At 45.8% G+C, this 288,358-nt stretch overlaps 3 protein-coding genes across 4 annotated transcripts; 2 read left to right on the top strand and 1 right to left on the bottom strand.

Moving 5' to 3' along the window:
- Positions 1-2,895: 2,895 nt before the first annotated feature.
- On the top strand, positions 2,896-131,830 carry LOC137531494 (Fc receptor-like protein 6). Its single transcript, XM_068251409.1, has 9 exons — positions 2,896-2,912; positions 3,765-4,025; positions 27,945-28,226; positions 45,217-45,510; positions 104,920-105,228; positions 109,541-109,672; positions 125,721-125,780; positions 129,890-129,915; positions 131,579-131,830. Exons 2-9 carry the CDS (start codon positions 3,830-3,832, stop codon positions 131,696-131,698), a joined length of 1,419 nt encoding a protein of 472 aa, XP_068107510.1. The 5' UTR covers positions 2,896-2,912; positions 3,765-3,829; the 3' UTR covers positions 131,699-131,830.
- Positions 131,831-162,502: 30,672 nt separating this feature from the next.
- On the bottom strand, positions 162,503-180,742 carry LOC137531495 (SLAM family member 8-like). The gene is made up of 6 exons (XM_068251410.1): positions 180,376-180,742; positions 179,798-180,167; positions 174,661-174,987; positions 170,641-170,934; positions 168,026-168,130; positions 162,503-165,741 (listed from the first exon to the last, which is right to left on the bottom strand). The coding sequence occupies exons 2-6, from the start codon at positions 179,859-179,861 to the stop codon at positions 165,431-165,433; spliced, it is 1,101 nt and encodes a 366-aa protein (XP_068107511.1). The 5' UTR covers positions 179,862-180,167; positions 180,376-180,742; the 3' UTR covers positions 162,503-165,430.
- Positions 180,743-192,949: 12,207 nt separating this feature from the next.
- On the top strand, positions 192,950-262,897 carry LOC137531496 (NACHT, LRR and PYD domains-containing protein 12-like). 2 transcript variants are annotated; one of them, XM_068251411.1, is made up of 10 exons: positions 192,950-192,996; positions 201,250-201,333; positions 224,870-225,030; positions 233,080-233,254; positions 235,506-235,568; positions 246,070-247,780; positions 249,709-249,795; positions 254,073-254,243; positions 260,808-260,972; positions 262,647-262,897. In XM_068251411.1, exons 2-10 carry the CDS (start codon positions 201,300-201,302, stop codon positions 262,711-262,713), a joined length of 2,634 nt encoding a protein of 877 aa, XP_068107512.1. In that variant the 5' UTR covers positions 192,950-192,996; positions 201,250-201,299; the 3' UTR covers positions 262,714-262,897. The 2 variants fall into 2 exon arrangements, with proteins under 2 accessions (XP_068107512.1, XP_068107513.1); XM_068251412.1 differs by lacking the exons at positions 192,950-192,996; positions 201,250-201,333 and adding an exon at positions 202,948-203,013.
- The last annotated feature ends 25,461 nt before the right edge of the window (positions 262,898-288,358 follow it).

Raw genomic sequence — 288,358 nt, forward strand, 5'->3', positions numbered from 1 at the left:
GCGGTTTTACTTGCCTTATGTGAATCAGGCCCCAATTTCAGCAGTCCTGAAAATAAGGCCCCGTTCACACTGCACGCGTTTCCAGCCGCGTTTTGGAAACGCGTGCAGGTGGCCGACACGCACGACATCAGACATTGCATAGAGTGCAATGTCTGATGTTCACACTGCATGCGTTCCGGACCTGTGCGGTCCGGAAACGCATGCTGCACGCATTTTTTTGTAAAAACGCATGGCTGTCCCATTCACTTTTCAGTGATGGGATCAGCCACGCAACGCATACGAACGCGGATGGCGTGCGTTCGTACGCGTTGCGGTCCGCATGCGTTGCGGTCTGCGTTCTGCAGTCTGAACGGGGCCTAAGAGAGTGCATTGCTTACAATACAAACTAAACTATGTGGAAGAGGTGGAAAGAAGAGGTGTTTGTTGGGGGATTTTTACAATATACTACAATATTTAATACAATAACATTTGTAAAGCTCTTTTCTCCCATAGAATTCAAAGCACATAGTTGCATCGTAGCCATAGTTGCAGGGTGGACTGCGTAAGGGCTGGTCCACACTGCATGATTAAAAAAAACTGACTCATGTAAAAATTGATCCATACAAACAGATCAGTTTTTCAAAACCATCGATCTGGAAAAATTGCTCCCACCCCACAGTTGCGGTCCATTCTAATGATGATTGTAATCTGGTAATGACCAGAATTTTTTTTTTGTAACTACAGTCATGCGAAATTATGAATTGGACATTGAATTCATTCTGTGAAATCTATTCGTAATTTGGGGTAACTGTAGTGCCAACTTTATTGGTTAATAGCAAATAATTTTTCAAAAAGAACTTGTAGTTTTTGAGAAAATCTATTTAAAAAATGCAATAGAAAAATTGTTTTTAAACTCATAAAAATTTCAGTTTAACCACTTCCTCTCCCCTGAAACGAGTAACTACAGTATGTCCCTGAAAAATGCAATAACTGCCTGCAAGGACTCCCCGCTGCATGTTACTGCTCGGTCCCTCCCCCCCACCCATACTACACATATGGAAGACACCTGCGAGGACTTCTTGTGGCCAAATAGAAAAATTACATTTGCATTTATTTTTTCAATAAAGGACCTATTTTTACCTTTTTTTTTACTTTTTTAAATTAACCCCTAACCTCCCACACTACCCAATAATTAGCATTTTTTATTTTTGGGGGGGAAAATTACAAATAAAACAAAATACATAAATAGTTATCTTAGGGACTGAACTTTTTTAATATGTATGTCAAGAGGGTATATAACTATTACTTTATAAATGATGGGCTTGTAAATAGGGATGGGCGCAAAACTGAAAAAATGCACCTTTATTTCCAAATGAAATATTGGTGCCATACATTGTGCTAGGGAAAAATTTAAAATGTTGCAATAACTGGGACATATTGGAAAATAAAATGTGTGGGTTTTAATTAGGGTAGCATGTATTATTTTAAAACTATAATGGCCGTAAACTGAAAAATAATGAATTTTTTTCCATATTTTTTCTTCTTGTTATTCTTCTTCATATTTTTTCCCTGATAAAACACTATTAGAATAAAATAATTTTTTACCAAAAAGCACCCCCAAAGAAAGCCTAATTGGTGGCAAAAGAAACAAGGTATAGATTGTTTTGTTGTGATAAGTAGTAATAAAGTTATAGGCAAATGAATGGAAGGAGCTCTGAAAGGTGAGAATTGCTCTGCTTTTTTTAGGAGAAAAACCCTTCAATGTGAAGTGGTCAAAACCCTTTTTCCTTTGCATTTTTGAAAAAAATTTTCTCAAAAACTACAAGGTCTTTTTAAAAAAAAAAATGTTTTTCTTGTTTTACTATTCTTCTTAACATACATAGCAATTTTGGTCACAATAGCTTGAATAGGGGCTTTGCTATTAAGGTCGGCACAAAATTACACAAAAATTGTGCAAAATGATGGTTCCCAATTACGTTTACAAGTGAAATTAATTATGATTGTACCCCAAATTTCCCATTACGACAATTTGTGCTCATCACTAGTCCGTTTTGCAGAACGGCAGAATGGATCCATTCTAATGGAGCACTGTGAATGGAACCTATTGATTAACATAGGATTCGTTCACCTCCATTAGGATCCAGTCTGTTTAGTCCCGCTAAACAGGACTAAACAGACTGTTTTGCATGCCAGTGTGAACCTGGCCTTAGACTTTGTTCACATTATAAATCGTCAGTACTATGGCAAGCACTGAGCGATTCATTGAGATTTTTTTATCGCTTTTCCCTGCACTTTCTAAGCGCTTTTCTAAGCACTTTTGCTCAGCGATTCTTTTTTTCACTTCCTGACGTCAGTCAGAAAGTGAACTCTTTCACCTGAAAATAAAGAAATACAATGTATCTATTCATGAAAGCTCTTGGGAAATCACTATACAAAACGCTTTTTCAAGCATTTTTCAATTTCCATATACCTTCTATCGAGCAAAAGAAAATGGAACAAGCAGTGCTTTTGGAAGTGGATCACAATTGAACCGCTCATATGTGAACACTCTCATAGGGAATCATTGCACAAGTGCTTTTAGGGCGATTTCTGAAATCGACAGTGCTTAAAAGAACCCGCAAATGCTCATAGTATGAACAAGCCCTAACAGAAGATATAGTCAGGTTTTCATGAATTCCGGACTGAACAGGTAGCTTTCAGTTTGGTTTAAATGCTTCCAGGAGTGGAGCTGTCCTGATTGGGTGTGGTAGGGAGTTCCAAAGTGTAGGGTCAGCATGACAAAAGGCTCTGTCTCCAAAGGTGATGATGTTCCATCAATGGGTATTAGATGACACTGTCAGGTCAGTAGCTGATAATAATAAAACGTTGCAGAAATAATTGTGTCTTTTTTATTTTAACTTTTTGTCTTTCAGCATCGATAGTAAGGATCTCAGGTCAGTGTGCCAAAATAATCTACTAACTGTATATTATTAAAAATGGGATAATGAGCTTAATTCATCAAGCTGTGCTGCTAAAGCAATGCAGCTTAAAGGGAAGGTCCGTGGTGAAAAAAAAATCTACTTACATGGGGCTTCCTCCAGCCCCTAGCAGCTGTCCTGTGCCCTCGACACAGCTCCGCTCCCTGCCGATGGCTCCTGGTCCCCGCAGGTGACAATAGGACTTTTGGTCCACCTAGTGGATCAATGGAGAGCTCTGGTGGGAGTTATGAAGCTGCTTTTGCTCTAGAGTTTTCTTAGAAGAAGAAGAAGCAGAGCGCTTCAGTGGTAGTCCTTTCACATAAATGATGACCAGAGGCAGATCTTCAAGCAAACTTAATAAGGAAGATCCAGAAGTAGGATACAGAAGTTTGTGAACTGTTTTCACTAAATAGGTAGATGGTCGAAAGTAAGGGGCCAGACATCTGTGGGTCCATTATTTAAAGGAGCTTTCAACGCTAACGCTCATGGTATGATAAGGGGGATACGACAGGGTGCAAAGAACCTGCTGGGCATTAAAATCACCCAAGCAAGGTTTTTTACCATCTTGGCAGGTCCTGACTGTAATTGTAATAGGGGAGGTCATTTTTAGCTGATTTTAGGACTTGCTAGCGCTTAATCCTGGTGGGTTTAGGAATAGGATCGGCCTATGGAATATATGATGACATTTTATGATTTCTGCTGTAACACGTTTTTTTTTTGCTCACCATGGCATCAGCCTTTGCTTAATATTTGATGTCTATACAATCAAATTAATAAATGAATCTTTTTTTTTTAAATAACATTTTTATCTAAAAGTATGTTTAATAGGATCCTCATCCGCACCTTCTGTGAGCTTTGATCCTGACTGGAGACAAATATTTAGTGGGGAACGGATGACTATGAAGTGTAATGTGCAGCCTGGAGCAACATCGGGAGGACAGTATTCCTGGTATCGAGATGAGCAACTGATAGAGGGGGAGATGGGACAGCTGTACACAATCTACTCTGCAGATTGGGAACACAGTGGAACTTATCGGTGCAGATTTGGATCTGGCAGCTTCCCGATAACTCTTTATGTTAATACAGAGGGTAAGTTGTTTTACTATGTAGAGTAATAAAATGCTACATTAACTTCAGAGAGATAAACTAACTATTTATTTTCTTGTCACTCTCTCTTGTGGTTTGTATTGTTATGATGATGACGATGATGGGTAATTTATGAATTCATTATTTTTCTGTTCTCAGACCATCTTATCCTCCAGGCTCCGCCTATCACAGTGGAAGGTGACACCTAGTGTTGGGCGAACATCTAGATGTTCGGGTTCGGGCCGAACAGGTCGAACATGGCCGCGATGTTTGGGTGTTCGACCCGAACTCCGAACATAATGGAAGTCAATGGGGACCCGAACTTTCGTGCTTTGTAAAGCCTCCTTACATGCTACATACCCCAAATTTACAGGGTATGTGCACCTTGGGAGTGGGTACAAGAGGAAATTTCTTTTTAGCAAAAAGAGCTTATAGTTTTTGAGAAAATCGATTTTAAAGTTTCAAAGGGAAAACTGTCTTTTAAAGAGAATCTGTATTGTTAAAATCGCAGAAAAGTAAACATACCAGTGCGTTAGGGGACATCTCCTATTACCCTCTGTCACAATTTCGCCGCTCCTCGCCGCATTAAAAGTGGTTAAAAACAGTTTTAAAAAGTTTGTTTATAAACAAACAAAATGGCCACCAAAACAGGAAGTAGGTTGATGTACAGTATGTTCACACATAGAAAATACATTCATACACAAGCAGGCTATATACACCCTTCCTTTTATATCTCAAGAGATCATTATACACAGGCAGTGTGCATAGAGGGGCCTGGAGGGGGGAGATGCATCACAGAACCACAACACTGAAGAACTTGGCAGCCTTCCAGACACAGGCTGACAAGTCTGACAAGAGAGAGATAAGTTGATTTATTACAGAGATGGTGATAGTAGAACGTGCTGCAGTAAGCCAGAACACATTAGAATAGCTTTTGGAACTTGCAGGATGATAAAAAACAGGATGTAATTTTTGTTACGGAGTCTCTTTAAATGCGGGAAATGTCTGTTTTCTTTGCACAGGTAACATGCTTTTTGTCGGCATGCAGTCATAAATGTAATACATATAAGAGGTTCCAGGAAAAGGGACCGGTAACGCTAACCCAGCAGCAGCACACGTGATGGAACAGGAGGAGGGTGGCGCAGGAGGAGAAGGCCACGCTTTGAGACACAACAACCCAGGCCTTGCATGAGGACAAGAAGCGTGCGGATAGCAATTTGCATTTTGTCGCCATGCAGTCATAAATGTAATACAGATGAGAGGTTCAATAAACAGGGACCGGAAACGCTAACCCATCACAGATGTTCATTGTTCATGTTACTTGGTTGGGGTCTGGGAGTGTTGCGTAGTCGTTTCCAATCCAGGATTGATTCATTTTAATTTGAGTCAGACGGTCTGCATTTTCTGTGGAGAGGCGGATATGCCGCCGATCTGTGACGATGCCTCCGGCAGCACTGAAACAGCGTTCCGACATAACGCTGGCTGCCGGGCAAGCCAGCACCTCTATTGCGTACATTGCCAGTTTGTGCCAGGTGTCTAGCTTCGATACCCAATAGTTGAAGGGTGCAGATGGATTGTTCAACACAGCTACGCCATCTGACATGTAGTCCTTTGACCATCTTCTCCAGGCGATCGGTGTTGGAGGTGGATCTGCACGCTTGCTGTTCTGTGTGCTGCTGCATGGGTGTCAGAAAATGTTCCCACTCCAAGGACACTGCCGATACCATTCCCTTTTGGGCACTAGCTGCGGCTTGTGTTGTTTGCTGCCCTCCTGGTCGTCCTGGGTTTGCGGAAGTCAGTCTGTCGGCGTACAACTGGCTAGAGGAGGGGGAGGATGTCAATCTCCTCTCTAAAGTCTCCACGAGGGCCTGCTGGTATTCTTCCATTTTGACCTGTCTGGCTCTTTCTTCAAGCAGTTTTGGAACATTGTGTTTGTACCGTGGATCCAGAAGGGTATAAACCCAGTAATTGGTGTTGTCCAGAATGCGCACAATGCGTGGGTCGCGTTCAATGCAGTCCTAGGCCGAAGAGGTCATAGCCTAGGGTCACAAAACCTGTTTATTTGGGCAATTTCAATGGTGGCGAGTCTGACGTACATAAATCGCAGCAATGGCCGTTAGCAACGTCTGAATCTCACGAAATGTCTCATGCAGGTAGAAGACATATTGTTAGACTTGGGCTCCAAAGATGGGTTCCCTACATCTCTGCAAACCAGAGTTACAGGGCTCCAAATTTGGTAAAATCCCCCATAGGCTTTCATTGGGCCTCCTAATTACAGTTCCAAAATCTCACATCTTTTCAAAGGGCAATTACTCAGCAGTGGCAAATTTTCTAGCATTTTAGGGACCCTTAGGGGGAACATGACTGGTGAGTTTCGGGCCCCTAGGCCGAAGAGGTCATAGCCTAGGGTCACAAAAACCTGTTTATTTGGGCTATTTCAATGGTAGTGATGGTGGCGTACATAAATCGCAGCAATGGCCGTTAGCAAAGTCTGAATCTCACGAAATGTCTCATGCAGGTAGAAGACATATTGTTAGACTTGGATTCCAAAGATGGGGTCCCTACATCTCTGCAAACCAGAGTTACAGGGGTCCAAAATTGGTAAAATCCCCCATAGGATTTAATTGCCTCAATATTTCACTTTCCAAAATCTCACATCTTTTCAAAGGGCAATGGCTCAGCAGTACCAAATTTTCTAGCATTGTAGGGACCCTTAGGGGGAACATGACTGGTGAGTTTCGGGCCCCTAGGCCGAAGAGGTCATAGCCTAGGGTCACAAAAACCTGTTTATTTAAGCTATTTCAATGGTAGTGATGGTGGCGTACATAAATCTCAGCCATGGCCGTTAGCAACGTCTGAATCTCACGAAATGTCTCATGCAGGTAGAAGACATATTGTTAGACTTGGATTCCAAAGATGGGGTCCCTACATCTCTGCAAACCAGAGTTACAGGGGTCCAAAATTGGTAAAATCCCCCATAGGATTTCATTGCCTCCCTATTTCACTTTCCAAAATCTCACATCTTTTCAAAGGGCAATGGCTCAGCAGTACCACATTTTCTAGCATTGTAGGGACCCTTAGGGGGATCATGACTGGTGAGTTTTGCCACTGCTGAGCCATTGCCCTTTGAAATGGTGTGAGATTTTGGAACGGTAAATAGGAGGCCCAATGAAAGCCTATGGGGGATTTTACCAATTTTGGACCCCTGTAACTCTGGTTTGCAGAGATGTAGGGACCCCATCTTTGGAATCCAAGTCTAACAATATGTCTTCTACCTGCATGAGACATTTCGTGAGATTCAGACTTTGCTAACGGCCATTGCTGCGATTTATGTACGTCACCATCACTACCATTGAAATAGCCCAAATAAACAGGTTTTTGTGACCCTAGGCTATGACCTCTTCGGCCTAGGGGCCCGAAACTCACCAGTCATGTTCCCCCTAAGGGTCCCTACAATGCTAGAAAATTTGGTACTGCTGAGCCATTGCCCTTTGAAAAGATGTGAGATTTTGGAAAGTGAAATAGGGAGGCAATGAAATCCTATGGGGGATTTTACCTATTTTGGACCCCTGTAACTCTGGTTTGCAGAGATGTAGGGACCCCATCTTTGGAATCCAAGTCTAACAATATGTCTTCTACCTGCATGAGACATTTCGTGAGATTCAGACTTTGCTAACGGCCATTGCTGAGATTTATGTACGCCACCATCACTACCATTGAAATAGCCCAAATAAACAGGTTTTTGTGACCCTAGGCTATGACCTCTTCGGCCTAGGGGCCCGAAACTCACCAGTCATGTTCCCCCTAAGGGTCCCTACAATGCTAGAAAATTTGGTACTGCTGAGCCATTGCCCTTTGAAAAGATGTGAGATTTAGGAAAGTGAAATAGGGAGGCAATGAAATCCTATGGGGGATTTTACCAATTTTGGACCTCTGTAACTCTGGTTAGCAGAGATGTAGGGACCCCATCTTTGGAATCCAAGTCTAACAATATGTCTTCTACCTGCATGAGACATTTCGTGAGATTCAGACTTTGCTAACGGCCATTGCTGAGATTTATGTACGCCACCATCACTACCATTGAAATAGCCCAAATAAACAGGTTTTTGTGACCCTAGGCTATGACCTCTTCGGCCTAGGGGCCCGAAACTCACCAGTCATGTTCCCCCTAAGGGTCCCTACAATGCTAGAAAATTTGGTACTGCTGAGCCATTGCCCTTTGAAAAGATGTGAGATTTTGGAAAGTGAAATAGGGAGGCAATGAAATCCTATGGGGGATTTTACCAATTTTGGACCCCTGTAACTCTGGTTTGCAGAGATATAGGGACCCCATCTTTGGAATCCAAGTCTAACAATATGTTTTCTACCTGCATGAGACATTTCGTGAGATTCAGACGTTGCTAACGGCCATGGCTGAGATTTATGTACGCCACCATCACTACCATTGAAATAGCCCAAATAAACAGGTTTTTGTGACCCTAGGTTATGACCTCTTCGGCCTAGGGGCCCGAAACTCACCAGTAATGTTCCCCCTAAGGGTCCCTACAATGCTAGAAAATTTGGTACTGCTGAGCCATTGCCCTTTGAAAAGATGTGAGATTTTGGAAAGTGAAATAGGGAGGCAATTAAATCCTATGGGGGATTTTACCAATTTTGGACCCCTGTAACTCTGGTTAGCAGAGATGTAGGGACCCCATCTTTGGAATCCAAGTCTAACAATATGTCTTCTACCTGCATGAGACATTTCGTGAGATTCAGACTTTGCTAACGGCCATTGCTGCGATTTATGTACGTCACCATCACTACCATTGAAATAGCCCAAATAAACAGGTGTTTGTGACCCTAGGCTATGACCTCTTTGGCCTAGGGGCCCGAAACTCACCAGTCATGTTACCCCTAAGGGTCCCTACAATGCTAGAAAATTTGCCACTGCTGAGTAATTGCCCTTTGAAAAGATGTGAGATTTTGGAACTGTAAATAGGAGGCCCAATGAAAGCCTATGGGGGATTTTACCAAATTTGGAGCCCTGTAACTCTGGTTTGCAGAGATGTAGGGAACCCATCTTTGGAGTCCAAGTCTAACAATATGTCTTCTACCTGCATGAGACATTTCGTGAGATTCAGACGTTGCTAACGGCCATTGCTGCGATTTATGTACGTCAGACTCGCCACCATTGAAATTGCCCAAATAAACAGGTTTTGTGACCCTAGGCTATGACCTCTTCGGCCTAGGACTGCATTGAACGCGACCCACGCATTGTGCGCATTCTGGACAACACCAATTACTGGGTTTATACCCTTCTGGATCCACGGTACAAACACAATGTTCCAAAACTGCTTGAAGAAAGAGCCAGACAGGTCAAAATGGAAGAATATCAGCAGGCCCTTGTGGAGACTTTAGAGAGGAGATTGACATCCTCCCCCTCCTCTAGCCAGTTGTACGCCGACAGACTGACTTCCGCAAACCCAGGACGACCAGGAGGGCAGCAAACAACACAAGCCGCAGCTAGTGCCCAAAAGGGAATGGTATCGGCAGTGTCCTTGGAGTGGGAAAATTTTCTGACACCCATGCAGCAGCACACAGAACAGCAAGCGTGCAGATCCACCTCCAACACCGATCGCCTGGAGAAGATGGTCAAGGACTACATGTCAGATGGCGTAGCTGTGTTGAACAATCCATCTGCACCCTTCAACTATTGGGTATCGAAGCTAGACACCTGGCGCAAACTGGCAATGTACGCAATAGAGGTGCTGACTTGCCCGGCAGCCAGCGTTATGTCGGAACGCTGTTTCAGTGCTGCCGGAGGCATCGTCACAGATCGGCGGCGTATCCGCCTCTCCACAGAAAATGCAGACCGTCTGACTCAAATTAAAATGAATCAATCCTGGATTGGAAACGAGTACACAACACTCCCGGACCCCAACCAAGTAACATGAACAATGAACATCTGTGATGGGTTAGCGTTTCCGGTCCCTGTTTATTGAACCTCTCATCTGTATTACATTTATGACTGCATGGCGACAAAATGCAAATTGCTATCCGCACGCTTCTTGTCCTCATGCAAGGCCTGGGTTGTTGTGTCTCAAAGCGTGGCCTTCTCCTCCTGCGCCACCCTCCTCCTGTTCCATCACGTGTGCTGCTGCTGGGTTAGCGTTACCGGTCCCTTTTCCTGGAACCTCTTATATGTATTACATTTATGACTGCATGCCGACAAAAAGCATGTTACCTGTGCAAAGAAAACAGACATTTCCCGCATTTAAAAGACAGTTTTCCCTTTGAAACTTTAAAATCGATTTTCTCAAAAACTATAAGCTCTTTTTGCTAAATTTTTTTTCCTCTTGTACCCACTCCCAAGGTGCACATACCCTGTAAATTTGGGGTATGTAGCATATAAGGAGGCTTTACAAAGCATGAAAGTTCGGGTCCCCATTGACTTCCATTATGTTCGGAGTTCGGCCATGTTCGGCCCGAACCCGAACATCTAGATGTTCGCCCAACACTACACGTGACCCGTTCGGCCAATCACAGCACTAGCCGAACGTTCGGGTAACTTTCGGCCATGCGCTCTTAGTTCGGCCATATGGCCGAACAGTTTGGCCGAACACCATCAGGTGTTCGGCCGAACCCGAACATCACCCGAACAGGGTGATGTTCTGCAGAACCCGAACAGTGGTGAACACTGTTCGCCCAACACTAGTGACACCCTGTGCCTGAGGTGTCACAGCCGGTATACATACTATGATGATAAGGAAACATACTTTTACAGGGGTAATATTAATATAATCTCTCCTGGATATACTAGACATACATTGAGTTTAAATAACGTGAGCTCATCAATCAGCGGGTGGTACAGATGTACAAAGAAGATGGGTAATGGCAAAACACATCAGGGGAAGACTTACATTTCTGTACAAGGTAAGTGTGACACATCTGATGAGAATTATGGTGGATAAACTCTTGCTAACAATTTTTATCTCATGCCAACAAAGCAGACTATAGTTAATGAGATGATTTTGTGTAAGTTGTGACATCTGTGAAAATGTAAGTCAAGACAAGAAACAGAACATTTGTATTGTGCTTTTCTCCTGGTGGACTCAAAGTGCCACTAGGCGGGGCTCTATAGGCAGTAGCAGTGTTAGGTAATCTTGCCCAAGGTCTCCTCACTGAAGAAAATCTGGCTTAGTGAACAGGAAGAGCTAAACTCCAGGCTCCATACAGTATGCTTTACATTCACATGTTAGAATTATTAGCATCTTATTGACCATCTGTAGTCAGCATGTCTAGAGGCTTAGAAGTAGAGTTGAGCCGAAATTTTCGTAATTTCGCATTACTATAATTACGCATGCGAAATTTGCGATTACGATGCAAAATTACGGTAGCGTAATTGCCATTAAAATTGTAATTGAAAATACCGTAAGCGTAATTTTCAACGCGTAATTTCGCGTTTCGTTCATACCGTAATTTCGCATTAAACCATAACGCTCCCGTATAAAAAAGCCGCCGACTTTAAGGGTTAATAGCAAAGCCCCCTTGATTGCTAAGAGCCTCAAATTTGGAGAGTATATTAAGGAGATCAGAAGGAATAAGAGGAACATTTTTTTTTTCAAAAAGACCTTATAGTTTTTCAGAAAATCGATGTTAAAGTTTCAAAGGAAAAATGTATACATTTAAAAACCCGCCGACTTTAACGGTTAATAGCAAAGCCTGCTTAAAGTTTAGGAACACCAAATTCCCAGGGTATATTAAGGGGATCAGTGGGAATAAGAGGAAAAAAAAAATTCAAAAAGACCTTATAGTTTTTGAGAAAAATCGATTTTTAAGTTTCAAGGGGGAAAATGTCTTTCAAATGCGGAAAATGTCAGTTTTTTTTTGCACAGGTAACAATAGTGTATTATTTTCATAGATTCCCCCAAGCGGGAAGAGTTTTACTTACTTCGTTCTGAGTGTGGGAAATATAAAAAAAAACGACGTGGGGTCCCCCCTCCCAGACCACTTTAACCCCTTGTCCCCCATGCAGGCTGGGATAGCCAGAATGCGGAGCACCGGCCGCGTGGGGCTCCGCACCCTGACTATACCAGCCCGCATGGTCCATGGATTGGGGGGTTTCGGAAGGGGAGGGGCAGCCAAGCTTTCCCCTCCCCCTCCGAGCCCTTGTCCAATCCACGGACAAGGGGCTCTTCTCCACCTCCGATGGGCGGTGGAGGTGGAGGCCGCGATTTCCTGGGGGGGTTCATGGTGGCATCTGGGAGTCCCCTTTAAAAAGTGGTCCCCCAGATGCCGCCCCCCCCCCCCCCAGGAGAAATGAGTATAGAGGTACTTGTACCCCTTACCCATTTCCTTTAAGAGTTAAAAGTAAATAAACACACAAACACTTAGAAAAAGTATTTTAATTGAACAAAAAACATAACCACAAAAAAGTCCTTTAATATTCTTAATTAACCATTAATACTTACCTGTCCCTTTAAATAAATGATCCCTCGCAATAGCCTCGGAAATGTTCTATCAGTTACAATGTAACAAAGTTATTACAATGTAACAACTTTGTTACATTGTAACTATGCCGCACCCGACGTCCCCGCCGGCTCCCGCTGTCCACCCCGCCCACATCTGTCACCCACATGTGGGTGACATGTGGGTGACATGTGGGAGAGGCGGGGAGGGCAGCGGGAGCCGGCGGAACTTAGCGTCCTGCACGGACTCGACAGAGCTCTGAGCTATATAGCTCAGAGCTCTCTAAGCATCTTTGTATTTGGGCTCCAAGGAGCCCTATTGGTCCTTAGCAGACCAATGGGGTTCCTTCTGATTTAAAGGAACCCCATTGGTCTGCTAAGGACCAATGGGGCTCCTTGGAGCCCAAATACAAAGATGCTTAGAGAGCTCTGAGCTATATAGCTCAGAGCTCTGTCAGGTCCGTGCAGGACGCTAAGTTCCGCCGGCTCCCGCTGCCCTCCCCGCCTCTCCCACATGTCACCCACATGTCACCCACATGTGGGTGACAGATGTGGGTGGGGTGGACGGCGGGAGCCGGCGGGGACTTAGCGTCCTGCACGGACGCGTAAGTGTATGCGGCGGCTGAGCGGCGAGTGACGTCGGGTGCGGCGTAGTTACAATGCGGCGTAGTTACAATGTAACAAAGTTGATACATTGTAATAACTTTGTTACATTGTAACTGATAGAACATTTCCGAGGCTATTGTGAGGGATCATTTATTTAAAGGGACAGGTAAGTATTAATGGTTAATTAAGAATATTAAAGGACTTTTTTCGTGGTTATGTTTTTTGTTCAATTAAAATACTTTTTCTAAGTGTTTGTGTGTTTATTTACTTTTAACTCTTAAAGGAAATGGGTAAGGGGTACAAGTACCTCTATACTCATTTCTCCTGGGAGGAGGGGGGGTGGGCATCTGGGGGACCCCTTTTTAAAGGGGACTCCCAGATGCCACCATGAACCCCCCCCCCCCCCCCCCCAGGAAATCACGGCCTCCACCTCCACCGCCCATCGGAGGTGGAGAGGAGCCCCTTGTCCGTGGATTGGACAAGGGCTCGGAGGGGGAGGGGAAAGCTTGGCTGCCCCTCCCCTTCTCAGACCCCCCAATCAATGGACCATGCGGGCTGGTATAGTCAGGGTGCGGAGCCCCTCGCGGCCGGTGCTCCGCATTCTGGCTATCCCAGCCTGCATGGGGGACAAGGGGTTAAAGAGGTCTGGGAGGGGGGACCCCACGTCGTTTTTTTTTTATATTTCCCACACTCAGAACGAAGTAAGTAAAACTCTTCCCACTTGGGGGAATCTATGAAAATAATACACTATTGTTACCTGTGCAAAAAAAAAACTGACATTTTCCGCATTTGAAAGACATTTTCCCCCTTGAAACTTAAAAATCGATTTTCTCAAAAACTATAAGGTCTTTTTGAAAAAAAAAAAATTCCTCTTATTCCCACTGATTAGTGTTGGGCGAACAGTGTTCACCACTGTTCGGGTTCTGCAGAACATCACCCTGTTCGGGTGATGTTCGAGTTCGGCCGAACACCTGATGGTGTTCGGCCAAACCATTTGGCCACATGGCCGAACTAAGAGCGCATGGCCGAACGCTCCCCGAACGTTCGGCTAGCGCTGTGATTGACCGAACGGGTCACGAGGTTCAGACCCGAACGCGCTCTGATTGGCCGAACTGTCACGTGGTTCGGGTAAATAAATACCCGAACCACGTCATATCTCTGCCATTTGACTGTGGGTTTAGCTTTGGGTAGGCAGGCAGGGTAGTTCGCGCTCCAGCCACGCTAGCCAGGGTCCCCCCAGTCATTGTGTCGCTGCTGGGAATAGTAGTACACCGCTCGCTCAGCCACACTATATAGAATTCTGTTTACTGCCACTCTGTGTACCTCGCTCAGCCACACTATATAGCATTGTGTTTACTGCCACTCTGTGTCTGCTGGGAACAGTAGTACACCGCTCACCCGCCACTGTATAGCATTGTGATCTGTGTCGCTGCTGGGAATAGTGGTACACCGCTCTGCCACACTATATAGCATTCTGTTTACTGTTCTGTGTCTGCTGGGAATAATAGTACACCGCTCGCTCAGCCACACTATATAGCATTCTGTTTACTGCCACTCTGTGTACCTCGCTCAGCCACACTATATAGCATTCTGTTTACTGCCACTCTGTGTCTGCTGGGAATAGTAGTACACTGCTCGCTCAGCCACACTATATAGCATTCTGTTTACTGCCACTCTGTGTACCTCGCTCAGCCACACTATTTAGCATTCTGTTTACTGCCACTCTGTGTCTGCTGGGAATAGTAGTACACCGCTCGCTCAGCCACACTATATAGCATTGTGTTTACTGCCACTCTGTGTACCTCGCTCAGCCACACTATATAGCATTCTGTTTACTGCCACTCTGTGTCTGCTGGGAATAGTAGTACACCGCTCGCTCAGCCACACTATATAGCATTGTGTTTACTGTCACTCTGTGTACCTCGCTCAGCCACACTATATAGCATTCTGTTTACTGCCACTCTGTGTCTGCTGGGAACAGTAGTACACCGCTCGCTCAGCCACACTATATAGCATTGTGTTTACTGCCACTCTGTGTACCTCGCTCAGCCACACTATATAGCATTGTGTTTACTGCCACTCTGTGTCTGCTGGGAATAGTAGTACACCGCTCGCTCAGCCACACTATATAGCATTGTGTTTACTGCCACTCTGTGTACCTTGCTCAGCCACACTATATAGCATTGTGTTTACTGCCACTCTGTGTCTGCTGGGAACAGTAGTACACCGCTCACCCGCCACTGTATAGCATTGTGCTCTGTGTCGCTGCTGGGAATAGTGGTACACCGCTCACCCGCCACTGTATAGCATTGTGCTCTGTGTCGCTGCTGGGAATAGTGGTACACCGCTCACCCACCACTGTATAGCATTTCTGTACTGCCACTGTACTGCTGCCAGTCAGCGTGTACTTTAAGGATAAGTGAAATGAGGAAGAAATCCGGTGAAAGAGGGAGGGGCAAGGGAAGAGGTGTTTCCCCTGACGGTTCACGTACAGGCCACAGGGGAGCACCCAAGAAAACCCACTCAATACCGCCCATGTTGTCCAGGACAACAACCCTCACAAATCCAAAAGAACAGGACCAGATAATTACTTGGATGACCTCTCAAGCGTCCAGCAGTGGGTTAAGCAGCACCAGCACATCACGCACGAGGTCCGAGTCCTCAGCCAGTTACAAGGAGCCAGTGGGCACAAAGCTGACACAACCGGCAGCGACACCACGCACACAACTGCCAGATAACCAGTCTGATGAATTACCTCAGGACACAATGGGATATTCGCAGGAGCTATTCCCAGCCCAACAAACTTCCACCTTTCAAAGGTCAATGGAGGAACAGTCAGAAATGTTGTGCCCGGATTCACAACCATTAACTGTGGGAAATGCACCGCGCACTGAAATACAAGGCGAGTCCGAGGAGGACTCGGAAACCCAAATCCCAGAGCAAGTTGGGCAGGAGGGGTTGCAATTGCAGGAGGTCGGCCGACAAGATCTGGAAGACGACGTTGGAGTGAGCTGCGCAGAGGTTGTTCTGGGGAGCTCTACTCCACGGCGGCGGCCCCCCACAATGACATATGACGAGTTTCAGGAGATGGAAGAGGAGGGTATGGACAATGTGGACATAGACCCAGATTTTGTTTGTGAATGAGAACATCGCCGTCGTAGCAGCAGCACAGATGAGTCTGTTGAAGAACCCACTGCTGCACAAGTTCGCCTTGTGCCACAAGGTAGGCGGCGCGCAATTTCAGGCACCACAAGCGTGGAAGTTCAAGTGAGAGGCAAAATAGGCGCAAACAGAAATCGCCAGCAAGGCAGGTGCTCCAAAGTCTGGGCTTTCTTTGAAGACTGCACTGAGGATGGTACTATGGCGATTTGCAAGGTGTGCAAGACCCGCCTGAGCAGGGGGAAAAGTATTAACAACCTCTCCACCACCAGCATGAGCCGCCACATGCTATCCAAACATCCCACTCTGTGGGCAAACGCGGCAGGACAGGGTACCAGCAACACTGCCTGCCTTGGGGTCACCAGACTCACCACCAGACCCGCCTCAGCAGCAGCAGTAGCCCAGCCATTGCGTGGTTCACAACATTCACAAACATCAGACGCTGACACTGTCACTTTCCGGACTAGTGCTCTTGAGGTCTCCCAGTGTTCATCAAACACAACAACCAACAGTCCTTCAGTGTGCAGCCCTACGATTCAGTTGTCTGTCTCGGAGATGTTTGATCGCAAGAGAAAATTGCCAGCAAATGACCCCCGGGCCGTGGCAGTAACAGCCAGCATAGCCAAGCTTCTGGCCTGCGAAATGCTGCCATATCGAGTGGTGGAGACAAACAGCTTCAAGGGCATGATGTCAGTGGCCATCCCACGTTACGTGGTTCCCAGCCGCTACCACTTTGCGCGCTCTGCAGTGCCTGAGTTGCGTGAGCACGTGGTCAGCAAAATAACCCGAAGCTTGAAGAATGCCGTTGCCTGCAAGGTTCACCTCACCACTGACACCTGGATGAGTTCGTTCGGCCAGGGTCGTTACATCTCCCTCACCGCGCCCTGGGTGAACCTTGTGGAGCCTGGCAGCGATTCCTCACCTGCTACGGCGCGGGTGTTGCCCACGCCGCAAACAGCTGCACCGCCGTCCCTCCCACTGGATAACAACAGCAACACCTACCTCTCTGACTCCTTCTCCTCCAACGCATCTCAAAGCTGTACCTCATCCGGAAACGCTAACCCAGCAGCAGTAGGATCGTGGAAGCAGTGCAGCACAGCTGTTGGCATGCGTCAGCAAGCATTGCTGAAGCTGATCTGCCTTGGGGATAAGCAGCACACAGGGGAGGAAATTTGGAGGGGAATAAAGGAACAGGCGGTTTTGTGGCTGGCACCGCTGGACCTGAAACCGGGCATGGTTGTATGTGATAATGGGAGTAATCTCATTCGCGCTTTAAGGTTGGCTAAACTGACACACATCCCTTGCCTGGCGCACGTGATGAACCTAGTAGTTCAGCGGTTCCTGAGGACATACCCAGGCGTGGCCGATCTTCTGTTGAAGGTGCGACGAGTGGCCAAACATTGCAGAAATTCCAGTACTGCTTCGGGGGCACTCGCCAAGATGCAGGAGCGCTTCAATCTCCCCCACCATCGCTTTCTGTGTGATGTCCCTACGCGCTGGAATTCTACGCTGCACATGCTAGCCCGCTTTTGTGAGCAGAAGAGTGCAGTGGTCCAGTACATGACGGCGCAGTACCGAGGTGCATCCGGACAGCTGCCAAGCTTCTGTGGATCCGATTGGTCCAACATGTCTGCCAAGTCCTCCAAAATTTTGAGCAATCCACGTTGCTTGTGAGCAGTGACAACTCTTCAGTCAGCATTACCATACCACTGCTGTGTTTACTGAAGAGGTCAATGTTGAAAATCAAGGAAACAGCTGTCATGAAGCAACTGGGGGAATCTGAAGGAGAAAACGATCAGCGTGATGGTACCAACATCAGGCCATCCGCATCAGGAAACGCTGGCCCCAGCAGCTATGATGAAGAAGAGGAGGAGGAACAGCTGGAGTTGGAGCAGGAATTTCCTGCCACCACTGACGAGGGCCAGAGCGGTGCACGTTGGACTTCCACAATTCAGCGCGAATGGTCAGCAGAAGCAGACCAGGAAGAAGGTGACGACTATGATGCATCACAACAACTATCACAACGCTCACAAGAGGATGATGAGGATTCTGGCAGGACTCTGGCACACATGGCTCAATTCATGCTAGACTGCATTGAACGCGACCCACGCATTGTGCGCATTCTGGACAACACCAATTACTGGGTTTATACCCTTCTGGATCCACGGTACAAACACAATGTTCCAAAACTGCTTGAAGAAAGAGTCAGACAGGTCAAAATGGAAGAATACCAGCAGGCCCTTGTGGAGACTTTAGAGAGGAGATTGACATCCTCCCCCTCCTCTAGCCAGTTGTACGCCGACAGACTGACTTCCGCAAACCCAGGACGACCAGGAGGGCAGCAAACAACACAAGCCGCAGCTAGTGCCCAAAAGGGAATGGTATCGGCAGTGTCCTTGGAGTGGGAAAATTTTATGACACCCATGCAGCAGCAGCCCACAGAACAGCAAGCGTGCAGATCCACCTCCAACACCGATCGCCTGGAGAAGATGGTCAAGGACTACATGTCAGATGGCATAGCTGTGTTGAACAATCCATCTGCACCCTTCAACTATTGGGTATCGAAGCTAGACACCTGGCACAAACTGGCAATGTACGCAATAGAGGTGCTGGCTTGCCCGGCAGCCAGCGTTATGTCGGAACGCTGTTTCAGTGCTGCCGGAGGCATCGTCACAGATCGGCGTATCCGCCTCTCCACAGAAAATGCAGACCGTCTGACTCAAATTAAAATGAATCAATCCTGGATTGGAAACGACTACGCAACACTCCTGGACCCCAACCAAGTAACATGAACAATGACCATCTGTGATGGGTTAGCGTTTCCGGTCCTTGTTTATTGAACCTCTTATCTGTATTACATTTATGACTGCATGGCGGCAAAAAGCATTGCTATATCCGCACGCTATTTGTCCTCATGCAAGGCCTGGGATGTTGTGTCTCAAAAAGCGTGGCCTTCTCCTCCTGCGGCTCCTCCTGTTCCCTCACGTGTGCTGCTGTTGCTGGGTTAGCGTTTCCGGTCCCTGTTTATTGAACCTCTCATCTTTATTACATTTATGACTGCATGGCGGCAAAAAGCATTGCTATCCGCACGCTTCTTGTCCTCATGCAAGGCCTGGGTTGTGTCTCAAAGCGTGGCCTTCTCCTCCTGTGCCGCCCTCCTCCTGTTCCATCACGTGTGCTGCTGCTGGGTTAGCGTTACCGGTCCCTTTTCCTGGAACCTCTTCTCTGTATTACATTTATGACTGCATGGCGACAAAAAGCATGTTACCTGTGCAAAGAAACATGACATTTTCCGCATTTAAAAGTTTTTCCTTTGAAACTTTACAATCAATTTTCTCAAAAACTATAAGCTCTTTTTCAAATATTTTTTTTCCTCTTGTACCCACTCCCAAGGTGCACATACCCTGCAAATTTGGGGTATGTAGCATGTAAGGAAGCTTTACAAAGCACAAAAGTTCGGGTCCCCATTGACTTCCATTATGTTCGGAGTTCGGCGCGAACACCCGAACATCGCGGCGATGTTCGGCGAACATTCGCGAACCCGAACATCTAGGTGTTCTCCCAACACTACCACTGATCCCCTTAATATACCCTGGGAATTTGGTGTTCCTAAACTTTAAGCAGGCTTTGCTATTAACCGTTAAAGGGATACTGTAGGGGGGTCGGGGGAAAATGAGCTGAACTTACCTGGGGCTTCTAATGGTCCCCCGCAGACATCCTGTGTTGGCGCAGCCACTCCCCAATACTCCGGCCCCGCCTTCGGTTCACTTCTGGAATTTCTGACTTTAAAGTCAGAAAACCACTGCGCCTGCGTTGCCGTGTCCTCGCTCCCGCTGATGTCAGCAGGAGTGTACTGCGCAGACACAGACCATACTGGGCCTGCACTGTGCGCTCTTGATGACATCAGCGGGATCGAGGACACGGCAACGCAGGCGCAGTGGTTTTCTGACTTTAAAGTCAGAAATTCCAGAAGTGAACCGGAGGCGGGGCCGGAACATCGGTGAGCGGCTGCGCGGGCACAGTATGTCTGCGGGGGACCATTAGAAGCCCCGGGTAAGTTCAGCTCATTTTCCCCCGACCCCCCCTACAGTATCCCTGTAAAGTCGGCGGGTTTTTAAATGTATACATTTTTCCTTTGAAACTTTAACATCGATTTTCTGAAAAACTATAAGGTCTTTTTAAAAAAAAAATTCGTCTTATTCCTTCTGATCTCCTTAATATACTCTCCAAATTTGAGGCTCTTAGCATTTAAGGGGGCTTTGCTATTAACCCTTAAAGTCGGCGGCTACCTAACATTGATACATGAGTCAACTTTTCCGCTTGGGAGCATGGCCATACGCATTCATTTCGTAATACCCACTGTAATGCAAAAATTCCGCGAAAATTACGCTTACGCGAAATTTCGTGAAATCCTTCTTCATTACGATTATGTACTTACGGCCATAATCGTAATTACACTAATTACGCAAAATTTCGCGAAATCGTAATTACGTCATTACGCTCATCTCTACTTAGAAGCCTATGTGTTAAAGGACAAGCGACACCCAAGCTAACCTAGTATTAAAAAAACACATATATAAGTAGATAAATACTTCTACTTACATAACAGATGTATTGTTCTATCCACGTACTAATTCCTGTGAATTTTACAAAGGAAACTCGGAAAATCCTATTCTAGGCAGTGGCCATCTTGCCAAGCTAATGCTGACATCATATCCTCCCTGACTCTTGTTTTCCCCCCTCCTTTCTCTTGGTCATTGTGTATTCATTAGCTGCCCTCCTCCCAGAGTCTATTTTTTATTTACACATCCAATCACTGAGTCACCTCAGCCTTGCTTGTAAACACAAGTGATCAGCTAGGCAGGGAAATAAATGGAAGAGGAGGAATATATTATAAATAAAAAGAACTCCCAGCATTCAAAAGAACTCCCAGCATTCAACTCTTTGGCACTGTTTGGCACTAGGGCCAGTGCTCCTAAAGTATGTAATAACTCCAAACCATAACAGCAGAAAAAGTTTTGAATGCAGGATTAGCATCTTTATCACCATATACACTCAGACCAGTTGCTGTTGAAATTTGATTTTTATGGTGACAATCCCACTCTAAAGAGTTATAACTTTTGTGGAGGAAAAAAAAACATTAATTCCGTTAAGATGTAATTATTGCAACAAAGTAGGTAAAAATGGCACCAGAGGTGTCCTGGTAAAAAGCACAATGCCATAGACTTACATGTGAATTGCCGTTCACAAGCGGCTAACAGCATTAAAAAGGGCACCAGAGGCAAACCAGCCACTATTTGGTACTGCACTTTGCCTAGCGAGCGGGCATGGCACCCACTATTTTTACTGCTGTTAGCCGCTAATCATGGCAATTAAGATGTCTACTATGGCTGCGATAGCAGGACGGGCACTGGGATAGCTGCTAATTTCAGCAAATAACACTATGGTTTCAATTCATCAAAGGCTGCTTGATAACAAAAACCAAGTTGTTAAAATATCGCATTTGGTATTTTAGACTTACGTGTGCTAATTCATCAGTATTTCCACATGTGCAGTAGATGTTCAGTATTTCATCAAAACGGCAACAGCAGTTCTGTGTTGTTAGGCTGTTCTCCATGCAGTGAGGGCATTACAATACAAAAGAGGCACAACCGACATGCCTTTAGATGTACATATTTTGTTATACTGCCTCTGCTCGCTCTGAATCTCCTCTGAACCTGTCCCATTAGGCTTAACATTCTATTTACTTGCCACAGCTTAGATGAACTGCCAAGAAACATTACACATGCCCTGCTTACGTGATTTTCTCACCAGCTCCCAATAGCATCTCTGCATATTCAAACAGGAACTTATGGGGCTACACTGCCGAAGGGTGGCGGGAAAACATCTTTTGTTGCTATCTCTCTGCTCGCTGCCTGGGGATAGGAAAACTAGACCCTCCCGCAAAGCCTGCATTTCCTATCACAGAGGAGACAGGGGCTTGCAGGAGAGAGAACTGTCCCTATTGGCTCTCTGCGGCTGTCAGTCAGAGGGATATCCACATGGAAGCCTTTTGAAGCTGGTTATCGCAATCTCAGAACAGCCAGTAATGATCAACCACATTCCTGTGTGTTACCGCATGTTGTATCCTTGATTAATTGACATTTCCTGACATGTGTTGGGGTAATTACCGCACAAGTCGGTAATTTACCTCACTGCTCTGTAATTTCAACCTTTCATGCGGTAACAGCCTTGATGAATTGATATTTTCCTCAGTGCTCGGTAAAGTCAGCTGTTTTCAGCATTACCAAGTGCGGTAACGCTTTATGAATTGAAGTCTATGTGTCAAAGGCTGTGCAGACAGATTGCAGACACATTTCTGAAAGTCTGCACAGACAAGCAGATAACCACGTTTGCAGTAATGTAAAGTGAAATAATAATTGTTTATTTAAGGTTAGTGATTCTGTTTAAAAATGAGAACCCTGCACACATGAACGGAACAACAAATCCCAGCAAACCCCACACCACAACACCAGCAGACAACTATCCTTAGGGCTCAAACCCACTAGCAGCCTTTTTTTAAGTGTTAGTGATTTGAACAGCTCTTGCTAATGCAATGCTATTGGGGATTTTTATAAAATCACATCGCTCTAGAGCACAGGTGTCAAACTCCAGGCCAGGAGGGCTGGATCCATGCCAGTGTTTAGGATGGACTGAGAAAGAGAGGAATGTGTTCTACCTGATGGACCACACCTTTCCTGATTCAGACACATCAATTAATTTGAGCTGTCTCAAAAATGTGTGAGGACCTCGGCCCTCGAAGGGTGTGATCCCTGCCCTAGTGGGATCACACCTATAGCATTACATTAGCAAGAGCTTTTCAAATCACAAGCGCTCAGTAACGGCTTAGTAACGTACTACTAGTGGGTTCCAGGCCTATTTGACTAACTATAAACAACTGAACAGCAAGCACAAATATATACACAGGGATACATGGTACAAAATCAGCAGCAAGTAGCAAGTGCATAAGGCAAAGCAGAGTCAAAACCAGGTAAACCAGATAAACAGATCAGGACAGGAAACAGGTACAGGAGATGTCCAGATAACAGCAACACATGTTCTCAATAATCTGGCCCTGGACTAAAGCCCAAAGAGGCCTTAAGGCCTCTTTCACAGTAGGATTTTGCATTTTGATGCGACGTTAAAGTCGCAACGCAAATTACAACGAAACGCCCCAAAAAGGTGCAACGCAACTTAATGCCCTGTTATCATCGTATACAGTAGAGCATACAGGCAATGAAAAGTATGCTTCCAAGTCATCACTGAGCATGTGCAAACAGTCCAACTCAGCTAATAACGTGGATAACGCACGGCATGCAGAACTTTCTAATAAAGCTACACCTTACACACAAACGCAACGTGCGCACTGTGAATGTTGCACAGACTTAGTATTGCTGTGAGTTAGTCTGCGTTGAATCATTTTCTAACGTGCAACTTTAACGTTGTACTGTGAAAGAGGCCTAAAGGAGCACTATCTAAAAAAAAATCATACAATTTAAAATACATGTAAACAAATTCAGATAAGAAATACATTTCTTCCAGAGTAAAATGAGCCATAAATTACTTTTTTTTTCCTATGTTTCTGTCACTTATAGTAGGTAGTAGAAATCTGTAAGAACCAACAGGTTTTGGAGTAGCCCATCTCCTTATTGGGGGTCCTCACGCCTGCAGGGAGGCTGGCCAATATCTTTGTATAAATCCTTTTCAGGGAGTGTCTTTATAAAGAATAAAGACCATGCTGAGAATCCCCCATGAAGAGAGGGACATTTTCCACCAGTCCTCTGCTCACATGTACTCCTCCGCTCCCCACGCACCTCCTCCACTCGCCCCCTGCACAACCAGTGGCTTACCTAGAACATGCATTACAGCATGGAGCACAGACCTCTCTCTAATTCCTTCTCGTTGTTCCCATAGTGACCGGCTTCTGCTGATGATGCTGATCACAGCAAGGCGGAAGGAGAGAGAGAGGTCTGCGCTCCATGCTGAACCACATTTACTAGGTAAGCCGCTGCTTGTTCAGGGGTTGAGCGGAGGAGGCAAGGGAGGAGCGGAAGAGGACGGGGGCTACTGCTACTAATACTGGGGGGAGCCTTCATCTAGCTATCTATACTGAAGGAAACAATACCTAACTACCTTTACTGAAGGCACCTATATCTATCTACCTATACTGAATGCACCTATACTTAGCTACCTATACTAAAGGAATCTATACCTAGCTACCTACACTGAAGGCACCTATATCTAGCTACCTATGCTAAAGACACCTTTGGGGTACCTTTACCTAGCTATCTGTACGAGGGGCAGCTATACTTGGATAGATATAATGGTGGCACCTATACCTAGCTACCTATATGGGAGGCAAGGATACCTGGCTACCTATATATTCAAGAACCATTTTAGATTCAGATTCGAAGAAATAGTGGATTTGTCCTACCTCTAATCATGACACAGTCACAGCTGCTATCATTATAAAGGGCACTGAAGCTACCATCTATGTAGACTACGGCTACAAATAGCGGGCGCAAAGTGTTTGTATTCGTACCTGCAGTCTGCATAGTAGGCAGCCTTAGTGCCCGCTATTTTAGTGGGCAACCTCTTGCACCGTTTATGATGATAAAAGCTATGGGCAGAGAGGTTGACATGGGGGAGGTTTAGGGTTAGGTGGGGGAAGGGGATGGGTTATTTAAGTTCAGGAATCACCAGGTGGAAATTAAGGGTATGCACCACAGGGAGTGTTAAGGATAAGCACCACTGGGGGGGGGGGGGGGGTTGTTAAGGCTAGTCACGACTGGAGGGCTAGAGTTAGGCACCACATTTAGGCGCCAAGGGGGTTAACCTCCCTGGCGTTATGATTATTTCCAGATTTAGTGCATTTTTTTCACAAGCTTTTAGACCCTAAAAACATGAACAAAAAAACATACCACAGAGAGATCTGCCACAGCTTCTACATATAACTCACCCAGGCACGGGATTACCACTCTAAACTGCATCCTGAGCCTGACTCAGGATTACTGCTAAGGAGGTTGAGATTAGGCACCACCAATAAGGTTAAGGATAACTACCACCAGGGGAGTTAAGGTGGCCATACACTGGTTGATTTGCCATCAGATACGACCAACAGATAGATCCCCCTCTGATCGAATCTGATCAGAGAGGGATCGTATGGCTGCCTTTACTGCAAACAGATTGTGAATCGATTTCAGCCTGAAACCAATCACAATCTGTGGAGCTGCCACTTCCCCCCCCCCACCCCATACATTACCTGCACCGGCCGGCGCGAGTCCCCTGGTCCCCGCTGTCTTCTTCTCCAGACCGTTCCTGCAGCTACAGAACTTCCTGTCCAGGGGAAGTTTAAACAGTAGAGGGCGCTCTACTGTTTAAACTTTCTGCCGGGACAGGAAGTTCTGTGTAGCTGCAGCGGTCCGGAGCCCAGCGCGAAAATAAGGTAGCGGGGACCAGGGGAGTCGCGCCGGCGGAACAGGTAATGTATACCCACTGTATTACGATGGTCGTCGGGCATTCGAACACCGCTATCGACGCACTCCTGACCCGCCGGTGATCGAGAGAAATCTTCCGCATGGACGGATTGACGGGAATCGACAGGAATTATCGATTTTGGAAAGAAATCGATCGTTCTGTCAGTGGTGTGCGCGGCGATTTCACAGCTGATTCGATCACTGTGATTGATTTGGCTGTATATCGGCGGGAAAATCGTTAGGTGTATGGGCCCCTTTAGGGGTAGGCACTACCATGGAGAGTTAAGGATGGACAACACTAAGGGTTTTTACCACAAAAACACAATATTTCTACCGTGACTATCTTTCTGTGAAAGCCATAATTTGCCTTGAATATTCGCAAAAACTTGAAAAATAACACAATTTATTTTCAATGGAATTTTAGCTTAAAAATCGAGTTTTACATTATTTTTGTGAAAGTTAATGTGAAAAGAATATTGGCATTTTTGCCTATCACTGATCAGGGATTTTCACAAAATACTTTCTTGAAGTTGTTTTCCCTTTTTCTCTTGAGTTTGTTTTCCTAGGTGATATTTTTTAAACTTACTGTATATTCCTGCGTATAAGACTACTTTTTAACCCTTGAAAATCTTCTGAAAAGTTGGGGGTCGTCTTATACGCCGGGTGTCATTGACGCCGGGTGATACGCCCTATCCTGTTACCGTCTCTCAGATCTCCCTGCTGAGGGAGCGCAATCTATTCTTCCATACCGCTCTGATAAACAGGTAGACAAGGAGAGCTGACCAGTCTACTTAAAGGACTTACGAGGCGAAATTCATAAAAAAAGCTAATTACCTCATTGCAAAAGCAGACCTCAGGGCAGACGAACAGCACCTTCCCTGTCATTGTCAGGTGCTTTATGAGGCTAATCCAGTCTTCATTACAGGTCCCGACCCTCCCCAGGGTCGCCTTACGAGAATCGCCGCTTTAAAAATGATCTCATGCACAGCTCTCATAGCCGGAGCTGCGCAGTATTACAGCCCCGCTCGTGTCCGCCCTCTCTCCGTGCGATTTATCTCTCCGTCCGATACGTCATGTGGGCGGCTCCACATGACCACCCACATGACTTACTACACAGTGCCAGCCAGCCGCGCCCCCTCAGCAGAGAATACAAGCGCTGAGCGAGCAAGTCCTCGCTCGCTCAGCGCTTGTATTCTCTGCTGAGGGGGCGCGGCTGGCTGGCACTGTGTAGTAAGTCATGTGGGTGGTCATGTGGAGCCGCCCACATGACGTATCGGACGGAGAGATAAATCGCACGGAGAGAGGGCGGACACGAGCAGGGCTGTAATACTGCGCAGCTCCGGCTATGAGAGCTGTGCACGAGATCATTTTTAAAGCGGCGATTCTCGTAAGGCGACCCTGGGTAGGGTCGGGACCTGTAATGAAGACTGGATTAGCCTTATAAAGCACCTGACAATGACAGGGAAGGTGCTGTTCGTCTGCCCTGAGGTCTGCTTTTGCAATGAGGTAATTAGCTTTTTTTATGAATTTCGCCTCGTAAGTCCTTTAAGGAGAGTTGACCAATGCAACAAGTCAATTGACTATATACTGTTATATACTGGGTAACATATACAGTACAGCACCAGTATCTGTTCAAACACAGCACCAGTACATGATTTTTTTCTTTTTCTTTTTACTTGGTGTGCATTGGAAGAGGGGCAGTCTTATACGGCGAGTATATCCCAAACTCGATATTTTAACTGGAAAAGTTGGGGGGTCGTCTTATACGCCCAGTCGTCTTATACGCCGGAATATACAGTATTTTGTCAATAAAATGTCTTTTAAACCACCAGCAAGCAAGAACATACTTAAAATAAAATTGAAACTACTTTTTCACCTACTTTTTGTTACATTTTTAATTGCAAAGTGCTACATTTATTTTAAATAATAGACGAAGAATCGTCTCCTAGGAGAAATATCAGGCGAAAAAGTTAATGGCCAATTGGCCATGAACTGCAACAGATTTGGGGAACAATGTGTTTTTGCATAACTATTTATTTTTCCGTATTTTTATCTGTGCAAAATTGTGCTTTTTCATACCCACATGTTTTTGCATATATTCTATGTGTGAAGATGTGATATTTACAAGAAAATAATAGCAAATAAAAAAAAAATTGCCATATTAGTTCATCACTAATAATTATGTCTTGCAGATCTGTTCAGTGTGCCAGAAATAAATAATGGACATGATCCAGTAATAGAAGGAGATGATATGACACTGACCTGCAGCACCAGACTTCATCCTCTCAGACAGGATACACAGCTGCTGTATGCTTTCTACAGAGATGGACAGAAGGTTCAAGAATTCAAAACATCCAATGAATACAGAGTTTGGTCAACCGGGCTGGAGGATTATGGGAGATACAAGTGTGAAGTAAGAAAGTCTTTCAGTACAGTGAGGAAAACAAGTGCAGAATTACTCATTAACATCCAAGGTAAGAATTAAGGTTTTATCCCAAAACACTTTTATGTATATATGTATTACTTTCATATTATGAAGTCAAGACAGTAGAAATGAATGAAAACGGGTAACGTAATTCTCTTTTTGTGAAAAAAAGACACTTTTCTGTTTCCTAGTGATTTGAAATGTTTAAGAAGTCTAAACCAGGGCCGTTTTTACGCAAAGGCATTCCAGGCCATTGGTCCCTGGAGCGTTAGTGGTCCAAAGAGCTGCACTATATGACTAAATGCATTCCTATAGGGTAATTCACCACACAATTGCATCAAGAGAAAAAAAAGTACTCATACTGGAGCAAAATAAACAATAACAAAAATACGTCCAAGTTATTTAGGTAAAAAAATACTGATATCATTTTTATTGATAAACTCTTTCAATGAATAAAAACAATAAAACACATTAAAATCTCCCCCTAGTCTGAACGTAATCAGAGCTCCCTAATGTAGCAGGTAATACAAATTTGTGCTATAATAAACAATTAGGGTGTCACAGTTGCTAAGCATGATCCAGTGTAAAATCCAACAATTCAACAGTACATGAAAAAGTGCCAATGCAAAAACAATAGATATTGAAAAGTGTCCAGTGCATACAAATCTATGAATCCTATCCCTATATAATATTAAGCACCTGATGTATAAAGACTGTGTGCAAATTCAGCAATAAATCAAAAAATAAACCACTGTTTAAGTGTATGTAGAGTAGTAGGGGTGTCTCAGCACCCTAGAGGAAAAGACACAGGAGAGAAAAAAATGGGAGCCCAATAGTGTAATATGTTTTCATATATGTGATATCAACAGGTAAGGTACTACTACTCACAAAGGCGGGTTGCAGAGGGGCAACAGACCACAGGAAGCAGGTGGAGACAAGGAACCCGACTCCACTCAGGGTGGTCCTGCCGGACCTGGGTGTGGTTGCTCTCCTTGGTAAAAGTGAAAGATTATCGCTATTGTTTAAAACATGTGTAGTCTGTCTAGATCCCTCCAACAGGGTGTGTTGGGGGTACGTAAAGCACAATTTGGGTAAAGAGGCCCCAGTGTGAAAAAAATTGGATTAAAAACAAGATAAAATAAAAAAAAAATGAATTGTCTTGCCTCAATGATGAGATCTTTGTGAAGACAATGAGATATTTATTTAGCACAGGCAACGAGTTTCGCGGGTCTAAGCCCGCTTCCTCAGGCTAATAACAGTGCCAATTGCAAATAGCCAAACAGCAAAGAGAGGTTCCCTTTGCTGATTGGCTATTTGCAATTGGCACTGTTATTGGCCTGAAGAAGCAGGCTTAGACCTGTGAAACGCTTTGCCTGTGCTAAATAAATATCTAATTGTCTATACAAAGATCTCGTCATCGAGGTAAGCCAACTCATATTTTTTTTTAATCTAGTTTTTAATACAATTTAATTCACACTGAGGCGCCTCTTTACCCAAATTGCACTGTTTAAGTGATATAGGAGGTAGAAAGTGTTTTAATCTGAAAATGCTGCTCTAGTCATTAGAGGACACCTAGGCTAAGTATTGTCACCAAAACACAAAGGAAGACCTTACAACTCTGGGGAGATATGCCAAGTGAAATAAACAAAAAAAAAAGTGAAACGACAAACAATTAAATGTAGTACACTTAAAGCAAAAAAAGATAAAAAGTAGTGTGGACCTCTCAAGATTACTGCTTACTGCCTGTATGGTAGTGTTGCTAGCTCATCCCTTTAAATACAGACACATATGATTTATGCAGGTCCTGTGGCTAGGTAAATGCAGTTTTTGACACTGATTGTGTGTAAGCAGCCCCAGAACCTGCATAACTTACGTGTGTCAGAATTTAAAATGATCATGTCAGGAACCATGTTGTGCCCCTTTCTGCCTGCTGGTGGCAGTATTGACCTGGACTTTCGTAGACTCCCATTGTGCCACCAGTAGAGGGCTCTGTGGAATATTACCTGGACTATATAAGAACTTTCTATTCTTCCTCCTAATTGCCAGAATGTTATGCTTCCAGGCTTTATCTTCTGGACACCCTGGTTCCTGTTCCTTGCCCTGATTTCTATATTTGCCTTTCTGTTGCCGAACTCTGTATATTCTGTCTGACCCTGAGTCCTGCCTACTCCTTTGTACTGCGACTGGTTTGTTACCTGAATCTGTATTATGTTCTGATCATTATCGGAAGAGAACAGAGGCGCCAGCAGAATAAAAGGTAATAAAAATGTTAAAATTTACTGGGAGGCAGTGGTGGACTTACCTCCGGAAAGCAGACTCAAAATACTGTCTGAAGTAAACAAATACATTCATTATTGGTGCATACAGTATTTTGAGTCTGCTTTTGTATTACCTTTTAACCTGCTGGCGCCTCTGTTCTCTTACGATAATACTGTGTCCACCCCTGGTGGAGGGGTGACCTACCCCTACTTTTCTGATCTACAGAGAGCGACATCTTAATCCTGAGTGAGGACAGGTCTAATCTCCTCACCTGCATCTACAGGGGTTGTCTAAGAGGTAACCCATGTTTGTGAGTATATTCATCTCACACTTACATTTATCCACGGTTTCCAATACATACTACACTATATTGGGCTCTCGGTGTTTCTTATTTATGTTCTGATCATGATTTCTGCCTGCTCCATTTTGTACTGCGAGTAGTTGTATGTATGTATGTATGCATGTATATGTATATATATATATATATATATATATATATATATATATATATATATATATATATATATATATATATATATATAATTGTCACTGCATTCCTGGGTTGTTTGTATATATTGTGTGCCGTGATGGGTTTGCATCACATTGGCATTTACAGTTGTGTGTATGCTCGCATTATTGCATGGCAATAAAACTTTATTTTGCACTTTATTTCCTGGTCCCAGTGTTTGTATTACTGCAAACTCCGTTAAGGTCTGTGAGAGATAATTTGGCATCCTGCTGTCCAGCCATGCTGTCTGGACTGGAGTACAGAAAGAAAAAAAAAAGGCAATGAGTGTATGGCCCTGCCCTTTGACAATCCAACTAGTCTCTATATTATGCTATATGGTGGGCAGAAAATCAACCCCTCCTCAAAAACACTTTTCTTTAAAATCTTGAGGGACAATAGGATCTGCCTCATATTTGTGTTTTATAAAACGGATGTGAGATATGAGGGGCAACCAGGAATCCATTCCCCCTAAGGTCTGTTATCAGCCAGAAAAAAAAACTTTACATAGAGCCCCCACTAACCCAAATACACAAATGATCTAATACAATGAGGCGGTGGGAGGTACCTTGTGGGTGTGAGGGGCAGTAATCTTTTCTCCCTCGCAAAGCATTCCTGCCAGTGTTTTTTTAGCTGTATGTACTTTCCTTTAATAAAAGTATCAGTAGATAGCTATCCTCACAGAGGTGAAGATATGAAAGAAGATATGAAAGAAGGATGAAAAGGAATGATAAGATGACAGCTGATGCAAAATGCAGTGTAACAGTTTTCTAATGCCAACACAGGTTCTGTAAGCAGCAGAATCAGAATCGTTTATTTCGCCAAGCGTGACTGGGTCGCGCCCGGAATTGTTTTGGCACAATACATGTAGCTCAAGAAGAAGACATAGATAGGAGACATAAGATAGATAGCAGCGACAGCAGAGGCATCAAGTTAACATTACATTACAATACAGTATACATCACATTCCCCAGTGTGTCCCCGGCCCATAAGACTTACTGCCAGTCATCCACTGGCAGTAAGTCTTATGGGCCGGTTGGTTTGGTCAACTGGTCAGCCGTAGCGCAGCTAGCCCCGCAGCTCGTTGGGGCTTGAGTTGTCGGTAGTATGTGTAGGGAATTTAGAAGGTTGACCGCCGAGGGGAAGCAGGAGTTTCTGTGTCTCGCAGTCTTTGTAGAAATGGCCGAAGTCTCCTGCCTAATGACAGCAGGCTGAAGTAGCAGTGGCCTGGGTGTGAGGGATCATTGGCAATCCTCAGCGCCCTGGATTTCAGTCTTTTGTTGTGTAGTAGGGCAAGTGAGGGGAGGGGGCACCCAATGATCCTCTCTGCTGACCTGATGACCCTCTGTAGTTTGTCCCTGTCATTGGCGGTGGCGCCGGCATACCAGACCAAGATGGAAGAGCAGAGGAGCGACTCAATGGTGGCGGAGTAGAAGCTGGTAAGAATTTCTTGAGTCATGGCAAACTTTCTCAGCTGGTGGAGGAAGAAGAGTCTTTGTTGGGCTTTCCGTTGGGTGGCTGTGATTAGTGTTGGGCGAACAGTGTTCGCCACTGTTCGGGTTCTGCAGAACATCACCCTGTTCGGGTGATGTTCGAGTTCGGCCGAACACCTGACGGTGCTCGGCCAAACCGTTCGGCCATATGGCCGAACTAAGAGCGCATGGCCGAACGTTCCCCGAACGTTCGGCTAGCGCTGTGATTGGCCGAACGGGTCACGTGGTTCGGACCCGAACGCGCTCTGATTGGCCGAACTGTCACGTGGTTCGGGTAAATAAATACCCGAACCACGTCATATCTCCGCCATTTGTCTGTGGGTTTAGCTTTGGGTAGGCAGGCAGGGTAGTTCGCGCTCCAGCCACGCTAGCCAGGGTCCCCCCCAGTCATTGTGTGTCGCTGCTGGGAATAGTAGTACACCGCTCGCTCAGCATTCTGTTTACTGCCACTCTGTGTACCTCGCTCAGCCACACTATATAGCATTCTGTTTACTGCCACTCTGTGTCTGCTGGGAATAGTAGTACACCGCTTGCTCAGCCACACTATATAGCATTCTGTTTACTGCCACTCTGTGTACCTCGCTCAGCCACACTATATAGCATTCTGTTTACTGCCACTCTGTGTCTGCTGGGAATAGTGGTACACCGCTCGCTCAGCCACACTATATAGCATTCTGTTCACTGTTCTGTGTCTGCTTGGAATAGTGGTACACCGCTCGTTCAGCCACACTATATAGCATTCTGTGTACTGTTCTGTGTCTGCTGGGAACAGTAGTACACCGCTCGTTCAGCCACACTATATAGCATTCTGTGTACTGTTCTGTGTCTGCTGGGAACAGTAGTACACCGCTCGCTCAGCCACACTATATAGCATTCTGTTCACTGTTCTGTGTCTGCTGGGAATAGTGGTACACCGCTCGCTCAGCCACACTATATAGCATTCTGTTCACTGTTCTGTGTCTGCTGGGAATAGTGGTACACCGCTCGCTCAGCCACACTATATAGCATTCTGTTTACTGTTCTGTGTCTGCTGGGAACAGTAGTACACCGCTCGCTCAGCCAGAGTATATAGCATTGTGTTTACTGCCACTCTGTGTACACCGCTCAGCCAGACTATATACCATTGTTTACTGACACTCTGTGTACACCACTCAGCCACACTATATACCATTGTTTACTGACACTCTGTGTACACCGCTCAGCCAGACTATATACCATTGTTTACTGCCACTCTGATTCTGCTGGGAACAGTAGTACACCGCTCGCTCAGCCAGACTATATACCATTGTTTACTGACACTCTGTGTACACCGCTCAGCCAGACTATATACCATTGTTTACTGACACTCTGTGTACACCACTCAGCCACACTATATACCATTGTTTACTGACACTCTGTGTACACCGCTCAGCCAGACTATATACCATTGTTTACTGCCACTCTGATTCTGCTGGGAACAGTAGTACACCGCTCGCTCAGCCAGACTATATACCATTGTTTACTGACACTATATAGCAGACTATATAGCATTGTGTGTACACCGCTCAGCCAGACTATATGCCATTGTTTACTGACACTCTGTGTACACCGCTCAGCCAGACTATATACCATTGTTTACTGACACTCTGTGTACACCGCTCAGCCAGACTATATACCATTGTTTACTGCCACTCTGATTCTGCTGGGAACAGTAGTACACCGCTCGCTCAGCCAGACTATATACCATTGTTTACTGACACTCTGTGTACACCGCTCAGCCAGACTATATACCATTGTTTACTGCCACTCTGATTCTGCTGGGAACAGTAGTACACCGCTCGCTCAGCCAGACTATATACCATTGTTTACTGACACTATATAGCAGACTATATAGCATTGTGTGTACACCGCTCAGCCAGACTATATACCATTGTTTACTGACACTCTGTGTACACCGCTCAGCCAGACTATATACCATTGTTTACTGCCACTCTGATTCTGCTGGGAACAGTAGTACACCGCTCGCTCAGCCAGACTATATAGCATTGTGTTTACTGCCACTCTGTGTACACCGCTCAGCCACACTATATAGCATTGCGTACTCTGCCAGTCAGTGTGTATATTGCTGGGATCAGTAATACTCCACTCACCGTCAACCACTATATGAGCTCAACATGAGTTCCCCAGAGACCTCCGCTGTGAGCAGCACTCCCAACAACAGCAACAGCCAACGCCCCACGCAAGCTATAACATCCACCCCAGCAGCCAGTGGTCAGCAGCAGCCCTCCCCGGAGGAGAACGTTGTGTCCATCAGTCCGTCGCCAGAGCGATTAATGAGGGCTGCCATTGAGGAGATGATGGGGCCTGATGTGGAGGAGGAGGTCTGGCTCAGGCCAGCATCCCAAGTTAATGTTGAGGACGATGAGGGGTCTGTGTCTGGGGATGTTGGGGTGGCAGAGGTGGTGGGTGGGTCAGACTCAGGAGAAGAGTTGTATGATGAGGATGATGATCGGGACCATCTGTATGTGCCTCAGAGTCCGACCCCGGAAAACATGTTGTATCGTGTGTTTAGGTACTAAAATCTGCGTTCCCTCCCAGTAGTGTTGGGCGAACAGTGTTTGCCACTGTTTGGGTTCTGCAGAACATCACCCTGTTCGGGGTGACTATATAGCAGACTATATAGCATTGTGTTTAATGCCACTCTGTGTACACGGCTCAGCCACACTATATAGCATTGTGTTTACTTCCACTCTGTGTCTGCTGGGAACAGTAGTACACCGCTCACCCGCCACTGTATAGCATTGTGCTCTGTGTCACTGCTGACAATAGTGGTACACCGCTCACCCACCACTGTATAGCATTTCTGTACTGCCACTGTACTGCTGCCAGTCAGCGTGTACTTTAAGGATAAGTGAAATGAGGAAGAAATCCGGTGAAAGAGGGAGGGGCAAGGGAAGAGGTGTTTCCCCTGACGGTTCACGTACAGGCCACAGGGGAGCACCCAAGAAAACCCACTCAATACTGCCCATGTTGTCCAGGACAACAACCCTCACAGATCCAAAAGAACAGGACCAGATAATTACTTGGATGACCTCTCAAGCGTCCAGCAGTGGGTTAAGCAGCACCAGCACATCACGCACGAGGTCCGAGTCCTCAGCCAGTTAAAGTCTGGGCTTTCTTTGAAGACTGCACTGAGGATGTTACCATGGCGATTTGCAAGGTGTGCAAGACCCGCCTGAGCAGGGGGAAAAGTATTAACAACCTCTCCACCACCAGCATGAGCCGCCACATTCTATCCAAACATCCCACTCTGTGGGCAAACGCGGCAGGACAGGGTACCACCAGCAACACTGCCTCCCTTGGGTTCACCAGACTCACCACCAGACCCGCCTCAGCAGCAGCAGTAGCCCAGCCATTGCGTGGTTCACAACATTCACAAACATCAGACGATGCTGACACTGTCACTTTCCGGACTAGTGCTCTTGAGGTCTCCCAGTGTTCATCAAACACAACAACCAACAGCCCTTCGGTGTGCAGCGCTACGGTTGAGTTGTCTGTTTCTGAGATGTTTGAGCACAAGAGGAAATTGCCAGCAAATGACCCCCGGGCCGTGGCAGTAACAGCCAGCCAGCATAGCCAAGCTTCTGGCCTGCGAAATGCTGCCATATCGAGTGGTGGAGACAAACAGCTTCAAGGGCATGATGTCAGTGGCCATCCCACGTTACGTGGTTCCCAGCCGCTACCACTTTGCGCGCTCTGCAGTGCCTGAGTTGCATGAGCACGTGGTCAGCTAAATAACCCGAAGCTTGAAGAATGCCGTTGCCTGCAAGGTTCACCTCACCACTGACACCTGGACGAGTGCGTTCGGCCAGGGTCGATACATCTCCCTTACCGCGCACTGGGTGAACCTTGTGGAGCCTGGCAGCGATTCCTCACCTGCTACGGCGCGGGTGTTGCCCACGCCGCAAACAGCTGGATAACAACAGCAGCACCTACCTCTCTGACTCCTTCTCCTCCAACGCATCTCAAAGCTGTACCTCATCCGGAAATGCTAACCCAGCACCAGCAGCAGTAGGATCGTGGAAGCAGTGCAGCACAGCTGTTGGCATGCGTCAGCAAGCGTTGCTGAAGCTGATCTGCCTTGGGGATAAGCAGCACACAGGGGAGGAAATTTGGAGGGGAATAAAGGAACAGACGGATTTGTGGCTGGCACCGCTGGACCTGAAACCGGGCATGAAGCTAGACACCTGGCACGAACTGGCAATGTACGCAATAGAGGTGCTGGCTTGCCCGGCAGCCAGCGTTATGTCGGAACGCTGTTTCAGTGCTGCCGGAGGCATCATCACAGATCGGCGTATCCGCCTCTCCACAGAAAATGCAGACCGTCTGACTCAAATTAAAATGAATCAATCCTGGATTGGAAACGACTACGCAACACTCCTGGACCCCAACCAAGTAACATGACCGATGAACATCTGGGATGGTTTAGCGTTTCCGGTCCCTGTTTATTGAACCTCTCATCTGTATTACATTTATGACTGCATGGCGGCAAAAAGCATTGCTGCTATATCCGCACGCTTTTTGTCCTCATGCAAGGCCTGGGTTGTTGTGTCTCACAAAGCGTGGCCTTCTCCTCCTGCGCCTCCTCCTGTTCCATCACGTGTGCTGCTGCTGCTGCTGGGTTACCGTTGCCGCGTGGTCCCTGTTTATTGAACCTCTTATCTTTATTACATTTATGACTACATGGCGGTACAAAGCATGCTATCCGCACGCTTTTTGTCCTCATGCAAGGCCTGGGTTGTTGTGTCTCACAAAGCGTGGCCTTCTCCTCCTGCGCCTCCTCCTGTTCCATCACGTGTGCTGCTGCTGCTGCTGCTGCTGGGTTAGCGTTGCCGCGTGGTCCCTGTTTATTGAACCTCTTATCTTTATTACATTTATGACTACATGGCGGTACAAAGCATGCTATCCGCACGCTTTTTGTCCTCATGCAAGGCCTGGGTTGTTGTGTCTCACAAAGCGTGGCCTTCTCCTCCTGCGCCTCCTCCTGTTCCATCACGTGTGCTGCTGCTGGGTTAGCGTTGCCGCGTGGTCCCTGTTTATTGAACCACTTATCTTTATTACATTTATGACTGCATGGTGGTACAAAGCATGCTATCCGCACGCTTCTTGTCCTCATGCAAGGCCTGGGTTGTTGTGTCTCAAAGCGTGGCCTTCTCCTCCTGCGCCACCCTCCTCCTGTTCCATCACGTGTGCTGCTGCTGGGTTAGCATTACCGGTCCCTTTTCCTGGAACCTCTTATATGTATTACATTTATGACTGCATGCCGACAAAAAGCATGTTACCTGTGCAAAGAAAACAGACATTTCCCGCATTTAAAAGACAGTTTTCCCTTTGAAACTTTAAAATCGATTTTCTCAAAAACTATAAGCTCTTTTTGCTAAATTTTTTTTTCCTCTTGTACCCACTCCCAAGGTGCACATACCCTGTAAATTTGGGGTATGTAGCATATAAGGAGGCTTTACAAAGCACAAAAGTTCGGGTCCCCATTGACTTCCATTATGTTCGGAGTTCGGGTCGAACACCCGAACATCGCGGCCATGTTCGGCCTGTTCGGCCCGAACCCGAACATCTAGATGTTCGCCCAACACTAGCTGTGATGTTGGGCTTCCAGCTGAGATCACTGGAGATGGTAGTACCCAGGAGCCGGGCACAGGGCTACCTCAGTGCCCTCAATATGGATTGGAGGTGGGGTGGTGGCCGACTTCCTAAAGTCAATGATTAGTTCAACGGTTTCTGCAGTGTTAAGCACCAGCTTGTTCTCCTTGCTCCAGTTGCAAATCCTCTCAACCTGCTGGCGGTACTCCTGGACTTTATCCTTGGTGACAAGGCCGATGATGGTGGTGTCGTCGGCAAACTTGATGACCTTGACAGAGTCTGCCTCGGATCTGCAATTGTTCGTGTAGAGGGAGAAAAAAAATTAGTCACCACAAAACAGGCTCCTTCCTCAAGAATCACAAATTAAACCATAACTTTTACTGGTATTTCTAAAGTCTGCTAAATATTTAAATAAACTGCAGAATTACAGTATCCATAGACAGAGCAGGTAGTCACTATGGAGTAGCATACATGTGGGCATTGGCCACGCGCATACGTGAATAGAGGCCAATGTCCACCAAGATGTAATGGAGTGCGGAGATTCCGCCGCACGGTCTAACAGCGAGGTGGCTGGTGCCGCGTTCAGACCGGCGGTTTCTCCGCAGCAACATGCGCTTGGGTTGTCTGAGCCTAGTAGTGCACACAGAGGGAGAGCTACAAGCACACGCACTAACAGGCAAGCCCTTCATGCCAATAGGAGAGGGATTGTAACGGAGTCCAGAGACACCGCCGCGCGGTCTGACAATGAGGCGGCTGGTGCCGCGTTCAGACCGGGGGTTTTTCCGCAACAACATGCGCCTGGTTTGTCTGAACCTAGTAGTGAACACAGATGGAGAGCTACGCGCGCGCGCGTTAACAGGCAAGCCCTTTATGCCAATAGGAGAAGGATCAGCTGATCTGGACGATCAGCTAATTCCAGAACAGCGGGTGATAGGCTGACTGGGACTGGGTGGTGCTGAGGAGCACCTTTCTATATATACTTCCTCCCTGTCAGTTGCCAGTTGTCTGCCATTGCGAATGCTTATGTGTTAGCACTCAGACCTTAGTCAGATCCTCCAGTGTGGTGGAACCAGGTGGACCTGGGAATCCACACTTAGCCAGAATTCTGTGTTATTATTGTGTTATACTTAAGACTAGTTCCAGGGTGTTGAGACCACGGACCTCACACCAAAGACTAGGGATACTGTATCATCATTGTGTATATCCTAGACCAGTCCCTGGGTGTTGAGACCACGGACCTCACACTCTAGACTAGGCATCTGTTTGATATCTGTTATGACCTATTGCTCTCCTGACCTTCCTTCTGCTCTCTGATTCGGTACCTACGCCTATCTGATTACTTGTTGCCAACCCTGCCTGTCCCTGGTTACCGAATCAGCCTTCTGTCTCTGTACCTAATCTGCTCGTGTGTTGCCGACCCGGCCTGGCTGACCTCTCTAACTGATACCCCCTCCTGGAGTGTCCAGTAGCTGCAGAGACTCCCTATCTCCCAAAGGGACCTCTCTGCAATCCAGTCAGGGACTCCATCTCAAAGGAGTCCTTTGACTGCAGTAGAGTCTGATTCCCAACAGTCAGGGAATCATTGGCTCATATACTGTCGCACCAAACACTTACACTTGTCAGGTGTCCAGAGGTTAGTTATACTTGTATTATTGGTGATTCTGCAGATCATTAATAATCGGGTATATATCTGTATTCTTGGTGATACTGCAGATCATCAATAATCAGATTCTCTCTGTGTGTTGACACCGATCGTTACACAAGACACCTGAAATTGTGCTAGACGAAGAGTGACTAATAAACCCCTAAAATTCCTTTTATGTTTCACCTCCGAAGGGAGTCGGCTAGAGCTTATGCCCATTCTTCATTGTATTTGAAATAGTTTGACACTATGCATTGCACTTTACATCTTAGCACCTTGTAACTCTAGCACTTTAGCAACTAGCAAAATTGCACTCAGCACTTTCACTGGGGTCTCCCCTAATGAAGAACCTTTGGGTTAGAAACATGTGGGGAATTTTCATGGTGATTATTAATCACTGTTCATTTACTGAAGTTTAAGGTGTGTCTTGATGGCTGCTATTCATGTATGCTCATGGCCAAGGCCCATATGTACGCTACTGCATAGTGACCACCTGCCTTATTTACTGTATGTATTAACTCTACAGTTTATCTTTAAATTCTTAGCAGATTTAAGAAATTCTTTACTTTCTTTAGAACAGTAATGTAAGAAGTATTCCCTATCTTCTTCCAATAAACAGCATAAACTCTCTATTTCATACAGGTTGAATGGCAGTGTTGCTTACGATTATTTCTCCAAAGTAATTTTCACAATTTTTACAGTAAAAATTTGTGAAAAATAAAAAACATACTTTTCATGGCATTTTCACTTGAAAATTAAATTTAACATTATTTTTTGCGAACATTAATGTTAAAGGAATATTGGCATTTTTGTTCATCCAAGATATGCATATCGCTATAGACAACACTACCACCCGCCCTACCTCCCAAGCCTGCTGTCTAGGTGTCATCCTGGACTCTGCTCTCTTCTTTTGCAGCTCACATCCAAAGTATTACTTGGTCCTGCAACTTCCACTTCCGCAAGATCTTCAGGATCCGCTCCTAACTGTCCCCTGACACCACCAAACTTCTCATCCATGCCCTTGTCATCTCCCACCATTTCTCTTTTGTCTGGCCTTTCCTCTAACCGTATTGCTCCCCTTCAATCGGTAATGAATGTGGCAGCCAGACTGATAAACTCTTCTCATCGCAGAGCCTCTACAACTCCCCTCTATAAACCCCTCCACTGGCTCCCCATCTGTTTCAGGAACAATTTAAAAATTCTGTGCTTGGCCTACAAATTGGTGCAGAGGACCTGCCCGACCTACATATCTGATCTTTTCCACATGCACATACCGGCCTGCCCTCTCCAATCCTCCAATGACCTGCCCCTGGTCGAAGCGAGCATATCTCACTCCCATGCAGGATTGCAGGACTTCACTAGGGCTGCCCCCACTCTCTGGAACTCACTCCCACCAGCCATCAGACTCGCCCCCACCTTCTATACCTTCAAACAAGCCCTTAAGACTTACGTTTTTATGCTCATGTACTCCCCTTCATCAGCACCATAATACATTCTGCTTGGTAACCGTCTCAACAGATGCACCTATTGTCTTTCTACCTCCACCCTTTAGATTGTACGCCTCGGGCAGGGCCCTCCCTCCCCCTAGTGTTTCCAGCTTAATTATGCAATCTTATTGTCAGTCACCCCTCTTGTGGACTAGAACAGTCTCTATTTTAACCAGACACTGAACTACTGTTAACTACTGTTATCAAAAACATTTGCACAATCTTGTTTTGTTGTGAGCTCCTTGTATGTCCTACCTTGTAAGTTAACCCATTTATCTATTGTGTAGCACTGCCTTATAAGTTTGCACTTAAATACAATAAATATGTAACGATCGGTGTAACAGAGAGGATCTGATTACCGGCGATCTGCAGTATCACCGAGAATGCAGATATATACCCGATTATAGATGATCTGCAGTATCACCGATAATCAAATATATCTCTAACCTCTGGACACCTGAGTAATATATGAGTGTTTGGTGCAACAGTAATACTTTGAGGAGAGCACCCTTAGTGGGTGCGAGGCAGTAGGAGGTACTGCCCAGAGAACAGATTCCTTCCAAAGGCCTGAGGCTCCCCAAGGGGCGGAGCCAGGCTGAGAGTAGGAAGGATCAGAGAGTGAGTGGCACCAAAGGAGAAGTGTCACTGACAGGTCTGTGAACTATTTCCCAACAGGAGAAATAGTTCTCGAGGTCGGACAGGCCAGGTCGGCAACAGACTGACAGATCAGGTACAGAGACAGGAGACAGAAGCGGAATCCTAAGACTAGCCGAGTTTGGCAACAGAGTATCAGAATGACAAAGGTACAAAATCAGAGATCAGAAGAATGGTCAGGAAAGCAGAAGGTCATAACAAATAATCAACAATTCCTAGACTAAGGTGTGAGTTCCTTGGTCATCAACACCTTGGAAACTGGTCTAGATAATAACACAGATAATAGCAGAATTCCTAGACTAAGGTGTGAGGTCCTTGATCATCAACACCTAGGAAACTAGTCTAAAGTAACACAGATACTGACAAGGTCTGAGTGCTACCACGTAGTGATCGTAACGCCAGATACCAGAGGAATGACCAGCACCCAGTATATATACACCAGCGCTCTCCTGCGCCTCCCCTAAGTGCTGGACCAATGAAAACTAAAAGAATTGTCAGCTGACCGGCCTGGTCAGCTGACACCCTTCTGGCTGTCATAAATGCTCTGCCTCTCCGCGCGCGCACACGTCCTTCTGAACCTGTGTGGACTATCAGTCCCAGCCACACCAGACATGTGTTGTAATGCCTCTGCTGTTCTGGATGCAGAATCCGCCGCACCGCTGTCCGAGCGTGCAGCGTTCTCTCCGCGTTCAGCAGTACTGACAGAAGTAGGCTTATGCGTGCAAACCGCCGCGTCGGACGTGGAATCCGCCGCCCTGTTTTCTGGGCATGCGGCGGTTTCTCCGCGCTCCGTCAAGCCAGTAAATTCAGGTCTCTGCGCGCAAGCTGCCATGTTGAACGCGGAATCAGCCGCGTTACTCTGAGAACTTGCGGCGGCAAAATAATAATAATCCTTCTCAGCCAGAATAATAAAGTAGTATATTTCATTGAGGGGAATTTTGTAGAATTTGCAGAAAACAACCTTCCCAATCTTTGCTGCAGTGTGGTTAGTATGGCCAGGACATTCTGCTACAATGGCGGAAGGCAAAAGACAAGGAACCACTTTTGCTGCAATTGAAGACTGGACATAAGAGTACGTAAATGATGTTTATTAATAGAAGTGCAACCATACAAATAAACTGTTTGCCAGACACACACAACACCACCAATCCAAACTATCTAACTAGTGCTATCACCAACAACAACAGGCAAGGCAGCAACATACACAGATATATACACATACTGTATGTACAGCCAGTATATACTGTACATAAACAAGAAGCAATACACAGAGTAAATGAAGCTGGGTCAAAACCAATGATCAATACTATCTAATATAATAAAGGACAGATGTAATATGCATGGCATGGACTCAGTGCATGTGTGCAAATATTACAACTGCCAATTACTTCTAGTTACTGAGGTCATGGCGGGGAAGGGGGGGGATTAGAAGGGAGGGGAGATGCAGGCACGGCAGGAACTGTGCGCCCATGGCAGGCTCATCCATGGCAGATTCTTAAGTAGAATCAGGGGATTACTGGTAAATCAGACCCAGAGCAAGGTCAGGGACAAGCCAAAGATCGATACCAAAAAGTTCAAAGTGAGGAAAAAAAGGTTTATGGGGACCTGAGTCAGCAGCACTCAGGGAGGACTACCATGTAGTGCTCTATAATGCACTTACAGCATGGTAGAAGTAAAATGCATATAAACATCTGTGGGAGTCGGATCCCCAAATCATCCACGGAAGACCCCTTCCTCTCAGCAGCACTAGCAAGCGGTGGTTACACTTTTGGGTTCCGGGGAAATGGGTGGGTCTTAGCTCCTGTGTGCCACCAACGTCATATGCGTTTTGGCGTAGCTTACGCCTTCGCCAGAGGACTTTGGGGCACAGGCAGGCCACCTATATGCTTGCAATGGAGTTATCGCTACGGTAACAAGCCATCAATCCAGGTGCAGCCGTCGGGGGCAGCAGACCAAGCCCCCCACCGGTTGTGCATGGAGTGATCACTTGTCATTGGTGGCACGCAGGAGCTGGAACCCGCCCATCCCAACGGAACCTGGAAGTGCAACCACCATGTGCTTTTTTCAAGCGCTGAGGCCAGCAGTGCTAGCGCATGGAAGGGGTCTTCCTGCCTGGCATCTATGGAACATAGATTAATGTAGTAAATTTTTCTAAATGACTATTCTTTCATCCCAACGTGAATTAAAAGTCATTTCTGTAACTCTGGTCAGGCTACGTGCAGGAATGTGGTCACTTAATGAATTTATAATCAGGGTCTGGTATTTCTCATCCATGCATCCCCTCATCTTTAAACAAGAATGGGGAATCTGTTTTTCTTTCAAGCAAAGGTAGAGGAGCACTCCTACTCAGGCTCTGTGTGCTCATTTTTGTATGATTGCGCAGATGGTGCATTTCTGCCAGTTAATCCGTTCGTCACACCTCCACACCATGAAGCATTAAAGTGACAGTCTGTATAGACCTGCAGAGAGCGCCTATCAATAGATTGCATATGACTACAATGTACTATATTAAAGTCCAGTCTTATATAGCAAGCACAGCAGGTGTGTCTGCTCTGCTGATGGCAGTTCTCGAAGCTGTGGAAGGACATCTTCTGGTGGGAAGTGGAACAAAAACAGAACACAGTTTACAAGCCAGCCAGGTGAGTTAAGGAATTGCAGGCCAGGCAATTACAAGCTGGAGCCACCTGCTGTTGGCAGTGAAGGTTCAGCATTTCATCAAACAGTGCCACCAGCAGGTAAGGTGAAGTATTTCACGGTTCTTGAAAATATGTATGTTGTTAAAGTGAACCTAAAGGCATACAAAAAAAAATGAGGAGCCGCAATGGCAGCATAGGGGGCGATATACAAGCTGGGAACGCGAACAATCACTCGCGTTCCCATGCCTGTCGGCCGGTGACGGCCAAACCGGAAGTCGTCGCCGGCGGGTCCAGAGGCATCGGAGTGGAGCTGCGAGGGCACCGATCGGCTGCAGGGGGCTGAGGGAAGCCCCAGGTGAGTTCATCTCATTTTTTTTTTTGACTTAAGGTTATCTTTAAGGATGGACTCAAGCTTTCTCCAAAGTTGTTTTTGCAATGACATTTTCACATGATGTAAAATTTTCGTGAAACTACAACAGATTCGGCATTAGAACTTTCTTCAAAATGTACTTTATCATCCTCATTGACTGACTTGAAAATAGATTTTGAGGTAATTTTTTTTCTTATTATTTGTAAAAAAATATATTTTTCTCTGTCTCACTGACTTCAATGCATTTGGCGGAAATGTGTTGTTGTTCAAATTTCCATCTGTGTTAAATTTTTATAAAAGAAAAAAAAAGGTGAAAAAAATTTCCATATTAGCTCATCACTAATAGTTATGTTTTGCAGATCTGTTCAGTGTGCCCAAAATAAATGATAAACATAAGTCGGTAATGGAAGGAGATAATGTGACTCTGACCTGCACCACCAGGCTTCATCCTCTCAGACAGGACACACAGCTGCGGTATGCCTTCTACAGAGATGTACAGGAAGTCCAGGGATTTGGGGCATCTAATACATACAGAGTTCTGTCAGCCCGGCTGAAGGGTTCTGGGAAATACAAGTGTGATGTAAGAAAGTCTTTCAGCACGGTGATCAAAACAAGTGCAGAATTACTCATAAACATCCGTTGTGAGAATGAAGGTTTGTCTAAAAAAGATGTGAATAATGTGAATGTGTTTTACTTACAGTAGATATTATGCTATCATGCAATAAAATATAGCAATTTAATTTGTCTGTGAAATTCATAAACGTTTTGCTTAGAAGAAATGTCAAGAGTTTAAGACAGGAGTGTCCCAACTTTTTAAACTAAGGGTCATATCGCCATTCTGGAGATTGCTGGGGGGCTGAAATAGTGCAATTAAACACATTTGAGTTTATTCACTATAGCAAACTGCATGCCTTAACAGAGTTAACATGTCTTATCAGAGTAGCATAGCGAGCGCTACAAACTTATGCCTGCTAATTGGCAATGATGAGAGCTCCATTCGTCCTGCCCTGAGCCCCTGTGGGTCCAGTCACTCTAAAGGACATTATCCCCGCACTTTAACCACTTGCTGACCACCCACTACCTATGGGCGGCGACAAAGTGGCACCCCCAGGACCGCGTAACGCCGATCGGCGGCAGTACCTGGGGGACTGAATTGCCGGGGATCGCGTGCATAGATGCGCGCATCTGCCATCATTAGGCTCCACCCACCAGCGACATAAACCCACTGGCCAATTAGCAGCGCCGGCGGGTTGTTAACCCCCGATCTGCCGCGTTAGAAGCATATAATATGCTTTGTAATGTATACAAAGCGTATTATACAGGCTGCCTCTTGCCCTGGTGGTCCCAGTGATCGAGGGACCACCAGGGCAGGAGGCAGCTCCCCTGGCAAGCACACACAAACACTGATCTGGCCCCCGCCTGCCCCCTGATCGCCCACAGCACCTCTCAGACCCCCCCCCTGATTACCCCCTCAGACCCCTGTTTGCGCCCAATTACCCATCAATCACTCCCTGTCTCTATCTGTCAACGCCATTTTGTAGATTAGGTCCTAAACTGTCCCCTGGGGGCTCCTGATCACCCCCCACACCCAGACGCGTATCTGGAGGGATGCAGGCATGACATGTGCCCCAGGCGACCTCCCTCTTCAATCATCAGGGGGGCGCAGTGCTGCTGACAGCATTCCTGAGTCTAAGGGAGTAACAATCATCCAGCAGCCTGCCCGTCTCAGCCTTTGTCTTATATCTACATTAGAGGCTATTGAGAGGTGAGCTCCAAACTTTTCCCACTCTCCCTGATCATGTCTCAGTCCCCTGAGATAGCGGCAGATGCTAGGGGTCTGGAGGTTACAAGATCTATTAATTCTCCTCTCTGTCATTCACACATTCCTCAGCCTTGTCTCAGTGTGCTGTTTACTTACTTTTATTTATGACACTCTCTGCACTTTAACCATTATCCTGCTGGCATCTCTGTGGCCAGATTTAACAACGTCTCTCTTGTACAGTGTATCTCAGTTGTTAAAATGCATTATATTTCTAGCTCAGTATCTATCTACTAATATTTAATAGGTTGTCAGCCTTTTATTATGTTATTATCGTCACTGAAAATGTTTCATTGCTTTCATTCATATGAGAGTGGTGGCTGCCATATTTATTTCCTTTTAAACAATACCAGTTGCATGGAAATCCTGCTGATCCTTCTGGTCAGTAGGGTCTAAATCACACACCTGAAACATGCATGCAGCTAATCTTGTCAGATGTGTCATAGATATTTTATCTGCTTGCTTGTTTAGGGTCTATGGCTAAGGCAGGGATCACACTTGTTTTTCAGTTTTCAACTCAGCTTTTTCTGCGCACATTTTCTGCACACCAAGTGTGTTTCTATGCAGAAAAATGTGTGCTTTTTTCACAACAGTTAAAAGTAATGTAATTGATACAGAAAACTGACAAAATGAGCAGAATTATCATGCAGAATGTCATTTTTTTTTCTGTGCGAGAAAAACACATTAAGTGTGAACTAGCCCCTTGATTAACATGAGTTTTCAGTTCTTCTGTACAGAAAACGCGTATGAAAATAGTCAAGTATGTTCCCTGCCTTAAAGTATTAGAGGCAGAGGATCAATACAATATACAATACAATACAATAACATTTCTATAGCGCTTTTCTCCCATAGGACTCAAAGCGCTTAGGCTCTCTCAGATTCAGTAGTAAGTAGGATGAAGTATTCACACAACAAAAGTTATATTTCTGCAAATGCCAGACTGAACAGGTGGGTTTTCAGTCTGGATTTAAACACATCCAGGGATGGGGCTGTCCTGATCTGTTGAGGTAAGGAGTTCCAAAACATAGGGGCAGCATGACAGAAGGCTCTGGGACCAAAAGTTTCCAAGTGGACTCTGGGTATGACTAGATTATTAGAACCTGTGGATCTGAGAATGCGGGGATTGCTACGCAGCTGTAACATATCTTTCAAGTATCCAGGGCCTAGATTATTCAGGGATTTAAATGTCAGTAGGCCGATCTTGAATAGGACCCTCCATTCTATAGGTAGCCAGTGAAGGGAATGCAGGACTGGCATTATGTGGCAGTGACGGGGTTGGTTGGTTAGCAGTCTGGCAGCAGTATTCTGTATCAGCTGTAGGCGGTACAGGTCTTTTTTTGGAAGGCCAGTGTAGAGAGCATTGCAGTAGTCCAGTCGGGATGTGATGAAGGCGTGGACTAAGGTTGGCAGATCTTCTGGGGGTATGAGGTGCTTGATTTTTGCAATGTTCTTCAGGTGAAAATAGGATGATTTCACCACCGCAGAGATTTGAGTTCTGAAGTTTAAATCCCCATCAATTAGAACTCCCAGGCTACGCACATGATCAGAGCTGCGTAGATCCGTGCCTCCTATTCCCAGTGGTGAAGACTGCAAGTTAAGTTGTTTTGTTATCATGCTCTGCCCTCCAATCAGAAGGACTTCAGTTTTGTCTGCATTTAGTTTCAGCCAGTTGTCATTCATCCATTGCTGTAGTTCACGTAAGCAGGCGTTTATAGTTAGAGTTGGGTCTGTCACACCAGGCTTGAAAGAAAGATATAGTTGGGTGTCGTCTGCGTAGCAGTGGTATGTCAGGCCATGTTTTTGGATTAGTTTTCCCAACGGTAGCATGTAAATCGTGAAAAGCAGGGGAGAGAGGATTGAGCCCTGGGGCACCCCATACTTAAGTGTTACAGGGGTGGACAGGAAGGGCCCCATAGACACTTTGTGGGTTCTGCCACTCAAGAAGGATTGGAACCACTGAAGTACTATGCCATCAATGCCGCAGTATTCCTGTAGCCTGTTTATCAAGATGTCATGGTCAACTGTGTCAAAGGCTGCAGAAAGGTCTAGCAGTATGAGGATCGAGCACTCTCCTCTGTCTCTTGCCATGAGCAGGTGGTTGCATATTTGGATGAGGGCAGTTTCAGTGCTGTGGTGTTTCCTGAAGCTAGACTGGAATGGGTCATAACTGTTATTTTGTAGGATTCTGGCTTCTAGCTGGAGGTATACAGCTTTTTCAATTAGCTTGCCCAGAAAGGGGAGGTTAGAGATAGGTCTGTAGCTGGTCATTGCATCTGGGTCCAGGAAGGGTTTTTTGAGGAGAGGCCTGATGATTGCTTCCTTCAGTAAAGCAGGAAATATCCCTGATTGTAAGGAACAGTTAACAATTTTGAGGAATACCGGTACGAACAGGTCGGGGCAGTTCAACATGAACTGTGTTGGGCCAGGATCCAGGTCACAGGTAGTTAGGCGGACGTGAAGGAGGATGCTTGATGTGACTTCTTCATCAATTTCTTTGAAGTTTGACCAAGGTGTTACGTTGTCTCTGCTAATGGTCTTCGGCGCTATATTAGGCTCAGATGCTGTAAGTTGGATGGCGGACCTTATAGCGGAGACTTTGTCTGTGAAGAAATGGGCAAATTGGTCACAGAGGTCCTTTGAAGACTCGATATTAAGTTTTTGACATGCTGGGTTGCAGAGTTTTTCCACTGTGCGGAACAGTTGGGCTGGTTTGTTAACTGCATTTGCAATCTCTTGTGATAGAAAGGATGATTTTTTTCCCGTGATTACCTTTTGGTAGCTCTTCAAGTGGAAGATTAAGGCATGTTTGTCTTCTGGGGACTGAGATTTGCGCCACAGCCTCTCAAGTTTTCGGCCTTGTCTTTTCAGCTCTTTTATAGCGTTATTGTAAGGCTTGGTGGTGTATTCTCCACAGTCAGCATGCAACGCATGAGCTGGCGTGGAGGAGGTACACACACTAGCACCAGGAAACAGGCTATCCCTAGTATAGTGGAGGGGAGGACTGACTCCAATAGGAGATTGTGGCGCACAGAGCCGGTGCAGATCCGACAGCCACAAACAATGCTTTCGTTATAACGTCTCAGCGCAAAGTAGCGCCTGAGCGCATAAACCAGAACTGAGGAGATCAGGACAGGTAGACAGAATGAACGCTTGCTAGCTAGCGGCTACTTAGCGACAGCAAGCGTCCAAAACCAGACAGACTGGAATGAGGCAGCCAATGCGATGCGGCGATGGCGTGCCTCACAAAGACAGGACAGTCAGAAAATAGCAGGATTAAGATAGATGAACGTAACACAGATAAATATACAATAAGTATGTTTTCCTAGCGTATTACAATTACAGCTATCAATGAAACTATTTGTAACTTCTGACTAGTGTTGGGCGAACAGTGTTCGCCACTGTTCGGGTTCTGCAGAACATCACCCTGTTCGGGTGATGTTCGAGTTCGGCCGAACACCTGACGGTGCTCGGCCAAACCGTTCGGCCACATGGCCGAACTAAGAGCGCATGGCCGAACGTTCCCCGAACGTTCGGCTAGCGCTGTGATTGGCCGAACGGGTCACGTGGTTCGGGCCCGAACGCGCTCTGATTGGCCGAACGGTCACGTGGTTCGGGTAAATAAATACCCGAACCACGTCATATCTCCGCCATTTGTCTGTGGGTTTAGCTTTGGGTAGGCAGGCAGGGTAGTTCGCTCTCCAGCCACGCTAGCCAGGGTCCCCCCCAGTCATTGTGTGTCGCTGCTGGGAACAGTAGTACACCGCTCGCTCAGCCACACTATATATAGCATTGTTTACTGCCACTGTGTACCTCGCTCAGCCACGCTATATATATAGCATTGTGTTTTCTGACACTCTGTGTACACGGCTTAGCCTGGCTATATATAGCATTGTGTGTACTGCCACTGTGCACCTCGCTCAGCCACGCTATATATAGCATTGTGTGTACTGCCACTGTGCACCTCGCTCAGCCACGCTATATATAGCATTGTGTGTACTGCCACTGTGCACCTCGCTCAGCCACGCTATATATATAGCATTGTGTTTTCTGACACTCTGTGTACACGGCTTAGCCTGACTAATATAGCATTGTGTGTACTGCCACTGTGCACCTCGCTCAGCCACGCTATATATAGCATTGTGTGTACTGCCACTGTGCACCTCGCTCAGCCACGCTATATATAGCATTGTGTGTACTGCCACTGTGCACCTCGCTCAGCCACGCTATATATAGCATTGTGTGTACTGCCACTGTGTACCTCGCTCAGCCACGCTATATATATAGCATTGTGTTTTCTGACACTCTGTGTACACGGCTTAGCCTGACTAATATAGCATTGTGTGTACTGCCACTGTGCACCTCGCTCAGCCACGCTATATATAGCATTGTGTGTACTGCCACTGTGCACCTCGCTCAGCCACGCTATATATAGCATTGTGTGTACTGCCACTGTGCACCTCGCTTAGCCACGCTATATATATAGCATTGTGTTTTCTGACACTCTGTGTACACGGCTTAGCCTGACTAATATAGCATTGTGTGTACTGCCACTGTGCACCTCGCTCAGCCACGCTATATATAGCATTGTGTGTACTGCCACTGTGCACCTCGCTCAGCCACGCTATATATATAGCATTGTGTTTTCTGACACTCTGTGTACACGGCTTAGCCTGACTAATATAGCATTGTGTGTACTGCCACTGTGCACCTCGCTCAGCCACGCTATATATAGCATTGTGTGTACTGCCACTGTGCACCTCGCTCAGCCACGCTATATATAGCATTGTGTGTACTGCCACTGTGCACCTCGCTCAGCCACGCTATATATAGCATTGTGTGTACTGCCACTGTGCACCTCGCTCAGCCACGCTATATATATAGCATTGTGTTTTCTGACACTCTGTGTACACGGCTTAGCCTGACTAATATAGCATTGTGTGTACTGCCACTGTGCACCTCGCTCAGCCACGCTATATATAGCATTGTGTGTACTGCCACTGTGCACCTCGCTCAGCCACGCTATATATAGCATTGTGTGTACTGCCACTGTGCACCTCGCTCAGCCACGCTATATATAGCATTGTGTGTACTGCCACTGTGCACCTCGCTCAGCCACGCTATATATATAGCATTGTGTTTTCTGACACTCTGTGTACACGGCTTAGCCTGACTAATATAGCATTGTGTGTACTGCCACTGTGCACCTCGCTCAGCCACGCTATATATAGCATTGTGTGTACTGCCACTGTGCACCTCGCTCAGCCACGCTATATATAGCATTGTGTGTACTGCCACTGTGCACCTCGCTCAGCCACGCTATATATAGCATTGTGTTTACTGCCACTCTGTGTACACCGCTCAGCCAGACTATATACCGTTGTTTACTGACACTCTGTGTACACCGCTCAGCCAGACTATATACCATTGTTTACTGACACTCTGTGTACACCGCTCAGCCAGACTATATACCATTGTTTACTGACACTCTGTGTACACGGCTCAGCCTGACTATAAAGCATTGTGTGTACTGCCACTGTGCACCTCGCTCAGCCACGCTATATATAGCATTGTGTTTTCTGACACTCTGTGTACACGGCTTAGCCAGACTATATAGCATTGTGTGTACTGCCACTCTGTGTACACCGCTCAGCCAGACTATATAGCATTGTGTTTACTTCCACTCTTTGTCTGCTGGGCCTGGGAACAGTAGTACACCGCTCACCCGCCTCTGTATAGCATTGTGCTCTGTGTCGCTGCTGGGAATAGTGGTACTGTATAGCATTTCTGTGCTGCCACTGTACTGCTGCCAGTCAGCGTGTACTGTAAGGATAAGTGAAATGAGGAAGAAATCCGGTGAAAGAGGAAGGGGCAAGGGAAGAGGTGTTTCCCCTGACGGTTCACGTACAGGCCACAGGGGAGCACCCAAGAAAACCCACTCAATACCGCCCATGTTGTCCAGGACAACAACCCTCACAAATCCAAAAGAACAGGACCAGATAATTACTTGGATGACCTCTCAAGCGTCCAGCAGTGGGTTAAGCAGCACCAGCACATCACGCACGAGGTCCGAGTCCTCAGCCAGTTACAAGGAGCCAGTGGGCACAAAGCTGACACAACCGGCAGCGACACCACGCACACAACTGCCAGATAACCAGTCCTATGAATTACCTCAGGACACAATGGGGTATTCGCAGGAGCTATTCCCAGCCCAACAAACTTCCACCTATGAAAGGTCAATGGAGGAACAGCCAGAAATGTTGTGCCCGGATTCACAACCATTAACTGTGGGAAATGCACCGCGCACTGAAATACAAGGCGAGTCCGAGGAGGACTCGGAAACCCAAATCCCAGAGCAAGTTGGGCAGGAGGGGTTGCAATTGCAGGAGGTCGGCCGACAAGATCTGGAAGACGACGTTGGAGTGAGCTGCGCAGAGGTTGTTCTGGGAAGCTCTACTCCACGGCGGCGGCCCCCCACAATGACATATGACGAGTTTGAGGAGATGGAAGAGGAGGGTATGGACAATGTGGACAGAGACCCAGATTTTATTTGTGAACGAGAACATCGCCGTCGTAGCAGCAGCACAGATGAGTCTGTTGAAGAACCCACTGCTGCACGAGTTCGCCTTGTGCCACAAGGTAGGCGGCGCGCAATTTCAGGCACCACAAGCGTGGAAGTTAGAGTGAGAGGCAAAAGAGGAGGAAACAGAAATCGCCAGCAAGGAGGCAGGTGCTCCAAAGTCTGGGCTTTCTTTGAAGACTGCACTGAGGATGTTACCATGGCGATTTGCAAGGTGTGCAAGACTCGCCTGAGCAGGGAGAAAAGTATTAACAACCTCTCCACCACCAGCATGAGCCGCCACATGCTATCCAAACATCCCACTCTGTGGGCAAACGCGGCAGGACAGGGTACCAGCAACACTGCCTCCCTTGGGTTCACCAGACTCACCACCAGACCCGCCTCAGCAGCAGCAGTAGCCCAGCCATTGCGTGGTTCACAACATTCACAAACATCAGACGACGCTGACACTGTCACTTTCCGGAGTAGTGCTCTTGAGGTCTCCCAGTGTTCATCAAACACAACAACCAACAGCCCTTCCGTGTGCAGCGCTACGGTTCAGTTGTCTGTGTCGGAGATGTTTGAGCGCAAGAGAAAATTGCCAGCAAATGACCCCCGGGCCGTGGCAGTAACAGCCAGCATAGCCAAGCTTCTGGCCTGCGAAATGCTGCCATATCGAGTGGTGGAGACAAACAGCTTCAAGGGCATGATGTCAGTGGCCATCCCATGTTACGTGGTTCCCAGCCGCTACCACTTTGCGCGCTCTGCAGTGCCTGAGTTGCATGAGCACGTGGTCAGCAAAATAACCCGAAGCTTGAAGAATGCCATTGCCTGCAAGGTTCACCTCACCACTGACACCTGGACGAGTGCGTTCGGCCAGGGTTGATACATCTCCCTTACCGCGCACTGGGTGAACCTTGTGGAGCCTGGCAGCGATTCCTCACCTGCTACGGCGCGGGTGTTGCCCACGCCGCAAACAGCTGCACCGCCGTCCCTCCCACTGGATAACAACAGCAGCACCTACCTCTCTGACTCCTTCTCCTCCAATGCATCTCAAAGCTGTACCTCTTTCGGAAACGCTAACCCAGCAGCAGTAGGATCGTGGAAGCAGTGCAGCACAGCTGTTGGCATGCGTCAGCAAGCGTTGCTGAAGCTGATCTGCCTTGGGGATAAGCAGCACACAGGGGAGGAAATTTGGAGGGGAATAAAGGAACAGACGGATTTGTGGCTGGCACCGCTGGACCTGAAACCGGGCATGGTTGTGTGTGATAATGGGAGTAATCTCATTCGCGCTTTAAGGTTGGCTAAGCTGACACACATCCCTTGCCTGGCGCACGTGATGAACCTAGTAGTTCAGCGGTTCCTGAGGACATACCCAGGCGTGGCCGATCTTCTGTTGAAGGTGCGTCGAGTGGCCAAACATTGTAGAAATTCCAGTACTGCTTCGGGGGCACTCGCCAAGATGCAGGAGCGCTTCAATCTCCCCCACCATCGCTTGCTGTGTGATGTCCCTACGCGCTGGAATTCTACGCTGCACATGCTAGCACGCTTTTGTGAGCAGAAGAGTGCAGTGGTCCAGTACATGACGGCGCAGTACCGAGGCGCATCCGGACAGCTGTCAAGCTTCTGTGGATCCGATTGGGCCAACATGTTGGACCTCTGCCAAGTCCTCCAAAATTTTGAGCAATCCACGTTGCTTGTGAGTAGTGTTGGGCGAACAGTGTTCGCCACTGTTCGGGTTCTGCAGAACATCACCCTGTTCGGGTGATGTTCGAGTTCGGCCGAACACCTGACGGTGCTCGGCCAAACCGTTCGGCCATATGGCCGAACTAAGAGCGCATGGCCGAACGTTCCCCGAACGTTCGGCTAGCGCTGTGATTGGCCGAACGGGTCACGTGGTTCGGACCCGAACGCGCTCTGATTGGCCGAACGGTCACGTGGTTCGGGTAAATAAATACCCGAACCACGTCATATCTCCGCCATTTGTCTGTGGGTTTAGCTTTGGGTAGGCAGGCAGGGTAGTTCGCGCTCCAGCCACGCTAGCCAGGGTCCCCCCTGTCATTGTGTCACTGCTGGGAACAGTAGTACACCGCTTGCTCAGCCACACTATATAGCATTCTGTTTACTGCCACTCTGTGTACCTCGCTCAGCCACACTATATAGCATTCTGTTTACTGCCACTCTGTGTCTGCTGGGAATAGTAGTACACCGCTTGCTCAGCCACACTATATAGCATTCTGTTTACTGCCACTCTGTGTACCTCGCTCAGCCACACTATATAGCATTCTGTTTACTGCCACTCTGTGTCTGCTGGGAATAGTGGTACACCGCTCGCTCAGCCACACTATATAGCATTCTGTTCACTGTTCTGTGTCTGCTTGGAATAGTGGTACACCGCTCGCTCAGCCACACTATATAGCATTATGTTTACTGTTCTGTGTCTGCTGGGAATAGTGGTACACCGCTCGCTCAGCCACACTATATAGCATTCTGTTTACTGTTCTGTGTCTGCTGGGAATAGTGGTACACCGCTCGCTCAGCCACACTATATAGCATTCTGTTCACTGTTCTGTGTCTGCTGGGAATAGTGGTACACCGCTCGCTCAGCCACACTATATAGCATTCTGTTCACTGTTCTGTGTCTGCTGGGAATAGTGGTACACCGCTCGCTCAGCCACACTATATAGCATTCTGTTTACTGTTCTGTGTCTGCTGGGAATAGTGGTACACCGCTCGCTCATCCACACTATATAGCATTCTGTTCACTGTTCTGTGTCTGCTGGGAATAGTGGTACACCGCTCGCTCAGCCACACTATATAGCATTCTGTTCACTGTTCTGTGTCTGCTGGGAATAGTGGTACACCGCTCGCTCAGCCACACTATATAGCATTCTGTTCACTGTTCTGTGTCTGCTGGGAATAGTGGTACACCGCTCGCTCAGCCACACTATATAGCATTCTGTTTACTGTTCTGTGTCTGCTGGGAATAGTGGTACACCGCTCGCTCAGCCACACTATATAGCATTCTGTTTACTGTTCTGTGTCTGCTGGGAATAGTGGTACACCGCTCGCTCAGCCACACTATATAGCATTCTGTTTACTGTTCTGTGTCTGCTGGGAACAGTAGTACACCGCTCGCTCAGCCAGAGTATATAGCATTGTGTTTACTGCCACTCTGTGTACACCGCTCAGCCAGACTATATACCATTGTTTACTGACACTCTGTGTACACCGCTCAGCCAGACTATATACCATTGTTTACTGACACTCTGTGTACACCGCTCAGCCAGACTATATACCATTGTTTACTGCCACTCTGATTCTGCTGGGAACAGTAGTACACCGCTCGCTCAGCCAGACTATATAGCATTGTGTTTACTGCCACTCTGTGTACACCGCTCAGCCAGACTATATACCATTGTTTACTGACACTCTGTGTACACCGCTCAGCCAGACTATATACCATTGTTTACTGAAACTCTGTGTACACCGCTCAGCCAGACTATATACCATTGTTTACTGCCACTCTGATTCTGCTGGGAACAGTAGTACACCGCTCGCTCAGCCAGACTATATACCATTGTTTACTGACACTATATAGCAGACTATATAGCATTGTGTGTACACCGCTCAGCCAGACTATATACCATTGTTTACTGACACTCTGTGTACACCGCTCAGCCAGACTATATACCATTGTTTACTGCCACTCTGATTCTGCTGGGAACAGTAGTACACCGCTCGCTCAGCCAGACTATATACCATTGTTTACTGACACTCTGTGTACACCGCTCAGCCAGACTATATACCATTGTTTACTGCCACTCTGATTCTGCTGGGAACAGTAGTACACCGCTCGCTCAGCCAGACTATATACCATTGTTTACTGACACTATATAGCAGACTATATAGCATTGTGTGTACACCGCTCAGCCAGACTATATACCATTGTTTACTGACACTCTGTGTACACCGCTCAGCCAGACTATATACCATTGTTTACTGCCACTCTGATTCTGCTGGGAACAGTAGTACACCGCTCGCTCAGCCAGACTATATACCATTGTTTACTGACACTCTGTGTACACCGCTCAGCCAGACTATATACCATTGTTTACTGCCACTCTGATTCTGCTGGGAACAGTAGTACACCGCTCGCTCAGCCAGACTATATACCATTGTTTACTGACACTATATAGCAGACTATATAGCATTGTGTGTACACCGCTCAGCCAGACTATATACCATTGTTTACTGACACTCTGTGTACACCGCTCAGCCAGACTATATACCATTGTTTACTGCCACTCTGATTCTGCTGGGAACAGTAGTACACCGCTCGCTCAGCCAGACTATATACCATTGTTTACTGACACTCTGTGTACACCGCTCAGCCAGACTATATACCATTGTTTACTGCCACTCTGATTCTGCTGGGAACAGTAGTACACCGCTCGCTCAGCCAGACTATATAGCATTGTGTTTACTGCCACTCTGTGTACACCGCTCAGCCACACTATATAGCATTGCGTACTCTGCCAGTCAGTGTGTATATTGCTGGGATCAGTAATACTCCACTCACCGTCAACCACTATATGAGCTCAACATGAGTTCCCCAGAGACCTCCGCTGTGAGCAGCACTCCCAACAACAGCAACAGCCAACGCCCCACGCAAGCTATAACATCCACCCCAGCAGCCAGTGGTCAGCAGCAGCCCTCCCCGGAGGAGAACGTTGTGTCCATCAGTCCGTCGCCAGAGCGATTAATGAGGGCTGCCATTGAGGAGATGATGGGGCCTGATGTGGAGGAGGAGGTCTGGCTCAGGCCAGCATCCCAAGTTAATGTTGAGGACGATGAGGGGTCTGTGTCTGGGGATGTTGGGGTGGCAGAGGTGGTGGGTGGGTCAGACTCAGGAGAAGAGTTGTATGATGAGGATGATGATCGGGACCATCTGTATGTGCCTCAGAGTCCGACCCCGGAAAACATGTTGTATCGTGTGTTTAGGTACTAAAATCTGCGTTCCCTCCCAGTAGTGTTGGGCGAACAGTGTTTGCCACTGTTCGGGTTCTGCAGAACATCACCCTGTTCGGGGTGACTATATAGCAGACTATATAGCATTGTGTTTAATGCCACTCTGTGTACACGGCTCAGCCACACTATATAGCATTGTGTTTACTTCCACTCTGTGTCTGCTGGGAACAGTAGTACACCGCTCACCCGCCACTGTATAGCATTGTGCTCTGTGTCACTGCTGACAATAGTGGTACACCGCTCACCCACCACTGTATAGCATTTCTGTACTGCCACTGTACTGCTGCCAGTCAGCGTGTACTTTAAGGATAAGTGAAATGAGGAAGAAATCCGGTGAAAGAGGGAGGGGCAAGGGAAGAGGTGTTTCCCCTGACGGTTCACGTACAGGCCACAGGGGAGCACCCAAGAAAACCCACTCAATACTGCCCATGTTGTCCAGGACAACAACCCTCACAGATCCAAAAGAACAGGACCAGATAATTACTTGGATGACCTCTCAAGCGTCCAGCAGTGGGTTAAGCAGCACCAGCACATCACGCACGAGGTCCGAGTCCTCAGCCAGTTAAAGTCTGGGCTTTCTTTGAAGACTGCACTGAGGATGTTACCATGGCGATTTGCAAGGTGTGCAAGACCCGCCTGAGCAGGGGGAAAAGTATTAACAACCTCTCCACCACCAGCATGAGCCGCCACATTCTATCCAAACATCCCACTCTGTGGGCAAACGCGGCAGGACAGGGTACCACCAGCAACACTGCCTCCCTTGGGTTCACCAGACTCACCACCAGACCCGCCTCAGCAGCAGCAGTAGCCCAGCCATTGCGTGGTTCACAACATTCACAAACATCAGACGATGCTGACACTGTCACTTTCCGGACTAGTGCTCTTGAGGTCTCCCAGTGTTCATCAAACACAACAACCAACAGCCCTTCGGTGTGCAGCGCTACGGTTGAGTTGTCTGTCTCTGAGATGTTTGAGCACAAGAGGAAATTGCCAGCAAATGACCCCCGGGCCGTGGCAGTAACAGCCAGCCAGCATAGCCAAGCTTCTGGCCTGCGAAATGCTGCCATATCGAGTGGTGGAGACAAACAGCTTCAAGGGCATGATGTCAGTGGCCATCCCACGTTACGTGGTTCCCAGCCGCTACCACTTTGCGCGCTCTGCAGTGCCTGAGTTGCATGAGCACGTGGTCAGCTAAATAACCCGAAGCTTGAAGAATGCCGTTGCCTGCAAGGTTCACCTCACCACTGACACCTGGACGAGTGCGTTCGGCCAGGGTCGATACATCTCCCTTACCGCGCACTGGGTGAACCTTGTGGAGCCTGGCAGCGATTCCTCACCTGCTACGGCGCGGGTGTTGCCCACGCCGCAAACAGCTGGATAACAACAGCAGCACCTACCTCTCTGACTCCTTCTCCTCCAATGCATCTCAAAGCTGTACCTCATCCGGAAATGCTAACCCAGCACCAGCAGCAGTAGGATCGTGGAAGCAGTGCAGCACAGCTGTTGGCATGCGTCAGCAAGCGTTGCTGAAGCTGATCTGCCTTGGGGATAAGCAGCACACAGGGGAGGAAATTTGGAGGGGAATAAAGGAACAGACGGATTTGTGGCTGGCACCGCTGGACCTGAAACCGGGCATGAAGCTAGACACCTGGCACGAACTGGCAATGTACGCAATAGAGGTGCTGGCTTGCCCGGCAGCCAGCGTTATGTCGGAACGCTGTTTCAGTGCTGCCGGAGGCATCATCACAGATCGGCGTATCCGCCTCTCCACAGAAAATGCAGACCGTCTGACTCAAATTAAAATGAATCAATCCTGGATTGGAAACGACTACGCAACACTCCTGGACCCCAACCAAGTAACATGACCGATGAACATCTGGGATGGTTTAGCGTTTCCGGTCCCTGTTTATTGAACCTCTCATCTGTATTACATTTATGACTGCATGGCGGCAAAAAGCATTGCTGCTATATCCGCACGCTTTTTGTCCTCATGCAAGGCCTGGGTTGTTGTGTCTCACAAAGCGTGGCCTTCTCCTCCTGCGCCTCCTCCTGTTCCATCACGTGTGCTGCTGCTGCTGCTGCTGCTGCTGGGTTACCGTTGCCGGTCCCTGTTTATGGAACCTCTTATCTTTATTACATTTATGACTACATGGCGGTACAAAGCATGCTATCCGCACGCTTTTTGTCCTCATGCAAGGCCTGGGTTGTTGTGTCTCACAAAGCGTGGCCTTCTCCTCCTGCGCCTCCTCCTGTTCCATCACGTGTGCTGCTGCTGCTGCTGCTGCTGGGTTACCGTTGCCGGTCCCTGTTTATGGAACCTCTTATCTTTATTACATTTATGACTACATGGCGGTACAAAGCATGCTATCCGCACGCTTTTTGTCCTCATGCAAGGCCTGGGTTGTTGTGTCTCACAAAGCGTGGCCTTCTCCTCCTGCGCCTCCTCCTGTTCCATCACGTGTGCTGCTGCTGCTGCTGCTGCTGCTGGGTTACCGTTGCCGGTCCCTGTTTATGGAACCTCTTATCTTTATTACATTTATGACTACATGGCGGTACAAAGCATGCTATCCGCACGCTTTTTGTCCTCATGCAAGGCCTGGGTTGTTGTGTCTCACAAAGCGTGGCCTTCTCCTCCTGCGCCTCCTCCTGTTCCATCACGTGTGCTGCTGCTGCTGCTGCTGCTGCTGGGTTAGCGTTGCCGCGTGGTCCCTGTTTATTGAACCTCTTATCTTTATTACATTTATGACTACATGGCGGTCCAAAGCATGCTATCCGCACGCTTTTTGTCCTCATGCAAGGCCTGGGTTGTTGTGTCTCACAAAGCGTGGCCTTCTCCTCCTGCGCCTCCTCCTGTTCCATCACGTGTGCTGCTGCTGGGTTAGCGTTGCCGCGTGGTCCCTGTTTATTGAACCACTTATCTTTATTACATTTATGACTGCATGGTGGTACAAAGCATGCTATCCGCACGCTTCTTGTCCTCATGCAAGGCCTGGGTTGTTGAGTCTCAAAGTGTGGCCTTCTCCTCCTGCGCCACCCTCCTCCTGTTCCATCACGTGTGCTGCTGCTGGGTTAGCATTACCGGTCCCTTTTCCTGGAACCTCTTATATGTATTACATTTATGACTGCATGCCGACAAAAAGCATGTTACCTGTGCAAAGAAAACAGACATTTCCCGCATTTAAAAGACAGTTTTCCCTTTGAAACTTTAAAATCGATTTTCTCAAAAACTATAAGCTCTTTTTGCTAAATTTTTTTTTCCTCTTGTACCCACTCCCAAGGTGCACATACCCTGTAAATTTGGGGTATGTAGCATGTAAGGAGGCTTTACAAACCACAAAAGTTCGGGTCCCCATTGACTTCCATTATGTTCGGAGTTCGGGTCGAACACCCGAACATCGCGGCCATGTTCGGCCTGTTCGGCCCGAACCCGAACATCTAGATGTTCGCCCAACACTACTTGTGAGCAGTGACAACTCTTCAGTCAGCATTGCCATACCACTGCTGTGTTTACTGAAGAGGTCGATGTTAAAAATCAAGGAAACAGCTGTCATGATGCAACTGGGGGAATCTGAAGGAGAAAACGATCAGCGTGATGGTACCAACATCAGGCCATCCGCCTCAGGGAACGCTGACCCCAGCAGCTATGACGAAGAAGAGGAGGAGGAACAGCTGGAGTTGGAGCAGGAATTTCATGCCACCACTGACGAGGGCCAGAGCGGTGCACGTTGGACTTCCACAATTCAACGCGAATGGTCAGCAGAAGCAGACCAGGAGGAAGGTGACGACTATGATGCATCACAACAACTATCACAACGCTCACAAGAGGATGATGAGGATTCTGGTAGGACTCTGGCACACATGGCTCAATTCATGCTAGACTGCATTGAACGTGACCCACGCATTGTGCGCATTCTGGACAACACCAATTACTGGGTTTATACCCTTCTGGATCCACGGTACAAACACAATGTTCCAAAACTGCTTGAAGAAAGAGTCAGACAGGTCAAAATGGAAGAATACCAGCAGGCCCTTGTGGAGACTTTAGAGAGGAGATTGACATCCTCCCCCTCCTCTAGCCAGTTGTACGCAGACAGACTGACTTCCGCAAACCCAGGACGACCAGGAGGGCAGCAAACAACGCAAGCCGCAGCTAGTACCCAAAAGGGAACGGTATCGGCAGTGTCCTTGGAGTGGAAAAATTTTCTGACACCCATGCAGCAGCAGCCCACTGAACAGCAAGCGTGCAGATCCACCTCCAACACCGATCGCCTGGAGAAGATGGTCAAGGACTACATGTCAGATGACGTAGCTGTGTCGAACAATCCATCTGCACCCTTCAACTATTGGGTATCGAAGCTAGACACCTGGCACGAACTGGCAATGTTCGCAATAGAGGTGCTGGCTTGCCCGGCAGCCAGCGTTATGTCGGAACGCTGTTTCAGTGCTGCCGGAGGCATCGTCACAGATCGGCGTATCCGCCTCTCTACAGAAAATGCAGACCGTCTGACTCAAATTAAAATGAATCAATCCTGGATTGGAAATGACTACGCAACACTCCAGGACCCCAACCAAGTAACATGACCAATGAACATCTGGGATGGTGTAGCGTTTCCGGTCCCTGTTTATTGAACCTCTCATCTGTATTACATTTATGACTGCATGGCGGCAAAAAGCATTGCTGCTATATCCGCACGCTTTTTGCCCTCATGCAAGGCCTGGGTTGTTGTGTCTCAAAAACCGTGGCCTTCTCCTCCTGCGCCTGCTCCTGTTCCATCACGTCTGCTGCTGCTGGGTTAGCGTTGCCGCGTGGTCCCTGTTTATTGAACCACTTATCTTTATTACATTTATGACTGCATGGCGGTACAAAGCATGCTATCCGCACGCTTCTTGCCCTCATGCAAGGCCTGGGTTGTTGTGTCTCACAAAGCGTGGCCTTCTCCTCCTGCGCCTCCTCCTGTTCCATCACGTCTGCTGCTACTGGGTTAGCGTTGCCGCGTGGTCCCTGTTTATTGAACCACTTATCTTTATTACATTTATGACTGCATGGCGGTACAAAGCATGCTATCCGCACGCTTCTTGCCCTCATGCAAGGCCTGGGTTGTTGTGTCTCACAAAGCGTGGCCTTCTCCTCCTGCGCCTCCTCCTGTTCCATCACGTCTGCTGCTGCTGGGTTAGCGTTGCCGCGTGGTCCCTGTTTATTGAACCACTTATCTTTATTACATTTATGACTGCATGGTGGTACAAAGCATGCTATCCGCACGCTTCTTGCCCTCATGCAAGGCCTGGGTTGTTGTGTCTCACAAAGCGTGGCCTTCTCCTCCTGCGCCTCCTCCTGTTCCATCACGTCTGCTGCTGCTGGGTTAGCGTTGCCGCGTGGTCCCTGTTTATTGAACCACTTATCTTTATTACATTTATGACTGCATGGTGGTACAAAGCATGCTATCCGCACGCTTTTTGTCCTCATGCAAGGCCTGGGTTGTTGTGTCTCACAAAGCGTGGCCTTCTCCTCCTGCGCCTCCTCCTGTTCCATCACGTCTGCTGCTGCTGGGTTAGCGTTGCCGGTCCTTGTTTATGGAACCTCTTATCTTTATTACATTTATGACTGCATGGCGGTACAAAGCATGCTATCCGCACGCTTCTTGCCCTCATGCAAGGCCGGGGTTGTTGTGTCTCACAAAGCGTGGCCTTCTCCTCCTGCGCCTCCTCCTGTTCCATCACGTGTGCTGCTGCTGGGTTAGCGTTACCGGTCCCTTTTCCTGGAACCTCTTATATGTATTACATTTATGACTGCATGCCGACAAAAAGCATGTTACCTGTGCAAAGATAACAGACATTTCCCGCATTTAAAAGACAGTTTTCCCTTTGAAACTTTAAAATCGATTTTCTCAAAAACTATAAGCTCTTTTTGCTAATTTTTTTTTCCTCTTGTACCCACTCCCAAGGTGCACATACCCTGTAAATTTGGGGTATGTAGCATGTAAGGAGGCTTTACAAACCACAAAAGTTCGGGTCCCCATTGACTTCCATTATGTTCGGAGTTCGGGTCGAACACCCGAACATCGCGGCCATGTTCGGCCTGTTCGGCCCGAACCCGAACATCTAGATGTTCGCCCAACACTACTTGTGAGCAGTGACAACTCTTCAGTCAGCATTGCCATACCACTGCTGTGTTTACTGAAGAGGTCGATGTTAAAAATCAAGGAAACAGCTGTCATGATGCAACTGGGGGAATCTGAAGGAGAAAACGATCAGCGTGATGGTACCAACATCAGGCCATCCGCCTCAGGGAACGCTGACCCCAGCAGCTATGACGAAGAAGAGGAGGAGGAACAGCTGGAGTTGGAGCAGGAATTTCATGCCACCACTGACGAGGGCCAGAGCGGTGCACGTTGGACTTCCACAATTCAACGCGAATGGTCAGCAGAAGCAGACCAGGAGGAAGGTGACGACTATGATGCATCACAACAACTATCACAACGCTCACAAGAGGATGATGAGGATTCTGGTAGGACTCTGGCACACATGGCTCAATTCATGCTAGACTGCATTGAACGTGACCCACGCATTGTGCGCATTCTGGACAACACCAATTACTGGGTTTATACCCTTCTGGATCCACGGTACAAACACAATGTTCCAAAACTGCTTGAAGAAAGAGTCAGACAGGTCAAAATGGAAGAATACCAGCAGGCCCTTGTGGAGACTTTAGAGAGGAGATTGACATCCTCCCCCTCCTCTAGCCAGTTGTACGCAGACAGACTGACTTCCGCAAACCCAGGACGACCAGGAGGGCAGCAAACAACGCAAGCCGCAGCTAGTACCCAAAAGGGAACGGTATCGGCAGTGTCCTTGGAGTGGAAAAATTTTCTGACACCCATGCAGCAGCAGCCCACTGAACAGCAAGCGTGCAGATCCACCTCCAACACCGATCGCCTGGAGAAGATGGTCAAGGACTACATGTCAGATGACGTAGCTGTGTCGAACAATCCATCTGCACCCTTCAACTATTGGGTATCGAAGCTAGACACCTGGCACGAACTGGCAATGTACGCAATAGAGGTGCTGGCTTGCCCGGCAGCCAGCGTTATGTCGGAACGCTGTTTCAGTGCTGCCGGAGGCATCGTCACAGATCGGCGTATCCGCCTCTCTACAGAAAATGCAGACCGTCTGACTCAAATTAAAATGAATCAATCCTGGATTGGAAATGACTACGCAACACTCCAGGACCCCAACCAAGTAACATGACCAATGAACATCTGGGATGGTGTAGCGTTTCCGGTCCCTGTTTATTGAACCTCTCATCTGTATTACATTTATGACTGCATGGCGGCAAAAAGCATTGCTGCTATATCCGCACGCTTTTTGCCCTCATGCAAGGCCTGGGTTGTTGTGTCTCAAAAACCGTGGCCTTCTCCTCCTGCGCCTGCTCCTGTTCCATCACGTCTGCTGCTGCTGGGTTAGCGTTGCCGCGTGGTCCCTGTTTATTGAACCACTTATCTTTATTACATTTATGACTGCATGGCGGTACAAAGCATGCTATCCGCACGCTTCTTGCCCTCATGCAAGGCCTGGGTTGTTGTGTCTCACAAAGCGTGGCCTTCTCCTCCTGCGCCTCCTCCTGTTCCATCACGTCTGCTGCTACTGGGTTAGCGTTGCCGCGTGGTCCCTGTTTATTGAACCACTTATCTTTATTACATTTATGACTGCATGGCGGTACAAAGCATGCTATCCGCACGCTTCTTGCCCTCATGCAAGGCCTGGGTTGTTGTGTCTCACAAAGCGTGGCCTTCTCCTCCTGCGCCTCCTCCTGTTCCATCACGTCTGCTGCTGCTGGGTTAGCGTTGCCGCGTGGTCCCTGTTTATTGAACCACTTATCTTTATTACATTTATGACTGCATGGCGGTACAAAGCATGCTATCCGCACGCTTCTTGCCCTCATGCAAGGCCTGGGTTGTTGTGTCTCACAAAGCGTGGCCTTCTCCTCCTGCGCCTCCTCCTGTTCCATCACGTCTGCTGCTGCTGGGTTAGCGTTGCCGCGTGGTCCCTGTTTATTGAACCACTTATCTTTATTACATTTATGACTGCATGGTGGTACAAAGCATGCTATCCGCACGCTTTTTGTCCTCATGCAAGGCCTGGGTTGTTGTGTCTCACAAAGCGTGGCCTTCTCCTCCTGCGCCTCCTCCTGTTCCATCACGTCTGCTGCTGCTGGGTTAGCGTTGCCGGTCCTTGTTTATGGAACCTCTTATCTTTATTACATTTATGACTGCATGGCGGTACAAAGCATGCTATCCGCACGCTTCTTGCCCTCATGCAAGGCCGGGGTTGTTGTGTCTCACAAAGCGTGGCCTTCTCCTCCTGCGCCTCCTCCTGTTCCATCACGTGTGCTGCTGCTGGGTTAGCGTTACCGGTCCCTTTTCCTGGAACCTCTTATATGTATTACATTTATGACTGCATGCCGACAAAAACATGTTACCTGTGCAAAGATAACAGACATTTCCCGCATTTAAAAGACAGTTTTCCCTTTGAAACTTTAAAATCGATTTTCTCAAAAACTATAAGCTCTTTTTGCTAATTTTTTTTTCCTCTTGTACCCACTCCCAAGGTGCACATACCCTGTAAATTTGGGGTATGTAGCATGTAAGGAGGCTTTACAAACCACAAAAGTTCGGGTCCCCATTGACTTCCATTATGTTCGGAGTTCGGGTCGAACACCCGAACATCGCGGCCATGTTCGGCCTGTTCGGCCCGAACCCGAACATCTAGATGTTCGCCCAACACTACTTCTGACTAACATATGTATATATCGGCAATGAACCGATATATGACATAAGCAGGAACGCTGACTAGGACTGGAGTAATACAGGGGACAGGACTCAGAAGGATTCGCTATCTCTTCGCAGAGATGAACGCAATCCACAAACGGTAACAGAACAGGATTCAGAAGGATTCGTTATCTCTTTGCAGAGATGAACGCAATCCACAAACAGTAAAAGAACAGGATTCAGAAGGATTCGTTATCTCTTCGCAGAGATGAACGCAATCCACAAACGGTAACAGGACAGGATTCAGAAGGATTCGTTATCTCCTCGCAGAGATGAACGCAATCCACAAACGGTAACAGAACAGGATTCAGAAGGATTCGTTATCTCTTCGCAGAGATGAACGCAATCCACTAACAGAACCAGAAGCAGGGTAACTACCTCAGCACGGGTGGTCACGGTACGCGCAACCAACCAAAACGTGCTGGAAAGCTGACTAACTGCACACAGGATATAAACAGTTCGTGTACGTATACATCAGCGACACTGATGTATTAACGTAACACAAATACAAGGAAAATAATAAACGTGCTGGTATGCATATACATTGGCAATGAACCAATATATGATGCAAAGACCAGCAAAGTATCTTTATAACAAGAAACACGATCGGGGGCTAAAGCGACAGCAAGACAGGCTTAAGCTGAAGCTATGAAAAACCCAAGGAAACCCTGCAGGAAGCAGATCTTTATACTGAGGTCATCCAATGGGAGCAGACATGCAGATTCCCACACAGGTGAATGATAATCAGTCACAAGCTGACAGCAGGGAAAGACAGACAAACCTATGCAGCTTGCATGGAAAGACATCAGAACTGCCTGAGCTGCAGCACTACTTCCAGCAATAGCTGCTGCAGCAGCGATCATTACAGTACCCCCGCCTTTAAAAGCGGATTCCAGACGCTTTTCAAAACTGAAATTTCCAACAAAACAGTCTGACTGATAATTCATGATGACCGGGACAGCCCGGCAAGACCGAATTCCAGAATCAGTCCCCACAAGACTGGACCCATCAGAACCAGAACCTACAGAACCATGCCCATCAGTACTACAAGCCCCAGTGTGACACCCATCAGAACCATGATTTCCAGAAGAAAGCCCTCCGAAACTCCCTGAGCGATACCCACCGCCTTCCAGGAACAGTTCAGAAACGCCAAAGCCTTTGCAATGCCCACCGGTACTGTCTTTACCAAGACAAAACCCACTGTTGAACCAGTCCAAGGCACCAGGACAAGTTTTCTCAGAGACCTCCCAGAACACCTTGAAGCTCCAAAGAGATCCCCATAGGTCAGAATGCCCCTTAGGCTCACATGGAGAACTATCAAGAACCCCTATGGAACCTAGGACAATTCCCGAGTCAGGGCCACAAGGACAAACATCAATATCAGGGCTTTCAGGGACCAGAACCATCTCTGGGCATGCAGGCAGACTGGCAACATCAGAACATGTTCCCACTAAGGAAGCATCAGAGCACGCTAACACCTTAGACACACTTGGGCATTCTGGCACACAAAGAACATCTGGGCACACCGGCACAAGAGAAACCTCTGGGCATGTCAAGGAACTGTGAGCCTCAGGGTCAGCCAAGACAGGACCAAAACCAGGACTGGCCAAAAAAAAATCATCATGACTAAACTTCGCAACTACTGGATTTTTACACGAGAATGCAGGATCAGACTTAGATGTCGCTGATTCCAGCAAAGTCAGTAACAAATCAGATTCAGGAGCACTAACAAGACAGGACAAATCTTCTGATGTATGCACTGAACCAGATAGGGACTCCACAACTACCTCTGGACTGGACAGAGACTCATTTAATACACTGGATTGGAGCTCATGAGGCGCTGCAGAACAAGTCAGCATTGCAGCAGCCCCCACTGGACTAGGCAAAACTGAGGAATTCCCTGGACAGGAAGGGGACTCTGGAACCTCTGCCACAGCGGCCAGAGAACCAGAATCTTTCAGGATACAGGGCTGGGTTTCAGGAACACACATCAGACCGGACTGAAATTCTGAGATTTCTATTATTTTGACCAGAGAATCAGAATTATCCATGTTACAGGACAAGACTTCTGAAACATTCAGAGGACAGGGCTGGAGTTCCTCGGCTGTTACAACACTGGAGAGGGACTCAACATTGGTTAAATCAGACTGTGTACAGGGCAAGGTATCTAACACAATTGCTGACGAGGACAATATTTCAATGGCTTCTGCTTTGCTGGGCAGAAATTCACCAAGTTTTATTAGAGCAGACTGTAATTCCAAAACAGCTGCTAGACAAGTGAATATTACTGCAACACCAACTGAGGTAAGCAGTGCCTCAGACCCTTCTGCTAGAGGGTTTGAAATATCCAAAGTACTGGGTGAAGCATAAGACTCTGCGACCACAGCTTCACTGGACAGGATCACTGAACAGTCCATATTGCAGGGCAAAACCATGGAAGCACCTGCTGGACAGCATAATGACTCTGTGACCTGAGTTTCATTGGAGAGATCTACTGCACAATTCATGGTACAGGGCAAATTTACTGGAAGATTTTCTGAACAAGGTAATAATTCTGCGATTTCAGGTTCACATAGCAGATGCTCTGAGCTATGCATGAAACTAGAGCGAGGTGTAGAAACAGGAAGATCAAGACACAATGTTTGCGCATCTGAATCACCATTCATTTGTAAAATTGGAAAATTCAGATGCCGGGGTTCTGATGTTTCTGGACAGGATTGCTGGGACTCGGAAACTGATGTAGTGCATCTATTGGCATCTGCTGGATCAGACAGGAGTTGAACTTTATTAAAACAGGTAATTTCTGCAGAAGTGTTTGCAGAGACAGGCAAGATTTTTCTGGTGTCTGTTTCACTAAACAAAGAGTCATGAGTACTGGCTAGGCTGGACTCGGAAGTCAGCAGGACCTCTGGATTCTCTGCTGAGAAATTTGCGCAGGGCAAGGTTAAGAATGTATCAGTGGCTTCTGTTTTACTGGGAAGTAACACTGAGTTATCCATGGTACAGGGTGGAATTGCAGGAACTTCAATTTCACACAAAAAGAGCTCCGAATCACCTGCTGAATCAGCCAAAGGTGCTGAAGCAGGCGGGTCAGAACGCCAAATTTGCGAATTCGGAGTCACATAAAAATCATCCAAAATCAGTTCCCACACATCAATCAAGGGAGCCACACAGTCATACCTACACACACCAGCCTCTATTAGGTTATAGGCTGACTTAATGCATGCGTTCAATACCATTTCACTTTTTGCACTGTAAAATTGACAAAATGAACTTGAATCATTCTTCCATTCACAGACCAGGGCTTCCATCTCTCCCCTCTCGAATGGAGGATCCCATGCATACTTAACAGCGAAACATTTAGGCTGATCACAGTCTGCAGATATGATTGTGGCAGGCACATGTATAGGGTTAATTAGCAGGTGATTGGCAGATTCCTTATTCTTAAGAATCTCCAATACCTGTAGCAAGTGTTGAACTGTAGTGTATGCAAACTTCCCTTGGTTCACAAATAAGTTGATTTGTTCAATACTCTGTAATATCTCATCATAATCATACTCAGATAATTCTTTTAAACAAAAATCTTTATTTTCCCTAGCCAGGGAGGAAAGTTCATTAGTAGTTTCATAAGTCCATTTAACTCCCCTGAAAGACAATTGCATTTCATTATCTGTTAATGGCAGAATCTCATTATAGGTCTCAGTCGCTAAGGATAACGATTCTGCAGATTGGACACGTTTCTTAGAACGTTTGCGTTTTGCCTTTGACCTTGCGGTTTTTGGTGATTTATTCAAAGCTGCAGGAAAATTATCAGTAACACTTTCTGCTTGCTGCTCATTCTTGCAAGCAATTGAAGGAGCAGCTGATTGGCCTGCTGCCAGGAGTTCATTAAGAGGAAAAGGCAATGGATCTATGCGCAACCAGTTATGGATCACAAACGCTAGAAATTCCAGCGGTCTATCTTTCAAATCGGAATGATTGAGAACATCAAATGCCCACTGGAATAATTCCCCTTTAAACAAAATATAACTTAGTTGGAGTGCCCAGGTTGAAACAGGAGTCGCTTGGAGATCAGGATTGGCCAGGAACCTGGCACATTCAGAGAAAAACTCATTTTCTGTTTCAGAGCTAAGTTCTTCAAATTTCTTAAAGGAACAGGAACCATAATTAACAGTGTCATACTTTCTGGGAATCCCCCCCACAATGGGGATTGGTAAGGGGGTTTTCATAATGTAAGGCTTGGTGGTGTATTCTCCACAGTCAGCATGCAACGCATGAGCTGGCGTGGAGGAGGTACACACACTAGCACCAGGAAACAGGCTATCCCTAGTATAGTGGAGGGGAGGACTGACTCCAATAGGAGATTGTGGCGCACAGAGCCGGTGCAGATCCGACAGCCACAAACAATGCTTTCGTTATAACGTCTCAGCGCAAAGTAGCGCCTGAGCGCATAAACCAGAACTGAGGAGATCAGGACAGGTAGACAGAATGAACGCTTGCTAGCTAGCGGCTACTTAGCGACAGCAAGCGTCCAAAACCAGACAGACTGGAATGAGGCAGCCAATGCGATGCGGCGATGGCGTGCCTCACAAAGACAGGACAGGACAGTCAGAAAATAGCAGGATTAAGATAGATGAACGTAACACAGATAAATATACAATAAGTATGTTTTCCTAGCGTATTACAATTACAGCTATCAATGAAACTATTTGTAACTTCTGACTAACATATGTATATATCGGCAATGAACCGATATATGACATAAGCAGGAACGCTGACTAGGACTGGAGTAATACAGGGGACAGGACTCAGAAGGATTCGCTATCTCTTCGTAGAGATGAACGCAATCCACAAACGGTAACAGAACAGGATTCAGAAGGATTCGTTATCTCTTCGCAGAGATGAACGCAATCCACAAACGGTAACAGGACAGGATTCAGAAGGATTCGTTATCTCCTCGCAGAGATGAACGCAATCCACAAACGGTAACAGAACAGGATTCAGAAGGATTCGTTATCTCTTCGCAGAGATGAACGCAATCCACTAACAGAACCAGAAGCAGGGTAACTACCTCAGCACGGGTGGTCACGGTACGCGCAACCTACCAAAACGTGCTGGAAAGCTGACTAACTGCACACAGGATATAAACAGTTCGTGTACGTATACATCAGCGACACTGATGTATTAACGTAACACAAATACAAGGAAAATAATAAACGTGCTGGTATGCATATATATTGGCAATGAACCAATATATGATGCAAAGACCAGCAAAGTATCTTTATAACAAGAAACACGATCGGGGGCTAAAGCGACAGCAAGACAGGCTTAAGCTGAAGCTATGAAAAACCCAAGGAAACCCTGCAGGAAGCAGATCTTTATACTGAGGTCATCCAATGGGAGCAGACATGCAGATTCCCACACAGGTGAATGATAATCAGTCACAAGCTGACAGCAGGGAAAGACAGACAAAGCTATGCAGCTTGCATGGAAAGACATCAGAACTGCCTGAGCTGCAGCACTACTTCCAGCAATAGCTGCTGCAGCAGCGATCATTACAGTTATCAAACCACTGTGCATGATGGTGTGGAGTAAGACATTTGGTGCGCGGGGGAGCAATGGTCTCAAAGGTGGAGGACACACATTTGTTGTATTTAAACACCAGAGTATCAGGGTCCAAGCTGGAGTCAGTCAATTCATCAAAGCTAAGGTTATCTCGGATATGTTGAGGTGTTAGCCCGTTTAAGCGGCGATATTTTATTTGATTCTTGACCTGGTGTTTGACGGCTGGTATTGAGAGGGAGAAGTGGATAGTGTGATGGTCTGACCAGGCAACAGGATTATTTCCACATTGGCTATTGACAGCCCAGTATGGAATATAAGGTCCAGAGTGTGACCTTTCCTGTGAGTAGCAGAGCTGATTGATTGGAGGAAGCCCAGTTCATGTAAGGCACGAGGTAGCTCTTTTCCAAATTGTGAAGAGGAGTCGTCCACCCATGTATTGAAATCTCCAAGAACAATCCATCTGGGGTGTTCCAGTGTTAGGTTGCATAGGAGGTCTACAAGTTCCTCAAGGAAGTCTGAGTATTTTTCTGGTGGGCGGTAGATCAGCAATATGTTAATGTTTTCCTCAGCTGAAAGTTGCACCCCCAAGCATTCAAACGAGTTGGTAGGACCTACAGTAAGTGGTCTGATTTTCAAAGCTGATCTAAAGCAAAGTGCAACCCCTCCTCCCCTGCGTTCTTTCCTGTTGCAGTATATCACGGAATAGTTTGTTGGCACAGCTGCCTCCAGGGTGGGGCCAACAGGTTCAGAAAGCCAGGTTTCAGTCAGGCAGGCCAGATCAGAAGACTCTATTAGATCATGTATGATTGCTGTTTTGTTGTTTATTGATCTGACGTTGCAGAGGACAGCCTTGATGGGGCTACCCTGGGAGCTGAGGTCTGAGTTTGAGGACTCCAGGAGGGAACAGTCTCCAGATGTGTGGCTGTCATCTCTGCTGGATTGTGCTGGAGCTATTAGGGTTGTTGGCTGGGTGTACTCTGTAGATTTTGTCACAGAGTTATTTTGGTTCTGCAGTGAATAACGTCTTTTCCCACGTCCCCTAGATCCTCTCTTTGTCTTTCTGTAGATTCCAACAGACTTCAGTAGAATTATTGTTGATTTGTCAATTGGATATATATTTCTTGGTTGGTATACAGCTAGAAGTGTCTGTGCTGAATATTGATGTTTACACATTAGGATGGACAAGAGACAGCTCAGGGCTCCTGCTAAGAAAGGCCCTATTTAAAGTCAAGGTGTGAACTTTCACAGCTGTGGCTGGTATCCTGCAGAGATCAAAGGGCCTGTATAGACTGAATTGTCCTTACACAGAGATGTATGGATGGACAGCATGGATTTGGAAACACAGTCCTTTGTTTAGGAGTTTGAAGATATAATATATAATATATGTAGAAAGATATAGTCTATTGAGCATAGATGCTGTAGATAATCGATGAAAGTTACTCACAGGATGGGAGACGGCGGGCACAAAGAGGCAGAAAGTCTTTAAGGTCTCAGGTCAATTCCAAGGAAGGTGTGCAGTGTTCAGCCGTGTGTGATACCAAGGAAGATCCAATCCAGCTTAAATCTTTGCCATCCCAAGTAATCCAGGTGTTCTGAAAGGTTATAGGTGTTGCTGGAGAAGTGATACATTAGAATCCACTGAAATTTCGGTCCAGTCTTTCCATTAAGAGGTTTAAAGTAGCAGAAATGAGATGTAATGTCTGGAGAAGCCTTAGAGAGCAGCAGCACCAGTCTGGGCGCGCTCAGGATCAGAAGGATAGCCTCATTTATTTCATAGTGACTGTTACATTCTGGTATTTGTGCGTGCGTGCGTGTTCTGAATGCATGATGGGGTTACCCTGTCCAAAAAAGTGAGACCGGATGCTGTTGATTGTAGGTGTGTGTGTGTGTGTGTGGGGGGGGGGGGGGCTGGGGGGGCGCAATTTTAGTATTTGCCATGGGCGCTGCCTTGCCTAGATACGCCACTGCCCACACCCTCAGATCCTCCCCAGATCCCCCCTCCCCTGTGTACTGTATACATCTAACCTCCCCTGTAATCACCCACTGATCATCTGTCAATCACCTGTCAATCACCCATCAATCACCCCCTGTCACCACCTGTCACTGCCACCCATTAGATCAGACCCTAACCTGCCGCTTGCGGGCACCTGATCACCCGCCCACACCCTCAGATCACCTGCAGACCCGCCCTCAGATCACCTCCCAAATGCATTGTTTATATCTGTTCTCCCCTCTAATCACCCACTGATCACCCATCAATCACCCACCAATCACCCCCTGTCACCACCTGTCACTGCTACCCATCAGATCAGACCCTAATCTGCCCCTTGCGGGCACCCAATTACCCGCCCACACCCTCAGATCTCCCTCAGACCCCCTGATCACCTCACCAGTGCATTGCTTGCATCTATTCTCCCCTCTAATCACACCCTGATCACCTATCAATCACCCCCTGTAACCACCTGTCACTGCTACACATCAGGTCAGACCCTAAGCTGCCCCTTGCGGGCACCCAAACACCCACCCACACCCTCAGATTGCCCTCAGAGCCCCCATCACCTCCCCAGTGCATTATTTACATCAGTTCTCCCCTCTAATCACCCACTGATTACCCATCAATCACCCCGTGTCACCACCTTTCACTGCTACCCATCATACCCATCAGATCAGACCCTTATCTGCCCCTTGCGGGCGCCCATACCCTCAGATCGCTCTCAGACCCACCCTCCCTGATCACCTAGCCAGTGCATTGCTTGCATCTATTCCCCCCTCTAATCACACCCTGAGACCCCCATCAATCACCTCCTGTCACCACCTGTCACCCCTTAGCACACCTATCCATCAGATCAGACCCTAATTTGCCTTGTGTTGGCTCCTGATCACTCGGCCAAACCCTCAGATCCCCCTCAGACTTTACAATTTACCACCCCCCAAAATGCCAGGACAGTAAACACACCCCACAGATGACCCCATTTTGGAAAGTAGACATCCTAAAGTATTCAGAGAGGGGCATGGTGAGTCCGTGGCAGATTTCATTTTTTTTTTCTTGTCACAAGTTAGCAGAAATGGAAACTTTTTATTATTATTATTTTTTTTTGTCACAAAATGTCATTTTCCGCTAACTTGTGACAAAAAATGAAATCTTCTATGAACTCACCATGCCTCTTAGTGAATACTTTGGGATGTCTTCTTTCCAAAATGGGGTAATTTCTGATCACTGCTGGTCTCTACGACTTAATTGTGGCTGAGACCAACCGTTATGCCACACAATACGCAACCGCCAATCCAAGAAGCTACCACCATGCCCAGCCTTTTCGGTGGAAACCACTCCAAGTTTCCGAACGTAACATTTTTTGGGGCCTTCTCCTTAACATGGGTCTTGTCAAAAAGAATGTATTGCAGTCTTATTGGTCTACGCTAGTGTTGGGCGAACACCTAGATGTTCGGGTTCGCGAACGTTCGCCGAACATCGCCGCGATGTTCGGGTGTTCGCGCCGAACTCCGAACATAATGGAAGTCAATGGGGACCTGAACTTTCATGCTTTGTAAAGCTTCCTTACATGGTACATACCCCAAATTTGCAGGGTATGTGCACCTTGGGAGTGGGTACAAGAGGAAAAAAAATATTTGAAAAAGAGCTTATAGTTTTTGAGAAAATTGATTGTAAAGTTTCAAAGGAAAAACTGTCTTTTAAATGTGGAAAATGTCATGTTTCTTTGCACAGGTAACATGCTTTTTGTCGCCATGCAGTCATAAATGTAATACAGAGAAGAGGTTCCAGGAAAAGGGACCGGTAACGCTAACCCAGCACAAGCAGCAGAACACGTGATGGAACAGGAGGAGGCGCAGGAGGAGAAGGCCACGCTTTTTGAGACACAACATCCCAGGCCTTGCATGAGGACAAATAGCGTGCGGATATAGCAATGCTTTTTTCCGCCATGCAGTCATAAATGTAATAAAGATGAGAGGTTCAATAAACAGGGACCGGAAACGCTAACCCAGCAGCAGCAGCACACGTGATGGAACAGGAGGAGGCGCAGGAGGAGAAGGCCACGCTTTTTGAGACACAACATCCCAGGGCTTGCATGAGGACAAATAGCGTGAGGATATAGCAATGCTTTTTGCCGCCATGCAGTCATAAATGTAATACAGATGAGAGGTTCAATAAACAGGGACCGGAAACGCTAACCCAGCAGCAGCAGCACACGTGATGGAACAGGAGGAGGCGCAGGAGGAGAAGGCCACGCTTTTTGAGACACAACATCCCAGGCCTTGCATGAGGACAAATAGCGTGCGGATATAGCAATGCTTTTTTCCGCCATGCAGTCATAAATGTAATAAAGATGAGAGGTTCAATAAACAGGGACCGGAAACGCTAACCCAGCAGCAGCAGCACACGTGATGGAACAGGAGGAGGCGCAGGAGGAGAAGGCCACGCTTTTTGAGACACAACATCCCAGGCCTTGCATGAGGACAAATAGCGTGCGGATATAGCAATGCTTTTTGCCGCCATGCAGTGATAAATGTAATACAGATGAGAGGTTCAATAAACAGGGACCGGAAACGCTAACCCAGCAGCAGCAACAGCAGCACACGTGATGGAACAGGAGGGGGCGCAGGAGGAGAAGGCCACGCTTTTTGAGACACAACATCCCAGGCCTTGCATGAGGACAAATAGCGTGCAGATATAGCAATGCTTTTTGCCACCATGCAGTCATAAATGTAATACAGATGAGAGGTTTAATAAACAGGGACCGGAAACGCTAACCCATCACAGATGGTCATTGTTCATGTTACTTGGTTGGGGTCCAGGAGTGTTGCGTAGTCGTTTCCAATCCAGGATTGATTCATTTTAATTTGAGTCAGACGGCCTGCATTTTCTGTGGAGAGGCGGATACGCCGATCTGTGACGATGCCTCCGGCAGCACTGAAACAGCGTTCCGACATAACGCTGGCTGCCGGGCAAGCCAGCACCTCTATTGCGTACATTGCCAGTTTGTGCCAGGTGTCTAGCTTCGATGCCCAATAGTTGAAGGGTGCAGATGTATTGTTCAACACAGCTACGCCATCTGACATGTACTCCTTGACCATCTTCTCCAGGCGATCGGTGTTGGAGGTGAATCTGCACGCTTGCTGTTCTGTGGGGTGCTGCTGCATGGGTGTCATAAAATTTTCCCACTCCAAGGACACTGCCGATACCATTCCCTTTTGGGCACTAGCTGCGGCTTGTGTTGTTTGCTGCCCTCCTGGTCGTCCTGGGTTTGCGGAAGTCAGTCTGTCGGCGTACAACTGGCTAGAGGAGGGGGAGGATGTCAATCTCCTCTCTAAAGTCTCCACAAGGGCCTGCTGGTATTCTTCCATTTTGACCTGTCTGACTCTTTCTTCAAGCAGTTTTGGAACATTGTGTTTGTACCGTGGATCCAGAAGGGTATAAACCCAGTAATTGGTGTTGTCCAGAATGCGCACAATGCGTGGGTCGCGTTCAATGCAGTCTAGCATGAATTGAGCCATGTGTGCCAGAGTCCTGCCAGAATCCTCATCATCCTCTTGTGAGCGTTGTGATAGTTGTTGTGATGCATCATAGTCGTCACCTTCTTCCTGGTCTGCTTCTGCTGACCATTCGCGCTGAATTGTGGAAGTCCAACGTGCACCGCTCTGGCCCTCATCAGTGGTGGCATGAAATTCCTGCTCCAACTCCAGCTGTTCCTCCTCCTCTTCTTCGTCATAGCTGCTGGGGCCAGCGTTTCCTGAGGCGGATGGCCTGATGTTGGTACCATCACGCTGATCGTTTTCTCCTTCAGATTCCCCCAGTTGCATTATGACAGCTGTTTCCTTGATTTTCAACATTGACTTCTTCAGTAAACACAGCAGTGGTATGGTAATGCTGACTGAAGAGTTGTCACTGCTCACAAGCAACGTGGATTGCTCAAAATTTTGGAGGACTTGGCAGAGGTCCAACATGTTGGCCCAATCGGATCCACAGAAGCTTGGCAGCTGTCCGGATGCGCCTCGGTACTGCGCCATCATGTACTGGACCACTGCACTCTTCTGCTCGCAAAAGCGGGCTAGCATGTGCAGCGTAGAATTCCAGCGCGTAGGGACATCACACAGCAAGCGATGGTGGGGGAGATTGAAGCGCTCCTGCATCTTGGCGAGTGTCCCCGAAGCAGTACTGGAATTTCTACAATGTTTGGCCACTCGTCGCACCTTCAACAGAAGATCGGCCACGCCTGGGTATGTCCTCAGGAACCGCTGAACTACTAGGTTCATCACGTGCGCCAGGCAAGGGATGTGTGTCAGCTTAGCCAACCTTAAAGCGCGAATGAGATTACTCCCATTATCACACACAACCATGCCCGGTTTCAGGTCCAGCGGTGCCAGCCACAAATCCGTCTGTTCCTTTATTCCCCTCCAAATTTCCTCCCCTGTGTGCTGCTTATCCCCAAGGCAGATCAGCTTCAGCAACGCTTGCTGACGCATGCCAACAGCTGTGCTGCACTGCTTCCACGATCCTACTGCTGCTGGGTTAGCGTTTCCGGATGAGGTACAGCTTTGAGATGCGTTGGAGGAGAAGGAGTCAGAGAGGTAGGTGCTGCTGTTGTTATCCAGTGGGAGGGACGGTGGTGCAGCTGTTTGCGGCGTGGGCAACACCCGCGCCGTAGCAGGTGAGGAATCGCTGCCAGGCTCCACAAGGTTCACCCAGTGCGCAGTAAGGGAGAGGTATCGACCCTGGCCGAACGCACTCGTCCAGGTGTCAGTGGTGAGGTGAACCTTGCAGGCAACGGCATTCTTCAAGCTTCGGGTTATTTTGCTGACCACGTGCTCATGCAACTCAGGCACTGCAGAGCGCGCAAAGTGGTAGCGGCTGGGAACCACGTAACGTGGGATGGCCACTGACATCATGCCCTTGAAGCTGTTTGTCTCCACTACTCGATATGGCAGCATTTCGCAGGCCAGAAGCTTGGCTATGCTGGCTGTTACTGCCACGGCCCGGGGGTCATTTGCTGCAATTTCCTCTTGCGATCAAACATCTCTGAGACAGACAACTGAATCGTAGGGCTGCACACTGAAGGGCTGTTGGTTGTTGTGTTTGATGAACACTGGGAGACCTCAAGAGCACTACTCCGGAAAGTGACAGTGTCAGCGTCTGATGTTTGTAAATGTTGTGAACCACGCAATGGCTGGGCTACTGCTGCTGCTGAGGCGGGTCTGGTGGTGAGTCTGGTGACCCCAAGGGAGGCAGTGTTGCTGGTACCCTGTCCTGCCGCGTTTGCCCACAGAGTGGGATGTTTGGATAGCATGTGGTGGCTCATGCTGGTGGTGGAGAGGTTGTTAATACTTTTCCCCCTGCTCAGGCGGGTCTTGCACACCTTGCAAATCACCATAGTACCATCCTCAGTGCAGTCTTCAAAGAAAGCCCAGACTTTGGAGCACCTGCCTTGCTGGCGATTTCTGTTTGCACCTCTTTTGCCTCTCACTTGAACTTCCACGCTTGTGGTGCCTGAAATTGCGCGCAGCCTACCTTGTGGCACAAGGCGAACTCGTGCAGCAGTGGGTTCTTCAACAGACTCATCTGTGCTGCTGCTACGATGTTCTCGTTCACAAACAAAATCTGGGTCTATGTCCACATTGTCCATACCCTCCTCTTCCATCTCCTGAAACTCGTCATATGTCATTGTGGGGGGCCGCCGCCGTGGAGTAGAGCTCCCCAGAACAACCTCTGCGCAGCTCACTCCAACGTCGTCTTCCAGATCTTGTCGGCCGACCTCCTGCAATTGCAACCCCTCCAGCCCAACTTGCTCTGGGATTTGGGTTTCCGAGTCCTCCTCGGACTCGCCTTGTATTTCAGTGCGCGGTGCATTTCCCACAGTTAATGGTTGTGAATACGGGCACAACATTTCTGGCTGTTCCTCCATTGACCTTTGAAAGGTGGAAGTTTGTTGGGCTGGGAATAGCTCCTGCGAATACCCCATTGTGTCCTGAGGTAATTCATCGGACTGGTTATCTGGCAGTTCACTTATCCTTAAAGTACACGCTGACTGGCAGCAGTAGAGTGGCAGTACATAAATGCTATACAGTGGTGGGTGAGCGGTGTACCACTATTCCCAGCAGCAACACAGAGCACAATGCTATACAGTGGTGGGTGAGCGGTGTACCACTATTCCCAGCAGCGACACAGAGCACAATGCTATACAGTGGCTGGTGAGCGGTGTACTACTGTCCCCAGCAGACACAGAGTGGCAGTAAACACAATGCTATATAGTGTGGCTGAGCAAGGTACACAGAGTGGCAGTAAACACAATGCTATATAGTGTGGCTGAGCGAGCGGTGTACTACTATTCACAGCAGACACAAAGTGGCAGTAAACACAATGCTATATAGTGTGGCTGAGCGAGGTACACAGAGTGGCAGTAAACAGAATGCTATGTAGTGTGGCTGAGCGAGCGGTGTACTACTATTCCCAGCAGACACAGAGTGGCAGTAAACACAATGCTATATAGAGTGGCTGAGCGAGGTACACAGAGTGGCAGTAAACAGAATGCTATATAGTGTGGCTGAGCGAGCAGTGTACTACTATTCCCAGCAGACACAGAGTGGCAGTAAACACAATGCTATATAGTGTGGCTGAGCGAGCAGTGTACTACTATTCCCAGCAGACACAGAGTGGCAGTAAACACAATGCTATATAGTGTGGCTGAGCGAGGTACACAGAGTGGCAGTAAACAGAATGCTATATAGTGTGGCTGAGCGAGCGGTGTACTACTATTCCCAGCAGACACAGAGTGGCAGTAAACACAATGCTATATAGTGTGGCTGAGCGAGCGGTGTACTACTATTCCCAGCAGACACAGAGTGGCAGTAAACACAATGCTATATAGTGTGGCTGAGCGAGGTACACAGAGTGGCAGTAAACAGAATGCTATATAGTGTGGCTGAGCGAGCGGTGTACTACTATTCCCAGCAGACACATAACAGTAAACAGAATGCTATATAGTGTGGCTGAGCGAGGTACACAGAGTGGCAGTAAACAGAATGCTATATAGTGTGGCTGAGCGAGCGGTGTACTACTATTCCCAGCAGACACATAACAGTAAACAGAATGCTATATAGTGTGGCTGAGCGAGGTACACAGAGTGGCAGTAAACAGAATGCTATATAGTGTGGCTGAGCGAGCGGTGTACTACTATTCCCAGCAGACACAGAACAGTAAACAGAATGCTATATTGTGTGGCTGAGCGAGGTACACAGAGTGGCAGTAAACAGAATGCTATATAGTGTGGCTGAGCGAGCAGTGTACTACTATTCCCAGCAGACACATAACAGTAAACAGAATGCTATATAGTGTGGCTGAGCGAGGTACACAGAGTGGCAGTAAACAGAATGCTATATAGTGTGGCTGAGCAAGCGGTGTACTACTATTCCCAGCAGACACAGAACAGTAAACAGAATGCTATATTGTGTGGCTGAGCGAGGTACACAGAGTGGCAGTAAACAGAATGCTATATAGTGTGGCTGAGCGAGCGGTGTACTACTATTCCCAGCAGACACAGAACAGTAAACAGAATGCTATATAGTGTGGCTGAGCGAGGTACACAGAGTGGCAGTAAACAGAATGCTATATAGTGTGGCTGAGCGAGCGGTGTACTACTATTTCCAGCAGACACAGAACAGTAAACAGAATGCTATATAGTGTGGCTGAGCGAGGTACACAGAGTGGCAGTAAACAAAATGCTATATAGTGTGGCTGAGCGAGCGGTGTACTACTATTCCCAGTAGACACAGAACAGTAAACAGAATGCTATATAGTGTGGCTGAGCGAGGTACACAGAGTGGCAGTAAACAGAATGCTATATAGCAGTGGTGCTCAGCAGAGCTCGAATATTCGAGTAGCTCGAATATTCGAGCTCTTTTTCAGCTATTCGAGCTCGGTATAGCTGGAGCTATTCGAATGGGCTATTCGAGTGAACTCGAATAGCCCATTCACTATTCGAGCTATTCGAGCTAACAGCGCTATTCGAGCTCGAATACCGAGCTCGAATAGCGTCATAGCCCAGATTGATGTCCTTAGAGCCAATCAGAGGGCTCCCAGGCCCTCTGACGGCAGCCAATCACAGAGGGGGACCCTGGCCAGCCCCTACCCTATAAATAGCGGCCGCCATGTTAGGTGTTTCCGTCCTTGCCTGACTTTGTACAGAGAGAGATCTGCTCCTTTGTGCGTTGGCTTAGCAAGTGCTCTGTAGTGGTCAACTACCTAGCGTTTTTGCTCACATACACCTGCTCTATACACCTATATTGTTGTTAGTTAGATAGACATTGTATTTTAGTTAGTAGCTTTTGTGTTACATAGAGACAGCTGCTGCAGGCTTACAGCTTTAGGCCTCAGGGCCTGCCTGTGTGGGCAGCTGTTCTCTCCTGTCCTCTGTTAGTTTATTTCTCATCTATACCAGTATTTCTGCTGTCCTTTAGTACTGAGTGATTGTATTTTGTATTGTAGTTATATACTGTAACTGTACTAGGACACTCACTGTCACTGTTTGTTCATAGCTCCTGCGTGTGCGTGCACTCACTGTCTGTAGTGTACACACACTCTATTTCCTTGTGATTACTACTGATTATTGTAACTGCTAGTTGTACTTCCTGACTGTTACTACTTACTTACTGTACTAGACACTCACTCAGTCACTGTTCATAGGCTAGCTCCTGCGCGTGTGTGCGCGTGCGTGCACTCACTGTCTGTAGTGTACACACACTCTATTTCCTTGTGATTACTACTGATTATTGTAACTGCTAGTTGTACTTCCTGACTGTTACTACTTACTTACTGTACTAGACACTCACTCAGTCACTGTTCATAGGCTAGCTCCTGCGCGTGTGTGCGCGTGCGTGCACTCACTGTCTGTAGTGTACACACACTCTATTTCCTTGTGATTACTACTGATTATTGTAACTGCTAGTTGTACTTCCTGACTGTTACTACTTACTTACTGTACTAGACACTCACTCAGTCACTGTTCATAGGCTAGCTGCTGCGCGTGTGTGCGCGTGCGTGCACTCACTGTCTGTAGTGTACACACACTCTATTTCCTTGTGATTACTACTGATTAGTGTATTTTCTAGTTAGTGTACTAGGGGACACACTCACTGTTCACTGTTCACACTTACTGATTACCGATTTTTGTATTTTGTATTTGTACTGTAATAATCACTTAGCGATCTAATCACTTAGTGATTAGTGTCACCTCACCCAACAACCCACTCCATTAAAGTACCCCACTTTTCACCCGCAGTTTTAAAAAAATTTTGTGTTTACGCCCAAAACATCTAAGATGTCTGGAAGTGGCAGCCAGCGCGGTTTGGGCAAGGGGAAGGGCAGCAAGGGAATCAGGAGGAGAGGGAGCAGCATTGTGGCAAGCCGCGGCCGCGCCACCATGCACAGTTCCGCAGCAGCAGCGTCAGTGGCTAACATTCCTCCTATAGCCACTGGCCGTGGACGCCTTGGGCGCCGCCCAGCAGGAGCATCTGCAACTCACGCTGCAGAGACACAGCAGCAGCAGCGTGTAGCACCTGCTCCTATTTTCCTCCAGCCGGGTCGGAAACGTCCCATTGAGGAAAAGGATGCAGACACTGTGGTGCAACTGATGACGGAGGATGAGCAGCCCGCCATCAGCTCTGCATCCGAGGCCTCCACCCTCACCACCACCACCACCCCTGTTTGCAGCAGCCGCCCAGCAGGGCCTGGGGAGGAGGCCAGTTCACCGTCAGTCGCCGACCAGTCACTCAGCACTCTTTTGACCCCAGGCATGATGCTTCAATTGTCTGCTGTTGTTGGCGATTTGGAGGAGGAGATGCTGATGGGCACTTTGGGGGATGAGGGATTGGACAGCAAGACTGTGGCGACAGTCAAGCAGCCCATCCATGCATCAGGAGAGGAGTTTGGGGGGTCATCATCCCAGCAGGACATGTTTCAGGAGGGGGAGGATGATGATGACACGGTGACAGACAGAGACTGGGTGCCACCAGCTCCAGCGGATGTCGTCATCAGCAGCTCTGAGGAGGAGGATGCGCTTGTGGGCCTTGCAAGGAGGCGCATCATTGCAAGCATTGGCAGCAGTAGGCAGGTCCCACAGCCTGCTGGTGTCTCAGGCTCAGCAGCAGCAGCAGCAGCATCTGCCAGTACCACCACCAGCCGCACCCAAGCCCCCCCCCCCCCCCCAACCACCTCAGGGAGACAGGCAGCAGCGGTTCCATGCCGTAGGGGGTTGTTTTTGTCACCAATCTGGCGCTTTTTCACCATGCCCACTGTGGACAGCAAGTACACCACTTGCAACCACTGTCAGCGGAAGTTGAGCAGAGGTGCAGACCCCTTAAAGTTCAGCACCAGCTCGCTCATCAACCACCTTGCTGCGAAACATTTCCACCAGCATGAGGAGTTCCAGAGGCTGAAGGCATCTGGTGCTGGCAGTGGCACCACACCCATCACTGCACAGCCTTCAGCAGCAGCAGCAGCAGCAACAGCAGCCACCCGCCCTCCTGCTCCTCCAGCAGCACCAGCAGGAGTGCGGAAACGCACTGCTCCTCCCCCCTCTGCAACTCCTGCCGCCGACACTGAGGCCTGTTCTGGCAGCCAGTCCTCAGTGGCCTCCTCTGCTGTGTCTGCTGATTCCCGTGCCAGCAAAAGGCCACGCCAGAGCCTTTTGAGCGAGTCCTTCCAGGGGGTGGTTAGGGCTCTGCCTTCCAGCAGCCGTCGCGTGCGGCAGCTGAACGGCTTGCTGGCACGGGCCATGTGCTCCCAACTCCTGCCGTACACGCTCGTGCAGGAAGGGAGCGACATGCGTGTGCTGCTTGCTTGTGCAGCCCCAGACTGGCAGCTCCCCAGCAGACACTTCTTCGCCCGCAAGGCCATTCCTGCACTGCATCGCTTTGTGATGGTCAATGTGGAGCGAGGGCTGGAGCACGCGGTTGGTGAAAGGGTCCACGTCACCATGTACTCCTGGAGCAGCCGCTTCGGGACAGGCCGCTACCTGTCCTTCACTGTCCACTGGGTCAGCTTGGTGGAAGGGGGTGAGGATGGGAGAGCAGCAGCGGGCACAACAGCAGCAGCAACACAGTGGGTGGTGCCACCCCGCAGGGTCAGGGGAACTGCAGCAGGTTCCTCCGATCCTCTGCCATCCTCCGGCACACCTGGCCAAACCCCCCGCCTCAGCAGCAGCGTGAAGGCCCGCCACTGCCAAGCGCTGCTGCACTTGGTCAGCCTTGGGAAGACCAAGCTGACGGCAACCCATGTGTGGGCCAAACTCCAGGAGCAAGAGAGGATTTGGCTGACCCCCAGAGGCCTCAGAGTCGGAGAGGTGGTGGCCGACAATGGGGCCAATCTGGTTGCCGCAATAGACAGGGGAAACCTGACCCACATCCCCTGTCTTGCCCACGTGCTGAACCTGGTGGTGCAGAAGTTCTTGCGCACCTACCAGGGGATGGGCGAACTGCTGGAAATGGCAAGGAACGTTGTGCGTCACTTCCGGCGCTCGGCTGCAGCCTGTGCGAGCCTGGAAGACGTGCAAAAGGAGCTGGAGCTGCCACGCCATCGGCTGATCCTTGACGTTCCGACTCACTGGAACTCCACCCTGGCGATGTTGGAGCGTCTGGTTGAACAGAAGCACGCTGTCAACCAGTACCTTGCCCTGGCCACTGTTTCCACCGCTCAGAGAAGGGACAAGACCAGCAACATCCCGTCCATCGTCCCCGATGATGACTGGAGGCACATGCAGCAGGTGTGCTTAGTGCTGGCTCCCTTTCTGCAGGCCGCTAACATGGTGAGCAGGGACCATGCTATGGTCTGCGAGTGGGTGCCCCTGGTTTGTCTGCTGAACAGGGCCCTCGATGCTTTGCTGGAACAGGGAGCGGCAGCCTTGGACCAGCAGGAGCAGCAAGCAGCTGCACAGTCCACCTCTGAGGGGGAGGAGGAGGAGGACTTGGTGGAGGTCCCTGACCTTGCTGCTGATGAGGGGGATCAGCACAGTGCAGCTGAGTTGGTGCGGGGGTGGAGAGAGGATGAGGCTGAGGAGGGAGAGGAGGAGGATGAGGACAGCACTGCCGCCGATGTGCCAGCACACGTGGCCCGCCTCTTCCCAATGGCAGCGCACATGCTGACGTGCCTGCGCAAGGACCCCAGGGTGATCCAGATGAAGCAGAGGGAGGACATCTGGATCAGCATGATGTTGGACCCACGCCTCAAGGGGAAGTTGAGCCAGTTCCTGCCGCCTGCAGGAGGAGACCCAGCGCAACAAATAAGGAGCTTGCAGCAGGCCCTTGTTGAGCGCTTGGAGGAAGCCTTCCCCCAGCCTTCCACCCCCACTGTCCAGCCAGCACAGAGGCAGCAGCAGGTGCCTGCATCCAGCAGCAAGCGCCCCACAGACCTGCTGTCTCTCAGCAACGAGCTCTACAGGACTGTAGAGGCTCCGGCAGCAGTGACTAGAGAGGAGGTGCATGCAGCAGCATCCTCCTCCGGTCACAGCCAGCGCCTGACCCGCATGGTTGCTGACTACATGGGGTCCTACAGCGGGCTTGACAGCGATGCCCCTGTTGATCCCATGGAGTATTGGGTCAAGCGCCTGGAGATCTGGAGCGAGCTGGCGCAGTACGCCCTGGAAGTGCTGTCCTGTCCCCCTTCCAGCGTGCTGTCCGAGCGCTGCTTCAGTGCAGCTGGTGGCGTGGTCACCGAGAAACGCTCACGTCTGTCTCACAAGTCTGCGGACAGACTGACGTTTCTCAAGATGAACCAGGCGTGGGTGGAAGGCGAGTTCCTGGCCCCTGTTGTCGGCGAGAGGGGGACATGAACTGAAGAACCATCGTTAATGTGCCTTACCACCCTTTACCACCTCCTGGCTCCTGCTCGCTAAGCCAGCCTGGTTCACTTTGACTATTACGTCGCCTGCAGCCACACATTTTACACCTACAGTGGGCTGCTGTGTACTGCCCTTCTGCTGTCTGTCTGTGTTTCCCACTGTCAGGGTACACAGATTTGCCTTCTGCTGCCACTCTGCCACCAGCTATTACGTCAAAAAATAGCTATATCTGTGTAATTGGTTGTAAAACCAAAACTACAAAACCATTAAAAAAAAAAAAGGTTTAATTTTTCTGAGGTGCCCGGGTTGAAAACTGTGTTGTCCCAGTTGTGTATTGGACACAATGTGGGCTGCACGACCGCTGTCTGGGACCTCCTGTTGTGTTTATTTACGCCCTGGTATCACCGCTAGGTACCAGGGCTATTATGTCACGCTGCCTGCCTGCTGCCACACTCACACTACTCCTCCATTCCTCCTGCTGCTGCTGCTGTCTGTCTGTGTTTCCCACTGGTACACAGAATTACCTTCTGCTGCCACTCTGCCACCAGCTATTACGTCAAACAATAGCTGCTCACATAATTACTCCTCCATTCCTCCTGCTGCTGCTGCTGTCTGTCTGTGTTTCCCAACGCCAGGGTACACAGATTTACCTTCTGCTGCTGCCACTCTGCCACCAGCTATTACGTCAAAAAATAGCTATATCTGTGTAATTGGTTGTAAAACCAAAACTACAAAACCATTAAAAAAAAAAAAAGGTTTAATTTTTAATTTTTCTGAGGTGCCGGGGTTGAAAACTGTGTTGTCCCAGTTGTGTATTGGACACAATGTGGGCTGCACGACCGCTGTCTGGGACCTCCTGTTGTGTTTATTTACGCCCTGGTATCACCGCTAGGTACCAGGGCTATTATGTCACGCTGCCTGCCTGCTGCCACACTCACACTACTCCTCCATTCCTCCTGCTGCTGCTGCTGTCTGTCTGTGTTTCCCACTGCCAGGGTACACAGAATTACCTTCTGCTGCCACTGTGCCACCAGCTATTACGTCAAACAATAGCTGCTCACATAATTACTCCTCCATTCCTCCTGCTGCTGTTGCTGTCTGTCTGTGTTTCCCAACACCAGGGTACACAGATTTACCTTCTGCTGCCACTCTGCCACCAGCTATTATGTCAAACAATAGCTATATATCTGTGTAATTTGTTTTACAAACAAAACCAAAAAAACATAAAAAAAAAGGTTTAATTTTTCTGAGGTGCCCGGGTTGAAAACTGTGTTGTCCCAGTTGTGTATTGGACACGATGTGGGCTGCACGACCACTGTCTGGGACCTCCTGCCTGCTGTGTTTATTTACAGCCCTGGTATCACCGCTAGGTACCAGGGCTATTATGTCACGCTGCCTGCCTCATTGACTGCCTGCTGCCACACACTCATCCTCCTCCTCCTGCTGCTGAATTTACCTCCTGCTGTCTGTGTGTTTCCACTGCCAGGGAGCACATACAATGGCGCTTCCAACATGCGTGCGCCACCAGCTATTTGTTACGCTCAAAAATAGCTGCATTTCTTTAAAAAAACAAAAAAATTATATATACTTTTTATTAATACTGTGTGATATTATTTGTCCAGGTTGAAAACTGTGTTGTCCCAGTTGTGTATTGGACATGATGTGGGCTTCACGACCGCTGTCTGGAACCTCATGCTGTGTATTTACGGCCTGGTACCACCGCTAGGTACCACACAGCCTATTATGTCTCGCTGCCTGCCTTATTGACTGCCTGCTGCCACACAATCATCCTCCTCCTCCTGCTGCTGCTGCTGAATTTACCTCCTGCTGTCTGTGTGTTTCCACTGCCAGGTAGCACATACAATGGCGCTTCCAACATGCGTGCGCCACCAGCTATTTATTACGCTCAAAAATAGCTGCATTTCTTTAAAAAAAAAATATAAAAGAGAAATAAGTGAAGAAGAAGAAGACGATATAGAAAAAGAAGGAGAAGAAGAAGAAGGACAAGAAAAAGAAGAAGAAGATGAAGAAGATGAAGAAGATGAAGAAGAAGAAGAAGAAGAAGAAGATGAAGAAGAAGAAGATGAAGAAGAAGAAGATGAAGAAGATGAAGAAGATGAAGAAGAAGAAGATGAAGAAGATGAAGAAGATGATGAAGAAGAAGAAGATGAAGAAGATGAAGAAGAAGAAGAAGACAATATAGAAGAAGAAGAAGATGATATAGAAGAAGATATAGAAGAAGAAGATATAGAAGAAGAAGAAGATATAGAATAAGAAGATATAGAAGATAAAAAAGAAGAAGAAGAAGTATATACAGTACTGAACAAAATTCTGGACACAACTTCTCTTTCCACCTTTTTTTTTTTTAAAGGAACATCCCCACATAATCACTTGCTGTTGTTACTTGGAAAAAAAGATGTTTCTTGCATCATTCACCCTCAAAACAAGTGTTGGAAGCTATTTAAGGCCAATTCGAATAGTCAGCTCGAATAATGAGCTCGAATACCGACTCGAATAGTGAGCTCGAAGTCCGAGGTCGAATCGAATAGTAAAAAATATTCGACTCGAATATTCGACTGAATTCGAATAATTTACTATTCGAATTCGACCAAACTCGAATAATAAAAAGGGGTATCCGAGCATCACTACTATATAGTGTGGCTGAGCGAGCGGTGTACTACTATTCAAAGCAGACACAGAACAGTAAACAGAATGCTATATAGTGTGGCTGAGCGAGGTACACAGAGTGGCAGTAAACAGAATGCTATATAGTGTGGCTGAGCGAGCGGTGTACTACTATTCCCAGCAGACACAGAACAGTAAACAGAATGCTATATAGTGTGGCTGAGCGAGGTACACAGAGTGGCAGTAAACAGAATGCTATATAGTGTGGCTGAGCGAGCGGTGTACTACTATTCCCAGCAGACACAGAACAGTAAACAGAATGCTATATAGTGTGGCTGAGCGAGGTACACAGAGTGGCAGTAAACAGAATGCTATATAGTGTGGCTGAGCGAGCGGTGTACTACTATTCCCAGCAGACACAGAACAGTAAACAGAATGCTATATAGTGTGGCTGAGCGAGGTACACAGAGTGGCAGTAAACAGAATGCTATATAGTGTGGCTGAGCGAGTGTTGTACTACTATTCCCAGCAGCAACACAATGACTGGGGGGACCCTGGCTAGCGTGGCTGGAGCGCGAACTACCCTGCCTGCCTACCCAAAGCTAAACCCACAGACAAATGGCGGAGATATGACGTGGTTCGGGTATTTATTTACCCGAACCACGTGACAGTTCGGCCAATCAGAGCGCGTTCGGGTTCGAACCACGTGACCCGTTCGGCCAATCACAGCGCTAGCCGAACGTTCGGCCATGCGCTCTTAGTTCGGCCATGTGGCCGAACGGTTTTGCCGAACACCACCAGGTGTTCGGCCGAACTCGAACATCACCCGCACAGGGTGATGTTCTGCGGAACTCGAACAGTGGCGAACACTGTTCGCCCAACACTAGTCTACGCACCCAATACATCACATGCCCAAAATTCTGCCCCTCATAGACCACATGTCATCAAAATTTAGTTTCCATACTACTCTTCACAGTTTTGTGCCCCTAAAATGCCAGAGCAGTATAAGAACCCCACAAGTGACCCCATTTTAGAAAGAAGACACCCCAAGGTATTCCGTTAGGTGTATGATGAGTTCATAGAAGATTTTATTTTTTGTCACAAGTTAGTGGAATGTGACACTTTGTGAAAAATAACAATAAAATCAATTTCTGATAACTTGTGACAAAAAATAAAATCTTCTGCTAACTCACCATACTCGTAACGGAATACCTTGGGGTTTCTTCTTTCTAAAATGGGGTCACTTGTGGGGTTCCTAAACTGCCCTGGCATTTTAGGGGCCCTTAACCGTGAGGAGTAGTCTGGAAACCAAATGCTTCAAGATGACCTTTGAAATCCTAAAGGTACTGATAGGACTTTGGGCCCCTTAGCGCACCTAGGCTGCAAAAAAGTGTCACACATGTGGTATCGCCGTACTCAAGAGAAGTATTATAATGTGTTTTGGGGTGTATTTTTACACACACCCATGCTGGGTGGGAGAAATATCTCTGTAAAAGGACAATTGTGTGTAAAAAAATCAAAAAATGGTCATTTACAGAGATATTTCTCCCACCCAGCATGGGTATGTGTAAACATACACCCCAAAGCACATTATACTACTTCTCATGAGTACGGCGATACCACATGTGTGACACTTTTTTGCAGCCTAGGTGCGCTAAGGGGCCCAACGTCCTATGAGTACCTTTAGGATTTCACAGGTAATTTTGAGGCATTTGGTTTCTAGACTACTCCTCACGGTTTAGGGCCCCTAAAATGCCAGGGCAGTATAGGAACCCCACAAGTGACCCCATTTTATAAAGTAGACACCCCAAGGTATTCTGTTAGGTGTTTGGTGAGTTCATAGAAGATTTTATTTTTTGTCACAAGTTAGTGGAAAATGACACTTTGTGAAAAAAAAACCAATAAAAATCAATTTCCGCTAACTTGTGACAAAAAATAAAATCTTCTATGAACTCACCATACTCCTAACGGAATACCTTTGGGTGTCTTCTTTCTAAAATGGGGTCACTTGTGGGGTTCCTAAACTGCCCTGGCATTTTAGGGGCCCTAAACCGTGAGGAGTAGTCTAGAAACCAAATGCCTCAAAATTACCTGTGAAATCCTAAAGGTACTCATAGGACGTTGGGCCCCTTAGCGCACCTAGACTGCAAAAAAGTGTCACACATGTGGTATCGCCATACTCAGGAGAAGTAGTATAATGTGTTTTGGGGTGTATTTTTACACATATTCATGCTGGGTGGGAGAAATATCTCTGTAAATGGACAATTGTGTGTAAAAAAAAAAAATAAAAAAAATCTCATTTACAGAGATATTTCTCCCACCCAGCATGAGTATGTGTAAAAATACACCCCAAAACACATTATACTATTTCTCCTGAGTACGGTGATACCACATGTGTGACACTTTTTTGCAGCCTAGGTGTGCTAAGGGTCCCAAAGTCATATGAGCAACTTTAGGCTTTACAGGGGTGCTTACAATTTACCACCCCCCAAAATGCCAGGACAGTAAACACACCCCACAAATGACCCCATTTTGGAAAGTAGACATCCCAAAGTATTCAGAGAGGGGCATGGTGAGTCCGTGGCAGATTTTCTTTCTTTTTTTTTTGTCACAAGTTAGCAGAATTTTTTTTCGGCACAAAGTGTCATTTTCCGCTAACTTGTGACAAAAAATAAAATCTTCTATGAACTCACCATGCCTCTTAGTGAATACTTTGGGATGTTTTATTTTCAAAATGGGGTCATTTGGGGGGTATTTATACTATTCTGGAATTCTAGCACCTCATGAATCCTGACAGGTGCTCAGATAAGTCAGAGATGCTTCAAAATGGGAAAATTCACTTTTTGCACCATAGTTTGTAAATGCTATAACTTTTATCCAAACCAATAAATATACACTTATTGGATTTTTTTTTATCAAAGACGTAGCACAATACATTTGGACAAAAATGTGTATAGAATTTTTACTTTATTTGAAAAATGTCAGCACAGAAAGTTAAAAAATAATTTTTTGGGACAAAATTCATGTCTTTTTTGATGAATATAATAAAAGAAAAAAAAATCACAGCAGCAATCAAATAGCACCAAAAGAAAGCTGTATTAGTGACAAGAAAAGGAGGTAAAATTCATTTAGGTGGTAGGTTGTATGACTGAGCAATAAACCGTTAAAGCTGCAGTGGTCTGAATGGAAAAAAAATGTCTGGTCCTTTATGTTTTATGACTGCAGTCCTTAAGTGGTTGATTGGCCCAATAGGCTGTCTGTCAAGTTTCCTGTCAAGTGACAGGCAGCCTATTGGGCCAATCAAAGTGTGGGGATAATGTCCTTTAAAGTGATTGGACCCGCAGGGGCTCAGGGCAGGACGAGTGGAGCTCTCGCCATTTCCAATTAGCTGGCCTAAGTTTGTAGAGCTCACTATGCTACTCTGATAAGCCACGTTAACTCTGATAAGGCATGCTAACTCTGATAAGGCATGCTAGCTCTGATAAGGCACGCTATTTGTTATAGTGAATCAACCCCAATGTTTGCTTATTGTGAGTCAAGTCATCTTGGCGCCCACTCAGTGCCACCATAGACCGCAATGTTAATTATATCTATAGCAGTGCCACCTGGATTCCAATAAAATCACTGTAATTTGGGTGCTGGCAATAGATGGACCCCAAATTACATGTTCATGGGAAGGTATTATGTAATCGGTAGGGGAATATATTTTATATACTACTCGAGATTACCTAGCTCAGCCTTCTTCTTACACCAAAATCAATAGTGGCTGGAATATTTATATGTTGCTTGTTGCCCATAGCTACATAATACCTATCATACAGGTAAAATTAAGGAGGGAGTAGGAGGCGCCCGGTAACAAGGAAATAATATATTCACTCTATGGTAGAAACAGCATTCAGTATTAAATGGTGTGGTCCTACCTTCTAGGTGTCCCCTTTCGGGAAGTATACAAACTGGGGTTTCTTTGGTATAACGATTTTATTTTGCACAAGACAACACGTTTCACGGTAAAAACCGCGTCCTCAGGTCAATAGCAGTGCCTCTGTAGGATCGCTTTCAGGTATCTGGGCGCCGTTTGCGAGCCGTGGCTGCCGGGGGTTTAAATATACTGATCGTAGTATGGTCTAAGCAGGCGAAATCTCGTATCATACAGGTAGACCCCGGTTAACTATTTCTGCCACCTGGACGTGAAGCTCACATCCGATCGGCTGCTCTGCTGCAGTGCACTCCCGCGCGCAATCGTGGGCGCGCCCCCGTAGTGTCCCCCAGTAGCCCTGGGATCAGTGAACAGGAACATGGTTCCCGATCACCGATCCATCTCCCCAGCAGAAAAACCGAAGCGCTCTTACAAGCGGCTTCAGTTTTTCTGCCCGGAAAAATGTACGCATCCCCCTTGTACTTCCACTTGGCGAGAAGCACAAGGAGGGGAAAAAAATTCAAGGTGGCCATCTTGTGGCCAAATAGTAAAACTCCATCTACATATTTTTTACATTACAATTTACACATATAATAACATTAAAAATTAACTGTTTATTTCCCACACCAAAATATTACCCAAATAAAAAAATTTATGGAAAAAAAACTACAATTAAAAAAAAAGACATAAATAGTTACGTAACGGTCTGAACTTTTTAAATATGCATTTGAAGGGGGTATACTATGAACATTTTTTTTAATTATAAGCTTGTAAATAGTGATGGACGCAAAACGGAGAAAATGCACCTTTATTTCCAAATAAAATATTGGTGCCATACATTGTGATAGGGAAAAAATTTAAATGGTGTCATAACTGAGACAAACAGGCACATAAAATACATAGGTTTTAATTATGGTAGTGCCGATTATTTTAAAGCTAGAATGGCTGAAAACTGAGAAATCATGAATTTTTTCCATTTTTTCTTATTAATCCCGTTAAAATGCATTTATAAAAAAATAATTCTTAGCAAAATGTACCACCCAAAGAAAGTCTAATTAGTGTCGGAAAAAACAAGATATAGATCAATAAATTGTGATAAGTAGTGATAAAGTTATTAGCGAATGAATGTCAGGTGAAAATTGCTTTGATGCATAAGGTGAAAAATCCCCACGGGCAGAAATGGTTAATGAATCAGACAGGTACTGTATTTTTTTTTTTTTAATTTAAGTATTTGGAGAAGCGCTCTAAATTGCTTGTACTTCAATAGTAGAAGTACAAGCTATGTGGAGCCCCTTTTTTGCTTATACAGACCTGGGATATCTGAAGGTGGATTGCCAGTGAGGCTGCGGGGTGGCCAATACCCCGAAAGCGAGAATGGGCCCAGAAGGCCGTGGAGTCTGGTGAGTCTTTCCCCGAAGGGGGGGCTTTTATTTCATCTGCTATTGAAGTACAAGCAATTTAGAGCGCTTATCCAAATACTTAAAGAACTTTATTGATGGTGCACCAATATTATCTGTCTATATTAGATGTTATTGTGGTTATTGCTTGTTAAGCTGAACTTTTGCTCCTCATATGAGCGCAGTATCTGGGTGCTATTTTTTGTCGTGATTTAGGTACTGTATTTTGCCCTTAAAGGAACATTATCAAAACAAGTGTTCTAAAATGACAATGTACAAATAATGTCTAAGTAGCTGGGTAAACCTTTTCCTACTTTTTATGTTAAATATCAGAGGCAAAAGCTTTAATTCATTGCGTGTAGATTTCAGCTACATTTGAAATGTCTCATTTGCAGAGGTAGGAATCTCTGCAGTCTGACATGCTAAGCACAGTGTAATATTGAAGCTATAGAGTTATATTGAGTTATACGAAAACAGCCTGTCAGGTGTCAAGTTTCACACACACAATTATACCTGTTAATGTTGCACATAAGTTACATTTCCTCTGCTCTCTTCAGGACACAGACACAGGACTTTCTTTCACACACACAGGGTTAACAGATGCACTGTGAGGGAATTCCCCCTCCACTCATAGCTCACTTTGCCATCAGATTAGAGTAGACTGCCATCAGAAAAGAGTGAAAGGAATTAGACAACAGTAAACAAAGATATAAGCATTCAAATGTATACACCAGTACTCAGCAGCACTTCCAAAACATTTCCTATCTTATCTATAATTAAAAAAAAATGTTAGTTGATAGTGTTCCTTTAAGCTTTTTTGTTTGTAAATCAAACACTGTGCCCCTTTGTGCCTCTCCCTTGTGCCCTCTGATCTCGCCCTGTCAGTTTGAGTAAGCCCTCTCTGTGCCTCTTCCTGTCCTTCTGTGCCTCTCATGTCTCCCTGTCCTCTTTCTGTGCCTCCTCCTATCACCCTGTGCTCCCTCCTGTCCCATTGTACTCCTTCTGTTCACTCTCCTATGTCTCCTCGTTTCATTCTGTGTTCCCCCTTGGTGTCTCCTCATGCCCTTCCGTATATTCTCTATGCCACCATGTGTCTTTCTGTGCCCCCTATGTGCCTCTCCCTGTCCCTCTGTTCCTTCTCATGTTCTTGTGTACCTACTATGTGCCTACTACTGTCACCCAGTGCTCTCTCCTGTTTCTCTGTCTTCTGTGTGCTACTCCTGTTCTCACTCTTCTCCATATGTGCCTTCTTTAATCTCCCAGTGCCTTCTTCTCTTGTCATGTGCCCCCTCTTGTACATCTGTGCACTCTCTTGTTTCCTTCCTCACCATCCTCCATCTGTCCCTCCTTCAGTCTTCCTATACCCCCCTCTGAGCCTCATTCTGTACCCCTGTACTCCAGTGGCCATTTTTGTAATCCTATAGTAATTACTATGGGTGTTCAGCCAGGGGAGCGAAGGAAGAGGCAGAGTGGAGACACAGGTGGGACATTAAGATTGATTCATGCCACAAACCTCTCTCCTACTACAGCTTTGCTGATAACATCCTTGTCAATCTAGAACAGGGATGAGGAGCACCTATTCTAGTTCCACATTTAACAATATTCAAACAGCCATCAAACTGAAAATAAGACACCCCAACTCACACATATATTTTTAAGTACACACAACCATTCTTATTGAAACAACTAGCCGATGACCCAGCGTTGCCCGGGTATGTATTTGGTTGGTGTTAGCTCTGCAAACTTTTTCTAACCCTAACACAATGTTAGCAAGATGATTGGATAGCACTCCTGTGGAAACTAGCTGATGTGCCTTGCGGGTAGGACTCTCAGCACGTGAGTCCCAATTGTATCTTCAAGTAAAGAATATGCCGGCACCATCTGTATCAATATGCTCTTTTTGTTTATTAAAGACCAACAGAAATGTTCCAATTACAACGTTTCGGAGGCGTACCTCCTTTGTCAAGTTATGCCTGTGTCTCACTGGTATATTTTAAATGATCATCTTAAATAGTATCAGTACAATATGCATTAGCCTATCACATCAAAGTACCGCCTCTGGCGGTCACCTCCCCCTACGTCCTGCCAAGCGGACCTTATGGGGAACTTGGTTACACATACCTATGATGTGTCCTCCTCATAGGAATTCTCTCCCTAGTGGGTGCGCATCCGTGATGGCGCACGTCCACTACCTCCGGCGCTGCAGACCCGCTCAGCCGCCGACCAATCACGGCAAGGTGTGATGTGACATCATCAGGTACACGCCCACTTAAGAACGGACCTGATGGGAAACCTTGGTCGTGACGTGCGGCGAGATGCCGCACGATCGGATAGGCTGTAAGGACGTCACGTGTATAAACACAGTGACGCCCTTCTGGGTCTGACATGACCAGAGGCCTAAGTGTGCGGAGGGAATGCCGACCAATAGGAGGCAAGAATGATGTAAACAAAGCGCCACGTGCGCTGTATACCAGCGCAGTACGCTAAAGTCTTGCCCCCTCAGACGGCAATTAGCCGCCTAGTCAGTCATCCCTAATCAGCGTGGACAAAGTCCACCCTGATACGCACAGATGACGTGTTACACCCAAATGCACACCCCCATGGGAGGTCCCAAAGTTAATAGAAAACCAGGAAACACATAGCACTTATTACATCATTGTATATATAATCTCCTAACCTTAAAAGTACAGCATAATTAGATCAATGGCAGCATATCATATTCCCTATTCATGCCACGCGGCTCAAGTGTGTCCAGCCTGCGTATCCAGATTGCCTCCTTATAAAGGAGTTTTTTAACTCTATCACCCCCTCTCCTCAAGGGGGGCACTTGTTCTAAAATCTGGAATCGCAGCTGGCTCACACTATGCCGCGCCTGTACGAAGTGGGACTACACTGCTAAAATAGAGTTAGCAGTGTCGTCCCACTTTGTGCAGGCGCGGCATACTTTTAAGGTTACATCATTCTTGCCTCCTAATGGTCGGCATTCCCTCCGCACACTTAGGCCTCTGGTCATGTCAGACCCAGAAGGGCGTCACTGTGTTTATACACGTGACGTCCTTACAGCCTATCCGATCATGCGGCATCTCGCCGCACGTCACGACCAAGGTTTCCCATCAGGTCCGTTCTTAAGTGGGCGTGTACCTGATGATGTCACATCACACCTTGCCGTGATTGGTCGGCGGCTGAGCGGGTCTGCAGCGCCGGAGGTAGTGGACGTGCGCCATCACGGATGCGCACCCACTAGGGGGAGAATTCCTATGAGGAGGACACATCATAGGTATGTGTAACCAAGTTCCCCATAAGGTCCGCTTGGCAGGACGTAGGGGGAGGTGACCACCAGAGGCGGTACTTTGATGTGATAGGCTAATGCATATTGTACTGATACTATTTAAGATGATCATTTGAAATATACCAGTGAGACACAGGCATAACTTGACAAAGGAGGTACGCCTCCGAAACGTTGTAATTGGAACATGTCTGTTGGTCTTTAATAAACAAAAAGAGCATATTGATACAGATGGTGCCGGCATATTCTTTACCTAACCCTAACACACAAACGTTCAATGACTAAGTTTGTGAGTAGAGTTGAGCCGAAATTTTAGTAATTTCGCATTACTATAATTACGCATGCGAAATTTGCGATTACGATGCGAAATTACGGTAGCGTAATTGCCATTAAAATCGTAATTGAAAATACCGTAAGCGTAATTTTCAACGCGTAATTTCGCGTTTCGTTCATGCCGTAATTTCGCATGAAACCATACCGTAATTTCGCGTTAAACCGTAACGCTCCGTATAATATAAAAAAAGCCACCGACTTTAAGGGTTAATAGCAAAGCCCCCTTAAATGCTAAGAGCCTCAAATTTGGAGAATATATTAAGGAGATCAAAAGGAATAAGAGGAAAAAACATTTTTTTCAAAAAGACCTTATAGTTTTTGAGAAAATCGATGTTAAAGTTTCAAAGGAAAAATGTATACATTTAAAAACTTTAACGGTTAATAGCAAAGCCTGCTTAAAGTTTAGGAACACCAAATTCCCAGGGTATATTAAGGGGATCAGTGGGAATAAGAGGGACATTTTTTTTCAAAAAGACCTTATAGTTTTTGAGAAAATCGATTTTTAAGTTTCAAGGGCAAAAATGTCTTTTAAATGCGGAAAATGTCAGTTTTTTTTTGCGCAGGTAACAATAGTGTATTATTTTCATAGATTCCCCCAAGTGGGAAGAGTTTTACTTACTTCGTTCTGAGTGTGGGAAATATAAAAAAAACGACGTGGGGTCCCCCCTCCCAGACCTCTTTAACCCCTTGTCCCCCATGCAGGCTGGGATAGCCAGAATGCGGAGCACCGGCCGCGTGGGGCTCCGCACCCTGACTATACCAGCCCGCATGGTCCATGGATTGGGGTGTCTCGGAAGGGGAGGGGCAGCCAAGCTTTCCCCTCCCCCTCCGAGCCCTTGTCCAATCCAAGGACAAGGGGCTCTTCTCCACCTCCGATGGGCGGTGGAGGTGGAGGCCGCGATTTCCTGGGGGGGGGGGTGTTCATGGTGGAATCTGGGAGTCCCCTTTAAAAAGGGGTCCCCCAGATGCCCACCCCCCCTCCCAGGAGAAATGAGTATAGAGGTACTTGTACCCCTTACCCATTTCCTTTAAGAGTTAAAAGTCAATAAACACAGAAACACTTAGAAAAAGTATTTTAATTGAACAAAAAACATAACCACGAAAAAAGTCCTTTAATATTCTTAATTAACCATTAATACTTACCTGTCCCTTTAAATAAATGATCCCTCGCAATATCCTCGGAAATGTTCTATCAGTTACAATGTAACAAAGTTATTTACAATGTAACAACTTTGTTACATTGTAACTACGCCGCACCCGACGTCACTCGCCGCTCAGCCGCCGCAGCATACACTTACGCGCCCGTGCAGGACGCTAAGTCCCCGCCGGATCCCGCTGTCCACCCCGCCCACATCTGTCACCCACATGTCACCCACATGTGGGTGACATGTGGGTGACATGTGGGAGAGGTGGGGAGGACAGCGGGGCCGGCGGGGATTTAGCGTCCTGCACGGAGTCCGGACCCGACAGAGCTCTGAGCTATATAGCTCAGAGCTCTCTAAGCATCTTTGTATTTGGGCACCAAGAAGCCCCATTGGTCCTTAGCAGACCAATGGGGTTCCTTCTGATTTAAAGGAACCCCATTGGTCTGCTAAGGACCAATGGGGCTCCTTGGAGCCCAAATACAAAGGTGCTTAGAGAGCTCTGAGCTATATAGCTCAGAACTCTGTCGGGTCCTGCAGCACAGACGCGTATGCGGCGGCTGAGCGTCGAGTGGCGTCGGGTGCGGCGTAGTTACAATGTAACAATGTTGTTACATTGTAAATAACTTTGTTACATTGTAACTGATAGAACATTTCCGAGGATATTGCGAGGGATCATTTATTTAAAGGGACAGGTAAGTATTAATGGTTAATTAAGAATATTAAAGGACTTTTTTCGTGGTTATGTTTTTTGTTCAATTAAAATACTTTTTCTAAGTGTTTCTGTGTTTATTTACTTTTAACTCCTAAAGGAAATGGGTAAGGGGTACAAGTACCTCTATACTCATTTCTCCTGGGAGGGGGGGTGGGCATCTGGGGGACCCCTTTTTAAAGGGGACTCCCAGATTCCACCATGAACCCCCCCCCCCTTCCAGGAAATCGCGGCCTCCACCTCCACCGCCCATCGGAGGTGGAGAAGAGCCCCTTGTCCTTGGATTGGACAAGGGCTCGAAGGGGGAGGGGAAAGCTTGGCTGCCCCTCCCCTTCCGAGACCCCCCAATCCATGGACCATGCGGGCTGGTATAGTCAGGGTGCGGAGCCCCACGCGGCCGGTGCTCCGCATTCTGGCTATCCCAGCCTGCATGAGGGACAAGGGGTTAAAGAGGTCTGGGAGGGGGGACCCCACGTCGTTTTTTTTTTTATATTTCCCACACTCAGAACGAAGTAAGTAAAACTCTTCCCACTTGGGGAAATCTATGAAAATAATACACTATTGTTACCTGTGCAAAAAAAACTGACATTTTCCGCATTTAAAAGACATTTTTGCCCTTGAAACTTAAAAATCGATTTTCTCAAAAACTATAAAGTCTTTTTAAAAAAAAATGTTTTCCTCTTATTCCCACTGATCCCCTTAATATACCCTGGGAATTTGGTGTTCCTAAACTTTAAGCAGGCTTTGCTATTAACCATTAAAATCGGCGGGTTTTTAAATGTATACATTTTTCCTTTGAAACTTTAACATCGATTTTCTCAAAAACTATTAGGTCTTTTTGAAAAAAAAAATTTCCTCTTATTCCTTTTGATCTCCTTAATATATTCTCCAAATTTGAGGCTCTTAGCATTTAAGGGGGCTTTGCTATTAACCCTTAAAGTCGGCGGCTACCTAACATTGATACATGCGTCAACGTTTCCGCTTGGGAGCATGGCCATACGCATTCATTTCGTAATACCCACTGTAATGCAAAAATTACGCGAAAATTACAATTACGCGAAATTTCGCGAAATCCTTCTTCATTACGATTATGTACTTACGGCCATAATCGTAATTACACTAATTACGTGAAATTTCGCAAAATCGTAATTACGTCATTACGCTCATCTCTATTTGTGAGCTTTGGCATCCTTGGCATCAATATTTGGTATTTTCCCATTGAAATGAAACAAATATGATAAGCAGTTTGTGGCTCCACCCCCTTTTCTGAATTTGAACCCCAGTGACCCAATGGCCAACTGTACCAGGTTTGAGGCTTTTGCCATTAACGGTGCAAGAATGGCAGCAATTTAAATACTCCCCTTGAAAATCAATAGGTGAATTCTGATTGGCTTTGTAGGCTCCACCCACTTTGTTGGATATTAATCCCAGTCGTCCAGTGACCAACTGTTCAAAGTTTGAAGTCCATTCCATTAACAGTGTAAAAATGGCTGCAGCTTACATTTTCCCAGTGAAAATTGTATTTGTCTCTCAATGACCAAGTGTGTAAGCTTTCAAGTTCCTGGCATCAAAATTATGTGAATAGAAGCAGTTTATCCAGCAAAGAAATCTGTTTGGCTGTTTTTGGCTCCACCCCCTTTAGTGAAATTGAACCCCAGTCACTTAATTACCAACTGTAACAGCTTTGAGGTCTCTGCCATTAACACTGTAAGAATGGCATCAGTTTAAATATTCCCCTTGGAAATCAATAGGTGTATTTTGATTGGCTGTTGTAGGCTACACCCACTTTTCTGAATATTAATCCCAGTCACCCAGTGTCCAACTGTGTCACGTTTGAGAACCCTGCCATTGACAGTGTAAGAATGGCTGCAGTTTATATTTTCCCATGTAAAAAGTTGTTTTTGGCTCCACCTACTGTATCTAGCCTTGACACACAGCCACTTAATGACCAAGTTTATGAGCTTTGGAGTCCTTGGCATTAATAATTTGCATCTCCCATGGAAGTTAAACTAACTTGGCTTTGTGTGGCTTCACCCCCTTTAGTTAATGTTAACCCCAGTCACTCAAACACAGCCTGTAGCAGGTTTCAGGCCTTTGCCATTAACAGCGTAAGAATAGCAGCAATATAAGTATGCTCCTTGAGAATCAATAGGTGAATTTTGATTGGCTGCTTTAGGCTCCACCCACTTTACTGAATATTAATCCCAGTCACCCAGTGACAAACTGTGTCAAGTTTGAGAACCCTGCTATTAACAGTGTAAGAATGGCTGCAGTTTATATTTGTTCATGTAAAACATTTAGTTGTTGGCTCTGCCCACTTTGTCTAACCTTGACATACAGTCACTCAATGACCAAGTTTATGAGCTTTGGGGTCCTTGGTATCAATAATTTGTATATTCCCATATAAATTAAACAAGTCAGATTGGCTGTTTGAGGCTCCGCCCCTTTCCAGAATTTGAGCCCCAGTTACCTAGTGACCGACTATACCAGGTTTGCAGCCTCTGCCATTAGCAGTGTCAGAATGGCAGCAATGTAATTACTCCCCTTGAAAATCAACAGGTGAATTTTGAGTGGCTTTTGTAGGCTGCATCCACTTCTCTGAATATTAATCCCAGTCACCCAGTGACCAACTGGGCACAGTTTGAGAACCCTGCCATTGCCAGTGTAAGAATGGCTGCAGTTTTCATTTTCCCAGTAAAATTTGTCTTTGGCTCTGCCCATTTTTTGTAACCTGGACACACAGTCACTCAATGACCAAGTTTGTGAGCTTGCAGGTTCCTGGCATCAAAAATGTGTGAATGTAAGCAGCTTATCCAGCAAAGAAATCTGATTAGCTGTTTGGGTCCCCGCTTCCTATCCAGAATTTGAACCCCAGTCACCCAATGACCGAGTGTAGCAAGTTTGAAGCCTCTGCCATTAACAGTGTAAGAATGTTCCTGGCATCAAAGGGTTCCTGGCATCAAAAATGTGTGAATGGAAGCAGTTTATCCCCCCAAGAATTCTGATTGGCTGTTTGTGGCTCCGCCCCTTTAGTGAATGTAACCCCCAGTTACTCAATGACTGACTGTAGCAAGTTTGAAGCCTCTGCCATTATCATTGTAACAATGGCAGCACTTTAAATATTCCCGTTGAAAATCAATAGTTGAATTTTGATTGCCTGTTGTAGGCTCCACCCTCTTTCCTTGAATCCTAATCTCAGTCACCTAGTGACCAAGTGTGCTAAGTTTAAAAACCCTGCGATTAACAGTCTAAGAATGGCTGCAGCTTAAATTTTCCTATTGAAAATGAATTGCTAAAACTTGATTGGCTGTTTTATGCTACCCCCACATTTTTTACTGAATTTGTAACCTCGGACACCAAGTGACCAACTGTGCCAAGTGTGGGGACTCTGGTTTGATTACTGTGAGAATGGCAGCCTTTTACATTTTCTCTATTGACATGAATGGGTGAAATCTAATTGGCTGTTTGTAGCTCCGCCCAGTTGTGCAGGGGAGGGGGGCGTGAGACCCCCAGAACATATCATTACAGGTAGTAAGGGATACGTACACCAAGTTTCATTGAAATCAGTCATGGCATTGATCGCAGCACATACATACATACATACATACATACATACATACATACTGTACATACATACGATTTTAAATCTTACCTATCTGATGTCTTCTTAGGTTCATCCCTCGGTGCCTCCCACGATGCGTTCCACGCGTGTCACGTGAGTACAAACACTTCCTCCTTCAACTCGGAAAGGAGGAAGTGTTTGTACTCACGTGACCGCCGCTTGGACTGCATCGTGGGAGGCGCCGAGGGACGGACCTAAGAAGACATCAGATAGGTAAGATTGACCATCCCCCCCCCCCCCCCGCCCAACCCACACCGGTGATTTCATTTAACAGGATGAAATCTGGATAACAACTATCCGGATTTCATCCAAAATCAGATTTAAGCATCCCTGTTCGGCCGTGATTAACCTTGCCAGCAGTAAAAATGTGTTATTTCCCTCCTGTTTTAGCAGAGCCAGTCTCAGATGTAAATATTACTGTAAGTGAAGAGAGGGAAGATTTTATAATTGGAGAGAATTTAACCTTGACCTGCATTGTACAAAAAGGAACGTCACTCATTTTCCGATGGCTGCATAATGACAAGATTGTGAACAAGGACTCTGAGTCCTTCCAGCTGCAAGATAACGCGTCAGTTCTCTACATACCATCCCTTCAAAGTCAACATGCAGGAACCTATAAGTGTAATGTCAGCAACGCATTGCCATCATCTGCAGTAGGAACAATTCAGATCCCCCAAATCATGGAATCCCGTCAATCTGGTGAGACATAATAATACAGAAACTGAATAACCTCTATGTACCAATTATCATGAAACAGACCTGAGCTCTTGCACAGCACACAATGAATAGTCTTTATTCCATATATAGGTTCTTAAAGAAAATACCAGCCAATTTAACCTAGGCAGCTCTACTTACCCTGGGCTTCGTCCAGCCCCTTGCAGCCTCCGCTCCCAGCCACCACCCGGGGTCCCCGCCGGTGAGGAGGCCGACCTCGCAAGGTTGTCCTCTACTGCACCTGCATGAGCGCCGCTGTCGATCACTCACATGTGGGCTGGAGTGTTCTGCAACGGCAGGGACCCCGGGCCAGTGGTTAGGAGCAGAGTTGTGACGAGGGAGCAGAGTTGCAATGAGTGACATGTGTGCTGCAAGGGGCCAGAGGAAGCCCCGGGTAAGTAGATCTTGTATAGGTTAAATTGTCTGATATTTCCTTTAAGAAATCCACTGCACTGTAATCTGTGTTTGTTTAGCCAGATCAAACTGTCTTATCAGCATCTGTGAACAGACTGCAGGAGCTCTGCCAGGACCTCTGTGCAGCTCTATGCTCATAAGTGAACAATGAGGATTAACCCTTTCTGTGCTCCCTGAAAAGTGAATTTAAGTTCAGGGTTTTTTTAGGATTTCTATAAATTGTAATGAATATTTCTTTCCCATAGAGGTTATCATGTTGTGGCTAATCTTTTAGAGCAGAGAGGAAATTCTGTGTTTAGTTCCATTTTAAGACATTCAAAGTATACCTGAGTTCTGGATGTCTTTTTGAAATAAAAGGTATTTGTATTTTGTTCTCTAAACTTCTGAAATACAATAAGCTACATTCCTTTTCGCTGTCTCTGTAAAGACCCACTCTTCACATATTCCCTCTTCCTGCTCTTAGAATTGCTGGCACTCTACACACACAAAGTGGGAATATCTGAAGAGTGTGACTTCAGGGAGACAAATAAAGGTGTATGTATATTTTCCTGTAAAGCATAAATAGCTACATACCTTTATTTTGTCTCTGTGATGTTCCATTCCTCATACAGTATATTCCCACTTCCCTTGCGTGTACTGACAGCAAGTCAATAGGCAGGAAGTGGAAATATCTGAAGAACAGGACTTCAAAGTCTAAAGTATCATGTTGTGTTATAATATAGCAGCTATTTGTGATATTAGATATAATACAGAAGCCATATTTCACATTTTCTGTCTGCTGTGTATTATGTTATGTGTATGTCTCTTAGAAGTCAGTTGGCTTCTGGGTATAATTGGTCACCTGGCTGAAGGAAACTGCTAATTTGATTGTCTGTATGGCAGTGTAAAGTACATTTGCATTCAGTTTCTTCTGGACACTGCGACCTCCAGCAAGGAAACAGTTAATTAGGTAATGACCCACTCTTTTGTCCTGCATCCTGGAAAGGTGCTGCATTGCTTTGAAGCCTATACATGACAAAGGCTACCTGTTGTTCTAAATATTGGACTAGATTCTAAGTGGGACAGGAAAGCCTTGAAATTTGCATGTCACAGCAAGCCCAGATGTGACAGGGGCTCTGCCAATGATGATGTCACAATTTGGGGAAATTGCATTAGTTTTGGGACTGATCTTTAAGTGCCCCGGGCAACAAATCGGCCTATAAGAGCCTGCATAGAACACTCAAACCTCGTAGTTCCCTGGAGATAGTAAAGATGCTTGGACTATCCTGGTTTCTAACCAGCGACCGCATGCTCCTCGCAAACAATGCTCTGATCTGTATGCCGGTAACGTTTTATTCCCATTTTTATTTAGTTTATGAGCAAACTGTCTTGTTGTGTGTCCTTGTATTTTTTACTTTGTTTTTGTAAATCTTTTGTATTTATTCCGTTCTGCACAGTTCCACTTTTTGGAATATTAAATATTTATTTAATAAGCTTGACTTCTGATGTACTAACAGCTTGGAGCTTGGAGCCTTGGAGAGACTGCAGTATAATTTGCGTTACAAGTTCAGTGCCCGATGGGCCTTGCTATTGTGTGATTGTATTGTGTGTGCGGTGTTCCTGTATTTTGGCCTAAGCGTGCAGCTGACCCAAATACGAAAAACACTGGACTGAGTGTAGACCACTCGACAGCAGAGTGGGAATTGTTGGAGTGTCTAGCAGCAGCTAGTGGTGGCAGTGAGAAGGGTTTTGAGGAGTGACAGCCTTGTGTTAGCTTGAAAAGAGCTGCTTCCCCTAGCGATCTGGTCCATACCCCAGTCGGGAACCGTCTCTGCAGGCTTACCATGGGGCCGGTTCCTGACATAAAGTAACTATTCATGCTTTAGAAAAACACACACTAATACCCTTAATTTAAAAATAAAATACACCCAGAGTTCAGGAACACTTTAAGGTTTTAACATTTTTTAAACTATTTTAAGTTCCTGAAAGTGATCACTAAGCTATGTGCCAATTAACTCTGTGTAATGAAAATCACAAAGAGAGGTCCATGTCTGATGAAGACCTTTTATTTTTTGACTGGAATGGATTGTTTCCTTTAATACTCATGCTAAACGCAAGATGCAGACATTCTAAGTTTCTAACAAATAACATATACCGTATTTGCTGCCGTATAAGACGCACTTTTTCTCCCCAAAAAATGGGGAGAAAAAGTCCCTGCGTCTTATACGGCAAAGGCAGGGAATCCCCAACTTGCGAACGCCCGCCGATACGAACCGCAACCCGCCGCCATTGGGGATTCCCTGCCTGTGTCCCCGCTGGGCCTGGCCTGCCCCCTGCGTGCCACATCTCTCCCTGTGTAATAATTTCTTTCCCCCTCCGGCCATGCGTGCGTCTCCCCGGGTCACCCCCTCCCCCCCGCGTGTCTCGCTATCCCCATTGTACTTATGTCCCGCAGTGTCAGCAGCAGCGGTGGAGGCTTACCAGATCCATGCCGCCGCTGCGAGGACTGCAGACACCCGGCTACTCCGTGTGTTTCCTCTACTGCGCGGCTTGTACTGATTGCGTCATCAGTAGCCGTCATCAGATGGCGGGAGGGGGAAAGAAATTATTACACGGGGAGAGATGTGGCACGCAGGGGGCAGGCCAGGCCCAGCGGGGACACACATGGGGAGAAGGACACATGGGGGAGAAGGACACATGGGGGAGATAGGACACATGGGGGAGATAGGACACATGGGGGAGGAAGGACACATAAGGAAGGAAGGACACATAAGGGAGAAGGACACATGGGGGAGGAAGGACACATGGGGGAGATAGGACACAGAAGGACATATGAGGAGAAGGGGTGGTCAGGATACATGGGGGAGAAGGGGCACACAGGACCCATAGGGAGACACCATTTGGGGGAGAACATGTACAAGACGCCTCTGGAATATGGACACACCAGGTTAATTATATATATATATATTTTATTTTTTTTCCCCTGGTTTTTGCCCTCTAAACCTGGGTGCGTCTTATATTCCGGAGCGTCTTATACGGCGCGAAATACGGGTAACTTGTAGAGCCAATGTGACTGGGCCATGAAAGTTTATCACCTTTGTTATCATGACATGGAAGTGCTCAGCAGAAGAAGCTGCATTCCAGGTGACCATTTTCTGAAACGTCTGCTATTTGGTTTGGTATATTTTGGTTCACAAAATCAGTGATGAGCAAAATTGCCAATATTCTTCTTGCATTCATTATCACAAAAATAATGTTAAATTAGATTTTTGAGTGAAAATGCCATTGAAAATAAGTTTTTTATTTAATTATTTTTTTGCTTTTTCACACATTGTCACGGTAAAAATATTATTCATTTTGTCATGGTACATTTTTTTGCTGTAAAAAGAGTGTATGTTGAGGTTTTGTTCATGATAAAAATTTTGAGTGTTTGCATTTTCTCGTAAATCACAAAAATACAAGCTATTTTCGCGAAATTGAAAATAGCATTCGTTAAAAACCTTCCTTATGGGTAGGTTTATTGTAATAAAAATATTTTTTATGGTGCTCAGTGCCATTTAAGTATTTTAGAGCCTCCAATAGGATATGAGAATTGAGGATATGCCTAAGCATCTTAGGAAGGGTAGAACATTTAGAGTTACCCTTTGGGCCCTTGAGTATAACGAATGGAGTATCATTGAAAAGAAGCATAGTTACAAACAAAATAAGGTCTTGAAATCTGTGTTCACCATCATGGAAATCATGATATAAATGTAATATTTGGGCTGCCAAATAACATAGGTGACAAAAGAGAACATCATTTCTCAAACCTTGACTCCTTAAATTTTGTGCTTTTAAAAAAGGTTAGATTTTTTTTTTGTTTTCTGAACTCTGACACTGTTTTATTAAACGATTTCCATTTCAGGTTTGAGTCCCACATTGGCTATAGTTGGGGTCTCCCTGCTCATAGTACTCCTGGCTGGTATCCTGATGTTTATATACAGAGACAAAATTGCTTCCCATTTCAAAAAACGCCCTCAAACACCACCAAATTTAGGTTTGTTATGAGAATTTACAAATAAATCAATATTTATTTATTTATTTATTATTTATTTATTTATTGTATTTATAAAGCGCCAACATATTACGCAGCTCTGATCCATAGTTATAGAGTACCCAGCCAGTTCATGGTGAACCAGAACTCCTAGTATGGGGCTACAAACTCCTAGGAGATCTGGTTCACCATAAGCTTGCTGGGCAGTGGTGGGCCAAAATTTCGCATATGCGAAATTTTGCATCAAAATTCGCAATTAGGCATCGTAATCTTAATACGAAATTTCTGAGAAAATCGTAATTAATTTCGTATGTAATAATAATATTTAATAATTTTGCGTACATTTTCACATAATTTTCACGAAGCTCGCGTAATTTCGTGTCCCGACTTTAGCAATTAATAGCAAAGCCATCATACATGCTATTGCTACCAAAATTGCTACATATGTTAAGCAGAATAGTGGGTAAAAGTCAAAGACTTTGTAGTTTATACAGAGACAAAATTGCTTCCCATTTCAAAAAACGCCCTCAAACACCACCAAATTCAGGTAATATTTCCCTACAGCTGAAGACATATCCACTGGTCTGTCTTTGTTATGAGAATATGAGAATTTACAAATAAATCAATATTTATTTATTTATTATTTATTTATTTATTGTATTTATAAAGCGCCAACATATTACGCAGCTCTGATCCATAGTTATAGAGTACCCAGCCATTTCATGGTGAACCAGAACTCCTAGAAGTGTGTATGGGGCTACAAACTCCTAGGAGATCTGGTTCACCATAAGCTAGCTGGGCAGTGGTGGGCCAAAATTTCGCATATGCGAAATTTTGCATCAAAATTCGCAATTAGGCATCGTAATCTTAATGCGAAATTTCTGAGAAAATCGTAATTAATTTTGTATGTAATAATAATATTTAATAATTTTGCGTACATTTTCACATAATTTTCACGAAGTTCGCATAATTTCGTGTCCCAACTTTAGCAATTAATAGCAAAGCCATCATACATGCTATTGCTACCAAAATTGCTACATATGTTAAGCAGAATAGTGGGTAAAAGTCAAAGACTTTGTAGTTTATACAGAGACAAAATTGCTTCCCATTTCAAAAAACGCCCTCAAACACCACCAAATTCAGGTATTATTTCCCTACAGCTGAAGACATATCCACTGGTCTGTCTTTGTTATGAGAATATGAGAATTTACAAATAAATCGATATTTATTTATTTATTATTTATTTATTGTATTTATAAAGCGCCAACATATTACGCAGCTCTGATCCATAGTTATAGAGTACCCAGCCAGTTCATGGTGAACCAGAACTCCTAGAAGTGTGTATGGGGCTACAAACTCCTAGGAGATCTGGTTCACCATAAGCTTGCTGGGCAGTGGTGGGCCAAAATTTCGCAAATGCGAAATTTTGCATCGAAATTCGCAATTAGGCATCGTAATCTTAATGCGAAATTTCTGAGAAAATCGTAATTAATTTCGTATGTAATAATAATATTTAATAATTTTGCGTACATTTTCACATAATTTTCATGAAGTTCGCATAATTTCATGCCGACTTTAGCAATTAATAGCAAAGCCATCATACATGCTATTGCTACCAAAATTGCTACATATGTTAAGCAGAATAGTGGGTAAAAGTCAAAGACTTTGTAGTTTTTGAGAAAATTGATTTTAAAAATGCAAAGAAAAATTGTTTTTAACCTGTCATTTTTCTGAGTTTAAAATCCTAGTGAAATTTGTTTTTGGCTCTGCCCACTTTTTGTAACCTTGACACACAGTCACTCAATGACCAAGTTTGTGAGCTCTAGGGTCCTTGGCATCAATAATTTGTAATTGATCAGTGAGATGAAACAAATCTGATTGGCTGTTTGTAGCTCCACCCCTTTTCTGAATTTGAACCCCAGTCACCCAATGACCAACTGTACCAGGTTTGAGGCTTGTGCCATTAACAGTGTAAGAATGGCAGCAATTTAAATATTCCCCTTGAAAATCAACAGGTAAATTTTGATTTTCTTTTTAGGCTCCACCCACTTCTGAATATTAATCCCAGTCACCCAGTGACCAAGTTTTAAGCTTTTGGGCTTCTGCCATCACAATTGTGTGAATGGAAGCAGTTTATCCAGTAAAGTAATCTGATTGGCTGTTTGTGGCTCCACCCCTTGGCTCCACCCCTTCAGTGGATTTGAACCCCAGCCACTTCATGACCGACTGTAGCTGGTTTGAGGCTTCTGCCATTATTAGTGTAAGAGTGGCAGCAGTTTCAATATTTCCCTTAAAAATCAATAGGTGAATTTTGATCGGCTGTTGTAGGTTCCACCCACTTTCCTGAATAGTAATCCCAGTCATCCATTGACCAACTGTGTCACATTTGAGAACCATGCCAATAACAGAATGGTTGAAATCAATCTAACAAATCTGATTAGCTGTTTTTGGCTCCGCCCCTTTAGTGAATTTGGACCCCAGTCACCTATCAGGTAAGAGGCCTCTGCCATTAACAGTGTAAGAATGGTAGCAATGTAAATATTCCCCTTGAAAATCAATAGGTGAAATTTTTATTGGCTGTTGTTGGCGCCACCCACATTTCTGAATATTAATCCCAGTCACCCAGTGGCCCACTGTGTCAAGTTTGGGAACCCTTGCCATTAACAGTGTAAGAATGGCTGCAGGTTATATTTTCCCCTGGAATAAAATGTAGTTGTTGGCCCCATCCACTTTTTTTAACCTTAACATACAGTCACTCAATGACCAAGTTTATGAGCTTTGGGCTTTTGGTATCAATAATTTGTATGTTCCTATTGAAATTAAACAAATCTGATTGGCTGTTTGTGGGTCTGCTCCCTTTCCGAATTTGAACCCCAGTCTCCCAGTGACTGACTGTACCAGGTTTGAAGCATCTGCTATTAACAGTGTAAGGATGGCAGCAATGTAAATATTCTGTAATAGATTGCGGAAAAGCCGCCGCGCGGACTGACAGCGAGGCGGCTGGTTCCGCATCCAGCTCGGCGGTTTGCACCGGCAGCGTGCGTCTGATGTGGCTGGGCCTGTTAGTGCACACAGATTGAGGAATACGCGCTGAGAGGCAGAACCTTTATGACAAACGAGGGGGGATCAGCTGACCAGGTTGGTCAGCTGATCTCAGAGCGAATGACTATTGGTTGATCAGCGATGGGTGGCGCCGGGGAGCGCCGCTCTATATATATATATAATTATTGCTGGTCAGTCTCAAGTTGTCTGCCTTACGTGAAAGCACTCAGACCATAGTCAGATCCCATAGTGTGTTAGAACCAGGAGGACCTGGGAATTCACACTGAGCCAGATTACTACTGTGTTACTATTGTGTTATACTTCAGACTAGTTCCAGGGTGTCGAGACCATGGACCTCACATCCAAGACTAGGGATACTGTGTTACCATTGTGTTATACCTCAGACTAGTTCCAGGTTGTTGAGACCACGGACCTCACACCCAAGACTAGGGATACTGTGTTACCATTGTATTATACTTCAGACTAGTTCCAGGGTGTCGAGACCACAGACCTCACACCCAAGACTAGAGATACTGTGTTACCATTGTGTTATACCTCAGACTAGTTCCAGGGTGTTGAGACCATGGACCTCACACCCAAGACTAGGGATACTGTGTTACCACTGTGTTATACTTCAGACTAGTTCCAGGGTGTTGAGACCACAGACCTCACACCCAAGACTAGGCATTGTTGGATATCTGTTGTGACCTATTGCATTCCTGACTATCCTCCTGCTTTCTGATTCGGTACCTACGCATATCTGATTACTCGTTGCCAACCCTGCCTGTCCCTGGTTACCGAATCAGCCTTCTGTCTCTGTACCTTATCTGCCCGTGTGTTGCCGACCTAGCCTGCTCGACCTTGCGAGCTATCCCTCTCCATTGAGAGATTAGTCTGCAGTCCTGCTTGTGACGCCCACCTTCTAGGTGTCACTTAGCCACAGGGCCTTCCTGCTATTCAGCCTGGGGCTCCACCCCTTTGGAAGTCTCAGGCTGTTGGAAGGTCCTCGCACTTCCCAGAGGGAGGTATTTCTCATACTGCCAAGGACCACCTGCTCCTCGGGTGGTCCCACTCAAAGTCATTACTGTTGCACCAAACACTCACACTATAAAGGTGTCCAGAGGTTAGTTATACTTGTATTATTTTTGATTCTGCAGATCATCAATAATCGGGTATATATCTGTATTCTTGGTGATACTGCAGATCACCAATAATCAGATTATCTCTGCGTGCTGACACCGATCATTACATATTCCCTTTGAAAATCAACAGGTGAATTTTAATTGGCTTTTGTAGGCTCCACCCACTCTCTTGAATATTCATCCCATTCGCCCAGTGACCAACTGTGCAAAGTTTGAGAACCCTGCCAGTAACAGTGTAAGAATGGCTGCAGTTTATAATAATCTAGTGAACTTTATTTTTGGCTCTGCCCACTTTTTGTAACCTTGACACACAGTCGCTCAATGACCAAGTTTGTGAGCTTTCAGGTTCCTGGCATCAAAAATGTGTGAATGGAAGCAGTTTATCCACCAAGAAAGTCTGATTGGCTGTTTGTGGCCCCAGTCACCCAATGACCGACTGTAGCAAGTTTGAAGCCTCTGCCATTAACAGTGTAAGAATAGTAGCAGTTTTAATATTTCCCTTGAAAATCAATAGGTGACTTTTGATTGGCTGTTATAGGCTCCACCCACTTTCCTGAATATTAATCTCATTCACCCATTGACCAAGTTTGCCAAGTTTGAAAACCCTGCGATTAACAGTGTAAAAATGGCTGCAGTTTACACTTTTAAAATGAATGTCTGAAATGTCATTGGCTGTTTTATGCTCCACCCACTTTCCCAGGATTTGTTACCTCGGTCACCAAGTGACCAACTGTGCCAAGTGTGGGGACTCTGGCTCAATTACTGTGAGAATGGCAGCCTTTGACATTTTTTCCATTGACATGAATGGGTGGAATCTGATTGGCTGTTTGTAGCTCCGCCCAGGTGTGCAGGGGGGCCGCGAGACCCCCAGAACATATCATCCCAGGTAGCAAGGGATCTGTATACCCAGCTTCGTTCAAATCGTTCGAGGCATTTATGCGTGATCACGGCACACACACACACACACACACACACACACACACACACACACACACACACACACACACACACACACACACACACACACACACACACACACACACACACACACACACACACACACACACACACACACACACACACACACACACACACACACACACACACACACACACACACACACACACACACGATTTTATATATAGAGTTGGGCCGAACCTCCGATTTTAGGTTCGCGAACTTCCGCGGAAGGTTCGGTTCGCGTTAAAGTTCGCGAACCGCAATAGACTTCAATGGGGATGCGAACTTTGAAAAAAAAAAATAATTATGCTGGCCACAAAAGTGATGGAAAAGATGTTTCAAGGGGTCTAACACCTGGAGGGGGGCATGGCGGAGTGGGATACATGCCAAAAGTCCCGGGGAAAAATCTGGATTTGACGCAAAGCAGCGTTTTAAGGGCAGAAATCACATTGAATGCTAAATGACAGGCCTAAAGTGCTTTCAAACATCTTGCATGTGTATACATCAATCAGGTAGTGTAATTAAGGTACTGCTTCACACTGACACACCAAACTCACCGTGTAACGCACCGCAAACAGCTGTTTGTGTAGTGACGGCCGTGCTGGACTGGTGCGCACCATGGCGAGAGTGCAGGTTTTGGTGGCTTTACAGCCCATATGGTCGCCTGGCTGATGTAGCTGAATGACAGAACAGTGACTGTCCAGCTGATCAAATTTGGTCTGACCACAATGAGGTATGCAGTGGCGGGTTCACTGAACAGGTATACAGTGGCGGGTCCACTGAACAGAACAGGTATGCAGTGGCGGGTTCACTAAACAGAACAGGTATACAGTGGCGGGTTCACAGAACAGGTATGCAGTGGCAGGTTCACTGAACACAACAGGTATGCAGTGGCGGGTTCACTGAACAGGTATACAGTGGCGGGTCCACTGAACAGAACAGGTATGCAGTGGCGGGTTCACTAAACAGAACAGGTATACAGTGGCGGGTTCACTAAACAGAACAGGTATACAGTGGCGGGTTCACAGAACAGGTATGCAGTGGCAGGTTCACTGAACACAACAGGTATGCAGTGGCGGGTTCACTGAACAGGTATACAGTGGCGGGTCTACTGAACAGAACAGGTATGCAGTGGCGGGTTCACTGAACAGGTATACAGTGGCGGGTCCACTGAACAGAACAGGTATGCAGTGGCGGGTTCACTGAACAGGTATGCAGTGGTGGGTTCACAGAACAGGTATGCAGTGGTGGGTTCACAGCACAGGTATGCAGTGGTGGGTTCAATGAACAGGTATACAGTGGCGGGTCCACTGAACAGAACAGGTATGCAGTGGCAGGTTCACTGAACAGGTATGCAGTGGTGGGTTCACAGCACAGGTATGCAGTGGTGGGTTCACAGAACAGGTATGCAGTGGTGGGTTCACAGCACAGGTATGCAGTGGTGGGTTCAATGAACAGGTATACAGTGGCGGGTCCACTGAACAGAACAGGTATGCAGTGGCAGGTTCACTGAACAGGTATACAGTGGCAGGTCCACTGAACAGAACAGGTATGCAGTGGCGGGTTCACTGAACAGGTATGCAGTGGTGGGTTCACAGCACAGGTATGCAGTGGTGGGTTCACAGAACAGGTATGCAGTGGTGGGTTCACTGCACAGGTATGCAGTGGTGGGTTCAATGAACAGGTATACAGTGGCGGGTCCACTGAACAGAACAGGTATGCAGTGACAGGTTCACTGAACAGGTATGCAGTGGTGGGTTCACAGCACAGGTATGCAGTGGTGGGTTCACTGAACAGGTATGCAGTGGTGGGTTCACAGCACAGGTATGCAGTGGTGGGTTCACAGCACAGGTATGCAGTGGTGGGTTCACAGCACAGGTATGCAGTGGTGGGTTCACAGCACAGGTATGCAGTGGTGGGTTCACAGAACAGGTATGCAGCCAGACAGGAACAAGTTAAGCCTAACTAATCTTTCCCTGAGAGACAGTCAGCAGCTCGCCCTACTCTCACTAACGCAGGCAGCACATGAGTGACCGTAATGGCCGCCGCTGCCTGCCTTATATAAGGGGGGTGGGGCTCCAGGGGCTAGTGTAGCCTAATTGGCTACACTGGGCCTGCTGACTGTGATGTAGAGGGTCAAAGTTGACCCTCCATGTGCATTATGGGGCGAACCGAACTTCCGCAAAGGTTCGCCTGCGGGACGCGAACACGAACCACTGAAGTTCGCATGGAACCGTTCGCAGGCGAACCGTTCGGCCCAACTCTATTTATATATAGATTATTGTGGCTCTGTAATATTAACAAGCTGACACATCATTGCATTCCAGCGGTTCTGGAGATGTGGCTAGCTTTCAGGGACAACAAAGAGATTATTTGCATATTTCGCAGTAATGCATCCTGGGAGACATCTCAGAACTCACTCCATCCTGAATAATTGCAAATGCCTTCTGTTTTAAGGAAGCAAACTTCTATTTTGCATAGCATTTTAGTAAGTGGTCTTTTTTGGTCCTTTGTAGGGGGCTTACACACTCCTAGGAGTTCTGGTTCCCTGTGAGCTTGCTGGTTAGTCTGTACCTCTCGGTGTTTCAAGTCCTACTCCATAGAGTCACATTAATCCATGCCATGCACTGATGAGGATCACTCAATCCGAAACAGTCTGTATGCATTTTGGATTATTGTGGCTCTGTATAGTTAACAAGATGACATCATTGTATTCCAGAGGACCTGGAGATGTGTTTATCTTACAGGGACAACAATGGATAATTTGCATATATTCAGCAGTGTTGCATTGTGGGAGACATCATATGCTCACGCCAACCTGAATTATTTCAAATTACTTTCTGTTTTAAGAAAGCAAACTTTTGTTTTACAAATATATCCATACAAAAGTTCTAATGTTTTTGTTTGTATGGAATAAATTGAAAGGCTGCCATCTTCATTGTCTAATAAACAATATCAGTTACCTGGCTTCGGTGCTGTGCGCCGCCTCTAATACTATAAATCACTGGCCTGGAATGGTGCTGTGACTCTGGTGTGACTACACTGGCTGCATGCTTGTTGCAGGTGTACGACTCAAACAAAAGCTCAGCAGGACAGCCAGGCAACCAGAATTGTTTATAAGGGAATGAATTGGCAGCCTCCGTATTTCTCTCACTTCAGGTTCACTTTAATTATCTTGGTTTCAACATCAGACACACTTCTAATATCTATATATTACTGTCTATTAGGTACGTAACTTGGTAATGTTTAGCTCAGGCTATAAAGAGAGTTAATTTATTGTATTAGATGAAAAAGGTGACGAGGGAAGCAGGAAATGTAGGTGCCTGCTGGCCGCTAGCAGCAGAAGTTTTGGCGCTGCCATAGGTCCCTGTAAAAATAGGGGCAATATTGTAAAATGTGGGACATTTGGGAGCCGGATTAGTAGCGGGTGCCAGAGCCCGGGGGTTAAGGTTAGCTGTGGGTGGGGGTTAAGGTTAGAGTGAGGATTCTGTGTCAGAATAGGGTTAGGTTTTGCTGCAGTGAAATATCAGTTACATTTTACTAATATTTTACTAACAAAAAATGCCATTGTAAATAGTAGAATATCGGTAAAATACTGAGGAGAGCTAATGTGTGAGACTAGACAAAAAGGATACCAAATTCATGGGCTGGGACAGCTAAGACAGTAAAATTCTTGAAGTAAAACAGATAAAGGCCCTGATTCACCAAACTGCAGTAAGATTTCAACCCGCAGGCAGCAAAAGGCAATTTTTCTCAGCACTAACACCAGGGAAGCACTGCCCATTAACCTAACAGCGCCACATATGATACTGGGATAACACGCCTTGCTATGGAAATAGGTTAACAGGCAGTGCTCCACTGATGTTAGCACCACTGCATCACAGCAGTTTGGTGAATCTGTGCCAAAGAGATGAATCTTATGATGGGACCGATAATCTTTTCTCCTAAGTTTTCTCACAGGAGGTATTTATTCTCCTCATCAGTAAAATACATTTCTCAGCAAAGGAAGGTATTAAAAGGTATTACTTTTACAAGACTTTGTTTTTTTCTACCTACATATATCAGCAAAGGAAGAAAATAGTCAAAGTAAGGATGACATATCTCTTGACTAGTGTTGGGCGAACTGTGTTCGCCACTGTTCGGGTTCTGCAGAACATCACCCTGTTCGGGTGATGTTCGAGTTCGGCCGAACACCTGATGGTGTTCGGCCAAACCGTTCGGCCACATGGCCGAACTTAAGAGCGCATGGCCGAACGTTCCCCGAACAATCGGCTAGCGCTGTGATTAGCCGAACGGGTCACGTGGTTCGGACCCGAACGCGCTCTGATTGGCCGAACTGTCACGTGGTTCGGGTAAATAAATACCCGAACCACGTCATATCTCCGCCATTTGTCTGTGGGTTTAGCTTTGGGTAGGCAGGCAGGGTAGTTCGCGCTCCAGCCACGCTAGCCAGGGTCCCCCTCAGTCATTGTGTGTCGCTGCTGGGAACAGTAGTACACCGCTCGCTCAGCCACACTATATAGCATTGTGTTTACTGCCACTCTGTGTACCTCGCTCAGCCACACTATATAGCATTGTGTTTACTGCCACTCTGTGTCTGCTGGGAACAGTAGTACACTGCTCGCTCAGCTACACTATATAGCATTCTGTTTACTGCCACTCTGTGTCTGCTGGGAATAGTAGTACACCGCTCACCCGCCACTGTATAGCATTGTGCTCTGTGTCGCTGCTGGGAATAGTGGTACACCGCTCACCCGCCACTGTATAGCATTGTGCACTGTGTCGCTGCTGGGAATAGTGGTACACCGCTCAGCCACACTATATAGCATTCTGTTTACTGTTCTGTGTCTGCTGGGAATAGTAGTACACCGCTCGCTCAGCCACACTATATAGCATTCTGTTTACTGCCACTCTGTGTACCTCGCTCAGCCACACTATATAGCATTCTGTTTACTGCCACTCTGTGTCTGCTGGGAATAGTAGTACACCGCGCACCCGCCACTGTATAGCATTGTGCTCTGTGTCGCTGCTGGGAATAGTGGTACACCGCTCACCCGCCACTGTATAGCATTGTGCTCTGTGTCGCTGCTGGGAATAGTGGTACACCGCTCAGCCACACTATATAGCATTCTGTTTACTGTTCTGTGTCTGCTGGGAATAGTAGTACACCGCTCGCTCAGCCACACTATATAGCATTCTGTTTACTGCCACTCTGTGTACCTCGCTCAGCCACACTATATAGCATTCTGTTTACTGCCACTCTGTGTCTGCTGGGAATAGTAGTACACCGCTCACCCGCCACTGTATAGCATTGTGCTCTGTGTCGCTGCTGGGAATAGTGGTACACCGCTCACCCGCCACTGTATAGCATTGTGCTCTGTGTCGCTGCTGGGAATAGTGGTACACCGCTCAGCCACACTATATAGCATTTTGTTTACTGTTCTGTGTCTGCTGGGAATAGTAGTACACCGCTCGCTCAGCCACACTATATAGCATTCTGTTTACTGCCACTCTGTGTCTGCTGGGAATAGTAGTACCCGCCACTGTATAGCATTGTGCTCTGTGTCGCTGCTGGGAATAATGGTACACCGCTCACCCGCCACTGTATAGCATTGTGCTCTGTGTCGCTGCTGGGAATAGTGGTACACCGCTCACCCACCACTGTATAGCATTTCTGTACTGCCACTGTACTGCTGCCAGTCAGCGTGTACTTTAAGGATAAGTGAAATGAGGAAGAAATCCGGTGAAAGAGGGAGGGGCAAGGGAAGAGGTGTTTTCCCTGACGGTTCACGTACAGGCCACAGGGGAGCACCCAAGAAAACCCACTCAATACCACCCATGTTGTCCAGGACAACAACCCTCACAAATCCAAAAGAACAGGACCAGATAATTACTTGGATGACCTCTCAAGCGTCCAGCAGTGGGTTAAGCAGCACCAGCACATCACGCACGAGGTCCGAGTCCTCAGCCAGTTACAAGGAGCCAGTGGGCACAAAGCTGACACAACCAGGAGCGACACCACGCACACAACTGCCAGATAACCAGTCCGATGAATTACCTCAGGACACAATGGGGTATTCGCAGGAGCTATTCCCAGCCCAACAAACTTCCACCTTTCAAAGGTCAATGGAGGAACACCTAGAAATGTTGTGCCCGGATTCACAACCATTAACTGTGGGAAATGCACCACGCACTGAAATACAAGGCAAGTCTGAGGAGGACTCGGAAACCCAAATCCCAGAGCAAGTTGGGCAGGAGGGGTTGCAATTGCAGGAGGTCGGCCGACAAGATCTGGAAGACGACGTTGGAGTGAGCTGCGCAGAGGTTGTTCTGGGGAGCTCTAATCCACGGCGGCGGCCCCCCACAATGACATATGACGAGTTTCAGGAGATGGAAGAGGAGGGTATGGACAATGTGGACACAGACCCAGATTTTGTTTGTGAACGAGAACATCGCCGTCGAAGCAACAGCACAGATGAGTCTGTTGAAGAACCCACTGCTGCACGAGTTCACCTTGTGCCACAAGGTAGGCGGCGCGCAATTTCAGGCACCACAAGCGTGGAAGTTCAAGTGAGAGGCAAAAGAGGTGCAAACAGAAATCGCCAGCAAGACAGGTGCTCCAAAGTCTGGGCTTTCTTTGAAGACTGCACTGAGGATGGTACTATGGCGATTTGCAAGGTGTGCAAGACCCGCCTGAGCAGGGGGAAAAGTATTAACAACCTCTCCACCACCAGCATGAGCCGCCACATGCTATCCAAACATCCCACTCTGTGGGCAAACGCGGCAGGACAGGGTACCAGCAACACTGCCTCCCTTGGGGTCACCAGACTCACCACCAGACCCGCCTCAGCAGCAGCAGTAGCCCAGCCATTGCGTGGTTCACAACATTCACAAACATCAGACGACGCTGACACTGTCACTTTCCGGAGTAGTGCTCTTGAGGTCTCCCAGTCTTCATCAAACACAACAACCAACAGCCCTTCAGTGTGCAGCCCTACGATTTAGTTGTCTGTCTCGGAGATGTTTGATCGCAAGAGGAAATTGCCAGCAAATGACCCCCGGACCGTGGCAGTAACAGCCAGCATAGCCAAGCTTCTGGCCTGCGAAATGCTGCCATATCGAGTGGTGGAGACAAACAGCTTCAAGTGCATGATGTCAGTGGCCATCCCACATTACGTGGTTCCCAGCCGCTACCACTTTGCGCGCTCTGCAGTGCCTGAGTTGCATGAGCACGTGGTCAGCAAAATAACCCGAAGCTTGAAGAATGCCATTGCCTGCAAGGTTCACCTCACCACTGACACCTGGACGAGTGCGTTCGGCCAGGGTCGATACATCTCCCTTACCGCGCACTGGGTGAACCTTGTGGAGCCTGGCAGCGATTCCTCACCTGCTACGGCGTGGGTGTTGCCCACGCCGCAAACAGCTGCACCGCCGTCCCTCCCACTGGATAACAACAGCAGCACCTACCTCTCTGACTCCTTCTCCTCCAATGCATCTCAAAGCTGTACCTCATCCGGAAACGCTAACCCAGCAGCAGTAGGATCGTGGAAGCAGTGCAGCACAGCTGTTGGCATGCGTCAGCAAGCGTTGCTGAAGCTGATCTGCCTTGGGGATAAGCAGCACACAGGGGAGGAAATTTGGAGGGGAATAAAGTAACAGACGGATTTGTGGCTGGCACCGCTGGACCTGAAACCGGGCATGGTTGTGTGTGATAATGGGAGTAATCTCATTTGCGCTTTAAGGTTGGCTAAGCTGACACACATCCCTTGCCTGGCGCACGTGATGAACCTAGTAGTTCAGCGGTTCCTGAGGACATACCCAGGCGTGGCCGATCTTCTGTTGAAGGTGCGACGAGTGGCCAAACATTGCAGAAATTCCAGTACTGCTTCGGGGGCACTCGCCAAGATGCAGGAGCGCTTCAATCTCCCCCACCATCGCTTGCTGTGTGATGTCCCTACGCGCTGGAATTCTACGCTGCACATGCTAGCCCGCTTTTGCGAGCAGAAGAGTGCAGTGGTCCAGTACATGACGGCACAGTACCGAGGCGCATCCGGACAGCTGCCAAGCTTCTGTGGATCCGATTGGGCCAACATGTTGGACCTCTGCCAACTCCTCCAAAATTTTGAGCAATCCACGTTGCTTGTGAGCAGTGACAACTCTTCAGTCAGCATTACCATACCACTGCTGTGTTTACTGAAGAGGTCAATATTGAAAATCAAGGAAACAGCTGTCATGATGCAACTGGGGGAATCTGAAGGAGAAAACGATCAGCGTGATGGTACCAACATCAGGCCATCCGCATCAGGAAACGCTGGCCCCAGCAGCTATGACGAAGAAGAGGAGGAGGAACAGCTGGAGTTGGAGCAGGAATTTCATGCCACCACTGACGAGGACCAGAGCGGTGCACGTTGGACTTCCACAATTCAGCGCGAATGGTCAGCAGAAGCAGACCAGGAAGAAGGTGACGACTATGATGCATCACAACAACTATCACAACGCTCACAAGAGGATGATGAGGATTCTGGCAGGACTCTGGCACACATGGCTCAATTCATGCTAGACTGCATTGAACGCGACCCACGCATTGTGCGCATTCTGGACAACACCAATTACTGGGTTTATACCCTTCTGGATCCACGGTACAAACACAATGTTCCAAAACTGCTTGAAGAAAGAGTCAGACAGGTCAAAATGGAAGAATACCAGCAGGCCCTTGTGGAGACTTTAGAGAGGAGATTGACATCCTCCCCCTCCTCTAGTCAGTTGTACGCCGACAGACTGACTTCCGCAAACCCAGGACGACCAGGAGGGCAGCAAACAACACAAGCCGCAGCTAGTGCCCAAAAGGGAATGGTATCGGCAGTGTCCTTGGAGTGGGAAAATTTTATGACACCCATGCAGCAGCAGCCCACAGAACAGCAAGCGTGCAGATCCACCTCCAACACCGATCGCCTGGAGAAGATGGTCAAGGACTACATGTCAGATGGCGTAGCTGTGTTGAACAATCCATCTGCACCCTTCAACTATTGGGTATCGAAGCTAGACACCTGGCACGAACTGGCAATGTACGCAATAGAGGTGCTGGCTTGCCCGGCAGCCAGCGTTATGTCGGGAACGCTGTTTCAGTGCTGCCGGAGGCATCGTCACAGATCGGCGTATCCGCCTCTCCACAGAAAATGCAGACCGTCTGACTCAAATAAAAATGAATCAATCCTGGATTGGAAACGACTACGCAACACTCCTGGACCCCAACCAAGTAACATGAACAATGACCATCTGTGATGGGTTAGCGTTTCCGGTCCCTGTTTATTGAACCTCTCATCTTTATTACATTTATGACTGCATGGCGGCAAAAAGCATTGCTATATCCGCACGCTATTTGTCCTCATGCAAGGCCTGGGATGTTGTGTCTCAAAAAGCGTGGCCTTCTCCTCCTGCGGCTCCTCCTGTTCCCTCACGTGTGCTGCTGCTGCTGCTGCTGGGTTAGCGTTTCCGGTCCCTGTTTATTGAACCTCTCATCTTTATTACATTTATGACTGCATGGCGGCAAAAAGCATTGCTATATCCGCACGCTATTTGTCCTCATGCAAGGCCTGGGATGTTGTGTCTCAAAAAGTGTGGCCTTCTCCTCCTGCGGCTCCTCCTGTTCCCTCACGTGTGCTGCTGCTGCTGCTGCTGGGTTAGCGTTTCCGGTCCCTGTTTATTGAACCTCTCATCTTTATTACATTTATGACTGCATGGCGGCAAAAAGCATTGCTATAGCCGCACGCTATTTGTCCTCATGCAAGGCCTGGGATGCTGTGTCTCAAAAAGCGTGGCCTTCTCCTCCTGCGCCTCCTCCTGTTCCATCACGTGTTCTGCTGCTACTGCTGCTGGGTTAGCGTTACCAGTCCCTGTTTATTGAACCTCTCATCTTTATTACATTTATGACTGCATGGCGGCAAAAAGCATTGCTATATCCGCACGCTATTTGTCCTCATGCAAGGCCTGGGATGTTGTGTCTCAAAAAGCGTGGCCTTCTCCTCCTGCGCCTCCTCCTGTTCCATCACGTGTTCTGCTGCTTGTGCTGGGTTAGCGTTACCGGTCCCTTTTCCTGGAACCTCTTCTCTGTATTACATTTATGACTGCATGGCGACAAAAAGCATGTTACCTGTGCAAAGAAACATGACATTTTCCACATTTAAAAGACAGTTTTTCCTTTGAAACTTTACAATCAATTTTCTCAAAAACTATAAGCTCTTTTTCAAATATTTTTTTTCCTCTTGTACCCACTCCCAAGGTGCACATACCCTGCAAATTTGGGGTATGTAGCATGTAAGGAAGCTTTACAAAGCACGAAAGTTCGGGTCCCCATTGACTTCCATTATGTTCAGAGTTCGGCGCGAACACCCGAACATCGCGGCGATGTTCGGCGAACGTTCGCGAACCCGAACATCTAGGTGTTCGCCCAACACTACTCTTGACATACCTACTTTTTAGCATTATTTTTATTATTTTAGGAGCTGAGAACTTATTTTTAGATAAGAATATGTAAAGCAAACCTGAAGCAAAAATAAACTTATGATATAATGAATTGTATGTGTGGTGCAGCTAAAAAATAGAACATTAGTAATAGTAACTAACAAAAGTCTCATATTGTTTTCCAGTACAGGAAGAGTTAAGAAACTTCAGTTGTTATCTCTATGCAAAAGAGCTTATCTGAGCTATTCACCCATTGGTTCGAATGCAGTCCTGATTTCTGAAACATATAAACAACAAAGAAACAGCGCTGATTACGGCAATTAAATCCTTGTGATATACTGTCTATTGTGCTAGTGCTTTAAAAAGTGGTAGTGCTGTGGCGGGAACCACTCGCTAATCGCTCAAGTGCGAAAGGGCCCTGACTGTTTTTATTCTTTGCCTTTCAGTGTCGTGTCCAATGATTGATAATATCTGCTACGCCACCATCAATATCAAGAAAATAGAAGGTTGGTGTTATGTTTTTGCTTTGTAGCGCTGAGCATTAGTGATGATTATGGCCGGCGCTACCATAGAGGCAAAGGGGGCATTTGCCCCGGGGCCCGACCTCTGCTGAGGCCCCCGCAGCACCGACCCTGCTACATTTTGCCTGATCCCCCTGCTCGCACTGCTTCCTGGGGCCCTGAAAGTATAACAGCAGCCATAACTACCTATTAGTCCCGGCAGGGGAGCGGACGGGCAGCGGCTGCATGCTGATGACCCGGGTCATAGAGTGGGAGGGAGACCGCATGTCTCAGAGTGAAGCCACTGCCCATCCTCTCTCCCACTGGGACTAATAGGTAATTATTGTTGTTATTATACTTGCAGGGCCCCAAAAAGCACAGGGGCAATGGCTGGCTGACGGGCGGGAGGGGGCAACGCTACGGTTTGCCAGAGGGCCCCTTAAACCGGCCCTAGTGATGATTGTAACCTGCTGAGCATGAAATCTCCCATATATTTTCGCAGCTGCAGCCATATGTAATTCAGATGTAATTCAGATTTAGAAATTCAATTGATTTTGTGTAATCCATTCATAATTTCATGAAATTTTTGCATAATGTTGTGCTGACTAGCGGTTAATAGCAAAGGGAACAAACAAAAAAAATCTAAATTTTTGAGAAAATAGATTTAAAAAATGCAAAGAAAACTGTAAACTTAGAAACATTTTCCAATTTTCCTTTGCTTTTTTTAAAATCAATTTTCTCAAAAACTACAAGATCCTTTTGAGTTTTCTTTTTTTTTTTACTTACTACTATTCCCCTTACCATACATAGAAATTTTGCTGGCGGTGGCATGTATGGGGGCTTTTCTATTACCGCTAAAGTCGGCATGAAATTACGTGAGTTAGAATAACGCTATTAGTAACAACTCAGTACTATGAACAGCCTCATAAAATTGTTTGGGCACTTAGGCAGTGCGTTGACCTGTAGAATTATTCTGCAACACAACTGAGCACTCTGAAGTAGGCCTCAGGATGCTCACTTTTATGGTAATTTTCCTGTTTTCAACAGTTTTCAGAAAGACTTCCTATATATCTACAGTATATGTTCCTATATATTGGTATTTGCTCCCACTGGGGCGTAGTTCGGCTTGTTTATTACAGTTACCTTTTAATCTGGTTTGCAATCAGTGTTACGATCAATATTAGGGTTTATATTATGATCAATATAATGATCAATTATTTTACACCTAGCTAAAGGCCAATATTATGGCTCAGAGTTTAGATAGATTTTAGCTCTTAAAGGGAACCAGAGGTAAAGTAAAGAAATGATTCTATACATACCTGGGGATTCCTCCAGCTCCATACGCACTAATTGATCCCACCCCGCCGTCCACCGCTGCCCGCATCTATGAGAACCGGCTCCCATCACTGACGTCATTGGAGCCGGGCTACGCTGGAGTAGTGCGCCCTCTACATATCTCTCCAGCGGCTGCTGCAGAGATACGCAAAGAGCGCACTTCTGCTACACTAGACTGGCTCCGACTGACGGAAGAGCGGGGAGCCGGTTCTCATATATGCGGGCATTGGTGGATGGCGGCGTGGGATCAATCAGCGCGTATGGGGCTGAAGGAAGCCCCAGGTATGTATAAAAGCTTTTCTTTACTTTAGCTCTGGTTCTCTTTAATAACGATTGTAATATTGATCGAAACTATTTAAATCCACTTCAATTTATGATTGGACGTTTTATGGATCAAATAGGGCAAAAACAAATTGTCTAGCGTGTGGTCAGCTCCATGACCAGCACCACACTCTGCATAGATGTAATTAACATAGTAGTGCCGCTCTAGAGGAGTATCATGGTTGCAATACTTCAAAGCAGCGGCTGGCATTTAAGGGAACGGGTGTTGCTATGTAAGCAATGCGCGTAACTAAAGGTGGCCACACACGATACAATAAAATGATCCGATTTTACAGCAATTCGATGAAAACGATCGTATCTCTCGAAAAAATCGAAAGCTTCTTTTTCATTCGACTGAAAAATACGATCGGAATTCCCGTTTTTTTCGATTTAAATCGATCCGGAATGCCAGATATTTCTATTCAATTTCTCTAAAGATTGTATGGTGTGTGTTGGATTGTAAGTTTATTAATATACACACCCTAGCAATTTTCTCAGAGTTTCCAATCATTTTTATCATAATTGGGGAAAAATTGAACATAGGTGTGTGGTACATTGGTCATATTTTTTAATTTGTTACAATCAGTCAGAAAAATTGATTGCAATTCTTAAATTGAACAGATATTTAAAAAATGGTATGGTGTGTGGCCACCTTAAGGAAGGCATGCTACAGGCAAGAGCGAGTGTAGCGTGCAGCCTTGGATTTAGAGTGCAATTCTGTCATGGAGCTTGTGCTGCTATAGCTCCACAGCTTCATTAATCAGCCCATTTATATAGAACTAGCTGATGGCTCAGCATTGCCCGGGTATGTAATTGGCTGGTGTTGGCTCCGCCCACTTTTTCTAACCCTAGCACACAATTACTCAATTGCTCAATGACCTAGTTTGCAAGCTTTGTGGTGTTTAGCATCAGTAAATTGTATTGAACTGAAACAAATCTGATTGGCTGTGGCTCCGCCCCCTTTTTTGAATTGAAACCCCAGTCACCACAGAATCCTACCATTAACAGTGTAAGAATTGCTGCAGTTTACGTTTTTCCAGTGAAATTTGTATTTGTCTCCGCCCACTGATGGTCCAGTGTTGCCCGGGTATGTATTTGTCTGGTGTTGGCTACAACCACTTTTTCTAACCCTAACACACAATTACTCAATGACCAAGTGTGTGAGCTTTGCGGTCTTTGGCATCAATAATTTGCATTGAAATGAAACAAATCTGATTGGCTGTTGTGGCCCCACCCCTTTTCCGGATTTTAAGCCCAGTCACCCAATGACCAACTGTACCAGGTTTGAGGCTTGTGCCATTAAGAGTGCAAGAATGGCAGCAATTAAATATTTCCCTTGAAAAATCAATAGGTGAATTTTGATTGGCTTTTGTAGGCTCCACCTACTTTTCTGATTTTTAATCCCAGTCACCCAGTGGCCAATTGTGCAAAGTTTGAGAACCCTGCCATTAACAGTGCAAGAATTACTACTGTTTACATTGCCCCAGTAAAATTTGTATTTGTCTCCGCCCACTATTTGGTTATGGGAATAAAAAGTATCCTATATGTTATTCCAGGTAATGTACTATGTGGGTGCCAAATTTCATTCAAATCCAATCAGCCATTATTGCGTTATTGAGTAACAAACATCCAAACATCCGAACTTTACCATTTATAATATTAGTAGGATTAGGCAGCAAAGGGGAACAGCACGTAGAGAGCAAGGAGAAGCTGGTGGAAACTGGTGGATTACATACTGTATATCAGGGCTTTTCAACCTGTGGTACGCGTACCACCAGTGGTACTTTGCTGTTGGCCAGGTGGTACACACCAGGTTTGTCTGCCACTTGTCATCATCCCATCTTGCCTCCACAAAGTTCAGCTCCCCTCGTTCGCTCCCCTACGGCATACTTCAGACCTCAGATCAGTGGTGAAGAGACAGCCAGGCAATCGGTGCACAGTGACAGTGACAGTCGGGTTACTGCTGATCTGAGGTCTGAAGTATTTTGCAGGGCAGCACAGCGAGGACCTCCGGGGGCTAAAGAGGCTTCCACCTTCCTCCACAGTAGAGGGGATCCAGCAAAAGGACATCTCCTTGTCAGCATACCAGCATATGCCGTAGCAGCTCTGCGCTTTGATTTTGGTGGAAACAGCCGAGCCTGATCGGGTCCGCTCTACTGCGCAGGCCCACGGCTGGTACTTCTAAATGTTCAGGTGATAAAAGTGGTACAATTAGTGAAAAGATTGAAAAGCCCTGCTGTTTATGATATATTTGAGCTAGAGTACAGACATTGTTGTACAAATGTGTCAGGGGAGCACAACTACAAATAGATCGCCACTAAAGCAGTTTTGGACTCATGACGTTATAGATATTTCTGCTTACACTTTATTCATGTACAATTTTCACTCAGATTGCCAGAATTTACTGAATATGTAAGAGTTGGTGATAAATATTTGCCTTTCTCATTCTCCTTTTCCAGGCTCCTCAGTTTCACCCAAACACGATGTAAGTACATGTGACAGTGATGCCCGGGCAAAACTGTTTATGACACAAAGCAACTTTAAAAAGTAATGGCAGTCTTACTAGAAAAGTGGTCAGTGGCGTTGCAATAGAGATGATATGTTTGTTTCCCTCTTTCCATAACTAAGCAGGCATGTGCCCTCTTAAAGAGTAACTGTCAGGCTGCAGAAGCTAATTTAAATCTCTATTCTTCTGTGTTAAACAGTTTAGAAGGAAGCCCAAAAGCAATTAGTGAAGATAAAAATCTCAGTTACCTTTGATGTGTGCTTATCAGCAAGTCTGTTATTCTTAAGAAGACGCAAGCCGCATACAATACTGCAAAGCATTCTGGGGCTCTCCCCTCGGCTGCTAATGAGACGTTACAGCAGCTTGTAATCGCGTAGCACTGATAAATCTCGGGCAGACTACACTGCAGGAGTCAGCTATTGTTCCTAGCCACATGGCTCATTAATATTCACTGCACACTGTGTTATTTAGTACAAGCTTATCTGTGATCAGGAAGCAGGCAGGACATGACCACACATTTGACAGAAAAACATGGAGCCTGCCATGAGCTGTCAGGAGCATCTATCTCTGCATATACTATATACAAATTCTGTGAAATCCAAACGTGGACAGTGAAATGCATATGTAATGTAAGTACAGCCAATCTTTAGCTACTGATATATGTGTTTATTTTCTCTGAGACCTTATACCTAACAGCTCCTCTTTAAATATATCTTAGTAGGCGTTTGATGAGTGGGGCACCCCTCAAAATAAATACTAGAGGCAGGGAAAAGTGAAGCCAACACTGTATGGGCCACTGATAGCAGATGTGCTATAGCAATCTATTCTTTAAATTAAGGGTCGATTCGCACAAGCACTAAATGACGGGCCTTGATGTTCGTTCAAGCACTATCCATTCAAGTAAATAAACAGCACCTGCACGAGCATTTACCAAATTCCAATCCAAACTTTACCTGTCATTCCATGCGATCCTGAAAGCAAATGCTGCTACCAGTATTGTAAAGCGTCACATTTCCATGTCCCCTTGCGGTGGATAAAAACAATGCACACTGGAAGCCGCCAAATGCTTTTCTGGATGCTTACAGTGAAGCTTTCGAGCGAGATGCAGGGTGGCTGGTTCAGACGCCCGTCTGAACTGGCCCATATACTTTTACTACCTGTGTTTGAACATAAAAATATTGGTCACATGATCTATGTTCGATGTTCTTCAGTTGCAAACTTGGACCTGTGTGGATGGAGCCTCCATCGTTTGTGACGTTACAGATCAGTGCAAGTATCAGAGTTTAGGTGTGGCTGAGCTGCCTGGGCACGCCCCAATAATGTATATAGCAATCTATCACTATTGGGTGATAATTTGTGCTGCATTTTGAAAGCCATTTTAGTTTTGAAGGCCATTTAGTTAGCAACAGTAAATCATTAACCTATGGCAATAGGAAAAATGACAGATTTCAGCAGAGATACACAATTCCCTATTTTAACTGCTGCACACCCCACTACAATAATAAAAAAAGGTGAAAGTTGTGAAAATGGCACAGGACAGTGCTAAGCTAGTCAGCACAAACCCTGCTCTTTGCTTTGTGCTTTTCATTTTGACTTTCATGGGGCTTTACTGATTCACTATCTCCATTTATAATTTCCCCAGGATGAACATGCTGTGCTGTATGCTGTGATTACAAATTCTGGAACTACATCGGATTCCCAAGCGACCCCCGAGACACATGATGACACTGCTGATGTCTACCAGAATATAAAAGCTCATTAGGATGGTTCTTTTCAATAACTAAAAAGAACAATATCTTGGGACTAAGTAGAATGTTCCTTCCTTTAAGTTTCTACTTATTTGCAAAAGTAATAAAAACTGTCCTAGAGTTGATTGCAAGGTTAAATTGTAACAATGCCCAGAACCAAAAGTCTTGTGTGCTGATTCCTTCCATTAACCGGTTCAGCCTACAGGTGTTTTCACCTCAAGGACGGAAGCAATTTTCCCCTGTCAGCGCTCTTCCCATTCATTCGCCAATAACTTTATCACTACTCATCACACATAAATGATCTGTATCTTGTTTTTTTGCAACAAACTAAGCTTTCTGTGGGTGATACTTGTTTTCAGTAATTACTTTATTTTCTATGTATTTTCTATGCAACGCCCCCCCCCCCCCCCCCCCCCCCAAAAAAAGAAGAAAAAAATACACTATTTATCCAATTCCATCCCCTATAGTTTTAAGATAAGCAATGCTACTGTAAGGCTTGGTGGTGTATTCTCCACAGTCAGCATGCAACGCATGAGCTGGCGTGGAGGAGGTACACACACTAGCACAAGGAAACAGGCTATCCCTAGTATAGTGGAGGGGAGGACTGACTCCAAAAGGAGATTGTGGCGCATAGAGCTGGTGCAGATCCGACAGCCACAAACAATGCTTTCGCTATAACGTCTCAGCGCAAAGTAGCACTGAGCGCATAAACCAGAACTGAGGAGATCAGGACAGGTAGACAGAATGAACGCTTGCTTAACTAGCCACTACTTAGTGACAGCAAGCGTCCACAACAAGACAGACTGGAATGAGGCAGCCAATGCGTTGCGGCGATGGCGTGCCTCACAAAGACAGGACAGGATAGTCAGGAAATAGCAGGATCAAGATAGATGAACGTAACACAGACAAATATACAATAAGTATGTATTCCTAGCGTATTACAATTACAGCTATCAATGAAACTATTTGTAACGTCTGACTAACATATGTATATATCGGCAATGAACCGATATATGACATAAGCAGGAACTCTGACTAGGACAGGAGTAATACAGGGAACAGGACTCAGAAGGATTCGCTATCTCTTCGCAGAGATGAACGCAATCCACAAACGGTAACAGAACAGGATTCAGAAGGATTCGTTATCTCTTTGCAGAGATGAACGCAATCCACAAACAGAACCAGGAGCAGGGTAACTACCTTAGCACGGGTGATCACGGTACGCGCAACCTACCAAAACGTGCTGGAAAGCTGACTAACTGCACACAGGATATAAACAGTTCGTGTACGTATACATCAGCGACACTGATGTATCAACGTAACACGAATACAAGGAAAATAATAAACGTGCTGGTATGCATATATATTGGCAATGAACCAATATATGATGCAAAGACCAGCAAAGTATCTTTAGAACAAGAAACACGATCGGGGGCTGAAGCAACAGCAAGACAGGCTTAAACTGAAGCTCTGAAAACCCGAGGAGTCCTGCAGGAAGCAGATCTTTATACTGAGGTCATCCAATGGGAGCAGACATGCAGATTCCCACACAGGTGAATGATAATCAGTCACAAGCTGACAGCAGGGAAAGGCAGACAAAGCTATGCAGCTTGCATGGAAAGAGATCAGAACTACCTGAGCTGCAGCACTACTACTTCCAGCAATACCTGCTGCAGCAGCGATCATGACAGTACCCCCGCCCTTAAAAGCGGATTCCAGACGCTTTTCAAAACTGAAATTCCCAACAAAACAGTCTGACTGATAATTCATGATGACCGGAACAGCCCGGCAAGACCGAATTCCAGAATCAGTCCCCACAAGACTGGACCCATCAGAACCAGAACCTACAGAACCATGCCCATCAGTACTACAAGCCCCAGTGTGACACCCATCAGAACCATGATTTCCAGAAGAAAGCCCTCCGAAACTCCCTGAGCGATACCCACCGCCTTCCAGGAACCGTTCAAAAATGCCAAAGCCTTTGCAATGCCCACCGGGACTGTCTTTACCAACACAAAACCCACTGTTGAACCAGTCCAAGGCACCAGGACAAGTTTTCTCAGAGACCTCCCAGAACACCTTGAAGCTCCAAAGAGATCCCCATAGGTCAGAACGCCCCTTAGGCTCACATGGAGAACTATCAAGAACCCCTATGGAACCTAGGGCAATTCCCGTGTCAGGGCCACAAGGACAAACATCAAGATCATGGCTTTCAGGGACCAGAACCATCTCTGGGCATGCAGGCAGACTGGCAACATCAGAACATGTTCCCACTAAGGAAGCATCAGAGCACGCTAACACCTTAGACACACTTGGGCATTCTGGCACACAAACAACATCTGGGCACACTGGCACAAGAGAAACCTCTGGGCATGTCAAGGAACTGTGAGCCTCAGGGTCAGCCAAGACAGGACCAAAACCAGGACTGGCCAAAAAAAAATCATCATGACTAGACTTCGCAACTACTGGACTTTTACACGAGAATGCAGGATCAGACTTAGATGTCGCTGATTCCAGCAAAGTCAGTAACAAATCAGATTCAGGGGCACTAACAAGACAGGACAAATCTTCTGATGTATGCACTGAACCAGATAGGGACTCCACAACTACCTCTGGACTGGACAGAGACTCATCTAATACACTGGATTGGAGCTCATGAGGCGCTGCAGAACAAGTCAGTATTGCAGCAGCCCCCACTGGACTAGGCAAAACTGAGGAATTCCCTGGACAGGAAGGGGACTCTGGAACCTCTGCCACAGCGGCCAGAGAAGCAGAATCTTTCAGGATACAGGGCTGGGTTTCAGGAACACTCATCAGACCGGACTAAAATTCTGAGATTTCTATTATTTTGACCAGAGAATCAGAATTATCCATGTTACAGGGCAAGACTTCTGAAACATTCAGAGGACAGGGCTGGAGTTCCTCGGCTGTTACAACACTGGAGAGGAACTCAACAACATTGGTTAAATCAGACTGTGTACAGGGCAAGGTATCTAACACACTTGCTGACGAGGACAATATTTCAATGGCTTCTGCTTTGCTGGGCAGAAATTCATCAAGTTTTATTAGAGCAGACTGTAATTCCAAAACAGCTGCTAGACAAGTGAATATTACTGCAACACCAACTGAGGTAAGCAGTGCCTCAGACTCCTCTGCTAGAGGGTTTGAAGTATCCAAAGTACTGGGTGAAGCATAAGACTCTGCGACCACAGCTTCACTGGACAGGATCACTGAACAGTCCATATTGCAGGGCAAAACCATGGAAGCACCTGCTGGACAGCATAATGATTCTGTGACCTGAGTTTCATTGGAGAGATCTACTGCACAATTCATGGTACAGGGCAAATTTACTGGAACATTTTCTGAACAAGGTAATAATTCTGCGATTTCAGGTTCACATAGCAGATGCTCTGAGCTATTCACGATACAGGGCAAATTTACTGGAACATTTTCTGAACAAGGTAATAATTCTGCGATTTCAGGTTCACATAGCAGATGCTCTGAGCTATTCACGAAACTAGAGCGAGGTGTAGAAACAGGAAGATCAAGACACAATGTTTGCGCATCTGAATCACCATTCATTTGTAAAATTGGAAAATTCAGATGCTGGGGTTCTGAGGTTTCTAGACAGGATTGCTGGGACTCGGAAACTGATGTAGTGCATCTATTGGCATCTGCTGGATCAGACAGGAGTTGAACTTTATTAACACAGGTAATTTCTGCAGAAGTGTTTGCAGAGGCAGGCAAGATTTTTCTGGTGTCTGTTTCACTGAACAAAGACTCATGAGTACTGGCTAGACTGGACTCGGAAGTCAGCAGGACCTCTGGATTCTCTGCTGAGAAATTTGTGCAGGGCAAGGTTAAGAAAGTATCAGTGGCTTCTGTTTTACTGGGAAGTAACACTGAGTTATCCATGGTACAGGGTGGAATTGCAGGAACTTCAATTTCACACAAAAAGAGCTCCGAATCACCTGCTGAATCAGCGAAAGGTGCTGAAGCAGGCGGGTCAGAACGCCATATTTGCGAATTCGGAGTGACATAAAAATCATCCAAAATCAGTTCCCACACATCAATCAAAGGAGCCACACAGTCATACCTACACACACCAGTCTCTATTAGGTTATAGGCTGACTTAATGCATGCATTCAATACCATTTCACTTTTTGCACTGTAAAATTGACAAAATGAATTTGAATCATTCTTCCATTCACAGACCAGGGCTTCCATCTCTCCCCTCTCGAATGGAGGATCCCATGCATACTTAACAGCGAAACATTTAGGCTGATCACAGTTGGCAGATATGATTGTGGCAGGCACATGTATAGGGTTAATTAGCAGGTGATTGGCAGATTCCTTATTCTTAAGAATCTCCAATACCTGTAGCAAGTGTTGAACTGTAGTGTATGCAAACTTCCCTTGGTTCACAAATAAGTTGATTTGTTCAATACTCTGTAATATCTCCTCATAATCATACTCAGATAATTCTTTTCAACAAAAATCTTTATTTTCCCTAGCCAGGGAGGAAAGTTCATTAGTAGTCTCATAAGTCCATTTAACTCCCCTGAAAGACAATTGCATTTCATTATCTGTTAATGGCAGAATCTCATTATAGGTCTCAGTCGCTAAGGATAACGACTCTGCAGATCGGACACGTTTCTTAGAACGTTTGCGTTTTGCCTTAGACCCTGCTGCCTTTGGTGATTTATTCAAAGCTGCAGGAAAATTATCAGGAACACTCTCTGCTTGCTGATCATTTTTGCAAACAATTGAAGGGGAAGCTGATTGGCCTGCTGCCAGGAGTTCATTTAGAGGAAAAGGCAATGGATCTATGCGCAACCAGTTATGGATCACAAACGCTAGAAATTCCAGCGGTCTCTCTTTCAAATCGGAATGATTGAGAACATCAAATGCCCACTGAAACAATTGCCCTTTAAACAAAATATAAACTAGCTGGAGTGCCCAGGTTGAAACAGGAGTCGCTTGGAGATCGGGATTGGCCAGGAACCTGGCACATTCAGAGAAAAACTCATTTTCTGTTTCAGAGTTAAGTTCTTCAAATTTCTTAAAGGAACAGGAACCATAATTAACAGTGTCATACTTTCTGGGAATCCCCCCCACAATGGGGATTGGTAATGGGGTTTTCATAATGTAAGGCTTGGTGGTGTATTCTCCACAGTCAGCATGCAACGCATGAGCTGACGTGGAGGAGGTACACACACTAGCACAAGGAAACAGGCTATCCCTAGTATAGTGGAGGGGAGGACTGACTCCAAAAGGAGATTGTGGCGCACAGAGCCGGTGCAGATCCGACAGCCACAAACAATGCTTTCGCTATAACGTCTCAGCGCAAAGTAGTGCTGAGCGCATAAACCAGAACTGAGGAGATCAGGACAGGTAGACAGAATGAACGCTTGCTTAACTAGCCACTACTTAGTGACAGCAAGCGTCCACAACAAGACAGACTGGAATGAGGCAGCCAATGCGTTGCGGCGATGGCGTGCCTCACAAAGACAGGACAGGATAGTCAGGAAATAGCAGGATCAAGATAGATGAACGTAACACAGATAAATATACAATAAGTATGTATTCCTAGTGTATTACAATTACAGCTATCAATGAAACTATTTGTAACGTCTGACTAACATATGTATATATCGGCAATGAACCGATATATGACATAAGCAGGAACTCTGACTAGGACAGGAGTAATACAGGGAACAGGACTCAGAAGGATTTGCTATCTCTTCGCAGAGATGAACGCAATCCACAAACGGTAACAGAACAGGATTCAGAAGGATTCGTTATCTCTTTGCAGAGATGAACGCAATCCACAAACAGAACCAGGAGCAGGGTAACTACCTTAGCACGGGTGATCACGGTACGCGCAACCTACCAAAACGTGCTGGAAAGCTGACTAACTGCACACAGGATATAAACAGTTCGTGTACGTATACATCAGCGACACTGATGTATCAACGTAACACGAATACAAGGAAAATAATAAACGTGCTGGTATGCATATATATTGGCAATGAACCAATATATGATGCAAAGACCAGCAAAGTATCTTTAGAACAAGAAACACGATCGGGGGCTGAAGCAACAGCAAGACAGGCTTAAACTGAAGCTCTGAAAACCCGAGGAGTCCTGCAGGAAGCAGATCTTTATACTGAGGTCATCCAATGGGAGCAGACATGCAGATTCCCACACAGGTGAATGATAATCAGTCACAAGCTGACAGCAGGGAAAGGCAGACAAAGCTATGCAGCTTGCATGGAAAGAGATCAGAACTACCTGAGCTGCAGCACTACTACTTCCAGCAATACCTGCTGCAGCAGCGATCATGACAGTACCCCCGCCCTTAAAAGCGGATTCCAGACGCTTTTCAAAACTGAAATTCCCAACAAAACAGTCTGACTGATAATTCATGATGACCGGAACAGCCCGGCAAGACCGAATTCCAGAATCAGTCCCCACAAGACTGGACCCATCAGAACCAGAACCTACAGAACCATGCCCATCAGTACTACAAGCCCCAGTGTGACACCCATCAGAACCATGATTTCCAGAAGAAAGCCCTCCGAAACTCCCTGAGCGATACCCACCGCCTTCCAGGAACCGTTCAAAAATGCCAAAGCCTTTGCAATGCCCACCGGGACTGTCTTTACCAACACAAAACCCACTGTTGAACCAGTCCAAGGCACCAGGACAAGTTTTCTCAGAGACCTCCCAGAACACCTTGAAGCTCCAAAGAGATCCCCATAGGTCAGAACGCCCCTTAGGCTCACATGGAGAACTATCAAGAACCCCTATGGAACCTAGGGCAATTCCCGTGTCAGGGCCACAAGGACAAACATCAAGATCATGGCTTTCAGGGACCAGAACCATCTCTGGGCATGCAGGCAGACTGGCAACATCAGAACATGTTCCCACTAAGGAAGCATCAGAGCACGCTAACACCTTAGACACACTTGGGCATTCTGGCACACAAACAACATCTGGGCACACTGGCACAAGAGAAACCTCTGGGCATGTCAAGGAACTGTGAGCCTCAGGGTCAGCCAAGACAGGACCAAAACCAGGACTGGCCAAAAAAAAATCATCATGACTAGACTTCGCAACTACTGGACTTTTACACGAGAATGCAGGATCAGACTTAGATGTCGCTGATTCCAGCAAAGTCAGTAACAAATCAGATTCAGGGGCACTAACAAGACAGGACAAATCTTCTGATGTATGCACTGAACCAGATAGGGACTCCACAACTACCTCTGGACTGGACAGAGACTCATCTAATACACTGGATTGGAGCTCATGAGGCGCTGCAGAACAAGTCAGTATTGCAGCAGCCCCCACTGGACTAGGCAAAACTGAGGAATTCTCTGGACAGGAAGGGGACTCTGGAACCTCTGCCACAGCGGCCAGAGAAGCAGAATCTTTCAGGATACAGGGCTGGGTTTCAGGAACACTCATCAGACCGGACTGAAATTCTGAGATTTCTATTATTTTGACCAGAGAATCAGAATTATCCATGTTACAGGGCAAGACTTCTGAAACATTCAGAGGGCAGGGCTGGAGTTCCTCGGCTGTTACAGCACTGGAGAGGAACTCAACAACATTGGTTAAATCAGACTGTGTACAGGGCAAGGTATCTAACACACTTGCTGACGAGGACAATATTTCAATGGCTTCTGCTTTGCTGGGCAGAAATTCATCAAGTTTTATTAGAGCAGACTGTAATTCCAAAACAGCTGCTAGACAAGTGAATATTACTGCAACACCAACTGAGGTAAGCAGTGCCTCAGACTCCTCTGCTAGAGGGTTTGAAGTATCCAAAGTACTGGGTGAAGCATAAGACTCTGCGACCACAGCTTCACTGGACAGGATCACTGAACAGTCCATATTGCAGGGCAAAACCATGGAAGCACCTGCTGGACAGCATAATGATTCTGTGACCTGAGTTTCATTGGAGAGATCTACTGCACAATTCATGGTACAGGGCAAATTTACTGGAACATTTTCTGAACAAGGTAATAATTCTGCGATTTCAGGTTCACATAGCAGATGCTCTGAGCTATTCACGATACAGGGCAAATTTACTGGAACATTTTCTGAACAAGGTAATAATTCTGCGATTTCAGGTTCACATAGCAGATGCTCTGAGCTATTCACGAAACTAGAGCGAGGTGTAGAAACAGGAAGATCAAGACACAATGTTTGCGCATCTGAATCACCATTCATTTGTAAAATTGGAAAATTCAGATGCTGGGGTTCTGAGGTTTCTAGACAGGATTGCTGGGACTCGGAAACTGATGTAGTGCATCTATTGGCATCTGCTGGATCAGACAGGAGTTGAACTTTATTAACACAGGTAATTTCTGCAGAAGTGTTTGCAGAGGCAGGCAAGATTTTTCTGGTGTCTGTTTCACTGAACAAAGACTCATGAGTACTGGCTAGACTGGACTCGGAAGTCAGCAGGACCTCTGGATTCTCTGCTGAGAAATTTGTGCAGGGCAAGGTTAAGAAAGTATCAGTGGCTTCTGTTTTACTGGGAAGTAACACTGAGTTATCCATGGTACAGGGTGGAATTGCAGGAACTTCAATTTCACACAAAAAGAGCTCCGAATCACCTGCTGAATCAGCGAAAGGTGCTGAAGCAGGCGGGTCAGAACGCCATATTTGCGAATTCGGAGTGACATAAAAATCATCCAAAATCAGTTCCCACACATCAATCAAAGGAGCCACACAGTCATACCTACACACACCAGTCTCTATTAGGTTATAGGCTGACTTAATGCATGCATTCAATACCATTTCACTTTTTGCACTGTAAAATTGACAAAATGAATTTGAATCATTCTTCCATTCACAGACCAGGGCTTCCATCTCTCCCCTCTCGAATGGAGGATCCCATGCATACTTAACAGCGAAACATTTAGGCTGATCACAGTTGGCAGATATGATTGTGGCAGGCACATGTATAGGGTTAATTAGCAGGTGATTGGCAGATTCCTTATTCTTAAGAATCTCCAATACCTGTAGCAAGTGTTGAACTGTAGTGTATGCAAACTTCCCTTGGTTCACAAATAAGTTGATTTGTTCAATACTCTGTAATATCTCCTCATAATCATACTCAGATAATTCTTTTAAACAAAAATCTTTATTTTCCCTAGCCAGGGAGGAAAGTTCATTAGCAGTCTCATAAGTCCATTTAACTCCCCTGAAAGACAATTGCATTTCATTATCTGTTAATGGCAGAATCTCATTATAGGTCTCAGTCGCTAAGGATAACGACTCTGCAGATCGGACACGTTTCTTAGAACGTTTGCGTTTTGCCTTAGACCCTGCTGCCTTTGGTAATTTATTCAAAGCTGCAGGAAAATTATCAGGAACACTCTCTGCTTGCTGATCATTTTTGCAAACAATTGAAAGGGAAGCTGATTGGCCTGCTGCCAGGAGTTCATTTAGAGGAAAAGGCAATGGATCTATGCGCAACCAGTTATGGATCACAAACGCTAGAAATTCCAGCGGTCTCTCTTTCAAATCGGAATGATTGAGAACATCAAATGCCCACTGAAACAATTGCCCTTTAAACAAAATATAAACTAGCTGGAGTGCCCAGGTTGAAACAGGAGTCGCTTGGAGATCGGGATTGGCCAGGAACCTGGCACATTCAGAGAAAAACTCATTTTCTGTTTCAGAGTTAAGTTCTTCAAATTTCTTAAAGGAACAGGAACCATAATTAACAGTGTCATACTTTCTGGGAATCCCCCCCACAATGGGGATTGGTAATGGGGTTTTCATAATGTAAGGCTTGGTGGTGTATTCTCCACAGTCAGCATGCAACGCATGAGCTGACGTGGAGGAGGTACACACACTAGCACAAGGAAACAGGCTATCCCTAGTATAGTGGAGGGGAGGACTGACTCCAAAAGGAGATTGTGGCGCACAGAGCCGGTGCAGATCCGACAGCCACAAACAATGCTTTCGCTATAACGTCTCAGCGCAAAGTAGTGCTGAGCGCATAAACCAGAACTGAGGAGATCAGGACAGGTAGACAGAATGAACGCTTGCTTAACTAGCCACTACTTAGTGACAGCAAGCGTCCACAACAAGACAGACTGGAATGAGGCAGCCAATGCGTTGCGGCGATGGCGTGCCTCACAAAGACAGGACAGGATAGTCAGGAAATAGCAGGATCAAGATAGATGAACGTAACACAGATAAATATACAATAAGTATGTATTCCTAGCGTATTACAATTACAGCTATCAATGAAACTATTTGTAACGTCTGACTAACATATGTATATATCGGCAATGAACCGATATATGACATAAGCAGGAACTCTGACTAGGACAGGAGTAATACAGGGAACAGGACTCAGAAGGATTCGCTATCTCTTCGCAGAGATGAACGCAATCCACAAACGGTAACAGAACAGGATTCAGAAGGATTCGTTATCTCTTTGCAGAGATGAACGCAATCCACAAACAGAACCAGGAGCAGGGTAACTACCTTAGCACGGGTGATCACGGTACGCGCAACCTACCAAAACGTGCTGGAAAGCTGACTAACTGCACACAGGATATAAACAGTTCGTGTACGTATACATCAGCGACACTGATGTATCAACGTAACACGAATACAAGGAAAATAATAAACGTGCTGGTATGCATATATATTGGCAATGAACCAATATATGATGCAAAGACCAGCAAAGTATCTTTAGAACAAGAAACACGATCGGGGGCTGAAGCAACAGCAAGACAGGCTTAAACTGAAGCTCTGAAAACCCGAGGAGTCCTGCAGGAAGCAGATCTTTATACTGAGGTCATCCAATGGGAGCAGACATGCAGATTCCCACACAGGTGAATGATAATCAGTCACAAGCTGACAGCAGGGAAAGGCAGACAAAGCTATGCAGCTTGCATGGAAAGAGATCAGAACTACCTGAGCTGCAGCACTACTACTTCCAGCAATACCTGCTGCAGCAGCGATCATGACAGTACCCCCGCCCTTAAAAGCGGATTCCAGACGCTTTTCAAAACTGAAATTCCCAACAAAACAGTCTGACTGATAATTCATGATGACCGGAACAGCCCGGCAAGACCGAATTCCAGAATCAGTCCCCACAAGACTGGACCCATCAGAACCAGAACCTACAGAACCATGCCCATCAGTACTACAAGCCCCAGTGTGACACCCATCAGAACCATGATTTCCAGAAGAAAGCCCTCCGAAACTCCCTGAGCGATACCCACCGCCTTCCAGGAACCGTTCAAAAATGCCAAAGCCTTTGCAATGCCCACCGGGACTGTCTTTACCAACACAAAACCCACTGTTGAACCAGTCCAAGGCACCAGAACACGTTTTCTCAGAGACCTCCCAGAACACCTTGAAGCTCCAAAGAGATCCCCATAGGTCAGAACGCCCCTTAGGCTCACATGGAGAACTATCAAGAACCCCTATGGAACCTAGGGCAATTCCCGTGTCAGGGCCACAAGGACAAACATCAAGATCATGGCTTTCAGGGACCAGAACCATCTCTGGGCATGCAGGCAGACTGGCAACATCAGAACATGTTCCCACTAAGGAAGCATCAGAGCACGCTAACACCTTAGACACACTTGGGCATTCTGGCACACAAACAACATCTGGGCACACTGGCACAAGAGAAACCTCTGGGCATGTCAAGGAACTGTGAGCCTCAGGGTCAGCCAAGACAGGACCAAAACCAGGACTGGCCAAAAAAAAATCATCATGACTAGACTTCGCAACTACTGGACTTTTACACAAGAATGCAGGATCAGACTTAGATGTCGCTGATTCCAGCAAAGTCAGTAACAAATCAGATTCAGGGGCACTAACAAGACAGGACAAATCTTCTGATGTATGCACTGAACCAGATAGGGACTCCACAACTACCTCTGGACTGGACAGAGACTCATCTAATACACTGGATTGGAGCTCATGAGGCGCTGCAGAACAAGTCAGTATTGCAGCAGCCCCCACTGGACTAGGCAAAACTGAGGAATTCCCTGGACAGGAAGGGGACTCTGGAACCTCTGCCACAGCGGCCAGAGAAGCAGAATCTTTCAGGATACAGGGCTGGGTTTCAGGAACACTCATCAGACCGGACTGAAATTCTGAGATTTCTATTATTTTGACCAGAGAATCAGAATTATCCATGTTACAGGGCAAGACTTCTGAAACATTCAGAGGACAGGGCTGGAGTTCCTCGGCTGTTACAACACTGGAGAGGAACTCAACAACATTGGTTAAATCAGACTGTGTACAGGGCAAGGTATCTAACACACTTGCTGACGAGGACAATATTTCAATGGCTTCTGCTTTGCTGGGCAGAAATTCATCAAGTTTTATTAGAGCAGACTGTAATTCCAAAACAGCTGCTAGACAAGTGAATATTACTGCAACACCAACTGAGGTAAGCAGTGCCTCAGACTCCTCTGCTAGAGGGTTTGAAGTATCCAAAGTACTGGGTGAAGCATAAGACTCTGCGACCACAGCTTCACTGGACAGGATCACTGAACAGTCCATATTGCAGGGCAAAACCATGGAAGCACCTGCTGGACAGCATAATGATTCTGTGACCTGAGTTTCATTGGAGAGATCTACTGCACAATTCATGGTACAGGGCAAATTTACTGGAACATTTTCTGAACAAGGTAATAATTCTGCGATTTCAGGTTCACATAGCAGATGCTCTGAGCTATTCACGATACAGGGCAAATTTACTGGAACATTTTCTGAACAAGGTAATAATTCTGCGATTTCAGGTTCACATAGCAGATGCTCTGAGCTATTCACGAAACTAGAGCGAGGTGTAGAAACAGGAAGATCAAGACACAATGTTTGCGCATCTGAATCACCATTCATTTGTAAAATTGGAAAATTCAGATGCTGGGGTTCTGAGGTTTCTAGACAGGATTGCTGGGACTCGGAAACTGATGTAGTGCATCTATTGGCATCTGCTGGATCAGACAGGAGTTGAACTTTATTAACACAGGTAATTTCTGCAGAAGTGTTTGCAGAGGCAGGCAAGATTTTTCTGGTGTCTGTTTCACTGAACAAAGACTCATGAGTACTGGCTAGACTGGACTCGGAAGTCAGCAGGACCTCTGGATTCTCTGCTGAGAAATTTGTGCAGGGCAAGGTTAAGAAAGTATCAGTGGCTTCTGTTTTACTGGGAAGTAACACTGAGTTATCCATGGTACAGGGTGGAATTGCAGGAACTTCAATTTCACACAAAAAGAGCTCCGAATCACCTGCTGAATCAGCGAAAGGTGCTGAAGCAGGCGGGTCAGAACGCCATATTTGCGAATTCGGAGTGACATAAAAATCATCCAAAATCAGTTCCCACACATCAATCAAAGGAGCCACACAGTCATAGCTACACACACCAGTCTCTATTAGGTTATAGGCTGACTTAATGCATGCATTCAATACCATTTCACTTTTTGCACTGTAAAATTGACAAAATGAATTTGAATCATTCTTCCATTCACAGACCAGGGCTTCCATCTCTCCCCTCTCGAATGGAGGATCCCATGCATACTTAACAGCGAAACATTTAGGCTGATCACAGTTGGCAGATATGATTGTGGCAGGCACATGTATAGGGTTAATTAGCAGGTGATTGGCAGATTCCTTATTCTTAAGAATCTCCAATACCTGTAGCAAGTGTTGAACTGTAGTGTATGCAAACTTCCCTTGGTTCACAAATAAGTTGATTTGTTCAATACTCTGTAATATCTCCTCATAATCATACTCAGATAATTCTTTTAAACAAAAATCTTTATTTTCCCTAGCCAGGGAGGAAAGTTCATTAGTAGTCTCATAAGTCCATTTAACTCCCCTGAAAGACAATTGCATTTCATTATCTGTTAATGGCAGAATCTCATTATAGGTCTCAGTCGCTAAGGATAACGACTCTGCAGATCGGACACGTTTCTTAGAACGTTTGCGTTTTGCCTTAGACCCTGCTGCCTTTGGTGATTTATTCAAAGCTGCAGGAAAATTATCAGGAACACTCTCTGCTTGCTGATCATTTTTGCAAACAATTGAAGGGGAAGCTGATTGGCCTGCTGCCAGGAGTTCATTTAGAGGAAAAGGCAATGGATCTATGCGCAACCAGTTATGGATCACAAACGCTAGAAATTCCAGCGGTCTCTCTTTCAAATCGGAATGATTGAGAACATCAAATGCCCACTGAAACAATTGCCCTTTAAACAAAATATAAACTAGCTGGAGTGCCCAGGTTGAAACAGGAGTCGCTTGGAGATCGGGATTGGCCAGGAACCTGGCACATTCAGAGAAAAACTCATTTTCTGTTTCAGAGTTAAGTTCTTCAAATTTCTTAAAGGAACAGGAACCATAATTAACAGTGTCATACTTTCTGGGAATCCCCCCCACAATGGGGATTGGTAATGGGGTTTTCATAATGTAAGGCTTGGTGGTGTATTCTCCACAGTCAGCATGCAACGCATGAGCTGACGTGGAGGAGGTACACACACTAGCACAAGGAAAAAGGCTATCCCTAGTATAGTGGAGGGGAGGACTGACTCCAAAAGGAGATTGTGGCGCACAGAGCCGGTGCAGATCCGACAGCCACAAACAATGCTTTCGCTATAACGTCTCAGCGCAAAGTAGTGCTGAGCGCATAAACCAGAACTGAGGAGATCAGGACAGGTAGACAGAATGAACGCTTGCTTAACTAGCCACTACTTAGTGAACAATAAGTATGTATTCCTAGCGTATTACAATTACAGCTATCAATGAAACTATTTGTAACGTCTGACTAACATATGTATATATCGGCAATGAACCGATATATGACATAAGCAGGAACTCTGACTAGGACAGGAGTAATACAGGGAACAGGACTCAGAAGGATTCGCTATCTCTTCGCAGAGATGAACGCAATCCACAAACGGTAACAGAACAGGATTCAGAAGGATTCGTTATCTCTTTGCAGAGATGAACGCAATCCACAAACAGAACCAGGAGCAGGGTAACTACCTTAGCACGGGTGATCACGGTACGCGCAACCTACCAAAACGTGCTGGAAAGCTGACTAACTGCACACAGGATATAAACAGTTCGTGTACGTATACATCAGCAACACTGATGTATCAACGTAACACGAATACAAGGAAAATAATAAACGTGCTGGTATGCATATATATTGGCAATGAACCAATATATGATGCAAAGACCAGCAAAGTATCTTTAGAACAAGAAACACGATCGGGGGCTGAAGCAACAGCAAGACAGGCTTAAACTGAAGCTCTGAAAACCCGAGGAGTCCTGCAGGAAGCAGATCTTTATACTGAGGTCATCCAATGGGAGCAGACATGCAGATTCCCACACAGGTGAATGATAATCAGTCACAAGCTGACAGCAGGGAAAGGCAGACAAAGCTATGCAGCTTGCATGGAAAGAGATCAGAACTACCTGAGCTGCAGCACTACTACTTCCAGCAATACCTGCTGCAGCAGCGATCATGACAGTACCCCCGCCCTTAAAAGCGGATTCCAGACGCTTTTCAAAACTGAAATTCCCAACAAAACAGTCTGACTGATAATTCATGATGACCGGAACAGCCCGGCAAGACCGAATTCCAGAATCAGTCCCCACAAGACTGGACCCATCAGAACCAGAACCTACAGAACCATGCCCATCAGTACTACAAGCCCCAGTGTGACACCCATCAGAACCATGATTTCCAGAAGAAAGCCCTCCGAAACTCCCTGAGCGATACCCACCGCCTTCCAGGAACCGTTCAAAAATGCCAAAGCCTTTGCAATGCCCACCGGGACTGTCTTTACCAACACAAAACCCACTGTTGAACCAGTCCAAGGCACCAGGACAAGTTTTCTCAGAGACCTCCCAGAACACCTTGAAGCTCCAAAGAGATCCCCATAGGTCAGAACGCCCCTTAGGCTCACATGGAGAACTATCAAGAACCCCTATGGAACCTAGGGCAATTCCCGTGTCAGGGCCACAAGGACAAACATCAAGATCATGGCTTTCAGGGACCAGAACCATCTCTGGGCATGCAGGCAGACTGGCAACATCAGAACATGTTCCCACTAAGGAAGCATCAGAGCACGCTAACACCTTAGACACACTTGGGCATTCTGGCACACAAAGAACATCTGGGCACACTGGCACAAGAGAAACCTCTGGGCATGTCAAGGAACTGTGAGCCTCAGGGTCAGCCAAGACAGGACCAAAACCAGGACTGGCCAAAAAAAAATCATCATGACTAGACTTCGCAACTACTGGACTTTTACACAAGAATGCAGGATCAGACTTAGATGTCGCTGATTCCAGCAAAGTCAGTAACAAATCAGATTCAGGGGCACTAACAAGACAGGACAAATCTTCTGATGTATGCACTGAACCAGATAGGGACTCCACAACTACCTCTGGACTGGACAGAGACTCATCTAATACACTGGATTGGAGCTCATGAGGCGCTGCAGAACAAGTCAGTATTGCAGCAGCCCCCACTGGACTAGGCAAAACTGAGGAATTCCCTGGACAGGAAGGGGACTCTGGAACCTCTGCCACAGCGGCCAGAGAAGCAGAATCTTTCAGGATACAGGGCTGGGTTTCAGGAACACTCATCAGACCGGACTGAAATTCTGAGATTTCTATTATTTTGACCAGAGAATCAGAATTATCCATGTTACAGGGCAAGACTTCTGAAACATTCAGAGGACAGGGCTGGAGTTCCTCGGCTGTTACAACACTGGAGAGGAACTCAACAACATTGGTTAAATCAGACTGTGTACAGGGCAAGGTATCTAACACACTTGCTGACGAGGACAATATTTCAATGGCTTCTGCTTTGCTGGGCAGAAATTCATCAAGTTTTATTAGAGCAGACTGTAATTCCAAAACAGCTGCTAGACAAGTGAATATTACTGCAACACCAACTGAGGTAAGCAGTGCCTCAGACTCCTCTGCTAGAGGGTTTGAAGTATCCAAAGTACTGGGTGAAGCATAAGACTCTGCGACCACAGCTTCACTGGACAGGATCACTGAACAGTCCATATTGCAGGGCAAAACCATGGAAGCACCTGCTGGACAGCATAATGATTCTGTGACCTGAGTTTCATTGGAGAGATCTACTGCACAATTCATGGTACAGGGCAAATTTACTGGAACATTTTCTGAACAAGGTAATAATTCTGCGATTTCAGGTTCACATAGCAGATGCTCTGAGCTATTCACGATACAGGGCAAATTTACTGGAACATTTTCTGAACAAGGTAATAATTCTGCGATTTCAGGTTCACATAGCAGATGCTCTGAGCTATTCACGAAACTAGAGCGAGGTGTAGAAACAGGAAGATCAAGACACAATGTTTGCGCATCTGAATCACCATTCATTTGTAAAATTGGAAAATTCAGATGCTGGGGTTCTGAGGTTTCTAGACAGGATTGCTGGGACTCGGAAACTGATGTAGTGCATCTATTGGCATCTGCTGGATCAGACAGGAGTTGAACTTTATTAACACAGGTAATTTCTGCAGAAGTGTTTGCAGAGGCAGGCAAGATTTTTCTGGTGTCTGTTTCACTGAACAAAGACTCATGAGTACTGGCTAGACTGGACTCGGAAGTCAGCAGGACCTCTGGATTCTCTGCTGAGAAATTTGTGCAGGGCAAGGTTAAGAAAGTATCAGTGGCTTCTGTTTTACTGGGAAGTAACACTGAGTTATCCATGGTACAGGGTGGAATTGCAGGAACTTCAATTTCACACAAAAAGAGCTCCGAATCACCTGCTGAATCAGCGAAAGGTGCTGAAGCAGGCGGGTCAGAACGCCATATTTGCGAATTCGGAGTGACATAAAAATCATCCAAAATCAGTTCCCACACATCAATCAAAGGAGCCACACAGTCATAGCTACACACACCAGTCTCTATTAGGTTATAGGCTGACTTAATGCATGCATTCAATACCATTTCACTTTTTGCACTGTAAAATTGACAAAATGAATTTGAATCATTCTTCCATTCACAGACCAGGGCTTCCATCTCTCCCCTCTCGAATGGAGGATCCCATGCATACTTAACAGCGAAACATTTAGGCTGATCACAGTTGGCAGATATGATTGTGGCAGGCACATGTATAGGGTTAATTAGCAGGTGATTGGCAGATTCCTTATTCTTAAGAATCTCCAATACCTGTAGCAAGTGTTGAACTGTAGTGTATGCAAACTTCCCTTGGTTCACAAATAAGTTGATTTGTTCAATACTCTGTAATATCTCCTCATAATCATACTCAGATAATTCTTTTAAACAAAAATCTTTATTTTCCCTAGCCAGGGAGGAAAGTTCATTAGTAGTCTCATAAGTCCATTTAACTCCCCTGAAAGACAATTGCATTTCATTATCTGTTAATGGCAGAATCTCATTATAGGTCTCAGTCGCTAAGGATAACGACTCTGCAGATCGGACACGTTTCTTAGAACGTTTGCGTTTTGCCTTAGACCCTGCTGCCTTTGGTGATTTATTCAAAGCTGCAGGAAAATTATCAGGAACACTCTCTGCTTGCTGATCATTTTTGCAAACAATTGAAGGGGAAGCTGATTGGCCTGCTGCCAGGAGTTCATTTAGAGGAAAAGGCAATGGATCTATGCGCAACCAGTTATGGATCACAAACGCTAGAAATTCCAGCGGTCTCTCTTTCAAATCGGAATGATTGAGAACATCAAATGCCCACTGAAACAATTGCCCTTTAAACAAAATATAAACTAGCTGGAGTGCCCAGGTTGAAACAGGAGTCGCTTGGAGATCGGGATTGGCCAGGAACCTGGCACATTCAGAGAAAAACTCATTTTCTGTTTCAGAGTTAAGTTCTTCAAATTTCTTAAAGGAACAGGAACCATAATTAACAGTGTCATACTTTCTGGGAATCCCCCCCACAATGGGGATTGGTAATGGGGTTTTCATAATGTAAGGCTTGGTGGTGTATTCTCCACAGTCAGCATGCAACGCATGAGCTGACGTGGAGGAGGTACACACACTAGCACAAGGAAAAAGGCTATCCCTAGTATAGTGGAGGGGAGGACTGACTCCAAAAGGAGATTGTGGCGCACAGAGCCGGTGCAGATCCGACAGCCACAAACAATGCTTTCGCTATAACGTCTCAGCGCAAAGTAGTGCTGAGCGCATAAACCAGAACTGAGGAGATCAGGACAGGTAGACAGAATGAACGCTTGCTTAACTAGCCACTACTTAGTGACAGCAAGCGTCCACAACAAGACAGACTGGAATGAGGCAGCCAATGCGTTGCGGCGATGGCGTGCCTCACAAAGACAGGACAGGATAGTCAGGAAATAGCAGGATCAAGATAGATGAACGTAACACAGATAAATATACAATAAGTATGTATTCCTAGCGTATTACAATTACAGCTATCAATGAAACTATTTGTAACGTCTGACTAACATATGTATATATCGGCAATGAACCGATATATGACATAAGCAGGAACTCTGACTAGGACAGGAGTAATACAGGGAACAGGACTCAGAAGGATTCGCTATCTCTTCGCAGAGATGAACGCAATCCACAAACGGTAACAGAACAGGATTCAGAAGGATTCGTTATCTCTTTGCAGAGATGAACGCAATCCACAAACAGAACCAGGAGCAGGGTAACTACCTTAGCACGGGTGATCACGGTACGCGCAACCTACCAAAACGTGCTGGAAAGCTGACTAACTGCACACAGGATATAAACAGTTCGTGTACGTATACATCAGCGACACTGATGTATCAACGTAACACGAATACAAGGAAAATAATAAACGTGCTGGTATGCATATATATTGGCAATGAACCAATATATGATGCAAAGACCAGCAAAGTATCTTTAGAACAAGAAACACGATCGGGGGCTGAAGCAACAGCAAGACAGGCTTAAACTGAAGCCCTGAAAACCCGAGGAGTCCTGCAGGAAGCAGATCTTTATACTGAGGTCATCCAATGGGAGCAGACATGCAGATTCCCACACAGGTGAATGATAATCAGTCACAAGCTGACAGCAGGGAAAGGCAGACAAAGCTATGCAGCTTGCATGGACAGAGATCAGAACTACCTGAGCTGCAGCACTACTACTTCCAGCAATACCTGCTGCAGCAGCGATCATGACAGCTACTATAAATAAAACCCACCCATTTTATCTGACAATTAGTCCTGGCTATCACAACATTTAAATTTTGTTCCTAGCACAATGTGCAGCGCCAATATATTATTGGAAATAAAGGTGTATTTTTTTATGTTTATGTTTTTTTGTTTTTGTTTTGTGTCCCATTACTTGTAAGCCCTTATGTACTAAAATAACAGTAATATTTAAAAAAAAAAAAAAGCTAAATCCCTAAGGAAACTATTTATGGATTTTTTTTTTGCTTGGTAACTGGGGTGAGGGCTTTGGAAGGGATTGATTATATTATTATTATTATTATTATTATTATTATTTTATTATTAAAAATATGCGGTGTGTGTAATTTAACTTTCACCACTAGATGGTGATAAAAACACTCCCTGAATTACCAGGAAGTGTTTTTTTTTTTTTACATTTTCAGTCACAATATTTATTATGAATGACTAAGTAATGGTATAAGGTTAGCGCTCAAAATACAGTCTGTGCAATAAAATTCTTCACAACACTCCAATCGAGGACAGCAAACGTTAGCAGGGCACTCATTACCCGCCCCCCAACATAGAGAGACTCACCGGAAGTTGCGGCCAAGAAGGGCCCGACTGCGCTTTAGGGGTATTGGCCACCCCTCAGCCTCCAAGGCAATCTCCACACTCCAGCAGACTCTGATCTCCGTGTTTGCAGGTATAGACTTTTACTGTGACCTCAAAAGTAAAAACAGACGCTTCACATAGCGTAAGTGTATTTGAAGGAAAGATTTCCGCTTTTAATAAAAAATAGTGCTAAAAACAAGTAAGTACAGGATAATTGGCGCACGGCTACGTCAAGCGGGGGAAGCAGGCAGCATTTAGTTTGTGTATCCAGCTACCGTATCGCATCCCCGGCTAAAGATCCAAGACGAGCTGCCGCTAGTAAAAAGTTCCACGCCGGACAGTCACTGCGTCCAGTGACGTCAGACGTTGCGCCGCTCCGTAGCTTGGGCAGAGCTACGGAGCGGCGCAACGTCTGACGTCACTGGACGCAGTGACTGTCCGGCGTGGAACTTTTTACTAGCGGCGGCTCGTCTTGGATCTTTAGCCGGGGATGCGATACGGTAGCTGGATACACAAACTAAATGCTGCCTGCTTCCCCCGCTTGACGTAGCCGTGCGCCAATTATCCTGTATTTACTTGTTTTTAGCACTATTTTTTATTAAAAGCGGAAATCTTTCCTTCAAACACACTTACGCTATGTGAAGCGTCTGTTTTTACTTTTGAGGTCACAGTAAAAGTCTATACCTGCAAACACGGAGATCAGAGTCTGCTGGAGTGTGGAGATTGCCTTGGAGGCTGAGGGATGGCCAATACCCCTAAAGCGCAGTCGGGCCCTTCTTGGCCGCAACTTCCGGTGAGTCTCTCTATGTTGGGGGGCGGGCAATGAGTGCCCTGCTAACGTTTGCTGTCCTCGATTGGAGTGTTGTGAAGAATTTTATTGCACAGACTGTATTTTGAGCGCTAACCTTATACCATTAATTAGTTATCTCAGCTAAACACAAATAGCTAGGGACCGCTCCACCATTGGACTGGTGTTTTCAGCCTGTGTTTTCACATTGTATTGCGAGCGCTTGTGTACATTTTATTGCTTGCATTTATTATGAATGGACATTGTCCCTGAATGGGGTCATGTCCATTCATTACACTGCGATTGGTACAGGGAAGCTGTGCTTCCCTTCCTCAAGTGCTGACATGGAAAACCGTGGAGGTGCACAGGGCCGTGGCCCCACGCATGCGCACTGCACGGATACGTGTCCAGATAGACTTGAGCAGCACCTATCTGGCCAACAATACTCGTCCAGATAGACTGAACTGGTTAAGTCCCCAATTACAGACCAAATATGTCCCATCCAGGCTGCAACAAAAATGTTTGCTCTCTCCTGTTTAAAGAAAAAGTCAACCAGTCTCAGGACCATGGAATGTGTCTTGTGTAATTCTATATTTAGAAGAGTATTTATAATTATTTCTCCAGAGGTAAGCCTTTTTCTTTCAATTTTAACCGGTTTTTAATTATTTAGTTTTCTGTGGAGCATATTCTGCCTCCTGGGGGTGTGTGTTTTTAGTGTGCAGTTTACATTACACCCTAATTATTTTTTCATGGAGTGCGACCTGAAGACTCTTCATCACACGCATTGACCTACTCATCCTGCTGCTCCTGTCTGTGGTACCCTCCAACACCAGGGTCCACACAACTATTTCTTCTGCTGCCACCAGCTACTACGCCACTCCAACAGCTGCATCGACCTACTTATCCTGCTGCTCCTGTCTGTGGTACCCACCAACACCAGGGTCCACACAACTATTTCTTCTGCTGCCACCAGCTACTACGCCACTCCAACAGCTGCATCGACCTACTCATCCTGCTGCTCCTGCTGCTCCTGTCTGTGGTACCCACCAACACCAGGGTCCACACAACTATTTCTTCTGCTGCCACCAGCTACTACGCCACTCCAACAGCTGCATCGACCTACTCATCCTGCTGCTCCTGCTGCTCCTGTCTGTGGCACCCACCAACACCAGGGTCCACACAACTATTTCTTCTGCTGCCACCAGCTACTACGCCACTCCAACAGCTGCATCGACCTACTCATCCTGCTGCTCCTGTCTGTGCTACCCACCAACACCAGGGTCCAGTGGCGTAGCTAAGGAGCTGTGGGCCCCGATGCAACTTTTACATGGGGCCCCCCAAGCACTCTTTACATGACAATTGATACGGCGCACCAAAACCTGCCAATGGCAACTACAGTGTCAGAGGTGCAAGAAGGGGATGGGGAACAGTGTGTTAATGATCACTACTATTCAAAGTATCTATAGAAGTGATTATTATGAGCACAGGACCAATAGAGAGCGAATACTGCAGTTGAGGGAGGGACCTTCGGGGCCCCTCTGGCCCAAGGGCCCCGATGCGGTCGCTACCTCTGCACCCCCTATTGCTACGCCCCTGCCAGGGTCCACACTAAACTGCATCGTCTGCTGCCACCAGCTATTACGCCACTACAAATACAATAGCCTGCCACCAACTATCACGCCACTAGCCCACTACAATAGCTTTAATTTTTTGGTGATGTCAGAGCTGAAAACTGTGATTGGACTTTGGACACAATGTGGGCTGCACGACCACTGTCTGGAACCTAGTCCTGATGTTAATTGACAGGTTTTTTTTCATTTTATGTCCACTAAATAATTAATGAGTATTTCCCTTTAAAAAAACATGATGCTACATGCATCATTTACCCTAAAAACCATTTTAAAGCTATTTAAAGGGCACTTCCGGGTTTTCTATCCGGAAACCCAAATAGGTCGGGTACCCGCGGGTAATTTGGTCGGATATCCGGATCGGATCCGGATATCCGCAAGGTCGGATCCGGATATCCGGATCCGGGTATCTGGGTACCCGGATCTGGATCCGGGCGGGTAATACAAAAGCACTACCCGAGCATCCCTGCTCCTCACGGTTTAAGGCCCCTGAAATGCCAGGGCAGTATAGGAACCCCACAAGTGACCCCATTTTAGAAAGACAACATCCCAAGGTATTCTGTTAGGAGTATGGTGAGTTCATAGAAGATTTTATTTTTTGTCACAAGTTAGCGGAAATTGATTTTTATTGTTTTTTTTTCACAAAGTGTCATTTTCCACTAACTTGTGACAAAAAATAAAATCTTCTATGAACTCATCATACACCTAACGGAATACCTTGGGGTGTCTTCTTTCTAAAATGGGGTCACTTGTGGTGTTTCTATACTGCTCTGGCATTTTAGGGGCCCAAAACCGTGAGCAGTAGTCTGGAAACCAAATGCCTCAAAGTGACTGTTCAAGGGTATAAGCATCTGCAAATTTTGATGACAGGTGGTCTATGAGGGGCCGAATTTTGTGGAACCGGTCATAAGCAGGGTGGCCTCTTAGATGACAGGTTGTATTGGCACTGAAGTGCAGGAAGCGCAGGATGTTCTCAAATCGTGACCAGGACATGGCAGCAGAGAACATGGGCATGTGATGTATTGCGTGCATAGACCAATAAGACCGTAGTACATTCTTTTTGACTAGACCCATGTTAAGAAGAATGCCCCAAAAAATGTTACGTTCGGAAACTTGGAGTGGCTTCCACCGAAAAGGATGGGCATCGTAGCTTCTTGGATTGGCGGTTGCGTACCGTGTTTCCCCGAAAATAAGACCCTGTCTTATATTATTTTGTCCTTCAGAAGATGTGCTAGGGCTTATTTTCGGGGAGGTCTTACATTCCAGGGGGTAGCCAGATCTCCCATTAGTATATAGCCAGATTCCTCCTGGCTATAGCTAAATCCCTATTGTATAGCAATTGTACCGTATATACCGGTATCCTCCTTATATAAGGATTAGTGCCAGGGACATAGCCGGCGCTGGGGACCTGCTCCCTGACCCCCCCGCCCGCCCGTTTGCCCGCTCGCTTGCCCGCTTTACCTCCTAAATTCTATGCTCCCAGTCCCCTCCATTAAGGAAGTCCGGATCCCCTGCTGCTTTTGCTCCGCATAATTCACACTGCAGATTAGCGGTAAAGGCAGCTGATGTAGTCTGGTAAGCGCTGCCCTGAACAGGAAGTTATCTCTGTTTACTTCCTGTACTGGGCGGAGCTGTTCCTGGACTACATAGCTGACGTCACCGCTGATCTGCGGTGTAAATTATGCGGAGGTTAAGCAGCAGGGGATCCGGACTTCCTTAATGGAGGGGACTGGGAGCATAGAACTTAGGAGGTAAAGCGGGCAAGCGAGCGGGCAAGCGAGCGGGCAAACGAGCGGGCAAACGGGCGAGCGGGTGGGTCAGGGAGCAGGTCCCCAGCGCCGGCTATGTCCCTGGCACTAGGCCTTATATAAGGAGGATGGCTTATATTTCGAGCATACTCGAAATATAAGCTAGGTCTTATTTTCAGAGTAGGTCTTAAATTCGGGGAAAGACGGTATTATGTGGCATAATGGTTGGTCTCAGCCACAATTAAGTCGTAGAGACCAGCAGTGATCAGGAAAAAAAAAATCTGTCACTGCGGTGGGGCAGGTGAGGGTTTGGCTGGGTGATCAAAAACCCGCAGGGGGCAGATTAGAGCCTGATCTGATAGATAGGAGTGCTAGGGGGTGACAGGTGGTGACAGGAGGTGATTGATGGGTGTCTCAGGGGGTGATTAGAGGGGAGAATAGATGCAATCAATGCACTGGGAAGGTGATCGGAGGGGGGTTTGAGGGGGATCTGAAGGTTTGGCCGAGTGATCAGGAGCACACACGGGGCAAATTGGGGCCTAAACTGATGGGTAGGTGTGCTAGGGGGTGACAGGTGGTGACAGGAAGTGATTGATTGGTGTCTCAGGGTGTGAATAGAGGGGGGAATAGATGCAAGCAATGCACAGGGGAGGTGATCGGGGGGGGGGGGGGGGGTAATTGGTACCCTCAAAGGGGAGATTAGGATCTGATCTGATGGGTAGTGGTGACAGGGGGTGATTGATGGGTGATCAGTGGGTGATTAGAGGGGAGAACAGATGTAAATAATGCACTGCGGACGATCTGAGGGTGTGGGTGGGTGATCAGGTGCCCGCAAGGGGCAGGTTAGGGTCTGATCTGATGGGTGGCAGTGACAGCTGGTGACAGGGGGTGATTGATGGGTGATTGACAGATGATCAGTGGGTGATTACAGGGGAGAATAGATGTATACAGTACACAGACAGGAGGGGGGTCTGGGGAGGATCTGAGGGTGTGGGGGGTGATCAGGAGGCCCCAGGTGGCAGTTTAGTACCTAATCTACAGGATAGCGTTGACAGATAGTGACAGGGGTTGATTGATGGGTGATAAGGGGGGTGATTGGGTGCAAACAGTGGTCTGAGGGGTGATAAGGGGGTCTGAGGGGTGCTGTGGGCGATCAGGGGGGGGGGGCAGGATCAATGTGCTGTTGTGCTTACTAGGGGGGCTGCCTGCCTCCTGCCCTGGTGGTCCCTCGATCACTGCTGGGACCACCAGGGCAGGAGGCAGCCTGTATAATACATTTTGTATACATTACAAAGTGTATTATGCACTTTGCATGCAGTGATCGCAGGGTTGACAACCCGCCGGCGCTTCTAAATAGTCGGCGGGTTGATGTCGTGGGTGGGCGGAGCCTAGTGCCCACAGATGCATGCACATCACTGCGTGCCATCCCCGGCTAATTAGTCCCCCAGGTGCCACCGCCAAACGGCGTTAGGCGGTCCTGGGGGTGCCACTTTGTCGCCGCCCATCACTAGTGGGCGGTCGGCAAGTGGTTAAAGGATACCCGAGGTGACATGTGACATGATGAGATAGACATGGGTATGTACAGTGCCAAGCACACAAATAACTATGCTGTGTTCCTTTTTTTTCTATTTCTGCCTGAAGGAGTTAAATATCAGGTATGTAAGTGACTGACTCAGTCCTGACTACAGTGTGACCCTCACTGATAAGAAATTCCAACTATAAAACACTTTCCTAGCAGAAAATGGCTTCGGGCAGCAGGAAAATAGATAAAAAGGGTCAATAGTTCATAGATTTTAGCTTTGGCATACTTCAATGAATGTGTCATCGAGCAAAAAAAAAAAAAGTTAAGTTAAAACTTAAAAAGTAGATTTAAAGTACTAAAATAAAACCGTGGAATAGCTTAAAAATCCATATTTAGGAGAAGGAAGATATATACAGTCGTTTATTTCATTCGTTTGTTTTCGCCATTGTCCAATCCAATTAGTTAGACTCAAAGTTGCCCTGACTAAAGGTGCATCTTCAAAGGTTAATTGCAAATCAATGCGTTTCCAGAGGATCCGCCTCACACTTCTTCAGGATCAATTACAAATTAACATTACAATTCTACAAACCATATGACAAAATGTGATTGATTATGAACAAGTCATAAACAGTGAGATGTAAATCAAAGTAAAAAATATGCAAATCTGCACAAAAAGTTGGGACTGTATAACTATAAGTCTTATGTAAAGACAACTCATGTACCACCGGTTACGTGAAATCATTAAATAAATCATCAATGTATACATTGATGATTTATTTAATGATTTCACTGATTGAATTAATTTAGTCAAACAAACGTAACCGGTGGTACATGAGTTGTCTTTACATCTGACTTATAGTTTTACAGTCCCAACTTTTTGTGCAGATTTGCATATTTTTTACTTAATTTGCATATTTTTTACTTACTAGAAACTCACATTAAAGAGGAACTCCAGTGAAAATAATGTAATAAAACAGTGCTCAATTTTTACAATATTTATGTATAAATGATTTAGTCAGTGTTTGCCCACTGTAACATTTTCCCTCTCCCTGATTTACATTCTGACATTTATCACATGGTGAAATGTTTACTCCTGGCAGGTGATGTCATTGGAAGTAGCTGCTGCTTGCTTTTTTGGCAGTAGGAAACAGCTGTAAACCGCTATTTCCCACAATGCAACGAGGTTCACAGACAGGAAACTGCCAGGACCATGGTCCTCACAGTTTCCTGTGGAAGGGGTTCACCACAATATCAGCCATACTGCGCCCCCTGAGGATCCGTTTGAGAAAAGGAAAAGATTTCTCATGTAAAAGGGGGTATCAGCTACTGATTGGGATGAAGTTCAGTTCTTTCTCTTTAAGTGAGATTAGGCATATTAACTGATACCCATAATTAAAATACATAATAACAAGACAATGGGTCACAGATCAGCTAATAAAATAAAATGATAAGGAACAAAATAGTTACAAGTTCACAGCATCCACGCCCTCATTCAGACTCTCATCTACCGTATTAGTTTTCTCCAATTCAAACTCGTTTAAATGTATAACAACTCTTCTGTGTATTATTCAAATCTGATTGATTTCCAGAAGCTTAAACATTTCTGCTATGATATATGGCAAGTGAAGCAGGTCAGTGGATGTTTATCATATAATTTCTGAAAGGCTGAATAGTAAATATAAATAAAAATATAATAATAATAATATAATACAAATAATATAATACAAATTTAGTAAATAATAATACAATAATTTCGAAGGACATTGAGAAAGATATATAAAATAACTAGTGAAATTTAAATCGGGACGGCTTGCCCAGTGCATACCAAAACCTCTAGCAGATCCACAAAACGCTAGCGGTTTCTGAAGCAGATTTCAGAGCGATTCTAGGCATGTTTAGAGAGCTTATCTAAACATGCCTAGTGTTTTTTGGAGCGTTTTTGTGTATCAGATATCAGATATTGTTACAGTAAAGCTGTTACTAAACAGCTTCTCTAACAAAAATGCCTGGTAAACCGCTCTGATCTAGCGTTTTTCAGAGCGGTTTTCCACTTTCCTATACTTTAACATTGAGGCAGAAACGCCTCAGAAATCTAAAAAATGCTGCAGCCCCGAGATTGCGTTTGTGGAAAAAACGAGCCACGCTGGTGTGCACCATCACTTTCATTAGCCAAGTGGTTTTCCCCCTGCAAGCGTTTTAAAACGCTTAAGAACCGCTCTGGTGTGCACCAGCCCTCAGTACTAAAAATGTTTATTCCTACAGTTATTTTAAAGCAATGGTGACATCTAGTGGACGTTAAAAAAATTACCTTCTAAATGACCTAGAACCACTAGGTAAGTGTAGGAAACAGGAAAAAAGGGAGCCGGCAGCTAGTGGACAAAAAGGGCGTAGTTATATTTATATTATCGTTATAAACAATATTTTCATATTTTATTATAAGAAGAAATGATAAATGAAGGTTATTCACAATAATATACAATTATAACGATTAAAGGGACTCCGAGCTCAAGTAAAAAAAGAAAGTTGTACTCACCCGGGGCTTTTTCCAGCCCAGTGCTGGTCGGGAGGTCCCACGACGGCGTCCTGGCTCCTCTCCTAGTCCCCGCTCCGGAATGGCTGACCGGCCACAGCCTGGGCGACAATCTGATGAGTGTCGGGCTGTTCCTTCCGCGTATGACGCGGCCGGCGTGGCAGTACGGCGCACGCGCGCTTTAATCATTCCTGCACTAGCGGGAATGCGTAAAAATGTACGCAATGCGACCCGCTGACCTCCGAGGTCGGCAAGCTGCCAGCGGGGGACTGGAGCAGCAGTGAGTGACTACGAGGCACAGGATGGCTGCATGGGGCTGGTAGAAGCAGAACTAGCTGCCAGTTGGGGACTGGAGCAGCAGTGAGTGACTACGAGGGCACAGGATGGCTGCATGGGGCTGGCAGAAGCCCCAGGTAAGTGAAACTCATTTTTTATTTTGCTTGGACATTCCCTTTAAAGAAATTATTTTGCTTGGACCTTCCCTTTAATATACTGGATTGCCGTGCACAGATCTGCTGTGTAAAATATCTAAACTTTAGATAAGATATACCGAAAAGTTACTTGTTATAGTTTTGCATCTCGGATCTGCTTTAAAATGCTGTGAGGTGAGAGTCCAAAATACTCCATCATACGGCCTAATAGGATTTTACACAGGGTCACTTACTAACTTCTACCTTCCTCCAAGCCTAACCATAACTATAACCACTTACCCTTACCATTGCTTAGCACCCAATCATCTCCAGATTCCTTATACACTCCACCATTTTCTATATTGTAAAATTGCTTACTTTATTTTAGGAGATATTTTTGTTATCACTTCTTAAAATGACGTCCAGATGGTGCATCGTGTTCTGGCACCCAAGGATATTGCATGTGAATTTACTGTCTACAGTAATGCTGATATTCTTTTTCACATTTATTTTTGCGAATATAATGTTAAATTTGACTTTCAAGTGAAAATGTCATCAAAAATCATCTTGTAAATGTTCATGGTTTCGTCCATTTTGAGAATTTTCACCGTAAAAATACTGATTTTTTTTGTGTTTATGCAAATTGTTTCCAATGTATTTTCATTAAAATGTTCTCAAAATTGAAAAAAAGCATTCGATACAAAAATGGCTGGTGAAAATTCACTGGTAACACTAATTGTGCACCAAAATGTTTTTGTTTTTAATCACCCCACAACCTAGTGTCAAGAACATTAAAGAGACTCTGTAACAAATGTTTCAGTCTTATTTCTTCTATCCTATAAGTTCCTATGCCTGTTCTAATGTGCTCTGGCTTACTGCAGCTTTTCCTAATTGCACTGTCTCTGTAATAAATCTTATCTACTTTCCTCTGTCATGTCTGTCGGGCTAAAGCTTGAATGTGTGGAATGTGCAGGGCTGCTTGTGATTGGTTAGAAGCGATACACACCCTCTGCAGGCCCCCTGCTCACTCAGTATGACTCACACACTCTGTTTATGTGAGCCTAATACAAGCTGATTACTTTGTTTGCAAACACTGCCAAAAAATGTTAATTACAAGCCAGGATTGCAGCAGGGAGTGGCAGAAACAGCACAGAGGGGCCCAGGAGAACATAAGGAATAGAATGGTATGCTTTTTAGTGTAAGAATATTAGAGTACAGATTCTCTTTAAAGATTATGTCCTAGGAGAAAACGAGAGGAAGGGAAAATGTTAATTGAATAAGTGTCCAGGTTCGCAATCTATGAAAAAAAACATTCTGACAATGAATAATTAAAAAAATAACATACATTAAGGCAGTTTAGTTATAAAAATATGTTTTATGTACAAAAAGCTTTTACACATGTTATCAAATGTTATAAAAAATATTTAAACTTTTAGTATGCTGTGAGAGCTACAAAGTATGGATTTGTACAAAATGGCCATAAGCCACACATACCTATACAGAGACAGAGAGGTAGGCAGAGCTAATAATGCTACACTCCACTCTGTCCGTTTACAAGTTTATAAGAAAGTGCAGCATTCATTGGATATATATGCCGTATGAAACACAACCCAACAAACTTAGATTCCAGTTTCTCTAGTCAGAACAACAAAAAGAACAGCATTAGTGCTTCCCACCACGTACAAGACAAGACACAGTACATTCAGGGGCGTAGCAATAGGGGGTGCAGCGGTAGCGACCGCATCGGGGCCCTTGGGCCAGAGGGGCCCCGAATGGCCCTCCCTCAACTAAAGTATTAGCTCTATATTGGTCCTGTGCTCATAATAATCATTTATATATATACTTTGAATACTGGTAATCAGTAACAAGCTGCTCCCCATCCCCTTCTTGCACCTCTGACATTGTAGTTGCCATTAGCAGCTTTTAGTGCGCCGTTTCAATTGCTATGTATAGAGTGCATGGGGGGCCCCATTGTAAAACTTGCATCGGGGCCCACAGCTCCTTAGCTACGCCACTGAGTACATTTATATCGCGCTTTTCTCCTGGCGGACTCAAAGCGTCAGAGCTGCAGCCACTAGGACACGCTCTATAGGCAGTTGCAGTGTTATGGAGACTTGCCTAAGGTCTCCTACTGAATAGGTGCTGGCTTACTAAACAGGCAGAGCCCAGATTTGAACCCAGGTCTCCTGTGTCAGAGGCAGAGCCCTTAACTACAGTATAACTCCTCTTACATTCAATCATTGTACTTTAAAGTGAATGTATAGTGTTTTTTCTTGTTTTCTCTTATTTTTTATGATTACCGGTATATAGAACTACAAAATATTTTTTTTCTAAAATTTTTGTGTTTTTTAATGATGTACTTATGAAATAATTTCTGTGACTATATTTTTTTTGTGTGTGTGCTAACTACATAGTGGTAAGTATTGTGCGCTAACAGAAAGTGAAGTCAAAGCGAGGTGGCAATGAAAAAAAAAATACATGATTAAGAAGTGGGAAGCATGTGGATTCTCCTTTAGATTTATGCCACTACCCGGAATCTACTGGAAGATCACAACTGCGGCTCCTTGATGCACGAGAGCCACCGTGCTGCATCTGCATGAATATAAGTTGTGGACAAGCAGCTCCAGCTTACTGCGCAGGTGGAGCAGTACTCGTGCAGTACAGCCCCACCTGTGCATGGAGAGACGTGCAGCCATGTAACATATCCAATAAGCTTGCCAGATATGTGACAGGGGTCCATGCATTGCAACGGTGGGGGCCAGGAGGACATAGGCATGGATACAGACCCTAAGGCCTTGTTCACATTGCGTTCCGGTCGCGTGTCCGGTTGCGTTGGGCTGTTTTTGAGGCGTCTATTTTTCCCAATTCCCGGCGCTTGGGTGGGCGATTCGTTTTTGTGCTTAGCGGTTTTCGAAGTGTTTTTTTCCGAGCGATTTTGTAATTCACTCTCTGACACAAGCCAGGAAGTGAACTCTTTGACCCGGAAAATAATAAATACAATGTATTTATTCTTAAAAACGCAAACACAATCGCTACACAAAGTGATTTTGTGAGCGTTTTGCATTTCTCCTATATTTTCCATTGAGGCGGAATCGCCTCAAAAATGGTACAGGAACGGACAGCGCACAATCCGCGCTAATATAAACCTTGTCATAGAAATTCATTGTCCACGCGGCCGGGGGGCATTTTTAAAAAACGCACGCGGGCGAAAAAAAGCCGAAACCGCCTGCAGTATGAACAAGCCCTAAGAGTTTCTGTTCTCAATACTGGAGGAGTGTGCCACCTACTGCATTCATATATATTCACATATGTTAGGTACATTTGAAAAAAAATTATATGCTGCATTAAAAAAAATTAAAAATAAAATGTTATTTTTTTATTTCCAACAATACTAGAGATGTTTGTTAAAAAATAATAATAAAAAACAACTTCTGTATTCCTTTGTACATTAGCATTAGGAATGGGCATACAAAATGTTTGGTCTCGGAGCAAATTGGGAGAGATTCTTATAAAACTAGCAGTCAAGTCCACCAGGTAAAGGTCGTCATTCCCAAAGTCCCTGACTGAGCCAGCAGATTGTGAAGACTGTAACTGCGCTTGCACAGAATGCTCTCAGTCACTGGAATAAGATCAGGAGTGCACGTGGTTGGGACTGTGCATGCGCAGTGGCCCACAACTCAGTTGCTAACAGTCACCATTCGCGAAGTGTAGAAAAAAATTAAAATGACAATATTTGCTCTACTCTTACACAGAACACAGTTAATGTGCTGTGTGGGTGGCAGAAAGCTGCTAATTGATGGCAGTTGATGCTGCTTCTGTTAAGGTTCCTTTCACACTGTGTCAGTATTGTTGCATTTTTACCCATTACCAAACTCAACATTGTGCCCACTTTGAGAATAGGCAGGAAATACCTGCAAAGAAAGCCGGGTTTCCTTTACAGTAAACAAAATTACACTAGCCACAGCTCCTCTTTGCATGTCACCCAAACCAGGCTCTTATTAATGACAGTGGGGTATGTAGCTGTATTTTTCATCACGGATGGCCTGAGCTGAGAACATCATCCTTCCTGCAACAGTCCACTCATCTCCTGGTCTTGGCAGTCCACAGGAAAAGGATGCTGTCTTCTCCAGACTAAGATCCTAATGCTCCTCGGTGCAGAAATATGCTCGAGTTTCACTACAAAGTCAGGTTACAAGATCAAGGTAATTTCAATCTGCCTTGCGAAAAGCAGATAGAATTATAGGACCATTGGTTCATCCTCTCTTCCCAACTTATGTCAAATTGTAGTTGCAGATGTCTCTCCTTGAGGCATTCAACTCATTTTCCATATCATACATCTGTTTCCATTCTGTATATTAGCGTAGTCCCACCATTACATTGCACTGGCCCCTCTTCCCGATGCTGAAGATCTGCTTCTAAAGGTGCTTCTTCATCTCTTTGATTCATATGTCCAGTTTGGCTCTCTTCATTCTGTAGAACTGTTATCTCCTCAAGTTCTGCCTCCCCATTCTGTAGGCTTGTTGCCTCCTCCTTTTTCTGAGGTGTGGTCTCTTCATTATTTTCATCATTTTCTTGCGCTAAGGGCTCTTCTTCTGCCTGGTGCAGGACATCCCTCTGTCTTTGTTGTTGTTGGGCTTTACCTGTAAAAAGGGAGAATGAGTTGTCTGGCAAAATGTATCCATCAATTATTAGCACAAAGAATATCTCCAAATAATGTCATGTGGTGATCAGATTAAAAGGTAAGCATATTGATGCCATTTAGAGTTGTCTTTTTTCCCCCCAACTCTATAGTGGAAATAAGTTGCTATAAGCACACAGGCCCTGTTAGCCCATACCTCCTGTGAACTCAAACCTCCTGTGAACTCAGATCTCCTGTGAATCTATTCCTTTCGGAACCTGGGCATTATGTGAACATGGTTCACCTGTGAGCCCTCATGAACCTGAACCTTCTGTGAACCCAGGCCTTCTGTTAACCTGGACCTCCTGCCAGCCTGGACCTCCTGAGAACCTGGAACTCCTAGGAACCTAGACCTCCTGTGAACTGGACCTCCTGTGAACCTGGACCTCCTGTGAACCTGGACCTTCTGTGAACCTGGCCCTCCTGTGAACGTGAACTTTGGTTTTCTGGAACACAATGACAGTAGTATTTGTAGCGCTAAAACCAGTGTCATTGGGCCAGATTTATCAAGAGTGTCTGAAACAAAATGCTGGTAGGTTTGTTGAACTCCGTGCAGAACTGTCTCAGGCACCTTAAGAAGCCACTAGATGGTGCTGTTTCCTTCCTAAACTGTTCTAAGTGAGGAGGAGCTAGTACAGTGTCTCAGACATGAACACAACAGTGTATGACTTATTTGTTTATCCACCTGGGACACGAGCAGCCCAGGCTGTAATTACTCTCCTAAACTTCCATTCTTAAATAATCCCGATGTCTGCTCTGTCTTTTACACACATTTTTAACATGCTCTGAACAGTTAATTCTCCAAACACTCGTCCACAATTCCCCTTCTTCTCTTAAACAAATAAACATCACCAGGGTGAAGGGGAGTTCACCTCAGTAACAAATGAGCATGGGTAGATGGCAGCAAATTGAAAAGGAAGCTATGAGGTGTCCGTGTAAACCTGCTCTGCGGGGTTAAGAAGTGGTATTAGCCACTTCTTATTCAGGGACAGTTCTGCACTGTTCTTGGAAAGCTCTCAGAACTGCCGCAATCTGGCCCATAGATTGTACGATCTGAGATAATTAGCTCAGTATTATCTAAGTTCAGTTGCAGGCTCCTGTCTGCCATCCTGCAAATAATAGTTGCAGGTAGAGGTAGTAGTAGTATAAGTAGCATTAATAGTTTCAGTATTAGTGGAGTTAGTGGCCGTGTTAATTAGGGATGGTCATTGAGATGCTAATAATTCCTCCTTGTATGAATAGTGTACACCGGATGGCACTGGACCAGTCAGATGCACTTACTGGTGATTTTGACTATCGAGTTCCTAAAAGCAAAGCATTAAATTTGTATGTGCTCTAGAATTATTAACATATCATTGACTATCTCTTGTAGTAGTCATGGCTGCTTCTATACTACTAGTAATATGTAATTATTGATTTTGTTTATTGAATTCATAATTTTTTTATTATGAAACAAAAAATGTTATTATTAAACATTTAGACACAGGGTAGTATTGGTGAGGATGTGGTACAGGTTTAGGATCCATATATACTAGGCACATTGCACTTGCAGCCTGTTATGTGCACGTTTTCTTGCACACATAAAGCTAGCGGACGAAACTGGTCGGGAACTGTACACTGGGCACTTCTACTTCATTTCCATGCATGATTTTATGTGTACTTGGTGTGCACAATACACTTTTAACTTTTGAAAGGTCCCTGTTATATGGGAACACAATATGAGTATTGTACTCAGTTCTTTCATGTGTTTAGAATAAAAGGATGGATCTTATTTGCTGCAGATACTTGAATATTGTCTGCTTCTTCCTTGGGTCACCTTTTTTATTGTGCTATATGTCATTGTGATCACTGGGTGACTGCAAAGCTGGACATCTAAAAGGAAGACTATATATCTTTAGCGCTGAGGATTTTGAGACTCAATATTGAGAATTCCCCTGAGGAGATTGACTAGTCCCAACTCAGATCTGTCATATTTTTACTGCATACTGTAAGCAGCAACAAAGGAGAAAAGTAATTTATGGTGCATTCTACTCAGGGAGAAATGTACATTATATATGCGTGCATTGTAAATCTTAAAATGTTTCACAATAGTGGTCCTTTAAGCCTCGATCTAAAAAAAAAAAAAAAAAAAAAAACATTGAGAAGAACAAGAATAACCGGAAGTCCTAGATGGCTTTACTGAGAAAAAAAAATAGTTGTCAGCTTAGTGACTCTGCAAGCACTTTTTTGGCATAACTTCAACTTACCGGAGGATCTGGTGAAGAGGAGAACACAGAACATCCCGAGAGCAAACATAAGAACAAAGGAGGCCGCAATGCCTAACATTATTTCACCGCTGTAAATCTGGGAACCTGCAAGAGTGACACATATAGAGAATGAGGCACGTGTCAGTATAGGAAAATATATTTTTAATAATATATTTAATTTGCATGTATTTTAATTAAACTTTAACCTTTCATATTTTTTATAAATAGCTAAGGCATCAACAATGACGTCCATTGCCTGTGGGAGGAGGTGGACAACTGGCAATCTCATTAATTAGGGGAGAACTAAGACTTTGCTAAAAGCCCCTTCCCAAACCCACAAAGGCGTACCCCCACATTCTTATGAACATGCTAAATATCCACAAAAAAAGTGTCAATGAGAAAGTTTATCACTCAAACTTTGATTTTTCTAAACCTTAAAAAGCAGAATAAATTTATTTAATTAATCTAGTTCAATTTATGCAGGACCTCTATGGAATCTACATGGGATCTCTTCAGTAAAATCTTATCTACAGTAATACAAATTCATAATAATTGTCCGCAAGAATCCCTGTAAAATTAAAATGTGTTACAAACTCTGTAAGATTATTAAAATGTGCTACACACAGTTCTGGATGCATGCCTGGTTCAAAAGTTCATAGAGAAATCTACATGTTTCCACCCTTTGTATTTAAGTGATGCATTATGCATCATGCATTCTGCATTATGGATACCATAATATTACCCCCGTGTCTTTGTGAAATGGGTTGATTAATAGAGCAGTGAGAGATGGTTTCTTATTGCAGTGATGAGAGGCACACATGACTTTTCTAAATACACTGTGGTGAATGTGGGAAGGCATACATTCTTTAATACACACTAAGCAAGGAGGAACTGGACAGAAAGATAAGATTCTGCTGAGCTGCATCTGAAGTGAAGAACAGGCCAGAAAAGTAGTGATGATCAAACACCTAGATGTTCGGGTTCGGTTAGGTTCGGCTGACGTCATCCAGCCCCCCTGCCCCCTCCCGCCACCAGGGGCTCCGGTCCACCCGAGAGCCGGCCCTCCCCCCCGCACCGGACCGGCGCCCCCTGGTAGCGGGAGGGGGCAGGCGGGCTGGATGACGTCAGCCGAACCTAGCCGAACCCGAACATCTAGGTGTTCGATCATCACTACAGAAAAGGTTAATTTCTCAGCAACAGAGAGGGAAGTAGGTGGAGTCAAATTTTGGATCTGTGTTGAGGAGAAAGAGAGCAAACTACACCCCCTTCCCTGGATCCTGTCTTTTTTTCAGAAGGGTTTTCCCACAATACACCTTTCCAAATGGGACTTCTCTGAAATGGCTGCATCAAATATAAAAATTTATGAGCATAATGGAGTAGTCCCTATTCCCCTTTACCAGTGGCGTAACTACAATTCATGGGGCCCCCAGCAAAACTTTGATTGCCCCCCCCCCCCCATTGAGAACCCTTCTTCCCTTGCCTCCCCTTGGTGCCCTTCACAGCCTGGGGGCCCATCTCACAAGGGTCATAACACAAGTGCAGCCATCATGATCTCCACACCCATAACATGTGTAGCCACAAACACACCTGATCTGAGGTATAGTCCCCTGTATTGGAGGAAGGGAAGATTAGTATTTGGGGCCCCCCACAGCTCTGGGCCCCCCTGCAGTCACAGCGGCTGCTCCCTGTAGTTATACCCCTGCCCTTTACCCCCAAACAATTGTGGGAGTGAATTAGGGCTTTAAAGCAGTAGGATCAGCCATATTATGCCAGGGGGAAAAACCCATATATATAAGTAGACAAATACTTGATCTACTTGCATAACATACGGCCGTGGTGTGGTTGTGCGTGGGTGTATGTGGAAGGATTGTGTTTGGCTGTGGCGGGGTGGCCATCCCATGCTGTTTTTAAAGCACTCTTTTTTGTAATTTTTGATTAACCTGCTGAGCGTTCTGGACGAGCTGAGCTCGTCCAGAGATGCCGGAGGCTGCCGCTCAGGCCCTGCTGGGCCGATTTAAATGAAATAAAAAGGAGTACATGCAGCCGGCACTTTGCCAGCCGCGTGTGCTACCTTATCGCTGCCGCAGCGCCGCGATGCGCTGCGTGCAGCGGCGAAAGAGGGTCCCCCCAGCCGCCCGAGCCCAGCGCAGCCGGACCAAAGAGTTCCGGCCAGCGCTAAGAGCTGGATCGGAGGCGGCTGATGTCAGGACGTCGGCTGACGTCCATGACGTCACTCCGCTCGTCGCCATGGCGACGAGAAAAGCAAAACAAGAAGGGCCGCTCATCTTCTTGTTACTTCTGATCGCCGTAGGTGATCAGAAGTGCGGATTAGGAGCGCCCTCTAGTGGGCTTTCATGCAGCCAACTTTCAGTTGGCTGCATGAAATCGTTTTTTTTTAATTAAAAAAAAACGTCCGATCGCCAGCCTGGCGATCTTAATAGAACGCCAGGCAGGTTAATAAGGTATTTGTATTTTTTACATATAGATATCTGGTGCAATTTTTGTGATTATACAGTAGCTGATTCTAGAAAAATAGACACGTATGTCCCTCTGTTTCTGACCACTTTCACCGAGTAAATTATATTATGTTCAGTGCTTATTTCTGCTGGGCATACCTGGCAGATCTGAGCAGCTTGACCCCGGTATCACAGATGTACTTTCTTGCCTGACCGGATTGGTTACAATGCAGGTGAAACTGACGTTCTTATTTCTTGGAGTTAAAATTAACTTAAGCAGGCGGTTGTTATCCAGCAAGGTGTAGGTCTCATTCTGTATGGCTCCCGGGCCAGTATCGGTCCTCCAGCTATAGGTGACGTTGTTCCCAGTGGTCATATTGCAACTGAGGAAGATGGAACAATGATGGCGTCTTTTCGATACAAATACTTGGATCTCTGGTTTGGCCACAATATCTAGAAAGAAAACAAAGTGTTCAACATTAGAAAACATTGCATTAAAGTAAAAGTATCAAATTGTACAGTCAGAGCCGGATTTCTGCAAAGGCCACACAGGCAAAGGCCTAGGGCATTTGCTGTGGTTGGTCATGGAATAGGGTGGCTGCAAATGGGGTTCAACAGATGAAGGAGGGAAGCTTTCGCAAGTAAATTGTATATGAAAGAGGGGGCAGGTAAACATGAATGCCACACATGGACGGGGGGGGGGTGTACAGGCAATGGGAGGAGCCTGCTTTACTCCCAAGTAGTAATGATAATGATCATAATCAGCTAATTACTATTACGTGACATTTAATGCAAATGTTCTCAATTACGCCTTTACGTTATTACAATTTGTAAATTCAATTGATTTTGTATAATCATTCGTAATTTTGCGTACATTTCCATGTTATTTTTGCATAATTTTGTGCCAACTTTAGCAGTGACTCGCAAAGACCCCATACATGCTATTGACACCAGAATTGCTACATATGTTGTGGAGAATAGTGGGTACAAGCCAAACATTTTTTTTCAAAAAGACCTTGTAGTTTTTTGAGAAAATCAATTTACAAATGCACAGAAAAATGTTTTTTAAACCCGGAAAAATGACAGTTTAAAAACTTAGGGATGGTAACATGTACGGGGTCCTTGCTATTAACCTCTTGACGACCAGCTAACCCCGATTGGCGTAAACTGGTCGTCTGCGGGTTTCCATGGAAACAAACGGCCGCTCCATGTCCATTCACGGAGGGTGTCTCAAAATGTTAACACGCAGGGAAGAAATCCCCGCTGTTTACATCATACGGCACTGCTGCGCAGCAGCGCCGTAAGGCAGATCGGCGATCCCCGGCCTCTGATTGGCCGGGGATTGCCGGCATATAATAGGTTGAAGCCTATCCTACAATGAGCAGGACGGATATCCTTCCTGCGCCACTCAGAGGGGAAGGGAGAGGGAGGGAGCGCCGAAAATGCTGTGGAGGGGGGCTTTGAAGAGTCCCCCCCCCCTGCAAAGCGCAGCAAGCCGGCGGCGATCAGACCCCCCCAGCAGGACATCCCCCTAGTGGGGAAAAAAGGGGGTAAGTCTGATCGCCCTGGCATAATCCTGATTTGTGTTGCGGGCTGGAGAGTCCACGCAGCACAGATCAGGCAAAACACCCCTGGTCGTCAAGTGGTTAACTGCTAAAGTCAGCACAAAATTACACAAAATTTCGCATAATGACACAAAATTTCCCAAAATTGCACATAGATTACGTTTGCATGCAAAATTAATTACGAATTTTCCCGAAACGTCGCATTACAATTTTGCATCTTAATTGTGAATTACGATGCAGAATTACGATCGTGCAAAATTTGTGCTCATCGCTGCTCCCAAGGGGTGAATGAAATACACAAAAGGGCTCCCACAGCCGCATCACATCACATCACAAATTTGTAGTGCGCATGCGTAGAGCGCTCCCGGCTGTGGATGTGCAATCAAGGACTCGCCTCGTTGTGCATTGCCTATACACTACTCACGACCCTCCCAACCAGGAAGTAGCTTCATGAGGCTATTAAAAGGCAATGGAGGGGCACGGAGGAGAGCGGGGGAACGGTCGGCATGAGGAGAGCATTAAAGTTTTTAAATTTGCAAGCGCACTAAGGTACGATACATTAAATGTTACAGTATGGTATAAACTGTTATAAGTAGTTTCAAACACTTTAAAAGCACATTGAAAACAACCCAAAAACATTGTTTATACTAAAATTAAAATATGCAACAAAATAATAGTTCTGGAGGTTGCTTGGCTGGTTTACAAGTGCATAGGGAAACAATCTACATGGCCCCACCCTCTGAATTAAAGTGATGCATTATGGGTAGTATAACAGCCCTTCCCTCATTCTCCCCAGTGTCTTTATACCAAGGTTATGTAATAGAGCAGTGCGAGATGGTTTGCAGGTGATGAGAGATGCACACAGCTTTTATAAATACATATTTGTGCAAACCAGCATAGTCTTCATTTTCTGTGACGTCCAGCAGCAGGCTAAGCAAACATGTAGCTAGAACAGCAGCCAAGCACCTAAGTCCCAAAAATAACACAGCTATTCTTCAGAAACAAAGAAAACAAAGACACCAAATATCAGATATAAACTACAGAACGTTACCAGTGCAAGGAGGTAAAGGTTTCTCAGCTTCCCCGAACTCTGGGAATTCAGGAAGTAATCTCCAGGTTTCTCTGCCCCGTGCACACCTGAGCTCTAAGATGTTGTCTACCTTTCCTCCCAGCATGCATTGCTCTGCAAAGCCTTACTGCAGCAGCTTAACTCCCTCCCTGCCATACTCACACTGGCAGCCCTTTTTTCCCTGTCATGTTCAGGGTAGGAATAGGAGGCCAACAAAACCTCTCTGCCTATTCCTTAGCTCAGGACCCTGAAAAATTATAAAGTGCAACCGATGGTTGCTATCATGCATGAGCTCTTTCCCCAGCACACTCCTGTCTCAAAGAGGACTGTGCACCTGGAATAAATGTTCAAAACAAAGCTTCCCATATGGGAGACTCGTGATAGAGTGTGCCATTGGGAGGAGGCAGGGGGTCGGGTTGAGCATATATACAGTATACTTACTACATTTTTGCTACTCCTCTGGCCTCTCGTCCAGGAGCCCCCATCTTCTCCAGGAACCGACTGCAGTTGAGAAAATCAATTTTAAAAGTGCAGAGGAAAAATGTTTTTTAAACTCAGAAAAATCCATTTTTCCTTTGCATTTTTAAAAATCGATTTTCTCAAAAACTACAATGTCTTTTTGTTTTGTTTCCAGTATTCTCCTTAAAGAGACACTGAAGCGGAAAAAAAAATATGATATTATGATTTGTATGTGTAGTACAGCTAAGAAATAAAACATTAAGATCAGATACATCAGTCTAATTGTTTCCAGTACAGGAAGATTTAAGAAACTCCAGTTGTTATCTCTATGCAAAAAAGCCATTCAGCTCTATGACTTTCAAAGTCGTGGAGAGGGCTGTTATCTGACTTTTATTATCTCAACTGTTAGTTAATTTTTTACTTTTCCTCTGCCAGAGGAGAGGTCATTAGTTCACAGACTGCTCTGAAAGAATCATTTTGAATGCTGAGTGTTGTGTAATCTGCACATATTAGAGAATGATGCAATGTTAGAAAAAACACTATATACCTGAAAATAAAAATATGAGAATATTTTCTTTGCTGCTAATCTTCTAGTAATTATTCATAGTACACAATCAATTCATTATATCATATATTTTTTTTTTGCTTCAGTGTCTCTTTAATATATGTAGCAATATTGGTGACAATAGCATGTATGGGGGCTTTGCAATTTTTGTGTAAATTATGAGAAATTGTGAAATTACGATTCCTGATTACGTTTACATGTGAATTATGCAAAATTAGGTGAATTTTGTGCTTCACTTCCCACTTGGCATATTGCAGGTCTCCAATGCTAAAGACAAGGGGCTTGTGTGGTCCAATAAGAATGCTCTGTGGCAAATTTAAAAAGTTTCCCATTGGGGACATATTTGAATAAGTCCCCTGAGGGGTTTCACAAGAATATCGTTCATACAGACCTCCCTGATGATTTGAGAAAAAGGTAAAGATTTCTCATGGGTAAGGGGGTATCAGCTACTGATCAGGATAAAGCTCAATACTTGGTTAAAATTCCTCTTAAAGGTTCCCGTTACGTTATTTAGAACTTACCATAGACCTTAAGGTAAAACTGATGGAGCTTCATGTGTCCTTCAGTGTCCACCATCTGGCAAATGAACTCCCCGGTGTCACGCAATTGTAAACCCGAAATTTCCAGGCTGAAATTCTGGAGAAGTTCTACTCTCCCGTAGAAGCAAGATTGATACGATGTGTCCAAAAATCCTCGGGAGAATGAGGCCACTAAGTGGTCTGTCGGTGACAAGTGCCTCCAGAATATTTCTCTGAGTGTAAGTCCCGGAGGAACCACTGGTGACAGAAGGACAGATCCACCGCGTATTCCTGTAATCTGAGTAACATCTTCAGCAGTAAAAATAGTGCCTGAAAAAAAATGTGAATAATTACAAAAAATGAAGGAAAAAACAACAGGATATAACTGATTTTAAAAATACTATATGCAAGCAAGGGAAGCTATGCTCATCCTTTTAAAGCAGACATGAACTCAGAATGTCCTTTCTGCTCTAAAAGATAAGCAACAGCATAATAACCTTAAAAAATGTCTTTGTTACAGCTGATACAAATCCTGAAATACATCTGCAGAGTTTCTACTTCCTGATTCATGTAAGCAGACATATTGTTATCACCCTGTGCTTTCAAATTAACTAATCTGCCATCACTGCCATGGCAGTCATGTGACACAGGGAAGAGATCATATTACAACTCGTGATTAGACACAAATGGGACTTAAACAGGCTAAACTCTCTAAATACATACAGGGTGCATTTCTCTATGTTTTCCTTCTGTCCTGTGCAAGAGTTCAGGTCCACTTTAAAGAGACACTGAAGCGAAAAAAAATATATAATATAGTGAATTGGTTGTGTACTAGGAATAATTACTAGAAGATTAGCAGCAAAGAAAATATTCTCATACTTTTATTTTCAGGTATATAGTGTTTTTTCTAACATTGCATCATTCTATATTATGTGCAGATTACACAACACTCAGCATTCAAAATGATTCTTTCAGAGCAGTCTGTGAAGTAATGACCTCTCCTCTGCCAGAGGAAAAGTAAACAGTTCAATTACAGTTGAGATAATAAAAGTCAGATAACAGCCCTCTCCACGACTAAAGGTGGCCATACACTGGCCCGATTCGCGGCCGTTTCGACAGCAGATTCGATCCTGGGATCGAATCTGCTGCCAATCGTTCGCGGTAAATGCACCCGCCGATCCGATTTCCTCCCGAAATCGGATCGGTCCGTCGATCGCGCCGTGCGGGAAATTACCCTCGATCGCCCGCGGGTAGGCAGCGCGTCGCTAGCGGCGGCCGATCCGATCAGGTATACATCACCTGACGCTGGCTCCCGGGCATCTTCTCCGCGCTGCACGGCTCTGTTCCGGCTCCATCCCGGTGCTTCCTGTGTCACTGCAGTGACCAGGAAGTTCAAATAGAGGGCGCTCTATTTGAACTTCCTGGTCACGGAGTGACACAGGAAGCGCCGGGATGGAGCCGGAACAGAGCCGTGCAGCGCGGAGAAGATGCCCGGGAGCCAGCATCAGGTAATGTATACGGGTGGGGGGGACAGGCGGCAGCAGCAGCTCAACAGATTGTGATCGGTTTCAGGCTGAAATCGATTCACAATCTGTTTGCAGTAAAGGCAGCCATACGATCCCTCTCTGATCAGATTCGATCAGATAGGGATCTGTCAGCTGGTCGATCTAATGGCAAATCGACCAGTGTATGGCTACCTTAAGACTTAGTCGAAGAGTTAATGGCTTGTTTACTTAGAGATAACAACTGGAGTTTCTTAACTCTTTCTGTACTGGAAACAATTAGACTGATGTATCTGATCTTAATGTTTTATTTCTTAGCTGTACTACACATACAAATCATAATATCATAATTTTTTTTTCGCTTCAGTGTCTCTTTAAGGGCAAAAACTCACAGCAAGCTGGAACTCTAGTAATGATAACACAACTTGAATGCAAGTTGTATTCGGTTACACTAATAAAGGATATTCGATTCCAAAAAGATTTGCCTGCTAGAATATTCTGCACTAAACCCTTTTCACCAGCATTGAAGTTGTCTCCAGGTCAAAAGGGTCCCTCCTCTAACCACACAAGTCAGCAAGCATTTCATGCTCTTGAACCCAATATTCACATTGAGGCCTATCCTTATTTTGTATTTATATAGTACCAACATCTTCCACAGCTCTGTACAGAGCATATTGTCTTGTCACTTAACTGTCCCTCAGAGGGGCTCACAATGTAATCCTAGCATAGTCAATAGTCATATGTCTATGTATGTATCATGTAGAATATGTATCATAGTCTAGGGCCAATTTAAAGAGAAACTCCGACCAAGAATTGAACTTGATCCCAATCAGTAGCTGATACCCCCTTTTACATGAGAAATCTATTCCTTTTCACAAACAGACCATCAGGGGGCGCTGTATGGCTGATATTGTGGTGAAACCCCTCCCACAAGAAACTCTGAGTACTGAGGTACTCCTGGCAGTTTCCTGTCTGTGAGCCTTGTTGCATTGTGGGAAATAGCTGTTTACAGCTGTTTCCAACTGCCAAAAAAGTATGCAGCAGCTACATCACCTGCCAACAGTAAAAATGTCACCATGTGATAAATGTCAGAATGTAAATCAGGGATTTAAAAAAATTAACAATTGGAAAACCCTGACTAAATCATTTATACATAATTATTGCAAAAATGAAGCACTTTTTTTATTACATTATTTTCACTGGAGTTCCTCTTTAAAAGGGAAGCTTATTAACTTAGCTGTATGCTTTGGGTATTTGGGAGGAAACTGGACTGCCCAGAGGAAACCCACACAGATACACGGGGAGAACATACAAAATCCTTGCAGATAACCGGGGACACATCACTGAAAGGCGAGAGTGCTCACCACTACGCCACCGTGCTGACCTTAAACCAGTCTAAGTTCTTCACAGAGAGACAAACAGTAATACTCACACCACTACATAAATGGGCTGCATGGCGGTTGTGATTGGCCAATCATATTGGTCTGTGATTGGCCAATCATAATTGAAAGTGTGTACCAAGCTTTAGTCTTGTTTATTGTGATGTTTAAAATATAGAAATGAAAGAGAATAAAAACAAAAAAATAAATAAACCTTTATAACCAAAATGGAAGGCCGATTGGGTGCTGTGATTTGTGTCAGTCCGTCAGATCGGTTCACTCATCTCCGGATGTTAGAACTCATATTCACTGGTGCAGCATGCAGCCTATGTGCCCTCTGATACCACACTGTGACCACAAAGGGAACACAGTATAAAGACTTAATAATGTGCACATACTGATGTGGTCTTGGGCGGCCACATCATGAGGTTGGCACGTGTGCAGGAGGGGAAGAGGAGGTTATGTGTTTTCAGTGCTAGAGGGGAAAATATACATATTCTGGGCACAATGCCACAGAGTGACGGCACAGAGATTGAAGGGAACCTGAAATAGCGGTAACAAAAAAGAGTTACACTTACCTGGGACTTCTGCCAGCCCCCTGCAGCCGCCCTGTGCCGTGCCATCCTGGAACGATCTTCCGTTCCCTCGCCGTGGCTCGCTTTCTCTTTCATCGACTAGCAAGTCAACATCCACTGCGGCTGCATGGCCCTGGTCACGCATATCCACGTTCGTGTTCCCATGGCAGGGAGCGTCCTGAGCAGGCACAGTATGAGAGAATCTCTACTGCGCCTGTGCAGGGCGCTCCTGGTAGCAGGAGCATGTACAAGGACGCATGGCCAGGGGTGTGCAGATGCAGAGGATGGCAATCGGCAACCAGTGAAGGACCGGAGGATTGTTCAGGATGGCGTGGGCACAGAACGGCTGCAGGGGGCTAGCAGAAGCTCCAGGTAAGTGAAACTCTTTTTTTCTTAATTTTTTAATTTATTTATTTTTTTTAATATCAGCCATACAGATGATCTATTTGAGAAATGGTAAAGATTTATTGTAGTAAAGGGGGTATTAGCTACTGATTGGGATGATCTTTGGTTAACCACCTGAGCGTTACGCCGCTCAGGAGGTTTTGCAGCATAATTTCCAACAGTATAAATTTAACAGATCCCATGCCTGTAAAAGCTTTAGCTAGCACTAGGCTAGCTAGTACAGGTTGCCGACACCCAGCTCTGGGTGTTAGTGGGCTGTGGAGTGTCGCATAGTACGTGAACAGAAATTTCAATGTTCGCGACATCTCTAATTACAAGTCATATTTGTAGGTGCAGGTGTGCAAAACGATATAGAGGAGAAGGACCTGGAGGTGTCTTTGTTCATCCCCCATAACTCCCAGTATGTATCTGGAGTGCGGTGTAACTATCCCCCAGGCCCACCTGTAACACCTTGCATTGATGAATAAAAGAGTGAACTGGTTACCGATAGAGGGTCTTGGTAGGACTAAATATTATTCGCCCAAAAAGCCAGAGATTGAGGATTTTAAACTGTCCAGTTTCTTATAAGTTTTCTCAGTAAAGACTCTATGTACTTATCCAGGGCTGGTCATAGGCTTTTTGCTGCCTGGGGCAAACTTGTAAGGATGCCCCCCCCCCCCACACACACACACACACACACTTCCCGATTTGATTGCTCAGCACCTGACAATTGACTCTGATTCATTTAATTCAAATGAAACACTGCTGCTCTCCTGCCTCCCCCCTCCTCACTCACTGTCAGACTCCTTACACAGCACAACAAGCTGCTTTTCCCCAATGATACTCTCCTGCCTCCACCCTCCTCACTCACTGTCAGACTCCCCACACAGCACAACAAGCTGCTTTTCCCCAATGATGCTCTCCTGCCTTCCCCTCCTCACTCACTGTCAGACTCCTCACACAGCACAGCAAGCTGCTTTTCCCCAATTATGCTATCCTGCCTTCCCCCTCCTCACTCACTGTCAGACTCCTCACACAGCACAACAAGCTGCTTTTCCCCAGTGATGCTCTCCTGCCTCCCCCCTCCTCACTCACTGTCAGACTCCTCACACAGCACAACAAGCTGCTTTTCCCCAATGATGACCTCTTCACCTCGCTCACAGTATAAAAATGCTGCCCCTGTAATATCTGCGCCTGATGCAAGTGTTACACCTTGCTTCATGTCAGAACCGACCCTATACATATCAATGGAGTTAGGAGATAGAGTTTGGTTAAGTTTGGGGGGTGGATCAGCACTTACCTGTGTAGCTGAGTAACACCAGAGGCAGCATCCAGTAGTTGAGTGTCCTCCTCAGTGTAGCCATTGCACTGTGCTGTACAGTCCACCAGTGTCCACCGCGTAGAGATAGGTCTGCTGTGATCAGGAGCCTCTGCGGTCTGCAGTGAAATCCCCTGAGCACACTCACTAATACAAACCAAAGATGGAGCTTCCCCTAAACTTCCTCTCCTCTCTCTTATGACCAGTGGGCAGATTTTTGCTGGAGAGGGGAACTCCACTTGTGGTTCAGGGATGATGCAAGCGTAGCTGAGAACAGTTCTGACTTGTCTTTGTTATTCTTCTTCAATTCTACCTTATCCAGGAGCGGAGAGCTGACTGTGGTTTATTATCACTGAAATGTGAGAACACATAACGATATATAAATCATCACACTCACAAGTCATAGTCCCTCTTCTATAACTTGTAAGACAACATTAATAAATATGCCTAAAGGCCTATGCAGAGGCAATACAAGTTAACTAAATAAACACATTAAAGCCTAGTTCAGCAAAAAAAAATGATTATAATAATTGTAGTTATTGTGGATTCGGGTGTTTTACAGTTTGTGGTGGATCAGATATCTGAACATTGTCTTCCACGTGTCGGGTGTTTACACTTTGCCCCAGGAGAAGTTTCCATGAATATCAAGAACAATCAATATCCAATTGATGTTTTGATGGTACAATTGATTGTAAATGCCATCGTTTTCCTAGGTTTTCCTGAGGCCCCTTTCACACTGGTGCAGCTGACTGGACTGCTGAACCCAAAGTCGTAGGACCAGTTCTTCAGCTCAATTACATTCCATTGTATTTGTATCCTGAGGTGACAGGTCTGCAGTCTATTAACCCTTAGGCGTGACTCATGATTTGTGCAGGCTCATTAGATAATGTTTAAGAAAGATTTGCAGCTGAAGTTTTTCCTTTTCTCCGGGACCTGGAAGAAGTCATGTGACTTGTAGGAAATGGATTGTTGATTATGGCAGTTATTTCTTGTGCAGAGCTCAGGAGGAGTGTCTCTCTCACAGCTGCTTCTCTTTAGGAAGAGAAATAACACACACAGCGTTACATATCACAGTACTGAACTGAAGTGACCTCATGGAAATGTCCAAATATCAAATTAGAAGAACAGGAAGCACTGATAGGTCATCAGACTCTGGAATCTTAGCTGCTCGACTTCCCCTTTTCTCATTTTGTCATAAACAACCCTTAAAAACACCTAAAACAAGAGGTTTATGGGGGCTGCCATAATTTTTTCCTTTTAAACAACACCATTTGCCTGGCAGTCCTGATTAGTGGTGCTCATCACGACCTCATTATTACGTATAATCCACAATTACGACTGGTTTTGAGCAGTTGTGGAATCGGCACTTGTAATCAGCTGTGATCAAGGATGGCGATTACAAATGCAGTATCATTATCCGCATGCGACCTGTAATTTCGGGTTACGAGTTGGAATTACGATTGCCATTATTACATGTATAATTAGTGGTTAATATCAAAGCCCCTGTAAGTGCTAGAAACACCTAGGGCTTGATTCACTAAGACAAATAGCATGCCTTATCCGAGTTAACACGCCTTATCAGAGATAACATGCCTTATCAGAGATAACACACCTGGGACTTGATTCACAAAGCCGTGCTAAAGCATAGCACGACCGTGCTATGCGTTTAAACAAAACAAAACAAACAAACACAGAACACTTATATCGCGCTTTTCTCCTGTCGGACTCAAAGCACCAGAGCTGCAGCCACACTAGGACGCGCTCTATAGGCAGTAGCAGCGTTAGCATTGCCAAAGGTCTCCTACTGAATAGGTGTTGGCTTACTGAACAGGCAGAGCCGAGATTCAAACCCAGGTCTCCTGTGTCAGAGGCAGAGCCCTTAACCATTACTCCATTCAGCCACTTCCGTTTAGCGTGCAATGTGACGCGCGTGAAGGTTTACCCATGTAAAGATTTACGTGCATGCGCTAAAGTGGCAAAGTGTGAACTTTAACGCGCGAACACCTTCATTGGCATGCACACATAAACCTTTATGTGCGTAAACCTTCACGCGTGTCACATTATGCGCTAAACGCATAGCACGGTCGTGCTGTGCTTTAGCACGGCTTTGTGAATCAAGCCCCTTAACAACATTAACAACATTAACATGCCTTATCAGAGTAGCAGAGCAAGCGCTATGTACTTATGCCTGCTAATTGGCAATGACGAGAGTTCCACTGCCCTGCCCTGAGCCCATGTGGGTTCGTAGCGCTTGCTATGCTACTCTGATAAGGTGTGTTCACTTGGATAAGACACGTTATCTCTGATAAGGCTTGTTAACTCAGATAAGGCATGCTATTTGTCTTAGTGAATCAAGCCCCAAATGTGCAGGGTTATGTGCAGGGTTAACAGTAGCATAGCGAGCGCTACAAACTTATGCCTGTTAATTCGCAATGACGAGAGCTCCACACGTCCTGCCCTGAGCCCATGTGGGTTCGTAGTGCTTGCCATGCTACTCTGATAAGACATGTTAACTTTGATAAGGTGTGTTATCTCTGATAAGGCGTGTTAACTCTGATAAGGCATGTTGTCTCTGATAAGGCGTGTTAACTCGAATAAGGCATGCTATTTGTCTTAGTGAATCAAGCCCCAAATGTGCAGGGTGTGTTAAGGGGGACAGTGGGAGCAAGAGGAAATGAAATTCAAAAAGACCTTATAGTTTTTGGTCGTGCTATGCGTTAGCATGGCTTTGTGAATCAAGCCCCTTATCAAAGTTAACACATCTTATCAGAGTAGCATAGCGAGCGTTACAAACCTATGCCTGCTAATTGGCAATGATGAGAGATCCACTCGTCCTACCCTGAGCCCATGCAGGTTTGTAGCACTCGCCATCCCTCTCTCCAGGAGAAAGGAGTATAGGGGCACAAAGCAGGAATAGACGGTGGGGGGTGAAGCCTAGTAATTGGTTAGGGGATGAAGCCAATGGATGACAGCTAGTAGTGACAATGAATGCCGAAATGGGAATGGATGATGGGGTGAAGCCTGGTAATTGGTATGGAGATGAAGCCGGCGGCTGGCAGCTGGTAGAGACAAGGAAGGTAGAAGCAGGTATAGATGGTGGGGAGTGAAGCCTGGTAATTGGTAAGGAGATGAAGCCGATGGCTGGCAGCTGGTAGAGACAAAGAAGGTAGAAGCATAGAATACAGGGAGTGCAGAATTATTAGGCAAATGAGTATTTTGACCACACCATCCTCTTTATGCATGTTGTCTTACTCCAAGCTGTATAGGCTCGAAAGCCTACTACCAATTAAGCATATTAGGTGATGTGCATCTCAGTAATGAGAAGGGGTGTGGTCTAATGACATCAACACCCTATATCAGGTGTGCATAATTATTAGGCAACTTCCTTTCCTTTGGCAAAATGGGTCAAAAGAACTTGACAGGCTCAGAAAAGTCAAAAATAGTGAGATATCTTGCAAAGGGATGCAGCACTCTTAAAATTGCAAAGCTTCTGAAGTGTGATCATCGAACAATCAAGCATTTCATTCAAAATAGTCAACAGGGTCGCAAGAAGCGTGTGGAAAAACCAAGGCGCAAAATAACTGCCCATGAACTGAGAAAAGTCAAGCGTGCAGCTGCCAAGATGCCACTTGCCACCAGTTTGGCCATATTTCAAAGCTGCAACATCACTGGAGTGTCCAAAAGCACAAGGTGTGCAATACTCAGAGACATGGCCAAGGTAAGAAAGGCTGAAAGACGACCACCGCTAAACAAGACATACAAGCAGCACTCGTCAAGACTGGGCCAAGAAATATCTCAAGACTGATTTTTCTAAGGTTTTATGGACTGATGAAATGAGAGTGAGTCTTGATGGGCCAGATGGATGGGCCCGTGGCTGGATTGGTAAAGGGCAGAGAGCTCCAGTCCGACTCAGACGCCAGCAAGGTGGAGGTGGAGTACTGGTTTGGGCTGGTATCATCAAAGATGAGCTTGTGGGGCCTTTTTCGGGTTGAGGATGGAGTCAAGCTCAACTCCAAGTCCTACTGCCAGTTTCTGGAAGACACCTTCTTCAAGCAGTGGTACAGGAAGAAGTCTGCATCCTTCAAGAAAAACATGATTTTCATGCAGGACAATGCTCCATCACACGCGTCCAAGTACTCCACACTCCACAGCGTGGCTGGCAAGAAAGAGTATAAAAGAAGAAAAACTAATGACATGGCCTCCTTGTTCACCTGATCTGAACCCCATTGAGAACCTGTGGTCCATCAAAAATGTGAAATTTACAAGGAGGGAAAACAGTACACCTCTCTGAACAGTGTCTGGGAGGCTGTGGTTGCTGCTGCACGCAATGTTGATGGTGAACAGATCAAAACACTGACAGAATTTATGGATGGCAGGCTTGTGAGTGTCCTTGCAAAGAAAGGTGGCTATATTGGTCACTGATTTGTTTTTGTTTTGTTTTTGAATGTCAGAAATGTATATTTGTGAATGTTGAGATGTTATATTGGTTTCGCTGGTAAAAAATAAATATTTGAAATGGGTATATATTTGTTTTTTGTTAAATAGCCTAATAATTATGCACAGTTATAGTCACCTGCACACACAGATATCCCCTAAAATAGCTAAAACTAAAAACAAACTAAAAAATACTTTCAAAAATATTCCGCTTTGATATTAATAATTTTTTGGGTTCATTTAGAACATGGTTGTTGTTCAATAATAAAATTATTCCTCAAAAATACAACTTGCCTAATAATTCTGCACTCCCTATAGATGGCGGGAGGTGAAGCCTGGTAATTGGTGTGGAGATAAATCCTTTGCCGGCAACTTGGGATGAGCACAGATTTCACATAATCGTAATTTTGCATCATAATTCGCAATTACGATGCAAAATTGAAAAAATGTTGGGGAAATACGTAATTAATTACACATGTACATGTAATCCATCAGTAATTTTGTGTAATTACGTGAATTTTTGCGTAATTTCGTGCTGACTTTGGCAGTTAATAGCAAAGCCCCCATACATGCTATCATCACCCATTGCTTCGTATGTTGTTAAGGGCAATACTGGGAATAAGTCAAAAAAAGATGTTGTATTTTTTGAGAAAATAGATTTTAAAAATGCAAAGAAAAAAATGGTTTTTAAACTCTTTTTTCTGAGTTTAACCACTTGAGGACCACAGGCTTACTTCCCTCGAGTGATCGGGTCATTTTTTTACAATTCCGCACTGCGCAGCTTTAACAGTGTGCTGCACGGCCATACATGAATTTATAAATCGTAATTACGTATAGGTGTAATTGCAAACAATTTACGTGAAATGTTGCATAATCATAACTAGCTGATTACAATCATCACTCATTTTTCACCCTTCCTAATTTTTACATGACACGTCCCACAGTAGAGATGTCATGAACATCAAATTTTGAGTTTGCGAACAGCGAACGCGAACTTCCAAAAATGTTTGCGAACAAGTGAATTTGGCGAACCGCCATAGACTTCAATGAGCTGGCAAATTTTAAAACCTACAAAGACTGTTTCTGGCCACAGAAGTGATGGAAAAGTGGTTTCAAGCGGTCTCTAACACCTGGACTGTGGCATTCCAGAGGGGGATCCATGCCAAAAGCTGATAAGAAGGGAGCAGTGGTAGTGATGGATGCCTCCCAATATGTGCCAGACGCACTTACACAACTGAATGATAAAAATACATACCACAAATTGCCCTGTGACCCCTTACCAGATATTCAGAAACAAATTAAAGCAATTCTGGATCAGTCTGTGAGTGACAATCTCATTCATGCCAAGTTAGCCAAGTTTTTACAGATGGAATACCCTACGACACCAGTTCTTTATCTGTGTCCCAACATTCATAAGAGTCTACAGTGTTCTCCAGTCCAACCTGTAGTGTCTGGTATTGACTCTGTCCTTTCTCCTCTGGCTAAATATTCTGACTACTTGCTAAAACCAGATGTCTTTGCTCAGAAGTCGTTCTTGAGAGACACAACCATGTTTTTGGAAATAATCTCATCATTACAGGCTATCCCCACAGATAGTCTTCTGGTTACTATGGACGTGGAGAGCATCTACACCTCCATCCCACGTGATGGAGGTGTAGAGGCTGTACAACATACTTTATTTATAGCATCAGATTTTTCCGATTGCCAAATCGATTTTTTGATCCGTCTATTACAGATTGTGTTGACTTGCAACTATTTTGTGTTTAAAAACCTATTCTTTCTACAGGTATGGGGGACAGCCATGGGGTCGAACGTGGCCCCTGCCTATGCAAATGTAAACATGAATATATATGAAGAAAGCTTTGTTTATACAAATCATATTTTTCAAAAACATGCCAATGTTTGGCTAAGGTATATTGATGATATATTTAACGTGCGGGCGGGGCCACGTTCAACCCTTGATAACTTTGCTTCTTATTTACACCAACAGTGTCAAGCTATCTGACTTACGGTGCATTGCGATCAATCTACATTTCCTGGATACTATGGTATTTCTTACTAATGCAAAATTACATTCTGATTTATACTTTAAATCAACCAACCATAATGCAATCCTTACATATGATAGCTTTCATCCTTCCAATACCAATTGTGCTATCCCTAAAAGCCAATTCCAAGGCGTAGGACTTATTGTGGATGATGTTAGCTTACAAGAGTCCCAATTTGATGAGAGGACACAGAAATGTATTGCTAGACAGTATCCTGTTTCTTTGATTGACGATGCGCGCAGGGAGGCAACTGATGTACAATCACGTCGCAGGGGGAGACGAACCACTGACAATCGCATTCCTTTCCTGTTACAATTCAATGTCTGGAGTGACTCTATTGGTAAAATACTGTAGTTAAAAAACATTGGCACATTTTATCTGGTTCCTTTCCCTCTGTGAATAGATGAGCCCTACCCTGCGTGACAGGCTTGTTCACGCAGAAATGAGGACTCTAGTGAGGCCACCTGACATGTTGGTGTCAGGAGGGGTACATTCCCTTGCCTCAACTGCGTGCACTGTCATTCTATTATCAAAAGTTATTTTTTTGTACATCCTCATACAGGTAAAAAAATTGACATTAGGAGGTGCTACAACTGTGACTCGCAATATGTCTTTTATTTACTTAAAGAGAAACTCTGACCAAGAATTGAACTTCATCCCAATCAGTAGCTGATACCCCCTTTTACATGAGAAATCTATTCCTTTTCACAAACAAACCATCAGGGGGCGCTGTATGGCTGATATTGTGGTGAAACTCCTCCCACAAAGAAATTCTGAGTCTTGGCAGTTTCCAGTCTGTGAACCCTGTTGCATTGTGAGAAATAGCTGTTTACAGCTGTTTCCAACTGCCAAAACAGCAAGCAGCAGCTACATCACTTGCCAGCAGTAAAAATGTTACCATGTGATAAATGTCAGAATATAAATCAGGGATTTAAAATATTTTACAATGGGCAAACACTGACTAAATCATTTATACATTATTGTAAAAATGAAGCACTTTTTTTTTACATTATTTTCACTGGAGTTCCTCTTTAAATGTCCTTGTGGACTTACTTATGTAGGTCAGACTACCACCAAGTTTAAAGTAAGATTATCTGCCCACAAATTTGCCATTCATAACCGAACAGTTGCCATATTAGTCAGTTAACTGCTGCCAGATCATAGAAGGTATTCCACCAATGGAAAGGGGCGGTAATAGACTTAACTTCTACATAGAGAGGCCTTCTGGATCAGGACATTGGATTGTCTTGAACCCAGATACCTCAATCATGAATATGATCTGACACCGTTGCATCAACTGGGTTGGCCGCATGTTTCTCTATATTATTAGTACATATCTTTATGTGTACCAATTGTGATTTACATGTATTCACCCTCTGTACTAATATACTAATATTCTATATTCTTATATTTATTTATGTTGCTGCACCCTGTTTGCTAGGTTACTCCGCTGGCTTCCTGTGTGGGCCAAGCACTTCCTGACCCAGTCGCCCACCACTGTTAGCCATCACCATGGTTACACCAGGGGATGTGGCGTCGGCAGGGAGGATGGAGTTCTGCTAGTTGCGTCACAGACGCTCAGCCTACTGGCTTTTACCACCTAGTGTTGTAGCTGCGGCGGTGGTGTCTTCTCACCCCTGTGTGACACTGCAGGATGTTTGTCTTCCACTCCTCTCCTGGTGGACCAATGCAGGAGCTCCCTCCTACTCCAGGAGGTGGGGTCAACGCAGATGGTTTCAGCTGATGCACTGACGCAGTGAGGTGGTGATGGGGCTGTGGGGGGGGCATAGCCCATGCAGAGGAGCGGAACGCCTATCGGTTGTTCTCACACTATCTAGGTTCCCCATCAGGTCCGCTCAGTGCTAAGGGACCTGTGATTGGCTGGTATGTATACATTAGCCTATGATTGGTTGTGATGGTTATGTGGGAGATATAAATTCGGGTATATGATTGTTTGTTCTTCAGACTGTCAACAACTTCAAAAAGGAGCAGTATGCTCCGAAACGTTGTTTCATTGTAATAGTCTGTCATTATGAAACAATAAAACATTTGGATGTTGGGACATATAAAAATGATTTCTTTGGCCCTTTCTGGCTAAAATGATACCCCACATGCCATATTTTATTACTAGCTGTGGCAGACCATTATCCCCAGACGTGCATCTGTGGTGCTCGGATGTATTTGCTATGGCAACAGTTCGGAGGCCATAGTGCTGTACAGATGAATCGCTAGGCAACATTTGCCCTAGTGATCAAATATGATTGTTACAGGCGGCAGTTATTAAGGGCTTGTTCACACCTAGGGGTCGATTCACTAAACTGTGCTATTACATATAGCACACCTTATCAAAGATATCACACCTTATCAAAGTTAACACCCCTTATCAGAGTAGCAAAGCGAGCGCTATGAACATATGCCTGCTAATTGGCAATGGCACTCGTCCTGCCCTAAGCCCCTGCAGGTTTGTAGAGCTCGCTATGCTACTCTGATAAGGCGTGTTAATTTTCATAAGGTGTGATATCTTTGATAAGGTGTGCTATTTGTCGTAGCACGGTTTAGTTAATCGACCCCTCAGAGCATTTTTTTTTCAAGCACTGGCCATTTTTCAAATCGCTTTAAAAGCGCTTGTGTAATATTGCTGTATGTGAGTGTTCTCACATGAGCAATGAGCTTTCTATCCAATCGAAAATGCTGCTCCTGCACTATTTTCAGAGCGTTTGCGATTCAATAGATAGTAGGATAGGATAATAGGATATCGCTAGGTGTTTGAAAACGCGCTTTGAAAACTGAGCACTTTTAATGAATAAATACATTGTATTTATTCATTTCCAGGGAGGGGGGAAAAAAAAGCGCTACACAAAAGTACTCACAGAAAGCGCTTAGAAAAGCGCTTTCAAAATCGCTTTCAAAATCGCTCAGCGCTTGTGATAGCGCAGGTGATAATGTGAACAAGGCCTTAAGGTTTATAAACAAGTATAGGTATTGCAGAGGTTAACAATGGGTTAATAGGCTAGGCTGGGGTGAAAACTTAAAGGGACACTTAAGTCAAACAAAAAAAATGAGTTTTACTCACCTAGGGCTTCCAATAGCCCTCTGCAGCTGTCCGGTGCCTTTGCCGTCTCCCTCCGATCCTCCTGGCCCCGCCGGCAGCCACTTCCTGTTTCGGTGACAGGAGCTGACAGGCTGGGGACGTGAGTGATTCTTTGCATTCCCAGACACATTAGCACCCTCTATGCTGCTATATGGTATATGATATATGCTATAGCAGCATAGATGGCGCTATTGTGGCCAGGAACGCGAAGAATCACTCACGTCCCCAGCCTGTCAGATCCTGTCACTGAAACAGGAAGTGGATGCCAGCGGGGCCAGGAGGATCGGAGGGAGACGGCGAGGGCACCGGACAGCTGCAGGGGGCTATTGGAAGCCAAAGGTGAGTAAAACTCATTTTTTTTTTTTTACTTAAGTGTCCCTTTAACTGAGGATTAAAAAAAAACAAAAAAAAAACACTTTATATTTTATTGGAACTATGTCACTTTGTTTTATTTTTTTTACTTTTAAAACTTTTTACCTTTTTTTGTGCGTTTTTGTGAGCTTTGTTTCCCCCTTTCGCCACTCCACTGCGCTCTGTGTTTCTGGTAAAATCGCTTTTCTAAGCGTTTTCCAGAACAGTTTTGTAATTCACTCCCTAACGCAAGTCAGGAAGTGAACTCTTTGACCCGGAAAAGAAAAAATACAATCGATTCACAAAGCGGTGATAACCCAGTTAAAGACTTTAGGCGTGATAACCATTTTATCATGCCTAAACTCAGTTTAGGCATGATAAGTTTAGGCATGATAAGTTTAGGCATGATAAGTTTAGGTGTGATAAGTTTAGGCATGCTAAATTTAGATAAGTTTAGATCGCACGCAAAGTCCCGCACGCAAAGCAGCGCCATTAAACTCTATGCAAAGTGCACCAGACTTTGCTAGCGTAAAACTTTTGATCAGCTGTGCGCTACGGTGCTATCCCAGTTGCCGCTTAAACTTATCATGCCTAAACTTATCACACCTAAACTTATCATGCCTAAACTGAGTTTAGGCGTGATAAAGGGCTTTTCACCAGCGTGCTAACTGTTAGCACCGCTTTGTGAATCAGGCCCCAAATATGTTACAAAAGTAGCATTTCACCTTGAAAATACATGGAAGGCACAGCATCAAACAGAACTTACTTGCTCAATCACAAAATGATTCCTCACTCAATCCTCTCCTCATAAGCCAACCTTATAAAGGCCAAAAACACCTGTTACATGTTAACTACATTATTGCATTAACATCATTAATTGATTGGGCATGCGCGGCGCCTACTGCCCATCGCGCGAAGCAGCACGGGAGCGCGCGCGCGCACCGCCGAACGCGCGAAGTCAACGCTGAAACAGCTGTTATTTTTTTTCTAAGTTCACTTCGCGTGATATGGGCGCAGTACGCGCGATCGGAGGCATGTTCACGCGGAACCAGCTGCATCACGCGGAGTGCCTTTTTTTCGCGCGTACCGAGGTGCCGTTCGCGCGTACGCCGGTACGCCCAAACTTTGCGCGCGAGGCCTCCTTTATCATGCCTAAAGTGACTTTAGGCGTGAAGAGGGCCTTTTCACCACGGTGCTAACACTTTGCACCGCTTGGTGAATCGAGCCCCTAATCTAATCATGCCTAAACAGAGTTTAGGCATGATAAAGGGCTTTTCACCAGCGTGCTAACTGTTAGCACCGCTTTGTGTTTATTCTTAAAAGCGCAAACGCAATCGCTGCATGAAGCGATTTTGAGATCGTTTTGCGTTTTTCCTGTACCTTTCATTGAGGCGGAATTGCCTCAAAAATGGTACAGGCAGTGCTTTGCTGAGCGGATTGGAAACAAACCGCTCAGCTGTGAACTCTCTCATAGGGAATCATTGCACAAGCGTTTTTAGGGCGATTTTGAAAATCGCCTGTGCTTGAGAAAAGGGCAAAAACGCCCCTAGTGTGAACGAGTCCTTATTGTTGCTATTTCCTAGCAACAATCATTCACTTTAGCACAGGACTGTGCACATGCATGAGTGTGCTGTGCACATGCACAAGCGCGCATGATCACTTGCATGATTGCGCACAATCACTGCATGCGCACACATACATGCATAGTGGCAGGTGTTGATTTTTTGACAAATATTTAACGTCCTAAAACCTACAGCAGCACTAATTAGGACGTAGATTCTATGTTCTGAAACAGAAAGCAGTTAGGTGGGCTAAAAAAAAAGTAGGCTACCTGATCCACGCTGCTGAGTGGATCAGGTAGTGGCAAAATCTGCCTCTCCCCGCCACTCCTTTGGGCCACAATGGGGGGATGGGGGAGCAGCTGATAGCAGGGATAGAGAGCTGCCCAATGGCAGCTCAGGAAACCCTGTAGGAACGCCCCTGGTGGGTGTTTTAAACAGGGAATTCCCCTCCCCTCTGTTTACTTCCAAGTTAGTGACAAATCTTGTTGCTAAACTCGGGAGGCTATAGAGTGGTGGTGGTGGGGGGGGGGGGGGCAGAGTGTGGCAGTTGGAGGACACAGAGCCAAGTCATTAGGCAGAGAACATGGCTCTGGGTCCCATTTGCCCCTCGAAAATCCACCTCGGGTTCTCTTTACGCTATTTAGAAAACAGAACTAAGTTCGACCAAGTTGGGTCAAATAGCTCACAGAAGCCTTTTTGCATGCATAACAACTCAAGTGTTTTATGTCTTCCTGTACTGGAAAACAACATGGGACTTTTTTCTTTGCTACTAATGTTCAAGTTCTTAAAGGAGTTATCAGGCTGATATAAAGAAAATAAGTGCTACTTACCCAGGGCTTCCTCCAGCCCCAATCTCCCAGCATGTCCCTCGTCGCAGCTCTGCCGTCAGCCGTTCGCTGCTGCCGCTGCTTCCTGGTCCCCGACGATGACGTCTGTCAACCACCGCCACGTGGACCGGAGCGGACTGCGCAATAGTCTGCTCCGGTCCATGTGGCGGTGATTGACCTGGAGGTCGGCATGACGTCATTGTCGGGGACCGGGAAGCAGCGGCAGCGAATGGCTGACGGCAGAGCTGCGGTGAGGGACATGCTGGGAGATTGGGGCTGGAGGAAGCCCTGGGTAAGTACCACTTATTTTCTTTATATTAACCTGATAACTCCTTTAACTGTTCTACACATACAATTCATTATCTCATACGTTTATTTTCACTTCAGATTTACTTTAAAGGGAACCTAAACTGAGAAGGATATGGATTTTTAATTTTAAAATAATACCGGTTGCCTGACTCTCCTGCTGATCCTGTGTCTCTAATACTTTCAGCCACAGCCCCTGAACAAGCATGCAGATCAGGTGATCTGACTGAAGTCAGACTGGATTAGCTGCATGCTTGTTTCAGGTGTGTGATTCAGCCACTACTGCAGCCAAAGAGATCAGCAGGGCTGCCAGGCAACTGGTATTGTTTAACAGGAAACATCCATATCCCTCTCGGTTACAGTTTCCTTTTAAACAACTTGTGGTTTGCTTGGCTATGCGTGCTACTGGTAGTACTTGCACAGAATAACCTCTTGTGACGTAGAGGTATTTCTAAGCCACCTGCATTTCTCACAGTCACCCTTGCACTTGGGAGTGACTTGCTTAGCAGCACCAACTACTCGCTGGTAAAACTCTGCTGGAGGCCTCTGGAGAAATAAAGAGGTAAACATTGATTTGAGATTCTATTTTGCAACCGACTGTCTCATAATTACTTTTCAAAATAATTTAGCATGTCTGCCTTTCACATATGTGTCTGTTCTTAAGGTTCTTGCAAGAATTTTGTGATTGTAGATCAGGGTTTCATACAAGGTGTTTTTTTCCTCCACGAGCTGTTTTATATAACAGCACAGGGCGAGAAAAGATTCGAGAGTAAAGTAAAGGTGTCCTTCTATCAGACAATGTATGTGCAGATCGAGCAAGAGACAGATCTCTCAGAATAGGTGCACACATAACAGAAACGCTAGCATACCTCCCAACTTTTTGAGACGAGAAAAATGGACACTTAAGCCACGCCCCTGTCACACCCCTTGCCATGCCCCCACCACGCCCCTAGTCACGCATACCATAAAGATTTCATAAGAAAAATATGTTGTTTTACAATTCAAACCACACTGGTCCTTTCTATCTTGGTTAATTTTCCTTCATAGTAACATTTTAAAATTAGTAATATATCAATTTAAAGGATGGGAATAAAGTTTAGAGTCAATTAAACACATTTTTAGTATATTAATATACATATTTATATAGAAAGAGGGACAAAGTCCCGAAAGAGGGACAAATGAGGAGGAAAGAGGGACAGAGGGACAGGGCTCCCAAAAAGGGACTGTCCCTCCGAAAAAGGGACAGTTTGGAGCTATGCGCTAGCGTTGCGAAAAACGTTGGGTTTTTCCTGCTAATGGAAGTCTATGGGCCACAGGAAAAACGCATATAAAAACGCATATGCGTTTTCTATGCGTTTTCAAACTTTTTAAACACGCTGCTTTTGTTGCATAGTATTCATCAATGCATCAAAAACGCACATAATTAAAGTTAATGGGAATGCAATGGTATTTGTTTTTTCCATGCATTTTTATATGTGTTTTTTCCCCAAAAATAATTAAAAATATTTTTTTATGCCGTATTTCCGCTTGCTGTTGTCTTCCTAGTGTTTTGCATAAATGGAAATATAAAAACGCATGAAAAATCACAAGTAGCATATGCTTTTTCTATATGTGTACCGCAAACGCATTAAAACGCACGCAAAACGCAAGAAAAACGTCACGCAAAATGCACCAAAAACTCAGTAAAAACGCACACAACATTAACATAACACATGACATAAAACGCAGCCTTTCACGTTATGTTATGTGTGCAGCCAGCCTCACTGATCGAGTCTGATCGGAGAGAGATCTGTTTCCTGGGGATACACTGCAGGTCAATTCCTGATCGATTTCAGGCCTTGGTACGCCGCATCCGCCAACTCGCTGCCCCCCACATTGTAAAATGTGCCCCCCAGTGCCCCATATAGTATACTTTACCTGTCGGTGTCCGCTGCTGGCTCCGTGCTCTGTCCACATACACGCGCCCCATGTGGTTGCTGGCGTATACATTGATGTGTGTGTGTGACATCACACATGTGCCCACATATACACAGGCGACCACGTGGGGTGCGTGTATGTAGATAAAGGACGTAGCCAACAGCAGATACCGACAGGAAAAGGATACCTGGGCCGGGCCAAGGCAGAGGCAAGGGAGGCTCCAGCCTCAGGATGCAGTGTAGGAACACAACTCACTCAGCTATCATTCCCCTATTGTGCTTGAAACAGAGAGAAATAAGAAAAGGGGATATATGGCAGTGACTGCAAGACCGATAACTAGACATTAAGGTGTTGGGGGCCCTGGGGTGCCTCTTAGTCTAATAGCAATCAGTGGGTGACGGCTGGGGTGGGAGGGATGGGGGGGACTTATTATAAGGAACTGATTATAGTAATTGAATTGGATGGTCGACCTAGGCCATTGCATTGCGTTGAATTTCCCGCGACAGCAGGAAAGCATCACAATGGATCAGGACAGCATCCCTGCATATTAGCTGCATGTTGCTTTGGGTACAGTGAATCATACAGTTAATTACACATATGTTTCACTCCTACTGTTAGTGCTCATGTTTAGCGGTAATGCACTGCATGCAGCCAGTTACCATATTGTATCCAGTTATACCACAACACACCCACCACACTGTGAATGTCGCATAGATGGTGCATTGCAGTGTGGTAAGCCAAGTTACAAAGCATCCATTACATTGCAACGCACCTCTGTAAATGTGACTATAGGGTCCTTTCACACTATGGGCTTCTTTCATCAAGCTGTGCTGCTAAAGCAGAGCAGCTTAATGAGAGGAGCGCAAGCTCAGCACACGCTATGCTGCGGTAGTGCAGCATAGCATTCGCTGGTAACTTATGCTCCTTGTAACTAACGGTTGCTCCACTCATCGAGCCCTGGTGGGTCCAGTGGTTTTAACCGCTTGAGGACCACAGGTTTACACCCCCCTAGTGACCAGGCAATTTTCACAATTCAACACTCTGCAGCTTTAACAGCTCGCTGCGCAGCCATACAACTTACCACCCAAATAAATCTTACCTCCTTTTCTTGTCCCTAACAGGACTTTTCTTTCGTGGTCTCTGATCACTGCTGCAATCGTTAGTTTTTTGTTTTTGTTTTTATTTGAATAAAAAAGTGTTTTTTGTTTTTTTTAAATGATATGATGTAGACCCGCTCCCTCCCCCCTTCTTCCCCTAAATTGTCACTGGACTGAGATCCGTCCACTTCCTCTCCTCTCACAGGCATCAGCCTGTGAAAGGGCTTAGATTGCGAACCGCCCGGAGGGACAGCCGAGTGACAGGGCTGCCCCGTGTACAGCGCTGCGCTAGATTTCAGCACTGTACAAAGGAAAACAAACTGTTTTTTTTTTTTTTATCAGTCTGCCAGCCAGCGGCTGACAGGCTGATCACGGAGCTCTGCTCTGTGTCTCTGCAGGGAGCAATCACGCATGCGCACGCGTGTTTCCTGCTAAACCCCGCCTCCAGGTCTTGATGCCAACCGGCATTAGGCGGTCCTGGAGCTGCCTCTCTCCCACCGCCGATCGGCGTGAGGCGGTCGGGAGGGGGTTAATTGATGTGATCTCCTCAAGTGACAGGCAGCCTATTGGGCCAATCAAAGTCCCGGGATCGCGTCCTAGAAAGCTCCTGGAGTGGACCCACCGGGGCTCAGGGCAGGATGAGTGGAGAGGGCGTTAGTTACAAGGAGTAAGCGTAAATTACCAGCGCACTCTACCCTGCACTACTGTAGCATAGCGTGTGCTGAGCTCGCGCTCCTCTCATTAAGCTGCGTTGCTTTAGCAATGCAACTGACAATTTGATCGCATCATAGTGAGAATCAATATTTCAATGGCGCATTCACACTGGTGGACTTGCATGTGGTGTGATGCATTCTAGTGGAATAATGCACAGCTTGCTGTGCATTACTGGCCAACGCATGGTGCAAGCATAACATCTATGTTGCTCTGTATGGCTCGCATATGACTGTGGTAGCGGGCAAAGTGACTTAACATGATCATTGCAATCCTATTTTTTTTTAAGGATACTTAAAGGACACCTGAAGTGAGAGGGATATGGAGGATTATATATATGAAAAAAGTGTCCATCTAGGCAACCATATTAGATAACCATCAAACAACCAAATGATCAATTAATAAATAACTTTTATTAAGGACTTGTCCCAGTAACCAATAAAAACAATTAAAGCTGTATAGTGCACAGGTAAGTCAGCGTTGACCATCAGGGCCGGATTTCTGGCAAGGCCACATAGGCCATGGCCTAGGGCACCAGAAGTTTAGGGGCGGCTCAGTGAGGGGCAGGAAAACTGTTCTATGCAGTCATACCTATCTACAAGAACAGCTTTAACCTTTGAACTCTCTGTCGTGTACTTGTGCCGTCCCTGCAAGACCTGTAAGCTCTGTCCTGCAGGTATACATCAGTCTAACTCTCATGGTGATGCAATAGGTCCATCATTAATGAGATGGCAAGCATAACATAACATTTCAAAACATAACTTCTAATCTATACACGTATTACTAAAATAGTTATTGTCTGTGACACCAATGATGGAAAGTAAGGCGAATTCTCATTGGGGCACACAGAGATAACAACCATACAGACAGTATAGTTGGCCTTGGGCGGTAAAAAGTACAAATCCGGCCCTGTTGACCATACAAATAATACATAATAGTACAGGATATGGAGGATGCCATATTTATTTCCTTTTAACCAATACCAGTTGCCTGGCTGTCCTGCAGATCCTCTGCCTCTAATACTATTAGCCACAGCCCCTGAACAAACATGCAGCAGATCGGGTGTTTCTGACATTATTGTCAGATCTGGCAAGATTAGTGGCATGCTTGTTTCTGGTGTTATTCAGACACTACTGCAGCCAAATAGACCAGCAGGGCTGCCAGGCAACTGGTTTGTACAAAAGGAAATCAATATAGAAGCCTGGATATACTTCTCGCTTCAGGTTCCCTTTAACACAATGTATAAACAATAGTCTTAAAACCCTCAGTGGTCAAGTAGTTAAAGTACACTAAATGCAAAAGTGTGAAAATTTGAACTACTGCTTAGCCAATTCTATTAAATTAATAGAATCAATGTTTTTTTTTTTTGTTTTTTTTGGATCAATCCCATCAATATGATCAAATTGGCTTGCAGTATTTTGTGCATTAGTGGACACAATCAACCATTTCTGATTGATCAGTCTCAAAGAGAACCTGAGTTGGGTTTGAAGAATCCTATTAGGACACAGAGGCTGGTTCTGCATACAATGCCCAGCCTGTCTGTACTGTGCCCCCCAGTCTCCCCTCTGCACTCTGCTGTCCCCCATAAATAAAACCCTGTGCTACCGACATGCACCTTGTCGCTAGCTGGCTGTGTGCCTTAATGCTGCCTTTCACCGCCGCTCCCCCACCTCCTCTATAGCGCCGCTTCCCACCTGCGTATCTTCCCACCCCGCCTCCATAAGCTGATTGGAGGAAAGGGACGCAGGCGGGTTGCGGATTTATTTATGGGGGGGGGGGGGCTGGGGGGACACAGTACAGACACATAGTATGCAGAATCAGCCTCTTTGTCCTAATGGCATTCTTAAAACCCACCTCGGGTTCTCTTTAATCTCACTAGCGGTATTGATGGTTGTACACATCAATACAAAACATGCTGTAAACTGTATTGATGTGCTTACACGTCAATACTCTCCTGCACTGTATACTAGACCCTTGCTTGACACATTTTGGCAAGTTACAGAAAGAAAAGGTTATGAAAATGTATTGGATCACCATTTGCATAGCAATCTTGAGGAAATTAAATGCCAGGGAGGCATTTTAGGCTAAGTTCCCATTAAATCAACTGTGTTAATTTACAAACGTCATCCGGGTAACGCGCATTTTGCAACTCATTGTGCCTCGTTACCATTCATTTATAATGCGCTCTGAGTAGTATCGTAAAGATTGGCTTGCGCTATTAGGATAGAATGTGATGCACCATGTTGGCAATGCACAGGTGTGTATACGCTTATTGCTTGATCATAACCTTAAAGGGAAGATCCGCGCAGACTATAAAAAAACAAACTGCACTTACCTGGGGCTTCTTCCAGCTCCTGGCAGTCGATCGTTGCCCTCGCTGCAGCTCCTCTCCCTCCCGGCATCCAGCGGTGAAGAAGCCGACCTCGCCAGGTCGGCTTCCAGGTCGGCTTCTGTGCGCTCCACAGCTGGGGGTCACGTGGTGTAGGGACGTCATCGGGGCTCCACTTTGAAGGCGCAGAACTACTGCGCCTGCAGAGTAAAGACCTGATGACGTCACTTACACCACTAGACCCCCCGCTGTGGAGCGCACAGAAGCCGACCCAGGAAGCCGACCTGGCGAGGTCGGCTTCTTCATCGCTGGACGCCGGGAGAGGAGCTGCGGCGAGGGCAACGATCGACTGCCAGGAGCTGGAAGAAGCCCCAGGTAAGTGCAGTTTGTTTTTTATAGTCTGCGCGGATCTTCCCTTTAAAGGATACTAAAGCCTAATCAAATACTTACCGCGTCTCCCGTTTCCCTCCGTCACTCGCCGTTCCTCTCCGCTCAGCCCTGTACTCCTCAGCGACTTGGACAACCTCCAAACCCAGACATACTGTGCTGCGCATGCACAGTATGTCGGTTCTGCTCCTCTGTAGCCGTGCAGTGATGTCACAGGGCAGGAGCGTGCTTGTTCCTGCATCCCCACGTGAGCGCTTATTGGAGACGAGGGGGGAGCGAGAGCACTAGATGCCAGTGCTGTATAAATAAATGATAATAATATGGTAGGACGACTAAAGGGATAGTGGAATTACCGTAGATTGTGAGCTCCACTGAGGACAGCCAGTGACATGACTATGTACTCTGTAAAGTGCTGCAGAAGATGTCAGTGCTATATAAATACATAATAATAATATGGTAGGACATTGGACAATGACTATGGTAATAGTTTGTTTGTGAGCTCCTCTGAGGTCAGTCAGTGACAAGACTATGTACTCTGTTAAGTGCTGCAGAAGATGTCAGTGCTATATAAATACATAATAATAATACGATAGGACATTATACTATGACTATGGTAGGATTAGATTGTGAGTTCCTCTGAGGACAGTCAGTGGCATGACTATGTACTCTGTAATGTGCTGCAGAAGATGTCAGTGCTATATAAATACATAATAATATGGTAGGACATTAGACTATGACTATGGAAGGATTAGATTGTGAGCTCCTCTGAGGACAGTCAGTGACATGACTCTGTACTCTGTAATGTGCTGCGGAAGATATCAGTGCTATATAAATACATAATAATAATAATATAGTAGGACATTAGACCATGACTATGGTAGTCGTGTTCCTGGTTGGGTGGGGGTTTACTCTGAGAAAGAGGTGGGGCTTATCCCAGCCGCAGCCATGTTTCCTACCCTTATGTTTTAAGGAAGGGCTTCCTCTTAAAAGTGGGTGGGGCTTAATCCACACTCTCTGCTGCAAGTGTCCTCTCCTGTGCAAGCCAAGGGGAAGGAGAGCTTCTTCTGGTCAGAGTAAGGGTGGCCACTAACGGTCCAATTTCTAGCGAAAAATCATTCGAGCGATCAGAAATTCTGATCGGGTGAAAAATCGTTCACTACACCATCAACTAACCAATCATTGCTTCCTATCTATCACGACCAACAAGAAAATCAAAATTTTGGTTCGACAAAAATTCAATCGGACAATTGTTTTTATAATCGTTCATTATCGATTGTGCCCATCAACTGAGATTATTTACATCCAATCCGCTCAGAATTTCTGATCACTCGAACGATTTTTCGCTAGAAATTGGACCGTTAGTGGCCAGCTTAAGGGGCCCAGAGTTCATGCACAGGTGTATGTCTATCCCTTACAACAAAAGAGGGAGCCAGGACTGGAGGACCCTCTTATGGCTATGGACCCCATATCCCTATGTCACTGCTAATTACCAATAGGGAGGCCTGGGAGGTGGAACAGATGGAGCCAAATTCAGCTTTTAGACAAAAAAATTGAATCTGCTTATTAATTTTTGCAGTAAAGGGGCTCGATTCAGTAAACCGTGCTAAGTGTTAGCACGCCTGTGAAAAGCCCTATATCATGCCTAAAGATAGTTTAGGCATGATAAATTCACATCTAAAGACTTTAGGCGTGATAACTAGGGTGCTAACTGGGTTAGCACCCTTTACTAAATTCACATCGCGCGCACAGTCCCGCACGCAAAACTTTGTGCACGCACCGCAAAAACAGCGCACCCGATGCGCCTATAAGGTCGCATTGGGTGCGACCTTAATGTCGCACCATGTGACGTTAAAGTCGCACGCAATGCGACCTTATAGGCGCATCAACGCACCGTTTTCGTCGCACCGCGATGCGACATTTCGCGCACACCGTGCTGTGGGCACGCAAAGTTTTCAGTGTGGGACTTTGCGCGCGATGTAAATTTAGTAAACGGTGCTGACCCAGTTAGCACCCTAGTTATCACGCCCAAAGTCTTTAGGCGTGTTAACTGGGTTAGCACCGTTTACTGAATCAAGCCCAATGTCTCTGTTATTGACTGATCTGATGAAATAGTGTGCAGGCAACCTTTAATTATGTATTTGCTTCCTCTATATGGCCAGTCTGTATTTCATAAATGTATAAAATTGAAGTTATTTTTTATTTGTCCAATTATTGCATTTGAAGTGTATAAAACACATAAATAATGACACAAATACAGTGTATGGTTTTGTATCAGGAATACCTTGTTCCTCATAGAGTTAATAATGACCTGTAATTAGTTGTAGCTATATATTGTTGTTCTAAAGACTATTTGTTATATTTTGCTATTTTTTAGCTTAAAGGTTAAGGAAACCTGCCTGCAGTCACTCCTTTGTCCAGCAATAGATGGGTGATTTAAGGGGAAGAGTTGTAAATGAAGGTCAGTACATAAAATTGTTGTTGAAACATTATTTTATATATTGGTGATGATGACGATGTTAGTTTTAGCTTCTTCTTCTTCTAATTATTCTGCTATGAAATACAGTAGGCTGACTGTCGAATGTCTTCCAAGTAGGGCCATGCAGAGGGTCCCCCCCAGCCCCTTTGCCTTGCAGTGACAACCCCCCCCCCCCCCGGCTCTCAAACTCTCCCAAACCATACCCCTGAGCCCCTCCGCTTGACACATACTGGCTGCATTCAATGGTGTGGAGTCAGTTGGACCTGTCACAGGTGGCTGCATGTTCTCCCTCCATTCTTGTTTCTGTCTAGGGGGTACTGGTTGTCATGTGGGTGCTAAATGCAGATGCTAGGTGCCATGTGGGTTCTGGGTGTGGGTTCTGGCTATGGGTGGGTATCAAGGGTCATGCGGGTGCTGATTGCAAGTACTTAGTGCCATGTGAGATCTGGCTGCGTGTACTGGATTTTGTAATAAATATTTGCGGGTTGCTATTTGTCCGGCACCATATCACAGAACGGCCTCAGTTCACAATGCCGTAATAAATGCTATCAGAGCCATGATAAACTTAGCATGCGGGTTAGCCCATGTACAGGTTTGCGCGTGTAATGGTAAAGGTTTGCGCGCATTAACTTTTCCCGTTCAGGCGCTAACCAATATGTTAGTGCGTGAACTGGAAAGTTAATGGGCCTGATTCACAAAGCGGTGCTAAGCTACTTAACACGTCTAAAGTCTTTAGACGTGCTAACCAGGGTGCTAAGTAGGTTAGCACCGGATTTCTGAATCAGATCGCGCGCAGAGTACCCCACGCAAAGTCCTATGCGCGCGCTAGGTCCCATAGGCTTTAATGGGCACTGTGCAGTGCGCGTGTAAAGTTTTACACGCATAAAGTTTTGCGCACGAAAATCTCATTTAGACGTGCTAAGGGGTTTTTCACAGGCGTGCTAACAGTTAGCACCGCTTTGTGAATAAAGCCCAATGTGTGCAAACCTTTACTATTACACGCGCAAACCTGTATGCGCGCTAACCTGCATGCTAAGTTTATCACAGCCATGTTAGCATTTATTACGGCTTTGTGAATCAAGGCCCACCTGTGATAACTTGACACGCGTCACAGCAGCAGCAATGGAGATCGAATTTAGACGTCTTCAAACTTTAAGGAGTTTTTTCGGCAAAACAGATGTACAGGTGTATTCATCAGCAATCTTATCTTCATTACATGACTATTACCTCAGCAAAGCAATCAAGTTGCAATAGGTTATCTTAGGCGTTTCATGGCATCTTGAACTAGCCCTTATGATTAGCTCAGGCTTTCTCTTACGAACATCTATGCTATGGCGCACTAAGACAGCACTTAGGCCTATATACAGCATACGGTATAAGAAGTTAGGAAGTGAATATACGTAGTCAGGAAGTAGAAGTTACTAAAAGACTAACTAGAAGTGAGCTCTGGAGCCCATTTCTGGCTATTTTATACTAAACTCTAAAGAGTTAACTTTGACATCACCCGGCAGGGGTGTATCCTGATCGTGTCATATCTGTTAATCACTTCATCTGTAGAAGATCACAGGAGCCAACTATTAGCGCTTGCGGTCATGTGACCGACAGGACACTGCACAGACTCAGATGTGGACTGCCTGACAAGGACCGATACTCCGAAATGAGGTAATATGTCCCTGGTATGTTCTAGCTGAATATGTTTACGGGTCTCACTGACCATATTTTCTGTTCAAAGGACAATAAGCTCATGTTTCCTGTGGCTTGCCATCAGCTAATCTGGCATATGCGCTTAGTATCTCTTCTACGGCCTTGTAGAAGACACACAGAAAATTCTACTGAACATAGGGCTTCTAGAAATGCCTTTGTTTCTCTCGAAGAGAAATTATCTTTAAAGAGAAACTCTGTAGATAAAGTCTCCAACCAAACCATGTTTCACTAACACTAATAAGGGATTCTCTGCTGCAAGAAACCGATCCATTAGAGTGCTTTCTACAATCCCCCCTGCAGAGACTCAATATACAGAATTTTCCCTATGCTTCTATGTGGAATTAACCTTTAACCTCTACCTATGGTTCAGACAGCACCTATGATTCTGTTTTTATGTTTCACTTTTCAATGCTCATGCTCATACACTTACATAGTTACATAGTTATTTGGGTTGAAAAAAGCCATACGACCATCGAGTTCAACCAGAAAATAAAGTATAACACCAGCCTGCTCCCTCACATATCCCTGTTGATCCAGAGGAAGGTGAAAAACCCTTACAAGGCATGGTCCAATTAGCCCCAAAAGGGAAAAAAATTCATTTCCCAACTCCAGATTAGAGTTGGGCCGAACCTCCGATTTTAGGTTCGCGAACCTGGTTCGCGAACTTCCGCGGAAGGTTCGGTTCGCGTTAAAGTTCGCGAACCGCAATAGACTTCAATGGGGATGCAAACTTTGAAAAAAAAAAATAATTATGCTGGCCACAAAAGTGATGGAAAAGATGTTTCAAGGAGTCTAACACCTGGAGGGGGGCATGGCGGAGTGGGATACATGACAAAAGTCCCGGGGAAAAATCTGGATTTGATGCAAAGCAGCGTTTTAAGGGCAGAAATCACATTAAATGCTAAATGACAGGCCTAAAGTGCTTTCAAACATCTTGCATGTGTATACATCAATCAGGTAGTGTAATTAAGGTACTGCTTCACACTGACACACCAAACTCACCGTGTAACGCACCGCAAACAGCTGTTTGTGTAGTGACGGCCGTGCTGGACTGGTGCGCACCATGGCGAGAGTGCAGGTTTTGGTGGCTTTACAGCCCATATGGTCGCCTGGCTGATGTAGCTGAATGACAGAACAGTGACTGTCCAGCTGATCAAATTTGGTCTGACCACAATGAGGCAACGACCTTATTATCGTGGGTGTGCCTCCCGAGACACTCATCTAGGCGCCGGTCATTGCTTCATTGTGATACGCAAGCCCCTTCACCACGGCAAGGTAATGATCACGAAGGGGAATGGGCGCATGTACATGCCTTTTCTTTTGTTTTTGCAGCTGCCCGCAGTGCAGCCAGAAAAATTAGGCAGTCATGTACACGCACCAGAAAAATTATTACAGCGGCCTAAAAAATTCAGCAATCCGCCTGGAGTCCCGGACCCTGTTGGTGGTGGCAGAGAAGGTAGTCAAGCGGCCTGCAGGCAGACATGCTGTGTGGAGGGAGGAGAGGAGGTGGCAGGAGGCCTGCCTGCAAGCCGTGGAGGTGTCACAATTTGGTCCGCTGCGCCCTGCTTGCCATCGTTCACCACCAGGTTCACCCAATGGGCTGTGTAGGTAATGTAGCGGCCCTGCCCGTGCTTGGCAGACCAGGCATCCGTGGTCAGGTGTACCCTTGACCCAACGCTCTTCGCAAGAGATGACACCACTTGCCTCTCAACTTCACGGTGCAGTTGGGGTATGGCCTTTCTCGAAAAATAAGTGCGGCCTGGCATCTTCCACTGCGGTGTTCCGATGGCCACAAATTTACGGAAGGCCTTTAGAGTCCACCAGCCGGTATGGTAACAGCTGCCGAGCTAACAGTTCCGCCACGCCAGCTGTCAGACGCCGGGCAAGGGGGTGACTGGCCGAAATTGGCTTCTTCTGCTCAAACATTTCCTTCACGGACACCTGACTGCTGCTGTGGGCAGAGGAGCAGGAATCGCTCAAGGGCAGAGGCGGAGTGGAGGAGGGTGCCTGTGAAGGTGGAAGGGAGAAAGCGGCAGAAGCAGATAATGCACCTGATGGAGGAGGAAGAGGAGAAGGAGGGTGGCTTTGCTTTTGTGTGCTGCTGCTGCTTTTGCTCAGGTGGCCATCCCATTGCTGTTTGTGCCTTTTCTCCAGGTGCCTTCGTAAGGCACTTGTCCCTACGTGAGTGTTGGCCTTTCCACGGCTCAATTTTTGTTGGCAGAGCGAACAGATGGCTTTGGTCCGATCTGAGGCACACACATTAAAAAATTTCCACACCGCTGAGCCACCCTGGGATGTGGGCACTATGGGGACCTCAGCAGCTGATGCTGAAGGGCAAGTTGGCTGGCTGTACATAGGTGGCGATACATGGTGCCGGACTCTGCCACCAGCTGTTTCTGACGAAGAGCTGCCCCAGCTTCTTTCAGCAACTTCTCTCCTCCTACTACTCTCTGACTCCCCCTCTGAACTGTCCCCCTCTTCATCTCCTCTATTGGGAACATACAGAGGATCCCTATTACCGTCATCATCATAGTCATCCTGCCCAGCTTCGCTTGCCTCAGACAAATCCAAACTTGCACCATCAGTAGGTCCTTCATCCTCCTGACACGTTACATCCATAGTGTTGCCGCGTAACTCAGACATATGAGCTGGTGAAAATTCATCTGGCTGTAACAACAATGGCTGTGCATCAGTGATTTCACCACTAAATAATTCTTGCGAAGTGTCAAATGCAGCGGAAGTGGTGCTAGTAGTAGCGCTGGTGGCTGAGCAAGATGAGGTGTTCTGTGTCGCTAAATACTCAACCACGTCCTGACAATCTTGGGAGGTGATGGGACGTGCCTTCTTCCGAGCACTGTACTGTGGGCCAGGTCCACACGAAATTACATTTACACGACCTCGCGCAGACCTGCCGGGTGGCCTTCCTCTGGCTCTGGCACTACCTCTTCCTCTACCTGTTTTGTCCATATCGGGTATGCACGGAGTGGTATATCACACTGCGTGCACTCACGTAGGTAGGTGGGTTCACTTAACTGCACAGGTATGCGCACTGATGCGGTGGGTTCACTGAACAGAACAGGTATACAGTGGCGGGTTCACAGAACAGGTATGCAGTGGCAGGTTCACTGAACACAACAGGTATGCAGTGGCGGGTTCACTGAACAGGTATACAGTGGCGGGTTCACTGAACAGAACAGGTATGCAGTGGCGGGTTCACTAAACAGAACAGGTATACAGTGGCGGGTTCACTAAACAGAACAGGTATACAGTGGCGGGTTCACAGAACAGGTATGCAGTGGCAGGTTCACTGAACACAACAGGTATGCAGTGGCGGGTTCACTGAACAGAACAGGTATGCAGTGGCGGGTTCACTGAACAGGTATACAGTGGCGGGTCCACTGAACAGAACAGGTATGCAGTGGCGGGTTCACTGAACAGGTATACAGTGGCGGGTCCACTGAACAGAACAGGTATGCAGTGGCGGGTTCACTAAACAGAACAAGTATACAGTGGCGGGTCCACTGAACAGAACAGGTATGCAGTGGCGGGTTCACTAAACAGAACAGGTATACAGTGGCGGGTCCACTGAACAGAACAGGTATGCAGTGGCGGGTTCACTAAACAGAATAGGTATACAGTGGCGGGTCCACTGAACAGAACAGGTATGCAGTGGCGGGTTCACTAAACAGGTATACAGTGGCGGGTCCACTGAACAGAACAGGTATGCAGTGGCGGGTTCACTAAACAGAACAGGTATACAGTGGCGGGTTCACTAAACAGAACAGGTATACAGTGGCGGGTTCACAGAACAGGTATGCAGTGGCAGGTTCACTGAACACAACAGGTATGCAGTGGCGGGTTCACTGAACAGGTATACAGTGGCGGGTCCACTGAACAGAACAGGTATGCAGTGGCGGGTTCACTGAACAGGTATACAGTGGCGGGTCCACTGTACAGAACAGGTATGCAGTGGCAGGTTCACTAAACAGAACAGGTATACAGTGGCGGGTTCACTAAACAGAACAGGTATACAGTGGCGGGTTCACAGAACAGGTATGCAGTGGCAGGTTCACTGAACACAACAGGTATGCAGTGGCGGGTTCACTGAACAGGTATACAGTGGCGGGTCCACTGAACAGAACAGGTATGCAGTGGCGGGTTCACTAAACAGAACAGGTATACAGTGGCGGGTTCACAGAACAGGTATGCAGTGGCAGGTTCACTGAACACAACAGGTATGCAGTGGCGGGTTCACTGAACAGGTATACAGTGGCGGGTCCACTGAACAGAACAGGTATGCAGTGGCGGGTTCACTAAACAGAACAGGTATACAGTGGCGGGTTCACTAAACAGAACAGGTATACAGTGGCGGGTTCACAGAACAGGTATACAGTGGCAGGTTCACTGAACACAACAGGTATGCAGTGGCGGGTTCACTGAACAGGTATACAGTGGCGGGTCCACTGAACAGAACAGGTATGCAGTGGCGGGTTCACTGAACAGGTATACAGTGGCGGGTCCACTGAACAGAACAGGTATGCAGTGGCAGGTTCACTGAACAGGTATGCAGTGGTGGGTTCACAGAACAGGTATGAAGTGGTGGGTTCACAGCACAGGTATGCAGTGGTGGGTTCACAGCACAGGTATGCAGTGGTGGGTTCAATGAACAGGTATACAGTGGCGGGTCCACTGAACAGAACAGGTATGCAGTGGCAGGTTCACTGAACAGGTATGCAGTGGTGGGTTCACAGCACAGGTATGCAGTGGTGGGTTCACAGAACAGGTATGCAGTGGTGGGTTCACAGCACAGGTATGCAGTGGTGGGTTCAATGAACAGGTATACAGTGGTGGGTCCACTGAACAGAACAGGTATGCAGTGGCAGGTTCACTGAACAGGTATGCAGTGGTGGGTTCACAGCACAGGTATGCAGTGGTGGGTTCACAGAACAGGTATGCAGTGGTGGGTTCACAGCACAGGTATGCAGTGGTGGGTTTAATGAACAGGTATACAGTGGCGGGTCCACTGAACAGAACAGGTATGCAGTGGCAGGTTCACTGAACAGGTATGCAGTGGTGGGTTCACAGCACACGTATGCAGTGGTGGGTTCACAGCACAGGTATGCAGTGGTGGGTTCACAGGACAGGTATGCAGTGGTGGGTTCACAGCACAGGTATGCAGTGGTGGGTTCACAGCACAGGTATGCAGTGGTGGGTTCACAGCACAGGTATGCAGCCAGACAGGAACAAGTTAAGCCTAACTAATCTTTCCCTGAGAGACAGTCTGCAACAGCTCGCCCTACTCTCACTAACGCAGGCAGCACACGAGTGACCGTAATGGCCGCCGCTGCCTGCCTTATATAAGGGGGGGTGGGGCTCCAGGGGCTAGTGTAGCCTAATTGGCTACACTGGGCCTGCTGACTGTGATGTAGAGGGTCAAAGTTGACCCTCCATGTGCATTATGGGGCGAACCGAACGCCACTGAAGTTCGCATGGAACCGTTAGCAGGCGAACTGTTCGGCCCAACTCTACTCCAGATGGCAATCAGATAAAATCCCTGGATCAACACCACTGGACATTACCTAGTAATTGTAGCCATGGATGTTTTTCAATGCAAGGAAAGTATCTAAGCCCCCTTTAAATTCAAATATAGAATAAGCCATAACTACTTCTTGTGGCAATGCATCCCACATCTTAATCACTCTTACTGTAAAGAACCCTTTCCTAAATAAATGTCTAATACGTTTTTCCTCTCTCTGATCTAGGTGGTTGCCTCTGGCAGAGAGAGCAAGACCTATTGGCCTCCTTTATCCTGGCTCTCTGGGGATGCCCTACTTCTGGGCTCCCGTTGCCCCTCGTCCACTCGGCATTCGCGTCACAGGCGTATCACTTACACACTTGCATGTTCACTGAAAAGTGAAACTTGTTTGTCTGTTAAGCAAATGAGCAGTGCCAGGTGTCTTCTAAAAAAGCGCCTTCAAACCATCAGCTCCTTCATAGGTACTGCTGAAAGCTATAAACCTAACCTTGTATAATGTAGCTTAGCTTGGAAATATTGGCTTATGAGATTGTGTATGTGATACAAATCTTCTAAGCATGTTGATCTGTTTGCGTAATTTCACACACAAACTCACCAGTGTAATGATGCATATGATTGTAATCCCCACCATTACGACCAGTGGGTGCAGAAAAAAGTTTTGAAATGCCGAGGCCCAGTCTGAGTGTCCCTGGAACATTACCAGAAACCTTTTCCACCAGGTCAGACTGGAACTCACCTGAGTGTATTTGTGTTCAACCTCTGTAAGATCTCCTTGATCATGGTGAAATATCACCTCTAGTTTGTTGTTATGTTTGTTTAACCTTTTTTTTAACAAAGTGTGGTCTTGTGTCAAAGCCTGTACACATCTGTCCCATGCCGTGTAATCTCTCAGGATGGGCACTTCCTATGGAACTTTGAACTTTAGAGTTTTCTTAACTATTTGAGGAATAATGTAGTCAAACCTCGATGACTGGATCCATATGGGATCTCCGCTCACACAGTAAGTCCCTCTGGTGTGAGTCCTAACAATAATGAAAAAGTACAATTAATGTGTCCGTAGACATCATGTTTAAAAAACAAACTTTTCCTTCAGCCACCAGAAATATTGGTTTGGCTTAAGGGAGGATCTTTTGAATGGCAGCTGTGCATTCCGTGCTATTAAGCCAGCGTGTGTCAACACTAAATCTTACTTGTCCTGGCAAACACATGTACTTATATGAGAATTGCCAACATAAAGACAAGTCTACTTGTTTCATTTCTCCATCAGGCACCAAAAAATGCTGACCTCTCAGGTCATGGTGTAAGAGATGTGTGGATGAAACAGGTGTCCCCAGGGATACCACCGGAAAAACTACCTGGGTACTTCCATCAGTAGGAACCAAGGAAGTAGCACTGCATAAAGAACTGTCACACCCTGTCCACCTGTTTACCCAGTCATCTCGGTGCATCTATGCAAAAGATCCTTCCCCAGGAAAATCACTCCTTGTCAAGTCTCAGTTGTAAAGGAGTTTTACCTTCTGATAAGGCTTGAGCCATTATCTTAAAATCTGTCGTTAACTCGGTCTGCATGGACAAGCATGCTGTTTCCCATGCAGTACCCCGATCATGTGCAATCATCTTCTGAAGAATTGTTTGAATGGGCCTTTGAGTGTACCCCTGAACTGTATAGGTGTTTTGCGTTAACTGTTCCAAAACCATGTTCAGAGGATGTTGGGCACCCACATTCTGTTGTCCCAATGTGCCTAATTGTTGAATGACCTCTGTCATGCCTTATATGTCTACACTGTTTGCTACCCCCATTTCAGCCCCCATGCTTCCCAAGATTGTATCTGCTAAATCCCAGGACCTTCTTCTGGCTACAGCACACTATTCCCTGTGGAATGTGCCCATGATATTAAAAGCCTGTACCAGGGTGGCTGCCGCAGTGCTTCAGTTAGGGTAGGTATTAGATTTTACCCACTCTTCTAAGTTAATCTGCCTAGTGATCAATTAAAGCTGGGCCTCCATGATAACTGGAGTCGCTCTCAGTTGGTTTCGCTGAAAAGGGACGCTTTTTACAACTTGGTGTTTTCCACATGATGGTAAGTTGGGTTCCTGGGTAGTCACTGGCAGGGTGACTACCTGAGCTTTAGGAGTCGTGGAAACTCCCACTTTTACCATCACTGTTTCCCTTCTCTTTATGCAAGATCTATCTGGACCTTTAAAGAGACTCTGAAGTCTCCACAAAATGAGGTTTTTACTTTAACAACCTCATTAACACTATTGCCTCTCTTAAATCGTTGCATACCTGTGGCTGAAAACACCCTAAATCCCCCCTAACTCACCCTGCAAAATCCACGACTTTCTTGGTCATGGATTTTGCTGCCACCTCTATGCGCGTCAATCAGCGCGTATCTCCGCCTCTCCCCTGCCCCTCTCAGTGCAGGAAGACTGAGAGGGGTGGGGGAGAGGCGGCGATCGGCGCTGATTGATGTGTATAGAGGAAGAGCTGAAGCCAAATGCACTGCCTCTATGTGGAAGGAGCCTGCGATGTACCCCAGAGAGTTTGGGGTGATTTAAGGTGTTTTCAGCCACGGGGATGCGGTGATTTAAGAGGGGCAATAATGTTAATGAGCATATGTCCATGGTCCTTCATCCTCCCGGACTAAGGGCGCTATTTTTAAATTCCCTCTTTTTAGTCCCATCACCCTTCCGTCATAGAGAGTACCCGGGGTGCTATCTGATGTATCCCAGGATTCTACCACTCTACTCCAAAATGTCCCCTGATCCATTAAACTCATGTCCCATGCTAACCCTTGTGGCTCTCCCCAGAAGAATATGGTTGGTACTCTTTCTTCTGGGAAATTGATTAGCATCTAAATGAAAAGGGATGTTCCCAACTGTCCTTATTGGACCTTTGCCCCTCGTATGTCCTGAGGCAAACTGCATACTTTAGGTTGGGAAGAATGTACTCTCTGCAATCTTTCAATTAATAGTACCCCTCACTTACTCATCTAGAATGAGGATGAGGCTGAGTATGGATTGTGTGATATTGTCTCGTATGATGAACCGTGTGGTGAGGATGGTGCTACCTGTGTTGGCTTTCTCTGTCTCGGGATCACTCTCCCCACCCTCTTGGCTACCTGAAATGTGGCTGGATCTCGATTCTTATTACCGTATATTCCGGCGTATAAGACGACTGGGCGTATAAGACGAACCCCCAACTTTTCCAGTTAAAATATAGAGTTTGGGATATACTCGCCGTATAAGACTACCCCTCTTCCAACGCACACCAAATTAAAATAAAAATTAAAAAATCATGTACTGTTGCTGTGTATGAACAGATACTGGTGCTGTACTGTATGTGTTACCCAGTATATAACAGTATATAGCCAATTGACTTGTTGCATTTGTCAACTCTCCTTAAGTAGACTGGTCAGCTCTCCTTGTCTACCTGTTTATCAGAGTGGTATGGAAGAATAGATTGCGCTCCCTCAGCAGGGAGATCTGAGAGGCGGTAACAGGATAGGGCGTATCACCCGGCATCAATGACACCCGACGTATAAGGCGACCCCCAACTTTTCAGAAGATTTTCAAGGGTTAAAAAGTAGTCTTATACGCAGGAATATACAGTACTTGTTTCAGGAACCGACATCCTTCTGCTTTCCAGCCTTTATGTACAAATAGTTGTTTCTGGTACACCCTTAGTTGGCTACTCCAGACTGTGATATTTTCCCCTCCTTTTCTCCGTTCCTCTCCAGTCTAGAAGAACCCCACTCTGGAGCACCAAGACACGGTAATCCCTAACAACACACTCCATTTTTTGCATGTACCCATTGTAATGCAATGTACCTTTTAACAAGACTTTGGATCGGTGCATTTGCTCTGGGAGCATGACATTCAAGAATAGATCAAATCTTCCGTTAACATCACACGTCCAGCACACCTGACCATCCATGCCTTCCACCAACATTGTGCCATGAAATTTGTTTCCACCTGGCACCAGTGATCTTTTTCTCCTTCCCTGCTCAGTCTATTCGGGACAATCAGAGGGAATCGCAAAAGGATCATTACGTTTTCCTCCAAATATTAACATGCTTGGCCCCTGTGTTCTCTTTAGCCCATCATTGCCCATGAGAACGTCCTCTGCTGTGTCTGCTAGGACGAAAGGCAACCTAGGATCACCATTATGAGAGCACCTCCTTGGGAAAGAAAAACAATAGCAATTTGGATTATGCTTTTCTCAGTCAGTTTTTTAAGTCTCTTTCTGATATCGGAAATATCGCTGTTCTCCAAAGCAGTATTGGCCTTATGTGGGTGCTGGCTGCAGGTACTGGGTGTGACATGGGTGCAATTACTTGGTGCCAATCCTATACCGGGTGCTGGCTATGGGTGGGCATTGGATGTCACATGGGTTTTAAATGCAGGTACTTTGGGCGTGGGTACTAGTTAAGTGGGTGCTTGGTGCAGATAGTGGGTGCCATGAGGAGGCTGTATGTAGGTGTGAGTACTGGTTGAAATGTTAGGCCTGGTTGCAGATACTTGGTGTCATATGAGCACTGGGTGCCAACTATGGAGGAAAGGGGTGTGGGTGGATGTTGGGAGAAGTAGAGATCAGAAGAGGTCAGTGTGGGTGCTGCAGGAATTGGGAAGTAATTGGGGGTGCTGGTGGAGGGAGAGATCAGTTTAGGTGCTGAGGGAGGTCACTATGAGTGCTGCTGGCGACAAGAAGGGTGCCATTGGGGAGGGAGAGGTCACTGTGGGTGCTGGGGGAGGCAGAGGTCAATGTTGGTGCAGGGTTAAGGGTGAGGTCAATGTGAATTCTGGGGGAGGGAGAGGTCATTGCTGTCAGGAAGACACCATCTTACCTGCTCCCACACAGCTGCAGGGATGGTTACACTAGGAATCCTGTGTTCGACCTCTTTACACCAAAGTGCCCTAGATGGGGAGGAGCTTCCCGCAGGTGGTGGTTATAGTGGATGGGGCTTATTTTTCAAGGCCAAATCGGCCTTTTAATGGGAATGCTTTCTAAGGACTACTTAGAGGGAAGACATAATCTATATATATAAAGTGTGTGTGTGTGTGCGTGTGTGTGTGTGTGTGTGTGTGTGTGTGTGCGTGCGTGTGTGTGTGCGTGTGCGTGTGCGTGTGCGTGTGTGTGTGTGTGTGTGTGTGTGTGTGCCGCGATCACTCGAAAACGGCTTGACCGATTTGAATGAAACTTGGTATACAGATCCCTTACTACCTGGGATGATATGTTCTGGGGGTCTCGCCTCCCCCCTGCACATGTGGGCGGAACTACAAATAGCCAATCAGATTTCACCCATTCATGTCAATGGAAAAAGTGGAAAAGGCTGCCATTCTCACAGTAATTGACCCAGAGTCCCCACACATGGCGCAGTTGGTCACTTGGTGACTAAAGTTACAAATCCAGGAAAAGTGGGCGGAGCATAAGACAGCCAATCAAATTTCAGCCATTCATTTTTAATGGGAAAATGTAAACTGTAGCCATTCTTAGACTGTTAATTGCAGGGTTCTCAAACTTGCCACACTTGGTCACTGGGTAAATGAGTTTAAAGAGTAACTGTTAGGCATTATATGTGAAATCAATTTTCTATTTTAGCCTATTACATAGACAAAAAGGAAGCTAATAAGGCAATGCAAATAGTTAAAATCATTCTTACTTTTTTTCCTAGGAGGTTTTTCTCTCCCCATGCCTGCAGGAAGCAAGGCCGTAGAACAGAAATGACAGGCACGCTGATTGGCTAAAGCCTCTGTCAATCACCTCTCTGCTCTGCGAGTGGCCGCCTGCTCTCCCCTTGTCTGCGGCGGTTGTAGCTGCTGTAAGAGCGCACGGAGGGGGGCCAGAGGCTATCTCCTGTCACTGTCCTCTGCCCCCTCCTCCAGTGTGATGTCCGTGCCCCCCTCCTGCCCTTCTGCCGCCCGCCGCCGCCGCATTCTCCTTCTTCCCCGCACAGAACTTTGGGGAAGGATAAAGGCGGCGCACAGACTCCAGGAATAATGTTTCCAGGCGCTGCAGTTCCCCCCATACTCTCTGCAATGCTGCCAGTAGTAGAATATACCGGAGGAAGCAAGATGGCCCTGCCATAAAGAGAAAGACCCTTTATTTATATTATAAAATTATATAGAAGGAAACCGAGGACAGTGCAATACATCTGTTATGTAAGTAGAGGAAGTATTTATCTACTTACATATGTGTTTTCTTTGGGGGGCATGTTATTGCTAATAGTGTCTCTTTAAAGAACAAGCGACACCCATGCTAACCTAGAAATAAAATACACATATATAAGTAGATAAATACTACTTCTACTTACATAACAGATGTACTGTGCTATCCACGTAATGATTTCTGTGAATTTTATAAAGGAAAAGCAGAAAATCCTATTCTAGGCAGTGGCCATCTTGCCAAGCTAATGCTGACATCATATCCTCCCTGACTCTTGTTTTCCCCCTCCCTTCTCTTGCTCATTGTGTATTCTTTAGCTGCCCTCCTTCCAGAGTCTTCAGACACTCCCAATGAGGTGTATACTAACAACTGCACTGTCTTTTTTCTATTTACACATCCAATCACGGAGCCACCTCAGCCTTGCAAGTGATCAGAGGGTGTTTCTGGTAAGCAGCTAGGCAGGGAAATAAATGGAAGAGGAAGAATATATTACAGGTAAAAAGAACTCCCAGCATTCAACTGTTTGGCACTAGGGTCAGTGCTCCTAAAGTATGTATTCCACAAAGGACCGGCAACACACAAAGTATCTGTAGCTCTTTTAAGATTTAATGACAGCAGACATGATAACAACAACAGACATGCTGTTTCGGCCTCTTCTGGTCTTTGTCAAGTTGCTCAATGATCACGTATACCTTGCTGTATAAAACACATACATTTAAATAGAAAAACCCACCCACATGGTGAACCCATGACCAATCACAGGAAGCGCAAACTGGAGGACCTGATGGGAGACTTATACCGTCCAAAATGGACCAATAAACGCTGCTCAGTTTGAAATAACACTCACCAATCAGGTGCGCAAGAGGGTTCCCCGCTGCAAGCAACCCTATTAGAGACGTATGGGCGCATCATGGTTCCATAACCACCGCCTCCATCCACGGAAGCGAGCGGTATGACGGCAGCGTCATGTGACTCAATCACATGACTCAGTCAGCTGAGAATTTTTTTCCTCCAATCATATGCGCCCAGTTCGTCACCTAGTGCACACGCAGCCCACGTATCATAGCGGAGGGCGGTGCTATGGCGGCCGGCAACGTTCCCATAACAACCAGGACGCACCACCATACCCACAGACCGCAGCACTCACCACACCATAGCGGGGTTAAAGGGGAACACCTCTCGCACTCCATCCACTTTCTGTGTAGGTCTGAAACATAAAAATAAAAACATATTAAAACATCAAAGTGCCACAAATACTATAATACTATCACAACAGAGATGCACAAATGAGTCACCCAAAGATTAAATACAGAAACCCAAATCTAGCTCACGATTGAGCCCTGCCCTCCCCATGGCATCAAGTCGCCTGATCCAGCCCGCCTCCCTCCGTAAAAGTTCCTTAAGTCTATCCCCTCCTCTCCAGGTTAATGGAACCCCATCAATGGCCATTACCCTGAGCTGAGAAACGTTATGCCCACAGGTCTTGAAATGCTCCGCCACTGCCTGCCCCGCCGTGCCATTCCTAATGGCCGATTTATGTGCAGAGATCCTGACCTTGAGGCACTGTGTAGTCATACCTATGTAAATGAAGCTACATGGACACTTTAATAGATAAACAACGTGACTAGAGTCACATGTGTAGTGTCCCCTAATATGGTACACAGTGCCCAAGGTGGGATGCAAGAAAGTATTGCCACGTATGACACTATTGCACATATGGCAGGACAGGCAGGGGAACATCCCAGTTCTAGCAGTGTGAGACTGAGCCTGAGGTGCTGATTTTACTCGCAGTTTATCGCGTAATGTAGGAGCGCGGCGAAACGACATCATAGGAGGGAACCTAAACTCAGGCACTGTGGGGAAACCATCCCTCAACAAGTGCCAATGTCGACGCACCGTCCTTGCAACCACGTCGCTACAGACATTAAAGGTCGAAACAAAAGGGATACGCGGTACACCTCTCAGTCGACGACCACGAAAACGTTTCTTTTCACTCAGAACTTCCATGGGGTATCCCCTAGAGCGGAATCTCCCACAGAGCTCATTCTTGCGATCAGCACATCTCTCAGGCTCACTCACAATCCTATCCACCCTCGAGAACTGACTTCCAGGAATCCCATCCTTGACACCACCCGGGTGGAAACTCCCGTAGTGGAGGGTGGAATTCCTGTCCGTCGGCTTCGTGTATAAGTCAGTGGATATCATCCCATTATTACAACAGACCAGGACATCCAAAAAGGGCAATTGTCCCGTGTCCCAATTTGCTGTCAGCTTGATGGCCGGACACTGCTGGTGCACTGTCTCCAAAAATGCGTCCAATGTGTCACGTGGCCCCCTCCATATGCAAAATACATCATCTATATATCTCCACCAGCATAAAGCATGCTGGCGGAACACGGGGTTGAGATAAACGAAAGTCTCTTCATATAACCCCATGAAAAGATTTGCATAGGAGGGGGCCACATTAGAACCCATAGCAGTGCCTTGTAGTTGACCATAGAACTGCCCCTCAAATGCAAAGTAATTTTCTTTAAGAACAATTTCAAGCAACTGTGTCAAGAACTTGCGTTGGGGGGTGGTACAATCAGACTGCATCATAAGATACCAGTCTGTAGCCTCTACACCCCCATCATGTGGGATGGAGGTGTAGAGGCTCTCAACATCCAAAGTTACCAATGCAACATCCCCCTCAAGTGATGGCAGACTTCTCAACTTATTCAAGAACATGCCTGTATCACGCAAGTAAGAATCCAGAGACTGCACAATGGGTTGAAGGAGTTTGTCTAAATACTGAGCCAGAGGGACAAAGACTGATCCCACTCCCGCCACTATGGGACGTCCAGGAGGACGTTGTAAGGTTTTGTGAATTTTAGGAAGCACATATATATGTGGCGTAGTGGGATTAGTCTGCTGAAGAAATTTGAACAAAGGTTCATCAATAATGTCCCTGGCTAAAGCCTCTCTCAACACTCCCAGTATACGTCTCTGGATCCTAGGCAAGGGATCACACTGTAGTTCAACAGTGTTGAACTACAGTGTGATCCCTTGCCTAGGATCCAGAGACGTATACTGGGAGTGTTGAGAGAGGCTTTAGCCAGGGACATTATTGATGAACCATTTTTTTCAAATTTCTTCAGCAGACTAATCCCACTACGCCACATATATATGTGCTTCCTAAAATTCACAAAACCTTACAACGTCCTCCTGGACGTCCCATTGTGGCGGGAGTGGGATCAGTCTTTGTCCCTCTGGCTCAGTATTTAGACAAACTCCTTCAACCCATTGTGCAGTCTCTGGATTCTTACTTGCGTGATACAGGCATGTTCTTGAATAAGTTGAGAAGTCTGCCATCACTTGAGGGGGATGTTGCATTGGTAACTTTGGATGTTGAGAGCCTCTACACCTCCATCCCACATGATGGGGGTGTAGAGGCTACAGACTGGTATCTTATGATGCAGTCTGATTGTACCACCCCCCAACGCAAGTTCTTGACACAGTTGCTTGAAATTGTTCTTAAAGAAAATTACTTTGCATTTGAGGGGCGGTTCTATGGTCAACTACAAGGCAATGCTATGGGTTCTAATGTGGCCCCCTCCTATGCAAATCTTTTCATGGGGTTATATGAAGAGACTTTCGTTTATCTCAACCCCGTGTTCCGCCAGCATGCTTTATGCTGGTGGAGATATATAGATGATGTATTTTGCATATGGAGGGGGCCACGTGACACATTGGACGCATTTTTGGAGACAGTGCACCAGCAGTGTCCGGCCATCAAGCTGACAGCAAATTGGGACACGGGACAATTGCCCTTTTTGGATGTCCTGGTCTGTTGTAATAATGGGATGATATCCACTGACTTATACACGAAGCCGACGGACAGGAATTCCACCCTCCACTACGGGAGTTTCCACCCGGGTGGTGTCAAGGATGGGATTCCTGGAAGTCAGTTCTCGAGGGTGGATAGGATTGTGAGTGAGCCTGAGAGATGTGCTGATCGCAAGAATGAGCTCTGTGGGAGATTCCGCTCTAGGGGATACCCCATGGAAGTTCTGAGTGAAAAGAAACGTTTTCGTGGTCGTCGACTGAGAGGTGTACCGCGTATCCCTTTTGTTTCGACCTTTAATGTCTGTAGCGACGTGGTTGCAAGGACGGTGCGTCGACATTGGCACTTGTTGAGGGATGGTTTCCCCACAGTGCCTGAGTTTAGGTTCCCTCCTATGATGTCGTTTCGCCGCGCTCCTACATTACGCGATAAACTGCGAGTAAAATCAGCACCTCAGGCTCAGTCTCACACTGCTAGAACTGGGATGTTCCCCTGCCTGTCCTGCCATATGTGCAATAGTGTCATACGTGGCAATACTTTCTTGCATCCCACCTTGGGCACTGTGTACCATATTAGGGGACACTACACATGTGACTCTAGTCACGTTGTTTATCTATTAAAGTGTCCATGTAGCTTCATTTACATAGGTATGACTACACAGTGCCTCAAGGTCAGGATCTCTGCACATAAATCGGCCATTAGGAATGGCACGGCGGGGCAGGCAGTGGCGGAGCATTTCAAGACCTGTGGGCATAACGTTTCTCAGCTCAGGGTAATGGCCATTGATGGGGTTCCATTAACCTGGAGAGGAGGGGATAGACTTAAGGAACTTTTACGGAGGGAGGCGGGCTGGATCAGGCGACTTGATGCCATGGGGAGGGCAGGGCTCAATCGTGAGCTAGATTTGGGTTTCTGTATTTAATCTTTGGGTGACTCATTTGTGCATCTCTGTTGTGATAGTATTATAGTATTTGTGGCACTTTGATGTTTTAATATGTTTTTATTTTTATGTTTCAGACCTACACAGAAAGTGGATGGAGTGCGAGAGGTGTTCCCCTTTAACCCCGCTATGGTGTGGTGAGTGCTGCGGTCTGTGGGTATGGTGGTGCGTCCTGGTTGTTATGGGAACGTTGCCGGCCGCCATAGCACCGCCCTCCGCTATGATACGTGGGCTGCGTGTGCACTAGGTGACGAACTGGGCGCATATGATTGGAGGAAAAAAATTCTCAGCTGACTGAGTCATGTGATTGAGTCACATGACGCTGCCGTCATACCGCTCGCTTCCGTGGATGGAGGCGGTGGTTATGGAACCATGATGCGCCCATACGTCTCTAATAGGGTTGCTTGCAGCGGGGAACCCTCTTGCGCACCTGATTGGTGAGTGTTATTTCAAACTGAGCAGCGTTTATTGGTCCATTTTGGACGGTATAAGTCTCCCATCAGGTCCTCCAGTTTGCGCTTCCTGTGATTGGTCATGGGTTCACCATGTGGGTGGGTTTTTCTATTTAAATGTATGTGTTTTATACAGCAAGGTATACGTGATCATTGAGCAACTTGACAAAGACCAGAAGAGGCCGAAACAGCATGTCTGTTGTTGTTATCATGTCTGCTGTCATTAAATCTTAAAAGAGCTACAGATACTTTGTGTGTTGCCGGTCCTTTGTGGAATACATACTTTAGGAGCACTGACCCTAGTGCCAAACAGTTGAATGCTGGGAGTTCTTTTTACCTGTAATATATTCTTCCTCTTCCATTTATTTCCCTGCCTAGCTGCTTACCAGAAACACCCTCTGATCACTTGCAAGGCTGAGGTGGCTCCGTGATTGGATGTGTAAATAGAAAAAAGACAGTGCAGTTGTTAGTATACACCTCATTGGGAGTGTCTGAAGACTCTGGAAGGAGGGCAGCTAAAGAATACACAATGAGCAAGAGAAGGGAGGGGGAAAACAAGAGTCAGGGAGGATATGATGTCAGCATTAGCTTGGCAAGATGGCCACTGCCTAGAATAGGATTTTCTGCTTTTCCTTTATAAAATTCACAGAAATCATTACGTGGATAGCACAGTACATCTGTTATGTAAGTAGAAGTAGTATTTATCTACTTATATATGTGTATTTTATTTCTAGGTTAGCATGGGTGTCGCTTGTTCTTTAAAGAGACACTATTAGCAATAACATGCCCCCCAAAGAAAACACATATGTAAGTAGATAAATACTTCCTCTACTTACATAACAGATGTATTGCACTGTCCTCGGTTTCCTTCTATATAATTTTATAATATAAATAAAGGGTCTTTCTCTTTATGGCAGGGCCATCTTGCTTCCTCCGGTATATTCTACTACTGGCAGCATTGCAGAGAGTATGGGGGGAACTGCAGCGCCTGGAAACATTATTCCTGGAGTCTGTGCGCCGCCTTTATCCTTCCCCAAAGTTCTGTGCGGGGAAGAAGGAGAATGCGGCGGCGGCGGGCGGCAGAAGGGCAGGAGGGGGGCACGGACATCACACTGGAGGAGGGGGCAGAGGACAGTGACAGGAGATAGCCTCTGGCCCCCCTCCGTGCGCTCTTACAGCAGCTACAACCGCCGCAGACAAGGGGAGAGCAGGCGGCCACTCGCAGAGCAGAGAGGTGATTGACAGAGGCTTTAGCCAATCAGCGTGCCTGTCATTTCTGTTCTACGGCCTTGCTTCCTGCAGGCATGGGGAGAGAAAAACCTCCTAGGAAAAAAAGTAAGAATGATTTTAACTATTTGCATTGCCTTATTTTGGACGGTATAAGTCTCCCATCAGGTCCTCCAGTTTGCGCTTCCTGTGATTGGTCATGGGTTCACCATGTGGGTGGTTTTTTCTATTTAAATGTATGTGTTTTATACAGCAAGGTATACGTGATCATTGAGCAACTTGACAAAGGCCAGAAGAGGCCGAAACAGCATGTCTGTTGTTGTTATCATGTCTGCTGTCATTAAATCTTAAAAGAGCTACAGATACTTTGTGTGGTGCCGGTCCTTTGTGGAATACGTATTGCTGTGACCCCCAGGTACCGGGGTGAGGACAGCGGCACATCTATCTTTTTATTTTGAGCCTTACTGTGGAGCTCCTGGACGCTTGTGTAATGCTCCTAAAGTATGTGATAACTCCAAACCATAACAGCAGAAAAAGTTTTGCAAGTTTTGAATGCAGGATTAGCATCTTTATCACTTAATACACTCAGACCAGTTGCTGTTGAAATATGATTTTTATGGTGACAATCCCACTTTAAGATTCAGAAAAGTGGGTGGAGCCTACTACAGCCTATCAAAATTCACCTATTGATTTTCAAGGGGAATATTTAAACTGCTGCCATTCTTCCACTGTTTAGGGCAGAGGCTTCAAAATTGCTACAGTCAGTCATTGAGTGACTGGAAGTCCAAATTCACTAAAGGGGCAGGGCCACAAACAGCCAATCAGATTTCTTTGCTGGATAAACTGCTTCCATTCACACATTTTTGATACCAGGAACCTGAAAGCTCACAGACTTGCTCATTGAGTGACTGTGTGTCAAGGTTACAACAAGTGGGTGGAGCCAAAAACGAGTTTCACTGGTCAAATATAAAGTGCAGCCATTCTTACACTGTTAATGGCAGGGTTCTCAAAATTTGCGCAGTTGGTCACTGGCCAATCAAAATTCACCTGTTGATTTTCTAGAGAAATATTTACAAATCTAGAGAAAATATACAAATTATTGATACCAAGGACCCCAAAGCTCATAAACTTGGTAATTGAGTGACTGTATGTCAAGTTTAGAAAAAGTGGGCGGCACCAACAACTACAATTTTTACATGGGAAAATATAAACTGCAACCCTTCTTACATTGTGAATGGCAGGGTTCCCAAACTTGAAACAGTTGGCCACTGGGTGGCTGGGATTAATATTTAGAAAGTGGGTGGAGCCTACAAAAGCCAATCAAAATTCACCTATGTATTTTCAAGAGGAATATTTACATTGCTGCCTTTCCTACACTCTTAATGGCAGATGCCTCACATTTGGTACAGTCAGTCACTGGGAGACTGAGGTTTAAATTCTGAAAAGGGGGCGGGCTACAAACAGCCAATCAGATTTGTTTAATTTCAATAGGAAAATGGACTTATTGAAGAAGGACCCCAAAGCTCATAAACTTGGTCATAGATTGACTGTATATCAAGGTTAGAAACAGCCAAAAACAACTAACTTTTTACATGGGAAAATATAAACTGCCACCATTCTTACACTGTCAGGGCCGGTTTAAGCAACAATGGGGCCCCAGGGCAAAATAAACCTGGGGGGCCCCCCCAACATATATCCTGGAACAAAAATCGGCATTAGGGGACCTTTTTTGCAGCTGGTATAGTCAGGGTGTGAAGTCCCAATCAGTCGGAGCTCCACATTCTGGCTATCCCAGCCTGCATGGGGGACAAGGGGTTAAAAAGTTTCAGGAGGGGGGACCCCACATAATTTTTTTTTTTTTTTTTTTTTTTTTTTTTAAATTCCCACACTCTGAACATAAAAAAAATTGGGAAAATAGGAAAAAATGCCATATTGCGGCTGTATAGTGATCCCTGGCCAAAGCGCTGCGGCTGCGTATAGACCCCCTTGAAACCCCGTCAGGAAATTTATTGCGCTTTCGTTTGATGCATGTAAAATTACACTACCGTTAGGTTTGCTACTAAAAGTGACATTTACCGCATTTAAAAGTATACTTTTTTCCTTCGAAACTTTAAAATCGATTTTCTCAAAAACTATAAGGTCTTTTTGAAAAATTGTTTTTTCCTCTTATTCCTAATGATCTCCTTAACATATCCTGCAAATTTAGGGTTTCTAGCATTTAAGGTGGATTTGCTATTAACCATTAAAGTCGGCAGGTTTTTAAATGTGTATTTTTTTTTCCTTTGAAACTTTAAAATCGATTTTCTCAAAAACTATAAGGCCGATTTGAAATTTTTTTTTCCTCTTGTAGCCACTGGGGGCCCCTACAAGCTCTGGGGTCCGGGGCAGCTGCCTCCTTTGCCTTAATGGTAGCGCCGGCCCTGTACACTGTTAATGGCAGGGTTCTCAAACTTGATACAGTTGGTCACTGGGTGACTGGGATTAATATTCACAAAAGTAGGTGGAATCTACAAGAGCCATTCAAAATTCAGCCATTTGATTTTCAAGGGGAATACTGAAACTGCTGCCATTCTTACACTGTTAATGGCAGAGGCCTTTAAACCTGGTACAGTCGGTCATTAAGTGACTGGGGTTCAAATTCACTAAAGGGGCGGATACACAAACAGCCAATCAGATTTCTTTGCTGGATAAACTGCTTCAATTCACACAATTTTGATGCCAGGAACCCAAAAGCTTACAAACTTGGTCATTGAGTTACTGCGTGTCAAAGTTACAAAAACAGTTAAAAACAGATTTCTCTGGGAAAACTACAGCCATTCTTAGACTTTTGTTAATTGCAGGGTTCTCAAACTTTGCACAGTTTGTTACTGGGTGACTTGAATTAATATTCAGAAAAATGGGTGGAGCCTAAAAAAGCCAAGCAATATTCACCTGTTGATTGTCAAGGGGTATATTAAAATTGCTGCCATTCTTTCACTGTTAATAGCACAAGCCTCGAACCTGGTACAGTTGGTCATTGGGTCACTGGGGTTCAAATTCAGAAAAGGGGGCAGAGCCACAAACAGACAATCAGATTTTGTTTTTATTGATGCCAAGAACCCAAAAGCTCACACACTTGGACACTGAGTGACTGTGTGTCCAGGTTACAAAAAGTGGGCGAGCCAAAAACAAATTTCAATGGGAAAATATAAACTGCAGGCCTTCTTACACTGTTAATGGCAGGGTTCTCAAACTTTGCCCAAATGGTCACTGGGTGACTGAGATTAATATTCAGTTATGTGGGTGGAGCCTATAAGAGCCAATCAAAATTCACCTGTTGATTTTCAAGGGGAATATTGCTGCCATTTTTACACTGTTAATAGTAGATGCCTCAAACCTGCTATAGTTGGTCATTGGGTGACTGGGGTTCAAATGCTGGAGAGGGGCGGAGTCACAAACCGCCAATCTGATTTATTTAATTTCTATGAGCATATACAAATTATTGATGCCAAAGCTCACAATCATTTAGTGTTTGTGTGTTGGGGTTAGAAAAAGTGGGAGGAGCCAACACCAGCCAAATATATACCCGGGCAACACCGAGTCATCAGCTAGTTTACAGATAATGGAAAACTTAAGCAAAACCAAAAAATGCATTGTTTATGATAAATACAGTATGTGTTTCTTTCCTCAGGGGACATCCAACATTTTCGCCAGCAGCTGTTGGAATATGATGATCCGGAACTGCGGAAAATATCAGATTATTTCCAGGATGATCTTATCTACCTTATGGAGACTGTAGAAATTCAGAAATTACTTATTCATCTAAATAAATGGATAACTCTGGATGTAGAGGTAACCTTATAGAATGTTACTATCCAACCCGCGTCGTAGCATACGCCGCATCTATCTATCTAATAGAGTACGTGCCTCAACCTTGAAGCAAGAAGAAGTAGGCTTTCCATGAGAAAATGTATGCGTGCTCAAACACCAAGTTTAACCCTAGCAAGTCTGGCTTTGCAAATCCGGCCTAATTGGCTATTCATGAGGCAATGCTCATGCAAATATGCATTTGCTTTCGCATGCCAAACTATGCAGGGTCCAAAAACCAATACCGCAAAGCGATCGCCCTGCGGGAATTAGTTCATGCTACATTAGCACTATCCAGGAGCGCCACGGGGAGGATTCCGAATGCCCCCATACAACCGGGGGACTGCGGGGTCCCAGTCTCTCTCACTGCCTGGGAACCACAGCGGCACCCTGGAGGGGGAGGCTGGGTGGCGCAGCTGCCAAGTGTGGTCAGCGCCGGGAGAGCCCTCCGCACCCACCTCCCAATATTAAAAACAGGCACTTACCTTAACGTCCACTGCGTTCTGCAACATGCACATTAACTTGGGGGCACCACATGAGAAAGGAGTGAAGCATGGGTCACCCCGAGCTTTAGAGCTCAGGGCTGGCTCACATACAACACTCCGGGGTGGGGGGAGGACAGGCGCAGACAACTCACTCCAGGGCTCACACCACCAGAGCAAGCCATCCACCACCTGCCTCCAAAGGATACAACTGCAAAAAATGCTTTCCATGAGAAAAATTTTGCGTGCTTAAACACTAAGTTTAACCCTAGCAAGTCTGACTTTCCAAATCTGGCCTAATTGGCTATTCATGAGGCAATGCTCATGCAAATATGTATTTGCTTTCGCATACCAAACTATGCAGGGTCAAAAAACCAATACCGGAAAGTGCTCTCTCGCTGCCTGGGAACCACAGCGGCACCCCGGAGTGGGAGGCTGGGTGGCGCAGCCGTCCCCCCCCCCCCAAGCGTGGCCAGCGCTGGGGAGAGCCGTCCGCACCCACCTCCTAATATTAAAAACAGCCACTTACCTTAACGTCCATTGGGTTCTGCTACATGCACATTAATTTTCTCATGGAAAGCATTTTGTGCAGTTTGTATCCTTTGGAGGCAGGTGGTGGATGGCTTGCTCCGGTGGTGTGAACCCTGGAGTGAGTGCGCCTGTCCTCCCCACCCCCCCACCCCCCTCTGGAGTGCTGTATGTGAGCCAGCCCTGAGCTCTAAAGCTCGGGGTGACCCATGCTTCTCTCCTTTCTCATGTGGTGCCCCCAAATTAATGCGCATGTAGCAGAACGCAATGGACGTTAAGGTAAGTGCCTGTTTTTAATATTGGGAGGTGGGTGCAGACGGCTCTCCCCGGCGCTGGCCACACTTGGGGGGTCGTCCGCGCCACCCAGCCTCCCCCTCCGGGGTGCCGACGTGGTTTCCAGGCAGTGAGAGAGCCTGGGACCCTGCGGTCCCCAGTTGTATAAAAAGGGGGCATTGGGAATCCTCCCCGTGGCGCTCCTGGAGGCCTGGAGCACACCAAAAACTGCTAGCAGATCCGCAAAATGCTAGCAGATTTTGAAACGCTTTTTCTTATTTTTCTGTAGCATTTCACCTAGCATTTTGCGGTTTTGTAAAGCGTTTTTGGTGTAGTAGATTTCATATATTGTTACAGTAAAGCTGTTACTGAACAGCTTCTGTAACAAAAACGCCTGCAAAACCGCTCTGAACTGCCGTTTTTCAGAGCGGTTTGCGTTTTTCCTATACTTTACATTGGAGGCAGAAACGCCTCCGCAATCCAAAAAATGCCTCACCTCGGGAGTATGCGTTTCAGCAAAACGCCTTCTGCTCCGGTGTGCACCAGCCCATTGAAATACATTACCCAAGCGTATCCGCAGCCGCAAGCGGATCGCAAAACGCTGCCGAACCGCTCTGGTGTGCACTCAGGGCTGGTGCACACCGAGCGGCTTTTTGGGCGTTTTCAGATCCGCTTGCGGCTGCGGATCCGCTTGGTCAATGTAACTCAATGGGGTGGTGCACACCGGAGCAGGAGGCGTTTTGCAGAAACGGAAAATGCCTGGGTGAGGCATTTTTTGGATTTCGGATGCGTTTCTGCCTCAATGTTAAGTATAGGAAAAACGCAAACCGCTCTGAAAAACGCCTGTTCAGAGCGGTTTTGCAGGCGTTTTTGTTACAGAAGCTGTTCAGTAACAGCTTTACTGTAACAATATATGAAATCTACTATACTGAAAACCGCAGCAGCAATCCGCAAAACGCTAGCAAAACGCCTCATAAAAATAAAAAAAAGCGTTTAAAAATCTGCTAGCATTTTGCGGATCTGCACCAGCCCTAAGTCGGATAGTGCTAATGTAGCATGTAGCAGGGTGACTGCTTTGTGGTATTGGTTTGTGCATGTATTTGCATGAGCATTGCCTCATGAATAGCCAATTAGGCCAGATTTGCAATGTCAGACTTGCTAGGGTAAGGCCTCTTTTCCATGGACTGTTGATAGGCAGTGAAATGCCTCTCAAACTCTCACAACTGCTCACTGCTGCCTGGTAACTGCTTGCTGCTGCCTGGTAACTGCTTGCTGCTGCCTAGTAACTGCTTGCTGCTGCCTGGTAACTGCTTGCTGCTTCCTGGTAACTGCTTGTTGCTGCCTGGTATCTGCTCACTGCTGCCTGGTAACTGCTTGCTGCTGCCTGGTAACTGCTTGTTGCTGCCTGGTATCTGCTCACTGCTGCCTGGTAACTGCTCACTGCTGCCTGGTAACTGCTCAATGCTGCCTGTTAACTGCTCAATGCTGCCTGGTAACTGCTTGCTGCTGCCTGGTATCTGCTCACTGCTGCCTGGTAACTGCTTGCTGCTGCCTGGTAACTGCTTGTTGCTGCCTGGTATCTGCTCACTGCTGCCTGGTATCTGCTCACTGCTGCCTGTTAACTGCTTGCTGAGCACACAGCTCAAAAGTCCGTGAAAAAGAGGCCTTAAACTTGGTGTTTGAGCACGCATAAATTTTCTCATGCAAAGTACTTCTTCTTCTTGTTTGAAGGTTGAGGCACTTACTCTATTATATATATAGATGTGATTCTAATTTCTCATATATCTATCAATTTTGTGGGCTATCGACCATCCGATACGATAATTATTATCAAATCAGATGAAACTTGGTGCAATAACAAGCATGCCAGTTTGATCTAAACTTGGTTGAATATACTGATAAAACAAGCTGGGAAATCTCAGAGTGACATGGTCGATTGGGTGCACAGCGTGGGCGCAATATCACAAGGAACGCAACAGAACCCCCAGCTGCTGCTCCCCACAAATATTATATGTGCCTCCCGATGCAGATGCATTAAAATCTGTTACCTGCTCCTTCTTCCTCATTCTCGTCCCACATGGCTGCCGCCACGTGCTATGCGCAAAGAAAAACAGCTGTACTGCGGCGGCCAGACAGGTAAGAAATGTTAATGCAAAGGCATGGGGGGGAGGGGCACATATAACATTTGGGGGGCTAGGGCTGGTTTAAGGGGCCCTGTGGCCCTGAGACAAAATGTGGCATTGGGGCCCCCCTACGCAGACCCCTCCCCCACCATTACCCCTCTGCTCCCTGGGGCCCTGCAAGTATAATAGCAGCCATAATTACCTGTCAGTCCCAGTGGGTGAGCGAGTGGGCAGCGGTTGCACTCGGAGACACGCTGTCTTTCTCCCACTCTATGACCCGGCGCGTGTTTACACATGACGCACCAAGTCATAGAGAAGGAAGGACACAGCATGTCTCAAAGTGCAGCCGCTGCCCACCCACTCACCCGCCGGGACTGACAGGTAATTGTGGCTGCTATTATACTTGCAGGGCCCCAGGGAGCAGTGCGAGTGGGGGAAAAGGAAGCATATAACAGGATCAGCGGTGCAGAGGCCCCAGTAGAGGTCAGGGCCTAGGGGCAATTGCCCTCTTTGCCTCTATGGCAGCGCCGGCCCTGGGGAGGACAGCGACGGATGCAACGAGGTGGCAGATGCAGCATCTCAAAGGTCGATTCCCAAGAGATTTATTGATTGGGAAACGGCCTGCGTTGTATGGACAGCCACAGATCTCTCGATGAGATCTGTCTCTTGGTCAAAAGAAGAGAAAAAAAAGTAGTTGATGCAGAGGAAGGCAAAAAAACATGGAACAGTTTGCTACAAGAAAAGAAATAATGTTGGCCCAAAGTGAGAATAAAAGTCAGATAAAATGAGGCATGTACAGTATTATGAGTTATTACTGTATAAAAACTCCAACAACCAGAAGTAATCAAACAAACAATAGATTAATTTAACAAAAAAAAAAACCTATTAAAATAGAGAGTGGATTTTTGGATATACAGGTAGTCCCCGACTTACGAACGCCCGACTTACGAACGACCTGCCGATACGAACGGCCTGGATTCTGTGTTTCCATGGGAACAAGTCAACTCAAATTGGACTTGTAGTTTTTGAGAAAATCGATTTTAAAAAATTCTAAGAAAAAATGACTTTTAAACTTGTGTAAGTAGGTACACAAGTGCCTCCAGTGTCTCCCTCTGTGACACAGAGGGAGACACTGGAGGCACAGGGGGGGCACAGAGGAGGTACAGGGGACAGAGATGGCACAATGTTCCGACTTAAGAACAGATTCAGGTTAAGAACGAACCTACAGTCCTTATCTCGTTCGTTAACTGGGGACTACCTGTAGTTATTTTAGGCAAAGGTTCCTCCATCTGATATACGGTAAAAATCTGTACTTTTGTTTTATAAAATAAATTGGGATAAAGCATGTGACAAATGTGCTTGTGCATATTAAGTGAGGTATATCATAGCACTCACAGATTAACGTGTGATTTTTAATATTCAATAGGTATTAACATAATATATGAGGTGACCATATACCCTTATGATTTTACCTTCTTACAGAGAATGTGAAGTGAAAATAAACTTATGAGATAATGAATTGTATGTGTAGTACAGCTAAGCAGGGGTCGGCTACAGTGCTGTTTTCTGCAACCCGTCTCTCACTGTTTTTGTTTTTTTAAGGTTTTACTGCCAGGAAGTTCAAAGGGTCATTAGCTCTGTTCTGTTTCATCACTTAAAATACAGAGTGTATATATGTTATAGAAAAACTGCTCTATAACTGAAAATAAAAATGAGACTCTTGGTGTAATTAAGACCCATGTACTCCTTAGTGGCCCTCCTCTGAACCCTGTCCAGTTGCAGAATATCTACCTTCTACTGTGCTCAGAGTTTGGGATAGATTAATAAAATGAGCCATAACTTTATCTGAAAATATGCGAACTAAGAATATAAAAATATATGACTGGAGAAAAAGTTCAGTCTATGAATTCCTGCATAGTAATTTAAGGTACACTTGTAAAACTTGAACATTTTGCATTTAGAATGTGTTAGGTGGGAGACAGTTCACTTGCTGACCCTCTGCAAATTGAGATGGTCAATGGGATGCAAATAATTCTGTCTTGAATGCAAATGAAATGCTGCTTAGAATTGAGCTAATCAGAATAATCAGGAAGTTTTTTTGGCTGGGCCAATACCAAGCTGCATACAGTTTTGATTAAATTAATTTTATATGCAAGCTGGAATTAGTACCAGCTCAATGTAACTCTCTACTCTAGGGTTAATGAGAGCAGTTTCGTGACGACGTGTACTGGGGTACAGACCATGGCTGAGACAGAGGCGTAGCTATGGGGGGGCAAGGTCTGACATATGTCCCTGGGTGCAGCACTGTGAGCACGCGCAGCGCAGCGGCTGCACCCCCACGTGTGAGAGGTGGCTTGCTGGCTACCTGAAGTGCCCAAGCTTATCTCTCTCCTTCCCCCTGCCAAGGAGTGCAGGAACATTAATAAAAGCAGAAGACTCACCGTTTCCAACATTCCAACAATGAGGTCACCTCCCCTCTGCAGCGTGCTCAGTGTCCTCTCTTTGGTAACAGTGATATCATGGGACAAGAGACACAGCTGTTACCAAGGAGAAGACGCTGGGTTGGCTGCAGAGGGAAGATGACCTCATCATCCCAGAATGTTGAAACCGGCGAGTCTACATATCTGGCTTTCTAAAGGGGGGCACATCTGGCCATCTAAAGGGGTGTACATTTGGCCAGCTGAATGGGGGAAGGGGGCACATTTGGCTATCTAAATGGGAGAAAGGGGACATATTTTACTATCTAAACAACATTTGCATATGTTGCTCCACCAATAATGACACCAATATTTTGACGCGTAGCCATGCCAAATTTTTCAAAAGATATATGGAAAGAGACACCAAGGAGTGATAAAATATGCCAAAAACAATTAAAATGAAAAAGGATGAGGTGGTTTACCACAATGAAGACAAATTCACATATTGAATGAATTTTTATAGCACTGGCAACGCATCTCGTTTGGTGCATACCCACTTCCTCAGGCCAAATTGCAGTGCCTATAATAATTAAACAAGGCGCTTAAAGGACTTACGAGCTAAGTGAAGTACCTTAATCACGTTTAAATGCACGGAGGACGCCATCCGCGCCCTCCGTGCAGTTCCGCCGGGTCCCCGCAGTGTAATAGCCCCCCGTGCTGCTCCCGACCCCACAGACGGGGTCGGGCTCTCTATCCTCTCCTAATATGGCCGCCGGAGCTGGCCGCGGCTGCTCAGTCCGCATACACGTGAGTGCGGCTGCGCAGCTCTAGGGCCTCCCCCAACGATCCACGCTACTGTGCGTGGATCGGGGGGCTATTACACTGCGGGGACCTGGCGGGACTGCACGGAGGGCGCGGATGGCGTCCTCCGTGCATTTAACCGTGATTAAGGTACTTCACTTTTTTAAAGTTTTTGGGCTCGTAAGTCCTTTAATGCCACAGCACTGACAGCATATCAAAAACAATCCATAATTACACCTATAACAAATACTACATACAAAATTATATAACTAAGTTTCATCAATCAACAACAATTATCAGCATTAAAACAATTTTATGCATACAAAATTGAAATTATGTATGCATAAAATTGGTTTAATGCTGATAATTGTTGTTGATTGATGAAACTGAGTTATATAATTTTGTATGTAGTATTTGTTATAGGTGTAATTATGGATTGTTTTTGATATGCTGTCAGTGCTGTGGCATTAACTGCCTTGTTTGATTATTATAGGCACTGCTATTTGGCCTGCGGAAGTGGGTGTGCACCTAACGAAATGCGTTGTCAGTGCAATAAAAATTCCTTCAATACATTTATTTGTCTTCATTGAGGTAAGCCACCTCATCCTTTTTCATTTGCCTTGTTTTTAATGTATTTTATCACTCCTAGGCGCTTCTTTCCATATATGTTGTGTTTTTACCCTCCTTCTGGAGGGGATCATCCTTCCCTGAGGGCCTGAACCCACTGATACAGTTGTGTCTGCTTTTCAGTTAAACATCGATGTTACGGATGCTGAAAAGTGGACAAAAGCGGATACAACTTCATCAGTGGGCTCAGGCCCTGACCAACTATAGGTCACCTGAGGTTTGTTGTTTTTTTTTTCACTAAGAGTGCGACCAGCTTCATCTGGTCACCCGAGTGGAGTCGGGGTTATACATCTCCACCTGCTTCTAGCGGTTGGTTGCCCTTCTGCAACCCACCTTTGTGAGCATAATCCATCCGCTTATTTCTCACACATTTTCCATTACTGTGACGTACTGCACTATTTGGGCTCCTGTTGTCTTTGTGTTTTCTTTCTGTAGGGTGTAATTTTTATCACCCCCACCTTATGCCCAATTTTTGCTCAGGACTGTCCAGAGGGGGGCGCATAAACTGTCTTTGTCCCTGGGCACTGAAAACCTTAGCTACGCCTCTGGGCTGAGAGGGTTAACTTGCCTATGTTATCGCCTTATGTCACTGCGTTCCCGACACAAGAAGGAAAATGAAGGAGAGCGCAGTAGCAAAAGGCAGTGACACTGGGGAGTTAACCCTCTATGGCCCATGCCTCATTACTCGCTGTAAGATCATGATTTGATACTCTTCAATAAGTTCACATAGAAGCTATTTAACAGAATCCACATTGACCATTCTAATTTGTGTTTGTAATCTAGTACTTTATGGACATAAAAAAACAAGGTGGTTGTTTCGCTGGAGTCCTCTTAGATGAGATAATGGAACGTGGAAGAGATGATCTGATACAATTCTGGGAAAGTCTTTACATTCTGCAGAATGAGGATGATGCCCATCCCAACCTTCTCTCCCTACTGGGTGAACTCAGCCAAGGAGGTACAGATCAATAACCAATGAACTTTATATGCCACAACGCTCTTTGCCAGTGTTTCTCAAACCTGTCCTCATGACTCCCCAACAGTGCATGTTTTGCAGGTAACCTTACCTATGCTCAGGTGGGGTAATTAGTGTTTCGGCTACATGGAATCCATTTACAGCTGTCCTTGAATGGTGCTGTATTTTTAAGGAACCACAACATGCACCTTGAGACCAGGCAGAAGAATGATCAGCAGCAGGTTGGGTTCAGCCAGGGCCGGATTTGTACTCTTTGGCCACTGTCAGCAGCCGCCCCCCTTTGGTATAGGTAGCGAGATGACCCCTCCCCCTTCCCTCCAGTATAGGTAGCCTGATGACTCCCTTAATCCCTCCTTTCCCCACCCTCTTCAGTAAAGGTAGACAGCTCGCCTTCACACAGCAGCAGCCATCAGTGTCAGACAATTCTTCAATCGTCTCCAGTGCAGAAGCTTCCTTTTCCTTTCCGTCTCCAATGTTGCCCAAGTCCATAGCCGCCGGCCACAATGCAAACGTGCTCAGAGAGCAAGGTGGCAGCTGCACAGGCGGTTAGCAGCAGAGTACTGCGGTCAGGCACTCACCTGATCTCCCTGCATTGCAGCATTTGCAAGCTTGCAAATGCTGCACCAGTTTAGCCTGCTGCTTTGGTGCCCTTCCACTTGTGGTGCCCTAGGCCATGGCCTAAGCGGCCTAGGCCTAAATCTGGCCCTGGGTTCAGCAACAGATCAGGCAATGGTCAGTAGACTGGGTTCAGTAACAGGAGACCAATTAATGGTCAGCAGGCTGTGTTCAGCAATGGGAGACCAGGCAATAGTCAGCAGGCTTGTTTCAGCAACAGGAGATCAAGCAATGGTCAGTAGACTGGGTTCAGCAACAGATCAGGCAGTGGTCTGGGTTTAGTAACAGGAGGCAGTGGTCAACGGGCTAGGTTTAGTAGCAGGCAACCAGATGATGGTCAGCAGGCTGGGGTTAGTAGTGGGAGACCAGGCAATGGTCAGCAGGCTGAGTTTAGTAGCAGGAGATGAGGCAATGGTTATCAAGCTGGGCTTAGTAGCAGGAGGCCAGCAATGGTCAGCAGGCTGGGCTTAGTAGCAGGAGATGAGGCAATGGTCAGTAGGCTGGGTTTAGTAGCAGGAGACCAGGCAATGGTCAGCAGGCTGGGCCGGAACAGTTTAAAAAAGTTAATTTGCTGTAGTCCTGCATCCAGCCAATCACCATGCAGCTTCAGTCCCCGCATGGTGATTGGCTGGATGCAGGACTCCTGCAAACTAACAGAAGAAGTGAAGGAGTGATCTCTGGGACAAGTTGATGTATGCCTGTACACACATCCTCCCCTAATCCTACTCCCTCCCCCCCCTCCCCGCTGCCTAATGTCCTGCTGCCTCCCCCCCCCCCCCCCGACCCCCGCTGCCTAACACTAGCCCCCCCCCCCCCCCCCCGCATTTTTCAATGGCACTCCATTCCGCCATACATATATCATAAAACGTTACTTACCATTTTAATGTATTTACATGAAAACAGTAAATAGCATTTTATGATATATTTATCGGCGGAACGGTGCGACAATTTTCACTCTGCACCATTGTTAACTGTACACGTCTGGACTTAATAGCAGGAGACAAGGCAATGGTCAGCAAGCTGGGCTTAGTAGCAGGAGACCAGGCAATGGTCAGTAGGCTGGGTTTAGTAGCAGAAGACCAGGCAATGGACAGGAGGCTAGGTTTAGTAGCAGAAGACCAGTTATTGGTCAGCAGGCTGGACTAAGTAACAGGAGACCAGGCAATGGTCAGCAGGCTGGGTTTAGTAGCAGAAGACCAGGCAATGGTCAGTAGGCTGGGTTTAGTAGCAGAAGACCAGGCAATGGTCAGCAGGCTGGGTTTAGTAGCAGAAGACCAGGCAATGGACAGGAGGCTAGGTTTAGTAGCGGGAGACAATTAGTGCAACTTACGTTAGGTACGGTGCATTACACTAGCAACTTGTGCCTTACCTAGGTGTTGCCCTAATTCCTTATTGTTGGCTACATATTTGCAGTAAGTACCGGCAAATCCTGTATGTCATGCACCACCTGCCCAGTGCCACAGCAATTTTACAGCATCTTAGTAAATATACCCCGTTGTATGCAAAATATACACACACACACACACACCTTTGTCTGATTATGCAATCAACGGTATATCACGCTAGGTTGTAATGTGGCAATTGCATTTGCAATAACAATGAACAATCTTCTGCCTAGGCTGTTCTATGGAGCAGATCTTATTGGATAAGGAAGGATACCCAATGATTCCATCTCTTAAAGGTAAAAAGTAAAGCAATGGCACAAAATTTCCACTATCTTCTCTTTTATGTCCCCTTATTTCCTTAAATTCATATGAGCAAGAGAGTCTGTACATTTCTGCTGCCATAACAACTTCCTTGCCTGACATAACTGTCAAATGTATTTGGATTAATTTAGTGTCAGTATCTTCCATGGTGCTGTACAATACACAAAATAGTCAGTTAGTCAGAAAACAATGGTTAGCAGGTTAGCTAATGCATTGTACATAGAGATGAAAAAAAATGGAACTACTCTACTCAGAAGTAATAACACTTAGGGCGCTGTGCAATTCACAAACTCACCAGCAGCGATACGCAAATTCTAAAATTAGGCGACTGGACCATCACGTAATTCAATTCAGTTGAATTGGTCAGGGTAGAGAACCAATTAAATTCTCCTCAGGAAGGATTTTCAGTGATTAAAAATCTGGACCAACGGGGAGCTCTGGGGCGAAGCTCAAAGATGCTTTGCCCGGGGCTCTGTAGTCTCTGAGGCCCTTCAGTGTCTTTTGGGTCCCCTGAGTTCTGACGTTGTCACCCCTCATTGAAAGCTCTGACCCAGTTGGGTCACAGCTAAGACATATGTGCTGTCCTGTCCACACGCCTCCTTGATTGCTCCATAGCTGGGAGCATTCTGCACATGTGAGATTACAATTCCATGTGCATAATGTTCCCGGCTATGGAGCGTGATCAAGGATGCCCATGGTCGGGACAGCACATGCACAGACCCAACTGGCTGGAGCTTTCAATGAGAGGTAACAGTGGCACAACAGAGGGGACCCAGAAGACACTGAAGGGCCTTAAAGTGAACCAGACACGAAGCACCCTCATGTATTTTGCCATATATATCAATGGGAACATGACAGTAAACGCCTACCCTGCTCTCTGTTTCATTCTTCTCTGCTAAATCTGCCTGTTATCAGCCCTGATAAGAGTCCCTGACTGAGCATTCAGTCTGGCTTTTACCAGAATGATTATAGCCGATTCAGTCTTCTGTGATGTCTTTTCAAGCCCAAGCCTGCCCCCTTGTGGCTCTGCATTGCTGCTTCAGGGATAAATAGCAGCAAAGCAGAGCCACAAGGAGGCAGACTTGGGCTTGAAAAGACATTACAGAAGACTGACTCGGCTATAATCATTCCGGTAAGAGCCAGACTGAATGCTCAGTCGGGGATTCTTATCAGGGCTGATAACAGGCAGATTTAGCAGAGGAGACTGAAACAAAGAACAGAGTAAGTGTTTACTGTCATGTTCACATTGATATATATGGTAAAATACATGAGGGTGCTTCTTTTCTGGTTCTCTTTAAAGACTGCAGGGGACTGGAAGAAGCCCCAGATAAGTAAATATCAACTTTTTTGTACCGACTCAGGTGTGCTTTAAAACCCCAAAAGACTGTGATATAGAAACCTGTGCCTCCTGAAGATTCAAAAACTAAATAAAAGAAAAACAAACACATTGGTGTCTGCAGGTCAGTATACTGAGGAGAGCAACATGGCTCAACTTAGGAGGGATAACTCAGCAGTCTGCCTACAACTCTTTGCAATAAAGGCTATAAGGTGGATGAAATTCGATTGATGAACCTAAGGGACGGGAATGGAAAAAAGGCAAGAGAGAACACCAGGAGCACCAACAAGTGTAGTAAGGTATTTTCAGGCAATGGGATGACAAATACTACTTAAAGAGGAGCTGTTAGGTATAGGGTCTCAGAGAAAAAAAAACACATATATCAGTAGCTAAATATTGGCTGTATGTGAAGAAACGCGGAAGATCCACCGCTGTAAGTCAGCAGGAGGCGGCTCTTTCCGCGCATGACATAGCGGAACGCGGAAAAACCACCGCGTCTGGCCTGATGCGAGTGGTTTGTCCCAGCACGGGAAGGCCGCCGCCGATGCTGATGGCGGTGCGACCATCCCCGCGCACAGGTCAGCAAATACATTGCAAGACAGTACTGGTGTGGCTGGGACTGATAGTCCACCAAGGTTCAGAATGCTTCAGCGTTTTTTAGGCTTCGCAAATTACTACAGGAGGTTCATTAAAGGGTATTCCACAGTCATTGCACCCCTCACCAGTCTCACCAAGAAAGGGGCAGATACCACTCACTGGTCTCCTGAGGCTCTACATGCCTTCTCCACCCTGAAGGATCTATTCTGCTCAGCACCTATCCTGAGACATGTGGATACTTCATTTCCATTTATTGTTGAGGTAGACGCCTCAGAGGTCGGAGTGAGGGCTGTGCTGTCTCAGCGGTCAGGTTTGCAGGGTCGAATGCACCCATGTGCCTACTTCTCTCGTAGGTTCTCCCCAGCAGAGAGAAACTACAATATAGGTAACAGGGAGCTCCTGGCCATTAAGTTGGCTTTTGAAGAATGGCGACATTGGTTAGAGCCAGAACATATGATCACGGTCTACACTGATCACAAGAACCTGGAATACATCGAGGGGGCTAAGAGGTTGAGCCCCCGTCAGGCTCGATGGTCTTTATTTTTTTCTCGATTCAGGTTCATTATTATGTATACTCCAGGGAGCAAGAATGTTAAGGCAGATGCTTTGTCCAGGTGCTTTGAGCTAGAGACAGCACTGCCCTCCATCCCTGAGACTATCGTTCCGCAGAGATTGGTGCTGGCTGCAACTGATACTTGGAAAGACTGGGAGGAAACTTTGGGTCCCTTTCAGCAGGACATCCCAGAGGGGAAGCCTGAAGGGGTTATGTTCATCCCTCTGCCCTTCCGTCTCCAGATCCTAGAGATGTTCCATGCACACAAGAATGCTGGGCATCCCGGAGCAGCCAGAACACAAGATCTTGTGGCCAGGTGTGCCTGGTGGCCTTCCTTGTCAGCAGATTGCAAGGAGTTTGTTAGGGAGTGTGCAATATGTGCAAAAAGCAAGCCCTCCCGGCTGGCACCTGTTGGTACCTTGCAGCCTTTGCCCGCCCCGAGTGAACCATGGATTTTGTGGGTGAGCTCCCCAGGTCTGAAGGCATGTCGGTCATTTGGGTGGTAATCGACCGCTTCAGCAAAATGGCCCATTTCGTGCTCTTGAAAGGACTCCCCTCGGCCCAGGAATTGGCCGACCTATTCATCGTCCACGGTTTCCGGCTGCATGGCATTCCGGAAAACATAGTCTCGGATCGGGGAGTCCAATTCATTTCTAGATTCTGGAGGGCATTTTGCCACCAAATGGGCATGAAGCTGTCGTTCTCATCGGGCTACCACCCACAGACCAACGGTCAAACCGAACGCATTAATCAGTCATTAGAACAGTTCTTAAGATGTTACGTTGCAGAGGCGCAGAATGATTGGGTAAAATTTCTGCCCTTCGCAGAATTTGCACAGAACAATTTGAAAAGTTCTTTGTGAAGAAACGCGGAAGAGCCGCCACGTTGGATCGGCATCAGGTGGCTCTTTCCGCGCAGGGCAGGGTGGAACGCGGAAAAACTGCCGCGTCTGACGCCGCGGTTAGCAGGCATGGCATGGTGGAACGCGGGCGGCAGCTAGCACGCATGGCATGGTGGAAAGCGGAGCGCATGAGTCCGTTCCCAACACGCTGTCCCAGTGCGGGGAGGCCGCCGCCGATGCTAGTGGCGGTGCGACCAACCCCGCGCACAGGGCAGCAAGCACATCACAAGACGACACTGGTGTGGCTGGGACTCATAGTCCTCCAAGGCTCAGAATGACGCGCGTGCGCGCAGAGAGGCAGAGCTTATATGGCAGCCAGAAAAGGGTCAGCTGACCAGGCTGATCAGCTGACAACTTTGTCCCTCCTCATTGGTCCAGCACTTAGGGAGGGGCTGGAGAGTGCTTTGGTATATATATTGCTGGCTGTTCAGTTGCTGGTTGTCTGGCGTTGCGATCACAACGTGGTAGCACTCAGACCCTAGTCAGACCCGAAAGTGTGCCGGGACCAGCTGGAGCTGTAATCCTACACTTAGCTAGATTCTGTTAATAGTATAAAGTACTATTTGATTGTGATTATCTGTTATGACCCTTTGTTTGCCTGACTAATCTTCTGAACTCTGATTCTGTACCTCGCCTTCCTGATTCTCTGTTGCCGAACCCCGGCTCGTCATTAGACTCTGTTTCTGCCTCCTGATTTTGTACCTCGATATATCTGATACCCTGTTGCCGAACCTTGCCTGTACCTTAGACTCCGCCTCTGCCTTCTGAATCTGTACCTTATCTGTCCGTGTGTTTACGACCTGGCTTGTCCGACCTCGAGAACCGACCTTATTGTTAGAGGCGGTTCCCAGTCCTGATAGTGACACTCCCCCTTGAGTGTCACTCTCGTCCAGTCGTTCCTTCTCTCAGCCTGACTCCTCCCCCCGGGAGAGTCCAGAAGGATTGTGCAGTGCTCCTTACTGCTGTGAGGCCTAGTCCTCGCATTATTACTGTTTGCACCAAACACTCTACTCAGGTGCCCAGAGGTTAGTTGGTATATTGGATTATCGGTGATACTGCAGATCATCTATAATCTGGTATATATCTGTATTCCCAGTGATTCTGCAGATCACCGGTAATCAGACCCTCTCTGTTACACCGATCGTTACATTCTTCTTCTGGATTTTCTCCGTTCCAGATAGTGACAGGGAAATCACCCAAGTTCTCCCCATTGCCAGTGGCCTCCACTCCGTTTCCAGCTCTGGAGGACTGGCAGAAATCATTTAAAGACACTTGGTGGACAGTGAAAAATAATTTGGAAAAGGCATTTCAGAGTCAAAAGGGTCAAGCTGACAGGAGACGCTCTTTGGAGTGGAGGTTTCAGCCAGGAGACTTGGTTTGGGTATCCACACGTCACTTGACCCTGAGACAACCCTCAGATAAACTTGGTCCCAGGTTTGTGGGTCCGTTCCCGGTGGCAAAGAGGATCAACGACGTTACGTATACCGTTGATCTTCCCGCCAGCATGCGTGGGGTAAGGTCCTTTCACGTGTCCTTGCTCAAACCTGCAGTCCATGTGGGTCCCACTCCTCCTCCTCCTGTGATGATGGATAGTCAACCTGAGTACGAAGTTGAAAAAATTTTGGACTCTCGTATAGTGCAGGACTCGGTACAGTACCTAGTGCACTGGAAGGGGTATGGTATAGAGGAGAGAATGTGGGTACCTGAAGGCCGCATGCATGCTGATAATCTGAAGAGGGAGTTCCACACTTTACACCCAGAAAAGCCTGGAAGGAGCTGTCCGGAGTCCACTCCTCGGGGGGGGGGGGGGTTACTGTGAAGAAACGCGGAACAGCCGCCGCTGTAAGTCAGCGGGAGGCGGCTCTTTCCGCGCATGACATAGCGGAACGCGGAAAAACCGCCGCGTCTGACGCATAGGCCTGATGCGAGTGGTTTGTCCCAGCACGGGGAGGCCTCCGCCGCGGTGCTGATGGCGGTGCGACCATCCCCGTGCACAGGTCAGCAAATACATTGCAAGACAGTACTGGTGTGGCTGGGACTGATAGTCCACCAAGGTTCAGAATGACGCGCGTGCGCAGCGAGGCAGGGTTTATATGACAGCCAGAAGTAGGTCAGCTGACCAGGCTGGTTAGCTGACAATTGCAGCACCATTCATTGGTCCAGCACTTAGGGAGGTGCTGGGCAGCTCTTGTGTATATATAGTGCTGGCTGTTCAGTTGCTGGTTGTCTGGCGTTGCGATCACAACGTGGTAGCACCCAGACCTGAGTCAGATCCTAAAGTGTGCCGGGACCAGCTGGAGCTGTAATCCTACACTTAGCTAGATTCTGTTGATAGTCTAAAGTACTAGTTTGATTGTGATTATCTGTTATGACCTTCTGCCTGCCTGACTATTCTTCTGAACTCTGATCCTGTACCTTGCCATTCTGATACTCTGTTGCCGAACCCCGGCTCGTCCTTAGACTCTGCATCTGCCTCTTGATTTTGTACCTCGATATTTCTGATACCCTGTTGCTGAACCCTGCCTGTACTTTAGACTCCGCCTCTGCCTTCTGAATCTGTACTTTATCTGTCCGTGTGTTTACGACCTGGCTTGTCTGACCTCGAGAACTGACCTCACAGCTAGAGGCAGTTCCTAGATCTGTTAGTGACACCCCCTCCTGGGTGTCGCTTCCGTTCTGTCCTTCCTACCTTCAGCCTGACTCCTCCCCCGGGAGAGTCCAGGTCTACGGAAGGAATCTGTATTTGTGCAGTACTCTTTGCTGTACGGAACTTGTTTCTGAGGCACAGTCCTCAAAGTATTACGGTTGCACCAAACACTCTTACTCTACTCAGGTGTCCAGAGGTTAGCTTATATATCTGATTATCGGTGATACTGCAGATCATCTATAATCTGGTATATATCTGTATTCCCAGTGATACTGCAGATCACTGGTAATCAGATCCTCTCTGTGTTACACCGATCGTTACACTGTACTTGCATTACATATGCATTTCACTGACCACGTTTGGATTTCACAGAATTTTTATATAGTATTTGCAGAGAATGATGCTCCTGACAGCTCATGGCAGGTTCCATGTTTGTATGTCTTGTATGAAGCCAATTGTGATGTCATATCCTCCCTTACCCTGCTTCCTAATGATTCGACTAAAAAGATCAGGATCAAAGATCCTAATGGTTCATGGTCCGGACAACACTACTGTGCAGTGAATATTAATTGGCCATGTGGCTAGGAACAATAGCGGACTCACGCAGTATACTCTAATTGAACATGTGCTGTGAGTTAGGCTGCTGTTACAAGCTGCTGTAACATGAGCCTGTAACTTCCCACTGTGAAAGCAGCCTTAGGGCGGGTTAGGGAAATGAAGGGGAGGACCAGGGGAGTGCACTGGGGAGAAGAAGCAGCCCCAGAATGCTTTGCAGTATCTGTTATGCGGCCTGCTGGCCTCCTTATGGGCTTGGGAATACAGAGACTTGCTGTTCAGCAAACATCAAAGTAAGAGAGATTTTTAACTTCAGTATTGCCTTTTTGGCTTCCTTCTAAACTGTTTAACACAGGAGAATAGAGGTTTAAATTAGCTTTTGCAGCCTGACAGTTACTCTTTAACAAAGTAGTTGCTGATAGGCAAACACAGTGTCAGGCAAACGGACAATACCATCTCCACGCAGATAGGAAATCTTCTCCAAGATGGATTGGGTCACACTCCCCAAAAAAAAAAAAAAACAATTACACTGAATATATATCACAGGGGACACCTGTGGGGGGAAGGTAGAACTGTACACAAACTAAGAGGAGGAATGCCAAAGCATGTATGCAATCAATTCTGAGTGGATGACAAACCTCCTACCTCTTTCTATTGTTATAGAAAGTAATTGTTATTTTGATTGACACCAGAAAGGATGTTGTGTTTCACGGGACCTGCCTGCTTCTTCAGGTCTATAGTACAGTGTTCTTAATGCACTTGGACTGCTTTCAATCCATCCATGCAGCTGCATTAAAGTACTTTTTAAAAAATGAACGTCCACATAATATAGCTTCATTATAGTCTGTGCCGTTAGGAGGAGCATTGTTGTTCACAGAAGTTGCAGTTGGCTTAATAAGATGGAGGGTCCTGAATGGGCCGTGTGCCAGGGGATCAGCACCTCGTAGGTAAGTAATGGTTCTCCCTAAACCCCCACACCCCCAGCGGCCCACACTATTATGAACCTCCCTTTTGTAGGGGTTTGATTTTCAAAAAGTACAAAAATGCTGCTCATTGCACTGTAAGACACTGTGCTATACACCTGAAGAAGTGGGCACGTCCTGCGAAACGCATCATCCTGTCTGGTGTCAATCAAAATAAAATAAATTTGTATACCAACAGTCTGAGGTAAGCCTGTTTCATTATCCACTCAGAATTGATTGCATACAACCTTTGGAGTGCCTCCTCCCAATTTGTGTGCACCCCTTAAACAATATTATGTGCACATTTTGAGAATAAGGACTAGTTCACAGGAGGAACAAAATGCATCATCTATGTTAAATTGGAGCAACAAATTCTAAATAGTACAGGAGACTTTGATATCATGTGTCATTAGCATAGCATACAATGCTGTTTTGCTATATCTGCTTTTGCTTAGACATTTTAGTCCATATGCAATTAACTTTCTCTTTTGGGTTTTATCCTAGGAGACAATTTTTCGCCTTCCATTTAACTTTTCAGCACTTTAAAAACTAAACAAAAACTAACGAAAAGCTCAGGGATATCGGGAACCCGATCTGGTGGCGTATGTTCCTAGTTGTATATGACTGTTAGACTAGTAGACAGTATTATAATCAAGTGTGGGTTGATACTCAGGCAACCACTTATATTAGAATTTGGGGAAGTATAATAATAATACTCATGGGGCTTGATTCACAAAAGGGTGCTAACTTAGTTAGTACGCCTAAAAGCCCCTTAGCATGCCTAAAGCCCTTTAGGGTGCGCAAAGTGTCGCAAAGTTTAGCGCTGCACGTGAAACGTCACAGTGGGTGCCCCCGTTTTGTGCGCACCGCGCATTGCTAAACTTTGTGCACGATCAAAAAAAGCTTTGGGCGTGCTAACTGCTTAGCACCCTAGTTAGCACGCCCAATGCTTTCAGGCGTGCTAACTTAGTTAGCACCCTTTTGTGAATCGAACCCCTGGGGGTTGGGACACTGTCATTGGCATGCTTTCCTGAATGATGTTAGCACATCCCGCTGGAGTGCTGTAGGTGATGTAGCGGTTGTCTCTTTTTAAACAGTAGTAAAGCAGGGAAGGGATAAAAAGGTAAATAGTGACCATAATAACTCTAGCTTCAGTCACACTCAGGCACTTTTTGCCCTTGATTATCGCTTTGATGATCGTCAACTGTATGAGTAATGGGATTACTCACACTGCAGCGATTTGAAAAATATAAACAAATAAATTAACATGATATGTTGTACCTGGGGCTTTTTCCAGCCCACCTTAATCTGCATAACCCCTTCATTGTGATGACCTCCCCTCCATTGTGCCTCTGTCTCCCCTTTTTAAAAGCTGCAACTGGGCTCAGTTACAGCAATGGCACATGTTCTGTCCTGTTTGTGCCCCCTATTGGCTGTGTATGGCAGCTGTGGCCGGGAGTGTTCTGAACATGTTCAGTTCCAGTGCTTTCCAAACCATTCATGTGCGAGGTCTCTCTGCAGCAGCTCAGCATTGTGTTTGAGGATGCTCAGACAGGACAGAAGCAGAAATATTTTTAATCACCAAGCACAATTGGGTCATGCCCGGAATTGGGTTTGGCACGTACAATCGCTCAGAGATGGGATAGGAAGTATAGATAACAGAACGAGCCTAAGCAGGAGTACAAATTAATTAAGAACAGGAGTACAAATACAATTTAGGTAACCAGGGTACAATTCCCAACACAATGTTACGCTAGATGGATCAATCAATTTGATGGCTGCGGCTGTAAGGGGGAGTAGAGTGATGGGGGTGGGCGCTGGAGTTGGAACGGCCGGAAAGGAATTCAGGAGGCTGACAGCAGAGGGGAAAAAGGAGTTCTTATGCCTCATAGTTTTGGTGGCGACAGCCCAAAACCTGTGGCCTAAAGAGAGCCTACTGAAGAAGCGGTGACCAGGGTGAGGGGTCGCCGGCGATCCTCAGAGCTCTAGAGCATAGTCTGGAGTTGTAGAGGAGTTTGAGTGAGGGGAGCGGTCTTCCATTGATCCTTTCCACCAACCTGATGACTCTCTGAAGTTTGTATCTGTCTATGGTGGAACAGCCAGCAAGCCAGACTAGGATGGATGAGCAGTGGACGGACTCAATGGTGGTGGTACAAAAGCTTGTCAGCAGCTCTTGGGCCATGCCAAACTTTTCAGTTGGTGGAGGAAGAATAGCCTCTGCTGGGCTTTCCTCTGGGTCGAAGCTGTGTTTGCTTCCAGCTCAGGTCCTTGGAGATGGTGGTGGCCATGAGGAGGCATGAGGCGACAGAGCATGTGCCATGGCAGCAGCTCAGCCAAGTTACAGCTTTCAAAGAGGGGAGACAGCAGCACAACTGAGGGGAGCCAAGTTAAATTGAGGAGCTTTGAAGATTAAGAGGGGCTGAATGAAGCCCTAGGTATGGTTGCATCATGTTTTTTTTTTTTTTATTATTTAGTTCAGGCGTGCTTCAACTCAACTACAAGGCCACTATTTCTCAAACCTTTTGTTATAATTTGCTACAACAAGGCACAAAGTAAAGCATATTTCTAATAGCAGCACTTTTTCAATAATTCCAAAGCAAGTTTGCAATAATGACCCTGATTGTTTTAAAATGCTGTTCTAATATTTTTAATCTTGTTTTGTCAAGAGGTAGGGAAACAGGCATATGTCACACTTCAGCCACAAGGTCACTATTTCACTAACCTTTTAGTAATTCTTGATATGATTTACTATGACTAAGCAAGGGTAAAAAAAAAAAAAAAAAAACACCTAATACTTTTTAATAAAATCAAACCAGCATGGCAGAATCACTTAAATTATCAAAGACATGAAAACCTTAATCAATAAGACCCTCACTGCTTTACATTTCAGTTCTTATATCGTGTTTAACCTTGTTTTGCCAACAGGTGTCTGGGAAACTCATAAACAATATTTGCTGCAGATAACGGAGAAACTAGAAGAGAAGCAGCCACCGGGAACGAACATGGATAATCAAAGTTATTCTATTACTGAGCGATTTGTAGACCTCATGGTTACCGCACGTCAAAACATGAAACGTTCCAAGGAAGAGCTTGAAAAGATGGGAGGAGTTCAGGAATATCATATGCAGAAGAAACAGGGAGGTTTAGAACGTATTGCTCCAAACAGGCTGTTTCGCTGGTGTCACAGATATGGACGTGTACCACGTACAGTGCTTGTTAGTGGTGTGCCAGGAATTGGGAAGACCACATTTATGCAGAAATTTGTCTTTGACTGGGTGAATGGTAAACTCTACCAAAGATTTTCTTTTGTCTTCTTCTTCAAATTCCGGAAACTCAACCATCTGTCTGAGGTCAGCTTGGAGGAGTTAATTTGTACAGAATATCCACATATGGAGAGCCATCTCAAGACTATTCTAAAAAGTCCAGAACGACTACTTTTTATATTTGATGGCTTAGATGAAAGCAAACACAATCTGGACTTCACTTCCAATGAGCTTTGTAGCAATACACAATGTAAAAGAAATCTTTCTGTTATTGTAACAAGCGTGATACAGCAAACTCTTGTCAGTGGTTGCTCTGTACTGGTAACCAGCCGTCCGACCCATCTAGCAAGTATTGAAACTGGTGTTTTCCAGAGAATAACTGAAATAATGGGATTTTGTTCAGGAGACAGAAAAAAGTACTTTGAACAGTTTTTTTCCCCTTACTTGGACTTATCAGACAGAGTTTTTAAATATGTGCAGGAAAATGATGCTCTGTACACTTTCTGTTATATTCCCTCTTACTGCTGGATAATCTGCACAGTGTTGTCAATATATTTCAAGCCCCAACCAACAAATCACACACCATTACAATCATTGCCTAAAACAATAACACAACTCTTTGTCACCTATGTCGCAAACATGCTGAGTAATCACAGTATTGATACAGCTGGTGCTAAAGAACTTCTCGCTTCTCTTGGAGGATTGGCCGAATATCATCTAAAAAACCAGAAGACCCTTGTGTTTGAAGAACGAGACATTCAGAATTTTAAAATAGATACTTCCTCACCACTCTTGTCAAGCTTTATAATTGAATCCCGTGAAGAATCCAAAACCACCTTTTCCTTTTTACATCTTACCATTCAGGAGTTTTTCACTGCCTTAGTGCAATATCTCACCTATCGTCCTGATAACATGGAATTGATTCTTCAGAAAGCCAGAAATTTTGAGGATGGTTATGGGCAAATGGTTCTACCTTTCCTTTGTGGTCTCTCGGATTCTTCCACATGGTCATCGTTGAAATGTTTTTTAAAAGAGTTACCAACTGAACCTTCCAAGAAAGTGATTACTTGGCTCCAAACATTGGTTCCAATAATAACAAAGCGAGGGAAAGATGCTGAAGATAAAATGAAATGCATGACTGTTCTCTCTTACTTCTCAGAGTCTCGGAACAAGGCTCTGGTGCATAAGTGTTTAGGGTCAAACAGTACGCTTGAGTTTTCTGAATTCTACTTGACTCCTCTGCACTGCACTGTGCTGGGTTTTATCCTTGAATCTTGCAAAGGAGCAGAATATCTTGATCTGGATTCATGCTATATCCACAGTGAGGGCTTGAAGAGATTGGCACCGTTTCTACATATGGTCAAGGATATCAGGTAAGGATAAAATACATAGAGATGGTCAATAAGATGCAAATAATTCTGAGTTGATGCAGGATTATGTAAATATACACAGTTTATTAATTGACCAATCAAATCTTGCTGAGGTGCTTAATTTTCGCATAACTTTGCATACAAAAAATTGCATAATCCTACATCAACTTGGAATTATTTGTATCTTATTAACGAACCCTAAACAAAATCTCTCTCCTGTGTCACTAAATTGTAAAATTAAGAAGTAGAGTTTATGTTTATAGCAAAACAAATAAATTATATTTAAAATCAGCAGTGTTGGTTGAGTAGCTCTATGTTCGATTTGACAGTCATTGGATCGGGCAAGCTGAATTCAGATTAGTGTTCAGGACTGGATAGAGCTTATACAGCCTCAAAATACATTTACAAAGGCAAGACTCCCACAGCTCTGCACACCACGGTACAAGCCAAGAAAAGTGCATAGAGGCTTTTTGCTGCTTTCAAGGCCATTTTATGGGGTGGTCAAGGGAACATGCCAGATTTGGTACAGGCCTCTGATTAGAGGTAGTGCGGGCCCAAGGGAATTCTCCTGGTTCAAAACTTAGCTACCAGGTTTCAACACTCTGGCCCATATGCAAATAACTTTTTCACCTGAGTTTTCTCCTAGGTGATATTTTTACAACTTGTCAATAAAATGCCTTTTAAGCCCACAGAAGGCAAGAACATGCTCAAAATAATTTTGATAGTACTTTTTAAGCAACTTTTTGGTACTTTTTTAGTTGAAAAGTACTGGAAAGTTATTTAAAATCAAAGATGAAAAATTAACTCCTAGGAGAAAACTCAGGTGAAAAAGAGAATTGCATATGGCCCCCTGTCTCTGTCTTCATGAAAACTGCACTTCTTCGTGCAGAGCACATCCTTACTGCTAGTGCAACACGAAACGTATTTATTTGTAAAAACTAAAGGAAATCAAGAGCCCACAATATTGTAGTATGTTAAAGTCATGTTACATAGAATAAAATCAATGTGAATGAATACTCACAAGGAAGGCTTACCGCTAAGGCAACCACTATATAGGCAGGTGGGGCGAACCCCACTCTGTTTAAGAAGTCACTCTCTGTAGATCAGAAAACAGGGGGTACACCCCTTCACCTAGGGTGGACAAACTTATAAGTAATAGGATAAAACAGAGGCACCAGGAAGAATAAAATACGCTAAAAACAGTAAAAAAAATAGGAGGTAGTGGTGGACATATCTTTCCATCGAAGACTCAAGTCTTCAGAAGGGAGGAAAGTCTACCACAACCTTTTTTTTTTTTTTGTGAGTATTTTAATATTCCTTGTGGCTCTGTTTTAGTCTATTATCAAAAATTATTTATATCTGTTTTCAAAATTTTCATTATATATAATTTATTTTTAAATATATTTTGAAAGGCTATGCTCCTCCTCTCACACACTGGCAGTGGAGCCCACAAAATGTAATAGATGACTATATCCTGCATGTTCAAACTGCAAAATGTACTCCATGACCGTGGTGGCCTTGGGTCTCTGTGCTCTAGACTTTCAGCCACTGTTGGAGGTGTGTACAAGCATTGTGGCTACAGCTTTGCACGGGGAGGGGGGTGGAGAGAGAATGTCCTGGCAGCACTAGGCTTGATATATATTTTTAATATTGCTATACTTTGTATGTATACTTTGCAATACTACCCTCGGGACTTAATGCAGCCAGGCTGTAGGATATGTTGCAATGGGGAGATTAGTATTGACAGGTATGGACACGTTTGAAAATAATTATAGCAGGAATGAGTATTGATATTGAGTATAGATATTGTACACAGCAGTAATTGTAAATGGAAGAAGAGATGGTTGCTGTTAGGAAAGAAAATTTGTTAAATATAGTTCAATTTTAACTCTGCATCATACATGTTTTTTGCTTCTCAAATTTCCCTCTAGACTCTCAAAAAATGACTTGAAGGATGAAGATGCTGAAGTTTTACGTTATGTTTTAACAAAACCCAACTGCAGGATCCAGAAGTTAATGTATGATTTTCAATAATTTACTAGTCTTTCATTTGGTATGTATGCAATCAGTTTTTGTGTGTCTGCAACAAAACTGTACATTCAGTTCTGAGTTCAAGTAAAATCAACTTCAAGAGTGTTGGTAATGTGTTTGGAATTTTGTGCACTACACAATTCCTTAACTTGCCGGCAATAAACGCTAGTGAGTTCTGATATTAGCCGATGAGACCGGCGCCTAATGCAGTTCTAATGATCATCACCTGGCTGGGCAGAAAAGAACTCAATTGAGCGTTGTAATCATCCAGCAAGCTATTTTCCCTCCTTGCAAATCCCTATTTCATGTGCTGGGAAGTGGAAGCCTCGGACTAGGGCGGCAGGAGAGCTAGGGTGGTGTTGCAGCTGGCAGTAGATCAGCTGCTCCATAATTACCTGCATTGTGCTGTCCTCCTCCTCAGTCTTCAAGTCTCCATGCCTGCTCTGGGCCACACCCTCTGCATTTTGACATTGCGAACTGGAAAACAGATCAGAACACCCATGGAGATTCGAGGAGGAGAACGATGGTAGCTCAGCCACAGATAGGTAATTATGGAACTGCTGCTTCTCTGCTAGCTTCTGTTCTGCTCTGACTGCTTGGCTAACATTCTCTATTCTTCAGTAATTGGCCATACTCAACACTGTGCTCATACTCTCTCTGTCTCTCCACCAACAAGATTATTATCTCACTCACCTCCATGAGGTCTTGCAAAGTGTCCTCTCTCCATTCCTAGAAACATTGCTATGTGACAAAGGGAACAAGCTGAAGAGTTTCTGAAGAGTCTATCAAAAAAGGGCACATTTGGGCGACCAGTTATCCTGATAGTAAAATATCCGTATTTAATACAAATATTTTACTATTAGTGTTATATATCAGTATTATATAATGATATTTTACTATGGCTAGACCTAAGCCTACTCTCACACAAAACCCTCTTCATGACCCCTAACCCTAAACTACCCCCAACACCCTAACTGACGCCTAACCCTACCCCCCCCCCCCCTCCACACACACAAACACCTAACCCTAACCACCCCCCACAAACACTCTAACTGATGCCTACGACTCCGACACCCTAACCGATGCCTAACCCCCCACCACTAACAGTCTGATGCCTAACCATAACCCCCCAACACCCTAACTGATGCCTAACCTTAACCGTCCCTCCAGACAAACTTCCAACCTGACACCTAACGCTAACAACCCCCACACTTAATGTTAAGCCCCCCCCCAACACCACCACCGCCAATAGCTATCAGAGGCACCCTTATCCTGTTCACCTTGCTGCAAGGAACTGTGGTTTGACCTGAGGAAGCGGGCTAGTACCAATGAAAAGTGTTGTATATTTTTCCAGTAATACTAGTGGTTTTGTCTTCAGGAGAGGCAAAATATTACCTCTCATTCTTATTTTAATTATTAAAAGTTTCTTTTTATATTGAGTCCTATGGGAGAAAAGCACTTTACAAATGTTATTGTATTATTGTATATATTTCTACACTTGGGTGCCTCCATTCTTACAAGTATCCAGATAAACCACCTTTGGAGGTATTAGGGTTTTTTTCCCCTAAAAACTACAAACCCAGGAGGGCGACCCTCCAGCTTCCAGCAGTAGAGTTGCTCGTAAACTATGCCAGTGCAAATCTACACGTCGTAGTCCGCAACTACGCATCGTAGTTCATAGACGAAGTTTAAAAACATCGTATACGTATTTCCGCGTAGTCATAGTACCGCTATGCGAAGCTTCGCCCGCTCCGCATAGTTGACGTATGAATTGCAAAGTCAACTACGCGTGTGGTAACTGCATCTATACGGATCATTGCGCATGCGCAGAAATATTATTGCCCTTCTATACGTATACAATTCCACATTGGAAGGTGGAATGTACGCATATATTAGTTCACCCATGCGCATATTTAGCGGATAATTGCGGAAATTTTTTCGCATAAGGGCATAAGCGTACGCATACACTATGCTTCACACTACGCAAAGCTTCCATATTTTAACGCATAGTCTACAAAATGCAAACTTAGTGAAGCTTTTTACGTCGAACCTGTAGATTGCGAAGCGTAATTGTGTAGAACTACACGTAGTTCCAGCGTAGCGAAGTTGGATGACTACGACCATCCCTGTCCAGCAGGACCTGGAAAATTTTATCGGGATGGTTAATTTCCTGCTGGCTTATACGGTGGTTGCAAGGATCTGCCACCCACTCTTGTGAGTATAGCTATATATACTTACAAAAATAAACAACAAGTGTCAGCGCCAAGGCAGAAGGCGACCGCAGCCGAGAAGGACAATGTCCAAAAGTCCACACAAGCAATGAATATATAAAGTCAGCGCAGGTCTATAGTAATACAGATTTCGTCATTTTCTGGTATACAGGATCTTCGAACAAAAGGGTAAAGAAGCAAGGCTTACCAGATTCCAATAATGTCTTACAATGTGGGTTGTTGGAATCTGGTAAGCCTTGCTTCTTTACCTTTTTGTTCAAAGATCCTGTATACCAGAAAATGATGAAATCTGTATTACTATAGACCTGCGCTGACTTTATATATTCATTGCTATATATACTTACAACTTCCCATTTATTATCCATACTACACCATGGGGCTCCTGGTCTCTCTGTTAACCTAGGTATACTTGAGTAAGAGGTCACTACAAGGATCAGCAAAACCTTACTATAACTATATCCTGGGGGAGGAAGGCAGCAGTGTTGTGGTCCTAAAGAACAGCTGCACGGCACAAATACCCCTCTCCCTATTGCACTGCACAGGATGTAGGAGCATTGCTAAAGCAAATAGCTACTATTCTCCTGAGTGATGATCTTAATGTCCGTACATCACTCAGGTGAAGCCATCAATTAAATTTGCTGGAAAATCCAAAGTGATGTTTGGCCTTTTGCACACTACAAGTGATTCTCATTTTTTATATGATGTGATTTGGGATTCAGATTAACCACAAGCCGCATGGACGTTATTGTCACTGGCAGGCGGCTGATGCTGTGCTTCTGCGAACCCCCGCATGCCTGTGCCACCCCCGTTAGCCTGGAGATCAATGAATGGGAATATAGTTCCCATTCATTGATCTAAGTCACCGGTAGAGAGACCGACAGCTTCTCATCAGAAGCCGCCAACTTTCTAACAAAAAAAATTTCCCGTCCTCCATATGCTTCCTGGAAGCGAGCACTTCACTTCCAGGGCAAAAAAAAAAATTCACTGTGGCCACCTTGTGGCCAAATAGTAAAACTACATCTACATACATTTTCTAATAAAAGAAACCCACAATTTTACATTTAAAATTAACTATTTACCTCCCACACCAAAAATTACGCAAATAAAATTTTATATGAAAAAATAAAATACAATTAAAAAAAAAACATGACTAGTTACCTAGGAGTCTGAACTTTTTTAATATGCATGTGAAGAGGGTATATTATGAACATTTTTTTTTAAATTATAAGCTTGTAAATAGTGATGGATGCAAAAGTGAAAAAATGCACCTTTATTTCCCAATAAAATATTGGCGCCATACATTATGATAGGGACATAATATGGTGTAATAACCGGGACAAATGGGCAAATAAAATACATAGGTTTTAATTATGGTAGCATGTATTATTTTAAAGCTATAGTGGCCGAAAACTCAGAAATAATGATTTTTTCCATTTTTTTCTTAATATTCCTGTGAAAATTCATTTTAGAAAAAAATAATTCTTAGCAAACTGTACCACCTAAAGAAAGCCTAATTGGTGGTGGAAAAAACAAGATATAGATCAATTAATTGCGATAATTAGTGATAAAGTTATTGGTGAATGAATGGGAGCTGAAAATTGCTCAGATGCATAAGGTGAAAAACCCCTGCGGGCGGAAATGGGTAAAAAAATGTAGCAGCATGCAAAACTTTTTGATCAGAATAAAAAATTGGATCGTATAAAAAAATCAAAATTGCATGTAGTGTGTGCAAGAAGTCTAAGGGTGAAAAAAAGCTTGTATGTTTAGAGCATCTTGTCACCTCAAATGGCATATGGTCCCTGGTCTCTGCTCTGGGGCAGAAGCCTGTTTGACATCATAGCCTAGATGAGGCATCACTAGGAGGGCGGGGCTAAATACCAATTTACGACAATATATACATAGAGGACGTGTTTCTGATGCTGAAACCAGGATTACAATGAGGTATTCTCCTGCATAGCATATTACATTCTACTCTATGTTGTTGTGGTGCCTCTTTTATAAGTTTATAACTTCCGTTCATTCTTCCATTACAGCTTGCGGAATAATGGATTCACAGACAAGTTATGCTCCACTTTGGCCCATGCCATAAGAAGTTCTCCGAGTCTTAGGCTCCTGGATGTTTCCAGAAATAATTTAGCTGGTCCAGGCCTAAAGGACTTGGTGACCACTGTCTCCGCACCATCCTGCCAGATAGAACATTTGATGTGAGTATCTGAAGATGCTAAATGTAACACAGACTGTTATAAAGACTAGATTGGAAAGCACAATATTTATTTTCGTGAGCACTTTTACTCATGCCTCCCAACTTTTTATGATAAGAAAGAGGACACTTAAAGAGAAACTCCAACCAAGAATTGAACTTTATCCCAATCAGTAGCTGATACCCCCTTTTACATGAGAAATAGAATGATTTTCACAAACAGACCATCAGGGGGCGCTGTGTGACTAATTTTGTGCTGAAACCCCTCCTACAAGAGGCTTTGAATACCGCGGTACTCCTGGCAAACTGCCACAATGTAACAATGTTCACAGACAGGAAATGGCTGTTTACAGCTGTCTAACAGCTAGAAACAGCTAAATAACCTGCCCACAGTAACAATGTCACCATGTAATAAATGTCAGAATGTGAATCTGGGAGAGGAAAGATTTTACAATGAGCAAACACTGACTAAATCATTTATACATAATTATTGTAAAAATGAATCACTTTTTTTATTACATTATTTTCACTGGAGTTCCTCTTTAAAGAGGAACTAGTCCAAAATCTGTCGGTAATGGCAAATTTATTTTCTACTTCTTATTGTAAGTGACAGCAACATAGGAGAAAAGTAATTTATGGCTCATTTTACTCAGGGGAGAAATGTACTTTTTATTTGTATGTGTTTTAAATGTTAAGATTTTTACGGCAGTTCCACTTTAAAGAAATATCCTGCCACACCTCTAGCCACGCCCACACCACACCCTCATAAAATTATTCAGAAGCAAAATATGTAGCTTTATCATTTAAACCACACTGGTTCTCTCTATCATCATCAGTTTTTTTTCTCATTTTAACATTTTAAAATAAGAAAAATGAAAAAAGAACATCAGTCCTGAAAGAGGGCCAAATAAGGAGGAAAGAGGGACAGGGAGATTTGGTTCTCAAAGAGGCACTATCCCTCGAAAAAGGGACAGTTGGAAGCTTTACTGTTACTGTTTGTATTTGGATTTAAGTCAATTTAATCACAAATAGGTTAGTACATTCCTTAACCGAATAATACAGAGTTGCAGGAAAATGTATATAGATATCCCATAACGCTATGGCTATGGCCGAAATTACGTCCCTGGGCCAATCAGAGGCCCCCGGTGTAGGTGCAATGGAAATAGCTGGGTGAACAGTGTCACAGGCCTAGCAAGCCTGGAAAGTAGCCGGTGCCAAGTCTCAGCTGGATTGTTTACACAGCTTATGACCTTACATAAAACAAAAAAGAGACGGCACACCACTGGCTGCAAAATTATTGCTGTATTGAGTGGACAAAAACACTACATGTTACGGATAAACCTTCCTCAGGTGTTAAAAAGTGTAGGCCCTAGCAACCAATAATGGGAGGGGAGGCTCTGTCCTCCCCTCCTGTATATAAAGTGGCGGCCATTACAGAGCTCCATCCTTGCTAGACTCTGTGGCACTGAGAGAGCATCTCCAGGCCATATTGCACAAAGCAAGAGCTTTTCTAAGTGTAAAACACAGCGTTCTGACTCATTTCATTGCTCTATCACTGTATTTGATACTTGTATTTAGCTAGCTAGCCAGTGATTAAATAAAGTTAGTTGTAGTCAGTGTAGTCATCAGTGACAGTCTACTGAGTGCTGTGCAGCTTAGTGCAGGGCTGCAGGCAGATGTTCCTGAACGATCCGCTGAGCGGATCGTTCAGGAACAGCCTTATCAGTCTGCCGACAGTGTGTACACATGCACTACAATCGGCTGAAAGTCCGCCCAGCGGGAGGGTCTGACGGACCCATCGTTGGCGGCCATAGTTCGTGTGTACGAACCAATAGAGCATGGTATTGACTCAGCTCAGCTCTCTTGAAAAGCAGAATTAGTGTTATCGTCTACTTTTTTAACACAAGGTAACAAATGTATGCTCCCCATATTAAATAACTGATATGAGGTTAATGGAAAAGTATAATTTTCACTAAACTGTCCCTTTAAAGGATACCCGAGGTGACATGTGACATGATGAGATAGACATGTGTATATACAGTGCCTAGCACACCAATAACTATGCTGTGTTCCTTTTTCTTTTTCTGCCTGAAAGAGTTAAACATCAGGTATGCAAGTGACAGTTTCTGTCCTGGTCGGGATTGAGTCAGACTATAGCGTAATCCTAATTGATGAGGGATTACAACTAGTGTTGGGCGAACACCTGGATGTTCGGGTTCGGGCCGAACAGGCCGAACATGGGCCAGATGTTCGGCATGTTCGGCCCGAACCCCGAACTCAATGGAAGTCAATGGGACCCCCGAACATGCCCATTTTGGGGGTCCTATGGGGTCGCAGGCATAAGGGGGGAGCATGCCCCGATCTCGGGGGGGTCAGAAATTCCCCCCACCCCCTCCGCTAGCGCTCCCCCCTCTGCCCGCTTCCCCATAAATAAAGTTTAATGCAAGTTAAATAGTACCGGTGTGGCTGGCAGTGGAGTGAGGAGGAGGAGTCCGAGTAGGAGAGTGTTCAGCGGTAGTACCCTTGTGGTACTTCCGCCCTTTCTCTGACCTCACGTCCTCTGCATACGAGTACACGCGTACCCTCGTATACGTCATCACGTAGAGGAATTTCCGACCCCCCCCCCGCGATCGGGGCATGCTCCCCCCTTATGCCTGCGACCCAATAGGGGGGCCGTATTCGGCCGAACAGGGGCCGTATTCGGCCGAACAGGGGCCCTGTTCGGCCGGCCATTCGGGCGAACCCGAACAGTTTGGCCGAACACCATTAGGTGTTCGGCCGAACTCGAACATCACCTGAACAGGGTGATGTTCTGCAGAACCCGAACAGTGGCGAACACTGTTCGCCCAACACTAATTACAACCATAAAATACTTTCCTAGCAGAAAATGGCTTCTGAGAGCAGAAAAGAGATTTAAAAAAAGGGTCAATAGTCCATAGATATGAGCTCTGGCATACTTCACTGAGGCTGTGATTGAGCAGAGGCAATTAAACAGTAAAATATAAAAAAAATTCAGTAAGCAACTCCGCATGACCAACGGCAACAAAAGACCGATATTGGGTGTCGATCATGATCTATGCTGTTGGATTTCTTCAACCAACGATCGTTCATCAAAGGGAGTGTGTACAGTTAATTAAACAATGTATAACAATCTCATTGTGTACAGCGCATACGCCACGGTCAATCATTCATATTCGCTAATGTTTGTACAGATATCGATCGCTTCAATTAATTGCTCCTCAGACATGACTTCCGCATTATCTGTCAATTTCTTCTTTCTTGGATCGTTCATGTGCATATACAGGTCGGTCGTTTAAGATCGCTAACCTATGCAAATCGATCATTGGTCAATGTTCATTTAGGCCAATTTTCCTCTGAGGTGTGTATGTACCTTTGCAATTTTTAATCAGCTTGTTTTCTGCTTATGGGGCTTGCTTCAAAAATAGTCTAGATGAAAAGAGCTTCTGTAGACCACTGGGGAAATTTCAAGCTCATGGTACCTCTAAGTTCATCCAGACATAACATTTCCTATGTTGTGTGTGTGTGTGTGTTCGCTAAACCCTGGTCCCAACTATTTTAGGAACTCCGGACTCTTAAAGTGTACCTGATATGACATAAAAGAAAACATTTCTACATACCTGGTGCTTCCTCCAGCCCCCTTCAGCTTGATTGCTCCCCCGCTGCCGTACTCCACCTTCCGCTCCACCTTCCGCTTCCTCCAGCCCTTTTCAGCCTGATTGCCTCCTCGCCGCCGTCCTCCACCTTCTGCATCCTCCATAAGGGCTCCCATACGTTCTGCCAGTCTGGACCAGCTGGCGCATGTACAGTGTGGCTGCACTCACACTCCCCTTCGCGCTTCTGTGGCTGAGAGCATTCTGCGCCTGCACCGTAGTACAGTGCAGGCGCAGATTGCTCTGAAGTCATGTCTGAGGAGCAATTAACTGAAGCGATCGATATCTGTACAAACATGAGCGATTATGAATGATTGACTATGGCGTATGCGCTGTACACAATGAGATTGTTATACGCTGATTAATTAACTGTACACACTCCCTTTGATGAACGACCGTTGGTCGAAGAAATCCAACAGCATAGATCATGATCGACACCCAATATCGGTCTTTTGTTGCCGTTGGTCATGCGGAGTTGCTTACTGAAAATTGGTCAAAAGCTTTTGCAGTGTTCTGCAGGTGCAGAACACTCGCAGCCATGGGAATTGCATTGAGGGTGCAAGTGCAGCCACACTGTGCAAGCGCCAGCTGGCCCCGACTGGCAGAACATATGGGAGCGCTTCTGGAGGATCCAGAAGGCAGAGGATGGCGGCAAGGGAGCAATCAAGCTGAAGGGGCCTGGAGGAAGCCCCAGGTATGCATCTTTATTTTATGTAATCTCAGGTTCACATTAAAGTAAATAAGAATAAAAATGAGATACTTACCTCGGGAGGGGGAAACCTCTGGATACTCCAGAAGCTTTCACCATTCTCCTCCACCAAGTTGATCCAAAGCAAGGACCCCAGGAGTAAGGCCACACTGCAACTGTACAGTAGCATGGACCAGCTCAGCTTTGGCAGAAGAAGCTGAGTGTGATTGTGTCCATGCTACAGTGCAGGCGGCTCACGCTTACACAGTAGCATGGGCCTGATCGAGCTTGGCCTTTTTTTGCCAAAACCCCAATTGGGTCTGTGCTACTGCATTTGCATGCGGTTTTGTAACGGGGACTGCGCTGGTACGGCCCTGGGGAAGAGGACATGGGAAACCTCTGGAGGATCCAGAGACTTTCTCCCAAAATTGAGTATCCATTTGGGGCATTTTTTTTACCCGCAGGTTTCCTTTAAAAATGTGTAAAAATAAAAATATGTGTGGTACTTCACAGGTAAGGTCTTCGTATTCGGAATACTTTCATTGTCATTGGGTTAAGAAAAACACAAATAACTGAGGAAATATTTTTTATTGACTTGACTTGTGCCTGCTATTTTCTAATATCCAGACGCAAGAGTAAATACAATGTTCTGGTCTCCAGAGATGTAGCTATGGGGGGGAGGGTTAACATAGTGCAGCCGCTGCACCCCCGTGTGTGTGAGAGACTACTCGCTGGCTGCCCGAAGTGGTAACAGTAAATTCGGGCGCCTGAGGCAAGTGGACAAATCGGGCGCCGCCATTTACTCCCATAACAAATATCGTTTAATGGGCGCCCGACAGGAAAAAAGGGCGCCGGAGAAAAATAACGTTTTATAAGCGGCGCCCGGAGACTTTTACTGTTTTATAACTGCTTCTCATGATTACACATTATTTTATGATTTATAATTTTTTAAACATTATTTTTAAACGAAAAACAGTACAATCTTTTTTAAAACATTATTTTTAAACGAAAAACAGCACAATATTTTTTCACACGCTATTAATGCTTATCACAGGGGGGTCTTAGGTTTAGGCACCCCCAGGGGGGTCTTAGGTTTAGGCACCACCAGGGGGGTCTTAGGTTTAGGCACCACCAGGGGGGTCTTAGGTTTAGGCACCAACAGGGGGGTCTTAGGTTTAGGCACCACCAGGGGAGTCTTAGGTTTAGGCACCACCAGGGGGGTCTTAGGTTTAGGCACCAACACGGGGGTCTAGGGGTTAGGGGTAGGTACAGGGAGGGTTACTTACTATTTTTTTTTAAACGTTATTATACGTTTCACTTTTTAAACGGAAGATTAACGTTTTCACAATTGCCAATTTCATGCACATTATTTAATGATATATAACTTTATAAAACATTATTTTTAAACGAAATATAGTACATTATATTTTTTAACGTTATCCATGTTTATCGTTTAAAACCCAGCGCCCTTTTTTCCCAGCGCCCCTTTTTAACGTACGCGCCCGAAGTGCCCTTGCTTCTCTACCTCCCTCTGCAGAGGAGTGCAGAAGCGTTAAAAGTATCAGAAAAAGGGTCCACATCTAAAGTGGGGCACATCTAGCTATCTAAAGGGGGGCACATCAGGCTATCCAAAGGGGGAATGGGCACATCTGGCTATCTAAAAAGTATTTGTACATTTGACTCCACCCATGACCATGTATACATTCTGATGTCCATTTTGTCCAGAGGCGGGGGGCGTAAAAATTGTCTTTGTCCGTGTTTGCTGAAAACCCTAGCTACGCCTCTGCTGGTCTCCCCTGAGCTCTCTAGACACGGCAAATAACATTTTTACCACGCTTTTCTCCTGGCGGACTCAAAGCACCAGAGCTGCAGCCAATAGAGGGCACTCTATAGGCAGTAGCAGTGTTAGGGAGACTTGCCTACTGAATAGGTGCTGACTTACTGAACAGACAGAGCCAAGATTCGAACCCTGGTCTCCTGTGTCAGAGGCAGAGCCCTTAACCATTACACCATCCAGCCACCAAGTACAAACATGCATGCAATAACCATCACCCAAAATAATTATAATTTCAGCCGACAATGGTTCTGTGTGTACAGCGGCTGCCGATGGATGCTGCCCGAACATGATCGATCACAATGCTATTTTTAAACCCTCTGCTGAAAGAAGCTGCTCTGTCATACACTGATTGTTGTATACTTTTTCTCCCAGGCTGCAACAAGGGAAGCTGACAGACAACTATGCAAAAGATCTGTTGCGACTGAGTGAAAACCCAAATCTCAAAAAGCTGGATCTGAGCCTCAACTTCTTCACTGATCGCAGTGCCGGGATCATCCGGGAACTAATGCAGAAATCACCCCACATGGAAGAGATCAAGTGAGTATTTCCACATCAATGTACAACCAATGCAACTAAATATAAGAGACATGGGCCCATATGCAATTAACTTCTCCTAGGAGATAATTTTTCCGTTTCGATTTTGAATAAGTTTCCAGCACTTTGCAATGGAAAGAGTACCAAAAAGTAGTAGAAAAAGTACTATCAAAATTATTCTGAGTATTCTCTTGCTTGCTGGTGGTTTAAAAGGCATTTTATCAACAGGTTTGAAAATATCACTTAGGAGAAAACTCAGGAGAAAAAGTTTATTTCATATGGGCCATAAGGTACAAACATGAATGCAATAACCATGAGCCAAAATGGCTGATAATGACCGTTTCAGCCGACAATCGTTCTGTGTGTACACCGGCTGCCGATAGATCCTGCCCAAGCATGATCGATCACAATGCTATTTTTAAACCCTTGGCTGAAAAAAGCTACTCCGTCATACACTGACTGTTGTCTGAGGGTTTCAGGAAGGGGTGCTATCTGATTGGCTGCCATGTGTCTGCTGACTGTGAGGTAAGGGGTCAAAGTTTAGCTCAATGATGATGTATAGGGAGTGAATCAAACACGCCAAATGCTCGCTGTTCGCATTTGCGAACATCCAATGTTCACAGAATACTGCTCGCCGGCAAACTGTTGCCCAGGGGATAGTTTTCCAATCCCTGATGGGCAACACTTAACAGATGTGCTTACATAGCGATGATCAATGAGCTTTTAGGCCCATTTTCCATGAGAGGTTGGACTACAAGCTTGTCAGGCAGCTGTGCCTTCCGGGTGCCAGCCATGAGCACCTTACAGCTGCAATTACATGCAACCAAATGGCAGCGTTTGTATCAACACGCCTGTCATCACTTTACACACGGTGGCATTACCTGGTGGCAAAAGTATAGGACATGGCATGCCCATAGCTGGGCCTCAGGGCAAGCACCCAGCCAGTGCGAGGTAGCAGCTTCCAGGTACTTATGTTCATGTCTAGGAGAACTCAGAGAATCATGTGCTTTGTTTGATCAGCTAATAGATTTTCAAAGATCTGATTTGCTGTGATCACATCCTGCTTTACCACATGACCATGATCAGCAAATCAGAGACTTACATATCTATCACTTGACCAAACTAATCATGTTTCTCCATGAGTTCTCCTAGACATGACGTTCACCATTCAGAAGCTACACAGAACACTAGAGAACGCAAGCCAAAGCGAGGACAGGCAGTTACATGCTAAAGCATGCTTGCACACGTACTCTGTACCCGTTGGCTACAAATGGACGCTCTGCATGGGGGGCAATGGCAGCACATTTGGAGGTGGCCAATTTGCGGGCCATAGCTTTTGGTTTATTTTTAAGGCCAAAAGTGTTTGTGGAGGGAGGGGGGTCAGTGTATGCACCATACTACAGAAAGGCATTATCGCACATATATATTGTAATAAAGTGCAGCAATAAACCCACTGTATATCTGTGTACTGTATATCTGTTTACTATGGCTACCCTTTTCCCCCATGTATATTGCTTTTTATTAATTATGTAGAACTTACTATAAATGCCATGTAATCTGTTTGGTTAATATACAGCATTAGGGTGCCCAAGAAATCCATCTGTGGGTAAACTATGTCACTCCACACTTCCTTATTCACAAACCACTTCTTAGTATAATTTTGTTTTCTGCTTTCAGAATTAATACGAACGACTTCTCCGAACAAATAGAGCAAAGTTTAAGTCGCCTGAAAATACCAAAATGAGTAAACTTCACGTCAAAGAGAAATAACTAAACACTTTTCTGTTTTTGGACGTACAAGTGATGCTACAATATTTTGCTGCAGGCGGTTTGCAGACTCATCATGTGTATATTCCAACTTACACACTGACTGCTGGAAAAAGTACCTCACAATCTGTACAGTATTAAAATGTAAATACCTAAAATTACAAAACGTTTCTACTCAGGGTGTCCACTTGGTGCAGCTGGTAACAAGCGATGCATAAACATTACAAGCAAAGTGTAAAATAAATGTCTGAGTACAGCAAATTTGTTTGGTCAAGCAATTATTTTAGAGTTAATACATTATCAGATACAAAGTGCTCCATAGACTAACAGTAGTGCAAGACTTAAAGGGAACCAGAGACGTTTGCAAAAAGATTTTATACATACCTGGGGCTTCCTCCAGCCCCATAAGCCTGGATAAGCCCCAAAAGCCTGGATCGCTCCCATGCCGCCGTCCTCCGCTGCTTTTATCCGCCAGTACCGGGTCCCGTACTTTCAGACAGTCGACGCAAGCGCAGTGCGTCACTTCCGGCGGATTCAGCCAATTTTCCGCATGCACAGGGGCTCCCTCCATATCCTTACGCATGCGCCTCCATACTACGCAGGCGTATGCGTAAGGATATGGAAGGAGCCCCTGTGCATGCTGAAATTTGGCCGCATCCGCCGGAAGTGACGGGACCCGGTAGCGGCGATAGAGACAGCGGAGGACGGCGGCGTGGGAGCGATCCAGGCTTATGGGGCTGGAGGAAGCCCCAGGTATGTATAAAAGCTTTTTCATTTTTTCAATTCTCTTCGTCTCTGGTTCCCTTTAAGTAACAAACTGGAAATCTGATGAGTGTCTTACTATAACACAAGGTGAATCAAAATCTGATGATGGAAAGAATGGTTATACAACCAGTGTCACTTGCAAATTTTTGCCAAAGTAATTTTTGCATCGAAAATGCTATTTTTAAATCCAAGAAAATATTGTGTTTTCGCAATACGTTCAAACAAAATGAATTTTTTTTCCAATGTGAAAATTTGCAAAAAAAAGTGAAAAACATTATTTTTACTATGAAAATTTGCAAAAATTATTTATTTTTAGCACAAACTAATTACATCATGATTTTTTATAGCGATAGAATAGGGTTTTGGAGTATCAGCTTTTGGTGCAATCAGGCAATCCTGCTCATATGCAGGGCCGGATTTAGGCCAAGGCCACCTAGGCCATGGCCTGGGGCACCAAAGGAGGAAGGGCACCAAAGCAGCAGGCTAAACTGGTGCAGCATTTGCAAGCTTGCAAATGCTGCAATGCAGAGCAATCAGGGGAGCGCCTGACCGCAGTACTTTGCTGCTAGCCGCCTGTGCAGCAGCCACCTTGCTCTCTGTGCACGTTTGCATTGTGGCCGGCGGCTATGGACTTGGGCAGCATTGGAGACGGAAAGGAAGAGGAAGCTTCTGCACTGGAGACGAGTGGAGAAATGAGTGACACTGATGGGTGCTGCGGTGTGGAGGTGAGCTGGCTACCTATACTGAAAGGTGGGGGGGGGGGAAGAAGGATTAAGGGAGTTATCTGGCTACCTATACTGGAGGGAAAGGGGGGAGGAGTTATCTGGCTACATATACTAGAAGGAAGGGGGAGGGGTCATCTTGCTACCTATACTGGAGGGAAAGGGGGAGGAGTCATCTGGCTACATATACTAGAAGGAAGGGGGAGGGGTCATCTTGCTACCTATACTGGTGGGAAAGGGGAGGAGTCATCTGGCTACATACACTAGAAGGGGGAGGGGTCATCTTGCTACCTAAACTAAAGGGAAAGGGGGGAGGAGTCATCTATCTACCTATACTGTGGGGGAGGGGGGGGGGGTCATCAGGCTACCTATAATGAAAGGGGGTTGCTGGTGACAGTGGCCTAGGGCGGTAAAGAGTGCAAATCCGGCCCTGCTCATATGCAGCTCTGTGGTCCAATGTGAATGGCTAAAAACAAACAAAAAGAGTGCCCGAGACTGGCAGAAAGTAGCACTTTCCTATCAAGGGCAGGTCTCACCTCAGGTCTCACCTGGAATGTAGTGGCTGTTGGTAAGGATCAGCCTGAGTCAGCTTGTGTCCCTCTTAAAGAGACTCTGTAACATTAAAAATCTCCCCTGGGGGGTACTCACCTCGGGTGGGGGAAGCCTCCGGATCCTAATGAGGCTTCCCACGCCGTCCTCTGTCCCACGGGGGTCTCGCCGCAGCCCTCCGAACAGCCGGCGACTGTGCCGACTGTCAGTTCAATATTTACCTTTGCTGGCTCCAGCGGGGGCGCTGTGGCGACTTTCTGCACGGAAATAGACGGAAATACCCGATCTCCGTCGGGTCCGCTCTACTGCGCAGGCGCCGGAAACTTGCGCCTGCGCAGTAGAGCAGACCCGACGGTGATCGGGTATTTCCGCCTACTTCGGCGCCGAGAGGCATCAGAGCACCTGCGCAGGAGCCAGGAAGGTAAATATTGCGTCACAGCTGTACGGAGGGCTACAGCGAAACCCCCGAGGGACGCAGGACGGCGTGGGAAGCCTCATTAGGATCCTGAGGCTTCCCCCACCCGAGGTGAGTACCCCCCAGGGGCCGTTTTGTCGTTACAGTTCCTCTTTAAGGCTGATACACACGGCATACATTTGTCTGTAGTTTTGAGGCAGACAAGAGACAACAGCATATTTATGGCAGCGACAATTCGAGTTTGCGACAGTTGTACACACGTGACAACAGAACAAGTGAAGACACGACGAAAGCTGTCTGCCACAGACTACGTATAGTAGTAGTACTATGGTAGCGACTCTGCTGTCTGTAGAAGACTTTCGCACACACGACAGGACACCAACAGACTAAGCGACGGTTTGGAAGACAAAAGTCACAAGAGATTCACCAGGTGAATTGCTCAAACATGGCCGGGTCTGCAGACAGTCTGCTGACAGTCTTTATCTCTTGCCGTGTTCACATGAATGAACCGTCGCAAAAACCGCCGCTCAACACGTGCCTGTACAGACATTTGTATGCCGTGTGTATGGGCCTTTAGATGGCAGCCGGCTCTCCAGTCATCGGCGGGCATGAGACCTCAGCGAAGAATCCAGGATGTAGCAAGGGAAGCGCGGTGTAGCTAGACGCGAATGTTGGTCTCCTTGGAGGGAATCCTCAGCAGAAGGAAAGGTGTCAGCCTGTCTCTGTGCTGCTAAACTGCTAGTGCTGCTTACTGTGAAAATTTGCAAAAATTGTTTATTATAAGCACAAACTAATTGTATCATGATTTTTGTATGGTATTTTTGATTGAAAGTCATGATAAGTGCACAGATTAGCCTTGCTCTCCAACCCAACTAAAAACCCCCCCCACCCCTAGTACTAGAATAAAGACAGGACTGCTTCTTAGAGAATGGATTTGATTAAGGCCAAAGCAGCCCATCAATTCCTAATACAATAAATCTGTGTAATAATATAACAAGTAACCATAAACTGTAAACCTGCTAGGGTAAGAGCTCCGGGGTATTTTTCAAACCTAAACCACAACCTTCTCTGCAATGCAGCCTGCAATCTGCCGGCCCCCGCCGCATGGACCGGCTCAGGGACAGCTGCATGCACAATCCTTAAATTTCTCATAGTAGACACCCTTTGCAAACCTACAAACCCGAAGTGGGAGATTTTACTTACCCCCATCATTAATTGTGCCCAATTTCCGGAGCCCTACACCCCGCCAGCTGCAATGACATAACCACCACCAAAGCTATAACCAACCAACACCATGAAATAGGGAGGGTGGGTGGGAAACGCGTCCTACTGCCTCGGTGTCCCCGGCGCGTCTGCCTCCGCTGACGTCACTTCCTCCTAACCTTCCGCCGCTCCTTCCCCACTATTACGGCTCTACGCGCGGCAATACTAAAGGGGCTAACCCCGCCCCCTCCCCTCTGCTACTATTAACCCTTTGCCTGACAATCTAGCCCTATCATGTGGCCCACCACTCAACCTGCTGCGCCGCTCGCTATGGGCCTGCTTGATAAGTGCACAGATTAGCCTTGCTCCCCCACCCAACTAAAAACCCCCCCACCCCTAGTACTAGAATAAAGACAGGACTGCTTCTTAGAGAATGGATTTTATTAAGGCCAAAGCAGCCCATCAATTCCTAATACAATAAATCTGTGTAATAATATAACAAGTAACCATAAACTGTAAACCTGCTAGGGTAAGAGCTCCGGGGTATTTTTCAAACCTAAACCACAACCTTCTCTGCAATGCAGCCTGCAATCTGCCGGCCCCCGCCGCATGGACCGGCTCAGGGACAGCTGCATGCACAATCCTTAAATTTCTCATAGTAGACACCCTTTGCAAACCTACAAACCCGAAGTGGGAGATTTTACTTACCCCCATCATTAATTGTGCCCAATTTCCGGAGCCCTACACCCCGCCAACCCACACAGGCGTGAAACCTTACGCCTGTGAGGCCCCCAAGTACAACGCCCTCTGTATGCCATCTGACAACGCTAACGCCCATAAGTCCATCCCTATATCCGTGAGGTGAACCCCATCCTTAACCAAAAAGGACTCTGTGTCGGTCTCCAGGTCTAAGTGTCGTACCGCCACCCCCCCGTTCCTAGTAACAAAGCGGGAAACCTCTCTGTTCAATTTCCTTCTGGCCCTATTCACCCAGTCTACCGATCTGGCCAACCTCCAGGTATTCCTGGCAATCACCTCTGACCATACAATAATCGTAGCCGGAAATTCAGCTCGGATCGCCATAAAGTCCGCTTTAATGTCCTTTATGATCTGCCTCGTGGTCCGAGCGGCCAAATCATTTCCCCCCACATGGAGGACTAGGACATCAGGGGCACGATCCCAATCCACGAACCGACGGAACTCCGGCAGCACTCCAGACCACATCATTCCAGGCACACCAATCCATCTTATGTCAGCCTGTGACCGAGGAAATCCCAGCTGTCGACCATCCGCTCTGACCCGTGCCCTCCTGGCACCTCGGGCCACGTATGAGTGACCCAAGATCCACACCAGACGCGGAGTTTCATCTGAAAAACAAAACAAAAAGCGAAAAACACCCATACCCAAGCACCACCATAATAATTATCATAGTTAAGGATTGACCCACACTCAAACCAGGTGCGGTCGTACATATGAGAGGAATCTTGCCGATTCCCACCGCCCAATCCTCTTTATGGTTCTGTCATCTAAGCCCCAACGCGCCGCTTCTGTAGCGGCCCCAATTCGGAAAGAATGGGAAGCGTATTCCAATGGCGGGGCTCCCACCCGCCCGAGGCCCTTCCGAAGAATTGCCACGAATTGAAATTTGGTCAACGGGGCCCCGTTCAAGTGGCAAAGAAACGACCCTCCGCCCACGGGGCGCGCCTGGGAAAACCTGCCCAGGACCTCCACCGGACACAGAGGGGAACCTTGTATGCGCTGTAGCGCAATAACCCGACCCTTACCGGACTGGTCCGTTTTGGATCTGCGCAGAAAAATCTCCACCGATCCTCCTGACAACACAACCTCTCCTTCCCTAATACCCGACGCTGTCCGCTTGTTGGGGCTCACTAGCTCACTCACCCGAAACGCCCCGAAAAAAGCTAAGACAAAAGCCGCCGTGAACAGCAACACTTCAAAACTTGAACTGCAAATTTCCGGTAATACCGATACGAGGGATGACAGAAGCTCAAACGTAATCGGGCGTCGCCCATCCCTCTTTACTGGTTTAGCTTTAAAACCACGTAACGCTAATTTTACCCGAAAATCCTTTGTAATGTCTACTTCGCCTCGTAGCTTGAATAGAAAGGCCAAAGCCGACACCTTTTTGGACATAGCCGAGGGTGACACCCCCGCCGCGCCATTTTGCACAATAAAATGAAAAAACTGACCCAGCCTATCCGACGTTGAGCTTCCCATTTCGGCAGACAGCGTATCCCATTGGTCCCAGACGGACGAGTATGATGACCAAGTTCCGTCAGACAAAGAATGAGCCATCCATCCTTCTATTTCCCGAACGGGACTTCCCACAAGTCCTGAGGGCAAGGAATTCCGGATAATGCTGCACCAGGGACGAGGCCTCTGAATCTTTGCCACTGAAAGCGAGAAAGCGCATCTGCTACGTCATTCTCGGTTCCAGGCAGATGCACCGCATATAAGAACATGTTAAGTCGCAGGCAGGTCAGCACCAAGTGTCGCAATAGCCGGATGACCGGAGGGGAAGATGCGGAGGCTTTGTTAATTGCCGTTACGACCCCCAAATTGTCACAGTTGAATTTAATCTTTTTGTTAGACAACCGGGCACCCCAAATTTGTACTGACACCACTATAGGAAACAGCTCTAGGAGCAACAAATTTTTTGTGAAGCCCGCCCGTCTCCAGTCCTCCGGCCATTCCGCTGCGCTCCACTCTCCTGCGAAAAATGCCCCATAGCCATAGGCGCCCGAGGCGTCGGTGAAAAGTTCCAGATCAATGTTCTGGACGCCTTCCTCCAACCACACCGAGCGCCCATTGAATTCAGAGAGAAAAACCTGCCACATTCTCAAATCCGCTTTGTGTTCACTGTTCAAACGCACGTGATGGTTAGGCGATGAGATCCCTGCGGTTGCCCGTGCCAATTTTCTACAGAGGATTCTCCCCATGGGGATAATCCTGCACGCGAAATTTAATTTGCCTAATAGTGACTGGAGCGTGCGCAGGGTGACCTTCCTTTGCATCAACGCCTCACCTATAACCTTCTGCAAGTCCACAACCTTATCCTCTGGTAAGCGGCATTCCATTGCCATTGAATCTATGGTAATACCCAGAAATTTGATCACCGTCTGTGGCCCTTCTGTTTTGTCCTCGGCTAGGGGGATCCCAAAGCTGGCACAAGTCTGACGCATGGTCGCCAAAAGGTAAGCACACGTGGGAGAGTCGCTCTTGCCCATGAATAAGAAGTCGTCCAGGTAGTGTATAACCGAACCTACCCCGGACTCCTCCTTAACCACCCACTCCAGAAAGGAGCTAAATTTCTCGAAATACGAGCAAGATATAGAGCAACCCATTGGTAGGCAGCAATCGATGTAATAGCTGCCTTCCCAGAAGCAGCCCAAAAGATGGAAACTTTGCCTGTGAACCGGGAGCAACCGAAAAGCCGATTCAACGTCGGTTTTTGCCAGTAAGGTGCCGTGTCCCAAACGCCTGACCCACCGCACCGCCACATCGAAAGATGTGTAGGCTACTGTCACCTCCCCCGGATCGATCCCATCATTTACTGATCTCCCCCTGGGATGTGACAGATGGTGGATAAGGCGAAAGGCGCCGGGCTCCTTTTTGGGGACAATGCCTAACGGGGAAACAATTAAATTGTCCAAAGGAGGGGACGCAAAAGGCCCCGCCATCCTGCCCAGCCCGACCTCTTTTTGTAATTTAGCTGTTACTAATTCCGTAAAGCCAGCCACTGACTTTAGATTTCGGAAAGGGGGAAAAGAGCTAGGCGCTCCTGAACTGGGAATACGAAAACCTTCAGAAAACCCTTGGCGTAAGAATTCAGCCGCGTCGGTGTCCGGGTATCTATTTAGGTGCCGTTCCATCTTTCTGAGAATCACTGGGGTCCTCCCTCTTACCGGAAGACTCGCCGCCCCTATTTTTGCTCTGTTTGTAGCACCGGGAACCTGGATGCCCGCCCCCGCAATTTCCACATTCATGTTTAAAACGGCATGAACTCCCGAATTTGCATGTGTTGTCGTTGTACTTCCAACACACTCCTGGACGTTTGCTGGCCAGCTGCCCTGAACTGCTGGAGCCGCTGGCCCCCCCTTGAAAGGACTGTGATCCTTTACTCGCGGGGATCATCAGCTTCATCCAAAGGATGACATCCTTATGATCCCAGCGAATCTCGGGGCGAACCGCCTTACGTTGCCGAAACTCTTCGTCATAACGAAGCCATGCGTTGCCTCCGTATGACCTAAACGCTTCCCCAATGCTATCCTGGTAACCAAACAGCGCTGCGCAACAATCGGGTTGTTTATCCCCGATCACACTGGCCAATATGGCAAAAGCTTGTGACCAGTTCTGGTGAGTTCGTGGGATGAGCCTGTAACGCCTGCGCTCCTCCTCCTCCTTCTTGCTTTCGTCCGGCTTTCCTTTATCTAAGTTAAATTTGGAAAGCTGCAGCAAAGAAAAAATTTCGATGTATTCCCCTCTCCAAATTTTTTCTTTCACTTCTTTTTTGAGATGCGTGCCTAAAGGGGCCTCAAGACACAGATAAAGCTCGCTCTTCGCTGAGTCCGACAACCTCACCGAATCTACCTCCGTGCCGGCCGCAGCAGCGGACTCACCACGTGGCGTCGTGGCTGACGCCACCGAAGCTGCCACCACTGCCGCCGGAACCGAGGCCAGGACTGGCGCGGAATACGGACCCGGGGGTCCCGCTAGCGGGGCCGGAGCAATCCACGCGGACGCGGGAGGGGCAACGCTGTGGCCGCCACCCGCCTGCAAAGCCTCCCGAATCCCTAACAATAATGTATTTACAAAGGACAGGGCCGGGGACATGGCACTGTCCCTTGCCAGAGGCGCCGCTACCACCCCGACTTGGTCGGTTGGTACCAGGCCCCATGTACTCCCCGCATTATGCACAATAGGAAAAGCTGAAAATAAATTGCTCTCACCTGGCTGCACCGGACGCCCGTCCCGATCAGCCGATTCCCTGGGTTGATCCGTAGACTCCTCCTCCTCCGATTGTGAAGACTCCTCTTCGACTGGCGATGCTCCACCGGGCCCACTGGCGGGGTTGGCGGTGACCGACCCCCTGTGACCGCTGGACGACCTGCTGCTGGCTGGGGACTGTTGGCTCCGCGCTCCCGAGTTGCGCGAGCTGTTGCTTCCTGCGCTGCTTGAACTGCGGCCCGGCTGCTGGCCCGCGTTGCGCTTCTGGGGCGGTTTTCCTCTGCTGTTCTTTGCCTTGGCTTGCTGGACGTGGCGTTTGGCCTGAGCCTGTGATGACCCAGCCGCGACCCCAAGGTCGGCCCCCCGCCTGGAAGAGCGATGAGGCCCCTGCTGCGTATCTTTTTTCTTGGGCTGGACTGCTTTTTTGGGGCCTGCTGGCGCGGGCTGTTGCGGATCCCCCAGCCCCGCGCCGTGTTGTTCACTGCCCCCTTGCTCTCCGGACGTGCCTGGCTGTTCAGAGTCCCCTGCGCCTCCTGTTGCCACTTCGCTGGGCCGGCCCTTACTCTGCTTGGCCACCCGTTTTGAGGATGGAGCTGGCGGCGTGGATATGGGGCTGCCCGCGCGCCTGCTCTGCCGCGGGGACGCAGCGGGGCTCAGCCTGTCCGGCGGGCGGGTGGCCCGCGCACTAGTACGTGGTGCCGGTCCCGCTCCCATGGCTGACATTTGTATAGCCACCCACTGCGGGCCCCGGGATTCTGCCTCACTCCTCACCCTGCTCAGAAGCTCCTCTATGTCCGCCATGACGCACTTCTTCTTCCGAGCAGAGGAGCGGAGAAAACGCGTCCTACTGCCTCGGTGTCCCCGGCGCGTCTGCCTCCGCTGACGTCACTTCCTCCTAACCTTCCGCCGCTCCTTCCCCACTATTACGGCTCTACGCGCGGCAATACTAAAGGGGCTAACCCCGCCCCCTCCCCTCTGCTACTATTAACCCTTTGCCTGACAATCTAGCCCTATCATGTGGCCCACCACTCAACCTGCTGCGCCGCTCGCTATGGGCCTGCTAATTTTACATTTTTTTTCATTAAACAATGCAACAGAAACAATATCAACATTTTCACTCATCACTCTAGACAATGTTGCTCCACTTTTTTTTTTACTCAATATCAGTTATTACCACATAGCAACCATCAACTCTTTTATTTTATTAGTGGTAATAATAAGCCCTTCTATGCCTCAACAAATATTCCCCCCCCCCCCCCCCCACTGCTCAAAGTCCAGACTGCTGGTAAAAATACTTGTTTTCCTTATCATTTAAGGCCTCATTTTAGGCCTTTGGGTTGTTTTAGTCTAATATAGGCCTTATCTTCTTCTATCTTCTATATATATAATAGAGTAAGTGCCTCAACCTTCGAGCAAGAAGAAGAAGTACTTTGCATGAGAAAATTTATGCGTGCTCAATCACCAAGTTTAAGGCCTCTTTTCCACGGACTGTTGAGCTGTGTGCTCAGCAAGCAGTTACCAGGCAGCAGTGAGCAGCTACCAGGCAGCAGCAAGCAGTTACCAGGCAGCAGTGAGCAGCTACCAGGCAGCAACAAGCAGCTACCAGGCAGCAACAAGCAGTTACCAGGCAGCAAAAAGCAGTTTCCAGGCAGCAGTAAGCAGTTGTAAGAGTTTGAGAGGCATTTTACTGCCTATCAACTGTCCGTGGAAAAGAGGCCTACCCTAGCAAGTCTGGCTTTGCAAATCTGGCCTAATTGGCTATTCATGAGGCAATGCTCATGCAAATTTGCTTTTGCATGCCAAACTAGGCAGAGTCAAAAAACCAATACCGCAAAGCGGTCGCCCTGCTACATGCCAGTGATGAGCGAAAATGCAAAAATTTATTTCGACAAATTTTTACCGAATTTTCACCTAATTTCATTTTGACAGGTAAATTTTCCATCTAATTTTTTTGCGTTAATTTTCGCCTAATGCCAGTCATTTTCGCGTTACTTGCGTATTATTGCGGACATTTTCCGCATAAGGGCATTAGCGTCCACATTCAGAGAAGTTTCTTGCGCATTATTGCGGCCATTTTTCCGTATAAACGTCCGCGTAAACTGAATTTCCATGCGGATTATTGTGGACATTTTTCCGCATAAGGGCATAAGCATCCACATCCAATGAATGTTCGATGCTGGTCGAAAATGCAAATATTTCTGAAGATTTTCGTGAAAATTCGCCAAAAACGAAAACGGGATTTTTGATGCGAAAATGACTTAGACGAAAATTCACAAGCAACACTGCTACATGCTACATTAGCACTATCTAGGAGCGCCACGGGGAGGATTCCCAATGCCCCCTTTTTATACAACCGGGGGGACCGCGGGGTCCCAGGCTCTCTCACTGCCTGGGAACCACAGCGGCACCCCGGAGGGGGAAGCTAGGTGGCGCAGGCACCTCCCCCCTCCCCAAGCGTGGCCAGCGCCGGGGAGAGCCGTCCGCACCCACCTCCCAATATTAAAAACAGGCAGTTACCTTAATGTCCATTGTGTTCTTCTACATGAGCATTAACTTGGGGGCACCACATGAGAAAGGAGTGAAGCATGGGTCACCCCGAGCTTTAGAGCTCAGGGCTGGCTTACATACAACACTCCGGGGGGGGGGGGGGGGGGGGGAAGGACAAGCGCAGACAACTAACTCCAGGGCTCACACCACCAGAGCAAGCCATCCACCACCTGCCTCTAAAGGATACAAACAGCGGGGGATGCCGCTGTGGTTCCCAGGCAGTGAGAGAGCCTGGGACCCCGTGGTTCCCCCTGGTTGTATAAAAAGGGGGTATTGGGAAGCCTCCCCGTGGCGCTCCTGGATAGTGCTAATGTAGCATGTAGCAGTGTTGCTTGCGAATTTTCGCCTAAGTCATTTTCGCATCGAAAATCCCGTTTTCGTTTTTGGCGAATTTTCACGAAAATCTTCAGAAATATTTGCATTTTCGACCAGCATCGAAAATTCATTGTATAGTTTTTTGACCCTGCATAGTTTGGCATGCGAAAGCAAATGCATATTTGCATGAGCATTGCCTCATGAATAGCCAATTAGGCCAGATTTGGAAAGCCAGACTTGCTAGGGTTAAACTTGGTGTTTGAGCATGCATACATTTTCTAATGGAAAGCCTAAAGGTGGGTACACACATCAGATAAATGTCTTTGGAAAATGAAAGATCACAGACCAATTTTACCCCCTTCCATGTAGTATGAGAGCCATACCTACACAGTCTATTCTATTGAGCTGAACTCCCCATCAGATAAATTTTTTTGCATTTTTTGCAAGATGCTGCACACACAGATGCTGTACACATGCAACAGATCAGTATCTGCAAAAGATCTGTTCCTGCAAAAAAATCAGTTTCTGCAAAATGCATTCATAGTGTATGATATCTGCAGATCTCATGCTGGGCATACACGGTATGTTTTCTACCATGTAATCGAGTCACTGATGGCTCGATTGATAATTTCCCACGTGTCCGATACCCCGCCGGATCGATTCTGCGCTCGATACCGGCGGGCAGGACAAAAGAAGAAACGAGTGGAAAATAAGAAAGTGCTCGCGGGGACGAGCGGGAATCGATCCGGGCGCCCGCGGGGACGAGCGGGATTTGAGCCAGCGGCTCGATTACACAGTAGAAAACCTACCATGTATGCCCAGCATAATACACACCTTGTTTGACGGACATTCATCTGCAGATCACACAATCATCTGCAGATCCAAAAATCCATCCTGGTTGATCTGATCTGCAGATGATTCTCCGTTAAACAAGGTGTGTATGAGATCTGCAGATATAGACTATGGGCTTGATTCACAAAAGAGTGCTAATTGTTAGCACGGCCGTTTTCGCGCAAATTTTCGCATTGCGTGCAATCACGAATTTTCGCATGAAACGATAATGTTTTTGAGCGCAAACGCTAATTTTCCTGCAAAATCGATATCGTTTTCGCGCATAAATTCGCGTTTGCAGGCTAAACGTTATCGTTTTGCGCAAAAATTCGCGAACACGCGCAATGCGAAAATTCGCACGAAAACGGCCGTGCTAACAGCACTCTTTTGTGAATCAAGCCCTATGAATGCATTTTGCAGGAACTGATCTTTTGCAGGAACAGATCTTTTGCAGATACTGATCTGTTGCATGTGTACAGCATCTTTGTGTGCAGCATCTTGCAAAAAATTTTATCTGATGGGGAGTTCAGCTCAATAGAATAGACTGTGTAGGTATGGCTCTCATACTACATGGAAGGGGGTAACATTGGTCTGTGATCTTTCATTTTCCAAAGACTTTTATCTGATGTGTGTACCCACCTTTATTCTTCTTGCTTCAAGGTTGAGGCACGTACTCTATTAGATAGATAGAAGATGCGGCGTATGCTACGACGCGGGTCAGCTAGTGTTTATAAAAACAATAACAAACAGCACTTTTATAAAAAAAAAAAAAACAACAACAACAACTTAATCACAAAAACAATGCTGCTGGAGCCTACAAATCCTTTTGTATTCTTTAAATGAGTTAAAAAAAACAGCGCAATAGATGGTGAAAGCCACCACATGCAAGACCACTCTGGTGTTCCCATTACCATAACAATCGAAGGCTTACCAGCTGTTGCCAACCCAAATTATAAGGTTGCAACAATCGCTCAAGTCGTGGTACCCTTTGAAGTAGCCATTAGACCACGGTATTATTCTTGTTTAGCAAATGAACGTGTCCGCATGTGGTCCATAAACATCCAACCAGTAAACAAAACAACTAAACTCCTCTGAGTGTAATTTGGGTGAAGGAAAACCATGTAGGCATAACAGGGTGCCCACATTTGACCGTGCTCTTTTCTAAAGCATCCTAAATGTACTTGGACCCCAATTCACACTTCCTGGAATTTTTTAATGAAACGCCCCCCAAAAATGTTATTTTGGCTCTGCTTCAACTTCGTTAACCACAAGATTTCTAGTTCTGTACCTTGTTCACTGATAATCCATAGAGGCCAGTAGAGATGATCAATAAGATCTTAATAATTCCGGTGTGCATGCAAATTGAATGCATATGTATGCTGTTTGAAATTGGCCGAATCAAAATCAGCAGCAAGTGCATTTGACTGGCCTAATTTCAGGCTGCATATGATTTAAAGTAAACCTGGGATTTTTAAATGGAGGGACATTCAGATACTTACCTCGGTAGAGGGAAGCCTCTGGATCCTTCAGAGGCTTCCAAGGTCCTCCTTCCATCCTCCCAACCACCGCTGGATTCCTGGACCCTCTGGAAACTTGTAGCCATGTTCCTGTGTGTGAACGAGTGGGACCGCACTGCTCAGGTGCAGGACTCCTTGCACCTGTGATTAAGAATGGAGTCACTTGGGCCCAGTGGAAATAGCAGAGCCTAAATGACTCCATGATACTGCGTAGGTGCAAAGCATCCTGTGATTGTGCAGTGAGGCTGTGCTTGTTCTGCTTGTTCATGGATGGGTGCGTGGCCATGCGCACTCTTTAACAAGTCCTTATTGTAAAGGTACAGACTGCCTGTGCTGGAACGTGAGATGTAGGGAGCAGGGAGGCCTCTTGGTTATCCAGAAGCTTCCCCTACTGAGGTAAGTATCTAAATGGAGCACTTTTTTACCCTACAGGTACACGTTGAATTATATTTCCATGCAAGTCGTAAAAATTCCCACCTCTTCTCTAGAGTCCAGCAGAGGCACTCCATTAGACTTGGTCAGGCATTATAATGAATTATTAGATGTCATGTGTATCCTCTATAATTAAACCCCTGTGGCCTTGCGTGTGCTGTCTCTGTGTAGCTGGCCCGTGCTTTTTACTACTGCGCATGTGCGCAGCTTGGACCCAGCCTCACACAGACAGGAGGACAAGGACAGGGCCAGGGAGACAGGCTGGCGTGTGAGCGGGTGGCCGAGTGTGCGGCGAGTGTGCGGCGAGTGCACGCGCGCACGTGTATGGCCATTGCATTACGCGGCGGGAGTGAAAACACAGACCTAGAGCCTGTTTTTAAACGGGCTTGGGTCTGCTAGTATGTAATAGAATGCTTTCTACTAAGAACATTCTTGTTTGTGTGTTCTATTAGCATGCTTGCTCATGTTGCTACCTTCCCAGACTCAATAGTGTTGGCTTTATCGGGTTTCAATAGCCAATGCCAAGGAGTTCTTCATTGTCTCATATCACTGACAAACACGCTGACTCTCCTGTTTATTCTCTGTGTGGATATTAGACTCCTGCAGCGTCTGCTACAGACTTCTGGTGCTGATAAGAGGAACCAGATTGAATAATAAATGACTAGCTGACTTGGGACGTAACAATTGTCATTTTTATGACTCAGCAAGAACCTTTTTTGTTATAATTTCTACTCACTGGAGGCTCATAATAGCCAGAATGTTGATTAGGTTAATATACTAACAATCATTTTGTTTTTTTAGACTTTATCTTTGCTTATAGTTAGGGGTCTGATCCAATTAATTTTTCATCCTGTGTTTTATCCTTCTTATCAAGAAAATGCCTTTTAAGCACCTAGCAAGCAAGAAAATACTCCAAATAATTTTGGCAATACATACTTTTTGGTACTTTTTTAATTGCAGAGTGCTGGGAAAGTTATTTAAAAAGAAGATGAAAAATTATCTCGTAGGAGAAAACTTAGGAGAATAGTTGAATTGGATTGGCTCAAGGGCCAATATGCAATTAACTTTTCTACCTAGGAGATCATTTTTCAACTTATTTTCAGAATTTTGTTATTGAAAATGTACCAAAACGTAAGTGAAAAAGTACTAACAAAATTATTTTCAGCACTTTCTAACTTGCTGGTGGCTTAAAGAGACTCTGAAGCGAGTCTAAATTCTCTTTAACTTGTAATCCTGTCAAAGACCATAACCACTGCTAAACCGCTGCTATCCCGCGGCAAAACGAGGGGTTTATACCCTCCAAATCCCCCCTGCAAAATCCACGACTTTCTTGGTCATGGATTTTGCTGCTCCTGGAGGCAGAGCTTTCAGCTGTAGCTCTGCCTCCATGTGTGTCAATCTGCCGGCAGATCTCCGCCTCTCCCCGCCCCTCTCTGTGAAAGCAGATTGAGAGGGGCGGGGAGAGGCGGCGATCAGCGGGGCTTGACGCGCTAAGAGGCAGAGCTACAGCCATTTGCTCTGCCTCATTCAGGAAGTGCTCCTCGGGCCAAAGGAGAGGGGATTTGGGGGTATAAACCCCTCGTTTTGCTGCGGGATAGCGGCGGTTTAGCAAGGGTTATGGTCCTTGACAGGAATACAAGTTAAAAAAGAGAATTTATACTCGCTTCAGTATCTCTTTAAAAGATACTAGCCGACCCGCGTCGTAGCATACGCCGCATCTTCTATCTATCTATCTAATAGAGTACGTGCCTCAACCTTGAAGCAAGAAGAATAAAGGTGGGTACACACATCAGATAAAAGTCTTTGTAAAATCAAAGATCACAGAACAATGTTACCCCCTTCCATGTAGTATGAGAGCCATACTCTACACAGTCTATTCTATGAAGCTGAACTCCCCATCAGACAGAGATCTTTGCAAGATGCTGCACACAAAGATGCTGCACACATGCAACAGATCAGTATCTACAAAATATCAGTACCTACAAAATACATTCATAGTCTATATCTGCAGATCTCATACACACCTTGTTTAACGGACAATCATCTGCAGATCAGATCAACCAGGATGGATTTTTGGATCTGCAGATGATTGTCTGATCTGCAGATGAATGTCCGTCAAACAAGGTGTGTATTATGCTGGGCATACATGGTACGTTTTCTACCGTGTAATCGAGCCGCTGGCTCAATTCCCGCTCGTCCCCGCGGGCGCCCGGATCGATTCCCGCTCGTCCCCGCGAGCACTTTCTTATTTTACCCTCATTTCTTCTTTTGTCCTGCCCGCCGGTATCGAGCGCAGAATCGATCCGGCGGGGTATTGGGCACGTCGGAAATTATCAATCGAGCCATCAGCGGCTCGATTACATGGTAGAAAACATACCGTGTATGCCCAGCATGAGATCTGCAGATATCATAGACTATGAATGCATTTTGCAGAAACTGATTTTTTGCAGGAACAGATCTTTTGCAGATACTGATCTGTTGCATGTGTACAGCATCTTTGTGTGCAGCATCTTGCAAAAATTTTTATCTGATGGGGAGTTCAGCTCCATAGAATAGACTGTGTAGGTATGGCTCTCATACTACATGGAAGGGGGTAACATTGGTCTGTGATCTTTCATTTTCCAAAGACATTTATCTGATGTGTGTACCCACCTTTAGGCTTTCCATTAGAAAATGTATGCGTGCTCAAACACCAAGTTTAACTCTAGCAAGTCTGTCTTTCCAAATCTGGCCTAATTGGCTATTCATGAGGCAATGCTCATGCAAATATGCATTTGCTTTCGCATGCCAAACTATGCAGGGTCAAAAAACCAATACTGCAAAGCGGTCGCCCTGCGGGAATAAGTTCATGCTACATTAGCACTATCCAGGAGCGCCACGGGGGAGGATTCCCAATGCCCCCCTTTTTATACAACCAGGGGGACCGCAGGGTCCCAGGCTCTCTCACTGCCTGGGAACCACAGCGGCACCCCGGAGGGGGAGGCTGGGTGGCGCAGCCGCCCCCCCCCCCCCCCCAAGTGTGGCCAGCGCCAGGGAGAGCCGTCCGCACCCACCTCCCAATATTAAAAACAGGCACTTACCTTAACGTCCATTGCGTTCTGCTACATGCGCATTAATTTTCTCATGGAAAGCATTTTTTGCAGTTTGTATCCTTTGGAGGCAGGTGGTGGATGGCTTGCTCCGGCGGTGTGAGCCCTGGAGTTAGTTGTCTGTGCTTGTCCTTCCCAACCCCCCCCCCCCCCCCGGAGTGTTGTATGTGAGCCAGCCCTGAGCTCTAAAGCTCGGGGTGACCCATGCTTCACTCCTTTCTCATGTGGTGCCCCCAAGTTTATGCGCATGTAGCAGAACGCAATGGACGTTAAGGTAAGTGCCTGTTTCTAATATTGGGAGGTGGGTGCAGACGGCTCTCCCGGCGCTGGCCACGCTTGGGGGGGTCGCCTGCACCACCTAGCCTCCCCCTCCGGGGTGCCGCTGTGGTTCCCAGGCAGTGAGAGAGCCTGGGACCCCGCGGTCCCCCCGGTTGTATAAAAAGGGGGCATTGGGAATCCTCCCTGTGCCGCTCCTGGATAGTGCTAATGTAGCATGTAGCAGTTTCGCAAATCGAAAATCCCATTTTCATTTTTGGCGAATTTTCAGAAAAATCTTCCGAAATATTTGCGTTTTCGACCAGCATCGAAAATTCATTGTATGCGGATGCTTATGCTTTTATGCGGAACAATGTCCACAATAATCCGCATGGAAATTCAGTCTATGCGGACGTTTATACTGAAAAATGTCCCCAATAATGCGCAAGAAACTTCTCTGAATGCGGACGCTAATGCCCTTATGCGGAAAATGTCCGCAATAATGCGCAAGAAACTTCTCTGAATGCGGACGCTAATGCCCTTATGTGGAAAATGTCAGCAATAATACGCAAGTAACTTGAAAATGACTGGCATTAGGCGAAAATTAACGCGAAAAAATTAGATGGAAAATTTGCCTGTCAAAACGAAATTAGGCGAAAATTCGGCAAAAAATTGTCGAAACAAATTTTTGCATTTTCGCTCATCACTGGCATGTAGCAGGGCGACCGCTTTGGGGTATTGGTTTTTTGACCCTGCATAGTTTGGCACGCAAAAGCAAATTTGCATGAGCATTGCCTCATGAATAGCCAATTAAGCCAGATTTGCAAAGCCAGACTTGCTAGGGTAGGCCTCTTTACCACGGACAGTTGATAGGCAGTAAAATGCCTCTCAAATTCTTACAACTGCTCACTACTGCCCGGTAACAGCTTGCTGCTGCCTGGTAACTGCTCTGCCTGGTAACTGCTTGCTGCTGCCTGGTAACTGCTTGCTGCTGCCTGGTAACTGCTTGCTGCTGCCTGGTAACTGCTTGCTGAGCACACAGCTCAACAGTCCGTGGAAAAGAGGCCTTAAACTTGGTGTTTGAGCACGCATACATTTTCTCATGCAAAGTACTTCTTCTTCTTGCTCGAAGGTTGAGGCACTTAAGGTGCATACACACATCAGACTATAGTCTTTGGAAACTGAAAGATCACAGACCAATCTTACCACCCTTCATGTAGTATGAGAGCCGTACTCTACACAGTCTTTTCTATGGAGCTGAACTCCACATCAGAAAAAAATCTTTGCAAGATGCTGCACACACAGATGCTGTACAGACACAAAAGATCTGTAGCTGCAAAAGATCTGTTCCTACCAAAAATCCATCCCTGCAAATTGCAATGATAGTCTATGAGATCTGCAGATCATCGTACACACATGATTTAACTGACATTCATCTGCAGATCAGATCCACCAGGATGGATTTTCAGATCTGTGGATGATTGCTTGATCTGCAGATGAATGTCAGTTAAATCATGTGTGTACGATGATCTGCAGATCTCGTAGACTATCATTGCAATTTGCAGGGATGGATTTTTGGTAGGAACAGATCTTTTGCAGCTACAGATCTTTTGTGTCTGTACAGCATCTGTATGTGCAGCATCTTGCAAAGAGTTTTTTCTTATGTGGAGTTCAGCTCCATAGAAAAGACTGTGTAGAGTATGGCTCTCATACTACATGAAGGGTGGTAAGATTGGTCTGTGATCTTTCAGTTTCCAAAGACTATAGTCTGATGTGTGTATGCACCCTTAGTCTATTATATATATAGATTTTATTGGCAAGGTGTGAAAATATCACCTAGGAGAACTCTCAGGAGCAAAAGGGATTTGCATATGGGTCAAGGTCTTCCGCTGCAAAAGATGGATGAGACTGAGGTTAAAACCTCTAGTTAGGCTACTTTCCCACTAAGACGTTGCGTTAGGTGCTACGTTAAGGTCGCATAACGTGCACCTAACGCAACACATAGTGTGGTTGTAGCTGGACGTTACATTGAGCCGCGTTGAGAGGCTCTTCACACGTCCTGTGATGCCGTGATGCGTACTCTTGGACGCATGCGGCATCACGTGGTCCCGCCGGCCAATCGCCGCACAGAGCAGCTCTCCAGGAAGTAAATACTGCACGTCACACCGTGCAGTGAATATTAATTAGCCATGTGCCTGGCCGAGGAGGAGGAGGGGGAGTCCTCCTCCTCCAATACTACTGAGCATATGCAAACAGTCTAAGGGCCTGTACACACTGCTGCGCTTTTCAAATCGCATGCGATTTTAAAATCGCAAGCCTTCATGAGAAAAGAAAAAGCGCATCGCACCAGTGTGTACAGGTCTTCACGATTTTCATTATGTTTCAAAAGCCCTTGCAATTAAAAAGCGCGTGCGATTTGAAAAGCGCAGCGCAAGCGCAGCAGTGTGTACAGGCCCTAACGCAGCTTAGCCACGTAGAACGCACAGCATGCAGCACTTTAAAATAACGTGAAGCATTACAATGTAAGGCAACGTGGGCACTGTGAACAGCCCATTGATTTTTCATTACTGTGCGGTAGGCTGCGTTACAGGCTGCACTAACGTGCGCCTGTAACGTCCCACTGTGAAAGCAGCCTTAAAGCGGAATGAAACCCAGCATTTTGCTCTAAACAAATATTTACAGCATATTATAAACTACCACCATTTTTTTTTACTAGAACAGCATTCAATTAGTTAAACACAGGGCTTGAAAGTTCAGTGCAGAGAAATCTGGACGCATCCAAAGTGGAGATAATGTTATCTTGTGTTTACTTAATTGTATCAAGTGAGGAATGTGACACATTCTCTGACTGTGCAGCAGCTCCTGTACACAGACTGAAACTCAAAGCATTTCTGCCTTCAATACAAGATGAATAAAAATAGTTATGAATAAAATGCAAAGGCAGCTCTCAAAGCTAAAAAAAACTGTACTTTTGAGAACTTGTAATTTCTAAATGAATAATAATACTTATGCACAAATGCAAATATGATAACCGTATGGCATATAAAAAGTAGGAAAACGTTTTTATTGAATACTAGCTGATTGCCCGGCGTTGCCCGTGTATGTATTTGGCTGGTGTTGGCTCTGCCTACTTTTTCTAACCCTAACACACAATTACTCACTGACCAAGTTTGTGAGCTTTGCGGTCTTTGGTATCAATAATCTGCAGTGAAATGAAACAAATCTGATGGGCTGTGTGTGGCTCCACCCCCTTCTCTGAATTTGAACCCCAGTCACCCAATAACCAACTGTACCAGGTTTGAGGCCTGTGCCATTAACAGTTCAAGAATGGTAGCAATTAAATATTCCCCTTGAAAAGCAACAGGTGATGTTTGATTCACTTTTGTAGGCTCCACCCACTTTTCTGAATATTAATCCCAGTCACCCAGTGACCAACTGTGCAAAGTTTAAAAACCCTGCCATTAACAGAATGGCTGCAGTTTACATTTTCCCAGTGAAATTTGTATTTGTCTCCACCCACTGATGACCCAGCGTTGCCCGGGTATGTATTTGACTGGTGTTGGCTCCGCCCACTTTCTAACCCTAGCACACAAACACTCAATGACCATGTTTGTGAGCTTTGGGGTCCTTGGCATCAATAATTTGTATATTCCCATAGAAATTAAACAAATCAGATAGGCTGTTTGTGGCTCCACCCCTCTCCAGCATTTGAACTCCAGTAACCCAATGATCAACTGTAGCAGGTCTGAGGCATCTGCTATTAACTGTAAAAATGGCAGCAATTTAAATATTCCACTTGAAAATCAACAGGTGAATTTTGATTGGCCATTATAGGCTCCACCCACTTCCCTGAATACTAATCTCAGTCACTCAGTGATCATCTGGGCAAAGATTGGGAACCCTGAAATAAACAGTGTAAGAAGGGCTGCAGTGAAATTTGTTTTTGGCTCCGCCCACTTTTTGTAACCTGGACACAAAGTCACTAATCAATGCCCAAGTTTGTGAGTTATGGGGTCCTTGGCATCAATAATTTTTATTTTAATCTGATTCACTGTTTGTGGCTCTGTCCCCTTTTCTGAATTTGAACTTTAGTGACCCAATGACCGACTGTACCAGGTTTGAGGCTTGTGCCATTAACAGTGCAAGAATGGCAGCAATTTTAATATTCTCCTTGAAAAGTGACATGTGATTTTTGATTGGCATTTTTAGGCTCCACCCACTTTTCTGAATATTAATCCCAGTCACCCAGTAACCAGCTATGCTAAGTTTGAGAATCCTGCCATTACCAGTGAAGAAGGGCTGCAGTTTACAATTTCCCAGAAAAATCTGTTTTTAACTCCACTGACTTTTTGTAACCTTGACACACAGTCACTACTCAATGACCAAGTTTGTGAGCTTTTGGGTTCCTGGCATCAAAATTGTGCTAATGGAAGCAGTTTATCCAGCAAAGAAATCTGTCTGTTTTTGGCTCCGCCCCTTTACTGAATTTGAACCCCAAATACTTAACGACCGACTGTAGCAGGTTTGAAGCCTCTGCTATTAATAGTGTGAAAATGGCTGCAGTTTCAATATTCCCCTTGAAAATCAATAGGTGAATTTTGATTGGCTCTTCTAGGCACCACCTACTTTTCCGAATATTAATCCTAGTCACCCAGTGACCAACTGTGTGAAGTTTGAGAACCCTGCCATTAACAGTGTAAGAAAAGCTGCAGTTTACATTTCCCCATGTAAAAAGTTAGTTGTTTTTGGCTCTGCCCACTATTTCTAATCTTAACATACAGTCACTTAATGGCCAAGTTCATGAGCTTTGGAGTCTTTGGCATCAATAAGTTGCATTTTGCCATTGAAATTAAACAAATCTGATTGGCTGTTTTTGGCCCGCTCCCTTCAGAATTTAAACCCCAGTCTCCCAGTGACTGACTGTAGCAGATGTTAGGCCTCTGCCATTCAGAGTGCATGAATGGCAGCAATGTAAATATTCCCCTTGAAAATCAAAAGGTGAATTTTGATTGGCTGCTGTAGGCTCCACCCACTTATCTGAATATTAGTCCCAGTCACCCAGTGGCCAACTGTGTCACGTTTGAGAACCCTGCCAATAACAGAATGGCTGAAATCAATCTAACAAATCTGATTGGCTGTTTGTGGCTCCACCCCTTTGGACCCCAGTCACCCAATGACTGACTGTATCAGGTTTGAGGCCTCTGCCACTAACAGTGTAAGAATGGTAGCAATGTGAATATTCCCCTTGAAAATCAATAGGTACATTTTGATTGTCCGTTGTAGGCTCCACCCACATTTCTGAATAATAATCCCACTCACCCAGTGGCCAATTGTGTAAAGTATGGGAACCCTGCAATGTAAAAAATGAAGTTGTTGGCACCGCCCAGTTTTTCTAACCTTGACATACAGTCACTCAATTATCAAGTTTATCAGTTTTGGGGTCCTTGGTATCAATACTTTGTATATTCCCATTGAAAAATAAACAAATCTGGCTGTTTGTGGCTCTGCCCCCTTCCTGAATTTGGACCCTAGTCACCAAGTGACCAACTGTACCAGGTTTGAGGCATCTGCTTTTACCAGTATAAGAGAATGGTAGCAGATGAAATATTCCCTTTGAAAATCAAAAGGTGAATTTTTATTGGCTGTTGTAGGCTCCACCCACCTTCCAAAATCTTAATCTGTCACCCAATGACCAACTGTGCAAAGTTTGAGAACCCTGCCATTAACGGTGTAAGAATGGGTGCAGTTTATAGTTTCCCAGTAAAATTGTTTTGGCTCCACCCACTTTTTGTAACCTTGACACACACAGTCACTCAATGACCAAGTTTGTGAGCTGTCAGGTTCCTGGCATCAAAAATGTGTGAATGGAAGCAGTTTATCCACCAAGGAAATCTGATTGGCTGTATGTGGCCCCGCCCCTTTAGTGAATTTGGACCCCAGTCACCCAATGACCGACTGTAGCAAGTTTGAAGCCTCTGCCATTAAAAGTGTAAGAATAGCAAAAGTTTAAATATTCCCCTTGAAAATCAACAGGTGAATTTTAAATGGCTGTTGTAGGCTCCACCCATTTTCTTGAATCTTAATCACATTCACCCAGTGACCAACTGTGTCAAGTTTGAGAACTCTGTGATTAACAGTCTATGAATGGCTGCAGTTTACATTTTCCCATTTAAAATGAACGGCTGAAATTTGATTGGCTGTTGTATGCCCCGCCCACTTTTCCTGGATTTGTAACCTCGGTCACCAAGTGACCAACTGTGCCATGTGTGGGGACTCTTGCTTGATTACTGTGAGAATTGCAGCCTTTTACATTTTTTCCATTGACTTGAATGTGTGGAATCTGATTTGCTGTTTGTAGCTCCGCCCAGGTGTGCAGGGGGGACGCGAGACCCCCAGAACATATCATCCCAGGTAGTAAGGGATCTGTGTACCAAGTTTCGTTCAAATCGGTCAAGCCGTTTTCGCGTGATCGCGACACACACACACACACACACACACACACACACACACACACACACACACACACACACACACACACACACACACACACACACACACACACACACACACACACACACACACACACACACACACACACACACACACACACACACACACACACACACACACACACACACACACACACATATATATATACACACACACACACATATATATACACACACACACACACACACCACACACACACACACCTACACATATACACACACACACACACACATATATATACACACACACACCTACACACACACACACACCACACACACACACACCTACACACACACACACACCACACACACACACACCTACACACACACACCACACACACACACACACACACACACACACACACACACGTATCATTTCCACTGACTCAGATTTACCAGATTTATTTTAGCAACACAATGACCTCCTCATATTTCTGCACATCCAGATATGAAACATTATTACTAGTGTTGATTTACATAGCATCAGAATCCAATACAATATAAACAACTAACAATACAAGACAGTGGTACATTACAGTTGATGCGATGAACAATTCAGCTGCAGATTTTTACATGAGGGTGGAATATATGCACACACATTACACAGCATTGTGGGACAAAAGGGGTAACAGAGCCCTGGCCAATCGACCTGACATCCTAATGGGTTAAGGCCATAAGGTTCCCCAACCCTATCCTGAAGGCCCAACAACACTACATGTTTTGCAGGAAACCATAACCAGGCACAGGTGAGGTAATTAGTGTCTCAGCAGAGCTCATTACCTACCTCTGTGGATTTCCACAAAACATGCACTTTTGATGGGCCTTGAGGACAGGGTTAAAGAGAAACTCCGACCAAGAATTGAACTTTATCCCAATCAGCAGCTGATACCCCTTTTACATGAGAAATCTATTCCTTTTCACAAACAGACCATCAGGGGGCGCTGTATGACTGATATTGTGGTAAAACCTCTCCCACAAGAAGCTCTGAGTACCGAGGTACTCCTGGCAGTATCCTGTCTGTGAACCTTGCTGCATTGTGGGAAATAGCTGTTTACAGCTGTTTCCAACTGCCAAAACAGCAAGCAGCAGCTACATCACCTGCCAGCAGTAAAAATGTCACCAGGTAATAAATGTCAGAATGTAAATCAGAGATTTAAAATATTTTACAACTAGCCGACCCGCATCGTAGCATACGCCGCATCTTCTATCTATCTATCTAATAGAGTACGTGCCTCAACCTTGAAGCAAGAAGAATAAAGGTTGGTACACACATCAGATAAAAGTCTTTGGAAAATCAAAGATCACAGAACAATTTTACCCCCTTCCATGTAGTATGAGAGCCATACCTACACAGTCTATTCTATGGAGCTGAACTCCCCATCAGATAAAAGTCTTTGGAAAATCAAAGATCACAGACCAATCTTACCACCCTCCATGTAGTATGAGAGCCACACCTACACCGTTTATTCTATGGAGCTGAACTCCCCATCAGACAGATATCTTAC

Source organism: Hyperolius riggenbachi, chromosome 9 (genome assembly GCF_040937935.1).
Source record: "Hyperolius riggenbachi isolate aHypRig1 chromosome 9, aHypRig1.pri, whole genome shotgun sequence".
Lineage (NCBI taxonomy): Eukaryota > Metazoa > Chordata > Amphibia > Anura > Hyperoliidae > Hyperolius > Hyperolius riggenbachi.

Bases quoted from the DNA above. Each gene is read 5' to 3' on its own strand.
- LOC137531494 (XM_068251409.1), top strand. From the start codon at position 3,830: ATGACTATGAAGTGTAATGTGCAGCCTGGAGCAACATCGGGAGGACAG. The intron at 45,511-104,919 runs GTTTGTCTAAAA...CTCCTGTTTTAG, and splicing joins CATCCGTTGTGAGAATGAAG to CAGAGCCAGTCTCAGATGTA. The intron at 129,916-131,578 runs GTAAGTACATGT...TAATTTCCCCAG, and splicing joins CAGTTTCACCCAAACACGAT to GATGAACATGCTGTGCTGTA.
- LOC137531495 (XM_068251410.1), bottom strand. From the start codon at position 179,861: ATGGCTACACTGAGGAGGACACTCAACTACTGGATGCTGCCTCTGGTG. The intron at 170,935-174,660 runs GTAAGTTCTAAA...TTTTCTTTCTAG, and splicing joins GTTTTACCTTAAGGTCTATG to ATATTGTGGCCAAACCAGAG. The intron at 168,131-170,640 runs GTATGCCCAGCA...TCACTCTTGCAG, and splicing joins AAGCTGCTCAGATCTGCCAG to GTTCCCAGATTTACAGCGGT.
- LOC137531496 (XM_068251411.1), top strand. From the start codon at position 201,300: ATGGGTGATTTAAGGGGAAGAGTTGTAAATGAAG. The intron at 247,781-249,708 runs GTAAGGATAAAA...ATTTCCCTCTAG, and splicing joins CATATGGTCAAGGATATCAG to ACTCTCAAAAAATGACTTGA. The intron at 249,796-254,072 runs GTATGATTTTCA...CTTCCATTACAG, and splicing joins TGCAGGATCCAGAAGTTAAT to CTTGCGGAATAATGGATTCA.